The following is a 288,358-nucleotide window of genomic DNA, read 5'->3' as shown; positions in this document are numbered from 1 at the left end:
ACTAATAAATATTCACCAGACATACAGATAGTTGAAGCCCCTATCTGTGTTATATCTTTCTCTGCGTCATTTTGCAATTTGTATTCCAAATATGTCCTTCATTTTGCCCACCTGGCCAGGAAACCTGCAGCTTAAATGCACTTAGTGACCCAATGAATAGTTAAGAAAAACCTAGCACAAGTTGAAAATTCAAAATTACTAGCTATTGATATTATTTGTAATTCAAGTTAAAAATGCAAATCAGTGATCACAAAGCAAATGAATTTCCCACATGGTAAATCTAATCAGGAATAAGTTGCTCATGACCTCACACATTTCTATGGGATGTGATCCAGTCTTCTCTCTTGGCTCCTACCAGAATTTGTATTACAAATGACTTCTTGGTTAAGTTCTAATGTGTAGCCTCCAAAATAAGTTGCAGACATGTTGAATATACTTTTCATTTATTCATGCATGCATACATATATTTATTCATTCTACAAATACATTCTGTGACTGCTATCAGATGGTATACTTAATCAAGGTACTGGGGTTATAAAAGTAAATGAATCATAAGAATTAAAAAAAAAATAGTTGCCCACATGAAACTTATGCTGTGTGGTGAAGGGAGATAGAAAATAAACAAAATATATACATAAATTATTTGGTAAGGTAGAGGTTGATAAGCAATATAAAAAAAATAAAACTGAAAAGAAGATTGGGTAGCACCACAGTGTTGGGAAGTATTTGCAATTTTCAGTAGGATGATTTAGGAAAGTCTGTATTAGTTTTCCCATGATAGCATAAAGAATAAGGGAAATATGAGAGGGACACATGGATGCTGTTAGAGACACAAGAAAGGACGATGTAAACCAGACAAGTGAGATAGACAAACCTTTTTACTTGAGGAGAACCTTGAGTTTTAAAGAAACTCAAGGTTTGAAAGAGGAAGGTTTGTCTGGGTGAAAAATTAAAATAAGGGCAGAGAGATATCTATTGGTGTGATAATATAATTATTCTTTAGTCATATAGACACAGCAATAGTTACATAGTGTCAGGATTGTCCATACATATACCTGCATCATAATGAAGTATTTAATGGAAGTGCAGAGATTAGCCTGCTTCTATTTCATTTCTGTGAATTTACTCTTCCCAGGACAAGTTGATCGTCCTTCTAGCTTGTCTGCACAGCACCTGTTCAGTGCTATAGATTGTTTTTTTGACCCTTTGCAAAAAGAAGGGGGGATTCAGAAATAGTGGAAGCTTAAAGAGGTAGGCTTAAGGTGGTGTCTCAGAAAACTAAAATATCAAATACTAGTTTTCAGGGAATAAAAGTTTTTCTTAAACAGCTGATCATAATCACTAGTCAGCCAAAATCTACTGGTAAAATTTTAAGATCTTCCTAAATTATCTTAGCTCTTCATTTACCACCAGAACTTCTGGAGAGTCTCAGAATGAACGAGGAGCAACCTGGGGCTCTCTCCATTCCCCATTCTGATTTATGCTGTAAGCATCCTCATAACCCTAATAAGAATCTGAAAGAACTCAACCTAAGTCATTATCTGGGAAAGATCATAGTCCCCTGAATTAGCTTATTCAAATTCCACTTTCTTATAATCGTATGTTTGACACTTGGCAGAGTTTTTGGAGGCTGGGGAAAGTTGAAATTCACCACTTAGAAGTACCATGCTCAAGTCTATAGAAAGGCCATATTCAAATGTGACTTGTGTCCTTTTTATTACATTATAGGACCCTATTCTTCTGCCTCATACTCGTAAGTTTTGTCTAGATAATAAATGCTTTTCATTATGGATTCAGATTAATGCTTCATGAAAAATCATAGGGCAATTCAAAATATCAACTAGGTAGTATAGGTCAATTCCAAGCTGCTCTAAAGTCTACCATTATAATAGAATCCATTTCCCCATTTTAAAAACAGTTTTAGGGGTCTGTAGTAGCAATCAATCACATACTAACTTCTCTTTCCTCTTTTAAAACTTTGAATATTCTTCTCCAGCCCTCACTCCTGCTACGTTCTAAGACAGCATCTCTTCACCACTAAGATATTGCCCGCATAAAATGATACTTCGGTTCTGCTTAAATTCTCTTGAATGTTTTTTTTTACCTCCTTGCCCTGTCTCTGTGAAATGTTCACACAGAGCCGACATGCCTACTGTTCCAAGGGATCATTCAAAAAACCAGCAGACTGTAAACTGAATGGACTCTTATCTCAGAAGGATGAAGGACAGAGCTGGCCTGCTGGGATTTGAAGTGTTGGTTCCAGGGAGTCTAGATATTTCAAGCCAGACGCTTACACAACCCATTTCTCCCTGCCCTTATGACTGAATGCACTAATTCATTTACCATTCAAAGTGTCCTTCCATAATTTATGCCACACACTGACATGTATTTAACTCTCTAAAATACCTTGGATACAATTTGTTTGAAAGACAGTATACACAATAAACCATAATGCATTTTTTAAGAGGCATCTTGGAATAAAAATAAATATAAATTGAAGAAAAATGCTTATTAATAAGCACTTATATGACACTTCATGTTTACAGATGGTTGTACAGTCATTTTTTATTAGTTTAATGTGTCAAGTCTCTCTGGGCTCAAAGTGCTACTTAAGTACATCTCTGGACTTTATCCCCCTGGAGTCTAGACTTGTGGGTCAAATGTTGCAAAGACAGTCTTTCTGGAAAAGTTGTACTTTAAAGCTATTAAAGAAATTTTAATGTGATGGGTGAGAGTGCATCCAAGACACAGTTTTCTCTCAAATGTCTGGCTTTAAGGAAACAGAAGAATAAATATATATAGTTATTAATAACCTTACATGCAAAATAGCATCTTATGTTAACATAAGAGTTATAGTTAGCCCACCTGGCTTCCTGCCCATATTTGTGGAACTACATCTTACATAATAGCATCCACAGGGTCTGTGAAGTATTTCCCGTGGTTCTATTATAAAAGCACATCTAACTAACTATGTATTTTGTTCCATATCAGGGCTACTACTGGAAATTGTTACTGTTCCAGAAATGTTCCAGATTCTAAACTGATGCTTATGTTTTTTGATCTTACAGTGCAACTAATGTTACTCCTCCTTCTGAAGACTGTCAATTGCCAGTAAGTTCTGTAGAAAACAATGTTCTGCTTTCAGGAAAGTTTATTAGGTAGAACCTGAGGGCAGATGGTAACACAGTGATGTCCCACTAAGTAGGACTACAGGTAAATGATAATGTCTCAATCAGATATGTATTCCCCAAGATTCCAATATTTGTATATAATCTGTATTCTTATCTTCATTGTTGAAAATATTTTGATGATATATTTGACATTATTTCAAAAGTAAATATAAGAGGTCTTCAAATATATTTTGTTTGTGAAACTTTGCTAAGAAATTTTCAAAGAAAGTCAGTATCACCAAGTAATTTACATTGGCATGTGATCTTGATTTGTTCAATTAATCTTTATAAGGTATATTTTTACAATCACATTAAAAATTTTGAATAAAAAATGTATGGATTTCATGACCGGTAGGAAAAAAATAAAGCCCTCAAAAATTATTTAACACTCAGAATGTCATTTTAATTTTACAGTTTCTGCTAAGGATCAAATTGTGCCTGATTATCTCTCTGCAAATCTTGCAACTCTGTCTGAAGTTTTGTAAAACAAACTCGTGCCTGGTGTGAACCATAGAGAAAAAAGAAAACGAAGGCAGCAAAATGGAGAGAGGTGAGACTTTATAAAGAAGCCTTGAGTGAAAAACTGACTATTGTCTTTAGTCAACGCAAATAAATTTACTTTTTCTTAAATTCAGCTAGTGTGTCAGTGAACATTTATAACATATATTTAGAGTATTACAACCCCTGAAAGAAATGGAAAGAATTGGTGCTAACTGCAGAATGAGTTAGGTTCTTTCATACGTTGTTTCATGCAGTTTAACCCTTGCAATCCAGATACAAGGTACATAGCAATAATTTCCATGTTAGAGATAAAGAACCTGAGGCCAAGAAAGTTAAGTTACGTCATTACAAAAGGGTTGTAGAGTCAGCAAAATGGTACTTAGCTTTGCCTAATTCCAAATCTGTGATCTTTCTGCAATGGCTGTGACGTCTTCCACTTTGGAGTTTTTTTCCCCAGAAGACTACTGTACTTTGGGACAGATTGAGAGATTCAACTGGTGGTTTTAGCTTGGGGACTCTCATGGGTTGCAGTCATATGGTGAGTGTGGCTGAAGTTCTCTCTGAGGCATCCTTCCTCACATGACTGGTGCCTCATCTGAAAAGACACAGATAGCTGAAGCTTCTCAGGCATCTGTCTCTGTCTTGGTTGTTTCTTCAAATGGTCTGTCTAGGACGGCATCGGTAGAACGACCAAACTTCTAACATGGCAGTCGAGTTCCCAAAGTTGATGTCTGAGAGAAAGAGGTAGGCAAAAGATGAACATGCCTAGAAAGCCTCAGAGTATCACTTCTATTGTTTGGAGCAGTCATAAGCCTCTACCCAGACTCAAGAGGAAGAAACATAGACCTCATTACTCGTGTCACAACCCAGCCATGTTACTATGATACACAATGGATAATAAAATTACACGATTATTTTCTCTAAGATGTTATAAATTGGGATATAGTAAGTTATGATGAATGAATGGATGAGAGCTTTTAAAAAAAAGATTTTATTTATCTATTTAAGAGAGCAGAGTGAGAGAGAGCACAGGAGGGGGCAGAGGCAGAGGGAGAAGCAGACTCCCCACTTGAGCAGGGAGCCTAACATGGGGCTTGATCCCAGAACCCTGGGATCATGACCTGAGCCGAAGGCAGACGCTGAACGGACTGGACACCCAGGCACCCCTGGATGGGAGCTTTTGGGTCGGTTATTAAAACAAAGTAAAGCTGCCTAAGACAAGGACCCAAACTTCCTGAGTTTATGACTCATTGAAATGTAATCATGTCTGTAAACTTTCCCAATGCACTGCTTTTGGTGACAGACAACCTGACTCTATGGAAGACCCACTATGAGAGACTTCACGATCTTTATCATGGAAATGTGGATGTGCCGAAGGCCTGCTTAGCACATGTATAAATGCGCTACAATTTAACACTATAAATGTCTCTGATGGAACAATTATGTCTTTGTACGTTAAAGAAATAATCCTGTTCTCAATTCAAAAAGATAATAGAACACATGCCTCGGCAACCCTCACCTATGATGTGCGCACGTGTATGATACACTTAAGATATACCAGCCCGGATCCCAAGTAATTTAACTAAATAGTTTATTGAAGGGATTATTTACAGTGGTGTTAGCAGAGTTAATGTAATCGATCACTGACAGTGAAGCTCTGAACAGGAGCAAAAACACGCAGCTATGATTTCTCCAAGGCTGAAGGCATACGTGAGGAAATGGCATCATTGGAACCCAGGAAAATGGGGTCACCACAAAGGAGCTGTGGCTACAAAAAGAGGTAGCTACCATTTAAAACAGCAAGGAAGTGAAGGGCGTGTGGAATAACACCCTGGGCTCTTTCTCCCCACACCTTTATTCTCCTATTGCCTTCCAGTGCCCAAATCCCATAAAAATTCAGAGAACAAGAGAGCACAAGTGAGGAATCTGTAGATAACCAGCTTCCTGGAGCAAAGAGGAGGGAAGAGGAGGGCAATGAATGGTCTCAAGAGACAAGTGGAGAATAATCAGCCCTGACAAACCGAGATTCACCAACAGGAAGCATATTTTAGATCAAATTTTAATCTCAGCTTCCTTGTTTGCCTGGGAAAGTAACCAAACTGACAAAGATGATAACCAATGACCAGATATTCCCCATAGCCTGTAATGCAGCTAAGATTTTTCTTCAGCCTTCTTTCCTTTCCTGATAACAATCAGAGGGGAAATTATGCTTATGCTTGTACTAACAGCCAGGGAAATTCGGTAAAAATTAATCTCACCAAAGAAATGGGTACAGTTTTCTTTGGTCTACTTTATAAAGCTGACTTCCCTTTCTTAATAGCAAACTGGACCATGTAACAGGCCAGAGACAATAGAAGATTTGTGTGGAGATTCTGATGTGAGCTACAAAGGCCATTGCAAGCTGGAATTTTATATCGTAGATCCCTATATCACTCCTGTTGACACCAGCAACTACTTTTTAAAAATGGGAGAAGCTATTTAGTTACTTTTTTTTTTTAATAAAACCCATCACAGAAAAACCTCATATCTACTAGGTAGGGGAGAATGGTGAGATGGGATCTAATTTTTGGTCAGACAAAAGTTAGAGTAAATCCATGTTCTCCAATGAGTACCCTCAAAAGGAACACGAAAGGACCACAAAAATTGAGAAAGTAACTGAAGAAAATATATGTTCTGAAAATTTATATCAAAATATAAGACAGAATCCAAAAGTTTACAAATGAGTAATTATTTTTAATGTAAACATGTAAAAATATCAAGACATACCTTGAACAAAAATAAATATAAGTACAATCTTTTTGTTGACTGTTTTTAAAACATGTGCGGTCTCTGGCTTTAGTGACATTAGTATCGTCTAACCCAGATTTACTTGTGATCAACTCATAAACTGTGTAGCTAGGGCCCATATTTAACATAGAAAATATAATCAAATCAGCAAGTAAAACAACAACAAAAAACAAATCTTGCCAAGAAGTTTATCCCTTATCTAATTCTGATGGAAATATGTATAATCAGTTTTTGCCTCTGAAATTGTTTCATCAAATTAGTGAAATTGTTTTATCAAAGATGTGTAACACCTGATAGTTTTACTGTTATATATTATTCTCACTAATTCAGATCCCTTCAGATCCTGATAGCATATATGTGTATTTTATTTATGTAGCTCAGTGTACACTATTATGTATTTACACCCAGAAAACTAATATAAAAATGGCACATATACATACACACATATTAAATGGGCTCTAGAATTATTGTAGGCTTTACATTGTCTACTGGTCAACTTAATGTCACTGTGAGTCCTTTAGCAGGATTGATGGCCTGTGTGGGGGAGGGGCATCTACACTCTTCTAGAACAAGTCCCAAGAGATCAGCTCCTACAACTTCTAACACTTTATTATTGGTTAATTTGGGGCTCCTTTCACTCAGATGACATAGTTAGAAGGATGTCACTGCACAGATCAATACATAGTGCCTTGCCATTGATGTGCCCGTTACCTTAAACAACAGCTGTGTCTACAACCGTCTCCTGAGTAGTCAGGATACTAATTATTGTAAGCATGCTATACTTGGAAAGTGACTCTTCAAGAAAATTCTGACCTCTTCATGTAAAACTCGGACAGCTTACTGCACACTCAGCAGGAGCTTTCATGGTCTGTTTTCCTGACAACCCAGACTTTCTCTGTCTACTGCCAAGGGTATGCAAAAGGTCCCATTCACAGGGTAATTAAAATGCCCATGTAACAGCTTTAAGCAATAAGAACAGATGATGAATTTATTAAAAGTAGATGATGTCTGCGAATTTGATGTCTTCTAATTATAGTTATGTTAACTTTTCCTACTTGGCTTCTACTTACTTTCTGGAATTTACTTTTACAGGAAGAAAAAAGATTATATATATATATACATATATATATATATACACACATACATACATATATGGATATATTTGAAAAGAATATATTGTTATTTTCATAATATTTTTCTCTCAAGAGCTCTTGATCCTTCATTTTTTTTTTATTTGTAAGAATTCAAACTGTTGGATGCAACATGGTCTAAGACTGCTCAGAGTATTCTGTTCACAGCTACCTGTCTTGCTTAAGCCTTTATACTTCCTCTTAAGTTTAATGTAAACTGAAATAAATGTTTTATCATACATACATCAAATATTAACCCTAAGTTGCATAGGAAGGAGTGAGAAGGTAGCAAGAAATAGGACTAGTTCCATCCCACAGAAATTTTGTGAGAATCAGTTATAAGCTGTTAAAAGGGTTTTACCTTTAAAATTCATACAAAAATAATTGTGTATAGGATAGAAATTATAACCAATTATTTAGTATCAATCATATAATTTAACTTTTGTGTTTCACTTAATTTTTTTAATTTAAGAAAGTATACTGTATGATTTCCATGTGACCATTATTCTAATATTTTATATACTTCCCTTTCTGCCATTGATTCTAGCTGTCAAGATTTCTCACTTTAATATCTGTTAAAAATCCTAAAATATAGTCCTAATGGCTTATATATCTTAGCCTGTTTCTAATTGATTTATAAATTCACTTAATTATTATATGATTTACATAAAATTAAATACACAGATCTGAGGTGCTTAGAGAGATGAATTTAAACAATTTTGTATACCCATGTCGTTGTCACCCAAAACCAGGTATAAAACATTTCCATTGGCCCAGGAAGTTTCCTCATGCATATTTCCAATCAATACACTCATTCCTGAAGGCAACCCCTTTCTGGCTCCTTTCACCATGTATTAATTTTACCTGTTCTTGGACTCCAGATAAATAGAATCATAAAGTAGCATTTGTGTGTCTGATTTCTTTTGTTAAATATATTTCTGAAGCATTTCCAGGCTTTTGTGTATTATTTTTTTCATCAGTATTTTATTATTTGAATAAACTGCAATATGATAATCCCTTTTCTACTTGATGGACCTTTAGATATTTTTAGGTTTTGGCTCCTATAAATAATGATACTTTAAACATTCTTGCACGAATCTTTTAATGGTCATCTTCAGTAAATACCTAGGAGTGAAATTGTCTTCACTCGCTCTCTCTCTCTCTCGCACTTACTTTCTCTCACTCTATTCTTTTTTAATTAGTTTTAATTGGGTCTGTTAATTGTATTAATCTTTCCAAAGAACCAACTTTTGGCCTTGATTTTTCACTATTGTTTTCTATTTCTTATATTATTTATTTCCACTCTCATTTTTATTATTCTCTTTTTTTCTAAAACCTTTGCATTTAATTTGCTCTTCTTTTCCTGACTTCTTAATGTAGAAACTTAAGTTGTGGATTTTACACATTTTTTCTTTAGCAATGGAGGTGAAGCCATAAGTTTTCTCTCAAGCACTACTATAGCTGAATTTTAACATGTTGTGGTTTTATCATTTTGGTAGAAATATTTTCTAATTTTTTCATCATTTTTTCTTTGTATTTTATATGTAAGCCCCCTAAGATTCACATAGAATTAATTTTTGTGAGGTAAGGTTAGGAAATCATTTCTGTACATATAGTTATCTACTTTGCAAAACAAAAAACAAAAAAAACTAGTATTTTAACATTGATTTACCTTGGCATAGTTGTCAAAATCTCTTCACTATATAAGTGTGACTCAATTTCTGTTCCACTTATCAGTATGTCTGTCCTAACTATACTTTTACAGGAAGCCTCAATACCTGGTAATGAGAGTCCTTCATCTTTGTTTTGTCTGGTTGTGTTTTGTTTGCAAAATTGGCTATTTTGCATTTCCATATAGTTTTGAATCAGCTTATCAATTTCTACAAATACTGTCCTTTTTACATCATTTTACTTTGAATGGAGTTTCAAAATTAATAAGATTGTGTGAAAAAAATTAATAAGATTGTGTGAGGAAAAGAACTTGAACATTTATTTTCCTCTGTCTTTATAGCTAGAGAAAATACACCTTATGAATAGATTTTGCTAAAGGGGCAAAGGATACACCTTCACTGCAATTTTGTCTATTTCTTCACACGAAATAACTATAATTTCATTTAAATAAATGTACTTTATTTTAAAAGTTAAACAACTATTAATTTTTATTTAGTTTAATTTCTATTTAGTTTATGTAATCTATAATTTGCATATTATATGTAAGATATTAAAAAGTAACATGATTTTGTAAGGCAGGGAACAAATTATGTTTTCTCATGGAAAAAAATGGTAATAGCTTTTCATCTTAACACTTTTCTTCCTGTTCTATTTTCTTATAAAGAATTAGGCTTTCTAAAGAGGATTAGATATATTAAGTTGCTCATTCATGGTGTTCTATTTCTGGACTTTCTATTTTGTTCATTGAACTGCCTTTTTAGTTATATATCAGAACCACAATGTTTTAATTATAATAAATTTTAAACATTTTAAATATTTGATAGAGCTATTTCCTTCAACCCCTTAATTCTCTTCTCTTCTAGAATTTCCCGGGCTATTTTCATTTATTTCATATTCTATACACATATACACACATAAACATAAACACAAGCACACACACATACGTATATGGGTATATGTGCACATATATTTTTATTGCAATGATATTTTACTTTTATATTCTGTTAGGAAAATTAACAGTTTTTCAATATTTAGTTATATTATTCCAATAAGTATATGCCTTTCTGTTTATTGCTACATTTCTTTAAATTCCTCAATAGATTTGCAAAAGTTTCACTATATACACACTGAATAGTTCTTGCTACCTTCTTCCTAGAACTTTTTTTCAGTAATTTATTTATTTATTTTACATCTCAAATTTCTTTACTTTTTTTATTTAAATTCAATTAATTAACATATAGTGTATTATTAGCTTCAGAGGTAGAGTTCAGTGATTCATCGGTCTTATTTAACACCCAGTGCTTATTACATCACATGCCCTCCTTAATGTCCATCACCTGGTTACCCCATCCCCCCATGCTCCTCCCCTCCAGCAACCCTTAGTTTGTTTCCTATGATTAAGAATCTCTTATGATTTGTCTCCCTCTCTAATTTCATCTTGTTTTATTTTTCCCTCCCTTCCCCTATGATCCTCTGTTTTGTTTCTTAAATTCCACCAATGAGTGAAATCATATGATAATTGTCTTTCTCTGACTGACTTATTTTGCTTACCATAATACCATCTAGTTCCATCCACATCTTTGCAAATGGCAAGATTTCATTTTTTTTTTTTTTTTGACGGCTGGGTAGTATTCCATTCTGTATATATACCACATCTTTATCCATTCATCTGTCGATGGACATCTGGGCTTTTTCCATAATTTGGCTGTTGTGGACATTGCTGCTATAAACATTGGTGTGCAAATGCCCCTTCGGATCACTACATTTGCATCTTTGGGGTAAATACCTAGGAGTGCAATTGCTGGGTTATAGGGTAGCTCTATTTTCAACTTTTTGAGGAATCTCCATACTGTTTTCCAGAGTGGCTGCACCAGCTTGCATTTCCACCAACAGTGTAAGAGGGTTCCCTTTTCTCCACATCCTCACCAACATCTTCTGTTTTCTGACTTGTTAATTTTAGCAATTCTGACTGATGTGAGGTGGTATCTCATTGTGGTTTTGATTTGTATTTCCTTGATGCCAAGTGATGTGGATCATTTTTTCATGTGTCTGTTCATCATTTGTGTATCTTCTCTGGAGATGTCTGTTCATGTCTTCTGCCTATTTCTTGATTGGATTATTTGTTCTTTGGGTGTTGAGTTTGATGAGTTCTTTATAGATTTTAGATACTAACTTTTTATCTGATAAGAATTTGCAAATATCTTCCCCCATTCTGTAGGTTGTCTTTTGGTTTTGTCTACTATTTCCTTTGCTGTGCAAAAGCTTTTTATCTTGATGAAATCCCAATAGTTCATTTTTGCCTTTGTTTCCCTTGTCTTTGGAGACATGTCTAGCAAGAAGTTGCTGTGTCTGAGATCAAAAAGGTTGCTGCCTGTGTTCTTCTCTAGGATTTTGGTAGTTTCCTGTCTCACATTTAGGTCTTTCATCCATTTTGAGTCTATTTTTGTGCATGGTGTAAGAAAATGGTCCAGTTTCATTCTTCCAATGTGGGTGTCCAATTTTCCCAGCACGATTTGTTGAAGAGACTATCTTTATTCCATTGGATATTCTTTCTAGCTTTGTCAAAAATTAGTTGACCATAGAGTAGAGGGTCCATTTCTGGGTTCTCTATTCTGTTCCATTGTTCTATGTGTCAGTTTTGGTGTCACTACCATATTGTCTTGATGATTACAGAATATATATATTCAAAAGTGTTTTGGTTAATTTTGAATATCTTTTTGGACAAATTGTGAGAACTTTTTGGATCATCACTGCTTAGTCCTTGTGTAACTGATAAGGGTTTCTGACTAGGGAAAGAAGTATCAGCACTATCATTTACCTCTGGTCTGATTCTACTTCTGATATTAAAATGATTTTCAGTCCATACATTTTGCAGGATTTCTCTCTCCATTTTGTGAGGTTACTTAGTTAAAACCAAGTAACAAAAGATTCACTTTTGTGAATCTCCACTTACCCTGAGATATATAAAGTATAATTTATCACAAGATACACAAACACACAGGTACAGAGATTTCTACGCAGGTACCAGTATGGTACCTGATCGACTACGTTGGCCTGAATCCCTGTGTTACAACTGATTGCATCCACTCATATAGTCATATAGCTATCTCCCCTCATAACATGATCAAAGTGCTGGAAGTTTCAGCCAAAAAAAAAAAAAAAAAGTGCTACCATTCGTTATATAATTATGCAGTGAACTCATTACCCTATCCAACTAAGAAATACTTCCTTATTATTAAAGTTCAAAATCCCCCACCCCTGGGTATTCTGCTACACTGAGAAAGAACATTTGAATCTGAGACTTTAAGATTGAACAGGAGTTAGCCAGGCAAAAGGAAAGGACCAGATAGAGCCCTGAGCAGATGCCTACATATTGAGGCTGAGTAGATGATAAAGAGAATTGGTCGAGAAATCATGTAGAAGATGGACACAGAGCTAGTAGTTTGCATTCTGAAATGCCTTGAAATCCAAAAGAGATGGAACCAAGGCAAGGGGTGCAAGATCAAGCATGCCAAAGGGCTTACAAGAGGTCAAGGATTCGAAAGCTCTGTCATCATCGTGTGATGATAAACACATTTATAACTTTTAAGAGATTTGTTTCATTTAATGTTTGAGCTAAAGCCAGATTACAAATGTTATTTGTAGGTAGAAAGAGGGTCCAAATTACTCTTTCAAAAATGTTGATGGTTAAGAAAAATAAAGAGAGTTAATTGCTTGAAGAATTAAATGGGTTGCTAGAAGCATCTTTTCTTTTTAGTCTGTAAAAGATCTAACCATGTTCTAAGCATTGTAAAAATAGGCATAGCAAAGAGAGTAAAAAACTGAAACAAGTCGGAGTTAATTGGCAGAGAAGTAGTGTCATTTTCTGAAGAAAAGGAGTGACAATAGTCTTCAAAATGAGAGGAAACTTGGCTTTTAATTCAGGTTCCACCCCTGATTCGCTTTATGATTTGAGGAAGTTTCTTAGCTACTCTCAATCTCAATCCTTTCATATGTAAAATCTGGAAATAATCACCTCCTAGGCTGGGTTTTGGTAATAGGCCCAAACTTAACCTAGCACCAATAAAAGTTGCTAAAGACATCTTTAATAAAATGTAGAGTGGGTGGTCTTGGCCCACTGAGAGTAAACATTGGAAAAGGTATGCCAGTTTTAGATTTTGAGTTGTGAGAAATTAATGCGATCAGGTGTCAAATAACCAATTTTCTCAATAGGGGAGATAAGTAAATCTGCTGAGGGTTAGGTACTTATAGGCTTGGAAAAAGTCACTAGAAAAAAAATTGGTAGGAGATCAACAATAATTAATTAAAAACTACTGACTGGTTGTAAAAGTAGAAATTGCATCAGGATATTTCTTGACTTCCCCATATACAACCACTAATTCAATAGACTATCTATATTACTGCTGAACTAGAGGTCCAAAAAAATAAGAACCTCATACCAAAAGACACAACACAGGGTTTCTGTTCCAAAACTTATCTGGATTGGCTGAAAAATGCCTGTAAATTTTGCATGAGGGAAGTTTTTGAAATAAATATAAAGGAGACATTTTCTCCTTACAAGATTATTTTTGTTCTTAAGAAAAATTACCTACAAGAACAATGCACACAAAAGCCTGTTATTAAAAACAATATATAGTGTATATTTGTTTTGTTTTAATTCTAATTGTATACATGTATTTGTGGCCATACAGATCATGTGCGCTGCTTGAAATACAAGATTTGAAAGCATATGTCTACACTGAATCATCTGTTGTGAACGGAATGTTTTATCCCCCTAAATTCATATGTTGAGATCTAATCTCCAATGGGATGGTATGTGAAGGTGGAGCCTTTGGGAGATAATTAGGTCACAAGGATGGAGCCCTCTTGAATGGGATTAGTGCCCTTATAAGAAGAGACCAGAGAGCTAGCTTGCTCTTCCTGCCATTTGAGGACCCAGCAACAAGATAGCCCTCTGCAACAAGGAGGAGGGCCCTCAACAGACACAGAACTGACTGACACCTTTTTGATTTTTCAGCCTCCAGAATTCTGAGAAACAAATTTCTTTTGTTGTTAAACCACCCAGTTTATGCTATTTTGTTACAGGAGCCTGAGCTGACTAAGACACTATCACATAGAGAAATGTATACAATAACTTAAATGTTCTCATTCAAGTATCCCTGAAATGTTTGAAAATTTACCTGTAAAACAGCTAGAGGAAGTTATTATAATATTGCCCTTTTAGGTACAGATTAATAAGACTAATGTATATTTTCAGGTTAGCTTAACTAGTTAGATCGTTGTTCTCAGCTAGGACAGCACAGTGGTTTTGTGGAGTCCAACTGCCTTGGTTCATATCTAGGTTCTATCTGCTACCTATGAGAAATAAACCTCTCAGTTTTTCAGTTTATCCATCTGTAAAATTTAAGATAATATCAGTGCTTATCTCCTAGAGATATTATGAAGATGACACCACCATCTAGAAGACTACATGAAATACAGCACGTGCTCATTTAGATATTAGCTGCCATTATTCTACTGCTATTACTGTTATTGGTTAGAGCTCTTCTGCTCTCTGACCCAAATCACAACTCTAAATTTTGTCATTAATTTCAAATTTGTGCCCTCAGCTATAGGGAATCTAAGGGGGCCATAGTTGAACCATCATATCCATTTCTAATATGTGAAAATATCTTAGACTGCAAGAACTGTGCACAAAGGATAGTAGCAAAAGTGAACTCTCTATCAAGATATCAAAGATTTATAATCCTATGGTCCATAGCTGGATCAGGTACAGACTTTATTAATTACAATCTTAACTTCTTGATACTCTTACTAATATTGAATTCTATATTCAGTGACAACTATTTTATTTATTATTATAACTACTAGCTAAGAATTATAAAAGGAACCATGAAGCAAGTAGGTTTCTTTGAAATGATCATGAACCACAAAAACCAGTTTCCTTTTTACAAGGGCTCAAAAGAGTTAATTGACTCACCTACGCTCAAAAACAAGCTAGTAGAACGGAAATTAGAATTTAAATCACATGACCCCTAGATTAATGTTCTTTAACAATGCGGCCATCTAAATAGCAAAGTATTTCATTGTGTATAAGTTTAGAATTTACAAAATGACCCAACACCTGATCTCTTATGATTTTCAGAACAAATCTATGATACGAGTGTGCCAGGGTTTATTGCTAATACATAAACATTTTGAAAGGACCGATCCACATTGCCATAGCTAGTAAGTGACAGATCCCATTAAAACTACACACACACACACACACACTGCTATGATTTAAACATTTGTGTCTCCCCAAATTCATATGCTGAAATCCCAATGCCCAATGTGATGTTAATTGGAGGTGGAACGTTTGAGGGCTGATTGCGTCTGGAGAGCAGGTCCCTCATGAATAGGATCAATGCCCTTGTAAAAGAGGCTCAAGAGCTCCCTTGCCTCTTCTACCATGTGAGGATAGAATGAGAAGTCTGTGACCCAGAAGACAGTCCTCACCAATCCCTGCTAGCACCCCAATCTAAGACTTCCAGCATCCAGAAACATGAGGAATAAATTCCTGTTGCTTACAAGTTACCCCAGTCTGTGCTATTTTGTGACAGCAGCTCGAATGGATAAAGACACACACAGACAGACAAGCGTACTTAATAAAAAGGCTCAATCTGATTCTAACCCCACTGGCTTTCCCACTTACAATATGGCTTTAATTGCGATAAAATGCTTGGGCATCAAGAATTAAGTTCTGCAATTAACAAACATATATGAAGTATGAACAGCTAAATTAAAAAAAAAGTGTTGAAATTTAGAATTCAGTGGAATTTCAAGTAATAACAGCTTAGGCCTGCAGGCTGTCACTTCACATCTGAAACAATGATTCCCACTGTTTTTCTGGTTGACACAATTTATTAAAACCTCTCAACATATACGAAATAAAATTATGATAAGCCCCCAAATCCAACACAGAAAGCCTAGCATGAAACATTTAAGTCATAATTTACCTTGGAGAGTCAGGAAAGAGAAACCTGAGAAAAATGAGAAAAGTTCAAAAAAGTCATTTCAACATCCCAGTAGAGTTAAAGACCATTTTCAAGTATTCCCGTTCAGATGTTTTTATAATTGCGTGGATCCTACAGTGCTACACATTCTACCAGCTCTCAAGTGGCTGTACCCAGAAGGTGGTGACTGTTTCTGACTGGCTGCTTGCTTGCTTTTATTTTCATTTCCTGTATGAGACTGAGATTGCCGTTTGGGGACAGTTAAATCTACTTCAAGCATAAGAATCATTTGTCCCATGTGGAGGCAGCTTCAATGAATAGCTTTCCATTTCTTCTTATTCATCCTGACTTTACAATTGTGATGCTTAGCATGATAGGATTTCATTTGGATGCCCCTCTGCATCACACAGCTTGCTTTCTTTCTGGTTACTCAAGCCAAAATTCAGAACATCACGGCTCCGATGGCATTCTGGCAGGGACTGGCATCCGTAGATTGGGTTCCTCTCTGCAAGTGTGCTTCTTGATTATTTGCTTGTGGTTAAATATGCCTTATAGTTCTCAGGTGGTGGTTGGAGGGGAATGTATCAGTACAACACTGAGATAAAGAAACGTTTATGTCCTTTACGTTCTTAGCAAGACAAACTAAAGAAAAAAATAGGATCAATTTCTTGATAACAATTCCATAGTTTTCTTTCCAGTTACGAAATGCCTCCTTATCTAATGACTGAGCATCTGATCCAAATTAGCTCCATGCAGTGCGTTAGGGCACAAATGTATGTATTCGCATTTTCCAAAGCTTTGCGTTTTCATTCGGTATTTGCAGTGAAACAAAAACAAGCACTCATTGAAAAAGTAATAAAATTAAAGGTGAACACTATACCAATGAGATAATGCGGAGGGCAGGAAAAGTAACTAAAGGTAATTTTCTTTTGAACAGACAACTTTTATTAAGATCACAATTGAAATGGTTGTCACAGATATAAATTTGTAAGAATGCATAGCTTGTACCTATAGGCCAGAGGCTTTCAACCTTGAAAAGTTGGATTTAACACTTTAAATCTGAAAAGATTTCCATAAAAGGGGTGACACTTAAACAATCCATCAAGGATAAGCAGATATTCTCCAAAAAGTAACTGTTGGTGGACAGGAGAAAAAAAAAATCCATGATAAGGATACAGATTCTAGAAAGGCATAGAAATGTAACAAGGCATAAAGAGTTTTTTAAAAATGAGAATTTTTCTATTTGTTTTTGTGATGTGGAAAAAGCATTTAGGGAAGATGATACTAAAAATATAGTTGCCATCATATCTGAAAAGTCCATGTATGAGATATTAGTGAGTTTGGAAATTTTCTCTGATAAGTAGGGAGTTAAGTTTTTATTTGCTGCTTTTTGGAAACAGATGAGTTTGTCCAACATTATACTTTAGAAAATTATTTCTGACAGTCATATGAAGGAGACTTCAGATCAGGACTGACTGTGGAGAACATACCTGTTTGAGGCCTCCACAATAATCCACCCAACATATGTTGAAGAACTCAATGAAAACAGAAGTAACATAGTAGGGAGAAAACGTAAGACATTTAGGAGGTCAAGTTGACGAAACCTTGGTGACTGATGTAGAGTGTAAGAAAGAAAGGAGTTCTTGGGGCACCTGGGTGGCTCAGTCATTAAGCGTCTGCCTTCAGCTCAGGGCGTGATCCCGGAGTCCTGGGATCGAGGCCCATATCAGGGTCCTCTCCTGGGAGCCTGCCTCTTCCTCTCCCACTCCCCCTGTTTGTGTTCCCTCTCTCACTGGGTGTCTCTCTCTCTGTCAAATAAGTAAATAAAGTCTTAAAAAAAAGAAAGAAAGAAAGAAAGAAAGAAAGAAAGAAAGAAAGAAAGAAAGAAAGAAAGAAAGAAAGGAGTTCAAGATAAAGCACATTCCAACCTTGTGAAATATAAAGAATATTACTTTTAACAAGATCTATAGAATACAGGAGGAATGATATGAATGCTTTTGGGAGGAAGGTTGTTTTCACTTTGGAAATAATGCTGCTAGAAGCTGAATTATAGGATTGGAGCACAGGAACTAAGGAGGGCTGGAAATACAGATTTGGGAGTCACTGTGCTATAAATGATGGTTTATAACCTAGAATTGCAAGTAAGTTCCCATGGAAATCATTCAGATTGGGAAGAGAAGTTGACATGGGATGAAGCTGTGGACAGCAGCAGGATGGGTGCAACTTTTAGAGAAAAAGGAAGAGAGTCAAAGAGAGGGTGATAATTTGCTTGCAGAGGCTAAGGAAGTAAATAAGTCTTACTTCTTAAAACATTCTTTCCTTAAACATTACTTTCCTTTGGTTTTCATATGATTATACATTTTTTAACACCCTCTACAGTTTCATTTTCTACTATCTCTTTTTTCTCCTCAAAGTTTTAACCTTGATTATCTTTTTCTTTACTCTAAATCGGGACATTCTCCACTGCCATTTTATATTAACCAATCCTAAATAGGAATATTTGCATTCATTCAAAAACCCTTAAGGATTACAACTGCAGAAAGTAATCACAAAAACAACAACAGAGCTGACATTTCTTCCATAGAATTTAAAGTATGGAGAGTGTAATAGATGCATAAGTAGATTGTAATGTGATAAGTGTGAAATGATCATATTGTATGATCGGGTAGATCAGGTAAGTTGTATGAGATGTAGATTTGACAGATAGTGTAGAGGCAAGGACCTCTGGTAGAAATTTATTTCAGTAATCCTAAAAGGAAAGAATGAGGGACTACACAAGTGATACCAGGATGCAGAAGAGTCTAGAGTGACTCACAAGCTTGTGTATATGCTTCGTTTTGTGTTGCTGTAGTTGAAGTTGCTGACGCCTGAGTTGATAGGAATGACATTCACTGGCATGGCCATTATTACAGGAGTTAGGTTTGACTGGAGAATGGAAATGATACAAGTTTTGGACATGCTGGGTTTGATCTATTTTTTTAAATGTCTGGGTGGGAACAACAAACAGTTAAAAATTTGGGTCTGAGACTCAGGAGAAACTTACTGAAGGATCACTCCGGAGGGCATGAATGGAAATCCTTATTGTGTCAGATAGAAAAAAGGACTGAGGACAAAAGCCTATGAATCACTGTATTTGCAAGACTCAGCCACAATCAAATATTTAATATATTTTGTTCAATGTTCCAGAATGTTCTCTGTGTTAGGTGCCTAAAAGTTAGAGGTAATGGGGTCAGTGAGTCCTTGGCTTGCAGGAAACAAAATTTCTCTTGGGGTATATAGCTGACAAGTCACAACAAATTAAAAGAACTTTTGCTTATTTCCAATCTCATCCTATTCTAACCACTACATTGAATCCACAGATGGAAAAGTCTTTGGGAGAAATTGGGTTACCCCTACTCCAACAATCTCCAATATAGGTTCAGTGCTTTTCATATCTAACCAAAATTTGTCCCAGATACATGCAATGGTTTATGGTGGAGTCCAAGTGCCCTAGTTCTACAAAGAGTTTATATTTATCCTTTCCAACCCAGCAAGTGAAATGTTAGATGAAGTTCTCTAGATTCCAGATTCTTAAAGCAGAAGTTTATTTATCTGGGGGACATAGATTCAATCTTTGTTCTCTTTTGCAGTCATCATCCTGGAATTGGATACTTCATACAGTCAGAGCTCACAGATTTGTTACACCTGAAATGCAGGAGACAAAGGATGTGTTGGTAAGTACTCTTCCCAGCATCAAATGCAAATGATTGGCCACAAGCAACACTAGACCACAGTAGTCATGGTTCTGGGGAAAACAGTAGAAAAATCGTTTGGGGTCTGAAGAGGTGTCCCCAGAATAATCATGAGACATAATAGGGCTCCACTATAAGAGAAGAGAGAATGTCTCTGATTCCCAATGTGGTGGGGTCCCTTGGTGGGAAATTGTCCCAGATTGTTTTAGTTCTTTGTTCAGACTGAGGACAGAAACAGAAAATCCTCAGTAATTGGAAAGTTCCTTCTGATTCCTTATTCTAATCCCCTGACCTTAATGTTTATCCAACAAATCCCTTACTCCTGTTACTTGTCTCCCTCAGGACTTATGGAATTGTCTTGCCCTCAGTTCATCCATATTCACCTGGCACACATCCCCTGAGCCACATAATATTATCTTGGTATAGGACCTTGTATATTTACCTAGAAAATGACATTTATTATACGATGGTTATTTAAGATCCATTAAATCTATCTAATAATGTTTACTACCAAAACACCTTAAGATTCTAATTAACAATAAAACACAATTTCAGAGCATAAATGGTACAAATAGTAAGATGCTTCTGAAGGATAACCATTATCAAAGATTTTTCTTTATTCCCTTACATTCAAATAATTAATTAATTTCAGCCCATATGTGTTTAAAGCATTCAGAGCATAAAAAATGAGGGATAAAAACCCAAGTATTAACTAATATTACCTATGTGTTTTCACACATGCTTTTTATTTAATCCCCACAAAATAATATTAGGTTGTCAGTGAAGAAACTGAGGCCCAGAGAATTACAACATCACAAAGACAGTATTTAAATCCAAATCTTTGGAACTTTCTAGCAGTCATGGTCCCGTAAGGAAAAAGAAACTACTCTAGATTCTTCAACTTAAGAGAACTTAAAACAGGAAAACGGATATGCAGGCGATGGATGTGTTCAGCCACGAAACACCTATCTCTGAAAGCTAACTCCATCCTAAGGTTGGAGGGAAACAGATAGCTGAACCAGAGCCTAACATACAGAGCCTCCAGAAGAATCTAAGATCATAGAGCAAGGGGTTCACTTGCTGAATCGGGAAACATGAAGGAAATGCTGGATTTGCTACAGAGACAGAAAGAGAAAAAGAGAGAGAGAGAAATACTCTTACTTCTCCCTTCCTTTCACCTTCCGGTTTTTCTGCAGTGCCTCTCATTGGTTAGTTTGACTCGGCAATGAGCTACTCAGGCTATCTGGTAAATGTAGGCCCCTGTGATGCAGTGCGGAAGAGGAAAAGGGCAGGACGTTGATTTGAGAACAAAAAAAAAGGCGAATGCCAGCACACATCCCATGATGGCACCTGGCACGCTAGAGTGGATAGTGTGAGCAAAGCATAGAGGTGAGAGTATCATATGTACTAGAATAACAGTGCGATTTGGTTGCTGCATATGGAATATGTGGAAACATTAGTCTAGAAAAGTGGAGCAGTGTAACAACATGGGGAAATATGAGGGTCAGGCTAAGTCATTAAAATTTAATTTAATGAGAAGACAATTTGGACCAGGGATATGATGCAACTGACATGTTGTTTGGGAAATATTAATGTGAAAATTGCATTTAGAATGGCATTGAGAAGATTCAAGAACATTGCTTAGCAAGGAAACAATTACAGTTGTTTAGGGCATAAATGATAATGACAATGTGGTGAAGAGCTATAATTTATTGTTCATCTAATATATGCCAGCTACTGTTCTATAATTTATATATAAACATTATTCCAGTTGATTCTCATGACAATCCTTCAAGGTAAACATCATTATCTGACTATACAGACAAACAACGAATCCAAGAATTTAAGTGAGATTCCCCCAGTTGTAAAATGAATAAGTGACAGGACCTTATCTAAACTACTGGTAATAAAGTAAAATAAATGGAATTATTTTGGGTGACCCAAAAGCTATGTGTTTATAACACAAAGCTTGACACCCAGGTTGGCATATGTTGGTTACCATGCCAGATATCAATTTTCTGTATTGTTAACTTAATACCTATAAATATTAATGCTGGAAAACATATTTTTTCAGTTTGTTCATAGTTGTTTTTATTTAGTGTAACATAGATAGTATTCCAAATTGCTTTGGAATTTGTCACCTATTTTCTTCATAGATTGGATTGTTTTTTAATTCAAAACTCTCCTGTGATAAATGAAATATTTCGTTGCAAACATGCTCATGTTAAAATTGTATCTTCAAGACCTATATCAGAAGCTTTCATAAAGCAAAAAGAATGTTAACATGGATATCAAACATATATTGAATGCCTACATTTTGTTTCTACGTCAAAATGTTTTAATATTGTCTCCACATGAAGATTTAATGTTTTCTCCAGTTTTTGTTCATTGCTGTTTATCACTTTCAACTTCTGGATATTTATGTGTATTCCCTTGAATTTCAATAATTCGGTTGCCACTAAATGAACACATCTATCACAGTAAGTTATCTGTTCATCATTTATATTGATGTGCATTCATTCACTCCAAATCATTTTCACACCATTCCTGAAATTCTTAATAACTCTTGAAATGATAATGTCTTTTAAAAAAATTCTATAGCGTTTAAATTATCTAAGTATATAAAGTGGGTAATACAAGGCTTATTTTGATATTTTGGTTGAAAGTGATAGTCGTTTTTTGGTCTAGTTTTAATTTATTTTTTGTTGTCACTTTTGTCAATGAATCACTAAAGAATGACTAAGTCTTCCTAAAATTGAAACTATTGAATATGTAGAGATCTGAATTTGGCAACTATTTCATCCATAAAAACAATTAGATGCTATTCAATCTGCCCCCACCCTACCTCTCTAAATATCAGTTGAAAAGTTGGTCTTGGAAACTGATGGCATTTTAATAATATGAATCAGAGACTGAGTCACAAGTACCGTTAGTATCAGAATGACTCATTTTTAAATTATCATTGTTTACTTGAATCTATAATAATTCTGTATTTGCAATCTTGCAAGAACTTCCAGTATCATTCTTGTTTCTTAGAATACTAATCTGATGGAAAGAATAGGTCATCATTTCTGAAATGGATGGTAGTGCTGTATAGTATAAGTGTAGATAGACTCATTATTCTCAGCACATTTGACTCATTTTTGCCCATATGACATAAAAGTCTATATTTTTACCAGTTCTGAGGATATCCATCCTTATGAAACATGAGACCAAACCGTTAAAATCTATTGTCTTGGCTTGTACCAAAACTCTGCAGTAAGACAGAGATCTATACTTTTTAATTGCTAAATGCTTTGATTGTCCTAACAACTTCATGTTCAAAATTTATAGTAGGTGACATTTCTATAATTTCTGTCTATACAAGTTCTTTCTTCCTTATGACATTTGTGACCTTCCCAAATATTTACCAAGAATTCCAAATACCATTTAAACCTGTAAGAACTAAAGTGAAAAGGTATCTTGTAGAGCTTATGAGGCCTTAGAACCTTTAGGCCATAGAGCAATAGATTAAATGACCTCTGGAGACCCCCTCCAGTCCTATATTCTATGGGGACTGATAAAGCACAGAGATAGCCAAACAAAGGGGATACAATGAAACTGGTTCTATTATCCCAGCATTTAATGGTTTTCTGTGTATGAAGTTCAAAGCTGAAAGTTTCAACAAAGATTCTACCAACACAGTGTTTCCTGCATTTACCACTTTTCTGCTTACAATACTTTCTCACATTTTTCAAAGGCCAAGAAAGTGTGCTTTCTTTGTAATTCCAAAAGTAGTTTAAGTAATAGGAGATATTATTACAGATAAAAAAGTATATAACAGTGAAATCAGAGTAATAAAGTTGGATTTGGGGTTAGGCCAACAGAGCAACTAAAGGAATACAAAAAAGGCAAAAGTATGATTTTTAATAGAAAGAAAAGTAAATTTTGAGTAGAGACTTATATCCTAACCAAATGAAAAAGAAAGGGGGAAAGGTAAAGGACTTTGAGAAAGAGTAAATGAAATATGCTGAACGGTGAATTAAAGTATGTTCAAGGGCTATGCATATCACCTAGAAATAAATATGGTTTTAGTTAGAATAAAAAGTCAGTGTGGCAAAGAAGAAGAGTCCCAAAACTAATCAAAGCCAAGAAAGAAGAAAATGTACAGGATAAAACATGAGCTGGAGAGAAGCACTGAGGTGACTGAATGAAGTTAAAAGTGTAAAAAATATGATAAGAAAATTAAGGGTAGAAAATGAAAGGGAGATTGCACAAGAGTTTCAGATAAATCAGGATCCTTTCAAGTAGAGAAGTAAGAAGGGGTCAGGGCTGGAGATAATGGGACCTCCATGAAATGGAAGTGTAATTTATTCGCCGAAGTGGTGGATATTGCTATCAATTTTAATGACTTCTTTGCATCAGCCTTCAGACTAGAGAATGGAGAAAAGATATTAGCAAAGAGACATATATTTGCATATCTCCAGGAAGAAGGATGAAATAAATATCAAGCTAGAGCAATGATTAAGGTATTAAACTATTTAATTTCTGGCAAACTATAGAAAAAAATGAAAACCAACTTAGATTTCAGAAAGGAGTATTAATAAATAAGAAAACCTTTGTCAGGTGCCTTTTAAAACTTTATAGAATTTAAGGAGCTAAAAAAAACATAGTCAACATTTCCAGCTTCACCTATTTTCATATCCACAGTCTGAAATACTTCTTGAAAGCATAATATTCTGACAGCTATGTATATGCATTTAGTCAATCACAGAAAGCTTGATTAGCTTTCTCTGATAGAATTTTGGTATGAACACACACACACACATACACACACACACACACACACACATTAATTTTAATTCCATTTTACTCTGCCATGCGAAGGTAGAATTTTCCTCTTCCGGGAAGATTTTTCACCTCAACAGAATATAAGCACTCACGGAAGTCCTTGAGGCAGTCATTCATACACCCACTGCTGTGTGAATGATGAAAACACACACAGAGACAAGCAATGGAGTACGGGACACACTATAGCCATCGCTGCCTCATGCTGCCTAGCAGCTTGAAGAAGCCAAAAGCCTCACATCAAATTATCCCAGCCAGAGCTTCATATTTATCCGTATGCTGATGGGGAATACAGACAAAAATCATACTTTCCCCATCCCAAGCAGGGTAAAGCCAAGTGATTCACTCATGGGCATGAAATCAAAACATCATCTGTGTCAACTAAAAAAACAAAACAAACAAAAACAAACAAAAACTTCTAGTGAGATTCTTATTAAAATTTTACATGATTTTATCTTGACAAATCTTGTGAAAAAATCTTAGCCTCTGAAGATCTTATAAAATGCCGAGATGGAACTGATCTTAGCATTGATGAGTCTGACTTCACAGGAGAACACAGGACTGCCTGGGAACTCCCTGCATCCAATACTTGGCGTCAGCAGTTTCTGATGGGCATCCCAGCTGGAACTCCATTTCAGGGAAAAGTAATGAACTAAAAGAAAAACTTAAGGGAAGAGGTGATAAGTCTGAAATTGCTGGATAATAATTAATAGAACCACATATCAGGTTAAGTCCTTTAGAGTATATCCAATAGGCAATTATTAGACATTGTATTTTGAGCAAACAGGTGTCACATTCTAGAAAACTAACTTTTGGTGATGTACAAGCTTGGTGAAGTGATCCTCCAGTCTCAAGTCAGGTGGTATAATCAGGAATGAAGGGAGAGCATCCGGGAAGTTGTAAAGGTAGGAAGCCGGAGGACATGGGAGGTGATTGCATAAAAGGCAAAGAGAAATTAGAAGAGTTGCAGTTTGCCTGGAAATAGGGTGATGTCATTCATAAAAATGACTATTATGAAGAAGAACAGGAGAATAAATAATAGGCCTGTTTTTAAAATGCTGAATTGGAAGTGATGACCAAATAAAACTTAGAGAAATGTACATTCTGTTATGCTGTTCGTATTGTTGACAAAAATTGTCCAACAACTATTTCTACTCAATACCAACCAAATTAATGATCCCCTAAATTATAAAAATAAGCCTAACTTTAAAATATTATTAAATAACATTCTATTTATATGGTTGGTTGCAATCTTAAGACAAAGTTCTTTTAGGGGAAAAGCAAAGTTCGAAATCATTCACAAAAAAATACTGTAAAATTGAAATGAGAAGAACATGAGTAGGCATTAGACTAAACCTAATATTCACAAAAATAACATAAACTCGGGACTACTAGGAAATAATCCAAAACTCACTACTCTTGACACGTACACTCAAGTCCAAATGCAATTGCTTTGGAACAAGATTCTGGAAAAAAAAAAAAAATTACTTCCTTCTTAACTCTGACCCAACCTCTCACAACTCTATTTTTCTGAGTCAAACATCCAAAACTCTTTAAAAGACTCTAGCACTGAGCATAAATATTTCTTCTGCATGATTCTGGCTGTAGAGTGCTTCTATTTGTCAATCTAAAAAGCTGAGAAGACTAAAAATTGGATCAACTGTTTTCTACAGAAATAAAGTTTAAAAAATTACTTTAGCAGAATTCTACATTCAGCACGTCTATAAAGTAAACCTGGCAACCCCTCCTCATTTTATTTTCATGCTGACTCAACTGCTGTCAATTTACAGAAATGACCATCACTTCTAAAAATGACCATTCATTGATGTAGAATTCTCCATTTATTAAGTTTGACATGATTTAATTGACATCAACTCTGACAACTTCTATTGTTTTATTTTTATTATTATTTATTTTAGCTCTCATTGCAAAGCCTAGATCTAAAATCATCACTAAAAATGTCTGTTATGAAATATGCACGTAGTTCATCTTTGTGCCTTGTTTTCTTCTTTTGGGATATACCTGAAAAGTGGAAGAGAGAAACAGAGGAACTTTAAAACAAAAGTCTTAGCAATTAAATTATTCACAGACTTGATCAGCTTGTAAGACAGGCTTTAATTTAGTATTTCTCTTATAGACGAGACACTTCAGAACTTCTCATTACTTCTTACCTCAAGTAAGACCCAAGTTCCTTGAGTCTCCGGGTTTCTTTTTTTTTTTTTTTTTTTAAGATTTATTTATTTATTTATTTATTTGACAGGATAGAGACAGCCAGCGAGAGAGGGAACACAAGCAGGGGGAGTGGGAGAGGAAGAAGCGGGCTCATAGCGGAGGAGCCTGATGTGGGGCTCGATCCCACAACGCCCGGGATCACGCCCTGAGCCGAAGGCAGACGCTTAACCACTGTGCCACCCAGGCGCCCCAAGTCTCCGGGTTTCTTACTTGTAAATGGGCATGATAATACTTGCAGGACAGGATAATTTGTAACTGAAATAAGCTAAATACAGAAAGATACCTGCTACAAAGTGCTTACTAATAAGAAAAACCGGTCAGGAAGTAAAGCATCTGTTAATCAACTTGTCCCATTTTGGATGCAAAGCCAACTAAAAACAGCTTTATATGTTTGATAGCAAATGTATGGATGTTATCAAAACTGGCGCGTTGTTTAAAGTGGTTTATAAAAAGCTTGAGTGTATCCATAAGTTGTGAGGGCAATGAGACATTAAAAAAGAGAGAAGGCAATTTGCCCTCTCCACCCTACTAACACTGATAAAATCGATCATCGCCTAATCAATAGCATTTCTGGCAGCCTTTAGGGCACTTTGGCTGCTGATCTACCTCCTAACTAACTTGTCAGCTGCTACTGCATGGCCTCCATTTATCAGCTACAGACTGTGGCCATTATAGCATGATTCCTTACCTGTTATTTTGGCCCTCACCTTGATATTATCTTTATTATATTGTTGACACCGAATCAACTTTTCCTCCATAATTATTGCTTGCACTTCAAAACTACATTTTGTTTTGTTTTGTTTTCAACACCTCTTTCTACCTGAAGAAATACTCTTGGTCTCCCACATTATAGATATATTTTTTTAAGATTTTATTTATTTATTCGACCGAGATAGAGACAGGGGGAGTGGGAGAGGAAGAAGCAGGCTCACAGCAGAGGAGCCTGATGTGGGGCTCGATCCCATAACGCCAGGATCACGCCCTGAGCCGAAGGCAGACTCTTAACCGCTGTGCCACCCAGGCCCCTCAAATATTTTTGCTTATTCCTGAGCTAATGAAATACATAATCAAAAAATTTGCCACAAATATTGAAATAATTTTATAATTGTTAGTTTATAAATTACAACAGGATCTACAAATACATTTAAAACTTACCCACAATTTTCATATTGTGCAGCACACACATTTATATATATAAAGGGTATTTGTTGAAACTATGGGTCCAAGGATCTTTTGCAACTAACAAAGCTTTTCCCCTCTGGGTCTTCAGTAGACAATTTGAGGACATGCATCAGACCAATAAGCATCTCAGAGGACCAAAAATAGTGGTTCTCAACCATTATTCTCAATTTGTGGTTTGGAAATCTGTGGTTACATTTTGGATTGTAACAATGATAAGACATACTTGCCATTTAGGTGGTAAGAGTCTGAGATGTCCAATGCCCAGCAATGAATGTAATAATGTCACACAACTTGTAAATGTTTCACCAGATATGTATGTATATAGATAGATATATATGGACAATCTGTTTAAATTAACTTTATCCTAAAAAGCAGGTCCATTTTACATATAAAGAGAAAATATTTGGAGCAAGTTTTTAATATAATTGAAATTTCCAGAAGTATATTTACCATGTAAATCAAAGGAAGACTCTACTGTGTCTTACTTGAAATTTTACCAAGAGTTAATCACCATTTTGAATAACAAGTCTTTAAAGGTAAGGTTGCCCATGGGATCTGAGTCATCAGTAAACATGCCCATATAGATCTTGTCTATAATTGTCATATTCATGAATTTCTACATATAAGTGCTATCCTCTGACTGCTTGTGTCTTTCATCATAGTCATGACCAGGCTTTTGCAAATTAAAAACATATTATTTTATTAAACATTATTTTATTCTATATTTCTCTATTACAGTTGAGATATTAGATTCTTTTTTATTTAATCACATATACTGATAAGTGAAAATACGAATGAATTTTATTGCAAAATCGGAAAGGTTATTGCAAAATATTTGTTATAAAAATGAAGAGTTAGGTCTGATTGAGACCAAATGACACTGTGGTTTATTATATTAAATATAATATAATTTCAGCAATTGAAGAGGTTTCTCAGGGTTCTCTGATCCAGACAACCTAGATTTGTTCCATCAAAATATAGATGCTCAGAGTCCATCCCTTGCCAGACATTCATTTGTCTTTTACCAAATAGGACTGAGTTGATGGCTGGAGAGACTGAGATGAAACATTCCTTTGCAATGTAAACCCTTGCAGACCTCCATTCTCTGCAGCTTCTGAGAAGAAAACCTGCAGTTCCGGCCACCCTTTCTGTGTATTTCTCTTCTGATCTCACCTAGCGGTCTTCTGTGGCTCTGAACGTCTAGGAAGCATACTGATGGAGGGACATGACCTCCCCCATAAGAGCCGAAGACCAGAGTGTCATCCACACCTCTCATGTGACTGTTTCCAGCCTCCCAAAAGCTGAAGCTTAGATTTGGGGTTGAGAATCACGGTCCAGGCTGCTGCGGTTGGCATCTGAGTCTCCAGGGTTTGCCCAATCAGTGGCAATTTATCAGCAGAATTTTATCAATTTTTTTTGTGTGTGGTGATATGTGTGTTAAAAGAGGGGAGATTATTTCAGAAAATATGATTTTTATAAACATATAAGCTTTTAGAAACACTTTGTAATGGACAATATATTGTTTTTGCTCCATGTCATTCTCTAGTAATAATAAATTATGCCATAGCTTATTTCTAAAAGCTTTCTGGCAATGTTTCTCTAGGAAATTCAAATGATTGAACACTTCACAAATAATTTTCTTTGCTCTAATGAATTAAAACAACAACAATGTAAACTCTTGCACTAGCACCCTCGGATAATAGGGTAACTCAATCTTAACTAGTGAAATAGTAACAGAATGGTGCTTTGCCTGAAGACAGAAGAGAAGGAATCAAATAAGTATCTGGTTATGGGACTCCGCATTATTACACAAATGACACAGTGTAACTATTACATAGTAATACAACTCCAGAAGGTCTCAAATACGTTCTTAAAAAAAAAAAGTACAGTCTGGAGTTGCCACTAGAGGATTATCCTCTAGTTTTGGTGTTGACAATAACCTTAAGTTATAAACGCCAATTACCTAGAAAACTTGGGGAAAGCCACAATCCACTTATTGTGAGCCCTAAAAAAGACAGCAAGAAGAAACCACTATGAAGTTTTCCATGACTGGAATTTACTCGTAGAGATAAGCAAGCCAAACTGTTGCCCCCAGAAGCTGCCAAGAGCTGATGATTAGCCCATGTAGAGCCATTATCAACTTGAGTTTCCACATGTTGCCCTAGGCTGAAACCATAACCACAGAGAAAGCCAATGCATATTCCAAGCCCTGCCTCTTTGCCTAACTAGATCCATTACTAGGACCTAGTTCCTGACCCAAAATGGTAAAATAGAGGACTCTGGTTGCCCCACTCCCTTTGCTTTCTTTTTTTAAAGATTTTATTTATTTGTCAGAGGGTGAAAGAGAGAGAGAGAGCACAAGCAGAGGGAACAGCAGGCAGAGGGAGAAGCAGGCTCCCGTTGAGCAAGGAACCCAATGTGACTTGATCCCAGGACCCTGAGATCGTGACCTGAGCTGAAGGCAGACGCTCAACCAACTGAGCCACCCAGGCGCCCCATTTTTTTTTAAGTTTTTATTTAAATTACAGTCTGGTAACATAGAGTGTAATATTAGTTTCAGGTGTACAACATAGTGATACTATGCTTTTTATTTCAAGTGTCTCATTCTGGCCTTTTCTATCTTGGTCAAGTCAGAAGAGTAGGAAAAAGTTTCCCAGCTTGTTAGCACCAGCAGTCCAGTGTGAAAGAAACCCTGATTTGTTTGGCATGGACCCAGTTGAGCTCTTGCCTGCTCCTTTCTACTCATAGTCCTTTTACTACGTAATGATATTGCACTTGCTTCTGGGATCTAATGTCGAGTCAAAACCATCACAAGTCCAGGCCCTCACGGAGCATGAGACATGTAAAAGACAGACAATTATATTAACTCACAAGTAAACTGAACTGCAACTCTGAGAAATGTTACAAAGTGGAACTGCATCGTGCCCTGAGAGCATATAAGAGAATTTGACCTAGGTATGGGGACCAGGGAATAATTCCATAAGGAAATGAAGGCTGAGCTGAACTCGGAGGGTATATAGGTGTTAAATGATATCGTGAGTGTTCTAGGGCCCTGTCAGACCACCCCTTCGGGACGAAAGCACTAATTCCCACAGGTGCTGGGAAGGGCGGAAGTGGATGACCCACAGCTAAATTGTTCTCAAACTGGAAACAGTTAGAGCTGGGTGGCAAAGGTAGGGGTAGGATAAAGGCCTGTCTGGTATCTTCAGCCATTCCTTATCTTCTCTATCTTCATCATAAATTAGAGTTAATAATACTACTCTAATCACCTCGGAACATTTTGGGGACAAGTAAATTAGACAATGGATATGAAGTACTTGCTACAGGGCTATCCATGTAGGAGATAGCTTAGCATAATTGTGAAGAGCATGGGCTTGGTAACAGACTATCCTGGCTTCAAATTATGACCATACCATTTCTTCAATCTGTAAATTTGGGCAAAGTGATAAAATGGGGGCAAAATTATCAGTCATGTAAGTTTGCTGAAGTCGCTAGAACCCAGCCCTTAACTTGATATTAATACCAGTAAAAACCAACTAAAGAATTGTCAAGGATATTTGTTGGTGATTATTAATTCTTTATATTTTAGTGCCTAGAGCAGCATTTGTATTTCGTAAATATTTTAAGTGAATAAATGATAATTTCCCTCTAGTAAGTTATTCAGCAGTGCTTTATATCTATTAAACATATTTCTAAATTGCCTCCTATGTGCTGACCTGTTATAGGTGAAATTTCCCTGGTATAGTTGGAGAATAGTACTACAGTCAAAGACAACTTAAATAGCATCATGAAATTCAGGTTTCTTTTGAAAGGTATGGGTTTCCCCAAGAGGTCGTCTCTCATATTTGAACTACAAGAATATACTTACTCATCCATATCCTGTATGATTTTGTAGCCCTTTTTCACATCCCTTTCTGTCTTTCTTTCCCTTGTTTATATAGAAGGAGTTTAAAAAACAACCATGAATTATTAGTTATTAACTTCTCACAAGTTGCAAGGCAGTGATATATGTCTGCTACTGATTGCAGAAGATAGGTTCAAAGCCATATCTATTAAAAAGTTTTGTGTCATAAATTTTGTGTAAAATATAGCAGTATCAAATCAGAAAGTCTCTTGCAGCCTATCTCCCTTAATCTACCATCATTCCTTTATGAAGTTGTCAGCCAGAAGAAAATTGTCAAAAGAATACAGGTAAGAATTGGCCCTCAATCTCTCCTCTAGAGACCCACTTAAAACAAAAGTTTGAATTGCTATTTCTCTTTTAGGTAAAGCAAAGAAACTATCTGAGTATAAAACTATTTGAGGCCCTAATAACCCAAGAGGATATATTAGAAGACAATATGACATAAACTTAAAAATATCAAAAGGAAATAAATTAACAAGATTAATCTGCAGATCATTTTGCCTCACACACAACTACAGAGCTCAGTGTCAGTCGTTCTTAATTTGAATGTGTTTACTTTTCTTTAATTTCATAGATTCAACATTAAAAACAGTAAAAGCTCCTCTTATTATTCAGTCCCCACTGCAATATGTGACATTAGTGTTTTAATTCTGGGACCAGCTACCTCCTCCCAGAGAGCTGGATTTTACATTTGGTATTCTAGTAATTATCTTGTGGTAGCCAGTTATTGCTAGGGTAATATTAGTATTTACCCATAAGTAAGATTCAAACCATAAGTCTGAAAACTAAGGATATTTGAAGGTGAAGTATAAAAAATAAGGATAACAAAGTGTCACTTAGTTCAAAGTCTAGACCAGAGAGAAAAGTTTCTCAATTTCTTTCAATAACCATGAAAATCTCAATACTATTTCACAGCATGGTTTAGCATAACAGACCACCAGAAAAATTCAGTACTCTCACAAGACCATGATGCCAGTGAAACTAAGATTAATTTTTTTAAATAATCCAAACAGCTCTATCAAAAATCCAAATCTCTATCAAAAGACACTTTGAAGCCTGTAGTTTAGTGAATCATTTGTAGAAACTGAGGAAGGACATCTAGGGAACATTCATTTTGAAATATTTTTTAGTCTCATAGTAGTGTTAACTTCCCTTGTCTTGCTTCATGGGATTAAAAAAAAAAAAAACTCATGAACTAGGACAGTTTCCGCACTCTTTCGAGGGTCTGAGACAGTTGAAAATGACTTAAAATTACAATGCATTAACAACTGAAAAAAAACTGATAATAATGATAGTAAGAACTAAGTGCATAAATATCTTAATTACTCAAGTTTTACACCCCTTTCTTCATTGCTATCATAAGAACAATAACAAGGTAGGTGTTGTTATTACCATCGTTTTACGGATAAAAAGATTGTGTCTTGGAAAACTTAATAATTTGTTTAACATTATTATCTAGGTGGTAAACCAGGAGTTGAATACAAATTATCCAACTCTGGAGTTTTTAATTTTAATTACCTTTTAGTAATTAATAAAGATTTAGCATATACAATAATTGGGAGATATTAAGTTCAAATACACACACACACACAATTTGTTGAAAAACTCCATTGAACCAAATGTTTAGTTTCAATTCAGGGAACCTCCTGGGAAAAGACATCTTCCTTACATTTCCTCCCTACTATCTCTTCAGATTTGTCTTTCAAAATCAGATTTCCAAAAAGTAGAACTACAAAAAATTTATCTTGGCAAAAGAAATTACTAAGAAAAAAATGTCTGTATAAATGGTTATTCTTGAACACACTTTGGATATTTCTGACCACTATCTTCTAGAGATATGTTCTCAACAATTTTCCTCAAAGTTATCTATGGTTGCAATTGTACAGAAAACAAATGATAAGCATAAAAAGAAGACTGTTTTCCATTTACTTGAAACGCTCAGTAATTATTTTATTCTGTTATACCAAATCTACTCAGTAAGTTAAATAAGCTCAACTTGATGAAGTATGCAATTTGGAACTCCTAAGTTTGTAATTGGAAGGATTACTTTCTCCCATAAACTGCTTAGGAATTTTTTTTTTTTTCATTTGTAAGGCTAGAGCATTTGGTTACCCAAACACAGACTCAAGGGAACTTGTCACACTATCCATTGTTTATTAATCACTTTCTACTGATAATCTAAATGATTAGTCTTGCCTCAGTGAATTCTTTACTCTTCTAATACACATTTAGTTGAATCCTTGTTACATATTCTGATTTGTCATAATTTGGGAAGTGGAATTCAGGAATGTTTCTTTCAAAAACTAAAGTAATTAAGGAAAAATAAAATATTTTAAATGTGAAAGAAATTGCAAATCTAATATTTTTAACTAGGCCAGATGTCATATATTACAGGAAAATGCCTATGTGTTTTACGGTAAGAAATTTAAAATAAAATCATAATTTGAAGGTATAATTCAAGTGGAAGATTTCTCTTCAATTTAGGTAAACAGCCTGTTCATTTTCTTATTATATATATAAAACTCTTACAAATTATAATGAATAATAATAAAAGCTACCTAATTAGTTGGGCAAGCTGTTTTTCATACAAATGAAATTCAGAAAAGATTGGGTAAACAAAATATCCAAGAAATATTAAATGCTTTTCCATGGTTGCCGTTGTTGTTTGTTAAAAGGGCATAATAGACAGAGCTGGACAATCCTCAGGCAGATAGAAATTCAGTTTGGCACACCATCATTTTCATTTTGAAGAAAACCAGACTTACATTTGTTGCTGAATCAGCTCTCCACTCTTAGGTTCTCAACATTCTTTTTATCTACACAAACTCATTCGTTTTACGTTTCATCTCTCCCTCCCAACTTTGCATCACTTTCTATTTTTCTAGCCAAGCTTGTAGCAATCCATCTTCCTCCATACATCCAGTCCATTTTAACATTCATTTTTAAAAAGTCTTTTCACAGAAACAAAGTTTCTATGATCCTTGTCAACGGCAAGGCCTAACCTCTTTTTATTCTGGAAAGACAGAAATATGAGAAACAAAAGTATAGAATGCCAAAAAAATAGGCAAATTTATTTAAATGTTTAGGGGGAAAAAAACCTATTTTGGAGCTAACCATCTGCTTGGCTAATGCAATTGTCCTTGCCTGTTTAATTTAATCTGTGAGCCTCTAGGACAAGGCCCTAGTCCTTCAATATGGTTTATAGGGTATTGGGCTTACCTGGCACTCAACAAACAGGGTAATAAAGACCTTGACCTTTTGTAGGCTTTTCATCTCTAGTATTTACCAGAATTCACTGTATTATTATTTGTGTGAATGATTTCACTGAGCTTGGAAAGGGTATATAGAAAGCATTGTATTTCCCATACTCTGCCACCCCATGCCATTCCTCTAGAAAGAAAATGAGAATAAATATTATAGATGACTTCAATATATTCTTTTTCATTCAGTGAAATCATTCAGGGAAAGTTTGGTGATGGAAAGAATTTTGATATCCTAATTATGCTGGATGTTGGTGGCCTCAGTTGATTAGATTGTGGTGGTAATTGAAGGCAAAATCCTGTGCTGAACAATGGCTTTGCTTTTCCCAAGGCACTGGGTTCTACCCATAACATAAACAGATGCTTAACACACAACTTCCATTAGTCAAAAGGGTAAGTAAGCTACAGAATGTAAATAGATCTGCAAAAATCTGTCATCACTCTTGCGAAAATTATTTGGTATGCATACACTACTAATAGTGAGTGAATGGCATCAGTTTGGTTAATAAAGAAGAGCTAGTTTGACAGTTTTCCATTATAGCTTAGTTTAACCAGAGCAATGCCAAAGTGCTTGCTGTATGATATATAAATTGTTTAAAATTCTAAGAATCCTTACATAATAGCAAACATTAAGGATACAAACACATAAAAACATCAGGGTTGTGTTTCTATTATGAAATGTTTGCACACCTTTAAATAAAGGAAGTACTTATTAAAGTGCTCTGTTTAATATGACTAGTAGGAATACTCATCTGAATTGATAAAACCAATGGTCAAATGGTCCAACAAATTTTCATCATTTGTGCTGTTGTCGGCTGATTCTTCTTAACATTACTTGCTTTTCTATAGTACTTTTCATTAAAGAAACCCTATTCTTATGGATATGTTATATTAATAACATAAATAAATATATCTTGTGCTGGTTATTCTACAGTTTTGATGCAAATAAGACATAGCACTCACCCTTAAAGATATTTCAATCCAGTTTTTATAATCAAATAAAATCCTCTGAGTATGGTTTCATTTGTCATTGGGACCTGAGTGTCTAGTTCAGTGCCCTACAAAGAGACAACTCCAGGACATGTTTGTGGAATTGCAGTGAGCCACAGAAGCATCCTTGTACACCCACAGGGCAACAGTCCACCTCTGAACCACATGACTGGCATTTCTTTGCAGTCCTGGATCCCCAAAGATGTGGGACCTAGGCCAAATTTTTCACGTTTTAATCAGCTCAAATGAAAAACACTTCAGTACAGAAAAAGAATGACCCAAGTCCAATTGTGATTGGGGACAGGCAAGTAATATAAATAAGTAATACAGAGAAGAGCATGAAATATTAGAGAATTGTTGAAACTGGCCAACTGGAGACTACTACCTCACTAATAGGACTGTTACCACGAAGCTTTAGCCAAATACTGCCATTTACTCATGAACATCCAGTATTACCAAGTCATCTGATTTCTAAGAGAATCTAGAAATTCAGAGTTTTATGGGAAATACCAGAATATTAAGGTAAGGTAAGCTCTATTTATGAACTGGCTACCTATGCGTGGGTCACTCTGCTAAGTTCTATCACTGTTCAGTTGGAAACAACTGAAAATATACAGAAGTCTCTATGAGAGTCAAACGAAGCATATCTGCTGGTTGGAGCTAGTCCTCAGACCCTAACTTTATGATCTTTTGAAAAACTGCAAGGAAAACAGAATAAGAGTTACGAAGATCTAGATATTAAATATAACCTAAATTTCTCTTATTTTTGTTTTCTTATATAAAATAAACATGGAATTACATAATTTGTAAGGTTCCTTTCTGCTGTAACAGCTTATCTTTTTAATATGTGTGGAAAGAAGTGTGAAATGTAGACCTAGACCATAAAATAAGGATGTTTATCTATATAGCCTTTGGAACATTCCAGAAATGCACTGTATAGTCTATTGTAGAGAAACGCAAGAGGAAGTTATGGAGAAAAAGAGAAAAGCAGAGTAAATTGGACACCATTGTACAAGGAAGGTTCTGTGGTAAGTATTCACAAAACATGACTGAAGTCGGTTTGCCTGTGGCAGGAGTAAATTTATACAGGCAGTGACAGAAAAGATAAGATTACTTGGAGGGCTGGTGAGGAGTCTGTTTTGGTCATTAGACTTTAGAAAAAGAAGGTCAGAGGATTTATTTTGAAGAAGAGGTTTAGAGAATCAGCAATGAGGCTCAATAGTAAGAGATATATTGTCAACAAAAGAAGGGAAGAAAAGTTAAGAACAGGATTGTTGGAAATGCTGAAGCCAAAGGAAGTGTTTTAGTTATGGGATAAGAAAAGTCTTATTTAGAAGCAATGTCTACAAATAAATCAGAGGTAGAGCAATAACAATAGGAGCTAGCTAAGTGATTTTAAAAGACTCACTCAAAATTGGCAGGCCTGTAGAAACAGTCTATTTTGGCAGTTCCTTAACTTAAAAATTTTTTTGACAAATCTACAATATTATTTATTCCCAAACATGATCTTTCCTGACACAGACCTGAAATATGTTGGGTTTTTCTCCTCATAAATTAAGAAAGATATTAAGAATGATGAAGAGTCAAGACTAGCTGAGAACAAATAACATGTTCTCTTCTACTGACTCGCTTTCATTCTATAGCAATCTAATTCCGAATTAATACTGTGAGAAAAAGAGTTAATTGCAAAGATAAACACACGTGTTTTTTGAGGATTAACAAAAACATGCTGGGTTAGTAAGCAGCACAGTTTCCTACTGCAGAGAAGGTGATGAATCAGAAGAGGTTAAGGTAAGGTAAGATCTAGATTTTGAACTGACTACGTGTGGGGCACTCTGCTAAGTTCTATCACTGTTCTATCTTCCACTGTTGGCAAAAATTCTCTAATAAATGTGATCTTATTACATTTCTAAGAAAAGATATTTCAGGATCAGAATACATAAATAATCTGCCTAAAGTCCCATGAGGGGCTGACCCAAATTTGAATTCAAATTAGATGAACAGTAGATTCTACACTCATAATGGCTCCACTGTGTTATCTGCCTCCAAATAGGGGACAGAAACCATTCTTGCAATTCTCAGGATGTTTTACGTTAAACTGCTTTCAGGCTTTTGTCCTTGCTATGCTCTCTTTCTGAAAAGCCAGCCTTCAAAATCCTCACTTAACTGGTTTCTTTTCATCGCACAGGTGACAACTCATCTGCCCCCCTTCCTAGAGACCTTGTCTTTCTGATCTAGGCAAGGCTCCCCTGTTCCAGCCACCCTCTCCCCCACTGCACTCTTTTCTTCCCCACAGCCCTCTCACTATCTTAACACTAACTGAATCATTGTCTTTGTACTTCTCTGCCATCATCTGTCTCCTTCCTCCAGTAGGTAAGCTGTACGAGAACAGTCTTCTCAATTGCATTGTTGATCCCTGCTAATCTAGCACTTAAGAATCTAGCACATAGTAGGCACTTAATAAATTTGTGCTGAATTTATAAGTCAGGAAACATTACCTAACCTTGATTTTTTAAAAATAATCTTTGGATAATGGATAGCTAAACTGCTAGTTTTGTGACTTTTTTTTAAAGGGCAACATACTATCATGTTAGATCCTCACTTCCCATGGAACTAAGTAAATATTACTATATAATTTGTACCAAATCTTTGATGAGCTGCTTCATTCCCATCTCTTGTCACAACCCCTCCCACCAAATACAATACCCACAATCATGAACTGTGAGTTCCAATCTCCCTTGTTCTACTCATATTCTCAACTACCTCCATGGCCTTTCATTTTTAGTGCTTTGCATGTCACACTTTGTGAAAGACCTTACCCTCCTTTGGCTGGAAAACTTCCACCAATTCATATCAATAGGCTCAGTTCTTCCTTTTCTTTTCCCTAGAACTGTGCTCTCATTTCAAGAATGGCCCTTATTCCTAACGCTGAAATGTCTCTCCCACCAGATGCTGAGATCCTCAGAGGCTTGGACCACAAAATAATAGACTTGAGAATGACTAATTTTACCATGTCATGCCATTCAAAAAACAAAAACAAAAAACAAACAAAAAAAACAACGTTTTTTGAGATATGACTGATGTATGCATCGTATTATTTTCAGGTGTACAACATGATGAAATGATGTGTCACGCCATTCTTGGTAGCTGGTCCCTTTCATTTACATTTTAGACAGAGCTGACCGCAAAGAACAGCAAAGCAACATTGATATTCACAATAAAAGTTTCATTTTTTAAAGTCTAACACGAAACAATTTTCTGTGATTTCCTTGTGATAAAAAAAAAAAAAGCATGAAGATTGCTACAATTAGGGTAAAATAAAAAGAACCAGTAGCCATGTGCAAATAACATTCATGAAGTGGGCTAGTCATGGATTTTTTGAAGCTGTTGATACATGGCAGACCACAACTTGGGGAATACAATGACAGTAGCCCTAAAATATCAACAAAGACGAATGCAGGATAACCGTAGTGTTCATTGTAGATTCTATTCAACTGTATATACAGGTAGGGATGTGTGGGTGTGGGTGTGTGTCTGTGTGTGTGTGTAATATGTTCATCAAATTTGTAGCTGCATTCATTGATCTTTCTATCTGGAAAAGACTTTCTTTGTTCCCCTAAAGTAGCTTTAAGGACAGTCTTAACTATGGCTAATAATCTTCCTATGGCTTTATCTTAAAAGAATTAGGGTGACCCCTACTGTCCAAGTTAAGTGGCTATATCCTTCACTTTCTTTTGGGAACTTTCAAATGCAAATTTTAACTTATTGCTTACAATTTCTAATCAAAGTCAGAATTCCTTGCTTCACCTTACACCCATTATTAGAACAGGATGAAAGGAGACATTTGATGAAAGTTTCCATCCAATAAAAATGTATGCGCCTAATTTAGCCTTACTGCATATTCTGCTATTCCCAGCATGGCAAGCATTTTTTTAAATAAAATTATAATAAGTAAAGAAAAGAAGAGCTGAGGTGAAATGTCAACTTGGCAGTAAAATAGGCATTTGAACAATTGCAATTGATTTTGAATGTAAAAGAAATGCAGAAAGATCTGAATACAGGCTTATCTAAAATCAAGATTTCAGTAATTCTCTATTTTTAAAGGCTAAATTAGAAGTACTGGCTTTCTTTCACAATTTTTTGGTTTTAATGGACATTAAAAGTTAATAGATGGCTTGACTGTAGATAATAAAGATTTCTGTCATTTGTTGAAGTAGTACAAATCAATATAAAAGCCAGAGACGGCAGTCACAACAAAGACCTCAGTATGGGGCTACCAAGAAAGATGACATCTCAAATTTTCACAGAAAAAAAATTATAAAAGAAGCTGTTCTTTGAACTGCTAGAAATCCATTCTACCTTTTTGGATAATGTGCCTTAATTGGATTTTTTTAAAGGCCACCTTTGGAGACCTTACAAATTTTTTGGAATTCACTTAGGTTTTAGTATTGAATATATCTTTTTAACAAGAGGTAAGGTACCACAATGACTTGTATTAAAAAATAAAATATTTTGAAAACTTTTTTTAACCATTTCAGCCCAAATGGGTTTCAGATAAAAACAGACGGGCTGCAAAATATTGCTCTAGAAATCTGTCTGCATCCGTGGAATCCATGAAGAGTTGATTAATCTTCAAATAAAATTAATTTTGCATGATCAAAAATGATTTTCTCAGTTATAGAAGTAACTATAGTTTGGATATGATTTTTCCATAGTTACTTTCATCCTAGGATAGCTGCACCCAAAACTTGGTGATAGTCTGAGAAACCATGATATTAAGATAAAAAGTATCGGTATAGGCAAATCCTTTACATATAATGTAATATCTCAAGCTACCTTTGTAATAAGTAGTGTTAGTTTCTCCATGGGTCCTCCCTAAATAAGCAATTGATTTGATCCATTCTATCCATTCATTTTTAGACTTGATGTTTAGGGACCAACATGGTTTCAGAGGATAGTTCCGAAAAATCCATGTCACAGTGAATGTAGCTAAAATGGGATTTAGAATACCTAACTTTAAGGGGAAAAAAAAAAGATAACAAGGTAGTGAAATGTTGAAGGATAGAAATATTATGTACTCTATATTACTGTTACTAAATGCATTTGTTCAGCATGGCTTATTTGGTTTCTGCTTAAATTATATTGATTGTTATAAATATGATATTGTACAATTCTTTTTCTTCTTACCATCACTAAATAATTTAAGACCTGTCATAAAGAAAAATGCCAACTCCTCAAATTTGACAGTTTTGATTTTACACCAATACATAAAATTAAAATAACTTTCCCGTTTAACAATATATATTTTAGGTAGAGGAATATTATTAGCAAATATTACATTATTTCATAAAAGTTATCAAATTCTTGTGTTAAAAATTCATATCTATAAAAGGAGGTTCAAGAACAGAAAATTCACACACTTGCTCTCAGCTTAAACTTTAGTAAAAAAAAAAAAAAATCCATACACAATATACCATCTGTCTCCTAAACCATGTGAAAAGAAAAGCTTTGAAAATCCAGCCACTGCTAATGTGACATGTTGAAACATTAATCACCCCCTTAGGCCAATATAATTGTAGCTCCATGTTAATTACCTAACAATTAACAGCAGTAATTTCCAAGGGGCAATCAATGAATTAGCTTGTGATTTTCCCACAGATTTCAGTCCCACACTGCCAATCTGAATGCATTTCAAATTCCTCACCGTGGTTCATCAATGACACTTCTGGTGTATGAAATAAAAATTCATTTGCACCCTTACTAATTAGGCTCAAATATATCCCTATGTGTATTGCAAACTCTATTCACTAGCACAAAATCTCTGCCACAGGCATTTTTCCCCATTTAAAAATTCATTTTCTATTAAATTAGAAGGTCACCTAGCAGGAAAATGTACTAATCAAGATTTTATCACTAACGAATTAAAGGTTTTTAATAAGCAAGTTTAATTAAGTTATCCTAACAAGTGATAACAGCTATTTACAACTTAGGGGATGTGTGCATGTGCACTAGAGCATGGAGAGTTTGAAATCATATTTCTTGAATTCAGGAGATGCTAAATATTCCATATACAGATGGAAGTTGACTAGGCATATATGTCTAAGACTGAAATAATTTCAAGCATGACAATTGTTTTCAGGCTGAGGAGGGGAGCTTGCTTGAAAAAAACTTAGTTTTCTAAATTTTATGCTCAAAGAAATAGAATATTTGACTTAATAGAATATTATCTTCTCTTGACCCTGTACTTGTCTTGGTGTCAATTACATGAATGTGTCGGTGTCAATTACTTCAGTGTATTGATAATTTGCATGATATCTGAAATACTCAAATATTGTAGTTGCTTATTATCTCTTGGGATAATGATAAAAATTGTGGTTCTAGGAAATTATATACCATCTTAACAGACATAAATCTCATCTTAAAAGAACTATGATATGGTAAACACAAACTTCTTGTCAAAAGTTTGTTACTCTCCAAAAAGTAAAAATGTAAATGTATATGGTATGTAACCTTCAATGGGTTTGGAATTCTTACTGAATTTGCTAACACATTTTTTTCCTTTATAATTGCTATGTACATATACAAAGATTTTGCTGCTTGCAGAATATCCCCCTTTTAAAATTAGTAATGGAGAGAGAACAGAGAAAGAAGTAACAATATGGCAATAGCAGCTTTCCAACGTGACACTCACAGGCAGGTCTGCAATTCTACAATTGAATTGTTCTTCCTTTAAAAGATTTAACCATATTTATCAATCCATGATTCATCTCATTTATTCAAAAAACACACGCCAATCTGAACGTGATGTCTGATACTATTCCCATGATGGTAAAATCACAAATAAATATCTCGGTTTAATAGTATGTTATTTAACTTAATCTGTGTTGTTTAATACTGTCTTGAAATCTGTAAATTTTGTAAAGTGTATACAAAAGTGTAATGTTAACATATTAAAGGTGGAGAGGAAGAGGAAATGAAGTCACAGAATTACTAGGAGAAAAAGAGCAAACTTTCCTATATGCTAGTCACAATAACTACTAATGGACAAACCATTAGGGTATAGATAATTTAAGAAGACTCAGAAAATGCAACCCTTAATATTATGAAATGCAAATGTTTTCACTCTCAGATTCTCTTTCCTTAAGGAACGCTTAACACAGACTATGACCAAATCATGTTACAAAGCATGTATCATAAAATCATAGAGTTTTTAAACTCAAAATGACCTTAAGAGGTTAATTTAAAAATGAAATAACTGAAGCTAAGTGATGTAAAGTGCCTATTTATGGTCACACAAGCAGCTAATGGCAGACATAGATTTACTGACCTGCTAGGCCTATGCCCTTTACACCACATTATACTGCTACACTGTTAGTAATGCCATTTTTTTAGTCATTAATGTCATATTTAGCAATAATTAATACATTTTATAAAGGATTTGGGGAGTTAGCCTCCTGCCTTTCTGACCCATTCATTCCTTTCCTCCACTAACTGTTAAGTGGCATTATAAAGAATACAATAATACCTTTTATTCCTACATAATAATAAATGTCCAAGAAGCCTTATTTACTGGCTTTGAAGGCACACCTTAAACTGGCTCCAGTTCCCTATTAGCCATTTATCCATCTCTACTTCCCACCACTCCCTAATAACCTTATACATAAGAAGTGACTAGAACTTTCTAATGGAGAAAGAAAGAAAGAAAGAAAGAAAGAAAGAAAGAAAGAAAGAAAGAAAGAAAGAAAGAAGGAAGGAAGGAAGGAAGGAAGGAAGGAAGGAAGGAAAAAGAGCATTACATATCTTTGTTAAACTTTACTTTCAACAAAGCAAACATACAAAATAACAGTTTTGGGGACTGACAAATCTACAGAGGCAATTCTTTTATTTAGTTTTTTTTTTTTGATAGTCTTGATGTGATATCCACCAACAAGTCATACTCATTCCTACATCTATGCTTTGAGTTATTATCTCCAAAACTTTGCCTTCTTTGTCTTCAAATCCATCACATCCTCAAGATTCACATGCTCCAGAAAGTCTAGCTTCACTACGCTGGTCTTCTTCTTTTTTCTGAAACACTTACATTTTTAATGAATATATGTCACTGGTTATTTTTAATGACTAATTTTCAGTGTTTTCTTATTTTTATATTACTGTTGGGGTTTGATTCATTGATCTCTATTCAAATATCACCTCTTCAAAGAGAACTTATCTGATCTGATCAAATAGTCTAAAATAATTCACCTAACCCAAATACCTATCAATTCTGTGATATTCTTTTATTATTTTAATTACATATAAAACTCTGAAATCATTATATTTATTTACTTAGTTGTTTATATAGGGGGAAAAAACGATCTTATCTGCCTTTTTTACTACTGAGTTCCCTGGATCTAGAATAGTATGTATCAAAAGGCATTCTATACACATCTGTTGTATATTGAATAAAATTAAATGATTCATATTTAAATCTCTAGATTATAAATTGAGCATCATATAGAGAGATAATCTGATTGGCTGGGCTTCAAATCCTGACTCAACCATTCAATCATACATGACAGTGTCCTATAAGATCAGAAGTAATAAGACATTGATACCTATTCTCTTTTACTTCTGTTCAATTATAGTACTGGAAGTACTAGCTACAGCAATTAGGCAAAAAAAAAGAAATAAAAAGAATCCAAATCAGAAAGTAAATAAGATTATATCTGCTTGCAGGTGACACAATCTTACACATAGAAAACCTTAAACACTACACAAAATATCTTAGGACTAATAAATGAATTCAGTAAAGTTTCAGGATGCAAAATCAATACAAATATCAGTTGCATTTCTATACACTAACAATAAAATATCGGAAAGGGAAATTAAGAAAAAAATACCATTTACAGTTACATCAAAAATAATAAAATACCTCAGAATAAATTTAACCAAGGAAGTGAAAGACCTATATGCTGAAAACTGTAAGATACTGATGAATTAAGAAGATGGAATAAAAAGTTATTCTGTGTTCACAGATTAGAAGAAATATATGGTTAAAATGTCCATACTACCTGGATCGATTCAAAGATACAGTGTTATTCCTATTAAAATTCCAATGGGATTTTCCATGGAAATAGAAAATGCTATAACTCATATGCAACCACAAAAGACCCCAAATAGCCAAAGCAATCTTGAGAAAGTAGAACAAAGCTGGAGGCATCACATTTCTTGATTTTAAATTATATTATAAAGCTATAATAATCAAAATGATATGGTACTAGCATAAAAACATTTACATAAGTCAATGGACCAAAATAGAGAGGCCAAGATAACCCCATGCAGATATGGTCAATTAATTTATGACAAAGGAGCCAAGAATATACAGTAGGAAACAGTCACTCTAATAAATGTTAGGAAAACTGGACAGCCACATGCAAAAGAATGAAAATGGACATTATCTTACACCATCCACAAAAAGTAATTCAAAATGGATTAAAAACTTGAATGTAAGACTTTAAACCATACAACTCCTCAAAGAAAAGATAAGCAGTAAGTCCCTTGAAATTAGTCTTGGAAGTGGCTCTTTGGATTTGAAAAGCCAAGGCAACAAAAGCAAAAATAAATAAATGGGATGACCTCAAACTAAAAAGCTTCTGCATAGCAAAATAAAGCAAATGAAATGGCAAGCTACTGAATAGAAGAAAATATTTTCAAATCATATATCTGATAAGGGGCTAATATCCAAATTTTTTAAAGAACTTTATAATTAATAGCAAAAAAAAGAGATAATCTGATTTAAAAACGGAGATCTGGATAGAAAATTTTCAAAGAAGACTCACAGATGGTCAACATGGAAATGTGCTCAATGACATTAATCATGAGGGAAATGCAAATCAAAACCACAATGTGATACTACCTCACACATGTTAAGAACGGCTATTATCAAAAAATACAAGAAATAGCAAGTGTTAGCAGGGATGTAAGAAAATAAAACACTTGCGCACTATTGATGGGAATGTAAATTGGTGCAATCACTATGGAAAACAATATAGAGGTTCCTCAAAAAAATAAAAATAGAATTGCCATGGGGACCAAAGTGGGACTAGAAATGAGCTATCTGAGTGCAAACTTGGATCTGACAGCCCAGAGAAGGGCTGGAGTAGTAAGAATGGGGCCAGGGGTTGAAACAGGACCTTGTGTGAACACTTAACCCTAGCCTGCTTGCCTTGCAGAAGTCCTGAGCAAGAACCCTGGCTATATCAAACTGTGCAAGATCCAAGCAGTCCAGAACATCTCTAAGACAATTGCCACATCACAGAACCAAATCTATCCCACTGCTGACAACCTTGTCCTGAGCTTGAAAAGGATGAAAGTTTCACCCAGGGCAGTGACAGCCTCATCAAGGGTAAGGAAAGAACCTGGTGACCAGGAACTCGATACCCAGAGAAAAAGTGGATCTGGTTCTCCCCTGGTTTTTGAGGAGCCAGCTTGGGGTCTGGCATGTCCTTATCCCACCCTCAGTATCATGTGATGGTCCCTTCTGTGTCTGTCCTCTCAACCCTTATTGGATGAAAAAATCCTGACCAATTTGAGGGGGGAATGATTTTGCTCCTCCCTGTGTTGGCCAGAGGTGTTGGGACAGTGTGATTTCTGAGTGATTTCCTATAGTGTTGGTTCCTCCCTCCAGATTGGGAGGCAATAACCACCATCCCAGGAATTTTCAATTAATTTTTATTACCTTTCTTTAAAAAGATTTTATTTATTTATTTATTTATTTATTTATTTATTTATTTATTTACCAAAGAGAGAGCACAGGCAGGGGGAGAGGCAAGCAGAGGAAGAAGCAGGCCCCACTGAGCAAGGAGCTTGATGCAGGACTCAATCCCAGGATCCTGGAATTATGACCTGAGCCGAAGGCAGATGCTTAACCAATGGAGTTACCCAGGCATCCCTAATTTTTATTACTTGAAAAAAAAAATTAGAATTGCCATGTGATCTAGCAATTCAACTTCTTAGTATTTATCTAAGGGAAACAAAAATGTTAATTCAAAAAGTTATCATCACTCCCATGTTCATTGTGGCATTAGGTACGATAGCAAAGGCATGGAAACAACCTAGGTGCCCATCAATGGATAAATGGATAAATACATTGTGGTATATAATACAAAATGGAATTTTATTCATCCACAAAAAAAAAGAATGAAATCTTGGTTATTTGAGACAACACGGAGGGAACTTGAGGGCATTATGCTAAGTGAAATAAGTCAGACAGAAAAAGATAAATACCATGTGATCTCACTAAAAACAACACAAAACAACACGACTGAACTCACAGATACAGAGAAGAGATTGGTGGTTGCCAGAGGTAGGGGTAAGGGGTAGGTGAAATTGGTGAAGGTGGTCAAAAGGTATAAACTTCCAATTATAATATAAATGCAATGGGGGTATGACGTACATCATGGTGACTGCAGTTAACAATATTCTATTGTATATTCGAAAGTTACTGAGAGTAGATCTTAAACTTTCTCACCCCAAAGAAAAAAATTGTAAATAAATGTAGCAATGAATATTGACTAGACTTATGGTGGTGACCATTTCACAATACATACAAATATTGAATCACTATGTTATACATCTGAAACTAACAAAATGTTATATGCCAATTATATTCAATAAAAAAGAACGAATGGCTGAAAGCATCTCAGGTTTGTGATGCTTTAAGAATACCATTAAGATAAATCAAAAGAGATTTACACTGACCAAAATATCATAAATCAAAGACAAAGAGAGAATATTGAAATCAGCAAACAAAGTGAGTCATCACATACAAAGGAGCACCCATAAGATTATAAGCCGATTTCTCAGCAGAAAATTTGTAGACCAAGAGAGTTGGGTGATATATTCAAAGCACTGAAAGTAAATTGCTACCAAAGAATACTATACCTGGCAAAGCTGCCCTTCAGAAATGAAGGAGAGATAAAAAACAGAAGCTGAAGGAAATCATCACACTAGACCTGCCTTACAAGACTTACTGGACACCCAGAGGAAGGAGAGAGAGATAAGGGGACAGAAAGCTCATTTCAAGAAAGAATGGCTGACAATCTTCTCATATCCGATGACAGATTTGGATATCCAAGTTCATGAAGCTCAAAGGTTACTAAATAAAGTCAACCTAAAGAGATCTTCTCGAAGATACATATAATAAAACTATGAAAAATCAAGGACAAAGAGAATCAAAAGCAGAAAGAGACAAAAAACTTATAATTTACAAGAGAATCCCCGTAAGGGGCTCCCTTTTCCCCACATTTTCTCCAACACTTGTCTCTACAGAAATAGAACAACAACAACAACAAACACCAAAAATCTTGTGGGATTATAAAAGGCCCCAAAGAGCCAAAGCAATCTTGAAAAAGAACAAAGCAGAAAGCCTCACACTTGCTGATTTCAAAATATATTACAAAACTGCAGTAATGGCAGCAGCTTGGCACTGGCATAAAAACAGACATATAAACCAATAGAACAGAATAGAGAGTACAAAAATAAATCGAAGTTTATATGGCCAACGGATCTTCAGTAAGGTGCCAAGGACACACAATTGGGGAAAAGAAAGTCCCTTCAACAAATGGTGTTGGGAAAACTGGATATCTACATGCAAAAGAATGAACCTGAACTCATGTCTTACAGCATACACAAAAATTAACTGGAATTGGATTAAAGATTTGAATGTTAAGACTTGAACTGTAAGAATATTTAGAGAAAACACAGGAAGAAAACTTCTTGACATTGGTTTTGATTTCTTGGATTTGACACCAAAAACATAGGCAACAAAATAAAAAGTAAACAAGTGGGAATACTTCAAACTAAAAAGTTTGTGCACAGCAAATGAAATAATCAAGAGAGTGAAAAGGCAGCATACCAAATAGGAGAAAATACTTCTAAACCATCTACCTGATAAACAATTAATGACCAAAAAGAATCTACTACAATTCAACAGTAAAAGAAACAAATAACCCAAATTAAAAATGGGCAAAAAACTTGAGTAGACATTTTTCCAAAGACATAAAAACAGCCACCAGATATATTAAAAGGTGCTCACAATCACTAATTACTAGAGATATGCCTATTAAAACCACCTTAATGTGTCACCTCACATCTGTTAGGATATCTATTATTTTAAAAAATAAAAACGATAAGTATTAGCGAACACGTGGAGAGAAGTCTTATTCATATGCTTTTGGTGAGAATGCATATTGATATAGCCACTATGGAAAACAGTATGGAGCTTCCTCAAAAGTTAAATGTAGAACTACCATATGATCCATCAATCCCAATTCTGAGTGTTTAACCACAAGAATTAAAATCAGTATCTCAGAGAAATCTATACTCCCACATTGTGGCATTAATCACAGCAGCTAAAATATGGAAATAACCCAAATGTCCATCAATGTATGGATGGATAAAGATGTAGAAAAACATAACCAATGGAATATTAATCAGCCTTTTAAAAAGAAGGAAACCCTGCCCTTACAGCCACATGGATGAACCTAGAGGATATTATGCAAAGTGGAATAAGCCAATCACAGAAAGACAAATACTACATGATGTCATGTATATGATGTATCTAAAATAGTCAAACCCGAAGAAGGAGAGAATAGAATGGTGTTTGTCAGGGGTGGGTGGTGGGGGAAATAAAAATAGTTTCAATGGCATGAAGTTTTTATTATGCAACATGAATAAGTTCTAGAGATCTGCTGTGTAACACAGTACCTAAAGTTAACGACATGGTATTGTAGACTTTAAAATATGTTGATAAGATAGATTTCATGTTGTGTGTCTTAGGAAAACCAAACCAAACCCAAACAAAGCAAAACAAAATGCAAAAGAGCATAAGGACATTTTGGGGAGTGATGGATACATTTAGAACGTTGGTTATGATAATGGTAATGGTTATGGGTGTAGGTCTATACATATGTCCAAACTCATCAAGATGTATACATTAAATGTGTGCTATTTTTTGTATATCAATTATACCTCAGTAGAGAAAAAAAAAAAAAAGCTTGACTAGGAGGTCTAGGATATTCAAGCCCTGCACATTCCAAAGAAAGGTCTATCTCTTGATCTGTTTCTGGAAGATAATGTCTAAGTCTTTGGAATATTCTCCCTGATAATAGTATCTTTGTTTACCTGGGGCATCGGGACACATCAGATGGTTTGTATTAACAATGTGATTTATGGTGGGAACCACAGGCCATAGGGAATCAGTTCGACCTCTGGAGAGGCTGAAGCCTGAGTGATTATGGTTGGCTACAGTGGATGCTCCATGCCTACCTCCAATAAAAATCCAGATACCAAGGCTCAGATGAACTTCTCTGGCTGGCACTATGTCATATGCATTGATGTGTCATGAATTGCTAAGCGCTATTCGTATGACTGCACTGGGAGAGGACAACATGTGCTTGGTCTCTCCTGGACTCTGCTCCATGCACCTTTTTCTTTTGCTGATTTTGATCAACATCATTTCATTGTAATAAAGCATAAGTATAACACTTTTTTTGATTTCTATGAATCCTAGTGAACAATTGAACCTGAGAGTCATCTTGGGGATCATGGACACACTATGCCATTCATAGAATAACTCTGCTTCCTGATCTTTAGGAGTGTTAAAGTGTGTTGTATATTTTGAAACTCCGTATTTTTTTTTTCTGCTGTTTGAACATCCCCACTGGGCACACTCTGCCCAGGTGGCCAAGTGTACCAGTGTGATAAGGATGACCTTTCCCTGCCACAAGTTCCCCTTCCTGCCCTGCCCTGACCACGACCTAGTAACATTCAAACACACCATTGAAATCTCCTCGTGACTTTCTCCTGTACTCCACCTTGACCTCCAACAAAGGCACTTTGTTTGTGGATTCCTACTGTGTTTTGATTGAGTCCACTTCCCCATCCCCGCCCCCAACCTTCCCACGACTTCCCTTACAGCCAGAAGTAACTCTGTCTCTACGACCTGTGAATGTAATAAGCTGTGTTTTCCTGCACCTCTTCTGTGTTCCCTCTTGTGCCTGCAGCTGAGTGACCATCAGTTCGTCAACTCTGACCACAAGAACACAGGACCTACAGGTGGGAGCTCAGATCGACCCCAAGCATTTTGTTATTGGTAGTGGTGGTTTATTTGCTTTTTTTTTTCTGAAAAGTATGTTTTAAACCCTCACTATAGCTTCCGTTTTCACAAGTAAACAGAGGAGAATTACTTCGAAGCAGTTTATTGGCTCTGGCTATGAATCCCAGTATGACTACTTGTAATTATTTCAAATCTTAAATATGGCTCCTCAGCACTGCCCATCTAACAATGTAACACAAACTGGCATAAATGTAGTCTCAGGAGAAAAATGATAATTTAATGAGTGACATCTAAAGAAATGGATAATCCTAATTTTTAGTATTCTTGCTTTTCTTTCAAAACCTAATGTGAACCTACATAAAAACACATAATATATACATAAAATCTAGGATCTTTGGACTTAATGTCAATAAAGGTAATATCACATATTGCTCTTATATACAAACTGTCTCTCAGTTTCTTAAATAAATGACTGTATTAGTATTGAATTTTTAAGCCATCCAAGCTTGTGAACACCACGATGCTTAACAATATCTAAAACATACGTAATGGAACAAGAATATCATATATCTTTCGAACGAGTTTCTATATGCTCCGTAGCAGCTTTTACTATTGTTGTGGACACGTACTCCCTAGGTTTCAAAGAATTTATAAATCCAATTATTTTCATCATCAATTTTTAAAATTGTCACTCTTTTGAAATATACCCTCGAGATGATCCCATCATTTTTGGGCCAGCATGCTAAATAATCCCATATTTAGAAGTGTCAAAGATGGATGAAATAAAAAAATGCATATTTTATGTATTCAAATATATGTACACATTTTATATCACCTGCAGGGATTTTCCATTACAATCTGATCAAAGATCACTCAATAAAGCAACACCAATCCCTAGAGAACTCTCAGTGTTATCTTTGAAATATAATGTTTTAAGCCCTGACAAAAAGTAGAACTGGGTGAAAAGAAAAAAATGCAGCAACCAAAATAACCCCTTTTAAATGTAAAATGCAAGGAAATGGGAGAGATGTATATATTTAATGGAAAATAAATCCCCCATATAAACATTTTTCCTCAATTTGTTTTGAACTTAATGATTCACAGAATTTTATCACACTTGTAAGAATATTGCCGGTTCTGAAAAGTCTGTTCAATTACCTGTCCTTTAGTGTTTTAATCACATAGATGTCCAATGCTTTAGAATAAATTTAAGTAGTAGAGCTCAACGTACAGCAATGAAACTTGTTTCTGTAATGAACTTTTTAATTCAGCTTCTATCAGGTTAAAAGTGTAAATTTGAATCTTCATTCAAGGATTATATGCAAGGAGAAAACAATAGTGTAGTGATTTTTATGGGGGTTGTAGCAATGTATACTTTATTGTTAAGAGGATGAGAATTCCATGAAAAAATATTTTATATTTTATTTTTTTTTAAGATTCATTTATTTATTAGGGAGAGAGCGAGTGGGGGGGGGAGGGGGGTAGAGAAGGAGTCAGAGACTCTCAAGCAGCCTCCACACTGAGTGCAGAGCTCGATACCAGGACCCTGAGATCATGACCTGAGCCAAAATCCAGAGTCTGGTGCTTGACAGACTGAGCCACCCAGGCATCCCATGAAGAAATATTTTAAAAGTGATTTTTTTCTTACAGATTCAACAAACCAACTAAATGATCTAAAAACTACCCAGGGAGGCATATAGTTTAGAACAGTCTAAGAGAATTAACTAGCACTATATAGCAAAAACACAAAGTAAATAAAAAAGTCACTAAAATGAAAATCAATGCCTGAGAATTATATGCCATATGCCTAGTGAATGTATACCAGGATTATTTGAGTAGTTGGGAAACAAAGCAAAGAAATAAGAGAAGTGGAAAGAAAGAAAAAGTCAAAATAGAAAGAGTGCCAGATAGTGAGTCTCCAAAGACTTAAGAGAAATTTTAGAAATAGTTATATAAGTTGAATAAAATTTGAAGAAGTTTGGATGAGCTGTCAAGTTTTCCATTATAATTTTCAGGGTGTAATTATAATAATTCTAACACTTTTATTCTAGCAATAAATTTGGCTTTTAAGGTATTTCAGCACTTCTTTTACAGAAAACAAAATTATGTCATTTTGTAAGTATCTACTATTTAAAGGGAAAGTCTTCCAAATAAGAATGACATTTTTCTAGTAAAACAAGTATATTTAACTTCAAACTTTCGATAATAAGTAAACCTATTCTAAAATGGCACTAAAATTCATAGCAACAGACAGAAAAAGAAAACTCACTGTCGGACAGCCTTATACCAGCATATTGGGCATTTCCATCTGCCTTAGAGTAAAATGGAGATTTCTTCACTTGGTGGAGAAAATCTATGAAAGTTTTCCTTCATAAGACATAGGTCTCAAGTCCCAGCAGTCTATATCTGTAACAGAAACTGGACCACTATACCGTAATGCCACAACTACAAATCTCCAAAGCAACCCGATTAAGTTTCTAAATGCTCTGGTTACCTCTTTCAACGCCTAGGAAGAACATTTTCCGGAAAAGAACTGAGCATGTCAAAAAGTAATGGGATGCGTGTCTCTATAGATAGAAAATTCCTTAGAAGCAGGGTTTGCTGGGATTGAAGTTGATTATAGACTTCAGAAGTCACAGTGATTAAATCATCAGATGATTGGGGCAGGAGAAAAAATTATCACAAGGGGTCCACGGGGTGCTAAATGAAGTCCACTCAAATCAGGGAATTGGATAGGATCTTATGAGTATTAAGTAACCTTCCAACAGCAGACCTGTGAATAATATCTGACCAAAATGTGATTAAACCAGAGTCTGAGGGAAATATTGTGACCCAAGAATTTTATACCTAGGTGAGTTATTTTTGTTATTTTTATATCTTTTATTTTTTAAAAAATTAGATCTTCAAGACTCCTACTATCTAAAATATAATTTTCATATCCTACTAGAATAAAAGTACTGTATTCTAGTAAAAATATTTGAATATTCTAGTAAAACAATTCAAAACTGTATCTGTTTTCAAATAAGTGTGTAAAAAACCAATAGCTTTTTTTATGCAAGTAGTAACTAATTTGAGCATATAATGAAACAGAAAATCCATTCAGAATAGCAACAAAAATATGGCATAGTTAGTAATAAACGTAATAAGAAATACACAAAAATTTACATAAAAAAGAATTACAGGGCATTGCTGAGGGATATAAAAGAAGAATTGAATAATAGACAAGTTATATTACTACGTATTTAAATATTGTATAGATATAACATATTTATATGATTTCGTGTCTTAATGCAGGCATTTAAAAATGTTATATACTCCATTACCCAGTAATTTACTCTGAAGTTTTTCTCCTAAGGAGCTACTTATTAATGTGTATAAAGATGTAGATGCAAACATGCTTATTGTGATGGTTTTATAGTCATAAAATTATCAAAACATTAAATATCTAATAATAGCACACTAATCTATGATAAATTTATATGCTATTATGAAGCTATTACAAGAATATAAAAACATAAAAAGAAACAAATAATAGTTTCTTATGTTTGAAATTATGGTCTGTCTTAGTATATGTTGTACAATTCTGTGTTAAAATGGAGGAAAAGGAACCGAGTGATAACATTTTTTTTACAAGGCAAAAACATAGATGATATTTTAATTAGATTTCTAGATCTTTACAATAACAATTTTTCTTTTTTTTTGCAATTTGAGTACTTAGAGGGCATAATGCTAAATGAAATAAGTCAGACTGAGAAAGACAAATACCATATGATTTCACACATATGTGCAATCAAAAAAAAAAGGAATAAGCAAGCAACCTTCTTTTTTAAACTAAAAAAGTGTTACTTACAAGTTGCTCGTAAAGACGTTATTTCCCTTGTATGATAGTCTTTAGTTGAGGAAAACCACTAGAATAAGCTCTCCAGTCTAAAAAAATGGTGACCAAATAAGCAAAGATTATCTTTGGGGAGAATTATAAACTTCTTATTAACCAAGATACAGAAATTCAGATGAGATGTAAATCTGTTCTGCTTATTCATGCATTCTCATGTTTCTTTCTCAAGCTTGGGCCTAAGAGGAGCATTTCAGGAGAGATGGTCAAATTACCCTTGGCACCTCACACTGGGGAAACACTCTGACTGCAGAATTGTCTCTAGACAGGTGACCAGTGCCCTACCCTGGCCCCAGGCATTGCAGAGCCTTTCTTTCATCTTCCCTCAACCGTGGCTTCTGCCATTAACTAGTTGCATTACCATCAATAGTTCATTTTACATTACTTACATTCAGTTCCCTTATTTTTAAATTCAGATTTTAAAGTCCCTCTGACTTTAAAAATTATATACCTTTTAGCATAAAATTGGCATAGCTACTACAGTCTTTACTTCTACAAGTGGTCAAGGATATTAGAACTTCTTTTTTTTTTTTTTTTAAAGATTTTATTTATTTATTCAACAGAGAGAGAGACAGCCAGCGAGAGAGGGAACCCAGGCAGGGGTGTGGGAGGGGAAGAAGCAGGCTCATAGCGGAGGAGCCTGATGTGGGGCTCGATCCCATAACGCCGGGATCACGCCCTGAGCCGAAGGCAGACGCTTAACCGCTGTGCCACCCAGGCGCCCCAGGATATTAGAACTTCTTTCCTTCCATGTTTCCCTTGATTTCTCCAACACCTTGATTCTTCTATGTTTTGTACCTGGTGGAGTGACCCCAAATTTTTATTTCTAAAGGTTCTAGATTCCCGGTCATTCATTCAATATTGAGTAAGCACATTTTCCGGTAATGTTAATAAATAATCAGGTTAAATTATGCTGGCCAACTTAGTAACCCTCTTCTCTATGGATTTATAGGCATGGGCAGCCATAATTGGCCAGGGAGCAGCCTCAACTTCCCATTTAATGGCATTGTAGCTGTGTTCCTTAGTGGAAGCTTCCTCCTTTGGAAACAAAGGCCTCTGTACCTTCCAATTCCAAGGCTGGGGAAATATGAAGAATCGCTCTGAGAGTGTGTTGTAACACTCAATAATAAAATGGCACTCTCACTTCCATCCCTTGGTTTCCAGCCCTTTGTATTATAGTTAAGGTAGAAATAACACCATGTATATTTGCTTTTAGTATAAGGCATATACCCCACTCTAGGGATGAGTGCCACCAGACCTCCCAATATTTGTCTTTTGTTAGCTGGTCATATGAACTATCTAAAGGCAAAGTAGAGGCCAGAGAAAAGAGTAACGAAACAGGAAGGAAAGGTACTACGAATGTCTGAGTCTACGATAAGTGCAATTTATCTGTGTCTTCTGGATCTAGTTGGATCCAGTGGATCTGTCACATACTACCACAATTTTGGGTGGTGTGTGCCCAACTTAATGGTTTATTGGAACAGAAAACACTGAGTTTGTGATAGGCAACTTGGATTTAATATTCACTAGGTGTTCTATAATCAGATGTTCAATCTTTAACAAGGTCCATTAGCTAGGAGCTGCTTCTCAAATGGGGAATCATTGTTAGAGGGTGATAAGGCGTTGTTCCAAATTATGCATCTGCCCCATATTTCTCCTACTGGAGCTCACATGTAACTCCATACAACCTCCTTAAGTGCAAAAGACAACTTGAAGTATCATTGGTCATAAGATTCAAGTCTCAAGCAGCTTACAGAGCAGCCTGGACTTGAAGAGCTCTCTCTTTTTCTGGGTCCCTGTTCAATCTGGCAGCTTGATAGGTTACTCAAAAAAAGGATCAGAACAGTATACCCAAATGTGGTATATATGGCCTGCAAAATCCAAAAAAACACCTATGCTCTTTCTTTGTGGTAGGGACTATAAAGTGCAGCAACCTGCCTTTACATTTGGAAGGTCTACTCCAACAGGCTCCAGACAACTGAACTGAACTTCACTGATGTGGCAGGAGTCTGGAGTTTCTCTTGACTTGATATTCCATCCTTTAGCATGCTTGTGATTTTTTATAAGTATTTAGGATACTTATTAGTTCTTGTTTCTCAAGTTCGATTAGCACATTTTCATAAAAAGAATGGACGAGTGTGGAGTTTTGTGAAATATCAAAAGGCTCAGTATTCCTACCAATTATATCATGACCAAACAGAGAATTGATATCAATGTAATTTAAAACAGTGAAAATGTACTATTCTCCCACCCAGATGAAAGTGATCTACTTCTGATTGTCCTTAATAATATGGTTAAAGAAAACTGTTTTTAAGTCAGTAGCTACATACAAGGTGCCAGAGGCTATGTTGTTTGCTCAGTGATGAAAACACAAATACTATATCTGAAATGGCAACTTTAGTCAAAATCACTGCTTTCTTAAAGTTTACGATAATCTGTAATCATTCCTAAGACCCATCTGGTTTTTGTACTGACCAAAAGGAGACTTTAATGGACATTCGGTAGGTGTCATCATCTTTGATATCTTTGGTTTGCTATGGTGATAATAATCTCAATAACTTCCTTAGGAAATTACTTTTGTTTTAGCAGTAGTGCAGTGTTATGTAAGGGGGGGGAAAGCTAACGGGTAGGGGTAAGGGTTGGCATTTCAAGGAGCTTTCACTTTAGTTCTTCCTACCATAACTACCTTTATTCTATGAGTTAAGGGACCATCTGGGAGACTGGACCAGTTGCCAGTTATGTCTATTTGCACTGTATACTTGGAAACTATGGGGATAGTCAAAAGATGGCTCTGCAGACCTACTGAATGACAGTGAGAAGAGATTCTGCCAAGGATCTATAAGCCCTTATGTTGTCCAGTGATCCCAGAAGCTATTTTAAGTCCCCAGATATCTTTGTTAACTTAAATTTATGATTTGATAGTGTGATCCCACACCAAGAAGGAACATTTAACTTGTTTTCCTACTATGCAAAATATTTAATTCTTTTAGTAGATTATTTAGGTTTGCTTTTATAATTAATCTCTGTATCTTAACTGTTTTCTTGTAACCATTATTTTTAAATTATAAGCTATATATGTAATTAAGTCATTTTTAATTGTATAAATTTGTATATTCTCCAAATAGGGTCTTTTTTTTTTTTTTTTGCAAGTTTTAATCCTCTTCTTGCTCTTAGCAATAGCCTACTAGAAGTAACTTGCAAATGTAAATAGGAAGTTTTTAATATTCAAAATATTAAAAAGATCCACATCAGATTCATTACAACAATTATTTAGACACTCATAGAACTTGTACTTAACATAATTTTAGGATGTCAAATAAATTTCAAATAATGTAATAGAACAGTAATTAATGTCTAGAGTATTATATTGTGGACAATGCTGAAGATACATCTGGCTTCGGGGGAAACTCTGATTATTTGGCAATATCTGTCATGGACACTGGAAAGAGTACTGGCGATCCACATATTTGCCATCTAGGCCAAAATGAGTCTATCTGCAGAACTTCTCATTTTATGGCATTACCTTAAGGAACCATTGTATGTGCTATTTTGCCTAGAAACGGGTGGATTTTTTTTAACTAGAAATATTTGCTTGCTGAAAATGCATCAGAATTTAACAAATAATCTGAAGACCATAAAAATGAGAGTTTTTTATCTTTTGTCTTTTTTCTTGACTTTATCTGGTTTGAGTTTGCTATAACAGCTATATGACGCTGCAAGTTGGGAAAAAGATGACTGACACTAGGTTCTGGTGCAGACTAGCAACCGTCTGACAGAGACCAATGCACAGGTCTTGAGTGGAGCACTTTTCTCCTTTGGGTCAATGATCACAATTTACATTCTGAGGTGCCTTGAAAATATTATGTTTAGTAATATAGATGAAACACTGGTTAGTTAGGCTGTCAAAATATCTTCTATCAGCCAACGATTTAGTTTTTCATATTGTCTCATGGAAAAGGGAGACTTCTTGTGCACTTTTCAATGTCAAAATAAATTCGGTCTTGTCTGAATGTCTCAAATGTATTTCTTCAAATTAAATCACCATGTTGACATTAGGTGCCATTTGGGCTGTATTTATGTCTTTTGATTATGAGAAATCTTTTGAAATGAATGTTTCAAAAAATTTTATTACTACCATATTTTAATTTTTTCTCTTGCCTATGTTTGTAGATGATGTTATTTTACATTCTTTCTTTAGAATATACTGTGTATTATCATACTTACTTTAAGATTTAACTGAGTATATCAGAAGTGATATTATTCAGTATAAGAATCTACAAAAATTAACCAACTACCTTTCATCATAGTTGTATCAAGGGCACTTACCAAAATATTTTGTCCAATCAGATATCTAAAGTTATTTTCAGGTTGAATTTATCAAATGATAATCATATAAAACTCAGTGGGAGTTCAGAATACTATTTCATAAAAATCCATCATTAAAAACAATTTTATTTAGGTAACATTTTGATGCCAAAACTTTCATATTTTTGTTTTGGTGCTCTAATACTTTGCTGCATACCATTAATAACATGGAATTCTGGGAAAGTTACTTGATAATAAAATAATCTCTCTGTCAATAATCATGTATCTTGTAAATCCAACCATTTGAAATCAATTTCTTGAGCCAGAATAAAAGAGATTTGGGGAAACATTTCCACTGCTCTAAAGTATTTTTATTTTTTATATTGTGGGCAGGGGATTTTTGTGTCTTTTTGCCCACCCATACTCTGATATTCTTTTACATTTGGAGATTTTCCCACCTAAAGAGATAGAGTCTTACTTCACAACATGTTCTTAAATTCCTTGCTTTATTGCCTCTCATTACATAGAATTGTTTAAATAGAATTAAGAGGCAGAGAAATGATGATTGTAAGCTAGTTATCGAAGTAGCAGATCTGTTTCTATAGAGCAGTTCTTGATCTTCCACCAGGATTTAAACTCCATTTTCCTTAACTTCGCTTGTGTGTTCCTCTCTCCTGGAACTACATACTTTCTCTACTTGATTTCTGAACATATCTTACCTTCTTCAGACTTAGCTCCTTAAAGAAGGAAAATGATGATTTGATTCATCTTTGTATCTTTCAAAATGCCTATTCCAGTGCTAGATACATAGTAAATGGTAGAAAAATGTCTATGCATGAAGTAATGAATGAATGAGTGAATGAAAGGGAGATAGAGATAAGGTGTCTAAGTGGCTCAGTCAGTCGAACATGGGACTCTTAATTTCAGCTTGGGTCATGATCTCAGGGTTGTAAGATTGAGCCCTACATCAGGCTCCACACTGAGTGTGGAGGCTGCTTGAGATTCTCTCTCTTCCTCTCTGCACCGTACTCTCTCCATACATAAAAGAAGGAAGGAAGGAAGGAAGGAAGGAAGGAAGGAAGGAAGGAAGGAAGGAAGGAAGGAAGGAAGAAAAGGGAGGTACAGCTCATGCATCTGGGGTTTAGTTGTAAACATACTCTCTAATACTGTTTCGCCTTCACTACTAAGAGGGTGACTTAACTGATTATGCCATTCCTTTCTCAAAAATAGTCCAATGTTAAAGGGACTCTTTTGCCATTGGTGGAAAATTTTTCTGTGTAGAGATAGAAACAAACATCATTAGAATCAAACACCCTTAGGATCAAATATCAGTACAACTGATGGTATGATTACAAACTTTTGAGGAACTGACAATACAGTAGGCTTAAAATAAGAACAGTGAGTATTTTTCAAAAACTGTAAAACACATGGTCCAGTGATGTAATTAGATCTTTTTTATAAGTGATCTAAAATCATTTGAAATGTTTCCAATAACATTCAAATCATCACATAAAATACTATGCACGATATTATTTACATTTGTATTTTGGAAGATAAATGGAATTTTATCTGTATTTGTCCAGATATTTCAGAGAATTTTCTTTCAGCTTTTAGTTTATGAATGTGAAGTGTAGATTGCACTACTAAAACCATAGACAACTTCCCAACTTATTGTATATTACCTATGCGTGTATGGCAGGCACTGTGGTTGACTACTCCAAGTTAATCCTCCTTCTTAGCCTTGATTTGATTCAGGAATCTACCCCATCTATAGAGTCATTACACCTCCAGGGAAGGTCCTCATCCTAAGTGTGCATTAATTAGTTGTGATTAAAACTCTAAGCTAATTTTGATTTTTCCATTTACTTTACCAGAGATTAGTGAAGTCATAAAAATTTTAAGAAATTTTGGTCAATTAAGCAGGAGGGAAAATAATCTAGATGGCTTTGCGAAAGGTTTCCTTGCTCTTAAAAAGAGATGAGAAGAAAGAAATGATCCTTTTCTTTTGATGAACATTTTTGTCTTTGTATGCAAACATCAACACTGTCTTGCAATCTAGGACAAAACTGACACACGGAAGAAGGCAAAATGGAAAGATTAAAAAGAAATTTTTTTTAAATGTGTGGTTGAATCACCGAATTAACTAAACCTAGAGTTGTCCCAATTTGTTACACGTTTCTCATGGTTTATGAGATTTTTGTTGTTGTTGTGATTTTCCCTAATTTCAGACAAAAGCTGTCTCCCAATCTCTAATGTTATCTACCTACTAAGAAATATGATATTTGAGGTAGAATGAGCGTGAAAAGAAAAGATATAAATTTCACTCAATTTATTTCACTGAATAAAATTCCTGGATTTTATTTTCTATCATGTAATCAAATTTTTCATAACCAGTTTCTTCTTTGACATTATGATTAACGTAAATTTTAATATATTCACTTAAAGAGTCTTAAAATTACATTTTAAAAGTTTGACATTGGGGCACCTGTGTTGCAAAGTCGGTTAAGCCACTGACTTTTGGTTTTCGCTCAGGTTGTGATCTCAGGCTAGTGAGATCAAGCCCCATGTTGGGTTTCAGGCTCATGGCGGATTCTGCTTGAAATTCTCTCTCCCTCTCCCTCTCCCTCTGCCCTTCCCCCCCCCCACACACAAACTTATGTTCTCTCCTTCGCTCTCTTTCTCTCTCAAATAAATAAATAAATCTTTTTTTTTTTTTTAAGTTTGACATGGTCCACAAAACCATAAAATAGGTTTGTTTTGCTCTTGGATACAAAAAATATAATCCCATCATTTTTTCAGTAGTCTTTGTAATCTATTTTTTATATAGTCATTAGTTATAATGTTCTGACATGTCATGTTATTATCAGAGTTTCTTTCTTTTTTTATTTTAAAAAATCTTCTGGCTCTGTGAAAAGTTTAATTTATTAAAACATAATAAATGTACATCTAACTTTAACCCCAATTTATGAAAATGTATGAAAATTAGATATGTTGTTTGACACTTATAGTATCAGGCTTTGCAAGTTTCACATTTAAAACATACTTACCACAATTCCATTTATCATCTTCTATGTAATGTATATGTTCTACTTTCAAGAGATAGGTGTATGTAATTTTAATGTCAACCTCAGAATCACCAAAAAGTACCCTGGCAATCAGTGGAAAGGTTTAATAGGTTTTCTGTCTTGTTCTTAATTTGCTGAAATTACAAAATCAATACTTTCAGTTGTAGCTGCAGTTACCCGTTTTACTGCTTTAAGATAAAGTCTACAAGAAAGTAACCTTCACTTTCAATTTGTAGCTCAGAACATCAGGTTGTTCTTGGCCACTAGTTAAATAGCCTGTTCTCTGCCCTCCTATGTAGGATATTCCAAATGTGTTGTGGTTCCATTTCCAAGGAGTTACATACTAAAAGGAACTGTGATTAATACAGAACAAACAGAAATTCAAAGTTTTACACTTTCCCTCTTCCCCTTTCTCTTCACAACATACTGATACCCCTTTATTTCTTGCATTTAAGCTCATCTGAAGTCTTACTATACCTTTCAACTCTGAATCTTAGATTGGCATCAAATGTTCACAAACACTTTCCATCCAAATAAGAAATAGTTTCATTCTGTCTGAACCTGGTTTTACCCCTAAGATTTTTGTTACAAGAACACACTCCTGCCACTTTTAAGATAAGAAAATTCTTCCAGTTAGAGTTAGATTAATACAAAGTAGTCAAGTAAGTACATTTCTAAGATTTTAGTTTGAAAAAAAATATGATAGATCAAACAGTCACTTTAAAATGTCATAGATATTGGAAATGACAAAAGGATTAAAGCTATGAATGTTTTTTCATTGTAATAAGTCTCAATAAACGTGGGCAAAATCACTCCTGAAATGCTAGTTTTATAACGTTTATCACATAGTCTTCATGTACACTGTTTTTCATTCTAAGACCTACACTCTGTGTATAAGAAAAGGAGTAAGAACTTGGAGTTCTTAACTCAAAGGATTTTTTTTTCAGTCCTAAAATTCAGAAATGTTCTGTTTCAGGCCATCTAATAGAAAAAGAAAATATTCCAGAAGGATGTAAAGATTCCTTCAACTTTGGCTACAAACACATGAGGTTTTGTTGTTTCATCAGCTCATGAACACTATGTCTGAGCAACAATAGTAATAATCATATTCTATTTTAATTAATTTGTTTACATGTTGATCTGTTTTAACAGACTATAGCTCTTTAAGGGAGATAATGTCTTATTCATCTAGTACTAAACCTATTAACATAAAGCACTCAGTATATTTTCCATAATTCTAGGAAAAAATTCTTAAAAACTTGAATTAGAATTGAAGTCATGATAAACTGCTGATCAACTGAACATATAAGAACCAATAATAATTTAAAGTTGCCACTTCTAATTCTATTTAAGCAGGAGATTGGGAGTGGGAAGCTCTGTCATAGAACATATAATACAAGTACATCATTCTTATCTTATGATAATAGTTTGGACAGTGTTTCTTAGACTATAGGTTGTGACCCATTGGTAAGTCCTGAAATTATTTAGTAGGTATTTTCCAACATTATTTGTCTCAGTAGGATGGAATGGGATGGGATGGGACGGGATGGGATGGGATGGGATGGATAAGATGGGATGGAATGGAATGGAATAAAACAATAGAATGGAATAGAAAAGAATAAAATTCAGCAGAGTAGAATAGAAAATGTCCAAGTGTACATGCTAAAGGTAATTATACTTCTGTAAAAACTCTTGATCACTCATATATTTTTATACGTACTAGTTGCAATTTAAAATGTATTTTTAGCTAAGGGCAGTGGTCCAAAAAGTTTGAAAACACATGCAGCTAGAATATGAGTTTGGCTTTTCTGTTAGACAGCATAGATAATTTTGGTTTAAACACAAAGGCAGTTGTTTATCTTTCATCTAAAGGTCTGGAGGTAAACAATCCAGGACTAACATGGCATCTCCACAGGATCAGTTCCTGTGCTCCTCCTACTTTGTTGTCTTGCTGTCTCTAGAGGACTGCTCTCATCCATGTGATCCAAGATGGCTCACTTCCATGTCCACATTTCAATCATTAAGAGACAAAAAAGGGAAATAACAGAGCACAACTCAAAGTTGTCCACAGGTTTTTATTCACAGCAGATGCTAGATCTAGTTCCAAGAGAGATTGGGAAATATGATCTATATTTTGGGCAGCCAGATAGCTAGCAAAACCCCAGAGTTTAATTACTTTGTAAGATGGAGAGATGGAAATTTGGGCACAAATTGCAGTCTTGCCCATTTATGTTTGGTAGACATAAAGGAAGGAAATGCTACAATTCACTTTTTACTATATGGAACCAGTTTTATCAGCCTAGAAATTCAACTCTGCCTTGGCTGCTCTTGCTTTACTCTCTTTTGATCTCCTGGTTAGTTTTTATTAAGAATGCCATGTTTTGGGAAGCAACCTCTAAGATGACCCTCAATGTTCCATACCCTCTGGTATGTATGCTTTTGTGTAATGCCCTCCCATTGAAGGCTTGACATAGTGACTTACTTATGACCAATAAAATATGGCAGAAGTGATAGCATGTCACTTATAAGATTAGGTAATAGAAGAAACACAAAGGATTCTGTTTTGATTGCTCTTTTGCACTCTTTCTCTTTCTCTTTCTTTCTCTCTCTCTCTCACTATCAGTTTCTTAGATTACTCACTCTTGGAAAACCATATCATGAGCAGCACTATGGAGAAGCAGCATGTAAAGAACTAATGCCCCTGCCAACAACCTTGTAAGTGATCTTGGATGCAGATTCTACAATCCCAGTCAAATCGCTAGAAGTTGCAGTCTTGGCTAACAGGTCCACCATAGTCCCATTAGATACTGTGAACTAAAACTACCAGCTAAACTGCACCCAAACTCCCAACTTGGCAGGAATCTTGGGAGCTATCCTAGAGTTCTGTCTCCTATAGCCAACTTCCTTTTGTTTTTTTTTCTTCTGGCAAGGACAGTCATGGAGACACGAATGTTTAGAGAAAGTTGTGGTAACCCAACTCGGCATTCCTGTGTCTAACCACCAGTTTTGTGGATGTTAAAAGGCATTTTATCAGCAGTAGTAATGGCAGCAGGAACAATGTTCTAACCTCTGAAATTCAGTGATGTGCTACACTCTTAAACACATGTAGCTACACTCTGACTCTCACTACAACACTCCATCCAGAGATCTTGTAAGACCTGAATTTTAATATTAAATCTGCTTGGAGATGCCTTGGTGGCTCAGTAAGTAAAGTTTCTGCCTTCGGCTCAGGTCATGATCAGGGCTCCTGAAATTGAGTCTTGCTGAAGGAGCCTGCTTCCTCTGCCTGCCTCTCCTCCTGCTTGTGCGCCCTCTCTCTCTCTCTCTGACAAATAAATAAATAAAATATTTTTAAAAATCTCTACTTAAAATACTGTAATGTTTCTGGATTCTGCCCCAAATCTAGGATGACATATTAACACTGCCAGCTTTCCTGGAAAGAGGCAGATCATGGGGAAGAAAGTAACAAGAGAAACAGGAAGCCTTAGACTGGAGGAGGAAAAAATAGCCCCTCCTTTTAAAGCATAGAGAAGCTTCAAAGCATTCCTGATGTTTGAAAGAAACTGGTGTCTATTTGATGCATGACTATGAACCTAAACCTGTGGACTATAAGAATTGCGAGGACTAGAAGGTGGTCATATATTGCTTATAATTGTAATTCCTTTTCCTTGCATGCACATTCTCAAAAAAGCCTTGCTACATGTATACTCTGGTCTCAGGTAAATGGTGGAAAATTAAAACAAGAATTTGAGAACATTTTTAAAAGAAAGTAGTGAGAGAAAAACAATATTTCCTATAAAGCCAGAGCAATGGTAATACAGTAGCCTAAGCCCTGCCACAGGCCCATGACTACAGAGGGCTTATCAGCAGCAGAGCAAAAAGAGGCCATGGTCCCAGTGAGGCTCAGGACTCCAGCAGAAGGCATGTTGGGGTACAGGCTGATGGAGACCACACACAGTACTCTCTCTGGATAAATCAGAGAGTAAGGCAGTCAAGACAAAGAGGACTGAGGAAATACCACCATAATTTATTGAGGCTTAGTTACATTTTGCCTACATTATATGAACTCCGAAAAAAGTTGACTCCTTTGAGTTGGACTCAAAACATAGCACTGTTGATAATTTTGTTTTTATCTGGCATAACTCAGAGAATAAATGCTTCAGATATGTTGTGATCCATTTGGTCTTTACATTACATTACCCTCATTGACACTGTGGAGCCATAACTGCAAAGTATAAGGTCAAATATGGTGGGGACTCCTAGTATCCATAATAGCCTGCCTATATACTCATCTTGAGTGTGGGCACAGCCAGTGGGTCTGAGGGAATATCATTCTTGTGATATGTTACATTATACTACAAAAGGGATTTTGGCAGGTGTAATTAAGGTGCCTAATCAGTTGAGATAACCAAATGGGAGTCTGTCCTAAGTGGGTTTCATCTAATGAGATTAGCTCTTAAAAGGAAGTCTAGAGATTGGAGGCAAGAGAAATCAGAGAGATTGGAAGTATGGTAAGGATTTAATTTAAGGGAGATTCTTTACTGCTGGCCTTGAAGATGGAGAAGTCTTCTGGAAACGAATGCAGGTGGCTTCGAGGAACCAAAAGCAGCACCTAGCTAATGAGCAACAAGGGACTGGGACCTCAATCCTATAACCACAAAAATTCACTTGTGCTACTATTGTAAATAATTTTGGTAGAGAACCCAGAACCTCAGAAGAGACCCTAGTCCTAGCTAACATCTCAATGGCAGTTTTGTGAAAACCTGAGCAAAGAACTCAGCTATGCTGTTCCTAGACTTCTGACCTATAGAACAATGAGACTACAAGGCAGTTTTTGCTGTAAACCACTACATTTTTGGCAATTTGTTACACATCAGTAGAAAACAAATACAGTTAGTATTATTAGTTAATTAAAGAAATTGCATTCTTAATAAGCAGCCACTGATGGTGGTGTGAGGACACATATTGAGCTGCATCCAGGAACACCATTTCAACAGAGAATAAAGTAACTACACGACTTTTAAAAAATAAGTGTTCTTTGTGTTGAGGACAAATGCCGACTACCTAAAGAGAGCGAGTTTGGGAAAAGAAACAAAACAGAGCTTGCATTAACACTGGGTTGCCACAACTCCCCAAAGAAGAGAAGTACGTACCTCCAACAAGAGAAATATACTAAAATTTTCTGCAGGGTCTACCAGCAAATCTATACAAAGCCCACCAACAATGCACATGCATTCAAATGCATAGTTCTCAGAATCAACACCTACATTTTGGCAGCGACCTTTGGAAAATAAACTGCACCACTATAAGGACCCATGCCTGTTAAGTGTATTCAACTCCCAAGGCTATGAATGACACACAGATATCTCTAGATAATTGATGAGGAAAATATGCCTCATGAAAGATAAGTATCGAATAAACACACAAAATACTTGATGTCACAAGAAACAGATTATTCAGAAAACAAATGAACTTGAATCCATGTCTTCAGAGAAAGGCAAGAATCTTTATAAAACAATAATGATGAGTTGCTTTATCAAATGATCAAGTAAAAGACAAGACACAGTCTTTTAAAAATTAAAATTAAGATTGTTAAATTGTAAAATTTTAAAAAACCAAATATATGGGCTTAATGAGAAAATGATGTCAAAAAACAAAATCGATAAATTATAAGTTAAGTTAAGGAAATCTTCAGAACGTAGAAAAATAAAAAGAAGCAGTTATGGAAAGTATTTGGGGAGAAAAAAAGAACATGAACTCTCAATCAAGGAGGACCACCATTCTCCAATAAGAGTTTCAGAGTTTAAGAGCCTTAAGAATAGGGGAAAAGAATCAATTATGATAGAAGAAAGAAAAAATTTTTAAGCCAAAAAAAATCATCAAAATGTGTAAAGAAATAAATGTTCCAAATGCAAATAGAAGTTGATATTTACTAACCATGGTTAAAGACGTTAGCCTAGCCCAACTCTTCCAGACATGAGTATATTTCAAGAACAAAATAAATATTTTAATTAACAAAATATTAGGGGAAAATGCTTACACAATCTGAGGAGTACAAAAGACCTTCTTAAGTAATACATAACAGACAGAAGTTAACAAAAGGAGTATTAATGAATTTTACTTTATGACATTTTAAATGACCATAGTCTAAAGGATAGCATTGAAAGTTTATGAAAAATAAATGTATTATATATTGGAAAAATTATTACTTTCCAGAATTTGTAATGAATTTCTACAAATGAGTAAAACCAACAATAAAAGATAGAAAGTGTATTGAAAAGACTGTAATGGTCAATAAATACATTAAAATCCTGTAAACCACTTCATTAATTAGCAAGTTCATTATTTAGGTAATAGATTTTTGTTTTGTTTTGTTTTTTCCCATTCGATTAGCAAAAACTAAGCATATACCTATATTTATAATACCCAATGTTAACGTTAAGTGTGAAGAAACAGATATTTTCATATGTAGTTGATAGATACTAAACTGACGGAGCTTCTTAGAAGGTCATCGACCCACATGAATCAATATTTCAAATGTACAGATCAACCTATAGATAGTCCTTTGTTTAATACTTATTAAGCACCAACTTATTAGTTATTGGACACTATTGGAGGCACTGAGGTATAGCAGAATAAAGCCTGAAAGGTGTCTGTCTTCATAAGATTTACATTCTTGTATACACTGCAGCATAAATTTTTAAAACCTCATATTTTCCTGATGCTTCAGCATCACCACAAACAAGGTGTGTGAGCACCCTGCCCAGGGGACCTGGTGCACCAGTGTGAAAAGGTTGGTCCCTGTCACATTTTCCTTCTTGCCCCCGATCCCTGACTGTGACATTCAAAAACGCCAATGAAATCCCCTCATGCCTTTGCTGTGTACTCTGACTTGACTCAACAAAGGCACTTGCCGTGGATCTGCACTGTCTTTCTCAGCTCCCCACCTGCTTGGTTCAGCCTACTTCCCAGAGCGCCCCCTTCGCAGCCTCATGAATGGCAAGCCGTGCCTCTCTTCTGGGACTTGTGAATATAATAAATCTCTTTCACTTTATTACCTCCATGTTCACACCAAGCTGATTATCAAAAAATAACCTTCTTAAGTAATATATTTATTCCTTACAATTCATATACTTCAGCAGAATAATCACAAATACTCATAAAGAACAATTTATAAGGATGTCCACTACAGTTTTGTTTATAATAAGGAAAAACTGGAACTCAATGAAATGTCCATCAACCTGGGGAGCAGTTAATCTAATTATGATTTGTCTATATTGCAGATCATGAGCTTCTGTTAGAAAGAATGAGGCAGAGGTATGAATACTGGCAAGGAAACATCTCCAAATTATGATGAAAATGACAATTTGTGGAATAATAAATGTAAATGATTACATGTACTTTTCAACAAATATTCTTATGTATTCCTCTTTCAATCTCTATATCCCTGTCCCTATATATTTACTATATTATATTTGCATATTCTACCTCCATAGGAAAAAATCTGTATTAGTCAATAAGTTAATGATGGTTATTTTGGGGGCAATGAGTGATATCTTGGAAGATGGAAAAAGAACTTATAATTTATTATATAAATTTTATTTTGTTTAAATTTTAAAAGAAAAATGTCTACAAATTGTCCTGCAAATAAAGGCAAATTGCCAAGGCATACATTCTCCCCCACCTACTACAGTAGTATTCAATGGAGAAAACTGCCAAGACCAGATGAGTAGCCAGTAAGCAGGTCCCCAATTCCCACTTATTCTTATGCAGCACATAGAGCTCCATTAAGGCTGTTCATCACATTCCTGGTGAGGTGTCCTAATAACTCGGGCTATGTGACTTTTTAGTTGCAGGATTGGGGAAACCTCAGCTTCTCACCTGGTCACTCAGGGGATACAATAGAAATATGATCTGGCAGAATCATCATTCCAACTCTAGCCCAAAAGCTAATTGATTGCAATTTGGGCTAGTATTAACTGGCCTCTCCTTGTTCTAATGAAGGATTGGGGTCCAAGCCTTGCTGTTTGCAGCTAAATTATATAGCAAGCTGGTTGCAGAATTCGCCATATCAACATTCTTGCTTAGGAAAGCAACAGTTCCTTCCATGGCATGATTAAGAGGCTGGGATCCAAATCTTGAGGTTGGGTAAGTTTGGTTGCCTTAAGCACTGAGATGTGACCTATTTCTATGGAGTTTTGTAAAAGGTCATATTTTTTTTTGGAAGCTAATCTGCAGGAAATTAGTCTTGGACAATTGCATTACTTTTTACGTATATTACGTGAGTAATTAATCTATTATGAAAATGTGATTTAGAGGCGAGGCAATAATAATTACCTATTGAATTTAGAGAGAGTAAGGCCAATGATGAGTAATTAATCTATTATGAAAATGTGATTTAGAGGCAAGATAGTACTAATTACCTATTGAATTTAGAGATAGGAAGGCCAATGGTGATCTTGAAGAAGGTGGTGGTATAATAGATAAAAGACTGATGTCATGGGAGAAAAAAGTGGATAGGGAATGTATAAAACTATTTGAGAAATATGACTTTGAAGGAGAGGTAAGAAGCAGACAATTAACTGCAAGGTGTTTGAGTGGATAAGAACAGATCTAGAAAGACAATTTAAATTGTGTATAATGAGGGTGTGGGGGAGGCTGCAGGGCACTTGAGTGGAGTAAAATGAGAACGGCCAGAATTGTGCAAGGGAGGGAATGATAGATGAATGATGACAGTCCATGGGCACAAGTGTAGCTGGAAGAACTGGCTCTGGATAGGAGAATGAATTCCCTTCCCACTGTAGCAGGAGGGAAGTGAGAAAGAATGGTGCAGAGACCTGCGTTGTTGTAGACTCTTATGATGAAAAGTTGAGGGAGGTCCTATCTGAGAGCTTCCGTTTCATCTGAAAAGTTGAAAGAAATTCATTTTTATGTCTGAAAATCAAAGGAAGAAGACGTACTTTGACAAAGAAGATACTTGAAACAGTTTCTGTGGAGGGAAGAAAACCACATGAATGAGGGTAAGAGTTGAATTTTCCCATCAGAGTTCCTCATTAATACAAGTGGCAATGACTTACACTGTTGTGTTATTTCCCCAACAGTATTAAACAGGCTGCATGCAGATATTTGGATTGATTCAGAATTGGGAATCTTCCAGGTTAGCGTGAGGGAAAAGCCATGAGCGAATGATAACCATAGGATTCAGTACATACAAAACATTCAATAAATCTTCACCTCTATGGAAATCAATGGATTGAAGCTTTCCAAAATGATGTAAAAACCAGTGTGGTTGGAGTACAAGCTAGAAGGTTAGAAAGGGGGGACAATGGAATTTGATTTCAGGGTTAGAGTTGTTTCAAGTAGGAGCAAAGTAGAGTTTGGTTATCAGATACGTAGCAAAAGTAGGATAGGACAGAAAGTTATTGAAGGTGAGGTGGCTGTTCAGTACTCTTAGAGTTTAACTGAGGCACATGCAAGAGGTCCAGTACTTGGGGGTGACTATTTCCCATTGTTGTAGGTCTTGGAAATTGGTGACAGAAGATAGCAATTGACAGGAAAACGAAGAGATCATCATAGTTTTGGAATTCTAGGATTACCTATTGTTTGGGGGCATTGGATATGACGGGCGGAGTTTCATCTTGCAAGCTTATGCTTTTTTTCTTATTCCTATGATCTCTACTCTAAATTTGGTTCCCTCTCAGAAACAGTAACCTTCTTAGAACATTTGATCAAAAAGTGCCATGCCATTTTTAACTCTCTCACCCCAGAATATCACTATCATTTCAATACTCAGTAACAGCAGTTGAACTCTTACTGTGGGCAAGAAGGAGAGCTTTGTCCATGAAGAGATACATACACCTGGTTTCTATCCTCAAAGAATTTTCAGTCTAGCTAGACAGTTTATATCATATCCTTACAAGTAGAATGACTTTATTAGTGTAAAAAATAATGTTAATAATCCATTTCTTCTGAATTCTCAAGGCATTTTATTTGTATCTCCCTCACTAAATTCATGTGTGGTATCATAGTTTTGTTTTGCTTTGGAGGAGTCTACTTCTCAGCTTCTCTATGATAAAATAAGGCAATCAGAGATGTGACCATATGTTTTCATATTTATCTATCTAAATTTAATGAAGTGCTAGATGAAAGTATGGCTCTATGAGGTATCAATCTATGTTTGACAAAGAAGGGTTCTAAGGGGGGAAAATGTCTTAGATATAAAACAGTTTTGAGAAACAATGGGCTAGATTGTTCTGCCAAAAATTTATAGTTGTGTAGATAGGGACAAAATTCAGTGTGCCTTTGAGGTAAGTAAGACTAGAATCTCTAAGCACATAGTCTAGGCAAACCATAAGGTTTTGACAGACATCTTTAAAGACTGGAAGTGATCTCATGGATTGACAGCCTTTGTTCTGGACTTGGAGATGACAACGCTGATAATAGATTAAAAATAGAGCTTGCTCGTTGTGCTACAAAATTCTGGCAGAAAAGCAAGTAGCAATGACAAAATTTACTTTTTTTGTGTCCCGTTTATTGTAATTTTAATGGAACCTAAGAATTGAGTTGCTTAAAATGTAAACTCTGACTAAATCATCTAATCTTGACAACACTAAAGCCATTTGTGTCAATTCAGGCTGAGAAAAAGTCAAATTGTTTGTCTACAAAATAAACAAGTGCCAACCAATTCCATGACCATCATTCATTCCAGTTTGTTGTGATTGGTCCGTTCATGTTTTCAGCACACTCATCTCAGCAGGCTCAGACTCCCAAATCTATATTTAATTTAAACATTGCACCATCACACAGAAAGCCTTCAACAACCTCACTACCATTTAAAGGGAAAAGGGAAAATCTACTCTTTACCAGAAGCACGTTATTGTTCAAAAGAAATGATAAAAATTCCAAATATATATATATATTTTTTTAAATCAAGAAGAATATTCTTTGACAAAAACCTAATCTCTTTCCTTTCATTCTTCATCTTAACAGAATTAGGAGATGCTTGCATTTTAATTTAGTTTTCATTTAACTTCATGCAGAAAATGCAAGAAAAAAATGCTGCTCAAGATGTGAGAACCTGTAATAGACTTCGTTAAAGATTTGAATGTGGATTTTAAACCTGAATCAAAAAGTCTTCCCATTTTTTAAGTGGTCATTTTGTCTATTGTTCATATCTATTTCCTGGTAGGAAAAAGAATATAACTCAGCTATTTGGAGAGATTTTAGAGAAGGATCTATTAACGGAGATGTAATTGAGTCTCAGGGAACAAAGAAGGGCTGTGGAAGCCAGTCTAGTTCTGAAAAGGCAGCGGGAGCAGAGCAACGGGAGCCCAGTGGGAATTGGAGGTGTGGAGGGGCTGCTCAGGAGGCACTGCAGCCTCAGAGTCACAGAAGGACACCGTCACTGCCGCCGACTGCAGCCCAGAGCTGGAGGGAGCAGATACGAAAATACTCAACTTCTCTCCATCACCTCTCCCGCTCTTCCATTTCCCACTGACACTACCCATTAGCTGAAAACAACCAAAACTCAGAAAGTAAGGGAGACTGGGTGATGCCAAACGGGTGTCATATCCCAGGGAACAAAGTCAGGAAGGGTGAAGATGGCATCAAGGGGTTCCGGGAGGATGGACAGAGCATGACCAGGACAATATCATCCCACAATGAATGGGAGTTTCAATGTATCATGAAACAGATGAGAACTGTTCAGATGCTGACTCTGTCACTTAGTTGCTTCATAGATTTGTGCGATCTACTTCCCTCCTCTGACCCCCCCAGCTTTCTTTCATAAGGATATCTGCAAAATGATTGAATTCTTGAAAAAGGATTTTTAAAAAAGATTTTACTTATTCATTTGAGAGAGAAGTGCTCCTACCCCTGTGGGAGCAGAGGGACAAGCAGACTCCACACTGAGTGTGGGGCCCCACGGGGAGGGGGAGCCTGAAGGTGGGGCTCGATCTCAGGACCCAGAGATCATGAATCAAACTGAAATCAAGAGCCAGATGCTTAACAGACTGAGCCACCCAGGTGCCTCTTGAACAAAGGATTTTTAAATTCTCCTACTGTTAGATTTTAGAGGTGGGTGAATAGTATTAAACAGTAAACTAAATACTGACCATCTGGAGTTAAAAACTAAGAAAATAAAAATAACTAAAATGGTCCAGAGATGTTATTAGTTGAGGCATCAGGGCATCAATGACACCATAAACGTTTATGGACACACTACTGTAGCATCCCAGGAAAGGGGAAAAAGTAAGTCTATGGAGCATAAAGCAAAATTGGGCAATTGTTTAGTATTTTATATTATAGAGAGCTGAAAAGTGTTTAGGGGACACGCCTGAGCATTTAGAACTACAGTGAGTGCTAAGATGCAATGAAAAGGCAAAAAAAAAAAAAAAAAAAAAAAAAGGTTAGGTCCTAATCTCCCTTCAAGAAGTTCATAGCGTAGTTGGAGACAGAAAACATAAAAAGTAAGTAACAAGAAATTTCTCATTGTCATTCAAGAAAGATTCTCAAAAGGCTGTGCAAAATAATCTCCTCAGTGAATTAGAGAATAACCGTGAGGACAGTTTAGATGAGCACAACTGGTAGGTAAGCAGGGAAGACAGCATTCTAGTACATGTAATATTACAGGTGCGAGCAATAAGACAGACGAGCAGAGATATCACCAGAAGTCAACCTTTTACTAAAGAGAATAATTTGTTTAAAAAAGAGGCTGAGGTGAGGCTGGACAGAATATGCGGGAAGGAATGCATGATAAATTATTCAGGACCATAAACAACAAGACAAGTCATCCCGCCTTCATCTGATAGACAACTAGGAGCCATAAAATATTTTGGAAATGGATAGTAATCTGCTCATGTGTTTAGTGACAACAACAAGGAGGACGTGGAGAGCAGAAAACTAGCCGGGCTATTGCAGATGGTCCTAGTGTGTCATGATAACTTCCGGAATCAACAGACTAGTAGTTGGAAGAGAAATTTGAGCTACTTGAGAGAAAAAATAAAGACTGATTTAATTTATCAACTAGGAAAGAAGAGGAAAAAAGAGGAGTCAAAGATGATCCTAACCCTTCTGAGTTGGGAAGATGATGTCAGTGATCTTCAGATGCCAGCTTTGGAGAGGTGTTGTAGAGGAAAACATGAATTCAGTCTTAAATAAAAGAGGGAAACATGAATTCAGTCTTAAATAAAGATCGATGTTCAGTGATAAGTATGCATGAAATTTAGAAATGCAGGCGCAGAGTTTAAGAGAGAATCAGTGTCTAAAGGTACATGGTGTGGACAGACAGCACAGACGTGCTATTTGAAACAACAAGATGACAAGTGGGAAACACTGAGGGAGAGGAAGTGTAGAAATGAATGAGGTAGGCACAGTCCATGCAGAGCAATGCTAAATATGTGTTATTTGACATTAGGAAGAAATGTGCCAAACAAATTTCTAGGTAGGTCTGCTAAAATCCTGATCTCTGCTAGAACATAGGCTCTACCCAAAAAGGCAACAGATGATTACTATAGTATCTAAAATTTTGCAAATTTAGTGTAATATGCATTCTAGCTGTAGAATTTGGGGCTTCTAATGAAAACACAATTATTTACCAAATGTAAACAGATACCATAAGGCTTCCTATGGGGGACAAATGAACTAATATTGTAACCATAGTTGTTAAATATGTAATTGAAATAAATACATTGATTTCCAAAGAAAATCTACATTTTTATAAATATAACATGGAATAGCAGTGGCATTATTATCCCTTGATACGTTAAGTTGAACCATGTGAAAATTTGGAGACCCCAAATAGTTGAACATTGCCAATTTTATATTTTTCACCTATACTTTATATTCATATATTTAACAGATTCCTAAATTTCCAAATTTAAGTTGAAAATATTATAATAAGCCAAGTAAAATTTTCCCAGTTTTACTTTCTTTGAAGTATGCATATTCTCTTTTCAACTATATTTAAATATTAAAAAATCCCTATAATAAATTATAGTTGACTTGTAAGTGTAAGAATCATAAATGACTATTCTAATACAGAACAAAAAATGCAGATATAATCATTTTTTTCTAATTTAAACAAAACGCACAATTTAACAAGTAGTAAGAACAAAGAGATACAACTTTGTCTACTTAACATTGTGTCCCCATTGATCCTGTTAACAAGATAATTACAAAACTATATTATATTGTGTTCTGTGGACACAAAGCCAGTTTATTTAAATGTATTGAATTACTAAACAAAGGAACAAAACTTACTTCTAAAACATTGATCTATTTTTAAAGCAGATTGGACAGTTCAGCATCAGCACGTCATGAAGCTCAGTACAGAACAGATTTTCTTCTGTCAGGGCAGACGCTACCATAATGTAGCTGCTAAATGCATGCATTTGATATAAGAAAATTATGGTAATGTGACATTCTTACTACATGATGGAATATTCTTTTAGATAGTGAAACATATTAATAACACACATGATAGAGTTCTTTTTGGTTCTTGACATTTAGAACCAAATTTTTCAAAGATTGTCCTTATTACATATGTATACAGTAAGTATAAACACACCCCACATAAAAACAAATGTCTGCTACCTTTGTTTCAATACTTTTGCAGAAGTCAACAGGTGATCACAATTTTTCAGATCCTTTGAATACAAAGTCTTTAACGAAAACTAAATGAAAACATTTTTGAGAAATTATTTGCACTGACATAACCTTGTGAGGTAAGCCTGTCTTCCCTTGTGATAAAAGTATTTGGGACAAATGGAAGGGTAAAAAGCTACTCAAAATATAACACCATGTTGTCTCCTGTTAAAAACATGTGACAACATTTACTAGGAATCTGTGTGTATGGTTGTATACAGTCATGAGTACTCATTTGCCTTTATATGCAGACTTAGCTAGTATAATATAGATTATAGATAGATATAGATATAGATATAGATGATATAGATAAATCTTTGTGAGTAAAGTTAAATGACGAACTAAGGAAGTCATTGTAAAAGTCTTTATGTCACGAATCTGACCTCTTTGAGATTGTTATGAATTCTGTGAACTCACTCCCCGCAAGTAAGCCCCCTTGCACACACGTGCAGCGTTCGGCATGCCATTGCAGGACAAATGCACTTCTGGAGTCTAATCCCAGAACCGTGCAGCTGCTGCCTTCAATTCTATGACTTAGCAACCTTGTTGTCTTTGTAGATTTGTTTTGGATGGCATTGTTACTTTTTAAAATAAAATGTTAAATTGCCTCGTGTAAATGATTCTTAGGTATTCATCATTAATATTGATTACAAATTGCCAAGAGGCAAGTACAGTATAATAACACAGAAGCCCAGGGGCCCCTGGGTGGCTCAGTCAGTTAAATGGCCAACTCTTGATTTCAGCTCAGGTCACACGATCTCAGGGTCCTGAGATCGAGCCCTTTGTTGGGCTCCGTGCTCAGCAGGGAGTCTGCTTGAAGATTCTCTCTCCCTCTCCTTCTGCCCCTTAACCACTCACTTTGTCTCTCTCTCTCTCTCAAATAAATAAATAGGTCTTAAAAAATAAATAAGTAACACAGAAGCCCAATTCTGGAAATCAGACTGCCTGCACATCGGAATCTCACTTCTCCCAATATTGGGTTCATCACTAAGTCATTTGACTTCTCTGTGCCTCAACTACCTCATCTTCCAACCATAGGTAAAAACAATCATGAAGCATATTAAGCATGTAAAGTACCCAAAAAACACTTGAAAACATCAATAATGGAGAGCTATCCCTTAAGGTATAGATATGGTTACGGCTCTGTGTCTGCTTCTTCCGCTGTCTTCCGAACTATTGTTTTTCATATTTGATTGCACCCCATTCCTCTAACTTATAGGTTATTAAAATTTCCACTTGCAGTGCTTGGGAAAAAATGGGGTGGGTTTGCTTGTTCGTTTGCTTTGCTTTGCCAAGTATCATGCCTCCATGAAATGGACTTCGCGAACTGAGTACGGTCATGATAGTAATTGGCATTTTCAACTGTAAAATGTGGCAAGGTGAATTAGAAGCATCCCCAATATTATAGATTATTTTTCCTATCCACAAAGGTGAATATGTTTTATAATTAAAAAAAGGTAAGACACTCTCAGTTATAAAACAGTGACACTCAAGTTTTCCTTCATCTGCTTCTTGAATTTAATGAATCATTAGAAATTTTAATAATGCCTAATGCCAACATTTGATGAAAGCTTGAAATTGGCTACTGGCCTTTGATAATTGGCTTACTAATATAAGAAATTAGATAAATGCTACTTTGAATCTTGTTGTGGATTCCACATGATTAATCAGCATGATATGGAACACAGTGATTCTGAAGCCAAACAATTTGGCTTAAACAATATACATTAGGAGTCTGGTACAAAAATCAATCTATAAACTGGTTCCCATTTTCATTAAAAAAGAATTTTGGTAATACAGTAGTTTAATCGCTCAGCAGCACAGATATTTGCCCAGAGAGTGTTATAAAGAGGGAATTAGACTGGAAAACCAGGGCACCACAACCCTAGATAAAGGTATCTAGGCAATATTTTCATTTTCCTAAACCTCAGTTTAGTGACTTTTACTATAAAGTGATATAATTTGACTAGATTTGGGCAGCAAATAGGGTTCAATGTCTATTTTAATCAATTTATGATAACCCCCTGGAGTTCTGTGCTAAGACTCATTTTTAGACTCTATTTTCATCTGGCCATAGGATGCCATGGACAAAGGCGGAGGGAGTAGTTGCCCACATGTCCTGTTTTTACTACTGCAGAATTATATAGCTAAAGAAGATCTTTTGTAGCTCTAAAAAGAAATGTATTAATTGCTATGGTCATCATTAAAATTATTATAATAATGCTTTCTGGGCCATCTTTTTTTGAAAATAAATTTTAACTATGACATTCAACTGAAATGTATGTGACCTGATGAAGGAATGAGTACAATTCTGTGTCTTAAACAGAAATCTTTTTACACAAAAATCCAAATTATCCAGTATGACTTGATTTATGTCACATGAAAAAAACATAAAACTATGCTTGGAAATTGTTTGCTCCACACAATTGGTATCTGATTCGTCCTGAATAAGAGGACATACATTAATGTGGGTTGTGAACACACTGGAAATGCTGCTGATCCAGGAGAGCAGAGGCCATGTCTTAGTTAACTCTGTGTTCCTCCCTAGGGACTGACCCATAAATGATGTGCAATAAACATGGACAGAGCCATACTGCTTAACTGTATCCAGTCAGTATAGCATTCAGTTCAAACATTTATTGAGCATTCATTTATTCTTGTATCAAGCAGTGTTAGGTGCTGCTATGAAAGCTTTTTAAAATTTTCAATCAATTATTCATTCTTTAAGGTCTTTTTTATGATCAAAAAACATGAAATGAAATGTCTTGGTTATGATCTCCAGTCCCTCACTGTAAAGCACAATGGAGGGAACCTTATGTTATAAGGGCCCCTGGTCTCTAGTTCAATGGGTGTCCTATCTTCATGAAGGACAGGAAGTAGCCTTGAAGGTGGACCTTCGTGAGCAGGAGTGTTATCTGTGAATGCCCAAGGGATCAGCCTGTGCAAGGGAAAGTGAGCAAGCAGCACTGGGCAAAGGGAGAAACTGAGCAGTAATGCGCTCTCCACGGAGGTCTCACCCAGTTCTGTGGAGAGTTCTGGAGCTGGGGTGAATGTTAAGAGTTGCCCCTAGTCGAGGCTGATTCCCCCGTGGTTTTCATTAGGCATAAGTCTCCCCAGAAAGGGAATGTGACCTTGGGCCACAAGCTTCTGTTCAGCAAAAGGAATCTGCATTGTGGGGCAGCCGCTGAGGCCTGTCTCCTGCACCACTGGCAGCAGGGAAGGAAGCAAGTCCTTCCTTTCCAGAGGGGGTTTGCCACATGCGTCCCTTCAACCATGCAGTGGTTCTCTCTTCAGATAGTAGAACTGTCTAAGCCCACGACAGCATAGTCATGAGAACCATCAAATCTTATGCTTGGCCATCGTTTCTGAGAATTCTGGGAGAAGGAACATCAGCAGTTAGTTGGCTAGTTGGTATAACAATCCGTTTGTGAGGCTTGGTGCAGACTGTGGCTTGCACTGGGCTACACCGCCAGGTGGCAGGAAGCATGGGGGCCAAATCAAGGCTTCTTCCAATTTAGCAAGCCTTGTCCTGGTGACAGGCTGTGTCTGCCCAGAGGAAGGAATCATCTTCTTGCAATCTGTCTGCCACAGGGTCAACATATCCAGCTTTTACAGAAGTGCTGTGTGTTTTAGAAAGGGCTCAGTCTTTATTGCTATTCTCACTTCCCTGTAAACACTGTGAACACATATATAGCCTGTTTTATTCCTTTTCTCTTCTATTTCAGATGTTAACAATGACTATGTTGGCAGTGGTGAAAGAATTCCACTTCTGTACTATCAGCCTAATGGGTTGCATATTGTCAGGAATCACTATTTAGCGGCATATACATTACATAAGACCTTTCTCATTTATACCATCGCACAAAACAATGCCAGAAGAGACGTGGCAGTGCCAAATGAGTTTTATTAATCAACTTCAGCATTCTGAGTTGTTGTCTGGTTTTGAGAACACCTGAAAATTTCCAGTGCTAATTCCTGCAGGATTAGGAATTTATAAAGTAAAATTTTGCAGGAAAAATATTAAGTGGTTTATTTGTATTTGCATTAAAAAGTCAACATTTTCATGAATCATACTAAAAGTGTACCTATTTAATCATATTTATTGTCATTAATTTTAATCTGCATTTCTACTTGACGTACTGCTGGCTGTATAAATAAAAATAATAATTAAGTAGTAATGATCACAAAATAATTCCCGGAATTTTTAAAGTTTACATCTGTGCTCTCATTTGTTTACATATATGAAATTATATACAGAGACAATCCATTTCCACTGTTCAATTCAAATCAAAGAGTATTTAGGTAACAGTGCCACCTATTGCTATAAAGTTAAAGTAACCCTATTTGTCACCATGCCCTTAGCATTTGATGCTACAGTTCTTATTTTTTCTGTTTCAGTCTGTTATCCTAAGTTTTCACTTTCATTTTAAAGTAATGGTTGATTTCAAGTAATTTAAACGTATGAATGCTTTCAGGAAAACCACATTTAAAAAGAGGGATTTATTTGAAGTCTTAAATATATGATGGGTCAATAACCAATATAAAAATAAAATAATTTAGGCTTGATTTGTTCTCTGTCTTTGAAAACCAGCATCATAAAAAAGTGTGGCAGAAATTTGTATTTTTAATTAAATCTTATATCAATATCAAACATAAATAATAGGTCTTTGATTCCATCTCTGGCAAAATATACTACAATATATTTAAAATAGATCACTGAAAAAAGGAAATGAAATTTCCTTTGCTGGCGATAAAAACTGTGAATTTCTTTTAAAAAAATTGTTCATAGCATTAACTTGGATTTATGTAAAAACAGGTAAATTGTAATAGTTTGCACATTTTATTTCATTGTTTCTATTTTGTAACAATAGAGTTTAATATTTACTACACACATACATTCATCCAATTAATATCAGTTGCCTATTTTCAAAAACATGTATATGAATATTCTTTTTGAATAAAACTAAATTTTTAATATGTGTAAAATAAAAGTTTATTTGCTTAATTCTGAAAGACTGTACTCATTTAGATATATTGTGATATTTTCTGTTTATCCTTTATTGTATGTTAAAAACAACTGCATAAGGGCTGCATAAATTATAAGACTGTCTAAGAATGTAAAAAGAAGTTCTTAAATTTCCCAGTAGCAAAGTCATCAATGAAGTTAAATTTTTTAAAAAGCAGAATTTTCTCTATCTCTCCAAATGAATTGTGGTATAAAGTGGTATTTATAGAGACTGGAATTTAAGGGTACTTTAGATGAGCAAAAGAACAGTTGAATTTTAATATATGCTTCTTGGTCCTCAGGGAAGATATCATAAATCATGTATTTCTAAAACCTAATTATATAGATTATATGGTTTTCAAAATTACAATGACTGGAGTTTGTATATAATCTTTGTAACTTAGATGTAAAAATTATTTCAATCTTTCAATTGTCTTTTAATTTTTATATTCAATTACATTGAGCTGTTTTGTTGATTACGTATGTTTATACGAAAAATGGTGATATTCTTGGATCATCTCAAATTGTGCCATTTAAATTCAAAATAAACTTTATGAATGCCATGTACAGTCTACCCTGAAATATGAAATTAGTTTAGAATCACTGCTTGTATAGCTATGTATATGTTTAGAAGACATTCAATTTAGTGAAAATATGATGAATTACATATGTAGGAGAGTAGGAAACATATCTTTTCTTTTTCTAGATTCCAACTAATTTATGCTCTGTGTAAAAATGTAATAAAACATCTTGCAGACCAGGAATTTTGCTCACAATGGCTAGCACAGTTCTTGGTACATAGTAGGTGCCAAACACCTATGTAATCAAGGTTAAAAGAATAAATACAATTACTCTGTGGTCTTAGAAGGATCAAAAACATTTTTTCCCTCAATTTCAACTCCCCTGTGTATACTTGCTCTTCCTATTTGATATAATTAATTTTTTTAAACACAACTCCCTTCATTTATAGACTGTTTTCAGAAATATGTTAGCCTCACAGGACAACATATATTTTGAAGTTAAAAAAAATTGGGGGAAAGATCTATTGTTTCCAAAATCTTTATTTCATACAATATTAAAAAATACTTAAAAATTGTCTGTTAATGTCTTCACAAACTTTAAAAATTCCTCATCTTTGGAATAATTATTATATTTCAACTGGAGAAGAGAAATAACATAAAATAGAAGGACTAGACCAGAGGAACAGTGGAAATGTGCCAACCATTTTAAAATATCCTCATCCAGCTCTGTATAAAGGAGTGCATAAGAGACACTGCTTACATAAAACGTGTATTATTGTCCATAAAAGTAAAACACATTGATAATATATATCAGAAAGAAAAAGAACATGTTTGCTTGAGAAAAATAAATACACATGACCATATATAGACAGAACTTGATAATTCTTGCAGTCTGAGCAGTTTGGCTCATTTTGTGCTGTTGGAATTAAAACAAGCATTTTTGTATAAAGATCTTCAAGGTGTTGAATTTCAATGTTAGGGTCATGTTTCTTTATATAAGATTATCATTAAGGTATAATTCAATCTGCAATAAGAATGAAGAGGGGTAGGTAATTAGGCCTAATGTTGAATTATTTGTCTTCGCTTCCCCACGTAATTTTCTAAGGATGCAGACGAGGAATGGAAAGGGAAGACGGCTGTACCCCAACAGCTCACATCACCATTGCTTTTATGTCTTGGTTGACTAGATCATTGCTTTAAATGAACATCACAAAACCAATGGGGCTTCAGTCTCTGCATTACCTTCTCCTCATAATCATTTTCAATTTTTTTTCCTTGCATGTCATCATTTTAATGTAAATCTTTCTTTTTCTTTCAATAAAATGAAATGATGAAGTAATTCTGCCTTTTGCATGATTAAAGATGATGGATAAGCTTGGGTGGATAAATATCAAGGCTCCTAACAGAATCTGTGCACCTCACATGTCAGAATCCTTCTAGCTGGCTCACTGTTAATGACAGGGAAAATTAGCATGTCTGTGGCTAGCCTAAGAAGAATTAGAAGATAAGGAAACTATCATCTTTTCTTAGTAAAATTTAAATCACTTTCTTTCCTTCTTTTCCCTTTCTTTCTCTCTTTCTTCCTTTCTTTTTCTTTTCTTTTTTTGTTGTAATTAATCCCTAGCGTAAAGAGTAGAATTAAATTATATATAAGTCCTAACTACAATGCAGGTTTATGTAAAACTTAAAAAAAGCTAAAAAGTCAGTAGTTTTTAATAATTGCTTAGTAAGTACACAGGTGTAAGCCAATATACAATAAAGAGTACATATCAGTGCAAAGATATTTACAGAATCATTAATGACAGAAAACACTGATTGCTCCAAAAGCACTACTTTGGTCATTTTGTCATAATGACTTAAAGGGTAAACACAAATAAAATTAATGGTAATTACCACTTTAGTTTTCAGAACTTTATCTTTCAGTTTTCACAGTTTACTCAGACATGTATCAGAAAGAATCACTCACAAGACAGCACATATTATATTGTCATTGTTTCTAGATATAAGAACTGAAATGATGCTAGAAATTTGTGTTGGGGCCTCTTGAGATTCAGATTTTTTTTCATACAATGCTAAAGATCATGATTATTTTTTTAATTTTAACATTTTCAAGGACTCACCCATATTTTCCTCAGTCAATCTTAGTTTTATAAAATGAAAACCCCTGGTCTCTGAGCAGAGGCCTGTGATAACAGTAAAACACAACCTGCATTAGTTTTGCCAACCAGGACCACACAACAACATTTCCTGCCCTGGGTTTTGTAGACATCTGTATCATGGTAGTCGTGTATTCCTTTTTTTGACAGAAGAAATTACTATTCTCTGATTTTTTTTTTTTTTTAGTGTGTTCTGGATGGCAAAATTTGGGCCACAAAATGCTAATTTCTAACCTAACACCATGACAGCAATCACGGCCATCACAAGGATGGAATAAAGAGAGCAATCTAACATCCAGGGGTATGAGTTTCTCATCAGTGGCTGGCAGACTGCCGTGAAGGCTTACAGTAATCCCATTGGACAGCCCTGGTTGATGAAGCCTGGGAACAGGCAGCCACAATGTAGGGAGTTCACAATTGCAAGCATTTGTCCATAATTTAAAGCTATACGAGAACTGGAGAGTATTCATCTGAACAACAAGCTGTAATTTTACTGGAGTAACATTTACACAGTTTTTAACCCATTAATTTCTTCTTTCCTTACGCACACTGACTTTCTTGTTTTAAAAAATACCTCTCTAAAAGGCAACATGCAAACACCTAACGCACGCTTCTCTGTTAAGCTGTGAAAACCTGCCATAAGAATAAAAGCTTTTTGTGTGGAAACAGCATCAGTGAGTGACATTTCTAAATCACAAACTTGGCAGTTTTTTGATAGTTTCCTCTTATGCGGTGCTTTTAGTACTTGAAATTCATTTTTAGCATATCACAAGCATATCTGGGCTGGTATTTCACTTTTTTTTTTTTTTTTTTTTTCATTTTCATCTGTGCTGGGTCTGACCATGTATTACTTCAGCCTGAGATGTTACCAAATGTAAAAATTCAAGTAACTCCAGCTTTGCCACTCCCGTGAACTGTGTGTGTGTGTGTGTGTGTGTGTGTGTGTGTGTGTGTGCGCGCACACGTGTGTACATGTGTGCATTGGTGGGGAGTCCCCCCGGGATTTTATGGAAATGTACAAACCTTGGCAACTTACTCTTTACTTGCTTCTCTTATTACCTTAGAAGTGGGGCATCATTTCAAGAAAAAGAAACAGTGTGGGTTTGTTAAATATCAAAAAGACAAAATGATAGTTATTAAATGTACAAAGCACTTCTTTTGAGAACACCAATGGTTACATTGTCTATCAGGTCATTTTAAATGGAAAGTTTGCTATGGTCTAAAGTTCAGAATTGGATACTTAGTGCTGCTTTCTCTTCTTTGTAAAAAAATCTATTATTTTTTCCTTCTTCCCCTTATGCATTTGCCACAATATCCTCACATGCATACGTGTTACCATCAAACCACATTTTACTGTTATCCTAGCTAAAAAAACTAAATGCTTTTATATATCACGATATTATTTCAAATATCCACCCTTCACCCAGTGTTTGGAAAAAATCTATTTTTATCACTGTAGCAATGGTTGCTTCCTTCCACCATCATTCCTTACCCCCATCTTACTCCTTTCATTTGAAATCATGGGGAAGTGGGGCACCTGGGTAGCTCAGTTCGGTTAAGCGGCTGACTCTTGGTTTTGGCTCAGGTGGTGAACTCGGGGTCCTGGGATCAGGCCCGGCATTGGCCCCACCTTGGGCTCTGTGCTCAGTGGGGAGTCTGCTTTGGGATTCTTTCTCACCTGCTGCCCCTCTGCTTGTGGGTGCTCTCTCTCTCTCTAAAATAAATAAATAAACCTTAAAAAAATAAAAATAAAATAAAATCATGGGGAAGTCCTATGATAACTAGTATTAGAATCTTTTACACTTTGGTCCTCTGGTTTCAATTATTTCTCAATAAATTCATTAAAAGCTATAGTAATTTTGCTTGCCTGTTAATCCAATCATTTTAAGGACATCAAACCTCCCATTTGAACTCAGGTCATCATCTATTTATTGAAGTAGCAATAAACAGAAAGAAGATTAGCAAACTGTTTAAAAATTAAATATATTATTGGGGCAAAGATCACATTCTCTACTATCTACTCTGCAATATGCAAGCACAAGAAGACAAAAGGAACACTGGCATTAAACCACAGCATGCCTGGTCCTCTCTTCCTCCTGAGTCAGCTTGCTTTTTTTCTGAAGCTATCACAGGTACACTGTAGTTATTACACCAATATGTCTGTGACATATGATGAAACAATTTTTTACTCCTATCTGGTCAGGAATTCTCAAGAATAGTCAAGTATTAATGTCAGATGGCTCTAAATGTGGCATTTCTAATTACTCAGCAATTCTCAAATTACCCTTTGGGATTCAGGCTCCAAAATCTGTTTATTATACTAAAGATCATCAATAAATAAACTATTTATTGATAATAATAACATTATCAAGTTAAATTCAGACTCCTTATTTCAGCACTCATGGCCCCAACCACTCTATCTTCATTTTTAAACTTTTTCTTGTAACATAAGACGCGGATCTCGAAAACCACACACACACAAATAATACTGCTTAGTGAAATATTATAAGGCAAACACTCATGTGATTCCACTCAGGTCAAAACAGAACTTTGTCTGCCAGCCCAGAAGCTCCGCTACACACTTCATCCCAAAGGGGCCACTTTCTCTGTGTTTCTTTATGGTTTCATCACCCAAATGTGTATGCAATCCTAGTCACTATAATAGTCTAACCAAAATTTTAATTTGATATCTTTTAGATTTAAAAAAAATCTTTATATTCCCCTGCTCTATACAATTTTTCGGGTGAAGAGCACAAAACTGATGGTATCTTAAAGAACCTACAAACATGTGACCTGAGCTTGTGAGTCTAGATTTGCTGATTGAGTTCTCATGGTGCAATTTAACATTGTCCTCTGTCCTTTAGACTTCCTGAAAATTGGCAACTGTATGCAGAGACTCCATCAATCTCCGGATTGATTCCTTTGATGGTGTGTTCTTTCATCAAGAGACAAAGCGTCTTTTCTTTTTGTAATGTTTGCAGCCGAAACGCAAAATACTTAGATCCACTCCTTCATTAAGGGTTGCAAAATAGCGATACTCTAATTCTATTATTTTATTTTCACTTGTTAGGTGGAATAATTTCACAAGGAGGCTCTGTAAGACAGAATTAATCTACAGCTGGTCTGGAAAGCTGTCTCTTTATTTCCAGAGATGCCTGGATGTCTGGCTTTGACTTTTGACCAAGATAAGTGCAGTGGAATCATGATGTTTTGTTTAAAACCCTGAACTCCCCTAGTGACCCCCCCAACCCTAAGGCCAATTTATTTACTGAGAGTTTTCAACTGACATAACTAGTAAGGTAGCCTGAGTGTTATGAAACCAGAGGGGTATAAAGGACCTCCTGGAAGCTCCTGCCTTGAGCTCTTCTGAGGCCAAAATTCATTGCTCAGATCTTGGTGGTGAATCAAAAGGTGAAGTGTATCTGTCTATGAATAAGAATCATGGAGAGCTTGCACATGAATGTATCTTGATCTCCAATGCCTACCTGCACTCTCTTTCTTTCCCTCTTTGACTAGATAATATCCTTACACAAGCATGTTCTGTTGAGTCTTAGGAGTCTTTTCAAATATCCCAAACTAAGAAATCCTGAGATCATGACCTGAGCAGAACCCAACAAGAGTCTCAGGCTTAACCTACTGAGCTACCCAGGTGCCCCTCACCTACTAATTATCCAATGGTTTAATTCATATGTGAAGGCAGGATAATATTGATTTCTTTCCTCTGATTTAACCGGTTTTCAAAGTAGTGAATTGGTTCCCTGTTATCTTCAGCAGGTAACCAATTATGTTTTTTTTAAATATACTTTTAAGTGTTTGTTTAAACATATTTAACAAGCTTAGATTAATTTCAATATTTACCCTTTTATTTATTTATTTTTTTCTGAGCCTTTAACTACCCTCATTTTATTAAGAATGCAGTCAACAGTAACTTATGACTAGTGATTGCAGGTATTTTCAAATATTCACAGGGACCCTGGAAACACCTTTCAGAACTATTCCTTAAAGACACTTTTGCAAACACATGTGATGCCAAGACACTTTTCATGGAATATAATGAAACTATGATGGTGAATGGAGGTAAGATGCTTCAGTCGGTGCAGTCATGAGTTTATCTCCATACATCCTACTTTGCATTCCTCCTAAGTGCTTCTGGTTGTGGACATAATCACACTTGACTGGCCTACCCTACCCAATGTGGCCTGTCATCCTGAAAGCATGACGTTACATTTGGAGAGTAAGGGTGCCACTGAGGCTGGTTGTGGTGGATATCGGGATGGTACTAAGGCTGGGAAGTGAGGCACACATCATCTGTGCAGGGTGCCCCCTGGCTGCTCATTAGAACCACCTCGGGAGCTCTTAGACCTTAGACCTCATCTGTAGAGCTTCTAATTCAATCAGTGCGGGCTGTCCATGTTTACCCTTTTAGAAGCTCACATTCTCTCATTTGTCCCAGTAATCTCTGATGACTCTCATGCTTTCTGGTACATCAAGATGCTCTACAGTTATCTTTTGTGTTTCCCCCTTGCCCCAACTTGGTAGTATCCATTACTCCATCAGCACAATCTGCATCCTGGGAATACTCACTGCTACTGTGTCAGTCATTGTCTCTAGGCCTTTCCAGTGAACAGAACTAATTAATAAATAAATATTTTTAAATATTTGAAAGGTTTATACTTTTATTTTGAATTCAAAGTGAGGACTACAGGGTGTTTACTTAACCTCTTCTATGTATATCTTCTCCAGACTGAATACACAATGAACTCTAATGGATATTTGAGGAGGTTTATTTTAAAAGGAGGGAAGTCACAAATGTTTGGAATATAGAAGAATCACAAAGATTAGGACAATAACCCAGAGCTTATCACAAGTGAGCCGTTACCAACCCTATGTACAAATGAACGGGAATGAGAGTATTGTCTCTGGAACCTAAAAGGATAGACAATTATGTAGAGTCGGTTGTCTTGTTAGGTCATTGGACACAGCCAGTTCAAAAAAAAATTGCAGGGAGGAAGCCAAGCATTATTACTCTGATCTCACTCTCTCTCCTCCTGATTTCCTTCTCCTGGCAAAATTCATGTTAGAAGTATTGTTTTAGAATCTGTTTTTTATACTTTCTCTATTTGTCAATAACTATTCATCAAAAGCAGTATTTTAGTTGTTGAAAGATATTCTGTCACGTGTATATGCCGCAAATAATGTATTCAAGTAGTAAATATTTAATATTTTTCTGTTAATTTTCTGTTATTGTAAAAAAAGTTTTTATGGAGATTTATTTTACTAATTGTTTGCATAGTCTTGTAGGTCTATTTTGGGTAAATTTATAGAAATAAAATTGATATTCCAAACAGTATGTACATTTTTGGTATTTGGGGGATATTTTGTAAAATTGCTCCCTAGAAATATAGTACCATCTGGCATTTCCTCCAAAAATATAAATACTTTTACACACCTGATTAAAAATGTGGGCTCTAATGTAAGATTTCCTGGCATCAAAACCTGACTCCACTACTTCCTAGCTCTATGAAGCAAGTTACTTAACCAGTCTCAGCCTCATTGTTCTATAAATAGAGATGGTAGTTATTGTATATCCTTATAGGTTTCTTAGAAAGAGTAAACAGGATGCTGAATGTCTTAAACAGTGTCTGGCATATAGAAAGCTGTCGATAAATGTCAGTAGGCATTATAACTCTAAAAGTACATCTTTGCCAATTTGATAAGTAGAAAAGTTACTTATTATTTTAACCTTTCTTTAATAATCCACTTGAATATTTTTTCATTTCCCTCTAGATAATTTAGGTTGATTCTTTATGAATTATTTATATATGCTCTTTACACATTTTCATTTTGGTGGTATTGATTTTAAATATTAAGAAAGGCAACTATATATTAGAGATAGTTTGTATATTATATATGTTTTAAATTATTCTCAGGTTGTAATTTGGATTTTAATTGTACATTATAAGCAATTGTGTAACTTTTCAAAATGATTTCTGACTGTTCTCTTGCTTAGAAAGGACTCCACAACTCCAAATTACATAAAATAGCTTTATATTCCTTGAAGAAACAGACTCTTAACTTATCAGAGGGGAGGTGGTTAGAGGGATGGGGACTAAGAAGGGCACTTGTGATGAGCACTGAGCACTGGGTATTATACACAAGTGTTGAATCACTGAACTATACAACTGAAAGTAATAAAAAAATTTTATATAACTTTTTAATATAATAATGTTATATAATTTTTATAGTATTGTTCTTTATACCTATGTTTTTAATGCATTGGCAAATAATTTAAATATAACTTGTGAAAAAGGTAATCTAAACATCATTTTTCCCAATGACTAAGACCTACACTAATACTTTTTTATGTACAGTATATGATCTTATCCCTGATTGGAACTGTATCTTTATTTTATATGAAATTGTTTATGTAAACACAGGTATGACTCAGGACTTCCTAATATTTCACTCCTATGCCTATACTTTCTTATACATGTGAGTATATAATAAGGTAAAGATTCCTTTATAACTTATTTTAACAGTTTAATTGAATACTTTATGAAACAGTATATTTTAAAGTAAATAAGTCATAATTCATTTAAGGTTCTGGGATTAATTTATTGAAAGTCACCAACATTTAAGAGATAAATAAGGTAGATAATATTAAACTTCATTATATGTATTTGGGGCTAATATCATTTTATGACACTTACATTGCTTTTTTCTGTGTGTGTGTGTGTGTGTGTATCAAGTCACATGCTAAATATGCTTCATACTGTAGGTTACAATAAAAAAGCTTAAAAATCACTGTTGTGATATCATTAATTCAGATAATATTAGAGTATTTTTTTCAAGTTCCAGTGCCCCCTACCAAAATTTGTCCATATATATTTACTGGCATTATATTAAGGATCACCATCTTTACTTCCAATTTTAAAAGGCAGTTTTGTCCAAAGGAGTCTGTAGGACATATCCATTCCCATTACATTTTAGCATTTTTCAACATGTTAAAGAAATCTAATTTGGAACTAATATGGATTTGTCTTCTGTAATTTCTATTCTGCATCTCCCTGAATTTTATTCACTAGTAGACAATGTTTTACTTACTCACTGAATTTACAACTTTCCTTTGCATCAAGAAAACCTTATTCCAGAGGTGCTGGGTGGCTCAGTTGGTTAAGCAACAGATTCCTGGTTTCAGCTCAGGTCATGATCTCAGGGGAATATGCTCCAGATTCTCTCTCCCTCTGCCTTTCCCCCTCCCCAGGCCCCCTCACCCCACTCATGTGCGCACACACTTGCTCGCTCTCTCGCTCAAATAAATAAATAATCTTAAAAAAAAAAAAAAGAAAACCTTATTCCATTAGTATGTAGGTAAGAGCCATTTTCCCTGCCAAATGTAATGGTTAGCATACCCTGGACCATTTTTATCCTAGACTTTAAAAAGCAATTGACATATCACTGAAAGTTACAGGTAAAAGTGAAACATTTGTCTACACTAAGAAATTGAAGGAGTAAAGCTTTCACATGTCACCTGGTGTTATATAAGCCATGATAGGAAAACAGGGTTGAGGTTATAATCTTTTAGGAGCTAATTCAGCAGTCATAAATTAATTGTCTCTATGTTAGAGATAGATACATAAATATAGTTACATATAAAATTCTTTATGGCATCCTTACCAGCACCAAAACGTCATATCAACATGTAATATGTGCCTGAGATGTGCTAAGAACTCAACATGCATCACCATATTTAAACCCAGCCGGTGAGGTTTAAATCTCCATTGTACAAATGATGCAACTAACACTTGCGAGGTTATAAACTCACTTAAGTCCACAAAACTGGAATGTGGCAGATTCAAGGCCGGAAGTCAGAGTTGCCCACTCTTATGCACTACAAAAAGAACAGGAAAAAAAGAGTTATCTATGGGTTCTATTGTTTTGGAAGCCAACAGACAGATTGTTTTTCCCAAGTCCAGAATCCCATGCAGCACCTAATGTTCTCCCTGGGGGGACTGGTCCCCGATTCTCTCCCAGCCATCCGACTTCCTTTTGCAGTTGCTGGCCCAAGTTCAATCTCTCTCTTTTTTTCCTTTTTCCTGAATTCCCATTTTTCATTCATGTAACTTTTGAGAGAATAAATGATTCATCTAATTGTACTTCATATATAGGACAAAGCAAGACAAGTTGAATGTTTTCATTTTTCACTTTGGGGAAAAAAAATAAGCTTTTAGTCAAATCAACTTAAGAAACAGCTTGAATTGCAAGATAATACTGCTCCTGTAAGTAATTGCTTATGTGCTTGTCCTATTCATAGCAGAAGAGCTATGATTTATGAACATTTTTATTTAAAGTATAATCTTGGATTTATTCCAAATAATTGTCATCTTTGAAATGTTGTCAACCTGACTAGCCACGGGGATGCCAGAATTAAAGTATATATCAGCTCACCACATGGTCCGCCCATTGGGCTCAAGTAGGTTTTTATCCGCCTTTCTTTTATCGCGTATTTCCTTACTTCACATTTATATTTAATCCATTGGCTTCTGTGATTTCTTTTATACCAGAGAGCATGTAAAACACAGGAGAAAATGAGTAGACATATTCACTTAGCAGGAGCTTTCTCCCCGATTCTCTCTCTCTTTCTGGCTGAAACTCCATTAGGCAAAAGTGCCCCTGGTATTAATCTAAGATGATTAGCTGGGAAGCCGAACACAAAGGCGAGCCCGGGGTGGAGCCATCTGAGGGTGGGAAGATATTCGAGAGCAAAAGGATCAAGAAGAACATGAGTTTAAGAGGCAAACTTTCAAATAATCCTAGGCACAGGAAATAATGTTAGCTCCAGCTGCAAACCAAATGGGAAAATAGATGCACGAGGAGGAGAGATGAGTACTGGCCTCACAGAAGCTGGGCGCAGAGCCCAGACAGCGCCGTCGCTGTGTATCAGTTTATCCCTCGCCTTCCCTCTCTTCTCTTCCTAAAATTTTAAGTACTTGATCTCTTTTCTCCTCCATCCCTTCCACAGCTTACTCCCGTGTCTTGCCTAACTTGCCGTTGAGGTTGTGTTATAGGCATCACGGCTCGCCATGTATATGACCCACTCTCCCAAATTATGTATTATATACTCCCCTTGCAATACTATTAGGCGATGACACTAGTTCCAACCAATACTGCTTTATCAGAGGTGACGTGTTTCACTTCTAGGCTCTTAAAACAGCTAAAAGCCCATGTGCCATGTCCACCTCCCCCGGGGAGAGGGTGAAGTCGCAGCAGGTAGGAACCCAGATGGCTCACCCTATGGAAGAGCGTCTCCACCGGCCAGCATCAGACTTCCCATGAACAATTATTAAACGTTGTATGTTAGACTATCATAGTCCTGAGGTCGATTTGTTCCTAATCTAATTTATACATTGAGCTACATTTTATTTTATTTTTTATTTTATTTTATTTTATTTTATTTTATTTTATTTTATTTTATTGGGGGGGATACTGTTATTTATTTACTCCACAAATACACACAGGGAGGAACAAGAAGTCACCGCTCTCATAGAACTATCACTCTACTGGGGATAGAATGTAGTATAAACTGACAGATTGTATTTTCCCAAAAATGACCACAGAGATATTTCTCTTTTTTTTTAATTTTTATTTATTTATGTACTTATTTTAAATTTTTATTTGAGTATAATTGACACCTGAAGCTACATTTTAAACTAATAGGTGTATCGGTACTCATTTCTAATATATAAACTAAGTGGACAGAATACACTGGCCATGTTTTAGGAAACTAGGATTTTACTTCCATCCATTTGATATTCCTTCAAACAATATGGATAGTGTTTCTACAGTATTTTAATCATTGTTTCAGATGTGCCCCGGAAATAGTAAGTAGGAGAGATCCCTGTTCTCAGAAAAAGGGTAAGATAAAAATTAGGTAAACAGATAAATTACTGAGGTAATTCAAAAGTTAATGTTTTGTGAAAGACAATGCCAATGTTATGTGAGAGACCTGGGTTGGGAACTCTTCAACTGAATAGTTAGGGGAGGCCTCTTTGTCTTAGAGTTAGGCGTGAATGAAATAAAGGAGCTAGTCCAAATATTTCAGAGAGGTCCTTGAGTATAAATGATCGTAGTGCATTAAGGAAAAGAAAGAAATCCGACGTGATTAAACCATCAAAGCATAGTGAACCTGGAAAGAGTAGTAATATATGAGGCAAACGTCTGGAGTAAGAATTTGCATTTTTTTTAATTCTGTGAGTATTAGAGAAATTTAAGTAGGAAAGCATATTAATCATGTTTACATCTTCGTAAGTTCATTCTGGGTATGGTGCAGAGAATTGATATATTTTTAATGCAGAACTGACCAGATCACTAATAAATTAGATGTGCAAAGTGAAGAAGTAAAGAAATCAGTAAGAGCTCCTAGGATCCAGATCCATGGTGATACCATTTGCTAAGAGGAAGGAAGCTGGGAGAAGCACTTGCTTCCAGATGGGATTTATGACACCAATTACACGTCCAACTGGAGTTGTTTAATAGGAAATCAGATGTAAAATACAGAGCATCATGGAAAAGTTAGAGTGAGATAAAATTTGGGAATGTTTTTATGCAAACTTCCTTTAACCGGATTTGGATAAGATCTCTTAGGGAGAAAGCTTAGAGAGGAAGAGTCATCTGAGGGTAGAATCCTGGAATATTCCAGTATTTGGTAATTCAGAGTCTTAATTCCTCAATCTCTTACTCCCCCTCAAAGCAGACTACTCAAAGTTGCTAAAAGCTTTGCCTTGAGGGGATCCAAAGGAGTGATTCTAGTGAAAATATCGGGTCTGGTAGTAAGCTATTGGGAGAAATAGAATCAGTAGGAGAACACTTTTGAAAAATCTATAAATCATGCTGTTTAGGCGGCTGCTCACTCCATCTGCAGCCCAGGCGTAGTTATGAAACAGTTGCCTAACTCAGAGAATCCTCATCCTGTGGCTGTACATAGGGAAAGTACAGGCAAACTACTTCCTTTAATACGTACAGGGCATACAATCATAAATTTGAAATAAATTATCACCTTGTCACGAATCTTGATTGGGTTTCCACGAATAGCCCACTAGTGAAATATTCACTTGGCTAGTCAAGGAAGTGATAAGGGGGCCACAGAAATGAGTAATTGTTCCAAGAATGATCTGACCTAGTTTGTTATATGGCTTGGGGACATCACTCAAATTTTCTGTCTGTGTTTTGAAGCAAGTGCTTTGAAACGACCAGCAGCAGAAGTTCCATTTGCCATCTTCGTGGCCTATTTTCACAGGGAAACCACCACCATTGCTTACCAGGTAGCACAGGTAGAGTTGTTATTGGTAACAAAAGGGACATCAGGGACAGAGGCAAAAGACATCTCAATGAAATAATGATGTTCCACTCTTGGAAAACCACTGCTGAATTCCAGAATACCAGCCATCGGCCTTTCTCTAGCACTGTAAATACTGTATCTTGACAAACCAGAGAAAGATGTTAAATAAAATGCTTGTATCACAATCTTCATTAGCACTCACATGAAGGATCTTAATAAGAAAGAATTGTTTGAGAAGGAGAAAAATTATTCACTCAATTTATTTTGGTAATTTCTTGCATATAACTATTCAGTGTCTTATAAACATACTTAGCAAAAGTAGACACACAGAATGGGCATGGATTGGTTTGATTCGTCATGAGTGATCTTAGTGCCACAGATTAAGTGTTGCTTACATTGGATTGCAGTGCAATATGTAGTTGCCGTTATCAATTTGAGGAGGAATAAAAACAAAGAGAAAGGGGGAAAGCGAAAGAGTATAAAGGATCCAATAGTCTTCAGATTCATATGAAACTTAGGATCCTGCTAGTCACTGTCCCTTCTCCAAAGTTTCTCCCATACCAACACATGCCTAATTTACTTACTTAACCTTCCATGAGATTAACCATCTTTCTTTTTTTAATTTTATTTCCCAGTAATACGTCTCACCCCTGGGACTCTCCAGTCCCTTCTGCTTTTCCAGCATGAATTAAGCCTGTTAGGAATTGGGCGACTTTGAGTGTATCAAAGTTTATATCCATTACCAGTGGAACATCTGAGAAGCCAAGATAATACCTGGGTTTAGCCTGATGAATATGGTATATCCAGCCATTTTGTCTTGCATTTATATTTAGTTTTTTTTTTTTTTTTAAGTTATCTCTAAGCCCAACATGGGGCTTAAAATCACGACCCTGAGATCAAGAGTTGCATGCTCTACAGACTAAGCCAGCCAGGCACCCCTAGATTTTTAATTTAGCCTGAACTTTCAAATATCAAACACCTTCAGATAGTCATCCAGTTAACCAGTTTATTTATTAGACAGGTATTGAGCTCTTCTGCTATACCAGGGATCCCCTTATGCTATGCTGGATATAAAGCAGTGAGCAAGATAGATGTGTTCTATGCCCACAGACAACATGGGGTGTTCCATGGAAGCAGGCACTATAGAAATTGCAATGAAATTAGATGACTGCTATGTACAGAGTGATGCTGGAGCTCATTGTAACGATCATCAGGAGCATGAAACAAATCATGTCCTATTTTAACCTGCAGAAGACCTTTGGGAAAACGAATCCCAAGCCCTCTCCTGAATTCTGATTCACATTGGCATAAATCCCTGACTTTCAAATAAATTAGTATGATTAAATTCTTTGTCTTCAAAGCAATCTACTGAGGCATTTCCTGACATACCTACTATGCACACTTTGTTTCCCATCCATGTAAATCCTGTGTCAATCCAATGTCAATCCAATGTCAAACACAGTAGAAATATCATAGAATAAGGACTGTCCATTAAATCAGAGATAGCAACGTAGTTCAAACCGAATGTTAATCTACTCTTTGCTGAGAAAGATTCTTGAGTCCCATTTGAGATTAGCAAGAAAAAGGACCAATAGAAGTATAGGTGATGTAAATCTAAGAAGATTAACTCCTATTTGCCATCCCTGTGCTACATTGAGCACACCCTTTCTGATTAGATGGAGAACACCTCTCTAAGACTGAATTCCTTGAGGGCTAGACAGGGTCCTACCCATTTCTGCACTTCCTGAGGGGCTCAATTATTGCAAATGCGAAGGCAATTCTAGACAGCCTCCCTCCACTGAGTATCATTACTAGGAAAATTCTTTGTAATTTAAATTTTTTAAACAAATGAAGAAGGTTTGTTGGGTTTTTCTTAGAAAATGACCTATCACTCCACTCTTCATTACCAGGTGATCAAACTGCACCTTTCTAATTCACACGATGTCTCTCACATTCATATGTTGATGCCATTATTTTCTAAATTCATATTCTACCCAGAGAAGATGGAAGCACCAAATGTAGAAAAAATAAGCTGTATCAATTCGGCAAGGTGTGACATATATGCAATAAAAGGGGGACAATCTTCTACTTTTTTTTTTAAGATTTTATTTATTTATTTGACAGAGAGAGACAGCCAGCGAGAGAGGGAACACAAGCAGGGGGAGTGGGAGAGGAAGAAGCAGGCTCCCAGCGGAGGAGCCTGATGTGGGGCTCGATCCCAGAACGCTGGGATCACGCCCTGAGCCGAAGGCAGATGCTTAACGACTGAGCCACCCCAGGCGCCCCCTACTCAATTTATCCAACAGCTCAAGTACTTAATAGGATAAAAATTCATAGAATAAAGAGAAAGAAGAAAAATACACATTTGTACACTAATAAACCATGTGCAACTCCTTATAAAACTTCCAAGTTCTGATAGTTTTCTCTCCATTAAAAACATTGTATTGGTATGAATGTATAATAATTGACTTTTCACCTGAACAAAATGGCAAATTATTGTGATGTTTGTTCTAATAAGATTTTCTTTGTTTCTTAAGGAAAAAGTGTTTTCACAATTTTCTCTTTACCAGCACATTTCTTGGGTCTTTCCCCCGGTGCACTGTTTGTTCTGAGAAACTTGTCATTTCGCACGCTTATTTGGCACTTCCCTAAGTGCTTATAAAAAGCCTTTCAAATAATCATTCAACCAGATTAAAATTTTAGACGAGAATACAATCGGTAGTTTTGTTGGGGATAGGGTGGGCAACATTAAAAGAAAATTGTTAATGTTGTCTATACCACTTACATTGATTCATGGTGAAAAATGTTTCTTAGTTTATTGCCTCCATCTGAACAGCAAATCTATGTAGAAAATCTGATCAGAGCACACTCTTTAATAATGCATCATGTCTCGCTATTGACATTCTTAAGTTGTGTTGACTTTTACAACACTGGTAATGGTAGGAGAAGCCTAACATTAATAAGTAGACTGATATTTAAAATATATATGCTCCACCTGAGTATTTGGAAAGTCATTTGAATGCTGTCTGAGGTCAAATATATTGTAGAAAATGGCTGATGGAATGAATGTAGATGAATGTAGACTAGTATTTGTCTCTACACATTTTCTTCTCATCTAGTAGAAACATTCTGCTGTGTATCGGGGCTGCACTTTAGCTGTTGGGTACCCAGTGGATTGGTCATGAAGTGGCTGATTTGTGAGTGGTGAGTTTCCTGATTTCAACACTAGCGAAGGTGTTCCAAGAGTGTTGTCTCCTTGGTCGGTATTCTAATAACCTTTCAACACTGAATTGAGATAAAGCAATGGACGCTACTAATAGACTTTGCTGCAGGGAGGCCCATGGTGAATTGCTGACTTCACCATGAACTCTAGTGGTATAGGACACTAAAACAAAGCTATAGTGAAGGAAAGAAAAGGGAATGGAACATAAAGAGGAAATACAATTTTTAAAAAATTATTCTGCCTATGCAGAGCCTGTGTAAAACATTACGTGATCTAACATACAACAATTTTGTTCATTAAATCCGGTGTCCTCTTAGGTTAAATAAGCACTATGGTAATGCTTTTTTTTTTTTTTAATGCTGCTTTGCAGTACTTAAGACGGTATTATACATTATAATAAACAAAATGCAGGAATGTCACAGTTGGCTAAATTCCTATCAATTATGAACTTAATTTTTACACACATTTAATACTTATCTCATTTCAGACTTTGCTATACTGAGAAATTTTCTTTTAAAGAAAAATGGTTTATACAGTTCACTTCCTGCCATAATCAAGGTCTTTCTAACCTGATATCTGAAGGTTATGCTTCAGTGAATAATTCAGTAGGTTAGTGAAACTCTGGCAGCAAAGAAAGTGCTAATCTTAGATGGAAGCTGTGAGGGATATTAAGAAACAATTGCAAAAAGTGACATATTTAATAGAGAAAGATTACGCCGTGCTACATCTATTTAATTTGAATTGATAAATTTTGCCAGTATTTTATGAGATGCAGACTAGAAATTATGTGAAACTTCAGAGTGTCACTTTAGTCTAGGAGAGAGAATAAAGACCTTAAAAATATTTTATTGTAATTTGGAAGACTTCTGGACCACTGAAGAGAATTTTGAAGAAACTGAAAATGAATTCACTGTAGGACTTTATTAATTTGAATAAAAAAATAAAGGATATAGGAGGTGATTTGCCAAAAAATACATCAGGTGTGGAACCAAAAAGAAATCGTGTCATGTGAGTCCTTGAAATCAGGGAATTCCTTCTGGACTGTGACTGAATGAGACTGGCTTCCCTCTCCATTTTTCAAGGGAAATTTAGTTGATCTGGCTGAGACAAGTCTGAAATTATGAATAATTGCAAGTGTGAAAATGATAGTGGGCAGTTTGTGGCCTTAATCACTAAATAGATCCGCCTATGAACCCATCTTTGACATTTATAATTATCTTTTGCAGTGTATTCACCTGACAGTATTTCTAAAAAAGAAATCATAAATTCTTCTAATGCATAATATAGCAGTACTTAATTTAGGAAATTTAAAATGGAAAATTTATTAACGAATTAACTTGCACAGTATTTATGTGTGGGGAAAGATACCTAGTATAAAAAAAATCTCGGAATCCATTCTCTCTGCCCAGAATATATTCCATGAAAAGTAGGAGTCCACATCAAATAATCTTGGGGGAAATACAGAGTCTCTCTTCTTCTTGGCTATTCACAATATAATTCAACAAGTTAAAAAATCCGAAATGCCCTGCAGGAAAACAAATAGAATTTTTTAAAATATACATTAACCAAAAATCACATCACTTAGACTTACTCTTTCCCAATTTCTTTGACTTCCATTCAATCCTCTTCCATATAATACTTAAGATTCTGCAGAATATAGTTTTTGGAAATTGCTCCTTATATTGCTGACCATTTGTTGAATTGAAATTCTTACGCTTAAGTCACAACCCTTAACGTGATGGTATTTGGAGGTGACACCTTTGGAGACTAAGTTTTAAGTGAGATCTTGAGAATGGAGCCCCTCATTATAAGTTTAGTGCCCTTCCACGAATAGGAAGAGACACCAGAGCTCCCTCTCTCCATGCACACGTACCCAGGAAAGGCCAGGTAAGTGCACAGCAAGAAGGTGGCCATCTACAAGCCAGGAAGGCTCTCACCCTAACCCAGTCCTGCTGGTACCCTGATCTTGGACTTCCAGCTTCCAGGACTATAAGGGAATAAATGTCTCTTGTTAAGCCACCCAGTTTATGGTATGGTGTCATAACAACCCAAACAGACTAAGACAATTGCTTTATCATTTCTCATTTTATATCCTATCTTACCCATATAATATCCTTGGATCACCAAAGTTTCTTCTCTCCTTAACCCACACAGGGGCATACATCTCAATCTTGTCAAAGGCAGGGCCTTTTAAAAGTGGAAAGCCCAATGGCCTTCCTTGAAGACACTGTGCTGAGTGAAGAGGGGGCTCAAGGGGGCTCCCTTTCCTTCCTAGCCCTCTGGAAGATTGAGAGAGGTAACCTTGCCTATCTACTTACTGTGATGGATGCTGTCAGTGCCTTTGCTCACATCCTGTGGACCTTAATCTTTCAGGATACTCCTACCAACTTCTGGTTGCCAGCCTGCCATCTGTGGGCTAAGTGTACCTGAGTGGGCTTTTGATCTGGCCACTTGGCCCACAGGAAGCATGTTGGACATGCTGGTGAAATCAATTATCTAACACTCACCGTTATTCTTTAAGAAATTACTCTTGAGGAAGTGAGGGCAATCTGGCTGCGACTTCTATCACCCCATTGATTTCAGGGTTGATGTGGCTGATCCGGCTGGCTAGGCCAATGTCTCCTTTCTCCTCCCTCACTGCTCCATGTGCATCCCTCCTGAAGGTTCATGCTCAAGGGGCGGTGTGAAGTGGATGACCTTCCCCAGTAGAGGAGGACCGGAGGACAGATCTTCCATCAAGGGTATAGGAATTGCGGTGCTTTCCTGCTAGACCCTCCAAACAAGCTCTCAAGGTCCATTTGCAAGAGAATGTAGTGAAGCTTCCAAGACTCCAGACATATCCAAATGCGTTGCTGCATGTGGCGGCCTGCCTTTGTTTAAGAGAAGGAAGGGAAGGAAGGAAGGAAGGAAGGAAGGAAGGAAGGAAGGAAGGAAGGAAGGAAGGAAAAGAAAGGAAAGAAAAGGAAGGAAGGAAGGAAGGAAGGAAGGAAGGAAGGAAGGAAGGGAGGAAGGGAAAGAAAGAAAAAGAAAGAAAGAAAGAAAGAAAGAAAGAAAGAAAGAAAGAAAGAAAGAAAGAGGGAAAGGGGGAGGGAGGGAGGGAGGGAGGGAGGGAGGGAGGAAGAGAGGACTCTTGAGAGCTGGGTATAAATCCCCCAGCTCACTTGTCATTGAGTGGGATAATTCTGAGGTAAGTGCATTTCTGAATTTCCTTAAGAGATAAACTCCTTTGTTTCTCTTTTGGTGTTTACTTCCTACTTCAAACAAACGATTTGCACTTATGGCTTTGTCTCAAAGTCTGCTTCAAGGAGAGCCGAACCTAAAACAACTGCACCTCCTTTGAGAGAGTAGGAGGTGGCCGTGATGCAGTTGTGGCGCGCCCACACATAAACAGCAACCTCGGGGATGCTAATTTTTTGATCAACCTACTCGGAAGTCTAGGCTTGTGACTGCAAAATTGTTGTGATACGTTATAATCAATCAAATGGATTCCATTGCCTTTCCCTAAAAATCTTGAAGACTTATTTTCTGGGAACATTATGAAAACTACCAAAACCCAAAATAAACTAGCTGGGAACTGAATGTGCACTCTATGTCATGGAAGCACCAACTGTCAAATAATTGACCTTGAGTCTGAAACCGTCTCAGATCCCTGAATTCCACCTGGGGAGAGTCCAAAGTCCTTCACAAATATCCTGATATTTCTAGGGAAAAACATAAATTTGCATAATCACTTATGTCTCTGGGACCATACATGCCAGCCTCTTTAATTTACACAAAATTCCTACTCACACTAATTAGCAGTACGTGCTGGGACTCTACGAAAACTGGCAGAGGTGGGAAATGAGAAATAGTTTGTACTGTAACAAGGAAGAGAGCTGTCTTTCTCGCACAGAGCACTGCACAGCCCATTGTCAAAATATTACCAGGCTACGATAGCCTCTGCACTATAGAACATTTTTTACACTGTAACAGATGTTACCCTGGCTTTCCCTAAAGTCATTCCCTGAAGCCTACTGTCTCTCACGCCCCAATCTCTCTTCCTTTCTCTTCTCTTGATACCCCTCTTTGAGAACCAAATTATTTGTTGCCTAGACCCTCAGAGTTTCACCATTTCCCCCAAAGTCACTGCAAGATAGTTTCCTCTCGAAGAAGAATAATTCTGGTGCCACTTTTTACATCTATACTGTTTACTTTACATATATAATATTTACGTTTATCTAAATAGAATAACAACTTCCAAAATAATGGGTTTTTGTAATTGCTATCTCTTCTCACTCTGCCAGGTTAATAACTGGTTAAATTATAGTGTTCAACACAGCCTTAAAAGATAAACAAGTGAATATTGTTTATTAGTTATACATTTATAGTATCTACATTAGAAGTAACATAACAATAATATCAAACTTGAAATTTTGAAGAAAGCCTTGTATAAGAAGAAACTACTTTTAAAAATTCTAATTCAAATTAAAATTGATATAAAAATATTATAAAGAAAACAGTAATACTTCTGACATGGTCAACTGACATGACAAGAATTACAAAGGTAGTGTTTTACTGAATGAATGAAATTTTTGAAATATTTCCCTAGGGTAATGCTGATGTTTTTGTTTTTGTTTAAGTAGGCTCCATGCCTAGCATGGAGCCCAATGCAGGGCTTGAACTCATGATCCTGAGATCATGACCTGAACTGAGATCAACTGTGAGATGGTTAACAGACTGAGCCAGCCACCCAGGGGCCCCTATGGTGATATATTTAACAAAAAATGGCTGGGGTAATGTTCGTTGTGATTCAGGTTCTATTTTATTTATTTCAAATGTTTGTATATTTTAAAAAAATATTTGCTACTCCTAATTGTACTGTCAAATTGATTTTTTCACAGCTAATATACTTATTTCAACTAGTTGTGACTCTGCATTTGACCAATTGTTCAAAGTTTAATACTATTAGGGAAAGTTATATTGCCCTAGTTATTTTTCTTATTTAATGTGTCATACACACCTGTGCAGAGATACACAGATAGCAGGTGATGTGATAGGTGGGTAGCTAGGTAGATGAGCCAGAGTGAGAGAGAGCGAGAGAGAGAGAGGAGTTTCAACTGTGTTACTCTTTCAGTGCATTGTTTTCAATATTTCTACCTTCAAAATGCCATCTTCAACCCTTTCCAAAGTGAGTCAGCTTCTGCAGCCTACTGTAAATTTGAAAGAAAGAGAATAAATCCCAGGCTAAGTACTTCCTCAAAGAGGTTTTCTCTTTACTTATTCCATGGTTCTTTAATCCAAGATTCTTACTTCCTAGCCCCCAAATTTCAGAAACCATGATTAAAAATGGACTCTGAGAAACAAACTGAGAGCTTCGGAGGGGAGGGGATGGGGGAATGGGATAGGCTGGTGATGGGTAGTAAGGAGGGCACGTATTGCATGGTGCACTGGGTGTTATGCGCAACTAATGACTCATGGAACTTTACATCAAAAACCAGGGATGTACTGTATGGTGACTAACATAATATAATTAAAAAAATTATTATAAAAAAATAAATAAATAAAATAAAAATGACCTTCATGCCACTTTACTAAGCTTTCATTATTTAACACTTTTTGGATGCTTATCAGTTATGTTTAGATTGCTTCAAAAGTTTGGAACAGGAGAGGGTGAAGGTCATAGCAGCCCTCCAGAATGCCTCTCAACATCAGCGAATGCATATGGAACATTATACTAATATTCACATAAATGAAGACCAAATAGGCTATGTTTTACCACAAAAAATAAATGTTATTTTTCACTTGCCCATCTTCAGAGTGAACCCAGTGAAGTACCTACACATTAAATATTAAAGCATTTCTCTTACATGGACTGAATGAGCCACAGCCTAATTTCAAACTTCACCATCAGTGCAACTTCTTTCAGAGACTAAAATAATTATGCAAAATCTTCTCCTTCTGTATTTTGCTTCCTACCTTGTCTTTGAATATATGTTACACTTTCTTTCCCAAAACATTGTCCATATATTGGCTAATTTTATCCTCACAGTAAATGGATAGATTATGTCATTGCCCCAAATTCATCAACGGAGTAATAGATGAGAAAAGCACTTGGCCCTTAAGAAAGACAAACAGGTTCATTTCTAAGTCTCCATCCCAGTGCCTCCCATTTTGATTATGTCTCCCATCATGGTTGGCCATGAACAAACTGTTCTATGAAGTAGTGGCTAGGGAAGCCGTCATTCAGTTGTAGACCTCAACTATTCAACCATTATCTTAAAGCAACTGTGCTTTCGCCTTTGTACCAGGTAAAACACTCTGCCAACACATCTCCCCAATCACTGCCATTGATAGAAAAACAAACAAAAGAACGACCCATCAGCTTTGTCCAAAATATGTGATTCAGTGGCTCTGTTTAGACACCACATAGAAAGGACATTTGTCTTGTAAGATACCAGCCTTTCCACTTCTGCCCTAAATCCTATAATTTTCACTTACCTTCTATTTCATTTCCTCTCCATCCATCCATCTCCTCACTTCTGCCTTCGAGCGCACCCAGGACATTTACTATTAAAGAAAAAAAACTCAACACTGTAGCTTCCAAATAGTATGTATTTTATTTTTCCTCCCATTGTGTTTTCAAAAACTTAACTTTCCACAGTCTGTCTCTAGATAAACTTTAAATGACATATATTATAAATACTTGAACGTATCTAACATTTGAAATATGTTAAATAGCACTCAGTGAAAAATACTTCTTTCTCCCAACAGCTGCCCAGCACCCTTTCCCAAATGCAATCACTTTTACCAGGGTACACTTCAGAGGTAGTCTAAACAGACTTAAGCATATATGTTTATATCCTGACTGTTTTTTACACAACTTTCTTATATACAATGTGCATTGTTCTATGAGTTGTTTTTTTTTCACCTGATATTAATGATATTGAAGCCTGAAGCATATCAGTACATATCAAAAGGCTTAGGTTTATTTTTGATGTTTCTTTTATTCGTTTGTTTGCTTATTCGTTTTAATAGCTGCTCGGTTGTCATTGCATAGGAGTACCAGTTGATGAGCACTTAGGTGTCTCAAAATTGTGATATTTAGTAATACTGCAAAGGCTATCCTCTATAGATGTCGTTGCTCAATAGGGAAGTGTATGTGTCAGATAAATTTCTAGGCATAAAATTGGTTATTTAAAAACAGAAGACAGGGGCACCTGGGTGGCTCAGTGGGTTAAATATCAGCCTTTGGCTCAGGTCATGATCCCGAGGTTCTGGGATAGAATCCCACATCAGGCTCCTTTCTCAGCGGGGAATCTGCTTCTTCCTCTGCCGTCTGCTTCCCCTGCTTGTGCTCTCTCTCTTCGACAAATAAATAAATAAAATCTTTAAAAAAATAAAAACAGAAAACAAAAAACCTTTTTTGAGTCTTTTGTCCCAATGTATTAGTGAATTATTCTATGCTTTAGTCAAAACAAACGACTCGCTAATCACTAATCTTCATGACCCTCTTGTTTGCCTGCCTTTCTACTGATACTCACTTCCTGCCCTTTTCTTTATTTGCCCTGACCACTATTTCCACAGATTTAGGTTGTCTTCTTTTTAGTTAACCAGAATTCTCCAGCTTCCTGAACCATTCTCTAATTCTCCATTCCTTGAGAACAAACCCCTGTTTCTTAAGACCTCCATGAACCCTTGTTTACAATGCACTCTCGTGACACTTACTGGTCCCAACTTTATAATGTAGTTCTTTGTATTAACACTTCAGCTCCCACCTGGTTTCTTAGAGGGCAGGCTCTACCTGTTTTGTTTGCTTGCTCCTTAGTTGGGCTTGGCACAGATATATTAGTAGACTCAATAAATTAAACAAATGAATCAAAACGAATGAATGAGTAAATGAAAGAAATCTAAGTTTTGCAGAGAATCATATTTAATCCAATCTGAGAGGGCTATCTACATCATTCTGACTTTTCAATTCGTATCCACTTGATCATATGAGGTCTAGACATGAATTTCTATGTAGTATCTGAGAACAAATGCATTGTTCGTGAAAAAGGATCTCTACGGTTCATCACGGCCTGAGGAAGTATTGCCTTCTCTGCAACCCCCCCCCATTTGTTTTTTAAAGATTTTATTTATTTATTTGAGAGAGAGGGAGAGAGAACACAAGCCAGGTAAGAGGTAGAGGGAGAAGTAGACTCCCTGCCAAGCAGGGAGCTTGACATGGGGCTTGATCCTGGGACTCTGGGATCATGACCTGAGCTGAAGGCAGATATCTATCCAACTGAGCCATCCAGGCGCCCTGCTATCTTAGACTCTAGATTGTACTGGGGTCTGGGGGAAAAACCCTCGGTTCTGTACACAGCACACTACAGGGTTTCTGATTAGTTCTGTGAGAATTCTACAACTGAGAGAACTGCTATCCTAAGTCACTGCTTACCTCATTTGTTAGCCCCACTGTACAAATGACAGAATGCGGGATCTTATGAGATAAAGCTCTGTCCTTCTTCAAAGACAGCTCACGGAGACCACTTCCTTATCTCTGACTCAAAGGATCGGGTCCATTGTGCAATATTGTAAGTATAAAAGGGTTTCAAAAAAAGTTTAGACGTTTTCAAATTTTGTGGGAAAAATACTATTTAAAATGCAGTTTATAGGCTATTGTGGCATAGAAAAAAGACCATGAATTATAAATTTTAATGAAGGGATCTTGTCCTAATCCTACTTCTCTCTCACATTGTCCAGGTCCTTTCCTCTCTGTCCTCCATCTTCTCATTGAATAAATAATGATTTAGCCTAGAAAATGTGAAGGTCCATTTAAGTCCTAATGATCTATTTAGGAGTGGGAGCTCTGCAGATAGAAAACCTGCCTCCCAGATACAGTTCCACTATTTCGTGCTATGTGAGTCTTGGCAAGTTATTTAAGTCTCTGAGTCTCTGTTGCCTTACTTTTTTTTTTTTTTTTTTAATTTGGAGCTATTGATGCCTACTTTACACAGTTATTTTGGGGTTCAAATAAAACAAAATAAAGAAAAATAGTTGTAAATTCAAAGTCTATTCAAATACAACTATTATAACAGTATCATTATTTCTTTCTCAATTATGAATAGAGACGATTCTCATTCCTATTGCACAGTGTTTTTCTATTTTTTTATTTTTTTTATTTTTTTTTAAAGATTTTATTTATTTATTCGACAGAGATAGAGACAGCCAGCGAGAGAGGGAACACAAGCAGGGGGAGTGGGAGAGGAAGAAGCAGGCTCATAGCGGAAGAGCCTGATGTGGGGCTCGATCCCATAACGCCAGGATCACGCCCTGAGCCGAAGGCAGGCGCTTAACTGCTGTGCCACCCAGGCGCCCCTGCACAGTGTTTTTTTAGGTAGCGTATGTGGTGAATCAGGATGATCGGGCTTTTTGATGATGATGATTGGTTTCCGCAACCTCAGCTCTATTTTATGTATAAGATTTAAAACTTTGGGAAAGTCACATTGTCTTTTACCTACAAACTTTCAATACTTCTGGGAAACAAACAAACAAAAAATTAGAGAAAGGAATAAATGATAATATAAAAGTATCAAATGCCATGCGGGAGAATTGGAAATAAGCCAACTAATGCCAAGATGTACTTAAATGTTTCCAGATTCCATACAGTCCCTGCCATCAACATCATCATCATCATCGGTAACATTTTACATTTGAGCTCCAGACATTTTGCATGCATTAACTCAATTAATACTAAAATCACGTATATATCATTTTAATTTTGCAGGTGAAATTATGAGGAATAGCTTCTTCGATCGAAGTCACATTAGCGGTAACGTCATTATTTTAGTTCACACAATCCAGTTCACAACCTGAGATTATGAATACAAACTACCTAGCTCCTAATTTCTTGAATAACAAAAAGCATAACTTAATAGTAAGAATCAGTCCAGGTTCACAGAAATAAAATTCAGTATCGAAGGTTTCCGGTTACTCCTGTGTTTTCAAGTATAACATGAAAAGAATGAAGAGAGAGAATGTGTGTCTCTGTGAGATGGAAGGTCAGCAAAGCAGAAGAAAACATTGGGGAAAGTTACTTGAAAGTTCATGAGGATTTTTGTCCCTTTAATGTAAAGCACCACTCTTTTGAATTTATCATATCTGAGGAAGATGAATATTGATGTTGATTGCAGTTTGGGGACCATTACCAATGACAATAGTGGATTCAGTACCAAAATGGTATTAGTACATAGCATTAGTGCATAAAAGATATTTCTAAGCATCAAAAATGCAAACAGTATGTATTATCCAGTTATGTTCTTTGGAGTTTTTTAAAATTTATTTATTTATTTTTTATTATTTGCATGTCTTAAAAAGAATGCCAAAAGTAGAGGGGGAAACTGGTGAAGACATGCTCATTATTAAGTCCATGTGCCTACTCTGAAACAGGTACAGTATGTTGTTACTGTTTTTTGTTTCTTTCTCCAAGTGCGAAGATTGACACTATTTGTCTTTTTGAAGACTTATTTTATTTAGTTATAGAATGCAACTTTTTCATAATCAGTAACATTTGTCTCTATTCCAATTAAGAATTAAATGAAAAGTCTAAAACCATCAAACATTATTATTGCACTAATGCTACCAACTGGAAGCAATTTGAAATTTTGAGAAACTAACTTGCCTTAAATGCTTTAGGCTTTAAAAGCTTTTAGAATCTAAGGGCAATTATATCACTGATTTTAACAACATGGATTGGTCAAAGACTCCAATTGGTAAAGGTTGTGTTTCACTGAGCATGATTTATTTACTTTCCATATACAAAATTCTATTTTATTTTAAAAATAACAGGCTGCTTGACATATGGCCGGCTAAAGTTACCGTGAGCCTGGTAATATAGAATGAAAGGGCCATCCGCACAGATAACCACAGAGAATGAGAGAAAACTATTTCCTCAAACCTCAAAGACCCTGAGTTCATTTACATATGATCAAATGCACTTAATGGGCTTAAACAATTTACCCAAGCAAAGCAACTGAGTTTCCTTTGCTTTTGTGTGTTTGCTTGCACAGTGTGACTTAGGCATAGGTGCCTTCGTTTACAAATGAACCTTTGTATGCGTTAGTCACAAGCTATGAGAAGTGGTATTGTCAGAGAGATCCTTGAACTTTAGGATTCTATTTCTTGGGAAGAGAGTAAGAGATCCTGTCCTCCAAGTGTTACTTACTGTGCTTGGTAACCCAGAGCTTCACACCAAACTAGCTCTTGAAATCTTGCCATCCCTAGATTTAAGGCAGTTATAAGTCCTTTGTTTTAAGCCTAGTCTGCTCTTAACTAGGGAAGAGCATCCTTCTGCTGAAGAATTTAAAAGTCCCGGTTTCCTGGAAAGCACTTGAATAAGGTTCACAGGAAACATTCTGTTCTCTAGCAAAACAAGAAAAAAGGAGGAAATAAAATGTTTAGATTTCTAATAATATGTAATTAGCAAATAGTTTCCCATAAAACAAGCATCTACATGAAAGACAGAAACAAAAAGGAGTCCTCTTAAAAGTACTTCTTTTATTTCTTGCTTTTTAAAATAAAGTTCTTAACTGTGTATGTTTATAGGATATGCATCCGTGACATAAATTGCATTATATAAAATTCTAATATAAATTTAGGTATGTGCGTATGTATATGTACACCTCTCTATATCTATCCATCTAGATGGATATGGGTATCCATATGGATAGGTATAGATAAAAAGAGAGGGAGTGAGAGAGAAACGAGAGAAGAAAGCAGATAGAAGAAAAAAGGAGAGAGAAGAGACAAATCTTTATGTCTTGGGGATCTTGCAGGATCTGGTAACCACTTCATTTGCTTTCATATCCTTTCCTTCCTAGCAGTCATAGAGCTAAGTGGAGCCTTCTTACCTGACTCAGAAGAAGGAAAATCTCCTACCTCTTTTCTAACTCCTCCAATTAAATCCCTGCCAGCAACCTGTACTTAGTCTCAAAGCATCTGTACCTAATGCCGGGGATTACATTTAACTCTACTCTGGAATTGTGACTACTCATTCAACTGTATTTTCCTGTAGATAGAAGGACATTATAAAAATGAAATCAATTCAATCAGTAGTCTATGTTGTAGAATCTATAACAAAACACAAACACAGAAAAGGAAATGCAGGCTGATATAAAAATAATATCCAGTAAAAATATAGACTGACATCAGAGTATTATGAAGCAACAATTAGGGGGTGCGTGTTAAAATTGTGAACATGAATATTCCTTTCATAGAGCATCATAAATGTTCAGGTTGTCTTAAACCTAAAAAAATATATAATTGTATCTCCACCTAGTGGATACTGGTGGTAAAGCAGGTATAAGAAGTAAAATCTAAGAAATTCCCACCATACAATAGCAAAGCAGGTTTGCCATAAAAATCTTGGAAATGGACCGCAAATTGGTTTATGATATCTTGAGGAATTCTAAGGAATACGAAGGTACTCATGTGTTTTATTTCTTTTAAATCTAGGACCGGGTTATTCTCTCTCTCGATGTTAGAAAATGGTCCCTGCTCTTCTTTTTAGGCAAGGGGTCTTCGCTGAACAGCATTAAACCAACTTTATATTTGTGCATTTGAACTATGTATTGCAACTGGTCTTATATAGGAGAACGTGAGCCCTAAATGGAATTGGGGTTGCTTTATTTGATTTGGTGGGTATTTGGGTACGTATTGCCTCAAATTTTTGTCTAAAGAAAACAGCGAAGTTGGGGCACCTGGGTGGCTCAGTCGTTGGGCGTCTGCCTTCGGCTCAGGGCATGATCCCAGCGTTGTGGGATCGAGCCCCACATCAGGCTCCTCCGATGGGAGCCTGCTTCTTCCTCTCCCACTCCCCCTGCTTGTGTTCCCTCTCTTGCTGGCTGTCTTTCTCTCTCTGTCAAATAAATAAATAAAATCTTTAAAAAAAAAAAAAAAAGAAAGAAAACAGCGAAGTTGATGATTAACATTGGAAGCTGAAGGGAATTCTAGGTAAAATTAAAAAATAAAAGATAGAAAGAGATCCTTAGATTGTTTTAAGGACCTGTCTCTTAGCCAGTATTTTGACGGTCATGAAGGGAAAGCTGAACATTCAGGCATACTCATCCAATACCAAAGATTTAAGTAGAGGTTATTTGGTCTAACTTAATTTCTTTAAAAACAAGCAAACAAACAAACAAAAAACCGTATTTTTTAACTAGCAAAAGCATTTTTACTCTAAGAGCAAATGAAAAATTTTATTTTGGCTTTCTCCTTTAAGTGTTCAAGGGAATGTTATAAATATTTAAAAGCTGTGATTTACGGCTATAAGATCTAGAAGTAGTGGACTGAGGTAATCTGCACCATGTAATATATTTAGTACCATAATGTTCATCACAAAGACAGATATCCGGGGTATGTGTTGGGGGGAGGGTAAAACGCACTTCCTGGAAAGCCGAAGAATAGATGGCATTAAAATACCATGATTTCTGAACACAAAACATGTACACTAAAATAAATCATTGCTAGAAAACCAAGATCATTGGTAGTTTTCAAAAAATTGTTGGACCCAAACTAAGGGAGACTTAAAAAATCAAAAATTTGTTTTAAAACTATAGGGAAAAAAGAAGAGAAAGAATTCTTTAGTATTAAACAGAGAAAACTATTGGAACCTATAGACTTTTCATGGTAGATAGAGATGAAGACAAATAATTGAGGGAGTAGATCTCTACACATGTAAAAAGGTATATTAATACTAGTAAAAAATTATTCAAGAATATGGAAATTATACCACTTAAAACTGTAATTACACGTAAAAAGTAAAATAAAATAGCAGCAGAAAAATAAATAAAATTCCAAAATAGTCTAGCAACTGATACGTGGAGATTTATTTTGCTTATGCTTTGATTGTTTGTTTCTTTATATTGCTCTTTGGATTTTTGTTTTTAATTTCCCAAACTTCTTATATATGACTTATTCCATTCTTTTCATTTAGAAATGTTGTGACACATTAGTGGTTCTTTTACAGATCAGGTTTTCTAAACCATACTTTTATTGGATAGTTTCAAACAAAATTTAAATAAAATTTCCTGTCCAATTTTATTTTCCCTTTGATTGAAAGTTGATTAATAGCTCTATACTATGCACCATCCTGTTTATTTTTTGTTATTTCTCACAATCCTTTCCTGGCTTTATAATTGGAAAAGGTTTTGGATATCATTTTCACAATGTTAGCACATTTAATTTCCTGCTAATTCATTCTACTATTTTCAAAACTGGTATTAAAAGCAATTTTCTGATTTAGTGAATTTTTTTTTAAATCTTGAAAATGTTAGTAAAGATTCCTCTTTTAAAACATTGTAGTTGGCAAATATGATCCCCCAAATCCAAGACTGAGTTGTGTGTATCGGTATTTAGTATAATTTTTCAGGCCTATGCCATGATAGCTGAGAAAGCTAATTCAGTCTCTGATATGTAATAACAGCAATGAAACTCTTTTCTATCTATCCCTGCAAATGTTTTTGAAATTTTTCCTAGGCCTTCTTCTCATTTCTTGTGAAACTAAATATAGATACTATGCCTGCTGTTGTCCTTCTACTAAAGATTTAAATTTAAGAAATAATAAATGCCTGTCTAGACAACCCTAAAATTGTTTTAGTTACTGATGTATGGATGACTGATAAATGTCATCTTTTCTGCTTGCAGTGCATTTTGAATCTACTCTGCTGACATTTGTCTATAGCTGACCTGTGTCTGTGTTTTAGATTTACATGAAACATTTAAGTTCTACAACTCTCAACTTTCAATTTCATTGTTCCTACTCTACATCCGATACAATAAAACAATTAGATCCTCTATCATGTTTCTTCTTCCTCACATGGATATTTTTAATTAAACCAGCAGGGAAGATTGTAATCAAACGAAAGGCAATGGAATTTACTCCATCCCTTACCTAGTGAAACAATTATTAAATTCCCTAGCTTCATATTTCTCATACCGATAAAATTAAATCTGCAGCTCTGCTAGGAAGGGCAAAAGAAAAAAAAAAAAAGCAGACCCAAGTAATCAAAGCCTATAGGTCTTCAGAACAATAATGCAAAATATATAACTCTGTTGTCTGGAAAATTGTTAGCTTACTCTTGTAGATATCATATCAGTTTTCCTCATTTTCACTTTATTGGGAAGTGTTCCTATATTTTACACATAATAACAGAACAGTAGCCCTTAGAAATGTGGTTATAAGACCTAATTAGGTTATTCCTGAACAATGTTTTTATAGAATAATGGCTTACCTTGAGTTGACCCACGATTCTACTGAAAGAAATAGTTTTCTTGGCTTATGTTATATGATAAACAAGAAAGTATCGAGAGCATGAATACGAAGAAGAGTTTTTCAGGCTGTGTGTCTGTGAGTCTCTGTTAGACATCTCATTACCCTGATACACTGTGACATGTGACATTCCCACTTTCCACCCTTTACACTGTTTACAGTGCTTGGACAAGTTAACAAATTTATATAAAAAACAATCATCCTTACATTTCAAACCTATGGAAAAACAATTTACATGACTCCTAGCCACTAAAGAAACAAAGGCTGAGTGACTATGGAGGTGATCGCTTCAGCAACACGAGCAATGATTCCTGACAGCCTTCCGTCTGAGTTAGGTTTGCACCAGACATTTAGCTGGCAATGGCCAGTGAAGATGTTCTTTCCATGTACGGACTTCCTTTACAGAGCTTATCCCAAATGTATCAGTATTTGTCTCCATCACTTGGCAGTGAGATTAAGAGCAGAAAACATAACGTTTATCACCAGCAAATACTTGACTCCGGGTAGGCCCTCAATGATTATTCAATGAATTAATGAATTTATTAATATTAAAAGAATAGGTATGCATGGCGATAGTTGAAATGTTGTTATTGTTACCAAATCCAGACTCCATCATCTTTAACATTAACATATCAAAAATGCTTGTTAACTCTCTGCAGGATCCTATAAAGAAACCTGGAAGTGGTAAATGAGATTAAGCAGCAGATAAAAGCATGAAGACCCTGAAAACAAAGGGAGAAAAACCTTCTAAGTGAATACTATACTTGGATGAGATGGCAAGAAGAAAAAAGAAACAATTAAGATGGACATAATTTTGCAACATTTTGATTATAAACGGAAGCTTTAAACTATGTTAATGAAGGAATTTAATGAAAATTAGGTTGCAGTCCTAACTTCATGACTCTCTTTTATGATTTATTTTGTTTGGATTCAAAAACGAATCCATTTTCTGTGAGGAATGCACAGACTCTAATTTATGAAGTGATTTATATGGGCAGATGCAGACAACGTTGGCTGAAACTGGTATTTGGTCAGGGATCCAGGAAATGGAGTTATATCTGTGGTAAATGTGACTAGAGTCAATGTAAATTTTGCAGACAATATAATTAGTAAGATGATAATGATTTTTGAAAGCAATTTACAAAGATAAATTATGCTATCTTGTACTGTTTGGGATATGGATATGGATATAGGAAATCAAGAATCAAGTGCAAAAAAAGGAAAAGGAAATCTTCTCAGGAAAAAAAAGAAAAAAGAATATTCCCCAAAGAGGATATAATGAATGATATTTTAAAAATGTAGGTGAATCCATTATTATTTTCCTTAAAGGATTATTATTATCTTCATTAATTTCCTTAGTTATTATTTTTCATCAATTTCTTACTTATTCTCTACTAGTTAACATAAATGGAAAGTAGGGGAAAAATCCTTACAGCCTGAATAGATAATTAATAAATGAGAAGATAGAGTCAAAAATTTGCCCAGAATGCACTACAGAGAGATTAAAACAAAGAATAGGAACAAGACTTTGAAACAGCATGGCCAGAATGCAAAGATACTAGAAATATTCAACAGATGTTGTAAGTTTAACTTTTGATATGGTGGAATAAGTTTTCAGTGGACTGACCTTCTGACAGCTATTTATTGTTAAAAACTCTGGGCAAAATACCATGATTCAATTACCTTATGGGTTTAAAGAGTGAACTAAAGCAAGCCTGTTCTGGATGAGACCAGAGGCTTGGAAATAGAAACTCTCAAGGGGTGATTGCCTGTCCTTATGGCTTTGGCCTGTGAGCAGGCTGAGTTAGCAGCGTGGCACAGCTCCTCGAGAATATCTGCCATTTATCTGGCCTCTGGAAAAGGAAGACAGGACAACCAGAGAAGCCAGAAAGCAAGGCAGGAATTTGCACAAGAAAGATCCAGAAAAAGGGAGCCCACTTCTCTATATAAAATCTGTCCCAGTCCTAGACTCTGGACCCAGCATATAAGAAGAAGTCCATAAATCTTCCAGCTAATGTAAACCTTAAACTGAGCTGCCCACAGCCATTGGAACAGAGTTTGCTATTTGAGTCTAACCACATTAATTAGATGACAGATCAGAAGTGTCATATTTTTTGGAGAAAGCTAACAGAATCCAGAGACTCCACAACCTAATATTCAAACTGCAAATAACGCAATCCCAAAATGTTCGATACACAAAGAACTCAGGAACTGTTATTTGTTCCAAAGACAGAAGATAACCAACAGTAAGACTGTGCCATGGCACAGATGTTGGTATAAGATAAGGATTTTAAAGCAGCTAATACAGCTCTGGTCAATGAGATGAAGGAAAATATTTCTGTAATTGAAGAAAAGATAGTAAACTGTCAGCCACAAGTAGAAAGTATAAAAAAGAATTGCAGATTGAATGGTGTCCCCCCCAAAGTATGTTGGAGTCCTAACTGCTGGTTCCTGTGAATGTAACCTCCAGATAGAATTGGTTAAAATGAGGTCATACTGGATTAGCGTGGGCTCTAAATCCAATCAATAGTGTCTTTCTAAGAGAAGACTCAAATGCAGAAGAGACTGAGGGAAGCCTGCCACGGGAAGATAGAGGCAGAGATTCACGTGAGGCTACCACAAGTAAAGGAACGTTAGGAACGGCCAGGAATCAAGAGAAGCTAGAAGAGTTGAGGAAGGATTCTTCCCCAGAACCTTCTGATGGGGGATGCTAACATCTGGATTTCAGACTTCTAGAACTGGGTAAGAATCAACTTCTATTGTTTGAAGTCACCCAGTTTGTGGCAATTAATTTGCAGCTGCCCGAGGAAACGGAAGCAATAATCAAATGGAAAATTTAAAACTGTAAAAAAGCGATATAAAAAAATTTTACATTCACTGCATGGGCAAAATAGAACAAAAAGTCAGTAACTTTGAAAGACATCAGTGGAAGACAGCCTACCTGAAGAATATATAGGGACTTGCAAGAGAAGTGAAACTATTATGAAAAAGAAAGTCGGAAAGCATAAGACAATGTGACCTAAATGAATTACTGTTTCTCTACCAAGGTATAGACTTTGAAAGAAACTGCAAGAATTATAAATTTAAGAGAAAATGTGAACATTTACTTATACGTTTATAAACTTTTTTTATTGGGACCAAGAAATGAATGATCAAAAGAGGAATGAAAATGTATTTATATAGAAATGAAAGTACGGGAAAGGTACCTAGCAAAAGATGTTGGGGATGACCCATTCTGAATGCTGGTGAGGTCTCAGGCATATGTGTGCTCACGGATAATTGAAGTAGTTGAGGAATTTTCCTGGAATATAAAGGTTTTGGAAAAATGGGGAAAAGCAGTAATAATAGGGCATTCACATAGGTATTAAAATCACAAAGGTTGGTGAGAGGGAAGAGAGTGAAGGAAATAAAACACGTCTTGTTCTAAAATTTCAGAATAAGCTCATTTAAATATTTTATTGAGCTCCTACTTGGTACCAGTCACTGTGTCCAATAAAGCAGAAAGAAATATCTGGTCTATTTTTCAAAGAGCTCATGACATAGTAGAAGTTGGAAGAGCGTCCTAGGGTTTAAGGGTGAGTGGCTCTGAGGGCACTATGGAGGCAAAATCATCAACGGAGTTGAGTTGTTGAGGTGGGGTGCTGCCAAAGTCCTCATAATGGGAGTGGGATGTGGAGAGTGGTCCCACTTCAGGGGTGCTGAAGAAGCAACGGCTGCAGTATCAAAGGGAAATGGTAGAGACAGGAGAGCTACACATTAACAAGAAGAGATAAAAAAGATGGCAGAAACTATAAAATTTCAGAGAAGTCAGAAGAAATTGACAGCAGTATGTTAAAGAATCCATAGAGTAGATGGAAAAATGGTCACAAGCGATTCGTTAAAGGCTGATTTTGAAAAGGACAAGATTGAGCTGAGGAGAATTGAGAGAAGTAGGAAATAGATTTTTTTAATTAATAAGTAAGTTACCCAATGGGGTATAAATGTCGGTAAATGGATGGAAGGAATTTCATTGTAGGTGAGTGTGCATGTGACTGGGTCCTTGTATATGCTTGTGTAAGTGTGCATATGCTAGCACGTGCAAGTGCATATAGTGAGAAAAAGGGACCTTGAGAAATAGGAAGGCTGAAGAGTTAGTGTAGTCAGTATATTTTTCTTCTAAAAGTCGCTTGGATTAATTTAATGAAATTTGGTTGCAATAGAGTAGAATAAGGTATTTTTCCAGAGAACTAACAAGAGCATAATGTTAGTACATGAGTACAGGTAGTAAACAATGCAGTTTTGAGAAGCTTTTATTTTCAACAATCAGCCAACCAAAGCCACCTAGTTATTTAAAGTCAATGCTTTTTATTTGTGACAGTACCCCTTGAACTAACATCATAACTATCATAATAACATCTCATTGTTTTTTAGAAACACAATATCTGACTTACATAAATTATTGTCACTACCTTTGGCGAGTACAAATTTACATGACACTGAGAATTGAAAGCAGGAGCACATGGAGCAGGACATAGAAGGAAAGAATAAAAAGAATTGTATAATTTAGCAAACAATCCCTATCAGCACCGTTTTTTTTCTGTAACAATAAGAACAAAAGTACATCATTATATTTAAGTATAACAAAACTTGTTGCTCTTATTGTTGTTATAGTTTTTAAATCAAGGACCAGTTCACCCAAAATGAAAGAGATCCCATTTGTCACCATTCTGCAGAGGGTGCTGCTGACCTGGTTTCCCACACCAGTCACTGGAATAGGAACACACAATCATTTGATCTACTCAATTTGTTTTTAAGAGGAGGGGAGGGGCAGTGGGAGAGGACAAGAGATGATCTAAAGCAGGCCGCATGCCCCCAGTGCTTCATGCCCAGTGCGGAGCCTGACGTCAGGCTTGATCTCATAACCCTGTGTGATCATGACCTGAGCCAAAACCAAGAGTTGGTCACTCAACCAACTGAGCCACCCAGACACCCTGATCTACTCAGTCTTAACTTAATATCTAAACTTGTTCCTCAAAGAAATGGAAACTTTTTAAAAAAGTTTTTAATAATGCAGACTCATCTAAAAACTGGAAAACATATTGAAAGAAATTAGTCATAACATCATTTCAAAATAAGCAGTACTACAATATCTTCTCATACTTTAGAATATTTAATAATTTCTGCCTTATCACACATAATTTGCTGCCCAATTATTTTTCATGTTCTATTATACTGAAAAACATTTTGCTATGTTTCTAAAATTATTTCAAATAATTGCTTTAAATATGTGACTATTTATTTGAAAGGAATTTTTGCTTCTTTTCAATTCATATCCTTAATGAAAACATTAATTGCAACACACAGTGCTCTCAGAATATAAGTCAACTTAAGGGGCGCCTGGGTGGCTCAGCCGGTAAGCGTCTGCCTTTGGCTCAGGGCGTGATCCCGGAGTCCTGGGATTGAACCCCGCCTCGGGGTCCCCGCTCCGCTGGGAGCCTGCTTCTTCCTCTCCCACTCCCTCAGCTTGTGTTCCCTCTCTCGCTGGCTGTCTCTCTCTCTCTCTGTCAAATCAATAAATAAAATCTTTAAAAAAAAAAGAATATAAGTCAACTTGAGCATAAATATAGAAAGCAATTTGGATACACACAGCACACATACAGATATATATGAACTATGGACTTGATCTGGTACTCTGGTGTTAACTACTGAGTCTTTCTCATGAAAATGGATAAAATCTCCAGGGAGTGTGGCTCTCGAGAATGTCTCTGTTCTGATTCTGGGCTAGGTCCTCAAATTCTGTTATTACACCTTTCAGTTATCTAACCGATTTCTGTCTGCCTCCCCTGTTACAATACCAGTAAAATAAATTTGCGGTGAATTCTTTTCTCAGTTTATAAATGTTCAACAGTAATTTTTAAAAGTAAAACATTTGTAATAGTATTTCCAAAGCGCTGGCCCTCTCTGTTTCTCCTAACTACTGTATGCACTTCAGGAGATCCCAAGTCCCAGGGTGCCCTTTGCAGGTGACCAGGACTTGGGGAAAGCCTTCCTGTAGGCACTGATGCGGTGACAGAATTTCAGAGTTCTCCGTGCCACTCAGCATTTGTACACAGCTGCTCCTACTGGTGCTATTTGGAAAAACCCTTTTTTTCCAAACGTGGAAATCGTATAGCAACATTTTGCATTTTGCGTTGTGTCACCGACATTCCTCCCAGTGGCTCTGATCGATAAAGTCGTCCGAATATTACGTAGGGGTTTGTGTTGTAACTATTTATCCCTGTGAATATGTAAGTTAACCTGATCTTCTCTAGAGTGCTGAGCACAAATACAAATATAGTTTTCTCCAGATCAGACAAATATCCCCCCACAACTATCCGGAAAGAATTAGAGGCAATTGCGTATTAACTAAACGTGGGTCAGTCTTCAATCAGATATTTAATTCACTATAAAAAGATGACTTTTTTTTTAACCGATTTAACCTGCAGAGGCAAAGTTATGGTTTATTTAGAGGAGGCTTATCCAGTACTAAAGGATAGAAGGGATAAAAAGATATACAGAGCAAAGGAGAAATAGGGTATGAACTTTTCTCGCTGATTTCTTTTTGTTGTTTTGGGTTTCATCATTTGCTTGGTTTTATTATAATGTAAATAATCGCTTAAAACAGTGGGAGTGGGGCATTCTTTCATTGCCTCCTCCGATTCTGCCGTGATCAGGGCTGCTCTAAGACAGATGGGTGCCCAAGGAAGACGCGTAACCTAATACTCCCAATAACTAGTGTCAGACTACCGTTTTACATTTGTTTCAATAAGGAAGGTGCTGGGATCTATAGGAAGAAGAAGGGGAAACAAAGAATTGTTTGCGGCAATACTATAATGTTCTGAGGACTTCATCTCCAAACTCCAAGCTCCAAATTTGCATTTTCCACTTAGTAGAGGACTAGAATTTCTTGAGACAAGAGGCTAACATGACAACAGGGAAGGGGGAGCCAAAGCTCACTCTAACTATTCCATCTTTCCACGAGCGACAGAACTTCCCATGAAGAGATTTCAAGGAGATACAATTTTCTTCAGCCTCTTATGTTTCTGGTGGTGTTTAAGTGTCTAGAGAACATGGAGCAATTTCCATACTGGTCCTCCCCTTAAACCAGTTCTCATATTTTCAGCATCATTCCTAGTTGTCTAAATTCTTCAATGAGTATTAATTCTATGTCTTATAAGCATAGATATGATGACTTTTTAAAAAGTTTCTTTATTTGCTCAATATACAAATGGGCATTAAAAAACCATTAGAGAGATATGAGTAACACCAGAGAGAAAGCTAAGCTTATATTAATCAAAGAGCTTTCTCTCTCTCCTTCCATCTCTCTCCTTCTCTCGCCCTCTCTCTCTCCTCTCTCTGCCTCTATTTTTTTTCTCTTTCAGCAATCTTCTTTTTTTTTTTTTCCTTAAGCAAAGCCCCATGTCAGAGCCTCTTTCCCCAGCTTCATTGCCACAATCTAATCTTTTCAGTAAGATTTGTGCCAGCCTTATCTACTCCCTTGAAACTTACTTTTAGGTGTTATGTGCCTTTGCAATAATAGTCATGGATCTGATGAATAAGGACACAATGGGACATGTGAAAGTTCCTCGATAATTTGTTTGTATTATTGAATTAATTGATACAAATTTTCAACCAGGTCAGCAGTGAGGTTTTTTGTTTTTGTTTTTGTTTTTCTAATGGGTAGACCATTTCAAATCCCTTAAGTACACCAGGTAGAAAATTTGCAAATACTTCTTTAGGTAATTATTTATCTAGGTAATGAGATTAAACACCTGTCAAACATCTCTATATAAATCTAGGTAGGCTATGATTAACAATCATCTGTGAATACCATTTACTGATTTTGTGCTCTGGGAAAATCATGAAGCCTCTCTAAGCCTCGGCGTCCTCATTATAAAATGGATATTAATGGTACCTACTTCACAGAAGGGTTTGAGAGTCAAAGGGAAAAGAAAAGGTACATAAAGTACTTAGTACAGCATGTAAGAAATAAAAGGTTTATAATAAATATTACCTATGATTGTTGTTACTTGTCTTAAGTCATCACGAAAATAATCTGGATCTTGTTGGTTTTATGGGCTAATTTAATATATTCTGTATTCAGATGTTACAGAATACAGAAATAGCAGAATTTAAAATGACATAATCTTTAAAGTATCCTCAAACTCAAGGGTCTAATGACTCTGTGATTCATACAAGTATGAATTACCCTTGTGAATATGTTTCCAGTCCAATACAACTCTAAATATATTATTATTAATGTGTTTTTTTAGTTTTCCTTTTTTTTTTTTTTTTTTTTTTTTTTGTAGATGCTTAACAGAAACCCAATGAAACCCAAAAGCACTGAGATTCCAGGATGAATTTTCTTAGTTTTACTTGAGTATCAATAAAATAAATGTGGGGGTGCCTGTTTATTGATGTTGAGAAGGTAAAACTAAAATCACCACTGAAACAAATGGAGGTTGATGATTCCCCCATCACTTTAGATGCCATCATTGTTGAAGATGTCACATCTTTAGGGATGTGTTTGCTGTCGAGTCCTATTGTCATCAGTGAAGATGCCTTCATTACCTGGTTGCCTGACTGGATGTTCATGCTGTGAAACTTAGAAAATGCTTCTGCCTGTACACAGCAACAATTTGATGATTTTAATGTTTTTGCTCTTTCAAAACTCAGATTTTTTTTTTTTCCTAAATGGCCAAAGGCAGTAATGCCAGACAGGCTGTCCGATTATTTGGGTTAAAATCAAACTAAACTCCTAAGTCCAGTTATCATCTTTTTGACAGATTTTGAAACAGAGCACCAGAGCTACACTACAAACTGTCAAAAAAAAGTTGTGTTTCAATTCCATAGCTTCCCCAAGGCCTGGTTACCATTTGGTATTCTTAAGTTACTTATCGAATTTTCACTCAAGTAGTCTGGGTTTCTGAGAATTGTCAAGCGGTTCTATTAGGAAGAAAAGCTCGTTTGTAGAATGGCAATGTAAACATGGCTGAACTAGAATTATGTCAATTCACTAATTTTTACCTCTCATAGGAATATATGTCATATTGGAACATGACTGTCACGTGGCTCAGAACGATCAATTTCTAGAGAGTTCTTGGTGCAATGAATACAGATAAAAGAGGGCTGGGGTTTAATTTTATGCCAGATTTAAATATTTTGTTTCAAATTAGTATGTATATTGCAAAATGGTTTTACAAATTCTATTGATATGATGTAGTTGTTTTCTAAAAGAGGAACCTTTGGAATACATTTCTTTTTCCCTCAAAAAATAAATGAGTGACAGTAGTAATTTTGCTTTACACATTCTTGACATATTTCATTTTCAGGGCATGATTTATAGTTTCCTATATGCCTTCAAAATGGAAACATTATGGAAATACCAATTATTAGTGGCCCTAGAAATTCAAGTAATTTATAGATTATGAATAAGCTAGATACAAACCAAAGCAAGCAAGCCAAGCTTCCATGTATGTGGCTAAATGTTTGTTTAGAAATGAGTCAGGAGTTTTGGGGTTTTGTTTTGTTTTTTTAAAGAAAAAGAAATCAGGTAGATTTCTAGATGCTCATTTTAGAAAATATATAGCATTAATCTTCTCATTTTACAGATGTGAGAAAAATGCACTAAAGAAGGCATTGAACTTACTCATAGTCCTACCTACAGTGTCATGGCAGAAGCTATATGGTTTGCCATGAGATCATGCTGCCAGCATGTAATTATTTACTCATTCCAACTTTGTTCACCCACACCAATGCATACAGCAACAGGAGAACTAAGAAGAGTTCTGATAACCATTCACCAAACACAACTGTCCCAAAACATTCCTTTTATTTTGAAATGTCTTACGAATAATAGAAAGGCAATTTGAAACAGGTCTACAATTTGAAAGTTGGGTTCTCTCTAAGATGGAAGGGTTACCATGGAAACAAATTAATACTTCAGTATACTTTTAAGTGAATTTGGTGATAAATGAGGTGGGAAAGATACAATGGAAAAGGGCAACATTTTTTACTGTAAGAATGGGAAGTTGGATTTTGGTGGTCCTAAATTCTTCATCTTTGCCTCAAATGTACATCCAGCTAGCAACAGCTTCACAGCATTACTATTTTTGTATATTTGCATATGTCTACATGCTACAAAAATAGGCAGAAAAAAATAAAGAGGATAATAAAATTAATCATAGTGTGTTTTATCTCTGTTCTGTATGGAATTCATTTCTCGTAGCATTTTTGATGCTGTGGTTAATTCTTGACTTCAAGATCGTCAGCTCAATACCCATAATATACTCTTCTCCTCCTTAAGTATTTAAATGTGTCTCCAAAATCCCACAACTTCACACTATGTTCCCCAATGGTAAAATGCAGTGATAGAGAAAACCAATTACCTGGAGTGCTGCGTGGATCCCACGTTAGTGTTTCCTGTCATTTTCATTCAGGTGCATGAATGATGTACTGGGCAGCTTGTCTGATATTCAACGATAATCCGACTATTCTAATTAAAATGTCTCTGTCCAAATAAACATTTGAAACATATAGTAATTTTACATGCAAATAGATCAAGATGATTTTCTTTTAAACCACTTGCTAAGGTGTATTTTGTTATTTGGATTTTTAAAAAAGCTTTTGCTATATTGTGATCATTTGGCATGACTTAGTTACAGCAGTAGCCCTTTTATGAAATCCTCCAGAACCTCTTTGAGCTAGTTTTGACCATTCTGTCAGGAAAGGAGTGGGAGAGACGAGACAGAACAAGGGAAGAGTGTTTGATATTTCATTCTATGACCAGCAGGTTAATTTGCAATTTGCAGAGTCTATAGCCTAACATCTCCTGTCTGCCACATATATGTAGAAATATGACATGTAATGCATATATCCTAATTCCAGAAATTGTAAGGTAAAATTAATTATTTTTAATCTGTCTTTCTTAAAAGATAGCAATAAAATACAGCAATATCCTAGTGTCATGCAATTTTTAAACTTAAAACAAAAATCAGTTTTTATCCATTTCCCCTCATTGGTCACAATCTTGCCAATCAGATTATTAAAGGATGTCAGGACACTATTGAATAATTTAATTTTGTGTGCCACGTAGAGTAAATATGCAAAATACCCAGTAACTCAAACTCAGATCATACGTGCTGGCTTCAGAGACCTTTGCTGTGTAAAAGATGCTTTCTCCTTTAGAGTCGCTCTCTGTCTCACTTTCTCTCTCTCCCATTCTCTCTTTAGATCAGCAGTATATATACTGTTTTAAAAAGTAAATTCTGGGGCGCCTGGGTGGCACAGCGGTTAAGCGTCTGCCTTCGGCTCAGGGCGTGATCCCGGCGTTATGGGATCGAGCCCCACATCAGGCTCCTCCGCTATGAGCCTGCTTCTTCCTCTCCCACTCCCCCTGCTTGTGTTCCCTCTCTCGCTGGCTGTCTCTATCTCTGTCAAATAAATAAATAAAATCTTTAAAAAAAAAAAAAAAAAGTAAATTCTATTTTTCATCATAACTTGGCAGTGTCTGTAACTTTTAATTATTTAAACTCTTAATCTTTGGAGACAAACTTTGCTTTTGCAAATGATTGTGTGGAAGATTATATCATTCTCTCTATTATTCTTTCATTATCAATTTTAACAGGGCGTTTGCTTTGCTTTGCTTTTCTGAGTCGGTTATGGCAGAGCCTGAAGTCGGCTTAATTGCATGGGTGCCCTGCAGCAGTTTGTATTCATTTCACTTGGAAAGACAAAATACATTTTGAAGCTGTACAAAATATTAAGCCAAAACAAGCAGAAGCTGATCTGGTTTGAAAAATGAAAAGCAAAAGTAAAATTTGAAAAATTCTCTGTGGAGTCGCTTGATGATATGATGTAGGTAGAAGTCTGAGAGAAGAACAGTCAAGATGGTGCTGGCAAGTTTTGTATCCTTTAGAGGAAAATAGCTGGGATATAGTTGGATCTTTTTGCATTGACAGGTGTTATATTCAGGTGGTCGCCTGGGCTACAAGACAATTCACAGTGAATTCCCAACACACAGGCACTGTGCTTGAGGGGATGATTGACAACCAGGGCAAGCACGCAAGACTAGAAAAAGCAGCAAGATGGCTACCAGGCAGGATTTTGAACATGTACAGTAACACATAAAAAGCTGTAAGGCTAGAAGAGTTTGTGCAAAGCTGTATTTGTCATGGGAGTTTGCGGAATTATTAACAGTTTCTTCTACATGGATTGGATAAGGGTAGCTAAGGGTGTAACAGCTAGCTGGGATGACTGGTCATATATTGAGTGGGAACAAAAGCTTTTCTCGTTTTTAAATACCAAAACCATTTAATCATTTAGCCTCAATTCCTTATGTGGGCCTCCTTGTCTTGTTCTTGATCTTAGCATGATGTAGTACATAGTATTAGAATACTCTAATATTGTAATATGGTAATATTCTAATATGTAATATAAAAAAGAAAAGAATAAACTAAGACCAAAGTTAGCATAAAAAAGGAAATAACCACAACAGAATGGAAATAGATAAAATTGAGACCAGAAAAATAAATAACCAAAAAAAAAAAAAAAACACAATGAAATTAAGAGATGTTTTTTTGAAAAGATAAAAAACTGACAAAACTTTACTAGACTAAGAAAGAAAAAAGAAGACTCAAATAAATAAAATCAGAAGCAAAAGAGGAGACATTACAACTAATAATAAAAATACAAAGTGTCAAGAAAATACTATGAGCAATTACATGCCCACAAATTCGGTAACCTAGAAAAAAGTGGATAAATTGGCTAGAAACAAACACCCTACCAAAACTGAATCATGAAAAAATAGAAAGCCTGAACAAATAAAAAATGAGCAAGGAGACTGAATCAGTAATCAGAAACCTCCCAAGAAAGAAAAGTCCAGGATCTGATTGCTTTATTGGTAAATTCTACCAAACATGTAAAGAAGGCTTAATGCCAATGATTCTAAAAGTTTTTCAAAAAAATTGAAAAGGAGAGAACAATACAAAACTCATTTTTTGAGGCTAGCATTACCCTTATACAAAAGCCAGACAAGGAACCACAAGAAAGAAAATTATAAGCAAATATCCCTAATAAGTATAGATACAAAAATCTTCAACAAAATGCTAGCAAACAGAATTCAACAGCATAGTAAAATGATCATACACCATCATCAAGTGGGACTCATTAAGTAGGATTTATCCCTGGAATGCAAGGACTGTTCAACATACAAACATCAATGAATACGAGACACCGCATTAGTAGGATGAAGGATAAAAATCACATGATCACATCAATAGATGCAGGAAATGCATTTGACAACATCCAACATTTTTTTCATGTTAAAAACTCTCAACACATTAGGTATAGAAGGAATATAATAATATATATTCTCAATATAATAAAGACCATATAGAACGAGCCCATAGCTAACATCGTGCTAAGATTAGGAACAAGACAAGGATGCTCATTCTTGTCCCTTCTTTTCAACATAGTACTGGAAGTCTATTTAAGCTTCCTAAATTCAGAAAGAAAAAAAGAGTGAGGGAGAAAGGAAGAAAGAGAAGGGGTGGGGGAGGGAGGAAGGAAGGACAGGAGGGAGGAAGGAGGGAAAGGTATTTCAATTGGAACTCAAGAAGTGAAATTGTCTGTTTGCATATGACATGATCTTATATAGAGAAAACCTGAAAAGACTCCACCAAAAAACTGTTGGGATTAATAAATTAATGCAGTACACTGGCAGGATAGAAACAATCTTACAAGGCTATAGTAACCAAAACAGAATGGTACTGGCATAAAAACAGACACATGAATCAATAGAACAGAGTCCAGATATATATGTTCAACAAATTTTTGACAAGGTTGCTAAGAACACAAGAGGGAAATACCCAATAAATGGTATGGGGAAAACTGAATATCCACATGCAAAAGGAACCTGGATCCCTATCTTATACCATTCCCCAAAATCAACTTGAAATGAGTTAAAGACTTAAATGTAAGACCTGAAACCATAAAACCCCTAGAAGAAAACATAGGGAAGAAGCTTCTTGAAATTGGTTTGGCAATGATTTTTCAGATATGACACCAAAAACATAGGCAACAAAATAAAAAAATAAATAAGATTTCATCAAAAAAAAAAAAAAATGCTTCTGCACACCAAGGGAAACAATCAACAAAATGAAAAGGCAAACTATGGAATGGAAGAAAATATTTACCAACCATGTATCTGATAAGGGATTAATATCTAAAATATTCAAGGAACTTATTCAACACAAAAGCAAAAAAACAAAGAATCTGATTTAAAAATGGGCAAAGGACCTGAAGAGACATTTTTCCAAAAAAAAAGATATTCAAACGACCAATAGGTACCTGAACAGATTCTCAGTATCACTATCATTAGGGAAATGGAAATTGAAATTACAATGAAATATCATCTTGCAATCATTAGGATGGTTTTTATCAAAAAGACAGTAGATAACAAGCACTGGTGAGGATGTGGAGAAAAGGAAACTTTCATATATAAATGGTGGCAATGTAGAATGGTGCAGCCACTATGGAAAATAGAACTGATATTTCTCAAAAAATTAAGATAGAACTACTGTATGATCCAACAATCTTTTTCCAGGTATATATCCAAAGGAAATGAAATCAGTGTTTTGAAAAGATATTTCCAGTCCCTCGCTCATCTTAGCATTATTCACAATAACCAAAATATGTAAAACAACTTATTTCCATGGATGATGAGTGAACAAAGAAGTTGTGGTGTATATACACAATAAAACATATAATGGAATATTATTCAGCCATGAAATGGAAGTCCTACCACTTGCAACAATGTGGGTGAATCTAGAGTTGTGGATGAATCACATTATGCTAAGTGAAATTAACCAGATAGAGAAAGACAAATAGTGTATAATCTCACTTATATGCGGAAACTTAAAAAAAATAAATAAGTGGAGCTTAAAGAAACAGAGAGTGGAACGGTGGTTACCAGGGGCTGGGGATGGGAGAGGAGAGGTGGAGGGGGGATGGGGAGATGCTAGTCAATGAGTTCAAGCTCTGGGGTTCTATCATACAACACAGAGATTATAGTTAATAATCGTGTGTGGTATACTCGAAACTCGCTGAGAGAGTAGACCTTAAGCCTTCTCACTACACATACATCCACATAAAAGGTTAAGTATGCGTGAATGATGGATGTGTTAATTAACCTGATTGTGGTAATCATTTTGCAAAATAGATATATGTCAAATCATCACATTGTATATTTTAAATAGATACAATTTTATTTGTCAATTTTACCTCAATAAAACTAAAAAATAAAGAAAACTATATGTGAGTAACATTACCATCCAAAGCAACAAGAGAACACAGAAGGCTAGTGATTTTATAAAGTCATAAACAAATAAATGACTGGGCTTCAGAGTAAAAGAAAAATTGTCTTTATAGATACTTTTGAATAGCAAAGATTGGGATACATTTAGTTACTAAATAAAAGACTTTTAACTAGTTGATATCTTTTGAACATCTGACGTAACAGGGATAGTCAATTGAAAATATTATCTAACTGAAACATCTCTTGGTTAGCCAATTGATGACACCCAGACTCTAAAAATTTTCACCAAAATACCCTGCTGACAAAATGGCAAAAAAAATTATTCTAACATCCAAATTAACTTAAAATTTCTTCTGCTTGGTTTTCTGCTTCCATCCACAAGTCTTAGTTAAGTTCTCAATAAGTTAATAGTCTTAGTACATTTACTCCTCTATAGAAATAAATTTTTTGTTTGCTTTGATTTTGTTTTTGGTATACCATCTGTGAGGTATATAGAGGGATCCAGTCACCTGTTAGCTAATACATCTAAGCTAACTCAAAGTTCCAAGAAAAATATATCTAACTCTGAAGAACATGGTACATTAGGATGGAAGAGGCACTTGTATGACTAAGTAATTTAAAAGGCTCGCCATTTGTTTCTCAAAGAGTATTTTAAACATAAAGTTCTAACTATTTATAACATTTCTTTGGTTAGTCTTCCCATGGTAGCTCTTCAAGGGATTAAACATGATCCTAAACTGTCAGAAATCCTTACAATGGAAAATTCAAATCAGGCAGAATAACACTCACTCCTTAAGATTTGATCTGAGTTAACATCTGAGATGGTTTTTTTCTCCTATTTCTTATGTTTGAATTGTTGTCACTCTTACTTGTTTTCATTGATATGCTCATTAGTTTATGTAACTGCTTTTGAAGGAAAAATAACACTATGGCAAAGTCATTGAAACCAGCAGATAGACCATTCCATACTGAAGGTGCATATCTCCTCAAGGACCTGAACGAATATTCTATGAAGTAAGATTGAAAATAATTCTCTCATTTGTAGTATCCCATTGTCTGTCTTTTCTTATTAGGCATTTCAACATTAATTTTATGCTTCACTTTTCCCTGTCAAGGTCTCCGTCTCTCTGTGTCTCTCATAAAATAATCACAATTACCATTCATACATTAACAGGACTGAATTCACTTCCAAATGTCTACCTGGTAGTATACGCAATACCAATGGCGTCCTCATGCCTTTTTCTGTGCTAGGATCAGCTGTCATACTGAAGTTATTTTCTCTGCATTTGGTTGGAAATAAAATTTTAAGTCGAACTTTTATCCCATGGTTACCATTCCCTCTAGTGAATTATTACTCTACAGTTTAAATCAAGGGTTTTATCTTGATTTAAAAGGAACATTTCCTTTTATCACCTAAATCATGTACAGAATTTTGGGTTGTCACACATACATTCGTATGGGCCCATGAATTTCATGGGATTTTGAAAGTTTTTAGTTGGTTGACCTTTTATGGATATCTTACGTAACAGGCAGGAATAATAAACACAATTAATATCTGAAATGTCCTTTGATTAGCCACGTGATCACACACTGAATCTAATAATTTTCCTCATACACACTTACCCAAAAAAACCCCACAAATTTTTATTCTAACATATAAATTAGCTCCATGTTTCCTCTTATTAATGTTTTTGTTTTAAAAAGTTGAAACCTGCAGGTTAGTAAGCAGAAAATATTACTATCAATGATACTGAGTTCTTAAGAACTTATTGAGGATATGAATAATGAAGACAATAAATAAAAAGAAAGAAAAATATTTCTGTACTTAATTTTGCTAAGAAGTTTTTAATGATTTATATACTACCATATGAGCTCTTTTTTTTTATCTGGTCCATGTGTGAACTAGTAATGGTAGCTACATTTTTAAAAAATATGACAATCTCACGGACAATGTTATTTCTTCCACTGGAACTCAAACCATTAAATCTATTACCCATTTTTGTTTCCTTGTCAATGTAATCTGTCTCTTTGCTTTGCCCCTATTAACGCCACATTGAAAAATTGAATCTGTTCCTTAAGTTAGTCTCTAACCTCTTTTATTATTTGAAAGAGAGTTTAGTGCTTGGAAACTTGCTCAGGGAAATAGAATTCCCTTCCTAAAATTTTCCACAGCACAAACATCAGTATTGCTAGCATGTTCACCAGTGAGAATTGCTGGCCTGCTTTTGAAGAATTGCTGAACAAAATGACTGAGGTCAATATGGGGCCTCTCAGACTCTCAGCTAATTCATATGTTACAGGTGACGCTGATCCCTTCAGACTGAGAAAAGCCACTGCTTTCCACGGCCCATTGTATGTGGGGGGTATAGGAATGGTGAGGGGCAGGGAGAGATTGTTTGTCTGGTCTATGTGCCTTCTGGACCTAAAGAGAAAAAAAACCTTAATAAACTCAATGCCAGTTTCAGATACCTTCAAAGCACATTCCTTTTCTAGTCCAAGCTAGATTCTGGTGTTGTTTTTTTTTAATATATTAAATTATTTTATCACTTGACAAGCTTATTGATCATTATTAAATGTAATTTACATATATTGGATCAGCTAGAATTATTTGAGTGCTCAGTATTGAACACGTACTGTGAATGAGGTCATCTAAAAAACACATCAAGGTTTTTCTTTGTTTCTTTGGGTTTTTTTCCTCAGCCGTATGGGAAAAAAGATAAGACTAGCAAATTTCAGCCATCTGAGCTGCCCTGAACTCTGATCTCTAACTTCTGGCCTCCTCAACTCAGTGAGACCACTTCGCTTTGCTTTGGAGTGCTCTCCCTACCTCATAAAGGGTTTGGCTGTTTTCTCCACACAAAACACCGAGGTAATTGTAGGAATCACATGATTTTTTTCTTCCTAAGGGATCACGATCCTGAACTTTCCGCTCTCCAATGTCTAAAAACAGTAGTTGCATTCACCTGACCCAGTTTTCTCTCTTTTTATTTATTTATTTATTTATTTTTACAGTAGGAGAGAAAGTCCAGTCTCATGGACTTCCTCAGGACAAGGAGCAGAAAGCCCTACGTTCATTTTTGAATTATAAGCTTTTTAATTGCAGTGTAGCCCACATATAAAAGTGCACAAACCGTAAACACATAGACTAATTTTAATAAAAGAAACATCCATGTATATAGCACCCAGATTAAAAAGAAAATATTACCAATAGCCCAAAGCCCTCTGCAGCCCCTTTTCAACTGCCATAACCACTACTCTGACCTCTAACACCATTGCCTGTTTTTTATTTTATTTATGAGTACATGTTCTGTGCCTGACTTGTTTTACTTGGTGTTATGTTTTTGTTGCAGGTGCTTCATTTATCTTATTGTTGCAGTATATTCTAGTCTGTTCCATATACATACCACACTTGGGCAATCTCTGGTTTGCAGCTATTACTGGCGGTGCTGCTGTAACCATTCCTGAAGAACTTGTTTCAAGAACATATGCACATACCCCCTTAGGTATCTACTTAGAAATTAAGTTGTTGGGCCATAAGGCATATGTTTTTTTAACAAAGTATATACTGAAAAATAATTGTCTTAGGAGGTGCGTGGGTGGCTCAGTTGGTTAAGTGGCTGCCTTCTGTTCAGATCATGATCTCGGGGTCCTGGGATCAAGTTCCAGCTCAGACTCCCTCTGGGACGAGGGGGTGGCGGGGAGGGGTGTCTGCTTCTCCCTCTGCTCCTCCCTCCTGCCCATGCTCTTTCTCACTAATAAATAAATAAAATCTTTAAAAAAAAATTGTCTTCCTCCTCTTTTCATTCTTTTCCTTCCCCTCCTTCTTCTTCTCTTTTGATTCGTACCGTATTCACCGCTGCTATAGCTGACTTCACGGCAGTATGGGAAGAATTAAAATCTTAGCACTATTGGGTCTTCCAATCTACTCCTTGGTGTGTCTTTCTTCTCTACTTTTTCTCAGAAATATTTTTAGTACTCATTATATAGGTCTTGCATATATTTCGTTTAATTTTTCCTTAGTTAAATTTTGATATCCCTGTCAATGGTATTTTTATTTTATTTCCCAACTGTTACTTGATATTATACATAATTTCTTTCTTTTTTCTTCTTTCTTCATAGTGTTTATGTCATTTATTTCTTTTTCTTACTTTAGTGCCCTGGATTTAACTTCCAGTACAATTTTGAATAGAAGTGGTGAGAGGAGATATTTTTAACCAGCGCCTCAAGGGGAAAATGACTGATATTTCATCACGGTTTTTCACACTGAAGAAGTTCCACTCTTGCTCTGATTTCCTGAGAGTTTTGAAATTCATTTGACCAGTTTTTCTCTGTATCTGTTGAAATTATCAGATGCGTTTCCTCTTTATTCTGTTAATGTGCTGAATTATATTTATTGAGCGTTAAAACAACCTTGCACACTTGGGATAAATTGCTCTTCGTCATGATATATTATCCTTTAAATATATCGTCAGATCTTATTTGATAATATTTTGTTAACGATTTTTGCGTCTGTGTTCATGAAAACCGTATGTCTGTCAGCTTTTTTACTTAAACTGTTCTTTTCAAAATTACATCTCAGGATTATTCTGGCTTCAGAAGGAAATTGGGAAGCATTTTGTTCTCATTTATTTTCTTAAAGGTGTGTACAAAGTCAGTCATATTTCTACTTTAAATGCTTAATAGAATTTGCTACTGAAGCCATCTGGGCCTGGGAGAAGGTTTTACATTAAGAATTCAATTGCTTCGATGAATATATGGTTACTTAAATTTTATAGTTCTTCTTATGTCTATTACAGAAATTTTTTTTAAAGAAACTTATCCATTTCTTATAAACTTTTGTATATTCCCATAAATTGTTAATGATTTTCTGTTACACTTTAATGTATGAAGAACTTATATTGATGATTACTCTTTCTTCCCTTATGCTGGTAATTTGTGTTCTCTCATTTTTTCTTGATTATTCCTTAGGGGTTTATCAATTCCATAAATATTGCCAAGAACAAGTTTTTACATATATTAATTTTCTCGAATGTGTCTCATCTTATTTCATTGATTTTTTTCCTCCACTATTTGTTATTTTTTCTAATTATTTTGGATTTAATTTATCTTATTTTTCAAGCTTCTCAAGGAGCAAGGGTATATCCTTGATGTTTTTCAACATTCGTTTTACAAGACAAGCATTTAAAACTACATCTTTTCTTCTAAGAACTGCTATAGCTACATTCCACAAGTTTGAACATGTTATGCTTTCATCAAATTTCAGTACAAATGTATTCTAATTTTCCTTGTGATTTTTCTTTGACCCAAGGGTTATAGTACCATGCTACTTAACATTAAATATCTGTGATTTCCTAGATATGCTAATTTTATTGGTTTCTAATTTGATTTTGTTGGAGTCAGAAATCATATTCTATATGATTTCAGAAATTTGAAAATTATCAAGACATATTTATGGTACCACATATTGTTTATCTTTGTGAATGGTCCGTCTGGTTTTGAAGAATGCCTACTCTGGTTACTAGGTGTAATACATCTCAATTAACTAAAATTGGATGATAATTTTGTTTACATCCCTTATACCCTTACTGATTTTTGCCTATTTCTCAATAGATTTTTGTCTCTATCGACTACTAAAAGATGAGTGTAAAGCTCCTCTCGCTTTGGCTGTGAATGTGTCTGTTTCCCTCTTTGGTTATCAATTTATTCCATATAATTTTTAGCGCTGATATTAAAGAACGCAGATTTATTACCATTGTCTTCTTGATTAATTGAGTCTTTAATATAATAAAATGTCCCTTACATTAACATAGCCGGTAATTTCTGTTATTGAATTTTTAAAGAGTATTTCTGTCCTCTATTTTTAGTATATCCATGGCTTTCTAGTTAAAGTATAACAACATGCAGTTGGGTCTTGCTCTATATCCAGGCTGAGCATCTCTGACTTTAAAAGTCTAGTTAATTTATATTTAAGACTATTATTGATAGGTCCGTGTTTAAGTTTACTGTCTTATATTTTTTTTTATTTACCCTGTATGTTTTTTCCCTCTTTTTCTCATTTCTATTTTATGATAGGTTAATTTAGTATTTTTAAGTATTCCATTTTATCTCTATTGTTTAATTTACAGCTCTTTGTAGCACTTTTTTGTGGTTGCTCTAAAGATAAGGAAGTGCTGGCTGTGACCAATGCCTCTGAAGTTGAACGTCTGTCTTTCAATTAGTGAACTCAACGACTGTGTGTTTATGTAAGCTTCATTCTATGAAACTCTACTAGCAGTACAATGATGAATAGATTGGACACGATTTCTCGTCTTATGTAGCTTACATTCTAAATGCGGGAGAGGGTGAGACAGAGAAGGCAGGTGAACATACACTAAAATGATTGTTAGTTGAGATACATTATGCTGATGACAGGAAAGGTAACTCAGGGGACAAAGTCAAGGAAAGTCTCTCTGAAGAGGTAACATAGAGTTGACAGATCAATTATTAACAATATGTTAACCATGTGAAGAGTATTCTGAATAGAGAAAACAGTATGGCCAAAAACCTTAAATATCACTAATTGAAACTGTCCGATTTTATAACTTCCTAAGGTGTTTTTCTGTGCCAAATAAAGAAAAATGACTTTCAAAAGCTGTTTTAAACAAAATAAAATATCTTCACTTGCATGAATTGTAATTTCACTTATTAAAATGTAACTGTAACTAGGTGTCTTCCTTTTTATACTTATTGCCACTGAAATTCCTTGATTTTTTTAGCTGTTAAAATGCACAAGTTGAAGAAATAATTTTGCAGCTTTTCAGGTGCTTTCCTAGGGAAGACTGTTCTTTGTATCTGACCTTATCTGAATCCACCTGGGAGTCAGGAGGCAGTCTTGGCCCCCGAGTGAATTGCTGTGAATACTTGGCCAGATCTCAAAATCCATGTGTGACCAGCACTCTGAGCTTTCTGTAATTACAGAAAATTCTCAACCTGTAGGAATTAACTTAGGGTGATTCTCATTTATAGCACTCTTGCAATTGCACCTGTGTAATTATTTATGGCACTCAGGGCAGCAAGAGCACAGACGATGTCACTCAGACTGTCTGGATCTTAAAGATTGCCACATAAAATTTGAACCCTTGGAGTGTGTACTTTGGGTCATTCTAGCTACCTGGTTCAGGTGCACCAATAGTTCTTGGCTGAGGATTTACCACTTCTTTAAATATCTATCACTCCCTTTTCAGCCACAGGTTTCTTATATAATAATAGAAATACGTATTAAAGTAGATATTATATATCCCTTTTAATTATTGTCCATAATATCAAAAGGCTTTTTGCTACACAATATAGATCATTGTTTTTCATTTCACAGTTCAATGATTATGTTTCTACTCATGTGTATAAAATGTTGGTCAGTAGGTCCTTGGCTAGCTTATGTAATTTCCTATTGCAATGCTTTACCATGATATGAAAATAGCATTGTCATTTTAAAGTACCATATAAAAAAAGGAATATGCAATATTTTTAAGCATTTCTGTATATATTCAAGTTATGATCAATACCAGATTATGTGGATCACATTTTAACCTGAGATTTTATTTAACTGGTTAAAAAATGGATTTATTCATCTAAGCACTTGAAAGTCACATGACAACATTATTAAGATGTTTTATCATAGATAGCATGAAAAAGAACTTCATTATATTCTAAGATGATATTTTAAAGAGAATGTTCTCCAAAACATGTTCTAAGAAACTAGGGGAAGGAATAGGTAGATGTTACAATATACTGAAGGCAAATATCTAATACTTGCATTAGATCATGATTTTGAACTAAACATTACAATAATCATAATCAGAAATCATTGATTTTTTTTTAAAAGATTTTATTTATTTATTTGACAGAGATAGAGACAGCCAGCGAGAGAGGGAACACAAGCAGGGGGAGTGGGAGAGGAAGAAGCAGGCTCATAGCGGAGGAGCCTGATGTGGGGCTCAATCCCATGACGCCGGGATCACGCCCTGAGCCGAAGGCAGACGCTTAACTGCTGTGCCACCCAGGCACCCCAGAAATCATTGATTTTTTAATCTGCGCTCTGGGGCCTTGTTGTGTGTGCCTCCAATTAGCAGTTGTAAATATTTTTTTTTTTTAGTATTTACTAAGCCTCAGATTCCATGAGAACCACATTTTATATACTTTCTCAATTCATCCTTATCATGGCCTACCTGATGTTAATAGCATAATTACTCTTTTGCTATGTCTGTTTGCTTTATTTTGTTTAAAACTGTGGCAATGGACACTCGGGAAGAACTTGCAAAGAATTTTACACCTATTGCACACCGGAGCCCACATTTGAATCCAGGCTGAACCTACACTCTTCATCTCTACGGCACACTGCATCCTCACTTATCGCTTTGTCGTTTATAAATATTCATAATTCGTCAATCTTCCTCACGAAATTTCAACCCTCTTAAGAACAAAAATGTATTCCCTTCATTTTTGTACTTTTGACCAAATTCAGCTTAGTACGTTAGTTCATTCCTTGAACCTAGTATGTCTAAAATAAATATTTGTGAGGTATTAAATAAATTTTTATTTAAAAATTCTCCTTAATGTTATTCTTATTCAAGAATTATCATGATATATTTTATGGTGAAAGTATTTTCCGTATATTGGAAATGCTGTCGTGTGCTGTGTCTTGTGATGGCATTAGAGGTCATTTCAGATTTTCTTTTTCAGACAAAGCAAACCAACCCTAGGTTAAGATCGGTGTTTTTCTAAACACACACCACTGCACGTTTTGATTTGTGTTTCTGATCTTACTCATCTGCCAGATAACTGCTCATTAGATCTTTACATTTATATTTAAATTGAATTATTATGCAGTACAAGGGCACCAATGACTTATAAATAAAATAATCAATAATATAACCTAATTTCACCTCTCTCTTTTACTGTCATTATCTTAGGGCGAATGGGCTTTACATGTTTTTCCTAGATTATCAGTGTATTAAATCCACATCATTCCACAGCTTAAAAAAAATAAACAGGCAATATTGTAACTATCTACTAACCTGCCTGTAGCTCTAATGTCTAGTATAAGCAGGTGAATGACTTGTGTGAATCACAATTTAGATTAAATGAACACAAACTCCTACTATAATAAGAAACCCTTTGTGTTTTGATGCTTTATTTGCCATATAAAATATAATACATCTTGTGTGGCAAAATATCTTTTTGACAAGGTTTATATTTTAAAATATGAAAACTAAGTTGATGAAATCAGTCTTAAAAATGTCTCTGAAAAATATCATAATATAATAATACAGACAGGTTAATTGATAATGTTTCACTTACTAAAAATAAGTTGATTTTTTTTTACTATTTTTACTTTTAAAAGTTAATGCGATAAACTGATTGTCTTACAAAAATAGTTAACCATTATCTAAAAATAATCCATTGAATAAGAAGTAAATATGTTATCTTCAGCTCTTTTCCTTCGTGCGCTTTATTAACAAAAAAGAATTCATAGTTGTGATTAATTTCTTGTCTAATTTAGAAATCACTATCGATCACCTAATAATTGCTAGGAATTCTGTTGAATCTTGGGAATGCAAAATGCACCCAACCGGAACCGGCTCTCCTGGGCTTCACTCTATTGACAATAAACAACAATTAAAGCATTGAAATAAAAGCTACAAATAGCAGTATAAGCAACAATCAGTAAAACAATCAGTAAAACATAAGGAAGTCCTTAATTTACCTGAGAAGGTTGTAAAAATGTTCACAGAAGGGTGAAGGTGGTATCTTAACTGCATCTCATAGGACAAGTAGGAGCATGCCGAGAGGCCAAAGAAAAGAAGGAAACACCAGAAAGAAAAAAAAGAAAAGAAAAGAAAAAAAGAAATTGCCTGTGAAAAAGGGAAGCTAGAAGTTTGTCATCCAGGACTCTTCCACTACAAAATCCTTAACTATCATAAATTGTTTTGGGGGGGGGGGCAGAGGCAGAGGGAGAGAGAGAATGCCAAACAGGCTCCACGCCAGCAGAGAGCCCCATTTGGGGCTCGTCTCACAACCTTGAGATCCTGACCTAAGACAGAATCAAGAGTCAGTTGCTTACCCAGCTGAACCACCCAGGCTCCCCCACGTCACCTTTTCTGATGGAAACTCAGGTCTGACCAGCTTTCTCACATCCTAGAAATTACTATTTCCATATACATCGGTCATTTAACTTCGTCAACACTTTTCATGCTTCCTTTGCCTCCTCGTCAATGCCTTAATTGGTGCCTTAATTTCTCTGAAGATAAATTTCAGAAATGTTTGCTAGTTTTCAACATTTCAACATAAATAATTTTCGTTAGACTCTTTTTTGTAAGTTTGACTTCTGATGGTATTGTAATCTATACTTCATAAATTTGATTTTTACCAATCTCGTTTTTTTTTTTTTAAAGATTTTTTATTTATTTATTCGACAGAGATAGAGACAGCCAGCGAGAGAGGGAACACAAGCAGGGGGAGTGGGAGAGGAAGAAGCAGGCTCATAGCGGGAGAGCCTGACGTGGGGCTCGATCCCATAACACCGGGATCACGCCCTGAGCCGAAGGCAGACGCATAACCGCTGTGCCACCCAGGCGCCCCTACCAATCTCGTTTTTGATGATATTGTAATCTACATGGTCGATTAATATCATTTTACAGTTGCCTATGATAACATGTAAATATAATATAATATTCTGCATGTTGTTTCAGGTTGCATTCCTTAGGAATCAGACTCTGAGATTAGCAGAGAGGATATTCAGCAGGGAGGATATTCCGAAAGGAGGCACAGAGGCCGAGCAGAGCAGAGACTATGATGCCTATTCAGTAAAGATGGTCCTGCCATTAATGATTGATGTTCAAATGGTAACCCAATCATGCATTTCAACCCAACCCACTTGAATATGTTATATTGTCCTTTCGTTATAGCAGTGAATTTAATTTTCCAGTATTTTGTTTAGTTTGCAGTTATATTCGTAAGAGTTATGGGCCTGTATGTTTCTTTGTGCTCCCTCCATTTTTCTTGGGTAGTTTAATCAAAGATTTCATCTAATTTATTTGTCATTTCAGAGCACTAGTAACTGGATTTATTATAAATTATGTATTTTTTCTATTTCTTAAGTTATATATGTTTTTACTTTCTTGTTTATATATTACTTTCTACAGCATTACTTACGTTAGTTTCTTTTTTAGTGATTTTTAAATAATACAGTGCATTTCATTTTTGTGAACTTTATTGAGATATAATTTATAGATAGTAAAATACACACATTTAATGTAAAGCGTGGCAAATATGACCACCACCAAAATCAATCTGCAAATCTATCTCTCCCCCCACCCTCTTTGAAATCAGATTCAGACCCAGGCAATAATTGATTTGCTTTCTCTCACTATAGACTAATTTGCTATTTTTTTTGACAGTATATACTTTTGTCCGGTTTGATTTGCTCATCGTGTTTTTGAAATTTGTCCATTTTGTCGTGTGTATCAGTAATTCACCCTTTAATTTCTGTATTAATGTGATCTCAGTGTGAATATACCACAATTTATTTCCCCACTGACAGTTTTTGGACATACAGTTTGCTTCCAGTTTTCAGCTATACTGAATAAAAAACTTTGCACAAGTCTTTATTTGGCACATATTTCCATTCTTTTTGGTAATACCTAAGACTGGTATTTCAGGCGAATACGGCAATTTTATGTTTAATCCATGTAAGAATATGAAAATTCTTCTCAAAGCAGTGGTACCAATGCACATACCCAATATCAAGTTTGGAAGAAGTCTTATTGTGTCTGCTTCCAAAACATAGTCATATCCATTGGTGTGTATTTGGTAGCACTTATTTGGTACCAAATTTGGTACTTTCACCCTAATCTAAAATACACGTATCTCTTTTTACTTCCTTTCAATGAGAATGTTTCTTCTCCAGCTTGACTCATTTTCCATTTTAGCAGAGTGATCTATTTCAAAAAATCAATTTGGATGATGTTACACCCTACATAAAACCAGTTCATGAATCACACAGATATGGTTAAACTAAAATACTTGGCATGGTCCATTAGGAACGGTGGCATCGTCCTCTGTGACCCTTCATACCCTCAGGTTTTGGCCCTAACATTCTTGTTCACTGGACTTTACCTAAAGTCTTCTTTTCAGTTTTTTCTGAGGTCTAGAAGTAACTTCATCTAGGAAGCTCTCTCAGAACAACCACTTATTGGACTACAAAGTAATGATTGATTCTTTGTAATTATTTGTATGATTATAGCTTAACGTTTTCCCTCCTCAAAATTCCCTTAGAAATTTGAGAGCTCATGTGCCTACAAATTTGTGGCAAAGTGTAGGGGTTTATACATATTGGATAATGCATAAATGTTGCTTACTAAATCACTTTGTAAAGAATTATGTCCTAAAGAATTACGTAAAGAATTATGTAAAGAAGACATAGATGAACTTACATTCTAATCTAATTCAAAAATAATTATATTGCAATAGGTGATTTTTTAACCTGTAAAACTTAATGAAATACCTAAGTTTTGTTATATATCTCCCATATTATTTTTTTGTCTGTTTCCCAGATATTTTTTTTTTAAAAAACAACTTTTTCACCAGACTGCTCGATTTTTCTTTTTCTTTTTTTCTACAATGGTATATTTTAAGACTCCTATTTTAGTTCTATTAATGGTTATCTATAAGTTTTTAATTGTATTTATTTTCTAAAATATCAAGAAGAAATACATCACATATATATAGTTATACCCTGTTATTTGCTTTTGTAAAATTAGACCCTTAGTATACAGTGTCTCCTTCACTCTCACCTGTCCGAGCATCCCCTTTGAAGCACCTAGTACTTTTTTGTCCTTTAGGCCAAACTTTGTATTTTCTAAGTAATTATTTTTCCAAAAAAGTTTATAAACTGGATATAAGAAATGGAGCTCTTGGCTACCAGGGTCATGGCAGGAAGTTCACCAATTTCTTTTCAGTTTCCATGTCTGGGTAGGTAGATAGAATTGCCTTTCCCTCCTATCCAGTTGCATCCTCCCCACCCAAGGCGTTGCCTTCTGCTTAGATATGCCTATGTATTTCACAACCTCAATTATCTGTGCCTGTAAGAAAGAATCTGGGGTGGGGAGGGATGGGGGGAGGGCATGTTGTAGGGGAGAAGTGCACTATTGAATTGAGTCCCTTTTTCATATAATTATTACAGTACTCTGAAGTTGGCATCTCTCTATCTCTTCTGTAACTGAGTACAACTCTCCCAATTTGGAAATTGCTGTGCCCAGACCCTCTTTCACTGATGAACCCACCTGCCTCACGGGAGATCAGGTGAATCACACTATCAGCTCCCTGCAGTGGGTCACTAGGTAGCTCCTTGTGTCCTTTGACTTTCATTGACTGTTACCTGCTCTTCTCTTGGTCTTCAGCCTCTCCTGTAAACCACTCCAAAGTTTGTCAGGGCTCTATTTGTGCACTTTCATTATCACTTTCATGAGAGACTATGGACTCTGGGAAACAAACTGAGGGCTTCAGAGGGAAGGGAGGTGGGGAATGGGATAGGCCGGTGATGGGTAGTAAGGAGGGCACATATTGCATGGAGCACTGGGTGTTATACACAACTAATGAATCATGGAACACTACATCAAAAACTAAGGATGTACTGTATAGTGACTAACATAACATAATAAAAAATTATTATTATTTAAAAAAAAAGAAGCAACATTATGCTTGTGGTTAATCATGGACAAGTCTGCATTTCTTTTACTCTGATGTCATTTGCCTCATATTTTGCAGAAAAAGAATTGAAAATTTCAGGACATGTATAGATCTTTCTTACTCTTAAAAAAAGTCTTTCTTTGGGCAGCAAGATCAGCTCAAATGCCCAAGCTGAAATAGATGTCAAATTGCACTTGAGTGTAGAGTACAATAAAACTTATTATTAATACATGCAATGTTTTTTCTTTATTCTAAGTTGCAATCCTCCTGTGACCTAGAGCAAGAACTCTTCTTTCTCATCTGAATTTCTCTATAAAATTAGAGTATATTTCTTATATTCTCCACAAAAATATAAAAATTATATGTTTTATATTTTAAAACAAGGTAGGTGATTATTTAAGTAGTAACTACTAAGTAAGTAAAAAAAATATTGATTTATAAAAAATTGAGAGAATACGGTAGGAGTAGAGTGTTTGCACAGAGATAAGGTCTAAAACAGAAAAAAAAAGGAAAAAACGTGATATAAACTAATGCTTTCAAACTACGGAGAAAAATACCAAATAAAATAGCAACAATATTTGAGTGTTTTTACTGAAAGACAGAACGTGGGGAAGAGGGCAGTGGTCAAATGGAAGTACCACAGGTTTTTACAATAAACCTTAAGTACAATTTGTTTTTAAGTGATGTAGACATATTACCCTGGTAAGCAGAAATTTCATAAAAGAGTAGAATTTCATAAAAATAAAATTTACTGGTCTTCATATTTTAAGAAATTTTACAAAGAAGCTTTAAATATGAAAGGAGGACAAAGGCAATGAAAACATCTGGGTTAAAAAGGTATTGCCAGAGTATATGCATACAACATGTAAGCCAGGCTAACTCCTTTACTTTAATTACTGTCACAAAACTGTCAAGAAAAACTACATAATAAAGTGTAAATATGAGTATTTACCCTTCAATCAGCATCAAATTCTAAGATTATCTGGAGATGTGCTAATTAATTTTGCTCTGGCTTCTAAATACCAGTATTGGTATTTATATGAATTTAATTAAATGTCCATATAAAAGATATTATCAGTATCTCTAAAACTGCAAAATCATTTTAAACAAAAATGAAGCACCCTACTTCAGTTTTTTTCTCAATTTTTATTTAGAAAGTTCAGTGAAACAACATATCACAGTTTAGAAATATTTTAATCTCACTATAATTTAACGCTTACAAAATTTAGTAAGTCTTGATTTTCAACAATAAAATTTATAAAAATAATTTTACATTTATAAAATGAATCACTATTTCACAATAAATTATTCATATTTATTACCTGAAAAAAGTTTTGTGCTATATAAAAGCAATAAGTTTCATTATCAATATTTTGAAAATATGCTGAAAACTTCAGTTCCTCTTTGTCCAACATTTTTGGCAGTTAAGTATACAAAAATATTATATTAAAAATTCCCTGACCATAGTTATTAAAACAGAATCGTTAGCAATAATTTCTAAAACAAAGTTGCTTAGTAAGTATATGCAGATAAGTTAAAGGGCTCACTAAAAATGAATCTTATGTGTTATATTTCAAAGATTTTTTTTAATAGCTATTAAGAGAAAAGCACAAAAAGTTAAACAGATGCCTACAAAAAATATTTGTGTTTTTAAAGATGAAAAACATGAAAACTGAGATGCTAAATTTCCACAAAGTAAGAGTTAAGTAAACTTTCCTCTTCCCTCATTCACTCTCAAAGATATATTTTTATAGTTTTCAGGTACCAGCTATTGAAGGAATTTTGATTTTATTAAATCAATGATACCTTTTAATTAATCATTTCCTACTCTGAGGTAATAAGTTAGTTAACATTAAGAGAAACTTTTTCTTTGTAGGGAAAGTGGGGGTTACGAAATTTCAGAAACTTTGAGGTTCTGTAAAAAATCATTGAATTCAGTCTCTTATAGGTTGGGAAACTATTTTATATCACTGGTAATTACTCAACCAGTTTTTCCGTATTTCTAGAAATAAAATGTGTATGTTGTGTGTGTGTGTGTGAGAGAGAGAGAGAGAGCTCACTGTTTCCTGAGGTGGCCCATCAGTAATCGTTTTTTAAATAAGCTTCAGCTTTAGATCAAACAGGGCTCCAATGAACTATACTCAGTTCACTCGATTGTGAAAATCCGTTGGGTCAGTGATTTGAATTTGTGTTTGTTTTCATCATAACCTATCTGGGATTCTATCTTTTATTTTCTTTAATTTGTTTTCAAGTTTTTCTTTTTTTAAGGGGAAGACATTAAAACTGCAACAGTGGTTTCTTATTCATGCTGCAACAAATTTACACTCATTGATTACGTGTAAATATGTGCTAAGGTGACACGATGGATAGGATTCAGTCATTACTCAATTGCATACATTTAAAAACTATAGTGAGAAGCTCACATTTTTCATTCCACCTCAAAGATTTATTCTCACGAAAGTCAAGTGGACCTGGGTTTGTAAAGCTGGTGGCTCTCCGACTCCTCAGGTTTATGAACCTTGGTTACTTACCCTCTAAGCAATTGGTTTCTTCATTTGTAAGTGAAAGATAATCCCAGCTCTTTGATAGGGATCCTGTGAGTACTAAGTGAGGCAATGCATGTGTGACAGATAGTGGTCTGTCTCCCAGTGTGGTGCAGTTCAGGGGGCACAAGGCTGGCCACCTAAAGGCTGTTCTCCCAACCTCCCTGGGAACGGGATGCGAGCATGTGCTAAGTTCTAGTCAATGCACGACTACTTCTAGATTGTTTTAGGACAGAAAATTAATGTCTTTCTTGGTCAAGACACTGTTTTAAGGGTCCCCCCCTCCTTTTTTTAAACGATTTATCCTGTATCCTAACCGGTAAAATAAACATGTTTTATCTCAAGATACGTCTTCAGGGGCGCCTGGGTGGCGCAGTCGTTAAGCGTCTGCCTTCAGCTCAGGGCGTGATCCCAGGATCCTGGGATCGAGCCCCGCATCAGGCTCCTCTGCTAGGAGCCCGTTTCTTCCTCTCCCACTCCCCCTGCTTGTGTTCCCTCTCTTGCTGGCTGTCTCTCTGTCAAATTAAATAAAATCTTTAAAAAAAAAAAAGACATCTTCAAATAGAGGCAGATTACAAGGAATAGCCAGTCATCCTTGGAATGGCTACTCATGATTTCCTAAGCTAAAGACAGGCATATTTAACTATGGGCCAGAAGGATGCTTCTTAGCCATAAGATATCCATAAGCGATTCTTCTTCAAAGAAATATTTCCTGTTCTATAGCAACTGCTAAAGTTTTCTAATTTGCAAGTTTAAAACTGATAAAAAAAAAAACCACCTTGGTTCATTTTACATTAATCTGGAGTTGCTGATCTGTTCTGCTCCAAAAAGAACACTTAGTTCTGCATCACATCACAATAAGGCAATTATTTACAGATTTAAATTAATATCAAGACAACAAATGAAAGTAGTACATAAGATTCACCTGGTTCAGGAACAGTGCAAGGGAAGTTGGAAAAATACACTATACAAACATATGGAAACTCAGATATAAATTGCGTGCATCGGAAAGTTTTAAACAACAGCAACAACAAACAAAATGAGCCTATAAACAAAAAAACAGGACACCACCTTATAACAGCACCATGAAGAAGCCTTGGCTAAGAGTTTGCCAAAAGTACCATCCTGAGTTATTTCAAGACCAAGTTTTCACATTCACATTTCGCAGTGCCGTTCAGGAGTAAACACATTCTCACAATTGCTTTTGTTTGGAGAGAGGCTGGTGTGAGATCACAGAAGCTTGGTTGGCGGCTATTTTGTACTGTTCTTGTCCAGAGCCTTGTGGTGGGGAAGGGAGCGGGGTCTCAGGAGTTGCTAGAAAAGAAGCAGAGAATTGTATGGGATGGTGACCATCACCTTGGCTCAACCCAGGAAGTCCTGCAGGACACCAAATGCACTATTTTATTTTGGAGATATTTTTAAAAGATCATATATAAAGTAGGATCATCTAATACATTATGAGCTCCTTGAGGACCTATTGGCGTTGCGCTGCCCTCTGAACTCCCAGATGGCATTCAAATGGAAGAGAGCATGCTTAAACATCTTAATAGTCACTTACTAGTCCCTTAAATCTTAATAGTCACTTAATAGTCCCTTAAAAGTCACTTCCTGCCTTTCTTAATAGCATTTATGAGCATTTCATTCTCTTACAGACCCAGCAGAAAAAAAGTCAATAAAAAGAATTAACAGAAGGCTAGTTGTTTTTTTTCAAATCTTAGAAAACTTCACATTTTTTTTTTGCAATAAAAAATGCACATAAAATAAAATGTATTTGGTTTGGATTCCACTAACTCAAACATATTAGATGACATAAAAAGTTAAGATACTTTTCAAGTGCTTTGAAACCTATATGGTAGGTAAAAACATCTGAAAAGTACTGGTTTTTTTGCTCATCCGTCCCTTCCGCATCAATGCAAAGAGCAAGCTCATGGAACTGTAAACCGAAGTGACAGTTTGAATACTTCATTGTCTAGAATAGTAGAGCCTCCTATTGCAAACTTTTACTATATTATACAAGAATCTAGGCACTATTCTAGATTTTTAATTTTTAAAAACTTGAAATATTTTAACATTCACATTTATTATCATTCCACATATTTAACAGAACAAATAGAAAATGTCTGATCATCATGCTGAGGCATTGCACTTTATAGATTTTTTTCCCCCAAAATAGCTTTTAAAAATTCTATACAAAAATAAGAAAAGTTCCCTTTTGCCTGATTTTCTTTAATGTATTGACTTAATATTATTAAATATGGTTTAGCAATTACTTAGAAACAACGTTTTTAGACACAGTTTAATTGACAAAAGGATAACCATATTTGCTTTAAAAAATTATTTCTGGATATTTGGGCTGAATCTAAGACTACAGTGGCCTGCTATAAAAGGCCAGGAAAATACACATGAATTTAAATTTTTTGTGTGTATGTGTTTAATGTTTTGCTCTGCATGAAACAATTGATTTTTATAAATCTTATGTCAAAAGAGGGAAAATAAAAAGGAAAAAATAGGACGTGATTTTTAAAAGATTAGGGTCAGTAAATACGCTTTTAAAAATACTAGAAAACTAGCATTTAAAAAGTAAAAGATTCAACCACCAGCAGAACTGTTAGACTTTCTTGCCAGTTGATGCCTAATGTGTAATACGTTGTTAATGTTTTTATTTTCTGAGTTTATGAATAACTGATCTCTAAGAGAGATGGTAATGGGCTTGCCTCTCTCTGTTCTTGACGATGAAATGAAAATGTTAACATTTGCTTCACGAGGATGGTCCCAAATTAATGTCTTTCAAGTACATTTATATCCACAGGTTAAGTATGTCATACTATTTCCATATTTGTATATTTTTCTAACAATTTTACTTTTGCCTCAATCATATATTCAAAGAACTTTGTGTTTTAGACACAATTTACACATGGGTTTCCCAGTGCTTGTATCTAAGGAATAGCAGTGGTAATAAGTATTTCTGAGACCTCTACTTTTCCTACCACTAGGTAGCAGTGAGATCGTACTCACAAAATTGTTACATTTCATTGAACATTTCCATGAAACCATATTGTAACTAGTTATTAAGGGTTTTTGTAAAGTCAGTAGGAAATACAGATATGCATCATAATTATAATAATATGTGTTATAACTCAAGGAATCTCAGTGAGTTAGGTGGTTTAGTGTTAAGAGTAGATAGATCGAGGCACCTGGGTGGCTCAGTTGGTTAAGCATCTGCCTTGGGCTCAGAGTCCTGGGATGGAGCCCGGCACTGGGGGTCCCTGCTCAGTGGGGAGTCTGCTTCTCCCTCTTCCTCTACCCCTCCCCCCTGCTTGTGCCCTCTCTCTCTCACTCTCTCTCTCAAATAAATAAATAAAATCTTAAAAAAAAAACAAAGAGGAGATAGATCAAAGGCAAATCCATGATTATTTAGTATAAATTCAGAAACAATTCTAGAAATTTTGTCAGAGATTTTCATCTCTGGTGTGGCTTATAAATAGAATTTGTGTTAAATCTGCAATACTACCAGATTAACTTAGCTACTAACCCCTACTATTTATATAACCATTTTAGTTCCAAAGAGCTTCCCCAGTGGCCCTCACTTTGCACAAATCTGACATGCATACATTTCAGTTATCACAGCTTGGGAAAATAGCACCAGTCCTGCAAAAACATGGTTTGAATTTCAGTGACCATGGTAACTCATGATTTGCATACATACAAATTTCACTGCTAACTCTTTGGTCTACATTAATTACCTCGATAACAGAGGGGCCCTATCATAGTGACCAATCGCATCAAATCTTTGAGTTTGTCTGTGACTGGTCACTGAATATATTTTATTCAGTTCCTGTACTGACAACTTAAGTGTGTAGTTGTGTTGCCTCCTTGTCTCCTAGTGATAAATTTTCATGACACCTGCAAAAAATGGCTAAAGCAAAATTGGCAAAAAAAAAAAAAAAAAAAAAAAGGAAGCAAAAAGTGATAATGCAGGAAGTGAATGGAGCATGGATGGAGTTACAGAAGAGTTAACTGCCCCTGGGAATGTGGACATTGCTGCTGTTTGAGTCTCTTTATCTGCATTCTGGAACTTACTGAAGGAAAACTGATGGACATTAGTGAAGAAACTGATTGTGTTGAAAAGGATGAAGATGTCCCAGGGGAAGTGAAACCTATAAAAAACCTTCACATTATATGGATTCTCAGAGACATTTCAGACATGGGAAGTGCAAAGGGTAAAATGTTAGAAGCTGATCCAAATTTCCAGAAGAGTAAAATTCATCAAGGCATAGAAAAGATGCTTCCACTGGCAAGTTAGAGGAGTAAGGTGGTAAGCACTGTTCAAGCTATACTTCATAGTTTTTTTAAAGAATTTATTTGAGACAGAGAGCACGAGCCATGGGGAGGGTCAGAGGGAGAAGGAGAAGCAGGCTCCCCGCTGAGCAGGAAAGCGGACAAGGGGCTTGATTCCAGGACTCCGGGATCATGACCTGAGGCAAAGGCAGACACTTAACTGGCTGAGCCACCCAGGCGCCCCACACTTCGTAATTTTTTAAGGAAGAAATAAAACACGTTAATTCTCAGTGAATCTAATGTTTACATTACAGTGTACTTAATAAATAACAGGAGTATTATTTTTCGCTTTTCCTCTACATTTATAACCTATAGTTAAGAGAGTTCTTAATGTTTTGGAAAACATTTTTAAAAGTCACAAGCAAACCATAATTCTCCTGTTGATTGCTAAGATTTCTTTGCATGGTTCCAGCTTGCACAGTCCTTCTTATGGTCCTGCATTACCAGGCAACATCGGGACTGCCCGTACATCCTGTTGTACTTTAAAAGCATTTATGGACTCACATCCCCTTTTTGGGAGCAAACTCATGCTAGGAGAATAAGTGTATTGAGAAACATCACAATCTCCCACAGTTGAGAGGAAACTGTACCTAATTTTTGCAATTTCCAGATACTGATAGATTCTTTCTCCAAATTCCACTTTTCCTTGGGTAATTAAAAATTATTATGGCTGAGAAGTTGCCCAGATACTTACAGATCTGGTCCGTATGAACCAGTGTTGACATGGGCCCTAAAAGTATAGTTTGTCCAGTTAATGGATCTTGAGACAAATGTGGATGCATGGGATGATGGAGATGACTAGCGTCATTGGAAGCACCTACAGAAGATAAAAGGATGCTTGTGTTAGTGATATTTCATCAGGGACAGCAAGTTTACCTTGCTACAAATGTTTTGACTGACAGCTTGAACATTGCTATTTTTGCAAAGTGCTTTTTGGGATTTCAAAAAGAAATTAATAGAACTGCTGCCATATTAAGGACAATGTCAGCTTTCACTGTGCATTGGCTAGATTAATGTTGTATCATATTATGTTGTATATTAATAATGGACCTTGTGTGCCGTTTCCTGGAATCATTAGGTTTGCTGCCTGTTGTTAAGGCAATTCCAAGAATCACTTACCTCAAGTTTATAGTATTTGGGATCACACTAATAGCATAAACAACTTTTATTTCAGAAAGATGTCATTAGGAACACATTAAGCACCAGAAAAAGAAAACTAAAATAAATAAAATAAAGTGATTTTACAAGGAAATTTAATCTAGATCAGAACACCAAATAAATGATTTCTTAACTTATTCCTGACATTTATTGCTGCAGCAAAATCTCATTTTTCTCTTCTCATTGTGTTATGTCAATTAATTATTTCAGGAGCAAAGTGTTTATTTTTAAGGTATTTACTATAAATATTTTTAGGTTATGTTGCAATGCTGGTATTCTTGGGCTTTTAAAGGAGTCAAGGCTTAAAAAAATACAATCCACCCCAAGGAGCACTAAAAATAGGAAATGTATTTCCTTTCACCATATTTGAAAGGACAAAAACTAAGGCAAGAGAAACTGCATAGCGTAAAGATGGGGGAGACTAGGAAGAATGAGGATTTCAATATGTTCAAGTATTTTTGGCTCCACCCAGTGGATTCTGCGGACTTTCTAAATGTAAAAAATTGAGTTCATTATGTCACGGACAAAAAATAAGTAGGTCAACGGGGCGCCTGGGTGGCTCAGTCGTTAAGCATCTGCCTTTGGCTCAGGGCGTGATCCCGGCGTTCTGGGATCGAGCCCCACATCAGGCTCCTCTGCTGGGAGCCTGCTTCTTCCTCTCCCACTCCCCCTGCTTGTGTTCCCTCTCTCACTAGCTGTTTCTCTCTCTCAAATTAATAAATAAAATCTTTAAAAAAGAAATAAGTAGGTCAACCTTGTACAGAGTGGGATGCTAATAAATACAATGGAAATTCTCAAATGTACTCACCACCCAGTAACATTTCTTGAAGTAGGTTGTCAATTTTAACCATCCCAAAGAGTTTAACGAACTGTATTTGCTCAATCATCTGCCAGGTGATGCTCTGCAGCGTGGGCAGCAGCAGAAGCAGCTCCCCAAACCTCCCCCGGGAGTCGTACTGCCTGTCGTTGATGTAGTCCTCCAAACTGAGCTGCACTTGGAACCGCATGTTCTTAATCTTTACTGGATCACTCAGCCCTTTTGCGTCTAACAAAGGAAGAAAAGGGGCGATCGAAAGATCGACTCTAGTTACTAGAGTGTGAGAGTAAAGGTTCTAATATGAAATAATTGTTTACCTTTCATTATCATTATTTCTTTAATGGAATTCTGAAAACAAACCTGGATCAAAAAATACGATTGCCTTCAAACAAGCATATTCATTGTCATCAATCTGAATTTCTTGAAATGGTCGTACCAGCTCGTCTAGAACCCGGTTGGCCACACGGCTGATCTCGACTTCACTGCTGTTGCGGTGAATTACATAGTTGTTCCCTAGAAGAAAAAAAGATCAGCCGCCCCCCAACAAAAGAGCATCAGATATGGTTTAATTTTTTACAAATCGATGTTTCAAATGGTTCCTCCCTTGAAAGGAGTAGTAATAGCACTTTCTTTCAGTAGCATTAGGTTAGTTATGTTAGAAGTAAGAACACGTCAAGGATCAATGACATTGATAATATGATCACATGCATTTTAACAGCCTCGGTCACTAGTGATAACACGAAAGTACAGACCAATAACAAGCTAATAATTGACAAGGGAGAAACAAAATATAATGATTAGCCTTCTACTATGTCGGTTATCTATTAGTGTCTTACTCATTAATGAGCATAACACAAAACCTAAAGAAAATTTCCTGCTTACACTGGATAAAAATAGGACTCCTTTAGTGGTCTAGGTGTATGTAGCTGTACCAACTCTCTAGACACAATTTTAACAAGTCTAAGTAGATGAATTCAAGGAAGTTCAGAAATTGGATAGAGACTAGACTACCTAATCCTCAAGGACGCTCTAATTTAGAAAGTCTCTGGCTATAATGACAATAATGACAAAAGCTCCTAAGATAACAGCTAGATTGTTATTTTCTGGTTTTATAAAAAGCAGAATATTCTGAATTCTTTGACCGCAAGCAAAGACAATCTTCAGTGTAACAGCATGTGCAAAAGAACTAAAAAAAATGTAGCCTTGCTCTTCTTATGAAAAGGTAGTTTACCTAATTATTCAAGGTAAAACAATTTAGAATTAGGTAGCAAAGACATTTGGGCTTTTAGGTATATTGTATTCAAATCTATAACGAGAACAGTATTATCGCAGTCTTCTAAATGCAAGAGAGTGTTTAATGGCATCTAAAGCGTAGTCTCTGTAGTCACATTATGTGGTTTAGAATCCTGGCTCTATCCCTTACTAGCTTTGTGACCTTAGGGAAACCTTCTCTGACTGCATTTCTTCACCTATGGAATAACAGTACCCACCCTTTAGGGTTATCATGAGGATTACATGCGAGTGTGTATTTACATGCAAAGCACTTGGAACAACGCATCTTATAGAGTACGTCCTCAACAAATATTAGCTATTGTTATATTGCATTCAATTTATTTCTATTTTGGGACGTAACATCTATCACAGAAACAGAATAAACAATCTGGTCATCATTTCAGATCATCAGCCAGAGAGAGGTTGAGGTAATAATCAGAGGGTTCCCAACTCTCTCAACAAGAAACCTAAATTAAAAGGTAAGTAAGGTGAGGGGATTGGAACAATTACTTAAGAAAAACAAAAGCTTTCCCTTTGTGTCTTATCCCCCCACTCAACTTGCCATCCTACTTTGCCTCTTCCAGCACTGCTACTTCACTATCAGAATTCTTCGACACAGTCACCAAATTATTTTTTTTTAACTTGGGATTTTGCATCACACTGTAAGCAATGATAGCAGAGGAAATAAACGAGTTCCTTGAAGTATATAAAACAATATAATTACAAGTATGAAGTAGACATTGAGGGAGTGTGAAACAACAGACTCCATTAACGTAGTCAAGTAAATCTCTAATTCTTTGTCCTGATATGATTTAAACATATTTCTATATTTCATTTATTGAGCAACATCTCTCTTTTATCTTTAAATCTTTCTCCCCCAGTTTTATTGAGAAATCATTGACATACAGCACTGTGTAAGTTTAAGGTATACAGCACGATGGTTCAATGTACATATATCGTGAAATGATTACCACAATAGGTTCAGCTAATATCCATCTTCTCAATGATACAACAAAAACAGAAGGAAAAAAAGATCCCCTTGTGATGAAAATCCTTAGGATTTACTCTCTTAACAACTTCCCCACATATTACCCAGCAGTGTTAGCTCTAGGCACCATGTCGTATGCTGTATCCCTAGTACTTATTTAACTTCTAACTGGAAGTTTGTACCTTTTGACCACATTCTCCAATTCTTCTTTTTAAATCTTAATGCACCCTAAACGTCTCAATGCCCTCTAAACTTCATTGCAATCAAGTCAAGGAAAGATAGGGCCTTGAGTGAGGACACAATCAATTAAATCCAATTTGTGAAGTGAGAGTACCATTTGACAGCATCTATGAATGCCTGGTACTTACAGAATAGATCCTGTGTAAGGATGAAGCATGCATAATTTCTTCTTAAATTAAAAAAAAAAAAAACTTACCCAAAAGCAAAATATCTTTATACACCATGGATCTCTTCGTAGCTCCAAGCAGTAAATGTTCCCCTGCGTGAGCTCTCAACAGTGCCACCTTAATGAAAAATTTCAAGTTTAACAATTAATTATAAAATATAATGATTAAAAGATGGTATAATATGTGTCTGATTAACTCACTGTTCTTTAAGCCTGGGACCTTTTTTTTTTTGTTTTAATAAACTATAATATTCATAGATACTCACCATCATTAGGCCTTCTATTTTTCTACTTTAGCATGTCAATAGTTTTACTTTTCAAAATTTCTAAAACTTCCAAGTCAATAGAATGTAAACAAACCAACGACAACAACAAAAAAAGCAGAACAAAAAAGCAGAAAGAGAAGTGTTTTGGAATGAAATAGAATCAAACAAACCAGAGTTCAAATCCTGACTTGGCCACATACTATCTGTTTAACCTTAGATAAGCTAACCAGTATGTTTGGGACTCATTTGTTTTCATCTACCAAATGGAGGCAGTGATAAAAATCTCAAAGCGTAGTCATGAGGACTACATAAGAAAATATATGTAAAACACACTCCGTTACATGTAATAAACTGAAGCAAAAGCAAGCACTCGTGACATACTGAGAAGGGGATGGATGATCTGCTTGCTGACACTTTCTAGATTGAGCCTCTAGCTCTTTGCACTAAGCTCTCAACTGAGAGCTTTATGCATATGCTCGATAGCCTACTTAACACTACCACCAGGAAGAAGAGGAAGCATTCCAAATACAACACATCAAAGTAATGTGTCTCCGACATCGTCATCATCTTAGTAAATGGCCCCATCATCCAAAATGCTTGTTGACGTCAGAAACAAGAGTCCACTTTGATTCCTTTCTAATTGGACAGCAAATCCGGTGCTGCTTCGCCGTTGCTACCACCCACCCCAGCCGGAGCCTTCGCCATTCTTCATCTTGCCCGCCACGATGCCCTTCACTGAGCTAACAGGTACTCCTGCTTCCTGTCTTGTTCCTCCATCCTAAATCCTTCTTGACAGGGCTTCCCAGAAAATACTTGTAAATAATAAGCACTTAATAGCACTCCTCTGCTGAAAACTCTTCTGGTTCCTTATTGTCTTTATAATAAAACCCAAACTCCTTAACCGTGGTCACACAGGTTGATAGCTCAATGCTTTGCCCCCCACCCACTTCTCTGGTTTCATCTTGCGACATATCTTGCTCACTTTTCTCCAGGCTCGTTATTCCTACTTGCCTCAGAACCTCTGAACATGATGTTCCTGTCCCCGGAATGCTTTGTCCCCAGATCTTGGTATGCCCGGCCCCTTGTCATTCAGGTCTCAGGAAAAATCTCTGATCTCCAACTTAATGTATGTCTTACCATTCCACCCCAGTCATTCTCCAACTCATTCCATTCTATTTTATAGAACTTATCCCCACCTAGAATTAACTTACTCATAATCTGTATATTTTTTATTGTCTGTCTCTCCCAAATAGAGTGCAAACTTTATGAGAATAGTGACGCAAACTGTATTTTTATTGCCAAATCCTCGCAGTTCCTAAAACTGAAATGTAGTCCTACTAAATATTTGTTTGATGAATTTTCTGAGTGAATTTCACTGATCTAGGATCAGTTTTAAACACTGTTAAGTGGAGATAATAACATTTATGCCAGAGCTCTTGAGAGGATTAAATAAAATAACATAATATATAATTCAACTAAAAGCTACTTCTCTCGTGTCTTAACCACGATGGACATTTGCCAATCCATGGCTATTAACGTTATGTTGTTAGTATTCAAGTGTCATTTAGTAAATAAAAACTCTTTTTGACAGGTTACTGAATTTTAATTTTCCAGTTTTTAAATCATTGCCTTCATACACAAGTCAGCAACTTTTAAAGAGGAGTGATAATAAAAATATAAAACTGATAAATAACATAACCTTACTTATATGGCTCGGGGTGAGACACGTATGTTTTAGCAATTTAGCATTATTCACTCTGAAACAACCTTCTGAGCCAAGCTATCTTTATGATATGTCAATAACCATGACTCAGACCAGGAAGGCAGTTGCAGAACATTTTAAGAATGATTTCAGATTTCATAGCACTTTTTTGTTGTTGTTCGCCATGTGAAATGCTGTCTTAGGAATATAACTGCTGACTTCCTATGATCACTTTTCATCCTGGTTGTGTAAATATTTTGCCCTTCTTGGATTTTTAAATATTCATGCACCTTTCCCTCTGATTGTTTCTTTGTTTTTGTGTATTAGTGGTAAAGAGCACCGGTCAGAGTGTAAGAATTTACACTGGGTATAATACATACCATGGTTTACTCAATGTGGGGAATTAAAAACTTTCAAATTACTTGCATCTACAAAATATTATTAACTACTTAGATGGAAGCATTCAAAATGAATCTGAAGCTAATAACCTAATTTTTATAGACTAGGAAATTAAAATTCTTAACTATTAATTAAAATGTCTTAAGGTATATTTGACAAAATATGAAGATGTATGTATGTAATAGGAAAAGATTACTGTATCTGATTCTATTTCTCTGTAGATTTCAAGAGTATGATTCTAGAGACATTTTTGCCAGACCTATTATTTTTATACAGTAAATGCCAGAATAAAACTGATGGCATGAAAGGCAAAATTTTATGTTAATTGCATAAAGTGCCTACAAAGACACCAGCAGCCTATGTAGTTTCTGTGTCGGAGTGGTCTGGTATTTCAGTGGAATTTTATATGGCACCTCCCATAAACACCAAGACACAATAGTATACCATTTGCCTCCCAGATATTTATTCTGCCAATACTTTTCCCACAATGGCAGTTCCTTGTTATCTGTTTTTCCTCTTCACTTAAGCTTTTTAAACTCCAAGAGGGAAGAACCGTATCTTCCTCAACTTCACCCAATAAATAAGTTGGCAGGACCCCTAAAATAGAAGTTGAACAGTTGTGCCTCTTGAGAGAACAAGGCGAACTGAACCTTTGTTAAATATGGTCAATGTATTATCAATATAATTTAAAAAACACAAAAACATAGCCAAGTCAAAAACACATTTCCAAAAGCATTCATAAAATCTTTTAACTCTACCTGGTCGTCCAGAGGTAGCTCACAGAAGGCGGGGATATATTTAGCCCATTCCACCAAGACTAAGAGCTGTTGTTTCATAGATTCACAGACATCACTGATACTTGCAATTTTCTTCACATTTATGTCAGTGCTTGCACCGGGGCTTGAGACTGAGATCTAGCATGAAGAAGATCACATTAATTTATCATTTAAAATAACACACAAGCAGTCTTTCCTCTCTTTCTCTGACTGGAATAAGTAAACAGCTTTGAAGTGGACACTCTCATTGTCACAGTATCTTGAGATGTACAAAACACTTTAAAATTGAGAAAAAACATACATAGGAGTACAAGCTAAACTGGAAACATTCACTGCACAGTTCCATGCTCTGGGAGCAGTACCTTGTTTTTACTGGCAAAACTGTAAAATAAGTTGCTCAACTTTCAGGATTTTCCTAATTCAAAATGACTACACAAAAAGATACGCCATAGTCACATGAAATACGCTCTGTGATTTTATTTTTATGAAGAAAATGCTTCCCGTGGATACACTTTACCAAACTGGGGGGAAAAGACTTAGAAGAGAAGCCAGAACTAGTGATGTTGCTGCATGAAATGGAAGCCCATCAAAATAAAACTAAGAAACCAACTTTTGAGTCAGCAACATTGAAAAGCTTAACCTGTAATGAAAAAATTTTCAAATTATATATAATTTTGAACTACATAAAATATAAGTGGTTTTAAAATGCTTTTCTGCTAAAAACTGCTTTCTGAAAGTTCTTATAAACAATTTTTGAACATGCGTGTGTGTGCACCTGTCTTTCTACGTGTATGTTTATTTCTTCACAGCTTCCCTTAAAGCCATTCTGTAAATGCTGGATAGGATCATCAAGTAATCTTCAAGGACTAATGATAATGGTGATGTTAGCCTCGTCATATCACCCTCGTGCTATCAAAAATGAAAGCAGTTGCACTGACTCATTATAGAACCTGATAAATAGTTATTTCATAATTTTTTATAACAGAAAAATATCACTAACTTTTCTAGGGGCAATGCTAAAATAAACTGTCTTCAAAAGTTTCCTCATCTGCTTCTTTTTTTTTTTTTTTTTTTTTTAACATTGACCAGTTTATTATAAAGAATGCAATTCAGGAAAAGCCAAATGGAAGAGATACATAGAATAAGGTAGGTAGGTAGGTGGAGTGGTGGAGAGCTTCCGGGCCCTCTCTGGGGAAAATCACTTTTCCAGAATATTAATGTGTTCACTAAACTGTTGTTCAAGATTTTTTTTTTTTTTAAGATTTTATTTATTTATTTGACAGAGATAGAGACAGCCAGCGAGAAAGGGAACACAAGCAGGGTGAGTGGGAGAGGAAGAAGCAGGCTCATAGCGGAGAAGCCTGTCAAGAGTTTTTATAACCTGGTTTTCAGCCCCCTCCCCTCACAGATAGCCAGTGAGTAGGGATGAAATTTCCAATCCTTGAATCACAATTTGGTTTTTCTGGTGACTAGCCACATTCTGATGCCATTTGTGGGACCCGCCCTAAGTCACCTCATTAGCATAAACTCTGGAGAGGTCTGTTGGAGATTTTATGACTAACAAAAAGCTCTCTTATCACTCAGGAAATTGCAAGGATTTTAGGCCCCCCCTTTTTTTTTTAAAGTAGGCTCCACGCCCAGTGTGGAGCCCAACATGGGCCATGAGTTCACAACCCTGAGATCAAGACCTGAGCTGAGATCAAGAGCCAGATGTTCAACCAACTGAGCCACCCAGGCGCCCTTTTTCATTTGATTCTTAAATGATTTATTTTTATGTATATAACTAATGACAGACTTTTTAAACTTTGGAACTGATATTCTCATTCTAGAAATTTAAAATAATAAACTCCTTCTCCATTGGTTTCTGGATTCTGGATCTTCCCCTTAAATACTTGTTTCCAAAGCAGATGCCAAGGTGAATTCTTGAGTTCAGAAACCATTTTCATGGAAGGAAGCTCTGATGATAGGTCTCAGCCACGCTCCCCAAGAGTCACAGTAACTGACTTTACAGATTTCATCAGTAGAGCAAGCTACTGCCCCAGAGGACTGTGCTGTGCACTCAGTATTTTAAATCAACCTTTGGACAAACTTTTATTTCACAACATTAGACTGACATATATCATATTTCTCTGTTTAAAAACAGGAAGTTGTCCAGGAAAAGTCCAAATTAAAGTTAATAGTCCACCTAATATTTTCGAAGTAAAACTGTGATTTATTTTAGAAATGAGCCCATTTAAGTGAACTTAATGAGTTCACAACTTAATGAATTCCATTATTTTCGAATTACGCCTAAATAGACATTTGATTCTGCTGCACAGGACTGGCTGCTGGAGGGGGGCAGGTACCTGGCGAGACCGAACTTCGGCTTGTGCCAATGTGTTAATGGAGGGGATGTTGCTGCCGTCAAATGTGCTTCTTCTGGTGCTGATTCTGTCGCGTTCGTTCTGCACAGCTAGGGGAGAAAAGCACAGTATTCACCGGTCAGTTCTCTTCAATACGTGTCAGGAAATACAGCGTAGAGGTTTTTTGTTTTGTTTTGGTTTTTTTTTTAAGATTTTATTTATTTATTTGACAGAGACAGAGACAGCCAGCGAGAGAGGGAACACAAGCAGGGGGAGTGGGAGAGGAAGAAGCAGGCTCCCAGCAGAGGAGCCTGATGTGGGGCTCGATCCCAGCACGCCGGGATCACGCCCTGAGCCGAAGGCAGACGCTTAACCGCTGTGCCACCCAGGTGCCCCCGCAGTGTAAAGTTTAAAAGTAATAGTATAAAAAGTAAGAAGTGGTTGAGGGGCAGAGGGGGAAGTATGGGATGACTGAGGATATTTTTCATTCTGCACCACTTTTAAAAAGGAGAAGGCCAGGCCTGTCATTAGAGCTCATAAAAGACTGCCTTTTGAAACTTCACGATTGCAGGCGTGTCGGAAAGTGTTGTGTCAGTCAGTTCGACTATGCAGTATCTGTAATACGATGGCTTTCCATTCCCTCAAAGTTAATAAAACTGAAAGATAAGTAGAGGGAGAGTATCGCCTGTGAGACTGACCAAGTCAAAGAGTATATGCACCATCAGAAGATATGAATCATAGACTTTGAAACTTCCATTTTTTTTTTCTAAAACACCAGCAGAAATGGAAAGTGCATTTATTTAGTTAAGGTGATTTTAAGCTTGCAAGCTCACAATCTCTTATGAAACAATGTCCTCGGGACAGTTAACAAACATTAATAAAGCGAAAGTTGCAGGAAGGGGTGTCTCCTGAGGAGACTGAGGTTTGAACATCAGCATTTTGGAAAGGTGAAGACATCTTAAATATCATATAAAAAGCTTCTAGGAGAGAGCTAGATCTACTTGTTTCAGAAAGGAAAGGGAAAGTAATGTGTGTTCTTAAATTCCTTATTGAAAACTACATTTTATTTTATTTATTTATTTTTTAAAGATTTTATTTATTTATTTGACAGAGAGAGACAGAGCACAAGTAGGGGGAACAGCAAGCAGACGGAGAGGGAGAAGCAGGCTCCCCACTGAGCAGGGGCCCGATGTGGGGCTCCATCCCAGGACCCTGAGATAATGACCTGAGCCAAAGGCAGACGCTTAACTGACTGATGCACCCAGGCTTCCCGAAAACTACATCTGAAATACAAGGAAAAGTTAGAGAGGGAGTATTACCTTGTGTATTTGTCATATAAAGAATAATATAAGTCAAATATCAAAGTTGGATTTATTTATTTACTTATTTTCTAAAGATTTATTTCTTTATTTTGAGAGAGGGAGTGAAGGAGTGTAGAAGTGGGAAGGACAGAGGGAGAAAGAGACAGAATCTCAAGCAGAGTCCATGCTTAGCATGGGGTCTGACGTGGGGCTCAATCCCAGGACCATGAGCCAAAACCAAGTGTCCGATCCTAAACAGACTGAGCCATCCAGGTGCCCCTCAACGTTAGATTTTAAAACTTAGGAGATAAGTGTATCTTCTGTTAACCAGAAAGAATGAACAAGGCCTGTAGCCCCTAAATTATTTAGACCAGCGCTCTACTCTGTTCTGTTGGAGAGAGAAGACATAAAATTATTACAATTTTTTATGCAATTATTCTTTTATTAAAGACATGCACCGATTTCTATGCCAAAATCTACTATCTACCCCAAACTTACTATTAACTATCAACTCATTAGTTTGGAAGAGAAAATACTGGACCTTTGCCTTTAAGAGTGAGCAGTGTTTAAGCTGGGAATGAATCGTTAATATTTTATCTTAAAATCATATTTACTGGTAGCTTACTCTTTTTTTCCCCACAGAAACTATCATTGATTTTTAGCCTAAACTGACTCATATGGAAATGCTATGTGGAGATAAAAAATTAAAATGTAAACTATGCTTTTCTGAATTTCATTTACATGATCAATCCTTAGAAACACACCAAAAGTTATTGTGATCATCTGTAATCTTCTTACTGCTATCATTTTTGACAGAAAATCATGTTTATATAGGTTTCTATCCAACTAGCCTTGATATTATGTTATTACTGTAAATAAGAGAAATATATCTCCTTCGAAACCCAAAAGTTATTTCCTAATCTATTTAGAAAAAACTAATGCATTATTCTATGAATGGTAGGAGACATAATTTAACTATTTTTAAAAGTAATTTTCTTTCAAAGCCTATGAACACTTAAAGGAAATAGAGGATTGTGACTTTTACACTTTTGTAGGAGTGGTGCTGGGGTTCAAATAGAAATAGATGAAATTGATTGCAAAGTATGTAATTAATCCCATAAACTATTAAATATGCCATTAGAAATAAGTCAGTTTGTAATGACAAAGTGCTTCTCCTTTAATTTTATAAACTTTATTTTGCCTTCTTTTGGAGACTAGCAATTTGAATGAAACCAATGGAATTTTGGTCTCTTTAAAATATTGTGACAAAGAAAAAACTAGCTATGTTCAAGATAAGTTTGATATATTTTACATTTCTGTAGTATATTATCTTGATTTAATTTTTTTATGGTCTGTGAAATAGTTCTCAAAAATTCTTTGTATATAATAGGCGTAAGCATATGACCTGATAAGCATAAAATACTGCAGTGGCTATCCCCTGACAAATGTTTACATGTGTTCAACAGATTTGTTTCCAGATTAACCAAGTTAGAATGTAGAATAATATAATCAGATTATTTACTATGTTTGAAATGAAATTAATGCACACTAAAATAGAGTATCTAGTCCATTGTCTCTATTCCTCAATGGAGTATAAGCTCCCTGAGAGGAAGGGCTCTTTTTTTCTGTTATGTTCACCACTGAAGCCTTAGCATCTGGCACAGTTTTTAGAAAGAAGTGCTCAATAAACACTTGTTAAATAAATGAATCAATGAGTAAAAAGTTAATGTTCAATCAATGTTTATGAGATGAACAAAGATATTCAATTATTATTGACAATAAATATGCGTTTAAAAATAGCATTTATAATTTCAACCTTTTAACAGATTTTGCCATTTGTCTTTTGAACAGGATATCAGGTATCCTGATATTATTTAGATAATAATTTTGTTTCCAGGTATAATAGAGTAGTAGAGGTAATAGCGTCTGGAATCAGACAATCATCAAAGACTGGGTGTCAGTGTCCTTGGGTAAATTCTTAAACTCAGGGAATTAACAAATTCTTCATCGAGGAAAATCAGAATTCATGTGAAATGGTTATTGTGATTAAATGAGGATGTATGTATATAACAATATCCATCAATAATTATTATTATTATACTATATATTATTACCTTCTTTTTTCATTCCTGCTCTAAAACACTTTCTTAATCGACAATATCTACATTGATTCCTTTTGTCCTTGTCAACAACACATTGCCGACTGAACCTATAATATCAAAGAAACATACATTAGTTTGCAGAAAACTGTTTCTCAAAAACAGAAAACAAAAAAAACATGCACAAATAAACAGATAAAAAGACCTTGCATAAATATGGTCAAAATTGCCCAACAGGAAGAATGTGTAAGAACAATTACTTGCAGCTTTTCCCGTCTAATGGTCAGCATGTACGTGGAAATACAAGCCTTACTTCTCATGCATTCTTTATAATAAAATAAAACTGAATGATATCTGACTTTACACCAGTATAAATAGCATAGATTATCACTTCTATCCGGAGTTATGAAAGCCAAACCTAGTTTAAAAATCTTTGGCATGTGAATTCTAATTGCTTATTGTTAAATGAGTTCAACATAATGGAGAATATATCAGAACTTCATTTCCCTGCACTTTCATACTTTTCTCTTTTTAAATATTCTTCTATTAATTTTAAATGAGCCTCACATGAAGTTGAAATTTACTCTAACTGCCAAACCACATGTCCAGAGGTGGGTGAAAACAGCATCTAGAGTATGGTCTCTGCATGACTACGCACTACCTCGCAGCCCCTAAAATGGCTATAATCAGAAAAAAAAAGAAAAAAAAAACAGCCAATAACAAGTGTCAATGAGGATGTGGAAAAATTGGAACCTCATACATTGCTTTTGTAATATAAAATGATGCAGCTGCTTGGGAAGAAAGTTTGGCAGTTTTTAAAGAGAAGTTGGACATTAGAGTTACCATATGACCCAGCAATTCCAATCCTAAGTATATACACAAAAGAAAGGAAAACATATGTTCACAGAGAAATGTGTACACAAATGTCCAAACCACCATTATTCATAACAGCCAAGACGTAGGGACAACCCAAATGCCTGTCAGCTGACAAACAGAGAAATATAACATGGTACACTTACACAATGCATATTATTGTTTGGCAATAAACGGGAATGGAGAACTGAGACATGCTACAACGTGGATGAACCTTGAAAACATCATTCTAAATGAAACAAGTCAGACACAAAGGCCACATATCGTATACAGGCATACCTGAGAGATACTGCTGTTTTGGTTTCAGACCACCCTAATAACGCTAGTATCATAATTAAGTGAGTCAAATGAAATTTCTTGGTTTCCTAGTGTATATTAAAGTTATGTTTACACTATACCGTAATCTGTAAAGTGTGCAACAGCATTGTCTAAAATAGCAATGTAATACCTTAATTAAAAATACTTTATTGCTAAAAACTGCCAACCATTATCTGAACTTTCAGTGAGTGGTAATCACTGATCACAGATCACCACAACAAATATAATAGTAATGAAAAAGTTTGAATTATTGCAAGAATTACCCAAATGTGACTCACAGACACAAAGTGAGCAAATACTGTTGGGAAAATGGTGCCAACAGACTCTCGCTCAATGCAGGGTTGCCACAAACCTTCAATTTGTAAAAAAAAAAAAAAAAAAAAAAAAAAAAAACGACGTCTGCGAAGCACAATAAAGTGAGGTGTGTCTGTAATTTAATTTATATCAGATGTCCTGAAGAGGCAAATCTATAGAAACAGAAAGTGCATTAGTCATTGCCTGTCACGGGAGGGGAGGGAGTTAGGGGGAATGAGGAGTGACAGCTTAAGAGTAGGAGGTCTCTTTAGAGGGTGACGAAAATGTTCTAAGTTGGTTGTAGTGATGGTTGCACAACTCTGTGAACATACTCAAAACCTGAATTGTACACTTAAAAAAAAAAAAAGAGTACAGTCTCTGGAATTAGATGTGAGGTTGATTCCCAGGTCCACCATTCACTCCTGATGGAACGTGGGGATTTTATTTAACATTCCCAAATTAATGTACGGTTGTCAAGTCGGAAGGACTTGCAGTAAAAAGTTGTGTGAATGTACTTCCAAGGCTTTGGGGCAAATATCAATCATATAATAAAATAATACCATTTCTTTAACATTGTATCATAAAATTACCCACATCCACATGTATTGGTCTATCACTGATTATTTGTGGCTGATAATTAATGATGGGCATAAAAGAACCCATCTGGTGATCTATAAAAGAAGATATTTCTTCTAAAAATCATGGGTAGCCACTTCGAACTGACTGAATATCAAGTCTACTATAAAAGAAATGAGCTGGAAGACAGTTATTTTTAGGATGAGGAAAAAAGAATTGTTCACTTGTGAATTCATGGCTTAGGAGACTTCAGGATAGGGAATCCGATTACCAATAAGTACAAAAGGAAAACACACCCAATTAACATTAATGCAAAAATTGAATGAACGTATTAAGCATCTTCTGTGTACAAGATCCTGGTGTAGGGATTAAACAGAGGAATAGGACCTGTCTCCTCCATTCAGGGACACGACGAGTACACATACGACTTCACAAATAGCCATAATAAAGAAAACATGATGTGGGAAGTATCGAAACAGCAATTTAAAGTCTTTGGCAGGGGAAGTCCAACTTCCGTGTGATGGAATAGCTAGAGTAGAAATGAAATTTGTACATCTGAGGAAATGGATAAATTTGAGACCAGCAAAATCTGAGCTTAAAAAACCTTTACGTTCCTACACCCTCATCATTATAATAACTATTTTCCAAATGGAAAATCATAGCATTTGCTTAATACCAAAATATGTAAAGAAGGCTAAGTTGGCAGCAATATTCATGACGGCAAGGTTTAAGGGGTTAAACTGTACATGTGGTGGGAATATTTTTTAAATTCCAAAAGTTGCTATGGGAACACTCCTTTCTCACTTTTCCCATACAGGAAGGGAGGAAATCTTGGAAGCCCACTGTGCTGATATTTTCTGATTCTTAAAACTCTGTTGGATATAGTTGTTTGGATCACACCATTTTTCATGTATGTATTTCATCTTTAACAGAACACGTGACTCAAAGCATATTGTTTACACGCTATTTTGTGTTTATTTTCGCTGTTAATTTTGTAAAAGCACTGAATATGTAATGTAATCATAGAGAAAATGCTCTTAATGAGGGAAATCTATCTGGTTTATTGTTTATATCTCGAGCTTTGATGTACATAAAAGCAAGACCCATCTAAATATATTTTCTTGTTTGTTTATCAAGAAGGTTTTAAAGTAGATGATTGACATTTTTTTTAACCAACTTTAAGCCCTCCTGGAAAAATTACTAGAGAACACTCGTTAGATATTTGTAGAGTTATATATTAACTTTTTCCAGATCCCTAGAAATCAAATAGCATCATATTGTGAGGGAGAGAACGTCTTCCCAAACGTCCAGCTTGTTCTTAAAATAACACAGCAATTCTATACATGCTTTTCATCAACACAGCAAGCATTGATATTTTTCTGTTGGCATCAGTCATTTTTTTAATAGTCCATATTTCACATAGGTGTAATCTGCCTTTCAGAACTGTCTTCTGAACACTCAAGGTGGAATATCTAACCCTAACTTGTACTATGATGTTGACTAGATATTTTTTTGAAAGCCTACTACAAACATGTGACATATACAATATCATTAAATACATTTTAGACAAAACATTAAATTCAATGGCAAAATTGTGGCATGAGAAATACATCTAAAATTTTAAGACTGAAAATTTAATTTCAATCACTGACTTTGACAAGCTCCCCAAATCATCCACACTTTTACAGTTTTGTGTAAAAGACTCAGGAGGTAGAGATGTTGAAAAGAAAATCAATCCACAGAAAAATACACAGATTGTGAAACCATTTAAATATAGATTTAAATATGTCCATTGGTACGTGACCATGTGGTAAATCAACAAAGGAACATAAAGAAAAAACAAACACCAAATTTCAGACAGTGGTTACCTCTGGGAGAGAGGAGAGAAACAGAAAGTGACAGAGGAGGCGTGTTCGCTAGAGGCTTCGACTATATTGGTCTAGGTTGGGTAATAAGTATGTGGATTTTTTAAATATATTTTATAAGTCTAAAATGTTTCATAAAAAAGAACCACCTGTGGGAATGCCTCTTGCACACACACCCACATATCCTTACTTTTAACACAGCTTACAGATTTTGTTTGTGGAGTCACAGAATTATGAAAGGTCTGCGTTTTTTTCTCAAGATTTTATTTATTTATTTGAGAGAGAGAGAGCGAGAGAGAGGAAGAGAGCAAGTGAGGGGAGGAGCACAGGGAGAGGGACAAGCAGACTCCACGCTGAGGGGGGAGCCCGACTCAGGCCGCGATCTCAGGACCCCGAGATCATGACCTGAGCCAAAATTAAGAATCGGATGCTTAACTGACCAAGCCACCCAGGTGCCCCAAAAGCTCTGATTTTATTCCCTTACTTCTTGCACACCATTTTGAAGTGCCTCGAAAGATAACTTTCTCAAAAGGAGCAGCTCAAGTACCTGCAGGAATAAACGTGACTCTTGCGTATGCTGCGTCTGAAGAAGCCCTTGCACCCATCACAGCTTGAAGCTCCGTAATGTTTTCCCGTCGCTCTGTCCCCACATATGGCACATAGACAGTTGACACCATTGTCTGCGGTATTCATACTTGTTGTCTCTGGAGCAGAGCTATCTGTTAAAGAAAAAGCAGAGTAGCCTTCAAGTTAATACTAAGTATTTCTTATTTGTATTACCCTACTATTTATTCACAGGCTCAAAACAGTCCCTTCCTTGACCTGTCGGAGCACACCAGTGCTCCCCTTTTAACCACTGGCCACTTCTGCAAGTCTCCATTCCAGCCTTCCCTCTCATATTTCTGAAGATTAAACGTCAGGACACCATAGGTCTCAGTCCCCCCAAAATACACTCTTTCCCAAGGAAAGCTCATCTGGTCCCATGATGTTAAATATCATGTGTATGTGAGAAAATCCCCAGATTTTATCTCTAGCCCTGACATCTTCCATGGGTATCAGTCTGAAATGCCCAAATACCTATTTAACAACTTCGCTTTAAAGTTTAATAGGAATTGCAAATCCTCAAACTCATTCTTCCTTCAGTCTTCCTTATGTCAGTCAGTCAATGGTACCATCCAGTACCTAGGATCAATAACCTGGTGGTCTTCATTGTTCATATCCAATCTAACAGTAAGTCCATATTTGAAATACATATCGAATCCACAACTTTTCACCCTTTTACCATAGCCACCCTTATCCAATCAACTATAATCTTTCCCCTAGATTACTGCAATAGCCTCTTATCTCATTTTTCTGTTTCCACCCTTGCTCCCCTACTGTTTATTACCCCAAAGTGCTCTTGGAATAAGAAATTCACATCATATTAGCCTTCTGTCCCTAACCCTCAAAAACAGAATAAAGCCTACGCATCTTAGGCTAGCTGAAAGCCTTGTGTGATAAAGCCCCCCCCCACCTCTCTGACCCCATTACTCGGTATGACTTTCCACCCTGTTCATTGTTCAACAATGTTGCCATTTTAACCCCCTTGGAGTCTGCTCCCCTCTCAGAATCTTTACACTTGCTGTTCCTTCTGCCTCCAAGGAAAGTTCTTCCTCAAGGATGTCTTTGAGCTGGCTATCTGATTTCTGCTCCAATCTCTCACTTTCTGTGAAAAATTCTCTGAACACACATCTAAAAGTCACCCCTCATCTGCCCTTCAAGCAGAATCTAGAACCCTGATTATTTTTTAAATAATTACTTCATTTTAAAAAATTGTATTATGTACTAGTCTGTTCATTTACCACCCCCTTTCCCTACAGAATATAAACTTCATGATGTTAGAGAACTTAGATCTGTTGTACGCACCCCTGTCTTCCAGCTCTCAGAACTGTGCCTGAAATAAAGTACGCATCTAATCCATAGATTCCTCTTTTGAAGGAAGAGGTTTAAAAAACTCCACATAAATATATTTAAATATTCCTTAAAGGAATTAATATTATTGATTACATCTTTAAAAAAGTCTGTACGGACTCAAAAGACATTGAATATATAAGGTAATATATTAAAAATCATCATAAAATTGCACGATAATATAAACACAATAACAATTCATCATATCTTGAATATAACAAAAGATAAAATTAAAGGCTGTCATGTACCAATTATATTCCATGAAAACACACATATTCTACTTACTAACACTTCTGAATAGACAGACATTACCATATATAATTTCGTCAGGTTAAGAAAAACCTTAACGAGAATATGTTTAAGGGTTAATCACGTGATGCTATACAGTCTGAAGTTAGGAATTTTTCTTTTTGGTAACGTAAACAAAATAGATATTAGAAATATGACAGTTAGAAGGGTTAGGATGGATTGTATTCTAGATTTATGGAAAGAGCAAAAAAATTCAACGCTTGCTTCCAGTTTAATGCCATACGTACATATTGTTAACAACATTATCACAAAACAAGTTAGACAACACAAAAGCCAGTTGTGTTAAATATTTATGCTAAATCTGTCCTTATTTAGTAATATACAGTCTTTTAAAAAATCATGATTTTCTGGAGACAAATATACTCTTAAATATTTCTAATCAAATCTAAGGAATAAAAATACTGACTTCCTAAGATTTGCACTACTGGATTTTTTCAATTCTTTTTGTGCTAAAATTTCAGAATTCATCTTCTGGGGATTAAAAAAAAATCTTCCCACTAATAAGCTATCGTTTATTATAAATATAATGAGAACAGCAGTTGTAAAACTGAGGAGCATAGAAGAACATTACCATCCTGAGTACAAGATACATTCTCAGTCCTGAACTACACACACACACACACACACACACACACACACACGCACGCACACACGCACACACATGTTTTTCAAAGTATACATAATTACTAGATTTGAGGTGTTCTAACAATTGTAAGTAATCTTGGACACGATTTTTACTTGGAAAAAACCTAAATACAAAGTCAACATAAACTGTATTATAGAAAGACATGAACTCTAAACAATTCATGCCTTATTTAAAGTTAAAAAGTTACAGTAGATAAATACCAAGAGCTTTGTGAGGCTAAACATTAGCTTGTCAAGTAGTACGGTTATAATATGAGCCTTTCTTTCCTTTCATATTGTGTTCAGTGCAAAAACTTACAGCAATTTTAAATGCAGTTTCTCATCAGCAGCCTTTGAGGACTGAAATGACAGGAGGAGGCACCAGTAAAAGCCTCCAGCGTTCTGTATGTCCTTTTAAATACCACATAGAAAACGTACTTCACAGCCAGTCTGCCAATATCACTTACAACTCCGAGTTACAGTAAATAAAGTAACTGCTGAAACTGTTCTTTTTACCTTGACTGGACCATGACAGAATTCTGAGGTTACTTTATTATGGATAACTAGACTTTTAGAAAGTCTCACCATAAATGAGCCATTAGATTATTAAATTTTGTGAGGAAATTCAAAAGCTCAGATACATGGTCTCAAAAAGCAAGCCCTGAGTTCTTCAGCCAGAAGACACAGTTACCACCTGGGAAGCTCAGTTCTACCCCTCCCATTATACTTGCTTTCCTTTATGTCTCCAAGCAGATGAGAACTCACCATTTGAATTATACAGAATCTGCATAGTTTCAAACTCCAAGGTTGTGTAAGTTGGGTCCAAAACTTCACTGTAATTTGCCATCTCCATGTCCAGTATCGGTTCCGATACCCTCATCATTGATTTAGAAACACACATACAAGTGCCACCACAGGCCAGCGTGTGTGATGGCTGCTGGGCTTTCAATCTGTGAGTGATAATCCAAAGTTAACTGTTACTGTTAACAGTGACTTCTGTGGGAGGAGCTGTAAAACTGTAAACTCCTCCACAGGCCATATTCTGCTCATTTCTTTCTCTTTTATGGCATACGAAAGCAATTCCTTGTGATAATCTTGGAATGCTTCATGGAATCACCTTATCTGAAGTGCTTAGTGGACGAACATGATTTCCTAAATTGATTCCCAGTAGACAATAAATGATGTCATTAAGTAGTTAAAAATAGAAAAAAGAATCTCTTGGGTTTCAAGTATTTGTGACATGATTAATCCCATGTAAGGGGCTGAAATCACATACCACATGTTCCAAAAGACGGGATTTTACTGTTATAAATTTGATGTCGAGACTGTAAGGTGACACTTAACATAAGCACTTAACGATTTCAATTTTTCTTACTGTACAATAAAGCTAACTTTGTTTATGTTGGGATAAAATATTTGTAATTTGAAATGACAGGGATTTATGATGTATTCCAGTAGACATAACCCTAATATGGCTTAATGTAGTCTCCTTAACAATCTACTTACGAATCTGTGTCCCTTGAATGTTTGTAAACATCCCGAGGACAGAACCACTATAGCTGCTAGTACATTGTAGACATTCTATAAAAAGTGCTACAGGAGCAAGCTTTCATTTCTTGTGACTTCTGATGCTAGTACATTCTAGGTACTGAACAGAAATGAAATTATCCCTAACATGTGTGGATCTACCCAGCCTCCTCATCAACCTTCTAATACCGAGCACCCACGTAACACAGCACACCTTTTACACACACAACGTGACAAGGAACATTTAGAATTTGGGGAACATTTAGAAGATAGTATTCAAAGATTATATTTTACTTCTGAGAATATGTTTATTGATTTTATCTTCCAAGAAAGAATTCCAGTCACATTTACATTATAAAGTCAGAATCTCATGTCCTACATTAGTTAAAGACTATGGCGAAATAATATTTCTTATTCAGTATCTTAATACCGTAAACTTGGTGAATATTGTATCTTAGAAATTATTGTATTTTTCATCTGGGAAGTCTGGCCTCTTAAACTCAAAACCATGTGAAGAATTTGTGAAGAAAATAGTGGAGTCATTTTAGCAACCAGATTCACTAAATTGAACAGCGATCACTAGAATAGTTCACCTGCCTTCAAATTCTGTAGCTCTCCTAATTACGAGGATCATATCTGAGGGAAACATTTTAGGGACTGATTCTCTTTAGTGAAGGCTAAATGTACTTATTCAGCTTTTAGAGAAGCGGACAGGCAAGAGAATCCCGTAGTTTTCATTTGCATGAATTACTTCCCACTTGTGGTGAAGTAAACAGACATGTTTCCTGTGTGAACCAAAGGAGTGAATTGGGCATAGCTCACCATCTTTCTCGTCTACGTGGTAACTAAACAAGGCTGACGAAGAGCACCCATAAGAGTGTCCCAACAGAAGGAAAAGAAGAAAAGAAAAAGGTAGAGAGTCATTCATTTATAGGACTCAAAACACTAAGAGGAACGTGGATATAGCTCAGGAGAACAGTGTTGTCATAGTTTACTGTACTACTCCATCCCATGCCCCCCGTGGCATCATTGGATCAGGGCATTTTCCTTGAAGGGGGAAGGGGCTACAGTTCATCTCCGCACAGATCCTCAAGCTGTTATAGCAATTAATCAGAGCTGGCTTTCAAGATGAAACCTGTTTCCCATCCATATTATTGTAAATTAGTTTTTTCAATTTATAGAGTAAAACTTGAGAATTTCCAGAAGATACAGCAGATCCAAATGGCCGGCGTATCTCCTCAAGTGGGCAGTTTGTCTTCGTAATGATGTTCAGATGTGGAAACACCCACAGCATCCAGTCAGTCTCAGTCCAGTGAAGGGAAAACTCTCTTTAGGTTTTATGTTCTCGAAGAAATTACAAAGTACAGTAGAAGTCTTCTTAAGTGCTAGGATTGGTAATTTACTGAACTGGTTCAGAGAATAAAATAATTAAAACAGAATTGTGAAAATGGTGTATCCATTCTTAATAGTGTATTCGACTTAAATGTGTAAATTGCTGCTGTTCTGTTGCACAACCAAGACTTTGTTCGAGTAAGTACCCACTGCTTGTGATTCTTTATTAAATTGTTTGCTTGTATAAATCTCATACACTGCCTTTGATGTCTAGTTGTTTGTTTTTTAATGGAGGAAAAAAGTCAAAGCTATCAGTAAAATCTAAATGTAGAAGCCTATTAGAATTTTATACTTTTTCAAAATATTTTACATATTTTAATCAACTTGCTTTTACCCACTTCCAAAGTATTCCCCTAGGTTTTTATTGGGGGAAAAAATCTCTTTTAACACTCAGGTTTCAGTAAATTTAATGCAATGTTTAACTAAATCGTGATGAAATAACAAGAGCAAATGACATAACCATGCTACATAATAAATACAATTGACCTTTGATAACTATATATAGTTGGTCAGATGGTCAGGGGACATTGCAACATTGTTCACAATAACCAAGATGGAAACAGTATAAATGTCCATAAATGGACGGATAAAGAAAGTGTGCCAGACAATGAAATACTATTCACCCTTAAAAAGGAATAAACTATTGATACATACTACATCATGGATAAACCTTAAAAATATTATGCTAAATAAAATAAGGGAGTCACAGAAAAAGATATTACACGATTACACCAATATGAGAAATCTATCATCAAACTCATAGATTCAGAGAGAGGAATGGTGGTTGCCAGGGGCCAGGAGGAGGGAGAAATGGGGAGTTACTAATCAAAAAGTATAAAATTTCAGTTAAGCAAGATGAATAAACTATAAATAATCTGCTGTACAACACTGTAACTGTCAAGAATATTGTATTGTACACTTAAAAATTTATTAAAAGAGTAGGTTTCATGTTAAATGTTCTTACATTTAACTAAATAAAATTAATCAGATCTGTGAAGAAAATCTAAACTACACCATGGGGAAAATGATCAACCTTATCAGTAATCAGAAAAAAAATGTAAAATAAAACAATTAATGCCATTAAACAAAAAAAAAGGTGCCTACTACTTAAGGAAGCTAGCCTACCCTGAAAACTGGTATGTTCCATAAAAGGAACTTGAAAATCTGAGTTAACCCAGGGAGTTGGCTAAAGAGAGATTAGAGTCTTTCTTGTATTGATTTTAACATGAGATAACTTGTTAATTAATTATTTCCTTATGACCAATCCCTTTTCTCTACTTCTAAAATTAATTAGGCTAAATTCAGAATATTTTTATTTGCTTAAAAAAGAGTAGGGTAGCACAACAGGATGGATGGGAAAGAAAAGAAAAAAGAAGAAAAAGAAGAAAATATCACAGAGAAATAATTTTAGTCATGGTTACTCTTAGATTTTTAATTATGCATCATAATCTAAGCAAGTATCACATTCTTAGGAATTTTTTGTGTTTTCCATGCAATAGTGATTGTGGAATTATCATAATTTAGTAAATGTGATTTTTGGAAACATGTCCATGGCATAAATGAACAAAATAAAGTTATATAATTTAATTGTATAAACCTTAGATACGTGAAACACTTATGGTACTTGTTTGCAAATTTTCAAAATAAAATTCAGCTTTTTTCAGGAAAAAGACAGATGGACACCACACAGGGAGCCTTTCATTATTGCTTTACCAAGTAGTTCTTATGGGTAAAATTAATTAAGGTTACATTAGATTAAAAGCTTAAGTAGTTATTAAAAGAACTATATTAATTTTACACCTGGTGATATAGAAACAATTATCCTTAAATAAATGGGACTCACTAAACCCAACATCCAGCATAAATTTATGAATACTTTTAAGCTTACTTCTAAAGGTTTAATTGGGAAAAACATCAAAAATTCATGCTAATTCCTAAGACAGTAATTTATAGCAAGTAGCATACCTTTTTTAAAGTAGAAATATATTAACTTAATCTAGGTCCAAAAATGTAAGTATATATGATAAACTATGACCTACTGAAAATCTCTCTTAACAAGGTCCTTTGTAGCATATGTTCTGTAAGCTGAGCAAAATATTGCTGTTCTTTAGGGTGATACCATGGTTTGTAGGCAAAGATGTACCTTCTTAGCCCTGGTTCAGGGCAAATACCCCCGAGAGAAAAACACTATTAGTTGTAAATAAAAGGTCAATTTAAAAAAACACAACTAATATTCTTGAAAAATGTTTCTCTCAGAGCAATGGTTTTCTTTCTTTTTTTTTTTTTTTAAGATTTTATTTATTTATTTGACAGAGAGAGAGAGACAGCCAGCGAGAGAGGGAACACAAGCAGGGGGAGTGGGAGAGGGAGAAGCAGGCTCCCAGCAGGGGAGCCGGATGCGGGACTTGATGCAGGACTCGATCCCAGGACTCCAGGATCACACCCTGAGCCAAAGGCAGATGTCCAACGACTGGGCCACCCAGGCGCCCCAGAGCAATGGTTTTCTAAACCGACATGTGAAATATGATATTTAAATTTCTTTAGAGCAACATAACAAGATGAAAACTACATGGTGTTTGAAGAAGACAACAACTCAATTCACCATTGACTATCCAAGATAATAGCAAAAACATTTCTATCTTATCTGTAAGACTATTAACTCTGCTAAATTGTTCTATATTTCATATTTGATTTAATCATTCCCTTATAGCATGTTTTAAACTAGAAAACAGGCTAATAAAAATCAAGGTTATTTTCATAAAAGAATTTTCATGAAAATGATCTTGATTCTTATTAGCCTGTTTTCTAGTTTAAATTACATAAAATAATTTCCATGAAAATAATCTGGAACGTTAATATCATCAATATTAAAACATTTCATTTTAAAGTTAGAGTTAATAAACTTTGTTCTGTAATCTGATTTCTTTGAGGTTACTTTTCATTACCAAAAATACTATATCAATCCCAAAAGGACATTCGTGGTTTCTCTTATTTCCATATTCCACCTTTTCAAGTATGAAGATTACACAAATGTGATCCCTAAAGTTAGATGAAGAAGAACTATCTGCATCAGCTCAGTGTGGTTTTCAATGTAAGGAAACCATTAAGGGGAGAATCTTCCCAGTAAAATGACATATTAATCTAAAGCAAAGCCACCTTTCACTTTTCAAGAATCACTTCATTAAGAAAAATCATTTTTTTCCTTGCTGCCACTGTCTTGACCTAACCATCATTCCTCTTTTGAAATAGAAATTTTGTCTCTTCTACTTTAAGGAGGGAAAACAAGCATACTGAAAAATTAAAACAAACAAAAATAGACATTTTAATCTTCAAAGCAAGTTGCTATTACCGACATGCAAAGAAAGAAGTCTGGAACTGGCTGTAATGATGGGATTCTATTTTCAAAGAGCTTCATAAATCCTTTCTTAAAGTCCAGATTATATAGCATTTTTATATAAATCAAAACACTTTTCCTTGTCTTTTTTTTTCTGTCTTCTTAGATCTAGCTGGCGATCACGCAACGATCAGCAGAACCACATAACTTGCTTAATCAAAATCATGCCGACATTAAAAATGTCCATTATTAATATTTTTGAAACACACTTCTATCCTAAAATTGATGAAGAATTTTAAAATTTAAACTGCACTTCTATAGACTTTGTTTACATATTTTTATAATTCTCTGTAAAATAATTATCCACAGCTCACTGTTCAATTGATGCTGCTTTTTAATTCGTGACTACAGCCCAAGGAAACAACCGTAAATCCTTATTTTAGATTCATCATTTATCTGACCAACGCAAATAACTCCCATCACTACTAAAAAATGACATTTTATAATAAAATCTAAGCACACGGCACAGAGATACACAGCACCTTACAAAATAGCTGAATTAGTTTAAAAAATATGTTACTATTCTTTATAATATTCATGATTTACCTCAACGATTTATGTATTTCCCCTTTTCTCATTAAAATATCAGATTATTATTTTAAAGCAGTTATGTAAGTAAATGTAAAACCCAAAACTAAAGAAGAGTGGAGACTGTATTAGCATGAAATCAGTTACTGTGAGGATGGACCCAGGGGGACTGCACAGCCCAGACTTAAATGTGACCAAGAAAACATTCTGAGGAACAGCGGAGAGGTGGTAGGAGAAATCTGCATACATTAAACCTACCTTCAAGGTCAGTTGCCTTGTGATTCAAAACAGACTCTCCTTTTCAGAAGATAAGGAGCTGATTAGTACTAAATTATTAACTGGAATATAGATTATACTGGTAAGGAAAATAAAAAGAAGTCTGGATATAAGGGACGTTAGGATTCGACAGTCACTTAACTTCTGCATTGCCTTTTTACAATGGGCATTACCGCTGTTGCCACTGCAAACTCAGCAAAGTTAGAATATTCAAGATTGTGGTGGCACTCTGATACCAAAGTTGCTGCATTATGCAAAATGAAGGGAAGGAAGTTATCAGTTTGGGCCAGTACCTATTTCAAGTATGTTCTGAAGAGGTATAATGTTGAATAAAAATAGTAGCAGTTCTACCATGCCGAGTGCCGTTAGATTTGGACATTTTGAACAAATGTATTGTGACCGTAACTCTAGCACTTGGGAGCCAAATCTATCCATCCGGATATTCATCCATCCATCCATCCATCCATCCATCCATCCATCCACCCCTACCTGCATAAATACATACATGAATTATTGTTTTTTTCATTCAAAAAATGTAGTAACAGACCATACACACAGCCATAGAGTAAAGAAATGCTCAACATTCCTCCTTAAAGCTTCTTTATACACATAGGAAGGACAACATATTAATGGGATATTTTATTTAGATAAAACTAAATAATATTTGCCTCTCCATTTAATAAAGGTAGGCATGTGCCTGACTCAACTGAAATATTAAATTTATTTCACCTCCTTTTAGATAAATTTCTTTATGAAAAAAGTAATTGGGTTTTTGAAAATACCATAACAAAGTGTTCCTTTGGGCATAAAAATACAGGACAAAATTAAAATGATATTAATAGGTAAGCTCATGGCTTTTGGCAATGTGTTGTGTTTCAAAATTAAAGTAACAGGCTATTATCACTCTCAAATAAGTAATTTGTAACTGTTTAATGTTTAACTTATACATTAGGCCAGTGATTCAGAAATTCTGCTGCACATTAGAATCATCTGGAAAAGTTTTAAAGACCTCAAGGCCCAAGCCGCATCATATACAAATTAAATTAGAATGTAGGGTGGAGTCAGGTATCAGAGTTTAAAAAAAATTGTAGGTGATTCCAATGTGCAAGAAAGTCCGAAACCACTGCTTTCAGCTGTAAGTTACTGAAGGTAAAGACCTTATATTCTTTATTCATTATTTTAACTCTAGGGCCTAGAATAGTGTCTGCCACATCGTAAACATTCCCTAAATACTTACTGAATGTATGAATAAAATACATATGCAAATAATTAACTGACACAGGTGAGCATTTCTATTGAGCACGTAGGTACATTTTGTAAGCCAAAGCACTTTTCTTATCACTGAGTATTCTTACATGAACAAAGAGAGAAAATCCCTGCCCTCATGAAACTTATAATCACATAATAATAATCATAATTTGTATCATTATAAAGAGATGGATAACTAAAACCATTTTCCACTGGATCCACAAAGCTGGACTGAAAAATAGAATTAGTATCTTATATACTTAGACCTTGAAATAGCTAACTTATTGGTTTGCAGGTAAATAGAAAGAGGTATAAACCATCCTATTCACTGATTCCTCAACGACTGTCTTATTTTACACTGTTGTTTATTCTTAGGCATTTCAGAGGGACAATGCTGAAAAAACTGAATTGGCAAATAGAACCTTTGCTCCTAGGAGAAATAGAGGGTTAAGTTCTCTTGAGCTTCTGATCACATTTTTATCAACCAATGAATTTGCAACCTCGTTTTATGTGGGTTCCTGTTCAAAGACCCCTTATTATATATATATGTATATATTCATTATATATTATTATATATTCATTATCAATGTATCAATATATTATTATATATTTGTTAACATTGAACTCACAGCCAACAGCATTATAACTCATGCCTGAATGAAGTTCATCTAAAATATGTTTTCTTGGGGGGCGCCTGGGTGGCTCAGTTGGTTGAGCACCTATCTGTCTTCGGTTCAGATCATGATCCCAGAGTCCTGAGATTGAGCCCTGCATTGGGCTCCCTGCTCAGTGGGGAGCCTGCTTCTCCCACTCCCTCTGCTGCGCTCTCGCTCTCTCTCTCAAATAAAAATAAAAATAAATAAAATCTTTAAATAAATAAATAAATATATATATATATATATTTTTTTTTTTTTTTTTCCCCTCTGTAAGGCCAATCCCAGACTTCTCGCAATTAGGAATACTAGACAGTACTTTAGTACTACACTTGGGGGTCATTTTAAATAGCAAAATCACCAACAAAAACACAAAAATGAGAAAAACATGGCATTAAATATGTTGTGAAAAGGATATTTATTGGTATGAGAGCTGAAATAAGAAGGCAGAGCGTTGCCTTGTATGATCTCAACTGGGAACATGCTCATTGAGCAACTCGAACTCTTCACCAGTCAGCAGATCCATGAATGACTGCAAATGGACCTTGAGTACCGATTTTGAGGTCAGAAATGTATTTAGCAAGTAGGCGTGGCTGCAATCACGGAACCTGCAAATAATGAAAATCCACTACATATACGGATGCACTGCTGAGGTTTTCAGGATGCAATAAAAAGAAAGGCAGTCATTGGCTGTGTAACATATTAATTATACACTGAAACAAAGAAAACTTCCTGAGAATTATGAAGTCCTCTGAGGTCTTTCAAATATATATATATATATATATATATATATATATATATATATATATAGTTTGTTTTTTTTTAAAGATTTTATTTATTTATTTAACAGACAGAGAGACAGCCAGCGAGAGAGGGAACACAAGCGGGGGGAGTGGGAGAGGAAGAAGCAGGCTCCCAGCGGAAGAGCCTGACGTGGGGCTCGATCCCAGGACGTGGGGCTCGATCCCAGAACGCCGGGATCACGCCCTGAGCCGAAGGCAGACGCTTAGCGACTGAGCCACTCAGGCGCCCCTCAAATATATATATAGTTTTTAAATTAAGTTTGAAAAAAGATATGTGACTATGTTTCTGTTATTAGCATTTGGGTTTAAATGTAGAGAAATAATTGCTATATATTAATAACTCCTTTCTCTTTGAGGTTTGTCCATTTTTGTTGATCCAACTTCTTAATGTTTATAAGTCATTTTATTTTGTTCAGGCAAACACTGTTACTCTAACATTAATTAGGGCAATTTCATTTTTCAGTGATTAATATACATCATGATAGCAGAAATATCTGCTATTCCCCCTTCAGATGTGGAAAAGAAAATGAAAAAGAACAAACAACTTAGGTTAGAAATAGGGACCTCTGGAAAAACTTAAACCATGAATATGTAAAACTTAAATAAATGAGTATTTGTAACAGAATACTAGGGGCAAAAAAATTGTTTTGATTAAGCATTAAAAGCACATCATAATAATTTTTATGGTATTACTACTATATTTTAAATGAAAATGAGTAAAAACTAATATCAAGTAGGAAAAACCAAAGAGTAAAACTGTATAGTGTCTGATCTGTTTTTCACAGAGCTGCAACTTGTACAGTTTTGATGGGACTCTCAAAGAGAAATAAATTTCTAGAAGCACACTGTCAAGGCCCGGACAGGGTCCAGAAGGGGCTCACACAAATGATGTGCCTTGAAACTGAAGTTTCATTAGCTTCCCTTGAAATCTAACCCCAACTTACCAAATACAATAATTGTTTTTATTTAAAATTATATTATCCTGATTCCTCCTTTACCTGTGGGGCAACTCCCTCTTTTTCTCTTCCTTATCCACCTCATGAATGTTCATTTTTCAGCTTCTTGCTATTTTATTTTCTTTTGAAATCTCATGCATTTAAAATTACCACCACTATTTAGAAATGATTCCAAATTTTTATTACAATGATTACTCCATTGCAAAATATAATTTTATATCCTCAGTGTTTTTTAAGTAAGCTCTATGCCCAATGTGGGGCTTGAACTCATGACCCTGAGATCAATAGTCGCATCCTCTACCAACTGAGTCAGCCAGGTGCCAACCTTAATTTTTGATTAATCCTTTTCACCTTAGAACGCTTTTCTGTCCTATACAGTAAAAGTTTTCCACAATATTATAAAACTTCAATCTGGTTACTGTGAAGTTAAAAGAATAACTCAGGTGAGCCTACAGAACTACTTGGTTTAGAGGTGAAATATCAGGTGGCTTAATTCAAGACTTTCCAGGCTTCAGAGGTAGTTTGGATATCATAACATTTGTCCATTAAGGCTGAAATATTAATGGAAAAGATTCTGGATATTGTCGCTGGTTAGAATTACACCAAGAATATTAGAATTGCCAAAAATATTATCCCCAAACTCTTATTATTGTGAAACTATATATATATGTGTGTATATATGTATATATATAAAATTTTATACATGAAGTGGATATAAAGTGGAACTCATTTATTTCACAGCAAACAAAAAGCTTTCCTTTCTGATTTTCCTAACTTTATCTTGGTGTAATTATTCTTCCAGTAATACACACACACAATCTTAACAATTAACCGCAAATTTAGTCCACTTTAATCTTATCAATTCAATGACCAAGTCAGATTTATCTTAAATAACACATTTCTCATTTATCCCTACCTCTTCATTCTCAGTCTTCCTAATTCAAGATGCAATCACCTTCTGTGTGCGCTAGTGCAACAGCCTCCTAATCTTTAACTCGCTCCTTCCTCTCCCTCATCCGTTTCATTATGTGTATTCTATTCTGTATATAGGCGACTATTCCTAAAATACGTATTTTATAATGTTACCGTTCTGATAAAAAAAAGGTAATGACTCTAACAACTTAAAAATCATATATCATAGACACAGATATATAAGGTAGGTTTTCATAACTACTCATGATACAACACTAAGTGCTGAAACGTTTCTCAAGACAATCATTTTCATCAGAGAGACTGATCTTGTAATTTCTTGAGTCTTTTCTCCTCTCTGGCGAAGATGAGGTTGGGTATGTAATTACAGAATGTTTTGAATTGGTGACTAACGTTTCCTTTTACTGTCTCCAAATTCACAGCAATTCTTTCCAGAGTTATAATCTTACCTAGTCATTCATATTCCTTATTGTACCTAGCACAATGCTATGCATATAATACATGTAACATAAATTTTTATTTAATGAATATATTAATAGAAAGTCAACCCATGTGAAATGTGTATATATCACAGGTTTCTAAAGGGTGCTCATATCTCTGTGTTCAAATTCTAATCTGTGGCTACGTGGGAGTGGATAGTTGCAACACTTTATCAAGCTATGCTTATGTATCTGTATTATACTTCAATAAAGTGTATAACTATAAGATTGTATCTTAAGGAAGTGTTACTATTTCTAGCAGTTTAAGGTAGCCCATATAAAGTGTCTTCTATTAAATGTTTTCATTATATAGCACACAGCAGCCCATTAAGAATATTCTTAGAGAAGTGACCATTATTGACAATTTTATGAAAAATACAGAAGAGCAAATACATAGAGTTATTTTTCTCTGGTCAGTTATAATCAATTCATTTCATTAATTAAATGTCTTGGGAAGCTTTTTACTAAGTTTAGTACACTATTCAGTATTATGGATCTTGGGGAGGTTTTAAAAAATTCACTGAATCTCTCTACCAGAAAAAAAAAAAAAGAAAACTTCAATAACTCACTAGTTCCTCCTACACTACTAGTTTCCTGTATACTGAAACTGCACATATGAACTTTCCCATACATCCAATGTACTCAAAGAAGATTCACAGGTACCTCTTCACTTCTTTATTTATTGTTCATCACTGGGATCCAGAATATTGGGACAATTAGTTTATTATATATCTAGCAGCGGGATCAATGTGTTTTGTATAATTGAGGGAAGAAGAAAATGAAATTTGTTTTTTCCTACAAAAAGAAGCCATTGCAGTAATGGGATTTAGGGGCTACTTAGAGAGCCTATCGGAAAATGATGGAGATATAATGTTCAAATCCTTGATTCTAGAGGCTGAATTAGCATCTCGGAAAAGCAAGAGGGAGAAGAAATTCATCATCCTGTGGATTCAAGGAGGTTATTATTCCTTTGCGTCTGTGACAGAAAGCTGGAATTCAAACCAGGTCTTTCTGGTTCCAAAGGCTTTCCCTTTTTTCTGCCATCTGTTTCGTGTTCTGCTTCAATTCACTTTGTCTACCTATTTAAGGACAAGAACCAAACTCCAGTGACAGCATTTCCATTATATAGCCACGGCATAATTCCAGTTTTATATTAACTTATATGAAATATCACTCTTGAAAGAAAAAAGAAATAGCACTTTTGAAATACCACTTCACTAAAATTTAGGTGGCATATTAGGAAAATCATCAAACTAAAGCAGTGGTTCTCAGGGAAGGGTGATTTTGCCAGCCCAGGAAATATTTGAAGATGTCTGGAGACAGCTTAGGCTGTGACAACTGGGAGAGAGAGAAGGGGAAGTGATACTGATATCTAGTGGGTACAGGTCAGAGATGTTGCAAATACTTTAGAGAGTGATGATGGCTCAGAGCAAAGAATTACTAGGTCAAATGTCAAAAGGGCTGAGATTGGGAAATCTCGACCTACACCTGGGTTGTGTCCTCATTTAAAATTAAAAATATTTTAAATGAGAATCAATAGTAATAATGTATTTAAGCATTCTGAAAATTACCAGGATCAACCGTGATCATATGCTTGAGCTTTTTGGAAATTATAAAGAACTGCTTAATCATTAATTATTTATTTAAACTTATTATTATAAAATAAATGTTCATATAAATATATTGTGGTATACTCTAAGCTATATCTCACACATCATCATAACCCCAGTATCTCCATACTCTGGTAGTAACACACACATAAAAAGTTTGTTTAGTAGGGGCACCTGGGTGGTTCAGATGGTTAATTACCTGCCTTTGGCTCAGGTCATGATCTCTGGGTCCTGGGATAGAGCCCTTCCCTGGGCAGCCTGCATGGTGGGGAGTCTGCTTCTCTCTATTCCCTCCCCTTTTCCCCCAGCTTGCGCTCTCTCTCTTTCTCAAATGAATAAATAAAATCTTTAAAATAAGTTTGTTTAATAAATGAACTAATATACTAGCATAACGACTGTAATTCCTGGGCAGAATCTTTTACAGAAAAGCCTAACAAACACAGCTTATTTTGTTTTCCACTGACAAAAAGCTTTGTTGCCTCGAAACTGAATTTTAATAACCAGTTATTGAGAAGGGAGACAATACAACAGCAGGAGATAGAAGTGAACTGTAACTTTGTAATAAATATACAACAGACATTTTAAAAGACAGTTTTCATTCAAAAGATAATGACTGTATGTTTTAATGAAAATGAAAATACACTTTTAACGTACTCTCTTTTAATTTTCTATTTGTGTGTTTCTTCAAGTGCACTGTCAGCCCTATAGTCACTTACACCCAGTTTTCTGTAATATCTTGGCTGTTTTAGCTGTCAGGTCTTATACTCTCTAAAGTCTGGCAATCTCATCTTCTCTCACGGTTGCAATCATATATATATGAATACACATACAATAGATAAACATATAGATATAGGTACGAATATGTCATATGTGTGTGTGTGTGTGTGTGTGTGTGTGTGTGTGTATATATATATATATATGTATATATATATATATATTATTCAGCCATAAAAAAGGAATGAAATCTTGCCACTTATGAGGGCATTATGCTAAGAAAAATGAATCAGAGAAAGACAAATACTATATGTTCTCTCTTACCTGTGGAATCTAAAAAACAAAACAAACAAAGACCAAGCTCATAGATACAGAAGAGAAGAGACTGGTGGTTGCCATTGGCAGGGGTTGGAAAAATGGGGGAACTGTTTTGTTTTTATTTGGTTTCAGGTTAAATAAATTAAAATTTAAAGAAAGTCTTCAATGATTTCCCCCTGCTCTTAAAATGGAGCACACATTCCTCTACATGGATTACAAAACACTTCAACTCAGTACTGGTCTTCCTCCTCAACTTCACCTTTTTTCACTCACCCCTCCCCTTCTAGGCTTCAGTACTAATGGACTTCCTCGGTTCAGGGGTTGTCTTGCCTCCGTGCCTATTTACATGGTTACAGCTTCCCTGTTTCCCTCATCGCATTGTTCTTCCTGTATGAGATCAACATTTGTTATTGTAATTACTTTGGGTTGTGTTTTCAGCTAGACTCCAAGCTCTTGGAAAACCGGTACTTTTGTCTTCTTGCAGTTGTATCCTAATACCTGAAAAAATGTGTTTTCAATAAACAATTTTTAAATAGTTAAATAATTTTAAACCTAGAAAATTATTCCTCAAGAGTTAAAATTGTTCTGATGTTATCATTTTTATTTAACTATTTAATATATATATTTTAAAGATTTTATTTATTTATTTGACACAGAGACAGAGAGAGAGCACAAGCAGGGGGAGAGGCAGGCAGAGGGAGAAGCAGGCTTCCCTCTGAGCAAGGAGCCTGATGTGGGGCTTGATCCCAGGACCCTGAGACCATGACCTAAGCCAAAGGCAGACGTTTAACCAACTGAGCTACCCAGACACCCCTAACTAGTTAAAATATTTTTTATTTAACTATTTTTAATTTGTTTTTATTTAGCTATTTTATTTAACTATTTTTTATTTAATTATTTAATATATTTAGAATTTATTGGGGGATATGGTATAAGATGGGGGGATCTAACTTCTTTTTTATTTCAATTTAAATAAATGCTTTTATATATGTATATTAATTTATATAAACTGTTTTCATATTTATATATTAACATCTATATAATAAATATACAATTTGCATTTTATATATAGATATATAGTAAATCCCTGTGAAAACATATCCTATTTGAATCTATAAGATTAGCAAATGGCTCAAGTCCTCTGTCCAGCCCCCTTCTCAAACAGTTTCTGAAAATTCTTGCTGGGGAGGGAAGGTGGTATAGATGTCCCACCCTAATCTTACCACAGGAGAGTGAGTTTTCTTATCTATAGAAGAGAGTCTCCATCTGGTCTATTTGTTACAATATTCTATGTATTCCTACCACTAACACCATCATTGCAGCCTTATAATAATATTGATAAAGATCAGTATGGTTAGTCCCTTTTCATTTTTGTCCTTTTTTTTTTCAAAATTACTATCTCATTCTGTTTATAATGTTAGAAGTATAGAATCCTTTTGATAAGTTTTACCTAAATCAATTCAAAAGCTTCTGAATTGCCCACACATTTTAGTTTTCTTACCCGAAAACCTGGTAATTCCATTTATTACTTTTTATGTTTTCTTTTAAAGCACTTAAGTATATAATTATCTTAAAATTGACACACCTCTGTTCACAATTATTTCAAACACCATCTATTTTAAAAGCATATTACTAAATTTTAATGGAATTAGTTAATACTTTTGAACTAGTTTTGAACTTTATTATAAATATTAAATAGTTTTATAAAATATATTTATAAAAAATGCTTATCATTTTCCTTGCATCTTTAATTATAAAAGTCTTACAAGATTGATCATTAAAAAAGCAAATTTTATAATCTACTGTAAATTAAAATTTAAAAATCAATTCTTCTCCTTCCCAATTTCACTCCCCAGTGATAGAATTATAGAGACAAAGGCTATAATAAAATAGGTAGGAAGGCAAGTAATGGGTTATATATAAAAACAGGTAATTATCTATCATTTCTACAGATAATCTATGTATAAATAAATGAAATATATATTTCATGAACACTCATTCTCCTATACAACATACTCATATAAATGTAGAATTTTCTATACATGTAAGCTTTTCATATGCCTATTAAAATTTTTAGCCCAAATAAAACTCTAATGTTAAACCATCAAGACATGAATATAATTCCACATTGATACATGGAGACCTATCTCATTTTTAATCACCGAATAAAATTATTTTTGCCAAAAAGATATTTCAGTTGTTTCGCACCTAAGCTCCTGTGTGGCCTTGCATCCTACTAAAAAATTGGCAAAATTGGATGGGGAAAATAATCCTTACAGATTATCTCTTGATATTATATAGGAGAAGAAAAGTCAAATTTGGGAAAAGGCAGTGCACAAGCAGCATATTCGGAAAATATTTAGGAACTATAATTAAGTGTTAGTGAGGCAGTTCAATCATGAAACCTACTAACTTTGAATTAAAAAGGAGGTCAAAGGGAATGACATTCTAGTAATCAAGATATATATATATGCTCCCTTGTAGGAATTAAAGGATAGGAGAATGAGGTGGCTTGTTAATTATTTTCTCTGATTAGGTAACCTATTTATCCCCATGTACATTTAAATATTAATCAGAGATCCACTTTAGTACAGTGTTATTCAAAGGATGAAATGAGGGAAGAGTTCAAGTACAAGATAAACAGGCACTTAAAATGGAAGATAAGAGTTCCCTGCTTACTGAACCTAGTATTTAATAACTACTAAAGCTGCTTATAAATTTTATGATAGATTTTATTTTTGCTATCTTTAACTTTTATGTTTATGAAATTAGTATTTGTTTGAACTTTCAATTCAGATTTTTACATAAAAATCCCTAACTCTACTTTCAGATCTACTTAACTTTCAAGCTATACGGTTACTAACACATTAGAAGATGCAAACACTGTGGTAGAAAGAAAGGATGCAACTCCTAGAATAGACGCCTGACCTTGAATTACTTGCATAATCATTTTTAAAAGCACACCCACATTTTTAAAATGCAGAACACTTTCATTTTCATTAAGAGAGAAAAATCACTAAACTAACCAATTTGAAAAGTACAATTTTACCTCCTCTGGGGATGTCTTTTCCCAATTAAAAAAAACAGGAATTAAAATGCACCGTGTTAGTTATTATAAACAGACTGCCAAGGGTCATTCCACTTAAATCACTGAGTAGTAAGCAGAGTTAATTATTTAGAGTCTGTGTATCTACAAAATATTTAAAACGTAACAGAGTTAAATGAATTCATCAGATTCTTCTTCAGATGATTTTTGAATTAGTTTAACAAGTGGCAAGAATCACCGAATATGTATTATTTGCAACTTTTGTATCATGTACTTTCTGCAACCCTTCTATTATGGAAACTGCAATATAATTCTCTCCAGCATAAGGCATGTTTGTGTTTGTTTTTGAGTAACAGGACAGTGAAACTGACTCAAAAAGACTGAAGATAAGATGGTGTTCTTACATATTTTGCTCTAACTTTGTCCATATTTTAGTGAATGAATATAATTTCAAAACATTGTGGTTTTTGAGTCCCAAACTTCTGAAATCTTTGTACTACTTATCTTGTGCTGAAAAAGGGATTAAAGAATTAGGTTAAAAAAAAAAAAGAAGAAGAAGAAGAAGCCACCACAGACAATCCTGAATTCACATGGAAATTCCAAACGTGTATTTGGGAGCAAGAAATGGGCGGTATAAATGAATCAGAAAGAATCCGCTAGCATGGAGCATAGAGACATCTAAGACTAACACTTCATTTGTTCTTGAGGAAACAAAAAGGTTAAGTGATTTGTCAAAGGTTCACCAACAAGTTAGCAGAAGAACTGGGTTTAGCAATCAGTAACTACATCAAATATTTAGTGGGTAAAATCAGTACACCCAAAAACTAACATCTTTTTTAGAAAATGTCACCCTACAAAAACAGAGACCTTCTTTCTTATTTTTTTTGTTTCAAGTTTTAATTTAAATTCTAGTTCCTTCTTTCTAAACTCTAATAAATTACCAATAAAATCCTCTGAAAAGAAAATTACTTAGTGATAATCATAGTTAGTGTGAAGCATTGAGTATATCCCAGATTCTGGTAAAATTTCTATAATCACTTTCATTAGTGAATGGAATTAAGAAATATCTACTCTCCTTTCCACTCAGAGCCCACCAAATATAATAGGTGTGATTCAAAATCACGACATTATAGAATCAGGCAGATAAGAGACTCAAACTAGCTTCCACAATTCATAATTCACTGTATAAGATCTCAGAGTTATTTATATGTAAGTAATAAGAGATCATTTAAATTTGTAAAAAAAAATATCAAGAACCTAAAAAACAGTCATCAGGAGAACATAAATATAAAATTTAGACAAAGGGAACTGTAAATAGAAAACTAATATATGGGAAAATGTCTAAATTTGGTAATAATCAAAGGACATTCATTTCAAAATATAATTTTATGCCTAGTAAATTAGCTTATTTGGTAAATGACAACACTATATGCGCTATATGACTCATACAATGCTGAGAACAATGTAAACCGCCTTCCCCCAAACATGTATATGCATATGACCATGTATATATCAAAAGCTATTAAAATGCTTATAACCTTTGCCCTAGTAATTCCCATTCTAAGAATGTGTCTTTCTTGAGATTTGATAACCAGAACCACACTGGTATTTTAAAAGCAGAAACGCTATTGTTTAATATAAAGGGTAAAGTTATATTTTGTCTTCTTCCCTGATAATGCCCAGAATTTTATTGGCCTTTAGGATTATGGAGGCAACTCAGGCTCATGTATTCTGAAAATAGTCTACAATGATTCCTAGATCCTTAGATCACTTGGAACTTTGTGTTGACTCTGAACTAGTTCCTCTCCACAGCAAAGGGTTACAGCTTGTGACGACATGATTTTCCCATATGTTCCCATTCACCCACCTTGGCACACCCAGAGCTGTCAGCAATTCCCTTTCCTTCCCACTCAAAAATTCATTTCATAATTCAGGAGAGTGAGACAGTCTTTACAGGCACAGTAATGATTCAGTTCTAACATAAACAATCCTCTAACTCTGGTAAAGTATCATAAGAAACAAATTACTCACAAAACACACAATAAGTATAACACATCAGCTTGTCATGGCACCATGAATAGGAAACTGATCCAGATCAGCGGCTACTGCGAGAATATCTTGACAACATCTCTCCCTGGAAGCCAAAACCTCCATACATTCAATCATTCTGAGCTACTACTATTGCTAATAAAAATATTACATAGCATTTATTAGACGATTACTCTTTGCCAGGCCTGGTGTTACTTTACATTCCATGTTTATTTAATACCTACAGTAGCTCTGTAGGTGCCCATCATTTTTCCTTTATTTTATGAGAACACTGAGGCATAGAAAGTTTAAGTAATTGCCCAAAATGAATTCAGTAACAAAATCGAACACAAAAATAGGGCTACATAATGTCAAAGTCCATTCTCTTAACCAATTCTTTCGTTTACCACATGAAATTTCTTCAAATACTTGATAGTTATTTACCTATGATGTTTTCTTTATGGAAAGTAATCTCCCCCTCCTTCCAGATCCTAAATTGCCCTTCCTAGTGGCTCAACCACTATTTTTGAGTTATTGTGCGTCTGTCCAGAGAAAGTCCATGTGTAGAAAAACTGTGTGTGTATAGTATGTTTGTGTACTTGTAAAATACAATTAATAGGGACACCTAGGTGACTCAGTTGGTTAAGCATCTGCCTTTGGCTCAGATCATGATCCCAGGGTCTTGGGATAGGAACGCAACACTGGGCTCCTTCCTTAGCGGGGAGCCTGCTTTTCCCTCTGCCTGCCACTCCCCCTACTTGTGCTCTCTCTCTCTCAGACAAATAAATAAATAAAATCTTTAAAAAAAATACAAATAAATAATAATATACATTATGTCCTACAAATGTCTTTTTTGCTTGAGAATATATCCAGGACATGTTTCCATATCATCCTCTAGTGGGTGACCACTCGTCCAGTGGGCAATTAGTTTGTCCCCAGGGGTTTCCTATTACAGATAATGTTATCATGAACAACCTCAAACATCTTTCGTAACAATGTGTGTTTTTGTGGAGACAGGCAAAGATTTTTTTTTTTGAGAGAATTCAAATTACTTCAAAGTGATTCTAATAATTTATGCTCACCCCAACACTATATGGTAACAGAATACCTCACAACCTCATCAATACTGAATATTATCAGACGTTTTTATTTTTGCTAAACTGAACACTAGAAATATTATGTCCTTGTTTACATGTGCATTTCTTTAATTATTTGTATAAACCAGGTATTGTACATACATACACATGTACACACATGTATACATAATTAAATGTTATAAATATATACGTGTACACGTGATGAATATATATTTCATATACATATATTTATTTATAATTCAAGGGTTTTAATAATATTCAAAAGCTTGTACAACTTCCATCACTATCTAATTCCAGAACATTTTTATCACACCCCCAAAACTCATATTTATTACCAGCTTCTGGAAACTACTAATTATGTTTTTTTCTCTGTTAGATTTCCCCATTCTGGACATTTCGCATGAATGGAATTATACAATATTTGTGTGTTTGTGTATCTTATAGCTTTCACTTAGCATGTTTCCATGATACATCCGTGTTGTAGCATGTATCAGTACTTCATTCCTTTTATGACTTAATAATACTCTATTTAATATATGCCCCATTTTGTTTATTCATTCATCCATTGGTGAAAATTTGAATTGTTTCCACTTTTTGTCTATTAAGAATAATGTTGCTATGAACACTGATATATAAATTTTTTATATGAATATATATTTTAAATGCTCTGGGGTACATACCTGGGAGTGGAGTTGAGTGATATGATAGCTATACATTTAACTTTTTGAGAACTGCCAAACTTTTTCCTAGAACAGCTACAACTTTTTACATTCATCCAGTAATGTGTATGAGGTTTCAATTTTTCCATATCCTTGCCAACACTTGCTATTGTCTTTTTCATTACAGCCATCATAGTAGATGTGAATTCTATCTCATTATTGTTCTAAATTGCATTTCCCTAATGACTAATGACGATGAGCATCTTTTCATATTCTTATTGGCTATTTACATATGTTCTTTGCAGAAACCTCTATTCAAATCCTCCGCCCATTTGTAAGTGGCTTTTGTATAATATACTGCAGTATAAGAGTTCTTTATTCTGAATACTAAACTCTTATCAGATACATGACTTGCAAATACTATCTTCCACTCTGTGGGATACTTTTTCACTTTCTTGTGTCCTTTAATTTTGGTGAAGTCCAATTTATTTTTTGTTATTGTTAGTTGTTTTGTTTTTCTTTCCTTTTGTTGGTGCTTTTAGTGTCATATCTAAGAATTCATTGCGTAATCCAAGATCATGAGGATGTAAAGCTATATTTTCCTCTGATAGTTTTACAGTTTTGGCTCTTATATTTAGGGCATTGATCATTGTTAAGTTAATTTTTGGATATAGTGTTATGCAGGGTTTCAACTTCATTCCTTTGCATATTAATTTCCAAATGTCCCAACACCATTTGTTAAAGAGACCATTCTTTTCCCAATAAATTGTCTTGGTGTCGTCAAAATCAATTGACCACAAATGCATGGTTTTTATCTGGACTCTCATTCTTTTTCACTGATCTATGTATCTATTTTTATGCCAGTATCTACAGTCTATTTTTTTTAACATTTTTTTTTATTGAAGTATAATTAACATACAGTGTTAGTTTCAGGGGTACAACATGTGATTCAATAATCTATACATTTCTCAGTGCTCACAAAGATAATACTCTTAATCCCCTTTATCTATTTCACCCACCTCCCCTCTGGTAACCACTAATTCAATCTCTGTATTTAAGAGTCTGGTTGGTTGGTTTGGTTTGGTTTTTGGTCTCTTTTTCCTTTGTTCATTTGTTTTGTTTTGTAAATCCCACATATGCGTGAGATCATATGGTATTTGCCTTTCTCTGACTGACTTATTTCACTTAGCTTTATACCCTCTAGGCTCACCTGCAAGATTCCATTCTTCAGGGGCTGAGTAATATTCTATTGTATATATACCACAGTTCTGAAGTCAAACAGCTGGGTCTTTCTATGTTCCTTTTTTCAAGATTGTTTGGTCTATTCTAAATCCCCTGTACTTCCATAAGAATTTTAGAATCACCTTGTCTAGCTCTGCCAAAAAAAAAAAAAAGATAACTAGAATGTGTTACAATTGTTTTGAATCAGTAGATCAATTTGATCCATCTTAATAATATTAAGTCTTCTTAACTATAAACATGGGATGTCTTTCCATTTATTTAGGTCTTCTTCAATTTCTTGTAATCATGCTTTAGAGTTTTTAGTGTATAAGTCTTATGCTCTTTCATTTAGCTTACTCTTTATATTTATTCTTTTAATGCTATAGTTAACAGAACTGTTGTCCTAATTTCATTTTTGGTTTGTTCAGTGCTGGTGCATAAAAACACAACTTATTTTTTTATATTGGTCCTGTGTCCCATAACCCAATTTTTTTTTAAAGATTTATTTATTTATTTATTTATCTGACAGAGAGAGAGACAACCAGCGAGAGAGGGAACACAAGCAGGGGGAGTGGGAGAGGAAGAAGCAGGCTCCTAGCGGAGAAGCCTGATGTGGGGCTCGATTCCGGAACGCCAGGATCACACCCTGAGCCGAAGGCAGATGTTTAATGACTGCACCACCCAGGTGCCCCCCATAACTAAATTTAACTCACATTTGCTCTAATAGCTTTTTGGGGATTCCTTGGAATTATCTATACACAGCATCATGATCTGCAAATTGAGATACTTTTACTTCTTCCTTTTCAATCTGGACGCAGTTTGGGGTTTTTTTTGTTTGTTTGGCCTTTTTGCCTTTTTGCCCGGGCTAGAAGCTCCAATAAGATGTTAAATGAAAGTCTCAAAAACATACATACTTGTCTAATTCATAATATTTAGGGAAACACTTTCAGTGTTCAAGTATTAAATATGATGGTAGATGTGGGCTTTTTATAGATGCATTTTATAAGGTGGAGGAATTTCACTTCTATTTCTAGACTAAGTAGTTTTATGAAGAAAGGGTGTTGGATTTTGTCAAGTGCTTTTTCTATGTCTACTGAGATGATTATGTGGGTTCTGTCCCTCATCCTTTTGTACATTGATTGTTTGTAGCTGATTCCTGTATGTTGGATTATTGTTGCATTTCTGAGATAAATCTTACTTTGATATGATGCATAATCTTTTTTTACATTCTTCTATTTGGTTTGCCAGTAGTTTGTTGAGGATTTCTGTGTCTATTCACGGAGTTATTGGTCTGCAGTTTTGTTTTGATATCTTTGTTTAGCTTTGTTATAAAGGTAATATACTGAACTCACAGAATAAATTCAGAAGTGTTCCCTCCTCGTCAGTTTTTGGAAGGTTTTTCAAAGGGTTTGTGTTAATTCTTCTTTAAATACTTGTCAAAATTCATCATTGAAGCCATGTGATTGTGGGCTTTTCTTTGTGGAACGTTTTTTATTACTGATTCAATGTTTTACTTATTGTAAGTCTATTCAGATCTGTTATTTCTTCTTGACTCAGTCTGTATACTTGGTGTCTTTCTAGGCATTTATTTACTTCATCTAGGTTATTAAATTTGTTGGCATATAATTGTTCATAGAGGAGATTATTGTTTTTTCTCTCTTATTTGTTAGCTTGACACAGAAGATCCAAAAGGTGGATATGGCTTTTGAATAGTATACTCCAAAATAAATCATCATAATTGGGAAAATATCATTTGGAGAAATTCGATTTATATACAATGTTGTTTGAATAAGGGTATATATGCATCTCTTGCATTAAGCATGATTTTTCTATGTTATGTATTGATGCTCTGATGGAAGTAATTATGTGATGGAATTTAAGGATCCTATGTGGTTCCCAAATGTCTTAGTGTTTGCCTGCAGTATGAATACTTTACATTTCTTTTGAAATTTTCAGTGAGGTCTCCTTTAATATGTATATTTAAAATATTAAAGTGTACATTTTTTGAACATTTTTATAACTAAAAACAAAGATACCAGGCTAATATTAAATGCAATTAAGTTTAGTTTCTCAATTGATCTGACATATCATAGTATAATCTTCTTTTAATAAAACAATAATTTCTAAGGAATCTTATGAATAGATTCAAACAGAGTAACAAAAGCTAGAAACACAGAAATATCTGGAGAGATTCAGTGCTGTAATGAAAACGAAGATACCTAGGAAAGATCAGGGAGCAACCAGGAGGAAAATAGATTTGATAACAGGAATTAAGATGAAATAGATTTTCTGCCCTGAATTTTTAAGGATGTGCTCCTCTTCAATAGCTATAGGAAACAATGCTATCTTTGCCTCTGTGTTATTTATTAGGTATATTGTTTACTGACATTTATTCCTCTTTTAATTTCTGTATTATGTTCACAGTTAGAAATTCTTTCTATAAGGAATCAGACGTGACGTCCTATGCCTAATAGAGTTAAATAGGTTTTTTTTAAAGATTTATTCATTTGAGAGAGAGGGAAAGCACAAGTAGTGGGGAGAGGCAGAGGGGGAGGGAGAAGCAGGCTCTCTGCTGAGCAGAGAGCCCGACGTGGGACTCGATCCCAGGACCCAGCGATCATGACATGAACTGAGGCAGACTCCTAATCATCTGAGACACCCAGGCACCCCTAAAGTTAAATATGTTTTAACAGCACACAAACACAAAAGCATTTCTTTCTGCCAACAGAAGGGACAGATTTGTTTAAAATAGTTTTTTTTTATGTACCTGAGAAAATTTGGATGGCTTTAACGTAGATTCAAATAAAAATACATAGCTATATTTGGTTTCCAGTCACTACACCCTTCTCATAGACACAGCATTTATAAACCCATTCAAATCTAGTAGCAAGCAAGCAAAGGGCTGTGGACGCTATTTAACCAGGCTATTCTGAATCATAGGTCACGGGAACCAAGAACATGTACCCTCTACAACAAAATTTGTACTTGGTTGATAAGACAACATGTCAAAATCTAGTAGACACTGCTTTAGATTTTCCCTAAAACTCCAATTCTCATAATCACAAAATATTCTGCAGGTTATCTGAGACAAGCAAAACTTTTTCTACACTTATTGTAATGTCATTTACACATGTAGTAATTATATATTTGATATTGCTCCATTATAGTATAATTTCCACATGACATTGTTTCTATGTTTTCTGTATCTTCTCCCTACTTTTCTGATTGCAGTAACATTAAGTCCCCTTGATTTTTGTGAAACAAAAGCCAAATGTTGCAGGAACTCTTTCATGACAGTTATGAACTGTTGTAACATCAGTTTTGAACTTTGCAGGGGAGGTTCTCCCTTTTTATAAGTTAAATGGTAATAACAGGTACGAGTGTCTTTAAGAATTCTAACATTTGAGAATAACCCTTCTTAAAGTTAAGTGATGGAGAATTCTGGCACAGAATTCACACAAAATAATTAGGAGGCTAAAAATGTTCTAAGAGAAACTATAGTAATAGCGAACGTTTTTTGTGACTAGCTAATAGTTGAAGGCTGCAGGGAAAATAAAATATGCTAAGTGTTGTGAAGGTAATGTAACATCAACAAAGTTGAAAAGAAATTAGAATACTAAGATATATTCAGGAAGCTTTTAGAACACTGCCAGTAAGTGTCAGGTAGAGTTCATGACAAAAATCAAAAGAATGAAGACTAACAGTGATTAGAATAATCTTTTCAAAAATAATTACCTTTAAGTACATTTTATTGTAAATTTAGTTTTATCTTGTGAATAATTTTCTGTACCTTCCACATTTTCTGCATTATCACTTACAATATTAAAATTGGATTTAAATATAAAGCTATTTTTGAAGAATTAACAGATTTTACATGTTAGTTTTGATATTATTACCTTTTCCTGTGGGTATTTATATGTCTTTCAATTATAAATTATTAATAGAACATCCTTACAAATACAAAAGTTCAGAAAATTCAAGGCTTTGTTGAGGAGGAAGGGGGTATGCAATTGATAAATAAAAGGGGCAGAGAAGAAAATATAAAAATATTAATAATATTCTATTTCTTAGGTAGGGAGATGGCTATCCTGTGTCTATTTTAGTATTTTTCTTTACACGGTATATGTAATACATTTGTATATATTACTTCATTATGAAAAATGTGAAATGTTTTTTCTTTATGTAAGCTTTTGTGCCTGCCTTATACAAATTCCAAAGTGGACAGCACGCTGGGGGACTGGCCACCTCCTGAGCATAGTGATTTCTGAGGCCAACAGTCATATTAATGGTTAATACTTTAAAGTCCTGTTTAAGAATATCTTCCTATTTTTAACAACTGTAACAAAAGTGATTAATAGAGAATGCCACCACCTGGGGATATCACAAATGGAGATTCAGAGATAGTATAATTATATAAGAGTTTTCTGTATGACTTTGAGTGATATGAAATACTATTGTTGATGATTTCAAAGAAGAGGACGAGATGAGAGGGGTAGGAGGACACTGTTCAATCTTCAAATCTTTAAAATATAATCTGTGTCAGTCACACAAGTATGAATAAAATGGGCATAAATTCATTTCGCTCCCGAATCACCACCTTCCCCCCTCTTCTATGATACTCATCTCATTCTGTCCTTGATTTTTGTTATTTGATGACATATACTAGCTTCTTACTGGATCATAATTATTCATTGATGGAGATGAAACTTCATGAAACTATGTAGTTTCCTTACCACCAAAAACATTACCTTGTACGTAACTGGCAGGCCATAATTTACAATCAATTTAAATAAAAAATGCTACTGTCACCTTTTAAGGTAGATGTTTATTGTTAAACTAAAACATTTTTCTACGATTTTGTATTTGAATGCATGTTTATTTCTACATATGCTGAGTTAAATGACATTATCTTAAATTTAGTCCTTTCAAATATTACATTTTACCACCATTTGTTCATTCAAAAAAAATTAATGACCACTTTTATGTTCTAGGCACTAATCTAGGCAATAATTTCAAGGATTAATAAGTCATAGTACCTGCACTTGATAAAATTGTTTCTAAATACACATGATTCATGATATTTGAATGTACAATCTTTATTTATTACATTCAATAAAAACAAATTCAATCTCCAGTCAGTAGCAGTATTCTCAATGGTCACAAATTAAAGCCCAATTTATGCAACTATAATAAAAACCTTATTAATGTTCGTCTCATTACTTTAGGCAATAAAAATGACTTAAATTTTCACTTATCTACCACATCATTTTTCCTTTGACTCCTTCTACATTGTCAGCTCTGTGTGTGTGTGCGTGTGTGTGTGTGTGTGTGTGTGTGTATGTGCGTGTGTACTGGAAACACAGGGAATGCTTTTTCCTCACTCCTTGCAAAAACACTTCGTCTGACTTTATTATATCATTTATTTTCATGCTGTCTGTTACTTTATTGAATACATGTTCATAGCCTCATTGCGCTCTGTTTTTTGCAGAAAGGATCAATGTTTTATATAACTTGGATTTTCCCACAATTTTTTCAACGAAGTATGGACTCAATGAATTTTCATGAATGAACTCAAAGTTTATAATCATTTAGTTAGTAACCCTAATAAATATTATAATTTAAATATCTATGGGATGTTGCTTGGAAACCTCACCTTTGTAAGATATTTATAGTGAGGGTGGTCATTCTATTATTTGACATTGATATCTATATCTGCAAATCCGCTTAATGTACTCCTAATTACTTGGGACAAATCTGCTTAAAATACTCCTAATTACTTGGGACAAATTTTCAAATTTCTTTTGGAAATGAATCACAATAAAAACATAATCAGGCTTAAAGAAATTAGTAGGAAGGAACTGATTTTTGCTCAAATAAAGTCTTAAAATTTTTAATATGCCTCAGTTTATTTTTAAAAATAGAAATAGATATACATGTTTTCACATATATTTTAATATTTTAGTATTATATATATCTGAATATATGTGTGTGTATGTGTGTATATATATATATACGTACATATTATATATATGTTTTAAATCATGTCCCAACTCTGTTCTGTCATGCATCTCTCACAGATAGTAAGTCTGCAGGCTACCACCTGTTTTTTTGTGTCAAACCAATCTTATTCAGAGAACTGCCCCCACCTCTCCTGCCTCCAAAAGGGAACAGGCAGAGACTGCTTAGGATGGGTAGTTATTCTCTCACTTTTTCTCAAGAGAAATCAGCCTCATTGCTTACTAATCAAAGCTAGAAAATGTCTTTCTGGCCTTCCTCATGTGGTTACCGTGAGGATGAAGGAGCCACTATGTGAGGTCAGCTGGGATTGACAGAAAAGCAAGGGACTTCAGCGCAACACAGAACAAATTACATAACCTCTTGTGGGCTTTGGTCCTTCTCTGCAAAATGAGGATAAGATTCATCTCATAAAATTGTTTGAAAAATAAATTATGTGAAAGCTTTATGTAATAGCTCAAGCAGTGTGGTAAGGTCAGTCATGATTAGGTGACGGTAGGATATATATGTAAAATGTTGCACAACATAGAGGATTACTAGAAAGCTTCAGTTTAGTGCTAGAATGCGCATTTTATCTGAAAATACTCTCTGGTTTAACCAGCTTTTCAGTTCTCCTTTTCATCTTCCATTATGTAGCAACTGAAGGGATAGTAAAAGAATCTTCCTTGCCTTACATGTTTCTAGCTGGAAGAACAGTTTTACAATAAATAATTAGTTAACCAAATAGGATGGTATCTAATCTCAGATGATGGCTAGGGTGATTCATAGTATCAAGGCCGAAAGACTTCAGAAAGAAAAGAAACAAGTGGGTGGGAACTATAGGGACAGATTATAGGGAAGGTGGCACCTTAGCTGGACCTTGAAACATTGAAACAATTTTAAGAAACAAGTATTCCAAGCCAGAAGTAAAGTATGAAAATAGGTACAGACAACTCATTTTAAAAGCAATTGCCATTAAAGTATGCAGGGAAAGAATGAAACAAGGTCATAACAATATATGCTGTCACAAAGCAGTGGACAAGAAAATCAGCATTGCCCTGGACCAAACTTTGCCTGGGAAGAATATCACTGAAACAGGCTTGACATGTATGGCTATAATGGCCTCATTCTCTAAAGACGCTTGCTGGTTTCCAGCTTTGCTTTTCCTGTTCTCTCTTGCCCACAGCAGTCTGTCTGGAAATAGCTGACTTCCTCTGCTTGTAAATCTTCATAATGGATCTAAACCTGTGTCTTCCAACAGATTTGTATTTCTGATTTCATTGAGAAATTCCAGTGATCTTACAAGTATGTTTCCAAGCTCCTTAAATTTCTATAATTAGAAAAAAATTTCCTAAAAGATGCTATGGCTTTAATGTACCAGTATTCACTGCGTATTTTCTTCATTCTCGACAAGTATCTATGGGTATTTTATAAAAATATGAACAGCATAAAATTAAATTCTTTAGCAAAATTACCTACCAGTTATGTCATAACCATGATAGATACCTAATATGAGCTTGTTCTAAGACTCTATATTATCACATTTATTCTTCCAATAACCCTTTGGGTAGTTGTTGTTATTATTGTTGTTGTTGTTATTATTATTACTACTATCATTTCATTTTATAGAAGAAACGGTTATGTACAAAGCCTAAGTTACTTTCTTCAAGTCACAAAAGCTCGTAAACGGTGGAGATGACATTGAAAAGTCCATACTCTTCAGACATAATCAAAGGAATTTTAAGGAATGGATGGAACAAGAAGCTTCTTGAATTTCCAAACCATAAGGGGTGCTACAATAACTCCAGCCCTAATTCATGAAGTGTACAGTAGTCCTGAGCCTACCAATGTAGGAAACCAGGGAGAAAGGGAGGAAGAAACTCATATTGTTAAGCACAAACCTTTTTCTGTTGTGTATTTTTACATGTGTATGATTTCAGACAGTTAAAAGTAGGCAGTCACAATCTCCAAACTACCCGCTTTACTCGACACAAAAGTCTGCTTTTTATTATCTATATTATAAACATTGAAAATTTTATGGTACACAGAATCACAAAAGAAAACTGAAGTAAGAAGAGAATAATTTTTTAAAAAGCATCCGCAAATTTTTTCAGAACACTGGCTCTACTATATCAGTGTACGTGAAATAAATGTGTACCTACCTGATCTAATAAACCATTTTTACTAATAAAAGCTGTTCCCTCCAACATTACATAAATGCCCTTCAAATATTTTAACCCAGTGCCAGGCTCTGAATTGCCAGCCTGTCCAGTGTTCAGTGGGGAGCATATGTAAATGAGCATTTATGACGATTTGCAGACAACGTATCAGAAATAAGAATGAACAAAAGGTATGATTATAATATGGTAGAACAAGTCATATTTCCAACATAAAGTAATAAGAACAGTTCTATAGGAAGGTATGGTCAGTATACACTGAGACCTTTCAATATATATGAGACCTTAGAAATCACAAGCAAGTCAGACAAGAAGAAAAGAGGTCTTTACAAGGTGTCAAGTAATAAATAATTTACAAAGCAATTTAGAAACCTCAGCAGTCACCACTTACAAGGCTGTGGTAGGGAACGGAGTCTATATTTGTAGAGAAGAGTAGAATCAATACAAGGAGTAAGCTGTCAGTTTTTTCTATAGTGTCAATATCTCAGACTGGCTGCTTTCACTGGTGCTCCTGTGGAAACAATTTCCAAAAGTCTACTATTGAGTGACATGCTGCATGGATTAAATGATTTACTTTAATCCCCTAACTGCATGTTGAAAGACCAATAGCCCAAAAGGAATACTAGAAAGCCTGAGGACAAAGCAACCTATAATAACAGTGTGATTTTGGAATGGTTTATTCTTAAGAAAGCCCTAGTGCCACAGCAAGTTCCATCCAGAACAACAAGTAAAAATGAGAAGTGGCCACAATAGACTTATAATATCTGGCTACCAGGAGGAACATTCGCAACATTGAGAGATCTGATTAAATAGATTTATTGGTCAACTTTCCCGTTTGTAAGTCATCAGATAAAATGGTGATCTCATCGTGAAACAGCAATGAATAGTCTTAACTCCTTTTTAGTCTGTACGTATGTGATAAGATCGAGTAACAATTTTTGAAGTGTGTCTTATAAAACTAAAGCGTGGTCTTAGCACTAAGTAATTAGGCATAAGAAGTACTTATCTCATTAAATCAGAAGGTCATAAAATTAAATTGACTGGAAGCAGAGAGCAATGGGCAGGTTCAGAGCCATATGTAGTGGACAACCCTTCATCTCTAGCCAAGGACGTAGGTTTTAAAAAGTTGGCTCTCCAATCCCACTGCTATGCGATTTTGATCTTTTAAATGAGAAGATGGGTTCAACCGAGTTCTAGTTCCTTCCAGCACTAACAGTTCTATTATTATAATAACATCAATTACTGTTCAGTGTATAGCAGATTGATCATTTGTGAGCTACTGAGGTGTGCGGAAAGGCATCAAACCATTGGAATAGAGAACTAATAAGATGCAAATATAAGAATAAATTTCTTTTTCCGGTTCAGATTCTGGCATTTAGACACTCGCATAACGTTTAGAAGGGGGACGAGATGCAGAAGCTATTGCTCATGTAGCAGTAGGAAGCAACTAAATGTCTGGGCTTCACCATACAGAGGTTTCTATAAAGGCCTCTGCTGTTTTCCTGGAACTCAGCCACCTTGATGTTGGAGATAGTTCAGTTGATCAGTGACAGCAGCTCCCTGACTCCAAAGTGAGCAGCGAACCTGAAAGCTAATAGCCTTCTTTCCTGAATTTTGTTTCTCTAGGCTTTCCAATGGTGTGGTGAGCCCTGTGTTTCTTGAATTTAATCCCTTCCTGCTTCAAATTCCTAAAGTGGTTTCTGCCTGTCTGACCAAAGCATAAATGAGACACTGTCTTTTAAAATCTTTTAATAGACGAAAACCATCACAACACATATATTCTGCTTAAAGTCTGAGGAAACAGAATGAGGAAGGATATCAAAGACACTGAGATAAAATCTACCAGGAATGGGTGATCCATACTGTCTCCATTTAAATCTCAGTCTTATCTCTACCATGAAGAATTTGTTGTATTAATCCTTAAGATTCCTAATGCTTAAAGTTTTAATGCCTAAAAGCTAGTTCTAAGATCACATGATTCTAAGCTTATTTTTCAAAATGTCCAAATACTCAATTTTGTCAAATTATGCATAACAGAAGCCATTTCTAAACTCCTTATCAAGTGGTCCTTAGTGAGGAATACCATTGTGCTAGGGTCTGAGGACATAGAGATAGAAAACACCCTTTCTACTCTCAAGGAGTCTTAACTTATTTGTGGAGAGAAAAATTAGTAAGAATAATCAGCATGAATAACTGGGCAATTACATTATTCTAACTCGTTACTTCTGAAATTCAGAGGACAATTCATAATTGAAGATTGGAGAGATCAAAGATATTCGCTCTAAGCGAGGCTTTATAGAATGTGCAAATTTTGATTGGTGAACAAAAGAAAAGAAGATTTTGCGGTTAAAGGAAAGCAAGTAATGGCTGTTTGAAAGAATTTGTGAGAAATGGTATTGGACCTTTAGAGTGGGATCATATTATGGAGGTTTAGAGAGAGCTAGGCAGAAATTTTGAGATTTGTTTCCATGAATGATTGTAGGCCATTAAAGGTTTTTTGAGCAAAGCAGTGTACAAATCAAAAGATTAAAAAAAAAAAAAAAAGATCAGATATATCTATCTATCTTGGAAGTCTTATATGTGGCAGGTTCTGGAGCCAAGAACACATTATAAATTTTACTAGTATAATAAAATAAATAAAAAGAAAAAAAAAAAGAACAGCTGATCCAAACATACAATTACATGCAAAAGAACAGTGAGCTGTGAATTAGTAAAAGAAGTGTGTCCCAAGGTAAATATTATCATGAAAGAAAGTAGAGATTTTGAAAATGAGTTTTAAAGCACTGACATCATTCAGAAAATAGTGAGTGAATAAACAAGTGGATTGGTAAGCTTTGTCATATTTTAAATTGTTGAGATGTTAGATAAGATTTTTAAATTACTCAGTTTTTGAATTCACTTTTGGAGAGTGAATTTTCAAAATCGACTTAAAATTTTAAGCCTAGAAAAGGTTTTTAAATTTTTGTTTGTTGTCTGTTTGAATTTGGCCAGGGTCCATCTATAAGGATACAGACTGATTTTTGCAAATGAACCATAGCAAATTATTACTAATTTAACTTAAGTACATAATACTGTTAGGCAAGGACTATTGTTTAAGTATATTTTGTCTTCCCTTTCAAGGCTTAGCTCACTCCCCTGCACAAAACACAAACTCAACATGCATATGATCAATGAAGGAAAGCGAAGTTAGGTTATTTAAATCTAGTTGTTAAAATATATTAAAATTACTGTCAATGTTCAGAGAGAAACTATGCTGGGGTCCCTTAAGAGGGACAATGAAAGTTTTACTTTAAGACATGTAGAGGGCTTTAAGGGGAAATAATTTGGCAAAGGCTGGTCTTTAAGCACAATGTGCAAAGGAAGAACAATGAGGTTCATCTATAAGGTCAGGGCCAACAAGTCCAATGTAATCATCAAGAAACAACAGCTAGAAATTAAGAAGCCAGTTAGGGTACAGGCCATTCATTCATTCATTCATTCATTCAAGACTGGTAAGTCATACATAAGAACAGGCCCCGTATAATCACTTAGGATTCACATCTGATTCTTTGGACCCGGTGTATAATGGGCACCTGAGCAGACTTATACGGAGCCAGCAGCTATCACAATCATCAGGATCCGCATGCGGGCAGCATGACCTAATGTTGGGCCTATCAAATGTTATATCTCAGCATACTTTATCCTTTCCTGTTAAAAGTATTTAACAAACTAGAGTGGTAGGAACCTGCTGTTATTCAGAGTCCTTGCTCATTTGTATCTATTTCAAGAGCAGGAACAATCAAGATAGCAATCACGGGAAGGGAAGTCAAAAAGTATGATGGAAACTACAGAAAAACATTCTGAAATCTTAGGTGGGTTTCAGGAACAAAACTACCTTTTGAAAACTAAGTTTATCTTGAATACTAATGCTTGTAATAAATACAACATGTGTCTCTAAAACTCAATGCTGTACATTTGATTGCTAGCAGTGTGAGAGAAAATAGCAGAAAAGGTGAAAGATATATTATAAAGAAATGTATTTAACCAGTTCAATTCATTAATTAAGAGTTTCAATGACACAGACTTACTGTGGCTTCTTGTTCTGCAGCCTTAGATTTTACATAGAATTTCAAATGGAAATTTTAAAAATGTATTTTAAAGATTGAGGATTACATTAACCAGCAAAGTTGATCAGCTGTCAATTGTACACCAAATCACGAGACAGTTATCAACTTTGCAATACACAGAACTCTGATGTCCTCTTTCACAAAGTCTATTTACTCTGTGGTAATTCTTTGGGATTTGGTGCCAAAAAAATGGACTTGAGATCTAGCTTCACCAGTTTGGGGTGAATAGATTTTAATAATTATCTTTCTTTTTTAAAAAAATTTTATTTATTTATTTATTTATTTGAGAGACAGAGACAGAGAGAGGGAGAGTGTGCACACTGAGGGTGAGGGAGAAGCAGACTCCCTGCTGAGCAGGGAGCCTGAGGCAGGGCTCGATCCCAGAACCCTAGGATCATGACCAGAGCCGAAGGCAGATGCTTAACTGACTGAGCCACCCAGGCACTTCTTTTTACAGAAAATGATAAATACTTAGAAAATTTGAGGAATGTAGAAGAGTATGCAAAAAACTACACAGCAATTCTACCACTATTTTCATTTATCATTATTAGTAATAAATAGGAAATTGGTGATATATTACCACATTTGACCTACAAATATAACCATTTAATATAGTTCAACAGAATATAGTTATCTTATTAGTTGCATTAGTTGTGCATTCTCTTAATCAGAGGCTAAAAACTTGGGCACTAGAATTCAAAATATCAGTGTTTAAATTTAAGCTGTCCCACTTACTTGCTATATAACTTTGGACAATTTTCTCTTAGATTTAGTTTCTTTATCCATAAAATGTGACAAAGATGTTCCCTACTCCATAACATTTTTGTGGGGTCTCAATAAGATTATGTGAAAAGTTCTCAGCACAGTGCCTTGCATTCATTCATTCATTCATTTCTTCAACAAGTGTTTACTGAACTCATTCTATGTCCCAGTCTGTGTGCCAGGTATTTAAGCAAACAAGGCTGACACAGTTAGTGCTCAAATGAAGCTTATAGTCTATTGAGGAAGACAGATATTCAAAGATATCACAAGGCTGATTAACTGTAATCATAATAAGTATTATGAAGGAAAATTTAAATGTTATGAGAATATATAGCTGGAGTCTGAAGTGACCCTGAGGGTCAGCAAATGCTTTCCTGACAAAGTAACATTTAATCTCATACCTGAAGGAGGAGCAGGCAGGCAAAGAAGTGGACCAAGAGAATTCCAGAGAAGGCCCTGGAATCCAGAGATGGGTAGATGCTTTGCACACTGGAGCATTTTGGCTCAGGACTCAGAGGTATGTTTCCATAATTGTAATAATATGCGTTGTATACTTGTATATCCTGCTCTTTTCACTTACCATTACCTGTGAACATTTTCTGATGTAACAACTGTAAATACTTATGCACCCAACATAGAAGTATCCAAAAACATAAAACAATAACAAACATACAGGAACTCACTGATAATGCAGTAATAGTAGGGAACTTTAATGCTCCACTTACATCAACAAACAGATCATTTAAACAGAAAATCAACAAGGAAACAATGGCTTTGAATGACACACTGAAACAGATGAATTTAACAGATATATTCAGAACATTCCATCTTAAACAGCAGAATACACATTCTTTTCAAGTGCACATGGAATATTCTCCAGAACAGATCACATATTAGCCCACAAAACAAGCCTCAAAAAAGTAAAAAAGACTGAAGTCCTACTACCATGCATCTTTTCTGACCACAATGCTATGAAATTAAGAGTCAACCACAAGAAAAAAATCTGAGAAGACCGCAAATACAAGCAGGTTAAATAATATGCTACTAAACAATGAATGGGTCAACCAGGAAATTAAGGAAGAAATTAAAAAGTACATGTAAACATATGAAAATGAAAACACAATAGTCCAAAACCTTTGGGATGCAGCAAAAGAGGTTGTTGAGAGGGAAGTTCATAGCAATGCAGACCTATCTCAAGAAGTAAGAATAATCTCAAGTAAACAACCTAAACTTACACCTAAAGGAGTTAGAAAAAGAACAAACAAAACCTAAAACCAGCAGAAGGGAAGGACATATTAAAGATTAGAGCAGAAATAAATGATATAGAAACTAAAAAAAAACAATAGAACAGATCAATGAGTCCAGGGACTGGTTCTTTGAAAAAATTCAATAAAATTGATAAACCTCTAGCCAGACTTACCAAGAAAAAGAGAAAGGACTCAAATAAATAAAATCACAAATGAGAGAGGAGAAATACCAACCAATACCACAAAAACACAAACAATTATAAGAGAACATGATGAAAAACTGTATGCCAACAAACTGGACAACCTAGCAAAAATGGATAACTTCCTAGAAACATATAAATAACCAAAACTGCAATGGGAAGAAATAGAAAATTTGAACAGACTGATAACCAGCAAAGAAACTGAATTAGTAATCAAAAAACTCCCAAAAAACAAAAGTCCAGGATCGGAAGGCTTCACAGGCAAATTCTAGCAAAGATTTAAAGAAGGGTTCTTCTCTAACTATTCCAAAATATAGAAAAAAGAAGGAAAACTTTCAAATTCATTCAATGAGGCCAGCATTTCCCCGATACAAAAATGAGATAAACACACCACTAAAACGGAGAGCTACAGGCCAATATCCCAATGAACATAGTCGCAAAAATCCTCAACACAATACTAGCGAAAAGATTCTAATAATACATTAAAAAAATCATTCACCATGATCAAGTGGGATTTACTCCTGGGTTGTAAGGGTGATTTAGTATTTGCAAATCCATCTACGTGATATATCACAGTAACAGAAAGGATAAAGAGCCATATGATCATTTCAATAGAAACAGAAAAAGCATTTGACAGGGGCGCCTGGGTGGCGCAGTCGTTAAGCGTCTGCCTTCCGCTCAGGGTGTGATCCGGGAATCCCGGTATCGAGCCCCACGTCAGGCTCCTCTCCTGGGAGCCTGCTTCTTCCTCTCCCACTCCCCCTGCTTGTGTTCCCTCTCTCACTGGCTGTCTCTCTCTGTCAAATAAATAAAATCTTTAAAAAAAAAAAAAAAAGAAAAGAAAAAAAGAAAAAGCATTTGACAAAATACAACATCCATTCATGATAAAGACCCTCAACAAAGTAGGTTTAGAGGGAACATACCACAACATAATAAAGGCCACCCATGAAAAACCCATAGCTAACATCATCCTTAATGGGGAAAAAGTGAGAGCTTTCGCCCTAAAGTCAGGAACAAAACAAGGATGTCCACGCTGACCACTTTTGTTCAACATACTACTGGAAGTCCTAGCCTCAGCAATCAGACAACAAAAAGAAATAAAAGACATCCAAACTGGTAAGGAAGAAGTAAAACTTTCACTATTTGCAGATGACATACTATATATAGAAAACCCCAAAGACTGCACCAAAAAAATGCTAGAACTAATAAATAAATTCAGGAAAAGTCTCAGGATACAAAATCAATGTATAGAAATCCGTTGCATTTCTGCACACCAATAACAAAAAAGCAGAAAGAGAAATTAAGAAAACAATCCAATTTACATTTGCACTGAAAACAATTAAGTTACCTTGGAATAAACCAACGAGGTCAAAGACCTGTATTCTGAACAGTATAATGATGAAAGAAGTTGAAACTAACACAAAGAAATGGAAAAACAGTCCATGCTCAGGGATTGGAAGAACAAATATTGTTAAAATGTTTATAATACACAAAGCAATCTACACATTTAATGCAATCCCTATCAAAACACCGACAGCATTTTTCACAGAACTAGTACAATCCTAAAATTTGTATGGAACCACAAAGAGTCCGAATAGTCAAAGCAATTTTAAAACCAAACCAAAGCTGGAGGCATCACAATTCTAGACTTCAATTTATATTACAAAGCTGTAGTAATCAAAACAGTATGGTACCGGCACAAAAATAGACATGTAGATCAATAGAACAGAATAGAAAACACACAGTAAACTCAAAATTATATGGTCAAGTAATCTTCAAGAAAGCAGGAAAGAATATCCAAGGGGAAAAAGTCTCTTCAACAAATGGTGTTAGGAAAACTGAACAGCAACATGGCAAAAGTAAAAAACAGGACCACTTTCTCACACTATGCACTAAAATAATTCAAAATGGACTGAAGACCTAAATGTGAGACCTGAAACCATCAAAATCCTAGAAGAGAACACAGGCAGTAATTTCTCTGACATCAGCCATAGCAACTAGATAAGTCTCATGAGGCAAGGGAAACAAAAGCAAAAATCAACTATTGGAACTACATCAAAATAAAAAGCTCTGCACAGAGAAAAAAACAATCACCAAAACTAAAAGGCACCCTATGGAATGGAAGGAAATATCTGCAAATGATATAACCGATAAAGGGTTAGTATGCAAAATATATACAGAATTTAAACAACTCAACACCCAAAAAATGAATAATCCAATTAAAAAATGGACAGAAGACATGAACAGACATTTCTCCAAAGAAAACATACAGATGGCCAACAGACACATGAAAAAATGCTCAATGTCACTCCTCATCAGGGAAACGCAAATCAAAACTACAACAGGATAATCTTACACCTGTAAGAATGGCTAAAATCAACAATACAAGAAACAACAGGTGTTGGCAAGGATGTGGAGAAAAAAGGAACCCTCTTACACTTTTGGTGGAAATGCAAACTGGTACAGCCACTGTGGAAAACAGTGTGGAGGCTTCTTAAAAGTTTAAAAAATAGAACTACCCTATGATCCAGCAATCACACTACTGGGTATTTACCCCCAAAATACAAAAACACTAATTCAAAAGGATATATGCACACCAATGTTTATAGCAGCATTATTTACAATAACCACATTATGGAAACAGCCCAAGTGTCCATCAACTGATGGATGGATAAAGAAGTGAGGCATAAATCTATATCTATGTATCTATACATGCACACACACATACATAAACATCCATACAACAGAATATTATTTAGCCATAAAAGGGATGAAATCTTGCCATTTGCAATGACATGGATGGAGCTAGAGAGTATTATACTAAGTGAAATAAGTAAGTAGAAGAAAGACAATTATAATGATTTCACTCCTATGTGGAATTTAAGAAACAAAACCAATGACAAAGTGAAAAAAGAATTTAAGAGAGACAAACCAAGAAACAGACTCTTTTTTTTAGAAGATTTTGTTTATTTGAGAGAGAGTGCAGAGAGAGAGAGTGTGTGCGCACAAGCTTTGGAGTGGGGGGACAGAGGGAGAAGCAGGTTCCCCACCAAGCAGGAAGCCCGATGCGGAACTAGATCCTACCTGAGCTGAAGAGATGCTTAACCGACTGAGCCACCCAAGGAACAGGTGTCCAAGAAACAGACTTTTTTTTTTAAGATTATATTTACTTATTTGACAGAGAGAGAGAGAGCAAACAAGCACAAGCAGAGGGAGAGGGAGAAGCAGACTCCCAGCTGAGCAGGGACCCCGATGCGGGGCTCAATCCCAGGACCCTGGGATCATGACCTGACCCGAAGGCAGATGCTTAACCAACAGAGCCACCCAGGCTCCCCAACAGACTCATGATAATAGAGAACAAACTGATGGCTACCAGAGGGGAGGTGGTTGGGGGAATGGGTTAAATAGGTGATGAGAGTAAGGAGTGTACTTGCGATGAGCACCGGGTGTTGTGTGGAAGTACTGAATCACTACACTGTACACCTGAAACTAATGATACACTATATAATAACAAACTGGAATTAAAATAAAAACTAAAAAAATAATAAACTGTAAAAGAAAAAACCCGTGAGCATTTTCCCATGTGATTAAAAAACACTATTTGTAATGCGGGCTTAATGCTTATCATGAAGATGTATAATAATATACTTAACCATTCTCCTATTTAATAATTTGATTTTTTTCTAATAATTTCTAGTTTAAGAAATGCTGAGATTAACAATTCGTATTTACTTGAGATTATTGTCCGATAATGATATGTTGGGTCAAAGAGAAAAATGTCAGTTTTGCTAAAATTCTGTTTCATTAAAAGAGTAAAAGATCTACATTCTGAAAGCTGCCATCCGCTGGCTTCTTGAACTTTAGTCTTTCTTTACCTTACTTTTGAATCTTTAATAGTATCTGTAATGACACTACTAATACTGATACCACTACTAAGACTAGGGTAGTTATAATCCAATGAGGTATTTCATATGAAAGTGTCATCTGCATAGAAAATTGTGTTAAGTTCGTTATTCTTGTTATCAATGCTGTTAGTTATTATTGACCAAGTATATTAACATATGGAAATAGTTCTAAGCAACTATAACTAATAGTACTTATTAAGATATTAGCCTGTTTATTCCTGCAACGGACACTATTACGATAAATCTTCAAGGAAAATATCTGTACATACTTAGTTTAAAAATAGTACCTACTTTCTATTTAAATATTAGCTTTCCCCTTGGGTTTAAAGAGAGTCGACTTATCACTGAGTAAGCTCAGCTTTAAATCAATGATACTGAACTTCAATGAAAAGTTGCACAGACTGTTTACTTTTTTAGGGAGAGAAGAGAGAGGAGTAACTGGAACAATTTACACTGTGAGACCCTTGGTGAGATGCAGGGGGCAGTGTAGCAAAGGCTGAGGAAAGAAAGGGCAGCCCTGCAAGGCTGCACAGGGAGGGGCCCAGCACCAGCGGGAATTTCTGCTGGGAAAACAGGTGGATTATCCTTTTTCATAATAAAAGATCATCTCTGCCTACCTAGTTAACAGGACTATTAAAAAGAAAAGGTACTGGGTAGCGCAGAGAACCCTGAACCATCAAAAACCACTGTGCTGGAAAGAAAATGAGAACTCCTCTTGGCTGATTTATTAAAATAAAATCAAGAGAGATTTTATTCAAACTATTTGAAATAAATGAACACATACTTTAATAAATCATCACTGATTTTTTAAAATAAATATAATCAATTTTATACTTATTTTAATAAAGTGCAAGGTGATAAACAATTGGTGACTTCCTCATAACAGGAAAGCTGTCATCTTATCATAAACACATCATTTCATATTTTATTTTGTTTGTGCATGTTAAGTTCATAGGTCATTGAGTTCAGAGGTGTTCAAGCATCCCTCCTAAATGCCCAGGTGAATACTTGGTTATTTAGTCATAAACAGAATAACACGTTAGAGTAAAATTTTAACTAGAATATGAAAGCTTAATTGGGAGTTACTTCAAACAGGGCACAATAATAAAACACTAGTATAAACCTGATAAAAACACTATTATCACTGTTATATAGAGAATTAAAATATGAGTGCTTAAAATTTTATTTGGGTAATTTAAAATTGAAACTGTTGTGGTAAGAACAAGTAAAGTGTGATCACCAGCAGATCAATATTTAAAAGAATATAAACTTGTCAGTATTCTGGTATATCCTAGTTTATTTAGTGAGTACTAAAATTGCTCAGGAAAAGCAACAAAAAGAAACCCAGTCTCTAATAGAAATTATCTCCTTTGAGATTCACGGAAGCTTGCACTAAAAACCCTTCTAAATTTCCAGGTGAGGCTTTTCTTCTAGGCAACTGACCAATCCATCTGCCTCTTACTTAACCATGGTAAAACTGTGAAACGTTCCATAAGCTCCTTCTTGTTCTGGAAGGTATTTACATTATACTGCAGAGCATCGAGTAGGGGGCACTGAGGTGAAGAGCAAAATATTTCACCTTTGAAGATGACCCACTTACAATTCTATCATTTTGAGGATATTGTCATATTGCTCTTGACGGTCAAGCTTGCACTAGTTTTTACCAGTACCATTTTACTCAGACCTATACAAAAAAGCTATCTGAACATTCCCAGTAATATACACTAAATTTTGTTGTTGAACAAAGGTATAGCTAAATCGATTGTGTTCATGCTAAGGAATGAAGACACGCACGCTCGTGCAGTCCAGAGGTGTACCTAATTGGCCATTACACATTTCTTGTTGGTATTCTGGCATTATTTAGTTTTTATTCTTTAATGTAAAATTCCAAAAGCTAGAACTTTTGTAAGACATTCTAGCATACATTTTGTTTTACTGAAACTCAATTTGGTAATATTGACCTTAATTTCCCTGTGGACAGTCTCCAGGAAGCCCATTAAGGCTCTGACCCCTCCTGATGACACACGTGCTCTCCAGGGAGTGCCCTATCACTGCATCATTATCTTTTATTCATCCCCATACCCTGCTGCCCCTGCAGGAATTGGAGATGGCAACTCTTCAAAGACATAAACACCATGATAGAATGAAGAACAGGTAAGTGTCTCATAAAGAAATATGCTAACATACTGTTACTGGAATTTCAAGGAAGAAGAGGTTTTTCCCTGGCTTATTAAGTCGATTCATCACAGAGATGGCCATAGAGTTGGACCTTGAAAAACAACTGAACTGCAACTGGTAAAAATGGGTAGATGAGTATCCCATGAAAAGTCGGGGGTATAAAGCACTGGTAATTTGTGTGTCTAACTCTAGCGCGGGAATTAGAAAAGAAGAAATGGATCATAAAGTGTTAAAGGTGGAAGGATTTCCAGATGTAATCCAGTCCAGGAGCTTTTCAAATCTTTACTTTATGGCAGTATCTTTTAAACAAAGAAGCTTGTAACCAAGAGGTAAAATACAAAGTCAGAATTATGTGGGAAACAAAAGCACTTCCAATCTGTTGGACTTGGCTGAGCACAATTTGAAAGTCAACAACCTCATTCCAACCTCTGGTGAGAGAATGAGACCCAGAGAAATGATGTTACTCGCTCAAGGTCATTATTAGGATTGGAGACCAAGCGTCCTCTACTTACTCTGCAGTAGTATGTGTAATGCTATGGATTACCTCGGCTATTTTTGGGCAAGGTTCAAGAAATAAGGTAAAATATTATGCTGATATCACACTTAGATATGAAGAAATTAATAGTGAAGAGTTTCTTGACCTCCAGCTGAGTTTTGTTTTATTTTAAATGCTATCTTTATTATTCACTCTTAGTTTCCCTGATGAAAAATGTTTTAATGTTAAACTGAAAATCATATAGAAGACCTATATTTGCATATTAAAGTGCAGTCATGTTGTAGGATTTTGCCAAAGCTGTCGGCTTTGCTCTCTCTGACACTTCCAACATGGTTCCATCATGGCTGGACATGTACAGTCAAAATGTGTCCTGTTCAAACAAGTAAAGGTTATTTTCCCCAGGTTTGGATTTAACTCACTGCACATGGTAGGTATTTTCCAGTTTGTGTTACTAATTCTTGATAAACTTTTAAAACTATTTTGATTAACAAAATAATTACCTTACATATAACATAAACAAGCTAAATATTACCTATTAGGCAATTAAGCATACATGCAATAAAAATCCTTAAATTGCTCAGGATTTTTTTTCAAAAACAAAATTCTTACCTAAGCACCAAAAAATATCTAAACATCAGGGATTGAAAAAGTATATTTTTCAATTTTTTCAGCTTATGGTAAAATGCCCCTTCATGTCCACACCCATAGTAGTTAAACAAATATAGAATACTTGTTATATTCCCTCTTGCTATCTAGTTTCTAATAAACAAAATGTTCATTCATCAAATAGGTACTCACAGAGCATAGCAATTTCTTTACACAAAACACACACATACACATACACCAAAAAAAACATTAAAAACAAGTGACAGAACTTCATTAATGACGTAGCCCGGTATTATTTTCTAGACTGACTTTATGTCTGATTATTTACTGCCCTGTGAATAAGCTATTGGGTCTAAAGACCGTCTCCGAGAAAGTTCAAATCCTGGCTCTATCACTTACCACAAAAAATTCTTTTTGCCTCAATTTCCTTATGTGTAACAGTGAAATAATATCTCATATATAACTGAGAAGTAAGTATGTTAATCCATGGGAATCGTTTAGTATTGTAACTGATATTTGTAAAATACTCAGTGTGAGTTATTATTAGTCTGAAACTATAAAAGAATGAAGGATTCACACATTTCTGTTTTCAAAGGCAGAAGAAAATCCAGATATTCCATATAGATTATAAAACTAAAAAAAAAAAGTTGTAGATTTTTAAAATTCTTAAGATATGCAAGAAATGAAAGATTTAACTTGCACGAAATATAGCCCTCCTCCACCCACCCCTTTTTGGTGTATGTAACTGCTGTCTGTTAAAGGCAATCACTTGCCTTCATTCATGAGCAAAACTAGGAGAATAATCTAAGAGGCCAATCTATCTCTGAGAAAGGGTTGTAGCTTGGGTAGGACAATTCAGAGAGTTGAATTTGAAAGGACAGTACAGTGCTCACCACATAGGAGGGGCCAATTCTGAGCCAGGCATTTTGCGAGGCCCTCTTCTCATTTAATCCTAACCAGATCCTACACTAAAATGTGTTATTGTCCTCAGTTTTATAGATGAGAAAACGGAGACTCAAAAGGTTCAGTAACTTGAGCAGGGACACGCACCCCTGACAAGACCAAGATTCCAACCTTAAATTTATCTGATACCAAATGCATTCTCAGGTCACCACATCACATATGGGGACTCCAGAGAACAAGCCACTTTATTTAGTTTTTAGAGTGGGCTCCCTTAGCTACTCTGTTCCCAGACTCAACATCTAGTTCTTACTCTGCCATAAATTTTACTATCTTCAATGAGAGAAAAATATTTGTTAAAAAAAAATCCACTCTACAAGACTTGGATTTTGGAATCTATAGAATGACAAGTGTTAGGACTTTAGAAATGCCTGTGGAAGTATTATTAGAGCTCTCATACCCAGGAGTTCCCTTAAACGGTTTTTATTCTCTGTCTCCAGAATTACTTGAATTTCAAAAAAATTTATGTAAGGTCACGAATCATAAGAATTTGTTTTCATAATTTTTTACAATGGTGTAAACGGTAATACAAAGAAATGCAACATCTAGTAGAATAATTAACACTAGAGTTTGGTTTTATTTAACTTGGACATAAATCCTATTTACAATATTTATATACTTAGAAAATAGGTGTTTCTTGCTTAGATATCCTTTGACGTTACACTCCAAATTTGGTCACCAGAATTAACTGTCCTTCAACTGTTATAAAGAAACTTGAAGGATTTAATTCTAAATATACAGGATGCAATTGACAATAATACTTTTCATTCTCCATGGTGTGATTTTAATAAATATTTTAGCACTAAAAGTCCATGATTCAAAAATTAACCTAAGAATCCTTTCAAAATTTCATAGTAGGCTTTGACCACAGGGGACACATTCATGTATCAAGTCAAATGGTTTCCTTTTTAACTTTAGGATAATCTAAAAAACCCCAAACTATTTAGGATACCTAAAGCTAAACTGGCAAATGCCTCTATTTCACACGGCAAACTCTAGTAGAGGTGTTATCAGTAAAAATGACAAGATGCTGACAAAACAAGTAGAATAAGGAAGTTACTTAATTCTAAGCTAAATATTAAGTCTTTAGTTTTATACTGAAATAGGTAAGTAATCCGCAGTATCAACTACTACATTAAGTGAAACTTTTATGCTTCATTTTCAAACCAGATCTATTCATGATATTAGTAATGTTAATACTTTGGTCAGGGGCATTTACTTCTCACTCTTCAAGTCTTTTTCTGTGGAACTGGAGCTGTCTCTTTACCTCACACCATTGATTTATTTACCTAGCCCTAGAAGAGGTGAGGGACTTACCTGGTTGGCAAATTTGGAAAGACTAAACTGGGATGATGCATAGCTCCATTTTGGCCTGCAAGTTCCCATAGAAGGTTACAAAGAAAGAAATTCTCAAAAAAAATGACATGAATAAATTACATGAATATATACAAATTACATGAATAAATTACGGTATATGCTAAAGTAAAACAAAAACAAACTTTAAAATTTGTGCTTCATTATATAATATTATATTATATAATATTTCCTCACAAATTAACCCTGTTAATTTTGCCAGTAAGTTCAGCAAGTGTAAAAGCAACACAAGCCTGATATTGAAGTTGATGGTAAGGCATATACTTAATCTCAGAAGTTCAACAATTTGCATTGGAAATTGAAAGTAGATTAGAAAGTCATAAACAAATTGCCACTTATGAACACTTAACATATATTTTAGTTCCTTCTCTATAATAAAAATTTTTATTTCTGTGGTTTATTGTAAATGAAAAATAAGACTGGGAACTGGGCATTTTCTCCTTGGCGCTTTAAAGTAAAAACAATAGATAAATAAAATCTCATTGAAGCTGTAGATTTCTAGTGCTCATCAATATAACTGACCCAAGGGCCATTACTGGCTCATAAAATAAGAAAGCTCAATAAAATAATCATAAACTCACATGTTTATTTAGTTCTGAGACTTAAGTGATAGACCTTTGTACCTGACCATGCCTAGAGACAGTTTCATTACACACATACCACACACACACACACACACACACACACACTCATGCTCTCTTAATTATATAAACTCACGTACACATGTTTATGGGACATCTATAATGCCATCATATCTTTCCCTCAGTAAACAACAGGGGCATTATTTAGTTTCCTTTTCTAAACAAATAAATCAAGCAATGGCTTTTTATTTAAATTATAATTATTTATAATTCTTGTTCCCTAAATTTCCTCTGAATGGCAGATAAACTGAACCAAATAAAAAAAAAAAAAAGAAAAAAAAAGGCTTGACTAATGTGAACATATTTTAATACTCTATAATTATATTTCTAGCTTTCTGAACTTGTTTTATCATTATCAAATTCATTTTAAGTAGAAAGCTTGTTTTATCATTATCAAATTCATTTTAAGTAATTTTTAAGAACAGAGAATCCAAAAGTTTCATACAATACTCCTCTTCTTTCTAAATTCCTAACTTACCCATAAATGGAGAATGCTCAAAACTTTGTAATTTCTCAAGTAGCAGTAATGTCCTAGATAAATTTGGGGTGAGTAAAGCATATGCTTCCTACACAGCAAATAAAATGTTTTTACACACTTAAAAAATGTCTCTTGCTAGTAACACAAATTAGTAGAGTAATACCATATCCTTGATTAGAATAGTTGTCCCTGGTCAATCTTCAACTTACAGAAAGCAGTGTTTATTCACACTTTAAGTTTCTATTGCCTACAATAGTCGCCCTCTCATTCCATCTGGTATTTCAGAAGGGGATTCTCTTCCTTTCAAGGTTATCTCTTTAGCTAGAATTTTGATGTCTTCTCTAGATTCATGTCTAGTCATGTCTAAGGGTGTTCTCTACTGACTCTCCCTACTGGACCCTAAAGAGATTCTCACCTTCTTCCCATTTTAACAAAAACCTTCTCTTGACTCTATTGTCCAACTTTTTTTCCTTTAATTTTTTCCCCTCAGTTCTAAGAAACTGTTTGCTATTTGGGCTCTGTATCAACATCACCCACTCACTTTTTTTAACCTCATTCTGCCCCAGTCATGCCAAGAACCTTTTTCTCTACTAGTTGTCACCCTTCAAGGCCACAACTCCTCATTCTGTGATTATCTCTTTTGCATAGTCCTCTATCTGGTCTCCCCAGTTCTAATCAAATTTTACCCTTCCTGATGAATTAATCTTTCTAAAGTATAGTTTGGTTGAATCTTTTTAGTGTAGAGTGTAGAGACAGTGAAAGGCAAAAAGGATCCCCAATGATTCTTCAATAGCTAAAGACCATATAGATTCCTCTTCCTCTGGATAAACTTCATCTTGATTTCACTATTCTTTTCACCCCTGACTTAGCAAAACTGTTGAAGTTACTATTCTACCACAAAACATTTATATGTCTGCCTCCAACTTCAATATTCCCTCTATTTTTCAAACATTTTTAATCATGACCTAAAGTGAGACATAAATTGTGACCAAGTATACACACAACTAAACATATGTACTGTATATCAGTATCACGTATAAATCCAAACAATTTTCATGACATAATGACACTCTGTAACTTTTTACATGTAAATCATGATCCACTAAACTTATTTCATCACCCAATAATGAAGAGCAACCCACAGTTTAAACACCCTGATCTAAATTATCTAAATCCCTGAACTTTTTCCAAGTTTGATTGAATTATATACTTCATTACACCATTCATTCATTTCATTCAAAAGAGCAAGTAATAATGTCTTGTTGGAAGTCAGGCATTTCTGTCTGCACTGGGAGTAAAATGACAATGAGCAAACAAGTCCCTGCCCTCATGGAGTTTGCAGAGTCCATCCCAAAAGACAATGATCATCCATGTTCCTCTCTTCTTGAAGTATTTACCTATTCCATCCATTTCATAGTTCTATCATGCTACTTAACATTTCTTCAACTTTTTAACCTAAATACCATCTCCACAAATAGAGACTCCTTCAAGAGAGGAATCTTAATTATATGTATTTGCACTCTGTACTTTCACTTAGTAAGGGGAACAGTAAGGTAAGGTAAAAACACAAGGAGTTCCAGCCTTAGCTCACCACTTACCAGCTTTGCAAGTTTAGGTCAGTCACTCAACTTCTCTCAAGTTCAGTTTCCTCATCTGAAAAATGAAGGGGTTGGGCTATATCAGTGGTTTTCAAATTCTACTGCAAAAAGTTTTCAGGATTCAAGGGAGGTTCTAAAGCATGAAAAGAAGGGTCTTCACTCAAAAGAGGGGCATGGGGACTTGGGTCCCCTTCTCCTTCCTCAACTGCAGCTTACAGTTTTGTTTGAAAAAAAGAGAAAAGTCTCGATGCTAAAAAATGTAATTATTCAATCTCAAGATTTTGCAGTCATGTACTTCACGTTGTCTGCCATACAAGTTGAAGTGGAGGAAGAAGAATAAGGTAGGAAGAAATGAGGTAAGAAAGAAGGAGGAAGGAAGACAAATTATTTTTTAACAGAGTTTATACACTACTATATTTCAAAACCTGTGTTATGAACAGTATATACGTTTCCTTATTTCTTCTCTTAACAACTCCACAAGATAGGAATTAGGAGGCCCATTTTACACATATGAAAGATGAAGCTCAAGAAGGTTAGAAAACTTGATCAAGTGCTCTAATTAAGAAGCAGGTGAAGCCAAAATGTTCTCTTTCCATTATCCCAAGCTCCCCTTAAAAGAACCTAACAAGGACATTACATTTGCTTCTCTTTTTTTGTTTTGTTTTGTTTTGTTTTTTTATGTTTCCTATATTTCACCTTAATCCTCACAACTTTGAGGAGTATAGCTCTGCATTATTCTTATTTTGCCAATTAGGAAACCAAGGTTCTAAAAAAATGCAAGTGATCTGCCCAATACCAAAACAATTCAACGGGAGCAAGGATGGAATTAAATACCGGAATTCATATTCTGTGCTCTTTCCATAAACCAGATTTTCTCCCTTAAGAGAAAGAAAGAGAAATAGGGAAACAGTAAGAGGGAAGGAGGCGGAACAGAGGGGGCAAGTGGAGAATTATAATTTCACTGCTTATTTAAAAGAGGGCTAGTGAGTTAAATGAGATAATTTAATGGAAAGCACCTTGGAAAATCTGAAATGCTCTATCAATATATAAGTCATTATTATTATTTATTCAAACAATGTGCACTGAAGTTACCATTTGATATTTTTCTAAAATTTCATGTGGAAACTGCCAATATAAAAGAGCTATATAATGAATTAATTGCTTAGACATACTACAGAAACTCATACAAAAGAAGGACAATCTGACACTCTTGAGATTATGATACAACAGTTGGTTATATATGCCTGCTTTCTGCTCATGATATACAGTCCCTACTGGTGGTGGCATAATTCAGATTTTCAATTTTTCTTGAATTTCATCACAAACTCAATCAAAAGCATGGAAGTATTTTAATATCCTTGCACCATGTGAAAAATAATAGCATGCTCTACTACCTGAACTCTTAGAACATTTTTTATTTTGATTGTCTCCCATTATACTGAGAGATTGTCAGGACCTTATCAGGAAGATCATCCAAACTAGAACATTATTAAGGTTCCAGCAGTGCAGTAGCTCACTGAATGTATGAGTGATTAAAAGCCATACAGTTGTGACAAGGACCATAAGGAGATCAGACAAAAGAGTTACATGTCTTTAAAAGAAAAAAAAAAAAAAAAAGACTAGAATGATTTAACCCTTTGTATCTTTTACCAGTATTAAACCTGCAGCATTATTTGATCAATATTTAAAGCCTTATGTGACTGAATTCCTTATGGCAAATAATTTCCAAAGGTCAAAACAGAGAAAAATAAGATTAACAAACAATTAAAACATAACTATGGCCTTGCCACAGTGCCAGCATTCCAAAAAATGGTATTTAACCTAGCAAGATGTCCTGACATTAGTAAAATACTACAAGGTTTAGATTTTATCATTGACTGTAGTTAAACTTTTTTTTGATTCATTGAGGTATTTGGACCTAGAAACATATTCCCATTTCATTTAACATTCACAAAACTATTAATTAAATGCCTCCTATTTGCCAGACATTGCACTGTTCAGTGGAAGTAAGGCATTACGTGAGAATAGATGCTCCTTGGAGGAGTGAACAATCTAGGGTGAGAGAGAAACAGCTATATTAAATTTTACAATGGGATGTAATTGAAAAAACACCCTTGCCATGTTGTTAAATGAAGTCAACTGACCTTTAAAACAAAACAGTACCAAAATATTAAATGTATTCTCTTAAGCAGAGAACCATGATTACTATAGACTTTATTTTCTTCTTTATATGTCACCTGGTTTTTATAAGAATTTTTTATACATTTATAATCAAAAGTAAAGAATCTAAAAGGGAAATTCTTTAATGTGTATTTGGGTAGAACGTGGTAAAAACCCCAGGAGAAGAACACTGACTGCGAGTCAGGCAAAGCCTGAGAGCAAAAGCGACATCTGAACCGGCTCTGGACAGTGAGTGACTTACTGGGTGTACAAGACAGTGGATGATAGCTAGAATACTGAGAGAATTATCTAGAAGAGGAAAGAGTTTGAAAGTCAGCATTCCATATAGTTTGAGTGGTGGATGGAGAGAAGATGGAAACTGAATGTTCCTCAGGAGAGAAAAATATTGAGACCAAGCTGCAGTGAATGGGGAACCAGGAGACTAGCAGTTGAGGCCTCTAAACTTGGGACATTTTCAGATTTCTCTTTTCTAAGATGTCTCTGACTCCAAATGTCTGTGAGGTAAAACTCTTGGTTGAAGATGAAAACTTCTAATGGAATAAAAATTGAGTCCATGGATTTGAAAGGTACATTGAGTTGGAACTGACAGGACCCATCCACCAAGTGGATGGAGGGGTGAGAAAGAAGAAAAGCTAGTAGATAACTAGGAGAGATCTGAAGATTAGAAATTGAGGGACAGCAGGATTAAGGCAAATGAAGAATTAGTGAAATGACTGGTGTATATTGAGGAATATTCACTGGAGAGTTTGAACACAGGCCTTATATTCATGAGAGACTGAAGCCCTTTGTCCTCTGATTTTCACCATCGTTATAGTAAAGTAAAGTAATATATATCATTAACAAGTAAATGAGTAACATTTTTAACCTTATAAGTGAAATTCTTAAAAAAAAAAGAGCTTGAGGAAGTTTCTAATAATGGTAAAATAAAAAAAATCATAAACATCAAGAATATTTACATTCATATACCTTCCTTCTGATATAAATTGAATTATTGTCCCAATTATTCAGTTTCTTACATTAGGATTATACATCCACATGCTGTGCTAGGTAATTTTACAGTGCCTGCACTGTGAGTGGAATATACTTCCCCATCCCACTAATGTTGAGCTTGGCCATGAAACTGCTTTGACTAATCAAACGCTAGTGTTTACATGATGTAACAGAAACTTTGCATGGCTTGGCTTGCTCTCTTGTGTACCTGTGATCTGCCACAAAAAGAATATACCATTCTATCTACTGCTCCTTCAACTGCACTTCAGACCTGAAATGTAATCAGAGGACTGCAGTGTAGCTCAAATCCAAAGAAGCCTAGCCTAGATTAGCTCTATTACACCTTGAGAGTATAAAAATAAAGTAACAATTAGCCACTGAGCATTTTATGGCTTGTTGTTGTTGTTATGCAGCATTAGTGTAGCAATAGCTGACTAATACGGGTTTTCCTTCACCTTAGAGTAAAGAAAACACAGGTGTGGGTTTTTTCCTTAAGAATATGGTTTTCTATAAAAGCATAATGTACTTGTAAAATGTATATATAATACTTTTGTGCAGTAAACCCCCCAAAGTTTAAGATGGTATCAACAGAGGACTCTATAAATCAAGGTCTTTGCAAATTCACCAACAAAGTTATAGCATTTCAATGAAAACTCATGCATGATTTTTAGTGAATATTAATAAGCCCATTCTAAACATTTATGTAGTATTCAAAAGAATAAGAACAGCCAAGACAATCTTGAAGACAATATTTTATTTCCTTTTATGCATGTATGGTGTATTTTATAATTTGAAAAATATTAAAATGAATAATAGAAATAATGAATAATAGAAATTATAGAACAGAAAAGAGATCTTAGAGATTAAACATATAATAACCAAAACAAAAAATGCAGCAGAAGCCTAAGACCAATAAAGATATTTCTTATGTAAAGAACAAATGTAGAAAGAGAATAAAAATATGAAATAAAAGTCGAGACAAAGACAATTAATCTGGGAGGTCCAACTAATAGAAATGAAAATGAGAAAATGAAAACAAAGAAATGGGAAAGAAGTAATCATTAAAAAAAAGCTAGAAAATATCCTCAAATTAAAGCAGAATATAAGTTTCAAAATTAACAGGACCTTGGGGATCTCAAGTCAAAGAATGAAAAAAGACCCACACTAATATCCTTTTGAAATTTTCCAACTCTGTGTATCATGTGATTTTCAAAAACATGAAGAGCTCCACAAGGGATTTTTTGGGGGAAGAAAATCTGAGAAAACATTAGACTTTGAAGGAAAAAAAAATGAGGATAAGACAACAACAAATGTAGAGGAGGAAACAAAAAGAAACATAATTTAAAATTTCAGGGTTAAAAACAAACCTGTCTGAAAAAGTTAAAGTCCAGAAAATATAAAGCAAATGTCAATCTAGAATGATTTCAAGCAATTAAGTTTAATACACAAAAAGAAAGAGAATCCATTTGAATACAGTAAAGTTTTTTCCCACCATATCCTAGGTTTTTGGGGGCGAACCCATATCCAAGTAGAACAGCACACTATGCTCCTCAGCATTAGACAGTACGTGTGGACTGTCAACGTTGTTCACATGTTTCCAACCTTTAGAGTCAATTTATAGAAAAGAAAAAAAAGGGAAGACTTGGTGGTGGATACAGAAAAAATACAAATATAAACAAGTTCATAGCTGACCACAGGGGGGAAGGAAAAGTTGAGGAAATGAGAAGTACTAATAACATGTCTTAAAAAATTAAGAGAATAGACCTGTTGAAAAAAAGAAATGAATTTTTAACTACATTAATAATAATAGAAAAAAAGTTATAAAAGTTATAAAAGTAATAAAAGAACAAAATGAAAAATAGAAATGTCAGATGTTGAAAGAAGGGTTAGGAAAGATGGGGTAAGTTAAGGGGAACACATCCTCCATTTTCAGAGCAGGAGTCAAGGATACTGCTTTCAAGTTTACAGGCACGTGATGAAGAATTACTGAGTAGCACTCCAGCAGAAAAGAACTGAAAACCAACAGTTAGGAGTTGCCCTGAGAATTCGGTAAGAATGAAGGAATGACAAGGCAGAGAGAGTACTTTTTATTATAACTACCCTGTAACATGAGATTGTGATTAATTTAAAAAAAAAAGATTTTTAAAAGACTGACTCAGAATTCATGTCCCATGAAGCCACTAGCTGTACACTTAGAACAGCAACAAATAATAAAAAATTTTCATCTTAAAAAAATAAGTACCTAAAATGGAATGAAAAAAAGGCATCATCAGGAGAATGAATTAATTCAAATACCCAAATTTCACACTGTAAGAAAAAAAATGCAGGCATTGAATATGAAAGGAAAAAAGGGAAGAATATTAAGTAGCACAATATTATTTGTTAAATAAAAATAAGGCCTACACAGATATAAACAGTTTTTGCAAGTTTCATCATTATCACTCAGTACTTGTGACATCTGCATGCAGTATGTACTATTTAGACCACTTTCTCTTCGTTATTTTCTAAAAATGAGGTAGAGGAAACAAGCATTTGTTAAACACCTACCAGTTAAGTGTTTAAATATGTTTTTACTTGTTCTAAGGAATAAAATTTGATATTTGATATAATTTTACTACCATATCAACTCTAAAGAAATAGCACTAAGAGATTTATCTAAGGTTAGAAAATGATAGAGCAAGGGTTTATCTGGATCCCAAACTATTTCTCTTACCTTATACTACTATAGTCATTTTAGTGATTATTATTATACTTGGTCTACTAAATTATAATATCAAAATATTAATCTTAAAATACACACAACTGGGCACCTGGGTGGCTCAGTCAGCTGTGTCTGCCTTCAGCTCAGGTCATGATCCCAGGACCCTGGGATCTGCATCAGGCTCCCTGCTCTGTGGGGAGCCTACTTCTCCCTCTCCATCTGCCTGCCAGTCCCCCTGTTTGTGGTCACTCTCTCTCTCTCTGTCAAATAGGTAAATAAAATCTTTAAAAATACACACACACAACTGTACTATGTTTACCTATATCTTCCTTAGCTTCTGTGGTAGGCAAAATAATGGCCTTCCAAAAATGTCCTAATCCTTGGAAGCTCTGAATATGTTACTTTACATGGCAAAAGTGACTTTGAAGATGTGATTAAGTTGAGGATCTTAAAATAGGGTGAATATCCTAAATAAGCCAGGTGGGCCCAATGCAACCAGAGGGTCCTTAGAAGATGGAACACGGAGTCAGAGGGTCAGAAAAGGAGATGTGGTGATAGAAAACTGAGGTTAGATGATGGGATTGTTAGCTTTGAAGATGGAAGATGGAAGAAGGGGCCATGAGCCAAGGAGTGGAGAAAAACTCTAGAAGCTAGAAAAGGCAAGGAAATGTATTCTCCACCAGTCTCCAGAGCAATGCAGTCCTCCTGACTTCTTAAATTCAGTCCAAGAAGACTCCTTTGGGATTTCTTGTGTTATAAAATAATACCATATATAATAATATGTGTTATTTCAAGTCAGTTTGTGGTAATTTATTACAGCAGAAATAGGAAGCCAATTTAGAATCAGCTTCAGAATCAGAAAGATCTGGGCTTAAATCTTATTTCTGCTATGAGTTGGGGCAAGATTTTTAACCTCTATGAACGTCTGTCTCTTTACCTGCAAATTTGAAATTATAAAAAGCAAGTGGGGTGATCATTCATCTACAGTTAGAGCTCATTAATGGTTTAATACTATTATTAAGTACCAAGCACAGAAGAAAAATAAAGTTTGTAAGAAAAAAAAAAGGTTAAGATTGTTTTTTGCTTCCAAACTCCCAAAGTTAGCTAGCCAGCGATTCTTCATAACATATTGGCTACAAGTTGAAATATGAAGGAGGAAAACTGCTCCAATATTGAAACCACTTCATGATTTGAGCTCATTCACTGTACTCCTTTAATATCTAGCCTCTTTGGGGAAGAGGCAATATCCTTGACTGGCTATAAATTTATGAGTGTAGTTGCTTTTATGGCTCTGAATGTAATAGAACTTAAGTAAATACTGATAAGTTCTCTATTCTTCTGAGAAGTTTCCACCCACATAATATTGTCCTATCATTGGAAATCCCCACAGTTTTGATAAGAACGAAGGCAAGAGCTCTTTTTTATATAATACTTGTCAATTAGAATCAGAACAGCATTCATCATTTTAGTTGGAAAGGCTAGGTGTTTTTTAAAAAACGCACTTGAAGTCTGTATAATGAAATTTTGCTTTTGTCTTTTGAGCACCTTCAGCTGGTCCTTGGGAGGTTAATGTTGACTTTCAAGTTTATTTTTTTCAAGCATCCCTTAACATGGTTTGCATTTATAGATTAAATGGTAAACTGGATTAAGGGAAATAAGTATTTTCTGTCACCACAGTCTGTCCACATAAATTGACTGTATCTGAAAACCATGTCCATCTTTTCAATCCAGGGATAGGTACAGCCTTCATTAACTAGGCCTGTAGGGAACTATAGTGGGAACTATAGTAACTCTTTCAAACCATTTAGATACCAGTTGTTTTTCAGGAATTCTTTGTGTTCACAGTGCATTTAAAGAGATTTTTCCTCAGATGCAATGGATTAAGCTTTCTGTGTACGGTATCATAACACTGCATGAGTTAATTACTATCCAAGGGGACTCACAACCAGGCAAATTCTCACTGAAAACCATAATTACTCTAAAAAGTATAAAATATGACTAAGAAAAAATGACTTACTACATAATTCCCCCTATTCCATAGTGTATGCTTTTTCACTGGTATGTCCATCCCTTTAAGACATGATTGATGTTATCTGAAAAACCACTCTTTAGGGAACTATTATTATTATTATTAATTATTATTATTATTTTAAGTGGGCTCCAGGGTCAAGCCCAATGCAGGCTTGAACTCAGGACCCCAAGATTAAGACCTGAACTGGGATCACGATTTGGACATTTAAACGACTGAGCCACCCAGGTGCCTCCAGGGAACCATTATTGATAACAACCAAAAGAAGATCTTGCAGATCTTACATGTTTATTTAGCCTTGGACTAAGTAAACTTTTGCTTTGGGCATTTCCTATCTGGAATGTGAGAATGAGTATCAGACATTATCAAACAGAAAGGTCCCCATATCTTGCATGAAGCTAATAGGTGTTCAATAAATGCTTATAGAGTTTCACATACATATATGACTGTATACATACATACATACATACACATACACATATGAGTTAACATTCCAGAAATGAGGAGCTTTTCCAGACTGCTTCAGCATTCTGAAGATAAGTGCCTATCCATGCTGATATCACAGCATTACTGTCTGTATCACTCCAATGGATAGGAGGTGTTATGGACTGAATATCTGTTTCCCCAAAATGTGTGTGCTGGAAACTTAATCCCAATTTGTTGGTATTTAGAGGTGAGGCCTTTGGAATGTAACTAGGTCACGAAGGTGGGGTCCTTATGAATGGGATTAGTGTCCTTATAAGAAGACAGCAGAGAGCTAGCTCTTTCTTTTTCTGCCATGTGAGGATACAGCAAGAAGTCGGCTGCCTGCAACCCAGAAGAGGGCTTTCAGCAGAGCCCAACCATGCTGCCACCATGATCCTGGACTTCCAGCCTCTACAACTGTAAGAAATAACTGTTTGTTGTTTAAGCCACCCAGTCTCTGGTAACTTGTTAGAGCAGCTTGAACTAAGACAGGAGGCATGAATAAACATGTATGTGATTAAATGCATAAATGAACAAACATTTCCTGAATGAACATATGTATGAATTACTTACTTGATTTTACACAAGGACATAGCAGAGTTTACTTCTCTTTGCTTACACGAAGCCAAAGTACACAGTTCATTTATAAACACCACTACACAAGCAATATTTTGAAGGGAAGATTAGAATAAATATTTTACTACCCAGAATCCTATCACCCAACAAGACAACTATATTTTTTCATGTTCCTATTAGTTTCCTGATCATATTTTATATCATTTATTCATTTAGCACAGAGAAATCAGAATATTTTTTCTACATAATGAGAACAACTCAGGCACAACTTTAAAATTCTGCACATATGTTAGGTTTCATATTCTTGACAGGCCACAGTGATCTCTCCTTCCTAAGAACACATGACACTTTCTGAATATCCCACTGACTAGGGATATGGCCGTATATTGTTACAAGACATACTTGCTATTATTATTTAGCCCACATTCTATTCAATTTTATATGTCATTTGCCCAGCTACTATGAAGCTCCTTCCTATCCGGGAATAGGAATTTTGTCTCTTTATATAATCCCACCCTGCTTAGAAGAGTGAGGAAGATGATAGAGATGATGATAGATAGATAGATAGATGATAGATAGATAGATAGATAGATGATAGATAAACAGACATTTGTTGAATGAGTGTTAAACAGATGCAGTCATTATAAGTGAATAAAAAATGAGAAAAATTTTAAAATGCCTAATATTTTATATTGTTGTATTTTGAATATAATTACAATAGCTTGTTTTATAAATTTTAACCACTTAAGATAGAAACCATTACTGTCCCTTAAAAAAACACATTTTAAGATAATCAACATTTTTTCATTAATATCATATCTGTTAAATAGTAGTTAAAAAAACAGAAAGTCATTAGGAAAATGAGTGCAAGAGTGATTATCATTATATTCTCTTTAGCTTTCACTTTTGATTTAAAAAGGATACATGAGATTAAAACTGTTCTTAACTTTGACCGAGTTACAATGCTGAAGCAACATGAACTCTGCCCCTTGAATGCCAACCTGTAAGTGGAGGTTATTGCTTCTTCCAATGAAGGTATAAATTCGATTAAATATATGTACCACATGTATCAGGCATTTAGGAAATGAAGAAAGAAGACACAATTCCTCCATCATTTCACTCCTATATGTATGTGCCTAAACACATGTGCATTTTTAAGTATGTAAAAATACTTGCAAAGTATATATAGATTTGTTAGTTTTTTTTTAAAGATATAGCAGGTCTTCATCCTATATACTACATCTGTCACAAACTCATTCTGATAATTCCTCAGGAAGGAGAACCTAATTTCTGCAGCCCTAATGGCAAGTTTTTATTTTCTTAAAAATTTTAACTGTCTAATAATGAATGCTTCCTTCCCATGGTCACTCCTATCAGTTAATTAATCATCCCATCTTGAATCAAGCCTAGTGGTGATGCCAGGCTCCCCCATGAAGCTGCTTAGGGCCCATGAGCTCAGGGCCATCTCTCTCTCTCTTTTTTTTTTAAGATTTTATTTATTTATTCGACAGAGATAGAGACAGCCAGTGAGAGAGGGAACACAAGCAGGGGGAGTGGGAGAGGAAGAAGCAGGCTCATAGCAGAGGAGCCTGATGTGGCGCTCGATCCCGGAACGCCGGGATCACGCCCTGAGCCGAAGGCAGACGCTTAACTGCTGTGCCACCCAGGCGCCCCAGGGCCATCTCTTGAGCTCACAACTCAGTTCACTTTGACGACCAATCTAATTTCACCTACAGATGCTCTTTCTAACCACTCCTACCAGCAAATCAAGCCCTTACTCCATCAGATCTTAGATCCTGCCTCCTCATCTCCAGAAAGGAGCCTACTGTGCCCTATAGTAATGCTCCTAAGAGTAAATACCCCTTTGCTGAGCAAGACCTGAGCAGCCACCAACCCTACCGCCACCACTCCTTCACCCCAGATGTTCCGCAGACCTTCTCAAGGTGTTCTCTAGCGCACACAGAAGGTCCACCCATTAGATTCAGTGTTGTATGTGATGCTCTATGGAAGTTTCAACCTTTCTAAGAATTCACCTCTTTCCTCAAATAATTCATAGTAAACTTGAAGGGAATGGCTTCCGAGTCATGTAAACCCAGGTTTCAATTCTGGCTCTGCTACTTGTTGTCTCATTCTGGACAACTTCAGTTTATTCACTTCAAGAAAGATTTACTTCAGGAGTATAGTGAGGGATAGGCATAAAATATATGGCCCCTAGTGGGCATCAACTTCCCTTCTATCTTAAGGCCAAGAAAGGAGACCATATAAAGCTGCCTGATAAATCACTGCTACCTTATTCTGCTGAAAAAGGGGAAGAGTGGTGGGAGTTAACACACATCCTCATCTTCTTTCCCGCAGATGAACAGACATGTAAGAGATACGGTTCTTAATCATGAGAACTGATGCACGTGTATTCTCTTTACACCTAGCCTGCAGAATAGTCCATTGTTATTAATACGGAGCCTTGGAATCTGCTCTGAATACTTCATATCCCTGGCAAATGACTAAACTAATTAGTCAATGGATCTGTTCTGGATATATCAGACTTAATAAATATTTTTAAAAATTAACTGCTTAAAATATATTCTTTATTTCATATGGCTTTTTATAGAGTGTTAATTTTACCTTCACAATACCAGGAAGAGATTTCAGTTACCATCCTGGTAAGAACTATATGTCTTACACTTTCTAAGGAAATACTGAAGTCAATTCTTTATACTTTTTTTTTTTTTTTTTTTTTTTTAAGAGTGAGAGCACACGTGAGGAGCAAGTGGTGGGTAGGGGGGAGACAGAAGGAGAGGGAAAGAGAGAATGTTAAGCAGGCTCCATGCCCAGCGTGGTATGCTTCATTTTGTTTAAAAAAGGAATTAGGCCTAAAAGTGGCCCAAATAAGATAGAATAGCAAATAAACTTGAAATGAAAACTAAGTAATGCAATAAAACACAGAAAGAGTTACATTTTTCACAGGACTGTGCTTTCAATGAAAGAGAAAAAAGATTTTTAAAAAATCTTGGGTCATCTGGGTGGCTCAGTCGGTTAAGTATCCAACTCTTGATTTCAGCTTAAGTCATGATCTCATGGTTGTGGGATCAAGCCCCAAGTCAGGCTCTACAGCCAACTTAAGATTTTCTCCTTCTGCTTTTGCCCCTCCCTCCCTAAACCTCAAGTATACAAATCAGCAAATTCTTGTAGTAACCTCATAAGTCCCTTCTTGAGTTGTGTTACAGATCATACCACCCTCAAACATTTGTAATCTCATTCTTAGTAGGTGCTCAATATATTCAACATTAACTCTATACATTTCTATTTCCTCATAGTGTTTATGTTGAATTTTGAATAATTCAACTAAGATCTTACACAGAAAATAAGATCTCCAAAGTGTAGAAAATGAGCCTTTTAGATACATGAGGCTGTGGACAGGTTTGTAAAGTTTTGTGTACTTTTAGACAAAGAAGTCCTGGATAAGGAGTAGATTTTATGGTTCCCATAACCACTTAGTCAATAATGTTCACTAGATAGAAAAGTCCATACAACTCATTGTAACCAGTTCTGACTTAGAATACCTAACTCCACAGAGCTATAACCATATTCAATCAAGACACTTTTTTTTTTTGCTTTTGTTTTGGTTTAGTTTTTTCAAGATAAGGTTAAATCAGTTTGCACACAGAAAATATGCAAACATTCCAACTACTAGTATTTTTTTAAAGATTTATTTATTTATTCAAGAGGGGAGGGGGCAGAGGGAGAGAATCCTCAAGCAGATTCCCCGCATAGCGCAGAGCTTGACATGGGGCTTGATCCCACAGCTCATGAGATCATAACATAACATAAATGTTATGTTCTCAAAAACCACATTTCGTATTCTCAAATAATGTTGTAATCTGTTATCCAATTCTTAGGAAGTCAATCTCCTAAAAACTTAGTGTTTTATTGTTTTGAAGGTTGATATATTTAACTTGAAAGATGAGTTACTTGTTTCGGTTTTGAAGAGATAGGAAAATGCATTTCAGGACTATGTTATTTGCACAAAATGCATGGGTGTGGGAGCAATAGGGAAGGACTCAAGACCTATATCTCAATTTTTATATATGGTTGACAATCTTATTCCCTACAAAATGCTAACGTTTATAGTGATATGCATATATACAAGTGTTTCTAAGTAGCTTGATTTTTTTTTTTTAATTTTACTTAACATACAGCGCAATACTGGTTTCTGGAGAATTCAGTGATTCATCACTTACATACAATACCCTTCCTCATCACAAAAAGTGCCCTCCTTAACAGTTTTTTTTTTTTTTTAAGATTTTATGTATTTATTTGAGAGAGTGAGAGAGAGCACAAGAAGGGGGAGGTATGGAGGGAGAGGGAGAAGGAGGCTCCCACTGAGCAAGGAGCCTGATGCGGGGCTTGATCCCAGGACCCTGGATCATGACCTGAACCAAAGGCAGATGAATAACTGACTGAGCCACCCAGGTGCCCCAATAGTTTGATTCTCAGTAGCAGCATTTTATTTTACAATTCTTTTCATTCTGTCAAAAAATAGGTGTTTCATGATGCAGTATCATGATGCAGTATCATGATGCAGTAAAGCAAGTTCTCCCCTATGCACTGGAGCTAGAGCAGTGAATAAAGAGGACGAAGTCCCTGCCTTCATAGACCTCATTCTTGCAAGCAAGAGGAGCACTATAAAATACATATATCAAAATGTCAGTGACTGCTAAGTACAACTAAGAGGGATAAAACAAGATGAGATGATAGCATGATTAGGGCTATTTTTGATAGACTGATTAGATAAGAGGTCTCTAAGAATTTAACGTTTAGGAAAAGACCTAGCAAAAATAATAACTGGGGAGAAGAGGGCTTCTGTGGAGGGCACAGCAGCAGCAAGACCAAAGCACCAACAATTTGCGAATTCCAGAAACTTCAGGTACGCCGATGTGACTGGAGGAACGAGAGAGTAGGTGAGGATGTACTAGCCAATGTACTCATTAAAAAAAAAAAAAAACATAAAACATTAAGATCAGAAATATGAAATAACTTGCCCTGATTGAGGCAGATCAATCACTTAATTCCAGGACCCCCAATCAATGTTATTAGTTCCTGTGCTATTTTGCTTCCAGCAAGGAACAAAACAGACACAACCTACAGTCCTGGAACAAGGAATCAGGCTGCAGATATTAGAACAGGCTGGTGGTGTAAGGTATAGAAAGCTTAACTTCAAGAGGCCTGACAGTATTGCTACCCTATTGCGTACGATCATTTAATCCCTCAATGTTCCATCTGAACATTAAAATCCCTATATAATCATTCATTTCTTTATTAATTCACTCTAAACATATCAAAGGCCTAATAGGGAGTAGGAAATGTGATTAAGAATTATAATGAATAATAACTGAATGTGCCTTCATAGATCCCTCATTCAAGTGGAAAGCAAACCTATGGACATATCATTCAAGATAATGTAAGATCAATAAATAAGCAGAACCAGTACTATGAAAATATAAAGCCAGGAAAATTAGGGAATGAAGACACATGATCACGCCGGGTCTCTAATATTTTATTCTGTCAGTCATTACATAATACTCTACGTATCTTGTGAGAAAACAATATTGCATAAATTCCCATCATAAAGTCTAAACATTTTTTGGCAGACATTGGCTATACTGGGTTCTTCTCTCTTTCTTGTAACAATCCCTGTAATTTCAAATTATTTTTCTAATAATAAGTCATGTGCTCAGAAATCTTCACAGGTCATGAATTTCTTCATTGGTAACAATAATAATGGATGGAAATAATTTAACCTAGGTGCGTGGCCTAGGACTCAAAAATGAGACATGTGCATAGGGAAACTATGCATATTCTTCTTTCTCTAAACATTTAAAATGTAAAGTCAGGTTTTTCAGCATAATTTTAGAGGAAAGAAACTTGAAAAGCTCAAACATATAAATGGTGGCATGTGTCTTCATTAACAACTGCTTTGGATACTTTACAGCTGCGAATCTAGCTTTTGAAGGTTTGAATAAGCCCAAGTATAAGAAAGGAGCCCAACCAGTGATAAGCTGTGTGCTAAGGCTCACATGATGAAACTCTAGATAAGAGACTAATTGTAGGAGCAGTTCATTGAACTCAAGGGCGAATTAAGCTGAACCCAATAACTCCACCTTGAAGCAGTCATGCTCTGTACAGTATATGCCATCCCTCCTTAAGGAATGGTCAAATCATTTTGTATGATTTCATCTTTTCTTAATTCTTTCAGATTTCTTATATGGCCCGTAGTACGGTCTATTGGGAGAATGCTCCGTGTTTATTTGCATGATCATCATTTCTCTTTCTTTGTCTTGGGGAATATTTCCGTTTTTTGAAGTCTACATTATATGGTATTGAAATACCACACTGTTTTTTTTTTTAATTATTGTCCACATAGTAGGCCTTTTAAATCATTTTTGGTTTTAATAATTGGTGAAACAAAGAAACAAAGAAAACATGCAGAACTCTAAGAATAATTCTGAGTCAGAAAATTAAGATTTTTGATGAATTCAAAAGTAAAATGTTGAATTTTAGGTTGCATCTATGACATAAAGAAAACTTACCAATGTTCCAAATGGAAACAAGAAAAGTCAGTTCCTACAATCTCCACCTTCCTCGACCTGAAATAATGTATCATAAAGATGGAAACAATGTCATTACCATTCTAATAGAGGGAATCAGTAAAATCAAATATGTCTTAACATAAATGCTATGTTACAAAGGGTTTATGATTACTTTGTAATTACTGAGTAACAAATCTTCCATTTGAACATTAAAGTTCAATTTGACTGGTCATATTGTGACCAGTAGCCCAAATTTGCACAGGACAGTGTCAGTCTGACTGTTGCCCAAGCATAATTAATAATAGCTTCCCTTGCTACTCTCAAAGGTTTCCTGATTTGGAAGATAAGTTACATTTGGAATACTGTCACCTTTCTCAAGACTTAAAATAGTGTGATGGGGCGCCTGGCTGGCTCAGTCGGTAGAGCATGTGACCCTTGATCTTGGGGCTGTGAGCTCAAGCCCCATGTTGGGCAAAGTGCTTACATTAAAAAAACATGTATATTGTGACAAAGAATAACTAAATTTAATATCAGAGAGAAAAAGGATAAAAAGTTAGAATTTACTTCTTTTGAAATAACATTTGATGAACAATTTTGAATGCTTTTCTTTTTATTTTATTTTTTAATTTTTTATTAAAGATTTTATTTATTTATTTGACAGAGATAGAGACAGCCAGCGAGAGAGGGAACACAAGCAGGGGGAGTGGGAGAGGAAGAAGCAGGCTCACAGTGGAGGAGCCTGATGTGGGGCTCGATCCCATAACGCCCGGATCACGCCCTGAGCCGAAGGCAGACGCTTAACCGCTGTGCCACCCAGGCGCCCCTCGAATGCTTTTCATGTCACTGACCCACTCTACTGTAAGCTACAACTGAATGTTCAATTAATTAAGCTGAAATCTTATTGGTATTGTGCCACACGCTAAAATAAAAAGGACTTTGGAAATATGCCCTTACTGGCAGAAATTAAAACCAAAAAGAAAATAAAGTGGCCTACCAATGGGCATATAGGACTAAAAGCTAACAAAAAAGAAATATAAAAACAGCCACATGAAAAGACATGCATATGCTAGGAAAATGCACTCATTATTTCAGTAACATGTCTATATATAGAGAACAAATTCTATCTACATTTAATTTAATCGGTTTTTCTTAAAATGTTAGTTCTTGTTTGATTAACATTTTAGGCATTATTAACACTGGAAAATAAGAGGTTTAATAGTTAGCCTAGTTTTTAGTTATTAATTTTTAATTATTAACTTGATATTTGAATACAAACAAAATATATACCCAAACAAAATATATGCCTATTATTAAAAATTTTGTAAACTATAGAAACCTACAAAAAAGCCCTATAATTTTATCATCCAAAGTACCATTTTAATATATTCTTACATTAGATAGTTACGAATGTATGTATGTGCATATACATTTTATATGTACATATACATACGCTTAAATGTATATTAAATGTGTAATATACATTATTCTCTCTATATAGATTATCCTCTATTTGGAGTGTTTTCAATCTTTTATTTTTACACAGTATGATGTCCTGAGCATTGTGCTATACCATTATTATTTGAAAACATTATTTTAATGGCTGGATAATACATAAACTGTATTGACTTTGATCATATTGCTAATTAACTTAAAAGAGAAAAAAAGTCTTAGAACTGGGATAGTTTAGTCAGATGATATGAATTTCTTTATAGATTTTGACCCACAGTGTCAGTGCACCCTCCACAAAAGCGGTCTTATTTTCACTATCCACTAGTGAAGAGCACAGGCTTTGAACAGGAGTGCCTACAATGGAGTCACTAACTGCATACTTTAGTCGTTAAACTCTTTACAACTCAGATACTCATTTGGAAAGTGGTGACAATAAATGCTTGAGTTTATATTAGAACCCAAGAATGTTGGACACATATTAAAACTGCAACAATTATTACTGTACCCACTAGTAACAGTATAATGCCAACACTGGATATTGTATTTTTGTTCTTTGATAATAACAATTTCTATCATTTATTATAAAATTTAAAGTAATTTTGAACTTGTCTGACTACAGTTCGGCAGAGACAACTAGCAGTTCCCTTAGATATGTTCCTCCTTCCGTGGCAAGAGATAAGTAATTGGGCACTTTAGAATTGAAGGTCACATTTCTCAGCCACCCTTGCAGCTGGGAGTTGCCATATATCTAAGTTTTCACCGATGGAATGTGATCGTAAGTGATGCTTCCTACTTATGGGCCTCGGCTTGGAGATATTGTGCATGAAATCTTCCATGCTCCCTCCTTCCTGTAAGCTGGAATACAGATGTGCTTGTGATGTAGGCTCAACCAGGCACAGCAAGACTATGCCCTAGGGCAAGGGTCATAAAATGACAGAGCTGACTGTTTTGTAAATAAAGATTTTTTGGAACACAGTGATACCCATTTGTTTATGAATTGTCCGTGGCCACTTTCACCCTACAACTGCAGAGCTGAGTAACTTCAACAGACATCAGATGGCCCCCAAATCCTACAATACTTGCTATCTAGCCCTTTACAGAAAATGCTGCCAACAGCTGCTCCAGGAGATAGCAAAGCCATATGAGAGAAACAACCTGAGACCCCAGAGGACCATGTGAAACACAAATAATCATTCAACCTAGACCAGGGACTTAGGGATTGTTAAGTGGGAAGGAAATACAGGCGCCTGGGTGGCTCAGTCATTAAGCAGCTGCCTTCAGCTCAGGTCGTGATCCCAGAGTCCTGGGATAGAGCCCCAAATCAGGCTCCTCCTCTGGGAGACTGCTTCTTCCTCTCCCACTCCCCCTGCCTGTGTTCCCTCTCTCGCTGGCTGTCTTTCTCTCTGTCAAATAAATAAATAAAATCTTTTTTTAAAAAAAGTGGGAAGGAAATAAACTACGTTATTGTAGCAACCCTTTGGGACCATTTAGTTCTAGCAGCATAATTTTCATCCTGACTAATACACCAGGAAAGCTGAGTTTTTATGAAGTTATGCTGTTTAAGTATGTCATTTTTATTGAAGTTGGAGAATTTTTCTTCTTCATTTATGAAGTTTTGGTATGTTAGAGATTTAAAGCTATGTCTGTAATATTTATGGAAAATAATGTCCATAGATTATTTGATTTTTAGGTTAATGATGTTTCTATAAAATTTTTAAAATATTTCTCTTCTAACATATCTATCATTACTTCCTGTTATGGTTTCTTATGTTGTTTTACAATTATAGTTTCCTTTTTCCAAGACCAGGTAGATATTTCTTTTTTGTGTTTTTTTAATCATATTTATATTTTACTCATCTTTTTTCATTCCAAACAGCATCTAGCAGTACTTATAGTTTCCTCATAGATGTGTTATAATTACTTACACATCATAACATATATTCAGAATTATATTATATAATCACATATCATAAATTTATAAACATTACGATTTCAGAGCTTTTATATTGTTCCATTCTTCTATTCTTCTTTTCTCAAAGCAGTATCATAGAGCTTTAATTAGTATAGTTTTAGAATTCAATTAATATTCAGTATGTCAAGTCATTCTCATTCATTCATATTTAGTCTTTAACTTTTGGGGGAATAGGGGTGCTTTTCAAAAATTCTATTTTGTCAGGTGGGAAATATAAAATAAATTATAATTTATTTAATTTATTTATCACAACCACAGAGAAAGATTGACATAGACGGATATTCATAATACAGGTGAAAAAAAATTACACTACAACATTACATATACCATATGTTCTCAATTCCAAAGTAAACCTGAAAATAATCTAATGTCATAGAGGTCTTCATTACAGTAAGGCTAAGACAAGTAATTTTTATCTTAGTTACTAATCCTATTGGTATTTTCATTTTAGATACTAGAAAATTGGATAATGCAGTTAAAATCATGAGGTCAATAAGTAGGAGAGCCTGAGATTCAGCACCCCTGCTCTCTGTCATGATCTCCAGTTACAGTGATCTAATATTAATTCTACAACAGTCCTGGCCAACTCACGGAATGCAGGCATTTTATTATATATTTTATTCCAGAACACTTGAAAAACCATAATTTTATGTTGTTATGATCAAATCCTTATATTGAAACTCAGTATGCAATAATGACCTCCTATCCTTCAGAGACCTTAAGATATGTATATTAATTTTTGAATTTTATTTTGTTTATTTTTCTGATTGGAATTGGAACAAATGTATAGAATTCACATGAACTAGAAGCTTTTAATTCTGAGTCTTTCCAAGCAGGACTGTCTTTACAAGTTTTTCAAAAAGTCCTATTTTTAGTCTTACATATTTATAATTTTAATAATTTATTATGAAACCTTTGATACATACAAAATAGCATCTAGTATCTGTTCAGTTTAAATATGATGAAACAAATATCCATATGCCCAGTACGTAGTTTATGAAGTAGAACATGAACAGTGTGACTTTGAAGGCCTCTGGATACCATTCCTTGATTGAATCACACTCCTAGAGCTAATTACTATCCTATGCTAATAATTCCTTACATTACTTTGAGTTTTACCACATATCTATAAACTAGTAACAATGTTATTATTTGGTTGTTTCTGTTTGGATCTTTATATAAATGAAAATATTACTATAATGTATTCTTCTTTGATTTTTTTTAACTGAACTTTGTGTTTATCAGATTTATTTAAGTTGATGGATAGAGGAGTGACTTATTTTCTCTGTTTTATAATAAATCACCACATGAACATGCCACAATGCATTTACCCATTCCACTATTAATAGACGTTTGGGTATTTCCAATATTTGCTTTTACAAACAGTGCTGCTATAAATATTCTGGTGTATGTTTCCAGGTGCACATATCAACATGTGGTTTGTGGACCTGAGCCAGTCCATGAACTGTTTGTTATAAGTCCATGATGGGATAAGTACAGAAATGGAGGGTATTTAGAAGCTTTAATAGTAATTGGATTTTGCTGTAATATCCAAGCTCAGAATCAGCCAACTCATCTCATTTAACAGAGCTTCACCAGTCTGATGGTGTTGAACTCAGGTAAGTCACACTACAGCAAAAACCACATATGAGTCATGTGCAGTTACAACCATGTGATATTTTTAAGATTACATTGGTAACTGTAATCCAAAACTGCATAAAAGTTGGGGAAAACTGAAATACATATATATTTTATAAATATCTGTACATTCTTTTCATTTGTAAATAAGCCTGTTTTTAAAATTTATCACTTAACATTATAGCTAAATTAGAGAAGTAAAATTTGTGTAATTTATTTTTAATGCCCAATTTATTGACAGCAATATAAGCTTCAAATGATTTTTTGTTGTTAAGACAAAACATACCTGCGAGAATGTAGTAGTACCAGTAAGCAAAATAAAGATAAAAGAAGTGATTTCAAATAAATGGAAACTAAAATATTGAAACTACCTATGTATTCAATCTAAGATGTTGGTTGAATATATTGTGATGCATTCACACAATGGAAAATTCTGCAAAAAAAGAATGGAAAAGGTTTTTGAGAAATGAAAGAAAATCTCAAGAGATATCATGGGGGCTTAGGGGGGAATCAAAATGCAGAAAGCATATATAATAGCCTCATTTGTGAAAGAAGGAAATATAAATTAATATACATATATCTTCTAATCATGGCAAAAAAAAATCCCAGTGAAGTTGGTTACATGAGAGGGGCATAGAGTGGAATGTGCGGGGGGGGGGGGGGTGGCTTCTGTAAGGACTCTTTTTTTATATATAGTTTTTACTTCTGAAAGCATAACATACATATTGGAAAAATAAAATAATTAAGAACAAAAAGCAGAAAAACAACAACAACAAAAACCCACAAAACAAAAATACCGTGAAAGCAAGGTGAAACAAATGTAGTTAAATTCTATTTCAAATGAGCGTCATAATCTTACTGGAGGAGAAGGAAAGAAGGAAAAGAAGAGAGAAAGGGGGAGAAAAGGGAACAAAGAGAGGGAAGGAGGGAAAGAGGAAAATTTCAAAACTAGGATTCCTTTGCCCCGGATCTTTCAAGAAGCCCTGCTCTGAGGTACACTTAGCAGTGAAACTGCTGGCTTACAGTTCTTACTGAATTTCACCATTAATTCCAAACAGTTTTCTGAAGCATCGTACACCTACAGCATCTGCCAGTTCTAGTTGCTCAGTAATGCTGATATTGCCATTTATTCCCGGAAATAAGGTGAGATATAACATTCGCTGTGGTTTAAATCTGCCTTTCCAGTGATACAAATTAGGGTCAGCATATTTACAATTTTTTCTTGGCTATCTTGATTTCTTTTCTATGAAATGACTATCTATGTTTTACCCCCACTTTTTTATTGGTTGCTTGTCCTTTCTTCTTAACTAACCAAGCTTTTATATATTTTAGATTCTAAATTCTGTTGATCATGGGCAATGCAAACATTTTATTCCAGCTTTTGGAACTGTCATTTCACTCTCCCAGTGTCTTTTGATGGAGGAAGCCCTGAATTTGAATGAAGCGAAATTTATCAAACTATCTCTAAGGTTGTGCTTCTTTTTAAACATAATCCTTTCACAGAAAGAGATCAGAAACATTCTATTATGTCCCCTTTTAAATTTATTAATCCAATTGGAATTAACTTTTATGTTAAGTGTGAGGTGGGGTCCAGTTTTATCTTTTCCATATTAATTGCTAATTTTCCCAACACTTTTTGCTAGAGGACTAAGCTCCCTCTACTGATCTGCAATGCTCAGAGAACAAGTTTCCATATACGTGTGGGTTGTTTATGAGCTAAGCACTCTGTTCCAGCAATCTATTTCTGAACTAGCACACTGCAATAATTTTAATAGGTTTAAAATAGATCTTGATATCTGATAGGGCAAGAAGTGCTTCCTTAAACTACTTTTTCAGAAGTGAATTAGCAATTTTTGTCCTTTTGATCTATGAATGTTGAAATTAGGTAGTCAGCTTTCATGAAAAGTCTTGTTGAGACTTGATAGGAATTACATTAAATCATGCAACAATTGGAGGAAAATGGTCCTTTTAAAGATAGCGTCTTCTTATCTACAGTGTGATTCTCCAATTATTTGGGTATATTTTACTGTTTTTCAATACAATTTTATAATTTCCATTAAAACATTTTCATGATTTTCATTATTCTTAGATACCTTATAATTCATGTTGCTATTAAAATAGAACATTTCTCCAAGTTAAAATATTAACTAAATATTAATATGTGGAATTATACTTGAATTTTGTTATTTTGATTTTATGGTCAAAAAAGACCTAATAATTTGTTGATGTGCCTGGGTGGCTCAGTTGGTTAAAGCCTTCAAATCTTGATTTCCCCTTGGGTCATGACCTTGGGGGTTGTTAGATGGAGCGCCATGGAGACGTGACAGGCTCCACACTCAGCGGGGAGTCTGCCTAAAATTCTCTCTCTCTCCCTCTGACCCTCCCCCCCCTTATTCACTCTCTCTCTCTAAAATAAATAAATAAATCTTTTAAAAAAATGACCAATAATTTGTAGATTTTTTTCCTAGGTGGGAAATCATGGCATCTACATAAATCAAAATTTGTTACCTCCTCTCAAAGCTAAATAACTTTCTTTCCTTTCCTTCCCCCTTCCCTCCCTCCCTCTCTGTCACATTATCATTTCTGGAATATCTTATTGCTTATACAGGTCATGCCTATTCATTGGGATAATGAAATATCCCATGGCTACACAAAGCCATGACTACGAAAGCAAGGATCACTGGGGGCTCATCTCGGAGGCTGGCTACCACATGGAACAACATTTTTTAGATTTTCTTTATCTGCTATTTAAATAGTAAATTTTTTATATTTTTTTGGTTATCAATTATTTGGTATATCTTTCCCAGTTTTTACTTTCAACATTTTCTGTATTCTTCAGTTTAAGAGTTTTTCTATAGAACTGGGATTTGTTTTATTTTATTTTCTGCCTAATAATCTCTTTTAACTGGAAACTTTAATCCATCCACATTTATAATAATTACTGCTGTGTTTGGATTTGTTTCTACCATCTACTACTACCCTCTGTCTTTTATTTCTTCCTTTTTTTTTTTTTTTTGGTCTTTCTTCGTCTTGATCAATGTTCAGTGATTTAGCTATAATAAAGTGTTTGTTGATTATACTATACTGTATTATTGTCTTGAGATTTGTTTTGCTTTGTGAATATGAAGATCAGTGTCTTTCATCAGTTCAAAATCTATTTTAGCCATCATCACTGAATATTTCTCATCCCTATTTTCTCTCTTCCCTCTATCTGGCTGTCCAGTTAGTTCTCTTTTTATCCTCCACATCTCTTAAAGTCTCTTTCATATTTCCTAGCTGTCTGTTCTATATCCTTTGTATTTTCTTCAGATCTTCTATTTCAAAAAATTCCCATTTCAGCTGTGTTTCCTCTGTTGTATAATCGATAAAATGAATTTCAACTATCATTTGTTATTTTTTTTTAATCTCTCAAACTAAAGTTTGGTTCTTTTTTCAAAGTACACTTGCTTTTAGTCTCTTGTCTTTGACTACATTTTAGATAATCTATATTATTTTTTGACATATTGAATATAATTAATTTATATCTTATAAATGAAAGTTCCAGTAGCTACAATGTTTTTGGACTTGCTTCTGGTGTTTGTTTTTCCAAATAAATTTATGCTTTGTTCTACCATATTTAGTGCTGATTTTTAATACGATCTCATGCCCTTTGAAATTCTATCTGTAAGAATTATTTAAGGCCTTGACTTAAAGTGCTTTTCTTTCTGTGGGATTTTTGCTTGCTTCTGCAAAGTACTTGGGGAAATTATCAGCCTTACAACTGAAATTTATTTTTAGATGTGAATTTGAATTACATGAGGGTGAAGTTAGGAATTTTCTTCAGGTAAAACTTTCCTTTGCTCACACTGCACCAGAACCAAGACCAAGAAAAGTAACTATCCCACTCTCCTTCCAGAGCATACTCATCCTCTCTCTCCCACCTCTTTCATATCTGTTTTATTCGTTTAACTGAATTCACAATAAGAGTTGCCTTCCAGAAATCCTATTTATGCGGAAAGTTTTCCAGTACAATCTAACCAATTTTTGCCAGCCAAAGCTGGTTTTTTTTTTGTTTATCAAAAATGTTCTCAAATTGTAAACTATATACCATGAGGAACCGCCAAATATCCCAGAAGGTTGCTAACTTCTCTTGATTTGTGATTTCATGGTGTTCATGTACTCTTAAAATTCCCTTTACTTTCCCACCAACTCAGCTATACAATTAATCTTTTTAAAAAATAAATTTTTCAAAAACTATATTCTGTTGGCATTTTTTAGTTTTTACTAATGGGAAGATTTCTCTAGATATACAGTCCACCGTATGGTCAGAAATTAAAGGGAAGAATGACTATGGGATTTCTGGTTTGAAGAGAACAATGAAATGTTATGATTCTAGCCTTACATCTTAGACTCAGGAAGGCCCATATCAGCCTTCCCTGTCAAAGGGGACACACAGAGCTACTCTTCAAATCATTACACCTGTATGAAATGTCAAGATCTTCACTAATTCTGGAACAAGCCTAACATTAGACACCACTTGCTTCGTTACTGAGAGAGGGTATTATTTTAACCATGGTGAGCAGCAAAGAACCAATAATCCTCCACTATGTTAAACTGAGAGTCAGAGATTCCTATGGTAGAAGGAAGAGATGATGACTGGAAATTGAAATGCAAGAGAGAGACAAAGATTTCCTTTATATTCATATGTCTGTCTGTTGTCTAAAAAAGGAGGGAGAAAAAAAATGGTCTTATACCATATTGAACATTCAGTTCAAGACATCATGCAAACCGTACAGAAACACACTTTTGAAAGATGGTCTAAATTCTATCAGTCTCTGCACTCAGAGGTCTAATATGCACACATTTAATATGTACAAATATGAACAGACAATGCAGAGTCCCTTTAACCTATGGTCTTCCTCTGTTCCCTCTCTCAGTTACGAGTACCACCAGCCATTCATTTAGGCAAGCGAGAAACTTGGAAATCATTCTTGAGGTATCTCTTACTCTCTCCCCAAATCCACTTCATTACCAAATCCCCTACATTTTGTCCTCAAAATTTTTCTGAAATCAATCTATATCTTCTCATCCCCTCTACCAGTACCTTCGTCCAAGCTTTCATAATGTGTTACCTGGACTACTAAAATAGTCGCTCTGCCGGTCTCCCCTCTCTACCTTTGCCCCTACCCAGCTGCAGCCAGAGTGATATATTCAAAATGTAAATTTGTTCGCATCATCTCCCTACTTCAAACATCTCTATAGCTTCTCATCACTCTGGGAAAACACAAAAGTCTTAGTATTAACTATCAGATCCATGTTTTGATCTCACCTACCTCTCGAATAATATTCTTCCCAATACTCGTTTCCCTCTTTGCACCAATACATTGTCCTTCTTTCTTTTCTTCATATTCACAGTGCTCCTTCCTGCACCACAAAGCCTAGATCAGTTTCCCTACAAGAAATACTCTTACCTTTCTTCCTTCTTTTCCAAGTTAGTTTCCACTCATTATTTACATATTAGCTCAATTCCCACTTTCTCAGTGAAACTCCTTCTGCACTTCCTTGATTAGATCGTATCACCTATTGCAAAGCCTTATGGTACCAGTACTCCTCTTTCAATAAGCCTAGAGTAATTGCAATTATTGAATTAATGTCTACCTTTACTCTAGCTGAAAGCTCCATGAATACAAGGATATTACCTAACACCCTCGTGCCCCTAAGAGCAGTTTATTTCGTTAAATTGTAAAATATATCAGAAAAGGAAGCATGCATATGATGTACTTGTACAGGTTAAATATTAATAATAAATGAAACACTAAATAACATTACCCAAGTAAAGAAAGAGCACATTGACAGCCTGTGGAAGCCTCTTTTGTGCCTTTCTACAATCATACATCCACCTGCCAGGTATATGGCCAAATAATTAACTATTAACATGAAATTTTGATCATTATTCCCACTCTTACCTTCACAGAATATAATTAAGTACGTTAATATTTACATATTATGTAAAAAAGTGCTTAGAGTTTCTAGTTTTTGAAAATATATAAAAGAAATCATACTCAATATATCCTTCTCTGATTTGCTTCTTTCACTCAATGATATGTGTCTGAGATTCAACCACGTTGATGGCATACCTCAGGTTCATTCATTCTTACTCCCATATAATGTCCTATTGTATGAGTGAAAAGCAATGTCCTATTTTTGTTCTAGTGACAGACACTGGGAGAGTTTGTTGATTTCTGCTAGTAGGTATGTTGTACATGACTCCTCATATACATGTGCAAGTGCCTGGCTAGAATATACAGCTAGGGAAAGAGCCGCTGGCTTAAAGTACCACACAAATCTTCAGAGATCATTTATATTAATAAATTGTGAATGATATTTTTTTGCTATACATATGTATATACTGAAGTATTATATAAATTTTATTCATTTTCTACATTTTTTTCAATAAACCTGTTATCTAAATCAAAGGATATGCTTTTTAAAAATTCCACCTATTTCATTAATATATTCATTTATTCAACAAATATTTACTGAGACACTCACTATGTGTCAGGTACTATACTAGATGCCACAGTATTCTTAATTTTTTTATAGTTATTCCAACAGTTAGAGTCTAGATGCTTGTTAGATGCTCAACACCACAGCCTACTCACGATCTTCAGAACATAGGGGTTCATTCTGATACCAAGAACCAGAGTGAGAGCATGGTGAAAACATACCTGCAGAGAGCCAGTACAGGGTGTGTTGTCATTTGTTGCTAAAACTGTCCTTTAAAAAATCACTTGTTATTGCTTCACGTCCAATGTAATAGCAATATCTTTAAACATGACTTCCCAAACTTTTTTTTTCCCCAAAAGTAAAGTCACTTACATAACAATATGGAAAGGAACACACAAATTTAAAATGTTTAAATCTGATGTTTGTCTTGCTTTTAAAATAAATCATTCTATTTCTCTCACCATGACCCCCAGGCCTGGAAATACCTTTACATGATGGAGTCTTAACAGGTGACTATTACTCCTGAGGACTGAAATAAACATTAACATAGTTTGATCAGTGGCAGGGAGTTTCATGGTACTTAGCCAATCATTATCACTTCCCAACTACTCTTTTCACTTTACACCCTTTTATCTTCCAATAAATAAGAATTGCAATAATGGAAACATTGTCTGGTCTGCAGTTCAATGATATAATTAAGCTTCAACACCGGGCTATAATTTGGGTGTCCCAGAGAGAAGATATTTATTGCCAACACACCCTAACAAATATAAAAGCTGCTTAATGACTATGCATGAAAGCCAGTGTTAAAGGAATTTTTTGTGCTTACTTCCTGGTTGAGAGGTATAAGAGAGGATATAAAAGAATCATCCAATTTATTTAAAGAAAACTTTTTGCCATAATATGAGAAGATCTAATTTATAAGAATAGCTTAAATTCTTTAAACCTTGTTGTTTTCATAACCTTACTTAAATTAAAAGCATGTTTTCAAAACTGTATTCACTAATACACGGTAAAGCTCAGGATTTGTGTGTGTCATGTTTGTATGTGCTGTGCTTACCTAAACTATTTACATGAACTCTATCTTCAACACAGTGCAAGGGTAAGGTTTCATGAGGTTCATTAACATAAACAAATACCTACCTGTCAGTTAGTTGGTAGTGTGTATTCGGTACTTACTAAATGTGAGGTGATACACACGAGCAAATTCCATGAAAAGTAGAAGTAAAAGGTGTCTACAGCCAAAGCAGTAATAATAGTTGCATGCCAGTTACATCTCAATTTAAAAAATAGTTATCACTATTTTTATTGTTGTAAGAAAAGTGAAACAGTTTAGGAATATATTTATGTGGACTAATACTTACATAGTTCCATGTATGATACATTCGTGATACATTAGTACAGAAAGGAAGGGAATCATCTAAGGGAGATGTAACTTGTTAAGTTTTGCCATGAACGAAACAGTTTCTAAACAACTTGGTTACTGCTTTCCTAAACTATTTATTCTCTCCCCTTCTGTATGAAGAGTATAATATTCTTACCAATATACAATATAGAAATATCTGTACTGATATTTTAAATTGATTTTAAACCAAAAAAATTAATATTAGCTAAACATATGTATCCTCTATGATCCAATAATTCTGTTTTTGGGAATATACCCATTCTAAATGAGGGCTCAGGTCCAACAAAAGACATGCAAAATATGTTCAAGACAGCTTTATTTGTAATAGCCCCAAACTGGAAACAACTCAAATGTCCATGGACAGTAGACTTAGTAAATTGATTGTTGTTTATTCATTCAATGGCATACTGCAGAACAATGAAAAAGAATGAGTTACTAATGTATACAGCAACACAGTTAATAGGCAAATTTACCAACTATGTGTGAGTAGGAGCATAATGGTATTTTTTTAGGGAGCTAGAAATATTCTGGGTGTCAAGAGTTACATTTTACATATGTAAAACTTTGAGTGTATGCTTAAGATTAGTTAAAACTCAATAAAAAAAATCTTCAGTTAAAAGCAAAAGCAATACAACGATATGTGTCAAAAGCTAAAGAAGGCTGACTTGCTGACTTACTAAATTAGTACCAGGGAAATAAATCAAACTTTTTAAAAAACTATGTTCATGTACAAACATTCATTACAAAATTATGAATAGGAAAAAAAATTAAAATCAACCTATACAACAACAGGAAAATAGGTGGATGTATTATTTCAATTTAATGGAATTTTATGTGATATTACAAAAATAATTCTAAAAATTTCTCTAATAAGAAAAAAAATTAAATAATCAGTGAGAAATCCAAATACAAATTATTCATAGCAAATAAATATAAAACATATGCATGCCTATAAACACACTTATATAAAAGATTAGGTAGAAATGTACAAAAAAGAAATGTGTGTGTGCTGAATAATGAGATTCAATTTTCATTTCAAAAAATTCTTTTAAGTTGTTTTAATTCTCCTCTAATAACAGTAAGAACATGTATAAATATATTCAATATTTTAAGAACTAATTAATGTAAAATGTTACTAAGGGGCAGAAAAGGGATTATCCTTCAGATAAAGTAAATGGCATAGAGAAGACATAGAGGAAAGCAAAAGTACTAAATTATGCAAAAGGGAAAAAATTCTAGGCAAAAAATTCAAATGGATGTGTGGTGGGGTGTAGATTTGTAGAATAGAAAATCAAGGAAGAGAGAATCCTGCCTTAAAAGAACAAAGTAAGGTAGCTGAATATCAGATAAGAGTTCGAGCAGGTAAGTGTTTCAGAATAAACTAGCTATATAATGTCCCTCTAAAAATAAGAAGAAGAATAGAATCATTTGGTTGTTATCCTCATAACTAAATGAGTTAAAGCAGGTAAAGCATTTAGAACAATGCCTGCCAATAATAGGTACTCAATAAATATTAGATAATGCAAGAGGAAAATTAAAGCTTGCAGAAGAAATAAAGATTATTTTCACTTGACTTTTTTCTAAATTTAGCCTTTAAAAATTTTCCAAACTCAGCTTTATCAAAGCTGTATTTAGTTTGGTAATGATTTTTCTCATTACTCAGAAATTTAATATCAATTTTATCTAGTATTCGCAGAGGCCTGAATCACACAATCACAACTTTGTAGAAATTGAACGTGATATAGTAAGTACATAAACATTACTCTTTTCATATACACAATGGTACTTGTTTCCACGTGAGCCTCAAAGCTAATTTTAAGATTTGGAATGTAATGGGTATTAAATGGCTAGAAAAACAGATAAATTACAGCAGGGGACACATTAATTAGACTTGTGGTTGAGTATTCAACAGAGCTATTATTGCTTCAGTGAAAGTCTATCATCTGGACCTAGAATATAGACTCTGTTCCCCACCCCTCAAAGCAAAAGTGATAAAACACAAGACACAGTCACCAGGGAGCTTGTGTTGCTCCCCTCCCGAATCTCGGTGGCATTTCTTCAACAATTTTCTGTTCTGAAATTTGTTATATGGTTCTCTCTTTCTCTTTCCTCCCCTTCTATGGTCTTTTGCTCCTCTATTCTCCAAATGAAATAAAGCACCATAATGAATGGAGAGGTAACGTCCTCCATGTATCATCGCCACCCCCCAACGAACAAATGAACAAATACTACTAAAGTAGTGGTATCCAAGGACTCCATTGCCAAGCACAGGAAGAAATGAAAGGTGCTGCTGGGGACAATCCTGACAAGCACGATGCCTCAGGGCAGACAGACAATCGGGCCAGTAACAGCTCCCATCAGCTGCAGCAGCAGCACCTGGAGGCATACTGGAAATGCAGATTCTCAGCTCTAGCCCAGAATCAAAATCTCTGGTGGTGGGCCCAATAAGCTGCAGGACTATGAGCTCTCATGTGATTCCGACGCCCACTCAACCTCAGAATCACTTGCAAATGCCACTTCGTATAAACTGCCTCACAACCAAATCTTACAAGTAGTGGGAAGTCTAGCAGAACAATTAACTCTCTGGTGTAAGCAAACCCTTGTTAACTCTCTTTATCTTCAAACATAATGAAGAGAGAAATGATAGGTTTTTCATTTTCATAAATGTGAGAAAATATTTTTCCACAAATTGATTAAAAAGTGTTTGAGAACAGAAATCTGACGTACCTCATCTGAAAAACCAATTCAAAGTCAGATTGCCCCAAAATTAAATCACAAATGGTCCCAGACGATGAAACAGTGGTATACTGAATCTCATGTGAATCGCCATTGGATCCCCACTGAACAACACGATAGCCACTGGCCACATGTGGCTACTGAGCACTTGAACTGTGACTAAGGGGAATCGAGATGTGCAGTAAGCATAAAAATGTACTAGATTTTGAAGGCTTACTAAGAAAAACAATGTAAACTATATCATTAATAATTGTTATGTTTATCTTGATTCACATGGAAATGATTACATTTTTGACATATTGGGTTAAATAAAATAGATAATGACAATTACTTTACCTTGTTTCAACCTTCTTGCCATGTGGCTATGTAAAAATGTAAAGACATACACATGCGGTTGCACGTTTCTATTTGCACAGCTCCACTGTAGAGTCCTAAACCAGCAGTTAGTAATAATCATATCTTAATCTAAACAAAAAAAATTATATCATGAAATACAGGTTTTCAAGTTATTAAAGAAGTTTTCAAGTAGATTAAAGAATGTGTCAGGCCTTTTTTACTTTATTAAAGATTTAGTATTTCCTGTCTTCTCTTGCTCTCCTGGCCTTTTGTTTTATCCCTTTTTACAATGTCCACTCAAGTTTCTGCTGCTGAGACCTCCCAGCCAGCTGGGCTGATGTGATTATCTCCAAACAACAATAACTACAGAAGAACGCACAAATCAGAGGAAACTCCTAGAACCCTCTCTGTGGAGGTGACATTTAAACTGAGAAGGAAAGGATGAAGACATTCAGGTCATGTGTTTGTGTGGGAGGTGGGGGTGAGTTTGGAAGGAGTTTTGAATGAAAAGGGCAAAGTTGTGAAAAATAACTTGGCTTTTTTTGAGAACTGAGAAAACAAGGATGTGACCAGAGGCAAGACAGTGACCAGGGGAGGCCAGAACATCAAATGCCTCAGAGACCACAACAAAGGGTCTGGCCTTTATTCCTGGCACAATGGGCAACCAACTGGATGGATTTAGACAGGGGGTGATACGTTCTTATTTATGTTTTAAGATCACCGTTGAAGGGAACACTATGGAAACTGAAAGAACAGTTAATGGACAGCTGGAGTTGTCCAGATATGCAATTACTGTGGCTTGGATGACACAGCAGCGGAGAGGGGAGGGAGTGTGGAAATTGCAAGGCTCATTTGTAAGTAATATTGGCAGATCTCTAATTCACTGACAAATTAGATCGGGTGTGTAAGGAAAAGTCAGAAATGAAGAATAATTCCTGGCTTATGGTTTAAGCAAAAAATTGAGCCTTTTTTTTTTTAAAGTATCTACTTCCAGGATTGTAAGAGGAAATTAAAAATCATGGAGATGAAAAGAAAGGGTATTTCCATTTATTAAGTACTACCGAGTACTAGAAAATGATGCTGGGTGGTTTCTTCTACTGGTGTTGTCCAATTTAAGTTTTTCGGGAGCCCTATGAAAGTAGGTAGCATTGCACTAGATCAGAGACGGGCAAACTAAAGCACAAACAAGCTAAATAACTTGTCAAGGGTCACTCAGTAGCTCCGTCTACTGTCTAATTCCCTCTGGCTTAAATGCTTCATATATACCACCCCATACCGAGACTGATAATTTTCTGTAAATCAATGAACTACTGTTCCTAAGATATTTATTGCAAGATGGCTAAAGACAAATTGCAACCAATCTTCCGCAATTTTAAAACAGACCCACTGGAGTGAGCACACTGCTCCAAAGGCCTGTGATTTGCAATTATATCCTTAGTAAAACAAAAGTGTTTGTGAGAATGAATCGTGGCGCTTTTATCGCAAGCTGCGTTGTCAGGATTCTACCTGAGAAACTCTGAAACAATCTGTTTAATGCGTAACTTCAAATACAGAAACTGCCCTTTGTACCTTAAAGGACTTGTGTGTTTCTCTCTCTCAACCAGGGGAGAGAGGATGCAGCCATGGACAGCGTCCCTCAGAGCTGGCCTGGCATTTGGGCATTCTCGCTACCAGCATCAATGATGCTTTGCTATATGTCTCTTTCCCATTAACTCAAGAAATACACAGTTTAGCAGTCCCTGAATTATTGCATATATTCCTTTGTACAACCAACGCTTCTTAATCTCAGAGCTTCTAAATTCTAGTGAGCCATGAATGCCTTATATGAGGTCTTGGACACAGTAGAGAGTGAGATCTGAAAAAAATGTACAAAGTTAAAATGTTTCTCCAAGATGCAAACACAGTACCTGCCATATTTTGGAGTGCAGCTTAATTTGGCATTGCTCTTTAACTTCTCATAGTCTCAGTGACACAAATATACATACCCACTGAATTTTCCTCTACTACTACTATCAAAACGCTGCACCAGTGACTCAAAGGCCAAGATGGGAAATAGTAGTATGTACATATGTGGCATATAGAAATAATTTTTAAAAATGACAGTTATTATTCATAGTATAGATTATTCATAGAAGATTCATCTTTCTATGTATTATTCAATGATTCCAGATTGTATCCTCAAGCCACATCAATTTTTGCCATTTGTCCTAACCGGACAGATTGGCCAAAAGATAAGATGCATGAAGGTAATAATGACAGTGTGGATGGGGAGTGAGTATTAAGAGAGAAGAAGGCTTTCTAGACGTCAACATGAATGTTTTTGGTTTTGGACTGAGTTGATTTAATTTATAGTCTAAAATAAATACCTGCATGAACCACAAGAAAGATTTGAACTTATAAGACTGTAGTAACACTAACTGACTTTATGGTTACCCTGCTGTTCTGTGATGAATTGTGCCCTCCCCCTACCCTAACCCTCAATCCTAACCCCCAATACCTCAAAATATGACTGTACTTAGAGATAGGGTCTTTAAATAGTAATCAAGGTAAAATGAGGTTATATGGATGGGCCTTAACATAAAACTAGTGTCGTTAGAAGAGGACTAGGATACAGACACTCATGAAGGGAAGACCAAGACACAAGGAGAGGTGGCCATCTCTAAGCCAAGGAGAGAGGTCTCAGAAGAAACTAAACCTGCCGACACCTTGATCTTGGACATCTAGGCCCCACAACTGTGAGAAAATCCACTTCTGTTGCTATAACAACACCCAGTATTTTTGTGAAGGCAGCCCTAGCATACTAACATGCCTACCTTTAAAAATATATTATTTATTAATTTTCTTCAGGTAGAAAAAAAAAATTTTTTGAGATAAGTTCTGCATACTTTCCCTACATCTGGAATACACTATATCAAAAAAAGGATATATATATATATATATATATATATATATATATATATATATATATCAGTATCCAAGAATAAGTGATTTGTCTATACAACATTTACCATAAACCAGCTTAAACGACAATTACTTTTGTATTTATTTCTCCAACTATTTTGCTTGTTCCTAAAATCTAGGGATTCTATTTATTCCTTATACCATTTAAGCCACTACATGTTTTGCACATAATATTCACTCAAAAACCCTTGCCTAATTGAATTATAACCCTTTTTAGTGAAGGATACATTTTTATCATAGCTACTTGTTTCAAATATACAAGTTATCAATTCAATTTCACAAAATGACATGTCAGGTTTTGGACTCACTTATAAGAAAAACAATGCGCTTTATATAGGTAGAAAATGACAACGTTATTCAAATTTGTTTTAGGCTTAAATAAAGGAACTACGTGTTACACATGCATATTGTTTGTTCTCCTTTATAATTTAAGTGTTTAATGCCGTTTGAGGACATATATCAAAAATTCTACTTAGATAACAATTACTCGGCAAGTTGTATAAGTTTCAACTTTCTGTGAATCAATGCATAAATAGAAGAAAAATATGACCATTAAATTCATAAGCCATGTGGTAACTGCAAGTGGTCCCGTATATACTATATATGCCAGGTATAAATATCCTTACATTTCCTATTTGACGTATCCATAATTTCAGGCAGCAGGATTCTTTGTCCAGAAAGAAGTTGATCAACTAAACTAAGAAAGGAAAATCATCTTTTAAACACTCTAGGCCTTATAAATTGTAAGTCTTCCTTCCTAAGAAGTTTCATTATCAAATAATCACAATTTAAGAGACTTTTCAACTAATACTTAACCATGACTCCTGAAGAGAAGATAATAATGTACACACAGTTACAATTAAGTTAATATTCAAAATGCTTCAATTCATTGTGCAAAAGTAGTTAAAATTCTGAAAGTCCACTCCTTAAGCATCAGGTTTTACATCATCAAACACCTGCCTGTTATCATTGTTATCCTTGATTTTAATAAATTACCTTCAATTAAAAGCCCCAGTTCAGTGTCTCAGGATCTATTCTAACCTGTCTCAGGCGTCAGCCCACCACGGTGTTTGTTTACACAGGAAGGAGCAGGTAAGTTACTTTAACCTGATAAATGCGCAAATGAGTCCAGTGAAATCATTTACATGCTTCATATAAATAATGATGGGACACAAAACATGAGGAAATAAAATTACCTTATTTTATTTTTAGCCTTAAAAGATACTGTGAAAACTGAGAGGAAATTAATTGCACAACGTCTCTATGAGAAGAGGAAACGAAGCTCTGGAGGCAAACGGCCTCAATTCACCCCTGACGCTTACATTTAACAGGCTGTGCAGTCTCAGCTAGGTCTTTACCTCTCTGCCTCAGTTTCCTCATCTGCACAATGGATATCATAATAGTTTATACCTTATGGTGTTAGTGTAAAGACTAAATGATTTATGTGAAGCACTGACAGCCCAGCACACAAAGTGTTTAATAAACGGTAACTAGTCATTATAGTTAATGGTGGTAATAAGTTATGCGCATGTGTTTATATCTATATATATGCATATGAAACCTACAGAAATAGGGATAAATATATAGAAATATTAACTTGATATAGAGAGGATGCAACGAGCAAGTGATCTCAACATTTGCCTTGTGTCTGATTGTATACTGAACACTTTAAATGCCGTCTCGTTTAATTTTTTTTTTTTTAAGTAGGCTCTATGCCCAACACGGGGCTTCAATTCATGACCCTGAGATCAAGAGTTGAATGCTCTACCAATGAGCCAGCCAGGCGCCCCTCATTTAACACTTACCAACACACTGTGCCCATGAGCAAGGCCGGGCTCTGATCAGTTGGCTAACATGCTCATAGCCCCACAGGTTTGAATCAAGTCTGTTTGACTCCAAAGCCGGCATCTTCTTTCCATTGCCCCAAGCTATCTAAATTGTATACATTTGATGAGCAGGATTTTGCAAATATGCTTTAAAAGACCCCCTGGCATTCCAGGTTAATTGGTGAGAAAACAACAGTCCCATGCTAAATCTGCATAGACTTATTTCACAGTACTTGAGCAGCTCTTAAAGTGATTTTGAAATGATTACACAGAAGATATACAGACAACATACAGCAATGTGTATGGACACATTAAACATAATTATTAGTTTGTTTTTACTTACTTGGTAATAGAGTATTTTGAATATGAATAAATCCCTCACTTGAGAGTATGAGCATTTCAGTTACTCTGGATTACCATCCCCTTATTTCTTTACCATAAAAAGAAGCCACAGAAATTAAAGATGGATGAAATTTGCAAAAAAGGAGCAAATGAGGAAATGTCAAAACTTCCAAGAGAGAAAAGAAAAAGAAAGAGAAAAGAAGAAAGAAAGTCCTAAATTGTGAGCTTGTTCAGAATGTAATTTTTTTCATGTGTCTGAAGTTGACAAGTGGTGCATGTCACTGGTAGGGGGAAACAAGTCAGGGCCTCGGACAGGACAACAGAAACAGAATATACTGAACAAAGGATAATGTTTAAAAACTTCCTGTTATCTCTGACTTTCCCAAGAGAAACTAAAATAAATTAAATTAAATAAAAAATAAAAAACTGGGTCATCCTATATGTTTCCTTAGCAAATTAACTAACAAATACACATAATTTATTCATCTAGAATCAATTTACAAATAAAGCACAACTAAGAAAATTCACAGAGTCTAGAAAATCCTATGAGATTCTGGAATTTTTGTGAAATGTTCCACATTAACAGTTAATTGTCATTTTCAAAGTATAACAATACCCCTCAATCTTTACCAGGGTCTACTATACCATTTCCAAGAACTCGGCAGGACACTATCCCCTGCCTTGTTGGGAGAGTATACTCCTGAGCCTTGCAGACCAACTCAACTACCACTCTTGCATCACACTTTAAACTTACACACACATACACACAAACGCACACTAGCTAAAAAGACATTGGCTCAAAATCCAAAAACCTGTATTTAATACTGACCGCACATGCCTCCAAGTCTTTGTCTTCCCATGGTTGTCAAAGGACTCAAATAAAATAATGTATGGGAAAGCACTATAAATCATGCATATAAAAGAATTCTATAAACCGTAAAGCTCAATTATTAGTATCATCGTTATTATACTGATATTTATTAATGTTAAATTCCATAACATGACATTAAAAAAGTCTCTATCTTCAGGCCCTCTTCTTATTTTTATAAACTCACTTTGTACCACCTTTTCCTATTTTACCACACATCGGGGCCTCATAAAGCCATGAAACTAACTTTATTTTTTTTCATTTGCACATGCTATTCTTTTTTATGACTGAAATATCATTTACTGTCTTCTTCTTTTGGTCAAATCCTAGCCCTTGTACAAAAATAAATTCATACGGGGGAGAATAAACTTCTGATAAAGGACTTGGAGCTAGAGTATATATAGAACTCTTACAGCTCGATAATAAGAAAACAACTCAATTTTTAAAAGGTGGGTGGAGATGCATAGGTTTTGAACAAAACTTCACCAAAGAAAATGCATGTCTATACATAAGCTCATGAAAAGATGCTCAGATTCATTAGTCATTAGGGAAATGCAAATTAAAACCACAGTGAGATCTCATCACATACCTTTCAGAATGTCTAAAATTAAAAGACAGGGCATACCAAGTGTTGGTAAGAATGTAAAGAAACTAGAACTACTAGTAGGAACACAAAGTGGTACAATCAGGAAACCAGTTTGACAGTTTCTTCCATAGAATCCAGCCATTATACTTCTCAGTAATTACAGCTGACCTTTGAACAACATGGGTTAGGGACACTGACCCCACCACACACACATGCAGCTGAAAATCCACATCTGACTTTTGACTTCCCCAAACCTTAACTACTAACAGCCTACTGTTGACTGGAAGTCTTACAGATAGCATAAACCGTCAAGGGACACACAGTTTGTATGTTATACGTATTGTATACTGTATTCTTACAATAAACGAAGCTAGAGAGAAGAAAGCATTATTAAGAAAAGCATTAGGAGGAGAAACTATATTCATAGTACTGTACTGTATTTATCAAAAAAATCCACAAAAAAAATGGGTCTGCGCAGTTCAAACCCATGTTGTTCAAAGGTCAGCTATATACCAAACAAATGAAAGAATATGTCCAAAGACTTTGTACAAGAATGTTCACAGTCCTGTTATTTGCAAAAGCCAAAACTGAAACAAAAATGACACAATCCAAATGTTCATCAACAGGTCAATGAATAAACAAAATGTAGCATATTCATATAATGTCGTGCTATTCAACAAGAAAGCAAGCAAAGAAGCGTTGATAAATGCAACAAAATGAATGAATCGTAAAATAATTATGCTGAGAAAAGCCAGACACAAAAGAATATTGTGTGAATGCATAAATATAAAATTCTAGAAAATACAAACTAATTTGCAGGTGCAGAAAGTACATCAGTGGTTATCTGAGGAAGGAGCAGGAGGCAGGGTTTACGAAGGAGCCCGAAGAAACTTTAGCGGTGTTGTCTATATTCACTGCCTTTACGGTGATTGTTTCACTGTATAAACATAGGTCAAAACTTTTTAAATCGTGCACTTTAAATATGTGCAGTTTATTGTATGTCGATTGTACCTCATATATCTGTTTTTTTAAAAACAAATAAGCTACTGATACATACAGCAAGACAACGGAATCTCAAAATTATTATGCTAACTGAGAAAAAGGAGGACACAAAAGGGCACACTATTCTATTTATATATTATTCTGGAATAGGCAACACTGGACACAGAAATCACATCAGTGGTTGCTGTGGAGAGGTGGAAGGGGCTGCCTGCTAAAGAGCATAAGGGAATTCGGGGGAAAGTGGGTACAGAAATGCTCTACATCTTCCTCGTGGTCCTGGTTGTACGACTGTGTACATCTGTCAAAACTCACTAAAATGTGTGCTTAAAAAGGATGGATATTATGCAATGTAAATTCTATCTCGATAGAATTATCTCAATGTAATTATATCTCAATATCAATAAATTACATCCCTCTTGATTTAAAAATAAAGAATTCATATGTCATCTCTTGTATAATCTACTCCAGGAAAAGTTAACAGGCCTTCTTGTAGGTTTCTATACTCCTCCAGTACTCAACATTAGCACTTACTACAGTAATAGTTTTTTTATTCATATCCCCAACCACACATGAAAACCTTAGGAGAGAATCATTTCCAGTCATTGCTTAACCCCCAATAGAGAATATAGTGCTTGAAAATTAGGTTTTTAACAAGCATTTTATTCCCATTGTTGGTATTTCACCTTCCTTCTCTATTATAGTTGTTTCATTCAGTGAACACATTTTCATTAAGCTTCAGCTAAATGCCCAACGAAAGAAGTGGGCAAGAACAACGCAGTTCCTACTCTCAAAGGCCCAAGAATCAGCCTGGGAGAATGATCATCAAACATCCAACCACAATGTGTGATGAAATTGGTAACTGTCATGTCAGGGAAGGAACAAGACACAAGAAATTGATATATTGGATCAGGAGTCAGGAAAGATTTCAAAGGTGTTTTTTTTTGTTTTGTTTTGTTTTGTTTTTGAGCAAAGGCCTGCAAGATAAGTGAAGTTGGCTAGAGTGATGGAGGGGAAAATGATGGTGATGGTGGCTAAGTGTGTCCAGAGGAATAGAAACAATACTTTGAAGGCACACAGCAGGGTGCATTTGAGAACTACGGGATTTACTCCAGCTGAAGACTAAAGTAAGGGATCTCAAGAAAAGAGAATGAAGCTTTAAAGGGAAATCACGGACCAATTCCCCGGCACTTCATGCTAAGGACACTAAGAAGTTAACATATTGTTTTAAATGGAGGGGAGAAAAAAAACAAAAACAAACAAACAAAAATGATCTAATCAATCTTCTCTACATCTGTCTACCTGCTCTCTGGGAAACTGACAGAAGGCTGGTAAGATTAGGAAAGGAGAACAGTTGGTTGTTAGAAAATTTGGGTTAGAAGTACTAACTATTTTGCTGAAAATTTGCCCAAAATAGGGAAACAATATTCTCCCTATCTCCCCTCCTAACAATCTGACTCAAATGCTATTGAGGGAAAAAAAGAACTTTCATAATCCAACCTATTTGTAGACTTTTGGTGTCTCCCCATTGCCTAGAGGACATAGTTCAATCTTTGGCGTCCAGTCATAATCTGGCCCAGTGTTCCTTCTCCACATCATCTCTTGCTATACCACCTACTTAAATTGTAACTTCCTCTGCCCCAAATGCCTTTCGGATGTAGGAAAGATCCCTATTCAACAACTTTTAATCAGAAAATCACTAACTCCTCTCTAGGCTACTCAAGCCAAATGTATCCTTTGTGTTTCCATTTTCCATGGTATTTCTATGTATTATACTAAGAGAATAGTTGTCACCTTACATTATAAATCATTGTATGTATTTGTCTTCTAAGTAAATTATTTGTGTTTGAGGGCAGGGACACTACTTTATCTATATTTGTATTCTAGGCACATATATATATTTGTATTCTAGGCACATACATATATTTGTATTCAAGTGTATATAACTTAATTCCTGCTAAATTAATATATATCAACTTTATGTGCAACTTATAGCCGTGATGTCTGAAACAAGAAAGCTCAAAAAAACCAAACAAATAGTGGGACAGATGTCATAATCTTAAGTAAGCTAAGAGCACAAACAAAACACAACACGGTATGTGACCTAGAGGAACAATAGTCAAAGATTCAAAATATTAAAAAAACACTAAATTACTGGGCTCAGATGATGTCATTAGCCAATACTTTAAATGAGATGGGGACACAGCACCTAGATATTTATGCTGACTTGTTGCTATCACAGACAAATGTGATTTTTCTATATTGAAACAGAGTATAGAGAAAGTATCAAACATTCAACAAATAAAATGCTGGATATAAATAATACAAGAATTAATGAACATATACTTTGTGAGTAATGACTATTATTCTCATTTTACAAGTTTTTAAACTCAGGCAAGAAACAATAACTTACTCAGGGATACACAGCTGGCAGAGAGCAAGGCTGAGATTCGTGCCCAAATGATCCAAAGCCTATGTTCTACCCATTGAACATACTCAGGGCAATCCTTGTACACTGCTTAGCTAAAAAGCACCATGAAGTCAGGAGCTATGTCTATCTAATTCATCATCGTATCTCTGAAGCCCATTAGAGGGCTTAGCCAGGTCTCTAGGGCTCCATAAACTCTTGAAGACATATGTAATTTGTTTATGTGTATGTAAATATAATTTCTCTAGAGAGAGGGTCAATAAAAACAGGTGACACTTATTAACAACTTACTATAAATCAAGTAGTGTTTTAGATGCATTAACTCATTCTATCAAAACAAAAGGAGAAACACAGAATACATACTGGGTACTTAATGTACGCCAAATCATTGTTCTAATGTTTTCATGTATTACCACATATATTCAGCATACCAATTCTATGAGATACGTATTATAATTTCATACACTTCAAAAATGAGGAAGGTGGACTTGCCCAAGTCCTTTACCCCTGCTCCCCTTTTAGTAAATGGTTGGGCAGGGATATACATGTCTCTATGGGACAATAAAGCCTTCTTTCTTGGCTTATATGCCGTGAGTTGGTCATCCTCAAAGACCTTCATGTCTTTCAAAATGTTAAGAAAAATCACAAAAAAAGAAAAAAAATGAACTCCTTATGCATTTTTCAGAAAACCATCTTGATAAAACTAATGGTTTTCATGGCAACACATCAGAAACTATGAGCTAATTTTCCCGTGCACAGATCATGTATTAAATATATGTATTATTCTAACATCATGTATTATATGTATTAAGTATAAGTTAGGAAGTATAGGCAATAAGGCATATCTGTTCTTGAAGGTGTACCCATAATGAATAGACAAGATAGTACTGAGTTACAAAGGCACTTGCTTACATAAGCACATGTGTGTATATATACGGCTCCCGATACATCAGAAGCAGGGGTGCTGTGAGCTCTTACAGACATTTTGTGACCAAGAAAAGTGCCTTCCCCAGGGAACATTCAGACAAGAGCAAGGGAACATAGCTTGGACTGGGGGTGGGGGATCACCTCCCCCTCAATTGGTCACCCTTGTGGACTGGGGGTGGGGGATCACCTCCCCCTCAATTGGTCACCCTTGTGCAGTGAGCCACCTGATGACCACGTAGAGCAGCCATGGTTATACTCATGGCCTAGAGCCGTGGTGCCTGGATTTCACTCTCCAGTTTTACCACCTGTAGATGTGTAACTTTAGTAGAGTTTTTAAATTTCTCTATGCTTCATTTTTCCCATCTAAAAATGGGGAGAATATTATATGAACTGTAGAAATTTGTTTAAAGAATCCAAAAGAAAAAAATGCATGTAAATGGTTTGCAATAGTTCATAGCATATATTAAGAATTCAGTATATATATATATATATATATATATATATATATATATATATATGTATATGTATATGTATATATATAATTAATATTCCTAAATAGGTTGTCCAGCTATAAGAGTAAGCCATAATTGAAGCATTCCTTGTGTCTGTGTTTGAGCCCATTACTAGCAATAAGTGACAGTTCCTATGTGGAGGGTGAAGGGAAGTGATTCTACACAAGGTATCATTGTATACCCAGTTATTTTGTTTGCATCTATAACTTAAGGATCCAAAGCTATGGTACCTCATTTAAAATTGTGCATTCATTCCCAGGAGTGTGAATCCTCTTTTATGAAGGTGGTAAACATCTAGTCAAGAGCCAAAAATCAAACAGCAACTACTAGGCACACACATGTTTGTAACATAGAAATTCTCACTTATCATGTACCAGTACCTCTAGCCATTTAGTAAACAGATAATAATTAATGCAACAGCATCCTTTACAAGCTCAAAATGAGATGGTATTTTTTTAAAAGATTTTATTTATTTATTTGTCAGAAAGAGAGAGAGCACAAGCAGGGGGAGCAGCAGGCAGAGCAGACAAAGCAGGCAGAGGGAGAAGCAGACCCCCCCACACAGAGCACGGAGCCCAGTGTGGGACTTGATCCCAAGACTGGGATCATGACCTGAGCCAAAGGCAGCCGCTTAACTGACTGGGCCACCCAGGTGGTCCTGAGATGGTACTTTGAAATACATGTAATTCCCTTTCTATTTATTTATTTATTTATTTATTTATTTATTTATTTATTCATTCATTCATTTGTTCATTCATTCATTCATTCATTGGAGAGACAGAGTGCATGCAAGCAGGGGGAGGGACAGAGGGAGTGGGAGAAAGAATTGTAAGCAGGCTCCACACCCAGCGCAGAGGCCAACATAGGACTCATCTCACAACCCTGAGATCATGACCTAAGCGGAAATCAAGAGTCGAGGCTTAACCAAGTGAGCCACCTAGGCGCCCCTCTACTTTTTAAAACAAAATTCTCAAGCTCTCTAAGTCAGATGTTCCAAGACTGGTTTATATAATTTCTAAATTATAAAACTCCAACAACGAGAAATCACTTTTTCAATCAGATTGGCAACACTTTAAACACATCAATATTATCCAGTGTTGGCAATAGCATGGATTAAGTACACTGTGGGTACTTAAGAAGGTTCCTTGCAATATCTATCAAATTTAAAGTGAACATCCCCCTAGAGCCAGCAATTCTCTTCTCAGAATAAATCTATCTCGTTGCAAAGATAATGTACACAGACATTCACTATATCACTATTTGTAAGGTCAAGGTTTCAGTCCTCACTTCCCCCTCAGCTTCTCTCCCTGGAGCAGTGAGTCACCTATAACCAAGTGAATATTCTGGGGGATACTGGCTCGTTACCTTGGGTAGATACATTAAAAAAAAAAAAAGAACCTTCATATATTGACAAAGAAATATTTGATAAATATTAAATGAAAAATAAATTTCAGAACACTGGTATGATACAAACCATTATCCAATCTTTTGAAATAATGAAAGAAAAATTCCTGTGGTTACACACATGAAGGGACACAAACCCAACCATCAATGGTGGTTATACATATGAAGTGGAATAGGGAAGGGGGTTCATTTTATATTTTACTATAGTATTCATGTTGCTTTATTGCTTTCGGAATTCACAGAAATGACAAAATTTTCAAAGAAATGGGGCACTCAAAAACAAAATTATTTGCATGTGGGTATTAAAAGAAATCTTAGCAATCCCCAAAATTAATTTGCGCTGTTTCATATACATAGAACCACAGCTGCAGAATAAAACGCTTATGAGAACTTAATAGACATTATGTTATAAAAGTGTTGTGCTACCTTCATAAAGCATGTTGAGAAAAATTCCATATTTGTAGGCCATAAATGGAGCTTAGGAGAAATGGAAAGAAGAGAACAATGGCTCTCGATATCTGCTCTGCTTTTGTTTTTAAGATTTTTTAAAGTAATCTCCACACCCAACATGGGGCTCAAACTCATGAACCCCAAGATCAAGAGTCACATCTTCTACGGACTTGGCCAGCCAGGTGCCCCTTTACTCCATTTGGAAAAGAGAAAAATGGGTAGCTCACCACCACTCTTAACCGTTCTCTCCTCTACTCCCTTCTACAAATGGAACCAGGGAGGAGCCAACTCCACTTGGCCACTGACTTCAAACACACAATAAATAGATCAGGTGGTTTCATGATGTGTCTACAGAAGAGGAAAAGAGGAGGGTGTGGCGAGAGGGTGGGGACAGCAGGATTATCATGTAAAAGTAGTGATAGCAGGAGAGGAAGAATATTTTAATGATGAATAAATGTCTGTGGAGAGAGAGAAGATCCACGTAAAATGAATGGAAAAGTGGGAAAAGGAACAAAACAAAAACAGGAAATATTGCTGTCAATGAGGTGGTTAGCTTTCAGGACATCTCCTTAGGTTTAGAGCTTCTGCATTCTGTACCCTCTAGCCCTTGGTGTCAAATCAAAGTTTACTGAAGACTGCATGTTGGAGAGGGGTCCTTTGACTCTATTTTGGGCAAGCCTCAGAAACAGGCGCATCAGGAGGAAGCACATATATTCAATTCAAAGATCGTTATCAGGTGCTGGCTTATTCCCCTTAGACATGGAATGATTATTGCTTAACTGGCGCATTGTTCAAACAAGCTTCCAAAGGATATCTCTTTCCAAAGGAAGCTAAAATGGTTTAAATAGAATTTTATATATTTATGTAAATATATATATATATGTATACACACACACACACACACACACACACACACACACATATATAGTTTGCTTCTCAAATAATCTCCCGGCAGCGTCACCGGAAGATGCCCACTCCCAGAATATCTCTATGGGAGAACCGACAGAAGCTGAGCCTGGAGCAAGGCGTTGGGGTGATGCTCCAGGACCAAGCACCTCCCCACAAACCTCCGCGGCCAGTAGATAACCATATGCCATGGCCTTGCCCAGGCCACAAACAAAACAAAACAAACTCCACCAAAGCCCCCAGAAACCTAGCAACCACGTGACCCACCGACGGCACCAAAGTTTTCTCTCCCCAACAAATCCAACTTTTATTTTACTTTTCCTGGGTGAACGGCCTGCGCATGCCCCCCACTGCCTCTCCTGCAGCCCTTTCTTCGCTCCACCGCAGGCTGTGGGAGGCCTCGAGGTATCTACTTTCATCCCTGCCTGGCTTAGGAATCCTGAGGCTCAGCCCCTCGGGGCCGGGCGGGGGCCCCTCCCTCGGCAGCCCAAGGGGCACCGGGACTCCTCCTGCCCGACGCCAGCCGGCAGCGGTGGACTCCGGCTCAGCCCCCGGCTCGTGGCGCGGGCAGAGAAACTTACCTGCGCGGAGGCGCTCCCGGAGCTCCCGCGTCGCAGTCAGCTGCGCCGCGGCCGCCGCATCTCCCAGCAGCAGGTTCCCCCCACCCACCCCAGCAGCGGTGTCCTGTGCCGCACTTTTCCGAGCTTGGGAAGTTGGCTGAAAGCGCGGAGGTGGGAGGTGGGGGTGGGGCGGGGTGATCTGGGAGAGGAGGCTTAAGGATTTTGTTGTTTGTTTGTTTGTTTGTTTGTCTGGATCTCTAGCAAAGACTTTTGACCATATGCTGAAGAATATTAGTTTTGCTCAATGGCGACAAGGCAGCGGCCTGACTCTCACAGAACGATCGATTTACTAAACAAACTGAAACGTGGGTGGGGATGTTAAACAGTAACCAGCAGCCTCAATGAAAACTGAAAGCAGCGAGGCCGCCACCGCCTCAGCGCGCTCATTTCCCTGTTCCCAAGGCCCCAGGGCGACCGGCGGGCGGGCCAGCAAGTCCCAAACCCCGGCCTCCTGTTGACCGCAGTGGCTCTCCAGGGCCTCCTCGAGGCCGCCAGGCGGTAACTGCCACACGCCACATGCCTAAATTCCCACCATCAGGGCGAGGCCCTCTGAGGCTTGACCATTTGGAGCCCGGCTTCTCCGGGCTCCCGCACCAGAGGAGCCCCGCCAGGTTGCGTGCCCGGCGAGCGGCCCGCACCGCGGGCACCGTCCTCCTCCCCCGGTCACGCCTAATCTAGGGCGGTGTCAACCCTGAGGCAGTACGTTCGGACGAGCCTTGGTGGAGAAAAGCCTCCTGACCCCAGAATGCAGATAATAATTCCGAGCCAATGAGGTCCTGAAAAGGGCCGGAAGTATTATTAAAGGGAATAGAATCGGTTCCTAGGGACAGCGCTGCGGCCACATCACTAGGGGAAGCCGCAACCGTTTCATTAAACTGCACCTTGGCCGCTGGGGTTAACTTCTTCCCCGATGCTTGTGACCACCGAGAGTTATGAGAAGAAGTGGTAGACTAGTTTCCCTTCCCCTGCCAACCCAGCCACCTGTGGCTTCAGTCATTAAGTATCTTTTTACATATGTATCTGATGGAAAGCTTTCTTTCTCCCTCCCATACCCTAGGCGCCTTCTCAAGCTTTAAACTTCAAGAAACGATGCTCAGACCGGTTCCTGACGCGCTGGTCATCGGGATCAGGCTTTTGTTAACAAGGCAATATAGCCCAGAAGCTGTGGCTTTTAAAAACATCTCAACAATTTAACTTGGTGGTTTCGGGAATGAATGACTTCAGGTCAAACAAGTAATTATCCTCATGAGATAAATAGTTACTTAATCCGTAAGGTTTTTCTTTTCCGACCAGGGGTTGGCGGGTATTTTAAGACTGTAATAACAATGCCAGGGAGATCAAAGCGCTAGGTATTTTTTTCTTTTTCTTTTTAGATCGGGCTTACTAAACTATCTCAGTTTCCTCCTTCTCAATCTCTTGCCGAAAGACTTTTAAAAACAAGTAATTGGTCGTTCTCGAAATCAGAACAAAGGAGAGAAATCATATACTATTTTCTTTAAATCGACCTTCTTGAGCAAAACACATTCTTTGGGTCCTTGTTGCCCACGCGGTCTGCAAACCGAGTCACAAAATTGGCCTCTGTCCACGTGGGCTCCAAGAAAACGTCCAGAGAGTTGAGGCGGAAGAGTAACAATTAACGGGGTATGCTTATCAACAGATCTTTCATAGGTGTGTTGTTTAAAGATGACCTGTGGACATTCTCCTTAAAACTATTTCCAGATCCTTAGACAGTGAAGGTTGTCATATTATACGGCAAAATATAAATATAATTCCCATAAAACGTTAAAAGTCTGAAGACAAATTTTCCATCCCTATTGACGGAAGCTTTAATGCTACCTGACATGTGTTGTTCCCAACAGAGAAACCACATTTTAGTCCAAGAGTCTCAGTTTACTTCACTGTTAACAATTTACAGTGTCAATGGGCTCGGTTTTGGTGATCAATTCATCATCGATGCGTGGTTGAGTCACTGATCTACCAGGAAATGGTCATCAACATGCTCTGTGTTCAAACTTATTTTGAAACAATATGAAGAAGCTTTGCTGGAGAATGTTGTCGCCACAAGGATTTTGACTAACGATCAGAGAAATGACATTGCAATCGAGGAAGTATACACTGTGAAGACTTAGTTATTATCTAGAGGAATCACTGCATTTGTGTAATTTAGAAAAATCTCCAAGAGTTTATGTCACACCGCCGGACCTCTTTCTCCCATGGTAAGGAGGGGGTGGTTTCGGATGACTAAACAAACAAACAAACAAACAAACAGAAAAGGGACATTAGGAACTAAAGGAAAGTATGAGGAGTTGGACAGGCAGTTTTGTTTTTTTTTTTTACTAGATCAACCAATGCCACCTGACAAAGCTTTAGAGCGTCACATATTTTTTCTGAAACTAATTTATTACAATTCTTCATGGCACGGGTTTATGATGCTGAAAATGAAAAATGTGTTCTACAGAGAGTTGTCCCTTGATGCACTGAGCAGGGAGGTGTGTGTGTGGGAGGGGGAACACAACAAGAAAGAAGAGATAAGGATAAATTTTTAGGGAAAGGTTCTCATTAAGATAGAAAGTTCTGTTTCAATATTTAGTGTTTAAGGGGAAACTATATACATATGTATTTGTCATATCTACTCTTTAAACATAAAACTGAACAGAAAATGTAGAGTCAAAACCCCTTGATTTAACTTTTCTGTTAAATGTCTCATTTAGCCTGTTCTTTTCCTTTCTGCTTTGATCATCTTTTTTACACTTTTTTTTTCCTTCTTCCCAACGGCACCTGATCGTCTTGATAAGAGGTCCGTTTTTTCCCAGGTGCGGTTCTGATACTATTAATTAAAGCAGAGACCATAGGCAGAGCTCGCAGGAGGTGGGGAGGGTGCTGGCACGAGCGGGGAACCTCGCGCGGAAAAGTCCTCCAGACTTAAGGACTCAGGGACCCCATTTCCGAGGGCAACTCCACGCCCCTGGCCCTGTACATAAAACCATCACAAGACGCAAACGGGACTGTCCTTCTCCTGCTGAGGCGCTCCACCTCTTCTGACCTGGTCAAGCACCAGACCCTCCGCGATCGCCGCCGCACCCACACTGCAGCGGCCACCGCACGGGCGGGCGTGATCAGTGGGGATTACCAATCACCCTCACGCGCGTTTACACGCAGGAGGAAAAAAGAGAAAGAAAAGGAGAAATCAAAAACTCATCCAGTTCTCCACCTGCCGGTCCTTTTTGGATTTGGGCAAAGCCCAGAGATCCCCTCCAAGGTCCTCCTAATGTCAAGGACCGAAGGCGGGAGGTGGCCATGGGGACTCAGGTGAAATTAAGGGTCTGGAGCGGCGCTAAACGCGTCCCCCGACTCAACCGTTGTGGTTGTATTAGACCCTAGGGGCGAAACAACGGGTAAAGCAGCCTAAGCCAGAATTTCAAAAACTCCCTGGAGGCCACTGAATGTTTTATGCATCAGAAGGGAAGGCCGGGATTCCGGTCACTAGGACTGGGAGCGGCGGAAGGGCTATGCCAGCAAGGCTGGGGGTGGGGATGGAGGCGGGAACTGCCTGAAGCCTTCCAGGCCTCGGGTGCAGGGCCGCGGGCTTTTTCTCCCACCGCCGCTCACTACCTCGCTGTCCTGGTCCCTTTTAAGGAAAGAACAGTCTTTTTGCTCCCTAGCCCAGCCCAAAGCAAGGACACAGATTGCCAGAGTATAAAGCTGCAGGCTGCCGCCCCTGGGAAGGGGGATGCCCAGTCATTTCATCTCCTCTGACCCTGCACAGTTAGCCTCCAGCTAGGTCTGCGCCTTGGGCTTGGAGCAGTAGCGGATTGTGACTGCGATTTCAGGGCTTTGGTACCCTCCTCTGTTATCTGATTTGCAGGACTTTTCACGGAACACCCACCTTTAATGCCTGGAATTCAACGTGGTAAAACAAACAAAACCAGTAGAACAGGCAGACTGAATACGGAGCGGGGACTGATTAGCATCCCTTCCTCAGCACCACTACCAACACCGTATAGATCCTCAAAAGCAAGGTCCATAATATTGTCTGGCCCTTTTAGGGAATCAGGTGCTTAAAAGCAGTTGGGAAAAGGCATGGCCTCCAGGACTAGGCAGGCACCCTGCTTGGTCACACACTGATCCAGGTAAAAATTACTCTTTATTTTATGCTCAAGTCAGGGGGGGGGGGAGCGGGGGGGGGGGAGGTAGGCTGAAGTTAAGGCCACAGGAATGCCTCCAGACTACTTACCTGTTAATATAAATAAACGCAAGATTTCAGATTTAATGTCTAAATTGAAACTGCTCCTCTTATATTACCGATCTGGCTGAGACACTATGAAAATCGAACACTAAATGATTCTCCGTGTCAACGTGCAGTTCCTGTGCCAAAAAAAGCAAACTGCTAGGCTGCATCTCTTTCTCCCACCCCCTCTCTTTGTAGATTTCCTGCTGAAGTATTGATTGTCAAGGTCTCTGCAAGATTTGCAAACTTTTACAGTCATTTATGGTGCATGCAATAAAAAAAGAAGTGATAGGAACATGCTAGTTCAAGGTGTAATGCAAAGATGTATTTCGTGCCCTTGGCAACTATCTGTGGGACTTGTTTGTCTTTGCAGAACACGCCCTTCTCTGCAATGAACCCCTCTGTGACAAAGATTGGCCCTTTACATTTCCAAGGCCTTGGCCCCTCAGTGGAAAGGCACACGTGTTCAAACCAGAAAATTCGATTGTTTTGACCTCATTTTAAACAAGGAAAAAAAATTCTAATAAAAGCTGTGGAGACAAAAAGAAAAAGAATCTTTCTAAAAGTTTCCTACATTCCTACTACCTCCTGTCATAAAGACAAAAAAAAAAGGGAAATCAATTACTAAGTAATAATATAATCTCTAACTGCCCCTTGCATAACAGGGATCCACTTCCACTGTGGGAAAATAAAAAGATTAAGATTATACAGAAACAACACACTATTTTAGGTTGTATATGCCCAAAGGAGAAAGAAAAAAAAGTATCAAACATTTTACATAAAAATACATGTGTACTTAAATATAGATTTGTTGTTAGATTTTAGTTTTATAATTTTTCAATAAAGAAAACAAACACGCAAGAAGGCTGTGTAACTGTAGATAGAACCTAAAAGCCTTATTAGAAACTTTATACCCCTTTACCAGTTTTACCAGTTTTTTTTAAGGCTATGTGTAGGAGATGGGGGCGGGGAGAGAAATAGAGAAAAAGAGACTAATTTCAAAAAGTTCCTACTTTGAACCAAATCGGTTTTCTCATCTAGTGCTGCAAATAAGAAGAGCTGAGAAGTAGCTTCGAAAGGTATTCAGAATCCTATACCTGCCATCTAGTGGTCATAAAAGAAAATGCTGATTCTAGACCTCCTTTAAAGACTAGCTGTTTTCTTACCTATAAGCAAAACAAGTCTAAGAAATGAACAAGAAAATTTAACTTTAAATCTGAAGGAAAGGAAATAAACAATGTGTTAGGGACTGTAAAACATAATCATTCAACCGAACTCCATTTCCTTTTGTTTTTAATATTCATTAAGATTACTGAGCTTTGCTAAGATAATCATTTTATTATTATACTTGTTTTTCTTCTGCATAGTTTTCACATAGATTTTATGTTGTTTGGTTTTGTTTTCATTATCAGTTTTGGTTCCAATTGATATTCAAATTTTAAGAAAACTGAAAAGGAAGCTAATATCTTTCCTATTTGGACTGGTAAGTAAACATCTTCCATTTTGCAAGACAATGAAAAATGAGAAGAAAGGAATAAATAAAGAAAGAAAGTAAGGAAAGTGGAAAAAAGAGAGAGAAAATGGAGTTAATTATACACTTGATTTTGATGCCTTGTTACAAGTATTTTACTCTTTTGAAAACTGACTTCATCGAATATCAAAAAAAGGATAAATTGAGGTGCCTGGGTGGCTCAGCCGGTTAAGCGACTGCCTTCAGGTCATGACTCTGGAGTCCCAGCATCCAGTCCCACATTGGGCTCCCTGCTCAGTGGGGATCTTGCTTCTTCCTCTGACCCTCCCCGCTTCCATGCTCTCTCTCTCATTCTCTCTCTCTCAAAAAAAAAAAAAAAAAAAAAAAAAAAAAAGGATAAATTAAAATCTATTTAGTTATGGCAACTTACACTATATTTTCTTGAGGTTCACATTATAAAATATTGAGCATATGCAGAAAGTTTGTTGAATGGAATAGTCATTAAAAGATCATCTCTGTAATTTAGTGATAGCTGATTTTTTTTTGAGTGCTTACATTGTGCCAGGCATAGTTTTATGGGCTTTTAATCAGTTAACACATGAATATTTACAACAACCCTAGAAGATCTGTGTTATTAACACCCTTTTGTAAGTGAGAAAGCTGAGGATCAAATTTATGAAGCTGGTAAGTTCCAGATCTGGTTCCAGAGTTCAGGCTGACATCTTCCATGTCATACTGCCTCCCATAGAGAAAAGAGGCAAAAAGAGACCATTGAAATTCATGTTATGGGACACAATAGATATGAGATGCATCCAAAAGAAACATTTGTTTGAATGTTAAATTTTGGTCTTTTCAAAATATCAGATACCCAAATGAAAAGGGAAAAAAAATTACCATTCATAAAAATCAACTACTAAAAAAAATATATTGTCATGAGTAAATGACGTATTTATTTACCTCATCTGCTCAGTAAAATTTTTGACAGATATCATGCAAACCTTTTCCATAGGTTTGTCCTACAATTTATGTTCACTTGCACTTTAATATTAAGTAATGAAGTTACCAATGCTGAGCAACACAGTTCTTGAACAACCCTCCAACATACTGCCAAAGATTTATCCCGGAATTTTACTGGTGTTGTCAGCTCAATTATCTTCCCTCCTTGCCTCATTCTAATTTCGAATTTCATTTCCTAAACAAAATGTATATACATTCTGAACATATTTTTCTCTTTTCTAATTATGCAAAATATTCTCTTTTCAGGGCAGCTACTTCATAAATATGAGTTAGTTTGGGAGTCAAGAATCTTCAATCATCACAATTAAATGTATTCAAATTCTCTGCTTAAGGCTGTCATAAGAACAAGGCTTTCTCTTCTGGAGGCATATTGGTAATTTTAGAAACTGTAGGTGAATGATCAGTCTTTGACCCAAGGTGTTTTCTGTTTTGTTTTGTTTTGTTTTAATCCACAATATTTGAAATATTAAGTAGCACTGTATCACCTAGGTATGACTTTAAGAGTAGTGAATGTTCTCCAAAGCTGATGGCAGCTGGCTTGGGATTCCTGCCACGATTTAATACTCACAAATGAAGTCACCAGTTCTGCCTTCCTGATCTCTTACATACCTCCAATCAAGATCAGACATCAGATAAAAGCTGGAGACTAGGGCTGTCAGGCCCTTTGTATCTCTCCTGTGTATCCATGTAGATCAAGTGCACCTTCCCCTTCCCAGGTAGAAATACTGACACTCTCAGGAAGAAGAGATTCAGCTCCCCTTTAAGGTTAATCCTCACCTGTGTTCTTGATCCCATCCCTTCCTGCCTATGCCTGGCCTTGTTCTATCAATTATTTCTTTTTCTTATATCTTCAAACTCTCCCTCTCTAGTAGCTTCTTCCCTGCAGGCTATAAATATGTTTGTCTTACCAACAAACTAAAAATTCCAAAAAGAAAGAAAGAAAGAAAAAATTAAAGGAAGGAGGGAGGGAGGGAGGGAGAGAGAAAGAATCTGCTTGCTCTACTCTGTTCCCTTCTAATGTTGCCCTATTTTTTTGTCCTTTGCGGACAAAAATCACTAGCCAAGGAAATTATGGTCTGTTTATTAACACCTTCTATTCACTCTTCCACACACCAAAATCTGACTTGCATTGGTTCTGCTCCACAGATTCTGCTCTTTGGAAGGGCTGCAGTGGCCCCCTGGTTGGTATTCAGTTCATCTGCTCCAGTAGATTAAAGTAATGGTTTTATTTTTCTCACATAACAAAAAGTCTGGAGGTAAGCAATTCCTACCATTAGGGCGATTAAACAATGTTGCCAGGGCTCAAGCTCTTTCTGTGTTCCTGTCCTACCATCCTTACTGTGGGACTCATATGCTCCCAGTCACAACGTGCTTCCTTCATTTATTCTGCATTCCTGCAAGTAAGGGGAAGGAAGAGCGAAGAGCCAAAGGATCATGCAGACTATCAAGTCAGCTCCCTTTAAGCTGCTTCACTCTTTAGATGTCAGTCAGTAATTCATGTCTATACCCCACTGGCCAGAACTAGATCACTAAGACACAGTTTACAACTATACACTATTGGAAGGTATCTTTGGTAGCTGATTACCAAGCAAAATACATCTGGGGTTTTGCTGGTAAGTATTAATAAATTGAATTTCACTGTATAATAAGCTACTTCAGAACTTAGTGGTTTAAAATAATAATTATTATTATGTTTCACACTTCTTTGGGGGTGTTGGCACAGTTCTGACATGGTTCAGCTGAGGCTGGAGGATCTACCCTGGGTCTCATGCTCTTGTCTAGGACCTCAGCTGGGATGGCTGGGTCTTCTTCTCTTCCCATGTGACCTCTTGTCCTTCAGGAGGGTAGGCCTTCTTGCCATGGTGGTCTGGGAGTTCCCAGGAGCAAAGGAAGGCAAGCCCCAATGCACTAGTACTTTTGAAGCATCTGTTGTTATATTTGCTAATGTCCCATCAGCCAAAGCCATTCACATGGTTAAGCCAAGGTTCAAGAGGTAGAGAGATTCTACTTTCTGATAGGAAGACGGTACATTCCCAATGCTTTTAGGGATGGGAGGAAACTGTGGTCATTTTTTCCCAATCTACCACAGTAAGAAAATACAAGAGAATAGGTATTGGGTGGGCCACAGCAGTGACTGCCTCATCTTACACATTTAAACCCTGTTTAATCTGTTAGTATCTTAATTAATTATACTTAAAAAAAAAAAAAAGGTCTGTCCATTCTATGTACCCCTTTAACTTTCTAACTCTCTACCTCCAATTCTTTTTTTTTTTTTTGAAGATTTTATTTATTCATTTGAGAGAGCAGGCTCCCCACTGAGCGGGGAGCTCAATGTGGGGCCCTATCCTGGGACCCTGGGATCATGATCTGAGCGAAGGCTGATGCTTAACCAACTGAGCCATCCACCCTCTACCTCCAATCTTAATTAATTTTCATACCCATTATTGTTAAATTGTCTTGGTTTTGGGTCACTGAAAATTTGATCAAAATTGTAGTTCATTATGACTGTTTGTGGCCACCTCCCAAGCCAAATTTATATATTGAAGCCCTGACCCTCAGTGTGCCTGTATTTGGAGATGGGATGTCTAAAGAAGTAAATAAGGTTAAAATAGGTCATAAGGGTGGGGTGCTGATCCAATAGGATTAATGTTCTTATAAGAGGAGATATCCGAGGGCTTGTTCTCTCTCTTCATGTGTGCTCATCAAGGAAATGCCATGTGAGGACACAGCAAGAAGGTGGCTGTCTACAAGCAAGGAAGAGAGCTCTACCATAAACCCCATTTTCTGACACCATGATCATAGACTTCAAGCCTCCAGAACTATGCAAAAATAAATTTCTGATTTTTAAACCATCCAGTCTGTGGTATTGTGTTATGGCGTCTGAGCAGACTGGTACATGGTCTCTCTCCCAGAGGAAGTAAACAATTGTGCAATACACAGGACTTTATACGTAATGTCAGCGGGACTCCGGACACCTGGAATGCCACCTAGGAAACTTTGAAAAACTCATGCACCCTAGGCTACAAATCCCTGTTCCCAACAATATCAAGATAACCTTCAAAAATATTTACTTACTTGGGCACCTGTTCTAAAGCATTTGATAGGTTCCCATCAGCTCCAAACTGCTTAGTATGGCCTGTAAGGTCCTTACTAATGTGGCTTGGTTCTTCCCTGGTGCCACTGATTGTCACAGTCACTCATAGCTTCTTTCTCCTCCAGCCAAATCACAGTAGTGAACTGGCTCCTATTCCTGAAGTACCCAAGCCTCCCTCTGTACTTTTATACCTGTCGTAACATCCACCTGGAATATCTCCCCTTTCTTATCTTTCTGGTGCACATTAACTCATTTCATGAACACCGCTTTTTCCGTAAACGAATCTTTAGCTGTAGTAGCCCCCATCAAGCTCCCTCCAAAAGAGTCTCAGTTTTCCCTTCTGTGCTATATATATACCATACTTGTCTTACTTCTTCATCCCTTGAAGTTAATTGTTTATACGTCTGTAATTCTTGACAACAGGTTTTGTGAAAATGAACTAATAAATTTGGCTTTTCGCCATCAGAATGTTTTATTCTTCTATGATTATGTAATATATATTTGAAGTTCCTTTTACATTTTCTTTCAATAAAATTTTGAGGTAGTAATAGCAGTTGTCTGCCTTTTGGCTGCCGAAGCCTTACTTCAGAAAGCACCTTATGCTCTCAATTTATTTATTCATCTTAGTCCATATAGATAAGCCATCGATGGAATATGAGAAATAAATTTATAATTACTGGTAGCTTAATGCTTTATTTCTTCCAAGGACATCTGCATTTTAATAGTGCCAGGCCAAGATTTTAAATCAAGGAAATAAATCTCAAATGGTGGAATTTCAGTCAAAACCAAGAATCAGAGCAGTGGGATTTCTCAGTGTGGTCCTTAAATTTTACCACATTTATGTCTAACTCTTTCTTGTATGCCTAAGGTTACCAGTGTTCCAATTTATACATTGCAGATACAGTAGATTAAAAAATTTAAGGAATCAGTGAATTTTTGTGGGGCTATTTGTCAAGTTCTGTAGATGCATTTGTGATACCCTAAATACAGTACTACTGCTATTAGTACCTCTACACAACTACTAATAATGGTAAAAATCATCAACTAAAAATGTTTCTGTGCAAGGCAGTACTTTACATATTATTTCATGTAATTCTCATAAGAGCCCTATGTGGAAGCTTTACAGATGCAAAAACACAAGTATCAAGCAAAAGTTAAGTGAGAGGCACAAAAAAATGTAGTAAAGGTTTGAACTGAGAAATCTCCCTTTTTTTTTTCTGAACAATGATGTTATGTGACTTCCTCAAAACTGCCCTTCTGCCGAACTTGGATTCGACTGTGCAGGACATGGTGAAACACAAATCAGCTCCCCCTGTCCCATGCCCATGGGCGGAGGCAATGCTCTAGAATCCTCGTCATGCTTAGCCAACATTTTAATGTAGTTCAAAAGGATCTTCAAGCTGGTAGAGTTTCACTTCTACCGTGGCCTTCAGATACCTGATCTTCCTGTCTCTCAATTAACCGGCCTATTTTTGCCTCAGTGCAATTCTTGCCAACCTGATCCACGGTGAGCTGTCAGGAATACTCTCACCAACACCCTCGTCTTCTTACTTTTCGACCTTTGGCATGATGTTCACACCAGCTCACACAAAGTCCTTTCTACTCTCAGAACATCTCTTCCCCAGCCTCAGAGTTGCAAACACAGTCACAAAAGCAAGCTTCCCTTTCACACCATAAACTGAAGCTTCGACAAAGCCTTTGCAGGTGTGAATATCCGTATTCTTTCTTTATATCTCTGTTACTTAAAATGGCCATTTCCAATCCCCTTCAGTCTGCTGAAATGTACAACCTCAGCTCGTGACTCAGTGATTCACTCATGCAAACATTTTTTGTTGTTGTTGTTATCATGGTGCCTCACTCACCTTTTACCATGCTGCAAATCTCTTTGGCCTGACTTTCTTGAATTCCAACTTGGTATTTCTATCTGCTTGGAAACATCTTCATCTGATTGCACCCTACCATCACCTCAACTGAACTCACCGAACTATCCCCTGCCCACAAAATTCCAGTTTCTGAGAAAGTTGCCATCATTTTCTGTATCACTTTCACATAACACCTCAGAGTATTTTCCCTGTTTCTTGTTCTGCACAGCCACTTAGTCACAGACTGCTGGTGTTTTCCTTTACAAAGCTCTTGTATCTTTCCCCTTCCATTATATCAATGGATACATTATACATTAACCCATTTCTTTGCCTTCAGTTTCTTCCTTTCCCAAACCAACCAACGTGCTGTTAATTTCGTTTTTCCTAAAACAAAATATACTTTGTTTATTAAACTTTGTATGTCCAGTCTTTTAAATGACATCAGAATAACTAAAGAGAACTATTACAACTTCTAACAGGAGCATACATTGATGTCTACATCTGGTCCCAACTTATTTCTACAGCTTTTTTCCCTGTATTAATTAGATTTGGCTAAGCTGTATGGCAGCAGCACAAAAGTCCAAAATCTCAGTGGTATAGTTAAGAAAAAAAAAAAATAGTAAACTTCTCAGGTAAATGCTGCTTCAGTGAAGTTGTACTCTAACCAGTGACAATTTTCGGTGCAACTTAGAACTACGGCTCTACGCTTCAGCAGGTCACCTTCATACTCACTCCAGCATGAACTGGGAGAGACTGGAGAATCACTCAGGAGTTTTTCACTGCCTCAGCCTCAGACAGATACATGTCCCTTTGGAGCAGGCTTAATTGTCCAGAAATAGCTACATGGCCCCACCAAACAGTGAATGGCAAGGACATGTAATTGTTGTGTGCCTAGAAAAAGAGAACATGAAATGGAACCTAGTAAACGTATAGCATTTGTCACTTCTTAAAAATAAGGCTTGGGACCATCCATCCATTTATATTGGTTGTCTCATCCTCCTGGAGTATTCACTCCACTTCTCTTTTAAGGCATGACAATAAAAGCTCCATCATTCAGGAAAAACAAAAACTGTTCTGATAATTCAGAGAGCTTTCTATTTTCCTTAAATTCTTGTAGGAACATTTTTTTTTCCTCTGTCATTCTTTTGGTGCTGTGATAGCTCTTAATGATATCCTCTGAATATTTCTGACTCTCTGTCTTCTATACTTCCTGTATGGCTTTAGCTAGGTGGGACCATGTGACTGGTTGTGAGCAGAAGCATTTAACTGACACTATGACATCCTTAAGAGCTTTCTTTGTCTCCACCTTGGTCATTAGGCATGATCCAGACAGCGGATGCTCCATGAGCCTAGGCTGCAGAAGGGAGTGCGGTACGGAATACCACCTGCAGCTGCTCCACTAGGGATATTTGTATAAGTGAGACAAAAATCCTTGTTTTTAAGCTGAGATCTGTGGGTTTGTTTGTTAATGCAGTATAATCTAGCCAATTTTAACGGAAACAAATTGGTACCAGTAGTAGGATGCTACAATACAGAGATATTAAGACTCTAAAATATGTGACATTGGGGCGCCTGCGTGGCGCAGTTGTTAAGCGTCTGCCTTCGGCTCAGGGCATGATCCCGGCGTTGTGGGATCGAGCCCCACATCAGGCTCCTCTGCTAGGAGCCTGCTTCTTCCTCTCCCACTCCCCCTGCTTGTGTTCCCTGTCTCGCTGGCTGTGTCTGTCAAATAAATAAATTAAATCTTTAAAAAAAATATGTGGCAATAGTTGAAGGGCTTAGCATACATATGTGGTGAGCAAACTGGCTTCAAAAACTGGGATCGGGGCACCTGGATGGCTCAGTGAGTTAAGGGCCTGCTTTTGGTTCAGGTTATGATCCCAGGGTCCTGCGTTGGGCTCCCTGCTCAGCTGGGAGTCTGCTTCTCCCTCCCCCGCTCTTGCACTCTCCAGTGCACTCTCTCTCTCTCTCTCTCTCCCTCTCAAATAAATAAATAAAATCTTTAAAAAAAAAAAGACAATCTGGGATCCATGAAACATGTCAGTGAAGCATCTGGTAAACTGTAGATTTCATTACCTTGGAAGAGAGATTATATGCCTAGTTAACTTGAGTGCTAGGAAACACAATTGGAAAGTAGTCGTTAGATACAATGCTTGTTGCTGTTGGGTATGTTTGACAAATACTTTAAGAAAAAGATGATTAAAAAGTGATTTTTCTGATTTATAAGTGGAAGTGAAAGAGAACAGAAAGGCTTAGGGAACTTGTAGATTTGGAAAATTCAAATATTTCTTAACTGCAAAGAGTAAAGATAAACCTACAGCACCTGGCAGGTGAGGAGGCCACCATACTGTTGGTGGATAGAGGAGGGATAAACACTGGCACAAAATGGCTGAACAATTGTCCACGATTTCATGAAAGGTGACCTGGAAAAAGGTTCCAGTGGAGGGGAATGTTATGGAATACATGATAATGATACAGGTATTTGTAAAAATATGGGGGAGCAATGCCTAAAAGGACAGTCAAGTTCACTTTTTTCTGTTAAGTTGTATTCACACCATGCAGAAGAATGATGAGGGAGTGCGGGCTTTCAACCAGCAGTTAGAAATAAAGTATGCCAAAGAGCTTACAAAAAGGCCCTTATTACCTGTAGTAGGAGGGCAGTTACAGTTGAGGGAAGGCTGAAGACTTAATTGGTAGAATTATAGGACATCAGAATGTCAAAACCCAGTATAATCTGAATTACTTGAACACAAAGCCATGGCAAGTCTGTTACATAAAAGTCAGGACCCTAGAGGGGAAAACCTTGAATCCTGAATCATGACACATGTGATACTTGGAACACATGGCACAACTAGATGGATGGCCTTAAGGATGTTGTTTCTATAAACCCCCTGACTCCTTTAGGTTACAGAAGTTGCCCACCCTTCTCTAGCAAGAGCTAGAAGATGTTGGAGAAAACTCTCCCAATCAAGAGAACAATTGCCCTCCTCCCACTTTAGAAACTACCCACACTTCCTTTCTGTTTGCCAGGTTGATAACTAGAATTAAATTCCAATAAAACCCACCCACATCTTATCTAAGCAGGGGTGTGAGAGCAGACCCATGACCATAGGATATATTGGTCATATCACATGCCGCATGACCCAGAGACAGCCAGATTCATACAACTCTGCATCAGACTTCCAAAGGCACAACTGAAGCACCATGTTAGAAGAAACACCTAAAAGAATGGGTGCCATCCTTCAAGATAGGAGTATTTATTAAATTAGAGATCTCTAATGATGATGCTATGTCTACAAGTAGAAAGATACCTGTATCCAGGAATCAGGAGGTGAGAGCAAAAGTGGCCTCTATATCATTCCAATGACCCACTGAGAAAAACAATGTTTCTTATTCCCACAACTCTGGGATCTGCAGGTTTGGAAGCCCTAGCCCCCAAAAGTATACTTTTTTTTGTTGTTGTTGTTTTTCAAACTTATCTATTTGAGAGAGAGAGAGAAAGCACACGTGCAGAAGGTGGGGGGCGGGTGGAAGGGGCAGAGGGAGAAGGAGAAGCCGACTCCCCACAGAGCAGGGAGCCCCATGTGATGCAGGGCTCGATCACAGGATCACAGGATCTTGGGATCATGACCTGAGCCAAAGGCAGACACTTAACCGACTGAGCCACCCAGGTGCCCTAAGAGGTATACTTTTGAAGGGGACACAGCAAGGTTCTTATTGAACTACAAGTTATGGCTACTATCAGGGCAGTTGGGATTCCTTGTGCCCAGGGGCCAGCAGATAAAAGAAGGAATCGTCATACTGGACAACTCCTGACCAGCAGGAGGAGATAAGGGTACTTTTATAGAAGTAAATGCCAAGGTGGTAGCTAAAGGTGAGGGTCATTGGAACAGAGGGTGGAGGAGGGAAACGTTGAGAATCAGTTTTGTCCCTAAGATCAAATGCAACAACATGGGTGTAGTTCATCTCACTAGCCTCCCTCTTCTGAAGTTCCATTCAGAAAAGGGGTCCCTAAGAAACATGAGGAGCTTCTCCCTGATCCTGTGTGAGTAGTATATCTGTGAATATATCTGTGAAACAGATTGTAGATTATAGTGTCCAAGAGAATGTGCCTTACAGACCTCTGGCTATAGGGAACTTAACTGAGCAAGCTGCTGCACTTTGATATCTATTACCATGTTTACCCTTGTATCACTCTTCCCACATGTCCTCACAGTTGGTGACTGAGTCTACTAAGATAGCCCCTTTCTAGAATATAAAGGATTACTCTGACAGCTGACTTTGGCTACAGAAACTCCTTTGACAGCATGGCCATCTAGGATGCTTCTACCCAACTCTCCTTTCCTTTCTCCTTCACTCAGGGTCAGATTTACATCACATGCTGCCCTCTCTCCTACCCTTCTCTGGATCCTTCCCCATTCTCTCTCATAGGTTCTTCCCCTTATAAAATAATTACGTTTATTCCCATCTTGGCATCTATTTCTTGGAGGACCTGAAGGAACACACTATTCTTGAGAATAACTTGCCTTTCTTTCACAGATGTCCAGGTCAGAAAGAGCTACATACAGACCTGCTATAAAGACTATCATCCATCATCCCCAACTTTAAAAACTTTGATGGATCACCCAAAGAATGTGGTCTTTGAGCTTGATGCCCTGTTGGATGGGACTTTTGTTTTATTTCCCTTGGTTAGAGGGTGAGTATGTTTTGACTACATAAAGAAGAATGAGCCAAATATTTGATTATCAGATTCTGAGTTGTGGTCATCATAAAAGCTTTTTACTATTTCTGAATCTAAACTTCTAGGGATATGTTTGTTAGCATTTCCTGATGCTCTTGTCATGGGGTGGGACCAAGTGCCTAGATCCGGCTAGTGAGTTCTAAGTAGGTGATAGCAATACATTAAATACATTAGGCCAGGACATACATTTAAAAAAAAGAAGTATCCTACCTGGGCAAGAAATAAACCTTTGGTGTTTTAAGTTATAAGAAGTTTCTTATTTGAACATAATTCATCCTAGAGTTTCTCCAACTAAGTGTGCATCAGAATTACCTAGAAGCTTTGTTAAGATACAGATTTGGGGGCCTCACCCTTTGAATTTCTGATTTAGTAGATCTGGGGTGGTACCCAAGAATCTGCATTTCTGCAAATTTTTCAGGTGGTAGTGGTGCTGCTGCTCCAATAACCACACTTTGAGAACCTGGTCTAACCAATCCTGATGTATACAAGTGTTAACCCTAACATTCTTTTGCAGCCTATGTAACTATGAGCACGAAGTTGTTTAAGGACAAGCATAATGGAAGTCACTTTTCCACACAATGCGGATTCCCTTCAACTCTTAAACAATTGGAAAATTGCTTTTCCCATTAATGGAAATGGGAGATAATCCCATATGTACTCTACAGTGTGGGCAATATACTGAGTCAGCAGTCAAAGCATATTCAGAGAAAGACAGAAGACTTTGGGACCACGCAAATATAAAAGAAAGCATTAGGAGTTGTACTGGTCAGCACTCAGAGAACAGAATCTACTCTGGTCAGTGTAAGTGGGAACTGATTTAGTACATAGTATTGAATGGCTTATAAAAATGTTAAGAAGGATGAAAAAACAAATTATAGGCACTGTGTCTGTCCTGTTCACTACTGTATCTCTATTTTTTACAAGTACCTTATACTTAATGCACGTGTTTGACTGAATAATGCCAAGAATTCATAACTTTTATTCCAGCCTCTTATCACCCTGCTTATTGTGCCTCATTATCAGCAAACATGTGTAGATTATAGTTGGGTGTAACTGAAAACTGTTTAACATGACATTATTTGACAGAAAATTTACTCTTATATTTACTCTTCATCTGTATGGTTATAGGTAAGATACGGACTCTGCTTAGTGTTCAGAGTAAAATTTCTCAAGAGGTGAGTTTAGAGATGCCATAGATCATTTTATAGAAGCAATCAACTCCTAGCTTTTACTGAAGCCACCTTTCAGAGGTTCATCAAATAAGCTTTACTTTAAAATTGGTGTATTTTTGCTGAATCGTACCCTTCAAAAAAATTAATTCCATTATATGCCAATAAAGTTGATTAAAAAAGGAAAACACATACAAAGATCCTGAAAATCAGGTGGAAGTGAACTAATCAAATACTAGAAAGAGAGATTTACTGACATCTAACAAAAATGGTTTTATAATGAATTTTTTTTCTATTATGGAAACTGAGTCCATGTAGCCTAATCTATTTCTACCTTCTATACATCTTATTTATCATATGACACCTCTTTTACAGAAAAACAAAGTTGAATTGAAGCTGGTATTCAGGAGTGAAACAACTATTTTTGTTGCTGAATATTAATTTTTTAAGCTAGAAGCCAGGTATTTGAAATCTGAACGATATGGAAGGAAAACAGTTAAAAGAAAGATCATTGTTATGAGGTCCATTTTTAAGCAGCTCTAGAACAATGATATGGGAAAGCATAGATTTTCTTAATCTCTTTATTTATGTGAGTAAACCTGCTCATGCAAATGTTACATGTTACTAAGCACTGTTCTTATATCAGGCAGTATTCAGTACACATAATGTGAGCTCCTTCCACTCTCTGTTAACATCCATAGAGCATAAATTGGTAATTGTGTGGTAACTATGCAATTAACTCATGACACCACTGCACCTTTTCATTAGAGTCACCAAGAGTAGTATTACCCTCTCAGTGACCTCGGTGTAAGTGATAACATCCTTAGCTGTTAAAGTGAAAAAAAAATCAAGAGAATTCGGTGTTGTGAAGGGTGATGGAGTGACAGCCTTGGAGACTGGAGCCCTTTTTATCTACCTTGGCACAAATAGTGAAAATGCAAACCTCTCTAAGCAGCCTCATTAGTACATCTCACCTCTTTTCTCTAAGAACAGACGATTTCTTACTTATTCTTTTACTTGCTAAGACGACTTGCAGAGTTATCTATTGAGTTCACAATTTTTTTTCATGAAGGTTAATGGCTGAGAGAGCCCTCCCAGTGTTACTGGTTTATTTGTCCTGCTTCCAGACAGTCCTCAAACTAACAAATACACTCACTATAGCTGTTCTTCCAGCATGACTTTGGAAATCCTTATCATTAATTCTCAATTATTAAGTGTCTACTTGAGGTGTAAACAAAAACTACTAACCATTAAATTACTTTTACATAAAAAAAAGAAAAAAGGGGGTGTCTGGCTGCCTCAGTAGGTAGAGCATGTGACTTGATCTCATGTGAGTTTGAGCCTCATGTTGGGCATAGAGATTACTTAAAAAAATTACTTCTACAGAAAATTCATTCAATGTCGATCAGGATTTTGCTCTTTAGGTTCATGTTCTTCCTGAAAATAAAATTGAAAACAGATTATACATTTAATAGTGTAGCCTTTCTTGAACTATGGGACAATGGAGAAGGGAACTTATGCTGGAGGGGGTTGTATATCTTAGTGATTAAAAGTAAGGGCTTAGAAATCAGATTCACCAGACTTGGGTCCAGATGTCCACATTTCTGTTTAATGAGAGCGTATAAGAAAAAATAAAGTATTAAGAAATGCTTCTCTGAGTTATCTGGGTATGAAGGAGAATTACAGTGATCTAGGCATAAGGAAGAATATTCTAGAAAGAAAGACTAAGAAACTGACATATGAAATGGCCCTATCATGAGAGAGGGCCCAGCATACCCACCATGAGTTCTAAATGTGTGTATGGTTTGTGTGTGTGTGTGTGTGTGTGTTGTGTGAATGTGAAGGGAAGGTGGGAAATGAAAGATACAATAGAAGGATTTTCATAAAATATGTGCTTTTGAAAAATCATACCAGTTGCAATATAAATAACAGACAGAACAAGAATCTATGTGGGTGATTAGTTAAAAGGTTATTACAAGATTTCAGTCAAGAAATGAAAGTAGTCTTCACAAAGGTGCTGGCAGTGGGGATAAGAAAGATGGATACAGATTCAAGAGCTATTTAGGAGACAAAGCTGATGGGACTTGGATATTGGGAAGTGAGAAGAGGGAATATCATGGATGACTCCTAGGTTTTGGCTTGAATAAGTAAATAGTTATTTACTCACAGAAAAACAAAGTTGAAGTGAAGCTGGTATTCAGGAGTGAAATAATTATTTAGCCACAGCAGGATGCTAAAGAAAATCAGATTTGTGTGAGAAAACCCGAGATCTATCAAGGTGACCTTCAAATCTCCAAGAGTAGATCCTGAGTCCACAGCATCTCATATCTACCTTTTTAGTAACTTGCATCTACTTTTATGTTTTCCCATACATTTTCCACAGTGAAGCCAAAACCATCTTATAAAATCCCAAATTTGATTACCACACTTCTCCTGCTTGGAATCCTTAAATTACTTCTCACCGCACTTAAGATTTAAAACAAACAAACAAACAAAAAGTAAACCATCTAAAAAGCCTGTCTGATCCGTTCCCACTTCTTCTGTGGGTATTAGATTATGGCACTCTTCCCCTTACTCATTATACTGCCTTTACACTGGCCTTCTTTAGTTTCTTGAAAGCGTTACGATCTACAGTGACATGCTGAACAATCTTGGCTTATCTATCATCTACCCTCCTTCAGGTATCAGCTCAAACTTTTTCAAGGAAATCTTTTCTGCTATATGTTCTTCTGGTCTCCTGATTTTTTTATAACACTTATTACTGTTTGTAAATTTGTAACTGAGACTATTAAACTTCAGAGTCTTTATGGAAGCTTATCTTTGGGTTGGTAGGATCTCACAGTTTATTTGGATGCTGTGGTAGTCAAAATATTGGCCTCCCCCAAAGATTTCCATGCCCTAACCTGGAACCCGTGAATATGTTATTTTATACAGTAAAAAGGATGTTGTAGATTGATCAAGTTAAGGGCCTTGAGATGGGGAGATTATCCTGGATTATTTGAGTGGACCCCATCTAATCTCATGGGTCTTAAATGTGGATTACCTTTTCTGCTGTGGTCAGAGAAAGATGTGTGGTGGCAGAAGCAGGTTGAAGGGATGCTACTTTACTGATGGAGGAAGAGGGACACAAACCAAGAATATAGACAGCCTCTAGAAACTGGAAAAGACAACAAAATAGATTCTCGTGCAGAGCCTCCATGAAAGAATGTAGTCCTGCTACACCTTAATTTTAGCCCAATGAGACCTGTGCTGGACTTGTGATCTAGTGAACTATGAGATAGTAAATCTGTGTTGTTTAAGTCAATAAGTTTGTAGTAATTTGTTACAGCAGGAATAGAAAACTAATACAGATGCAATTATGAATCATGTTTGTACTACAACTAATTCCAAGTATAGTTCTGGTCCATAGGTTTCTAATTGAGAAATTACATTGTTTTATCATAATGCCAAATCTCATAAAAATATAGTAGTCTAAATTATCAATCCAAAAAATTATCTTTAACTTTGAACTTCTTAATTGAATTCACAGTAGCATTCCTAATAACATCAAATGTTTCACTTCAGAAAAAATAAACTTTCAAAGCTCTACATTGATTCCATAAATTG

At 35.7% G+C, this 288,358-nt stretch overlaps 1 protein-coding gene across 4 annotated transcripts; it reads right to left on the bottom strand.

The window, feature by feature from the left end:
* Positions 1-146,225: 146,225 nt before the first annotated feature.
* Positions 146,226-267,884, bottom strand: HNF4G (hepatocyte nuclear factor 4 gamma). 4 transcript variants are annotated; one of them, XM_057307922.1, is made up of 12 exons: positions 267,132-267,212; positions 236,320-236,376; positions 220,791-220,845; positions 168,854-169,025; positions 164,396-164,490; positions 160,984-161,090; positions 158,621-158,776; positions 155,526-155,613; positions 153,190-153,342; positions 152,821-153,057; positions 151,549-151,671; positions 146,226-147,830 (listed from the first exon to the last, which is right to left on the bottom strand). In XM_057307922.1, the coding sequence occupies exons 4-12, from the start codon at positions 168,997-168,999 to the stop codon at positions 147,709-147,711; spliced, it is 1,227 nt and encodes a 408-aa protein (XP_057163905.1). In that variant the 5' UTR covers positions 169,000-169,025; positions 220,791-220,845; positions 236,320-236,376; positions 267,132-267,212; the 3' UTR covers positions 146,226-147,708. The 4 variants fall into 4 exon arrangements, with proteins under 4 accessions (XP_057163905.1, XP_044238675.1, XP_057163904.1 ...); XM_044382740.3 differs by lacking the exon at positions 267,132-267,212 and having other exon boundaries at positions 236,320-236,839; XM_057307921.1 differs by lacking the exons at positions 220,791-220,845; positions 236,320-236,376 and having other exon boundaries at positions 267,132-267,884.
* Positions 267,885-288,358: the final 20,474 nt, after the last annotated feature.

Source organism: Ursus arctos, unplaced genomic scaffold, assembly GCF_023065955.2.
Source record: "Ursus arctos isolate Adak ecotype North America unplaced genomic scaffold, UrsArc2.0 scaffold_6, whole genome shotgun sequence".
In the NCBI taxonomy this organism is placed as follows: domain Eukaryota; kingdom Metazoa; phylum Chordata; class Mammalia; order Carnivora; family Ursidae; genus Ursus; species Ursus arctos.
The sequence above is the reverse complement of the archived record's forward strand: the minus strand, read 5'-3'. Positions and strand labels throughout refer to the sequence as shown.

Bases quoted from the DNA above. Each gene is read 5' to 3' on its own strand.
- HNF4G (XM_026495860.4), bottom strand. From the start codon at position 172,090: ATGTGTGTTTCTAAATCAATGATGAGGGTATCGGAACCGATACTGGAC. The intron at 158,777-160,983 runs GTACCTGCCCCC...TCTTCATGCTAG, and splicing joins CCGAAGTTCGGTCTCGCCAG to ATCTCAGTCTCAAGCCCCGG. The intron at 153,058-153,189 runs GTTTGTTTTCAG...TTCCTTTGTTAG, and splicing joins AATCGTATTTTTTGATCCAG to ACGCAAAAGGGCTGAGTGAT.